Source organism: Poecile atricapillus, chromosome 24, assembly GCF_030490865.1.
Source record: "Poecile atricapillus isolate bPoeAtr1 chromosome 24, bPoeAtr1.hap1, whole genome shotgun sequence".
Lineage (NCBI taxonomy): Eukaryota > Metazoa > Chordata > Aves > Passeriformes > Paridae > Poecile > Poecile atricapillus.
Window position 1 is genome coordinate 5,619,837 of NC_081272.1, and position 274,415 is coordinate 5,894,251.

Genomic DNA, 274,415 nt, shown 5'->3' on the forward strand with positions numbered 1-274,415 from the left:
CCCAGGGGCGGTTACCGGCCCGGTGGGGGGTCCCGGGAGCCATGGCTGGGTCCGGGGCCGTGTCCCTGTCCGTGGGCACGACCCAAGAGCGTGTCCCCCCGATGGGCGGGTCCCAGGGCGGGTCCCGGTGTCGCTGGGCCGGTCCCGGGGCGGGTCCCTGGGCGGGTCCCGGTGTCGCTGGGCTGGTCCCGGGACGGGTCCCTGGGCGGGTCCCGGTGTCGGTGGGCGGGTCCCGGTGTCGCTGGGCCAGTCCCTGGGCGGGTCCCTGGGCGGGTCCCGGTGTCTCTGGGCCGGTCCCGGTGGCTGTGGGCGGGTCCCAGGGCGGATCCCGATGTCCCGGGGCGGGTCCCTGGGCGGGTCCCGGTGTCACTGGGCCGGTTCCTGGGCGGTCCCGGGGCGGGTCCCGGTGGCAGTGGGCGGGTCCCGGTGTCGCTGGGCCGGTCCCGGGGCGGGTCCCGGTGTCACTGGGCCGGTCCCTGGGCGGTCCCAGGGCGGATCCCGATGTCCCGGGGCGGGTCCCGGGGCGGGTCCCGGTGTCCCTGGGCGGTCCCGGGGCGGGTCCCGGTGTCCCTGGGCGGTCCCAAGGCGGATCCCGATGTCCCGGGGCGGGTCCCGGGGCGGATCCCGATGTCCCTGGGCGGTCCCGGGGCGGGTCCCGGTGTCACTGGGCCGGTCCCTGGGCGGTCCCAGGGCGGATCCCGATGTCCCGGGGCGGGTCCCGGGGCGGGTCGCTCCCGGGCGCGGCGCGGCGGAAGCGGCCCCGGCACAGACGGGTCCTGGCCGCGCCGCCGGCAGCTGCGCCCAGCCCGGGCACAAAGGCCGCCATGGCCGGGTACGTGCCGGGGCTGCTCCCGGCCAACCGCAGCCAGGAGAAGGAGTTCGTGCAGGCCTACGAGGATGTGCTGGAGCGATACAAAGGTACCGCGCCCGCCGGGGCCCGCGCCCGGGCCTGGAGCGCGCCGGGCCCCCGGCCCGGAGCCTTCCCCCAACCTTCCCGCTGTTCTCCCGGTGTTTTCCCGGTGTTTTCCCGCTGTTTTCCCGGTGTTTTCTCGGTGTTTTCCCCGTGTTTTCTCGGAGGCCACCGCCGGAGCGCTGGATGCTCTGGGGCAGCATCCTCGGGGATCGCGGTGTCCCCGCGTGGGGTGTCCTGATCCGAGTGTCCCCAGCGCGGGACTTCCCCGGCTTCCTGCGTGGGCTGTGCGGGGAAGCGCTGTCCCTGCGTGGGGTTCCCGGGTACCGCGGCTCCTGCGTGGGCTGCCCGTGCGGCAGCATCCCTGCGTGGGGTGCCCGAGGGATGAGCGACACCGCTGTCCCCAGCCTGGCGTGTCCCTGCTCCCTGCGTGGGGTGCCCGAGGGATGAGCGACACCGCTGTCCCCAGCTTGGCGTGTCCCTGCTCCCTGCGTGGGGTGCCCGAGGGATGAGCGGCACCGCTGTCCCCAGCCTGGCGTGTCCCTGCTCCCTGCGTGGGCTGCTGGGCGCTCGGCAGCCCTGGGTGCCTTTCCCAGAGTTTTGGGGTCCCTTCCATGGGGTGTCCAGCATCCCAGCCGGGCTCCCCGCCGCTCGGAGCAGCGCGACATCCCTCATCATCCCTGTGGCCTCACCCGCGGTGCCACAAGGGCCGTGGGGACCCATCCGTGTCCCCGGGGGCTGAGCCGGGCAGGGATGAGGGGCCAAGGTGCTGCCGAGGCCGGTGCCGGTACCGGCAGTGAGTGTGCAGTTTTGATGGCAGCGGCTCATCCCCGGCAGCTGTCTGCGTTCCCATTCTTCTGCTTGTTATTATTATTTATTTTTTTTCCTCCTCCCCGCTGCAGTGCTAGGCTTGTCCTGGAGCCCAGATTCCAGCCCCACAGGGCTCCCAGTGCTCCGTTTAATAAGTTTAGCAGCCAAGTCTCTTGGAAATGCGGATGGCCGGGCCGAGAGGAGCCAGGAGCTTGCAGTGCCTGTTTCCTTTTCCTATCTGCCTGCAGAGGAAGGGGAATAATGGATTCCCTGGCTCCCTGATTCAGGGGGTGCCACTCAAACATCCCAGAGGTGGGAGAGACGCGCAGCCTCCGCAGGGAGCAGGGAATGAAACCTCCTCGGGTGCCTTGGAAAGGCGCTGGGAAACGTGACTTGGGCTCGTCCCAGTACTTGACAAACTTTTTTATTATTAAAAAGCCTCTTTGATGTAGTTGGGTTCAACGTGGAGGTGCAGATGGCGGTGCTGGCACAGAAGGAGCTGCTGTTTGCGTCGGCTTTGCTTTGTTCCAAGGAAAGAAATGGAAATTCCAGGGCTTGATCCAGCTGGAGCACCCCTGGCACCTGGGCTCCCCTTGCCCGCTCCCTGCTCCGGCTGTCGCTGCCTTCCATGAGCAATTGGGTTCTTCTGGGAAGGAGTTTTTCTAGGGAATACCTGATTTTCGTGCTGGGATATGGTGGAAAGCTGGAAATACCCTGCTGGGTGTTGTTGGAGCTTGTTTGTGGTGTAGGGGAAACGAGTGTTTATACTCCATAAAAGCTTTCCTTTGCTTTTGACCCCTTCCCAGGACATCCCAGCAGCGCTCCAAGGGCTGAGTGGGAGCCCCACTTTGGGTTGTTTGTGTCTGAGTTGGTGAATGTGTTGTCTCTTCCCTGTTATTCCCCACGGCAGCTCCTGTAAAGCCTTTGGTTTTTCCTGTCCAGAGCAAGTTTTCCACTGGCTCATCCCCTCCCCCTCTTAATCCTGCAAAAACACAGAGTTTTCTCTAAAATGTGGCTGCTGAGGGCTGACTGGGGAGTCCTGTGGTGTTGGTGGCTACCCTGAAGCTGCCACATCCAGAACCTGAAACTGCCAGAACCAGGATTACAAATGTATTTCTCAGCCAGCACCACTTAATACCCTAAAAAATCCCAATTTGAGCAGCGAGGCCTCTGCTGTCGAGCGAGCCGGGACAGGTCCGGAGTCGAGGAGAGCTGGAAGGTCCCAGAGCAGGCTGCAACTCCTGCTTTTCCCTGGTGAGCAGGAGTGAAGCAGCTGGCAGATCCCCGTGATTCCTTTCTTTCGAAGAACACCCACCCTCGGCAGCGGGGTGCCGGGGAGTTGTGCCGCAGCGCTGCGGCGCCGGGGCTCGCCGGGATGCTCCGGATCCCGGGGCTGCCGGGGGAGGACGTTTGATTCATTCTGCGGGGGCACCCACCTGCTCTGCCCCGCTCCCAAGGGGGTGGCTTCCACCAGAGGATGAGGCTAAAAGTAGGGATTTTGGGGGTGGTGACGCCGGTGCTGTCTCAGCGCTTCCCTGGCTCTCGCTTCCTTCAGCCGCCGGCATCCTCGGGGTTGTCCCATCTGGAAAGAGCCCCACACCTGCAGCTGGGAGGTCCCCAGTGCCACCACCTTCACCAGTTTGAAGTTCTGCTTCACCAGCAGATTGGCTCCCCATGGGGATTCCAGCCCCTCTTGCCTCATCCCTGGATCGCCGTGGCTCGGCACGCGCCGGGACCCGCTGCCGCGAATCTCGGTGGGAGCGACGGCGTCAGCACCGGGGGTGATGTTGATGGTGGAGCTTTTTGGACACCTCTCTTTGGGGGTCTGGGCAGGAAGGGGAGCCTGACTGTCACCCTGAGCAGGGCCCAGCAGCTGAGGTCACTCTCCATTCCCATGGTAGCCTCCCATCGTGTTTTGGGGGATACCAGCCCTCACTGTCCCCTTGGAAAATCAGGAGGAGCACATGGAAATCATGGCCCTGTGCTGAGCATGGGGGGTACTGACCCTCACTATCCCCTTGGAAAATCAGGAACCAGGATGTGGAAATCAGCCCTGTGCTGAGCATGGGGGGTACTGACCATCACTGTCCCCTTGGAAAATCAGGAGGAGCACATGGAAATCAGCCCTGTGCTGAGCATGGGGGGGTACTGACCCTCAATGTCCCCTTGGAAAATCAGGAGGAGCACATGGAAATCGTGGCCCTGTGCTGAGCATGGGGGGGTACTGACCCTCAATGTCCCCTTGGAAAATCAGGAACCAGCACATGGAAATCGTGGCCCTGTGCTGAGCATGGGGGGTACTGACCCTCACTGTCCCCTTGGAAAATCAGGAGGAGCACATGGAAATCGTGGCCCTGTGCTGAGTGGCCCCCGGGATGTCCGGCAGCTCAAGGGTGCCGGCAGCTCTGCCAAGCTCAGAACACAGGTCATGCTTCCCCTGCTCACAGTGCTGTAAACATTAACTAATCAATCCTGGTGAAATCCTTTCTTTCTCATAATTAACTGGGTTTTTTTTTGGGATTGGGGGTAGAAAACTTGGAGCTGTGGCATCTCAAAAGCTTTTCCCTGCTCCTGGTGCTGTCTCTGCCTGCTCCGTGGTGCCCAGCACGTGGCCTGGCTTGTTTGGATTGGGACAGCACAAGGTGGTTTGTCACCTTGGTTGAGTAACCTGGCTTCAGTGAGGGAGGGAACAACCTCCCAAGGACTGGGAGACCCTGGGGTGGGCAGGAGAGGTGGGGAACCCTTGTGTGAATCAACCAGGATTCATTCCAGTTGGGACTGGAACCTTCTGGGTGGTGGGTGGCGTTCCTGGCCATGCCCCTCTCTGAAGAACCTTCTTTTTTGCCTCTTGTGGCTGGTGTTGTGCCACAACAAATGCACCTGGAGGTGTCTGGGGACTCGGAGGTGCCTTGTTCCTTGAGCCAAGCAGCTCTCCCAGTGTGCAGCCACCTCCTGATGCCAGGGATTGCTGGCAGATCCATCCCACGAGGATAAACATCACTCCTGGCTGGTGCTGAGTGGGCTGCACGAGGCCTCTGTGGCCTGTGAGAGCCCTGCTGGGGCTGGTGGCGTGGTGGTGACTCCTCAGTGGGGGAGAGGAAGCCCTTCTTCCTCTTCATCCCTCAGGCTGGCCGAGTTCCACTTTTGGAGTGGAGAGTCCCTGGCCAGAGGAGGAGTGGGGGAAGCTGGGCTGGAAGCCATGGGATTTTCCATCATTGGGTGAACAACCCTGACTTTTTTTGGGGTGATACGTGTGGGAGTCATTGGCTTGTGTGGCAGGGGGGCACCAGAGGCAAAGGGGGGCTCAGGAAGGAGCCTGGGGCAGCCCTGGGTGTCGGAGCTGGAGCCCCAGCGCTCGGTGCCAGGAGCTGTTTCTCTCCTGTTTGTTTTGGCCAGGGGGGAAGAGGGGCTGGTGATGTTGCAGGTGACAGGACCCACCCCAGCTGGCCCTGCTGTTTCTGTGTGTGGAGCCATCCCAGGCCCAGCCCAGAGGTTGGGATTGCCTGGCAGGGAGACGCGTGCCTCCCCCATCCCCGGCATCCCCGGCATCAGCGGAAGCTGCGGCTGTCCTGGTGCCCCGCTAATGAACCAGAACCGTGCCTGAGCTCTGCTCTCACAGCTCCTGGGGCTGTTGGCTGCTTCTCCTCCTTTCCCCACGTGCTTCTGGTCCAGGGAGAAGATCCCCTGGGAGGGCAGGGGGTGGCTGCAGGGTGGCCTGAGCCGTGGTACCTCGCTGGCACCGTGGCCTGGCGGTGCCCGCCGGTGTGCGGGGCTGTGCTGGAAGGCTTTGATCTCCTCTCAGCCGCCTTTGGAAAGGGCTGGGGCTGCTCTCTGCCTGTTTTCCTCAGCTCTGCTTTCCCGTGAAGCCTTTTCCTTCCCGGCTCATGCTTCGGGGCGAGACTGGAGTCTTTGACCTCCGTCTGCTGGGTCCCAGCCAACCTCCTTTCCAGGCTCGTCTTGCTTGTGTCAGCTAAGTTTAGACTGCTCTGGACATACCGTGGCTGATGCCAGTGGCAAGGAACCTCCCAGAGGGAAGTAAAACAAGAGGTTTTATTTAAATTTAAAGTGTCTTAACACCATTGTTTGAATATCCGGGTGATAAGTGCCTTTTTTATGGATCTGAAATGGATAAATCCAGGCTGTGGGAGCAGCAGGGTGCTGCAGGTTCCAGTTCCTCCTGTCTTCCTGCAGGGACAGAGGCAGTGCTGGAGCTCAGGGTGGCTGTGAAGGAGCTGGTCCATGCTGGGATTTCTGGATACAGCTCCATCCTCCTGCACAGAGGGGCTGTGAGCCCTGCCTGGCCATGGGCTCAGCCTGGCTGGCTCCTGCACGGGGCAGTGTTTCCCTGCAGGCTGGAGCAGGAGGGCTGGGACAGGCTTGGGGTAGCAGGAAGATGCATGGAGCAGCTGGGAAGCAGCACAGGGAAGCCCTGGAAGGGACCCCACTCCCTGAGCTCCAACAATCCAGCCCTTCCCAATCCTCTGCGTGGCTCTGCCGTGCCCAGGGTGTCTCTGCCGTGGAGGCTCCGTGGATCTTAGCAACACCAGCTGAGTTTTCCAGGCAGGTGAGGCAATCCTGCCCTGGGGAGAGGCAGTGCAGGGGTGCTGGCACACCTGGGATGGGGCCAGGAGTGGGGACACCTGACTGGGGCTGGTCACCCCTGCTGTGCCCCCCCAGCACTGGGTGAAGCCTCCCAGCTCCATGGGCAGGACCAGCAGAGCGGCTCCTCTCCACACCCCTGATTGCTCACACCTATCCCATCCCATCCCATCCCATCCCATCCCATCCCATCCCATCCCATCCCATCCCATCCCATCCCATCCCATCCCATCCCATCCCATCCCATCCCATCCCATCCCGGCTGTGGGTGGGGTGGGGTGGGAACCAGCAGAGCCGGTGCTGGCAGGTGCTGGAGGCAGGGAGCTGATCTCCCCAGCACACCCCTCATCCCTGCTGGATGCTCTCCCTGAGATCTCCCTTTCTTTCCACATGCTCTTTCTCCCAGGAAAATCCAGATTTAACCTCTCAGCACTGCCCTGGCTGGGGATATTTCCAGCTTGGAGAGGGAAACCGCCAAGGAAGTTCCCTGCACGGAGGATTCTTGTGTTAATAAGCTGGGAAGTTTCACATCCAAGCTGATGTCGTGGGGTTTTGTGTGTTGGGATGGATCTCACCCGGCTGGGGGGCCGGGGAGGGGGATCCTCCAGCCTCAGCTTCCCGCAGGGATGTGTGGTGGGGCGGGAGGCTGAGTGATCAGATTTGGTGTGTGTTTGGCCGTGGACACGGTAAAATGAGTCCTGGATGTGATCTGAGATGTGTGTCCTGCTTCTGGGTCAGATAAGCCCAGAGATTCCTGGAAGAGGAGGGGAAGCAGGAGGGGGCTGTGGGGCAGGACGGTTTGGGAGGCTGCAGATGAGGAAGGAGCAGGATGCTGATCCCAGCAGGACGGGCTGGAGCTCCCTGGCACCTCTCAGAGCCCAGCCTGGCTCTGTGGCTCCCAGCAGAGGTGGGCCAGGTGTGGCTGCAGGCTCTGTGCTCCCTGCAGTGTCCCTTTGTCACCCGCTGTTCATCAGGAGCCAGCGAGCTCCGGGCGCTGGGAGGCCACGCTTGTGTTTATTTTGTTGTTTTCCTGTGCGTGACAAGCCTGCATTTCCATTTTTCATTTCCTGTTGAGCCCTGTTTCCCTCCGGTGAGTCCCAGCGCGCCCTGCCTGCCCTCCTCTGCTCGGATGAGCTCTTTTTAATGATGCTGGGGAAGCTTTTCCAGCCTCCCACAGGTGATGAGTGCTGTGTTTTGCACATCTGCAGCACCTGTGTGGGCTGTGTTCTCTCCCAGCTTCCTTTTTGCCCACCGTGAGCTCTGCTGGGAGCCTTTTCCCCTTCTTCCAGCTCTGCTGGGACCCCTGCCTGGGTTGGGGGTGTAATCCTGGCACAGCTGGGATTGAAACCTTCTCCTTCTCCAAATCTCTGTCTCTGCCCTTGCTCCCCCCAGCCATGGAGCTGTGCCTTGATCCCAGTGGGATTTTTGTGTCCCGTCAGGGTGAGACTCATCTTGACTTTTATTAATCGTTATTCGGGTCCGTTGTGGCCCTACAGAAATGCTTTTGCCAGCAGCTTATTTTTCCCTGCAGGAAACTGTATCCAGTGCTGGGAGATTCCAGCTGACCTTGGGGCAGTTCTGCTCCTGGTAGATCCATCCTGTGGGAGCCTCTCCTTTCCATGTGGAGCGGGGTCAGGATGAGTTCCCAGCCCGGTGGTCCCGCTCCGCACGTGCCTCATCAGCTAATGAGCGTTAATTAGTGCCCCCCGCACCACCCCTCTGCTTCAGGGGTGTGCAGCTGACACGGTGATGTTGGGGACAGCTGGTGGTGGCCCTGTGACCCCGCTGGGGGCTCGCCAGGGTGGTGAGGGTGTAGCCTTAAGGCTGTCCCTAAATAATCCACCCTGCACCCCAGGCGTGTCCAGGATCACACCTCCATTCCCTGGCTTTGGCCACATCCTTGGACATCCCCATCCCCAATCCTGGGGTGTTGGGGTCCCCCAGCATCCCCCCAGCCCCGGGGTGACAGCGGTGGGGACAGCCAAGGGTGGCACTGGGGGTTTCAGTGCAGGCGCCTCCAGCCGCTGCTGCCTGTGGAGATATTTCATCCTGGCTGGCTGCTTGGGATGCTTCTCGTTCCTGCTGCCAGGGCAGTTGCTGTGCTGGGAGATCTGGGATTCCTGGATGTTGGGGGAGCTGGGGGCTCCCCTGGCTGTCCCCCTGCTCAGTCTCTGTGCTGGCTGAGCCAGCTGGAGCGATCCTCCCTCCTCCAGGAATTCCTGGCGTTCCCAGCAGAGAGGAGAAGGAGCTGGGATGCTTTGGGATGGGATCTGGTGGCGTCAGACCCGCTTCCCATTAACCCCCTCGGGACGGGAGGAGGGAATTGCCCTTCTCCCCACCATGGCAGGGTTTGGGGGAGCTCAGTGGGTTCCAGGCTGAATTCCCTGCATCTCCCTCCTGCTGCTGGAATTTCGGAGCAGCTCCCTGCTCGCCCTGTCCAGTGGCCACCCTGGTGGGGCCTGGGCTCTCCCCTTTGCCGGGAGGGAGAGGATGGAGTGAAATAAGGGGGGATCTCACTGTCCCCCCGTGATGGGCTCAGCTCTCCGTGCCTGTTTGGTGGTGCTGGATGGGAAGGACCTGATGTCCCCTCATGTCCCCTCCGTGGGGCTGTTCCCACCCTTCCTTCTCACAGCCCCTTTGTCAGCAAGGATCAGGATGATTTTTTTTTTTCTCCCCCCCCCTTTTTTTTTCTTCCTTTAGAGGAAAATTCCATTGTGCTATTTTTAGTGGTGACAACTTGGCTTCTCACAACTTTTTTTTTCTCTATTCTGCTGCCGGCGGGCGCAGGGGGATGGCTGGGAATGGCCCTGTGATGCCAGGGGTGCACCCCCAGCTCCTAAATCCTAAATCCTAAATCATTTGGCCACTCCCTGGTGGCTGGCTCAGCTCCTGGATCCTGCTGGGATGAACGGATGAGCATCACCTCCATCCCAGCAGGGTGCAGAGGGTGCTGGGGGAAATCAGAGTGTGGAGAAGGCACCTCAGCACCTGCCCCCCCATTTTCTGGGAGCTCCCAGAGGGATTTTTTGGCTCCCTGGATCCCAGCTGTCAGGGGCACAGGCAGCAACTGGCCCGCTGGGTTTGCTCTGCTCACCATGCAAAGCGATACCCCCGGTGTGTGTCTGTCCCTGGAGGAGTGTCCGTCTGTCCTGGAGCTGTGGAGGAGCTGGACACGGGGCTGCTTCCATCAGTGTTCTGGTTTTATTAATATTTTTATTTATAAAATATTTTGTGAATATTTTGATGGGTAATTTGCCATGGGACGTGGCTCGCTCTGGGGATGCATCTTGGTGAAGGAGCCAGGGATTCACGTGCCTGTGGGTGAGGGGAATCTCCTCGCTGCCCTGAGTTTCAGGGAGCTTCTCCCCAGACTTTTTGGGGGAGATTTGGCTCCTGCAGCACATCCCTGCTCTATTTCTCTCCCCTTCCTCTGGCAGAGCTCAAATGCTGTGTGAGAGCCCAGGCAGGATGATCCTGCACCGCGTGGTGGGTCTTGCTCAATCTGCTGGGATCTTTCCAGAGAGGGAATGGGAAGAGCAGGATCCACCTCCACGACAGCACATTTCAACACTGCTGCTGATGATTATATTATTATAATTATCATTGTCATTATTGCTTTTATTGTTTGATTTAACAGAAGTCCTGCTCCGTGCCCGGTGGACACCAGTCCTGCTGAAGGGCAGCAATGAGCAGCTCAGGCTCTTGGATCCCCTTGGATCACTCTGGGCTGGTTCCTGCTGCCAAAAAATTCCTTTAAAACCAGTAAATCTCCTTTTCAGCTTTGTGTGTGCCTCGCAGGCGGGGCGGGGTGAGCATGTGGCGAGTGTCGGGGGGCAGAGACGGGAGGGATCTGCTCCCCATCTGCTCCTGGGTCTCACCTGGCCCATTTTCCCAACATTTTATGGCACTTTCCTGATGGCTTCTCCCAGACTGTCGCCCTGGTGTCAATCCAAGGTGGCTTTTCCCACAGGGATAGATCTGCCTGTGTTTTCCTCCTCTCCTGCCTACCAGCCTTAAATCCCATCGGGTTTTTTTTTTCCTTCCCCTCCCAATTCCCTTGAAGACGCTGGAAATATCCCCAGGACATACAATCTCTGTGTGGAGGGGTGGGATGAGGGATGCCTGGGGGTGGTGAGGGGCAGTTGCTGGGCTCATTTACAAAAAGGGGGGTGGCCTCAGCCCTGGGAAGCTTTGCTGTGCTTCATCAAATAAGGAAACAGTGCCAGTGGTCAAAGGGCGACTGAGAGGAGTCCAGCGGGAATGCTGAGCCGGGGACAGCGGCTGGAGCTTGTGGGTGCCCCGATGCTGAGGCTGAGGAGAGGGCTGGGCTCGGCTGGAAGATGAATTTGGAGAAGTACAAGAAGTTCCTGAGTGGGCTCGGCAGCCTGAGAGGTATTTGTGACCCGTGGCGGCTCCGGCTGGGTGCCACCATCTGTCACCCATTGGCCACGGAGGTGGATGGAGCTCTCCAGGCACTGCTGGAGGAGCTGCTGGCTTCCCAGGGAGGGGTGGTGCTTCCAGGGCTCTGCTTCACTTCCCTCTTTTGTCCTTTCCTTGGCTTTGGAGCTGGGCACAAAGGAGCTCTGGGGCAGTGGCCGGCCCAGCCTTGAGCAGCTCAGGGAGCCTGAGGAAGCTGCTTGGAAAATAACAGCTGGGAAGGGAATTGAGCTGGAATTCCTGCTCCAGGGGAGCCCTCATCCCCCTGTTCCCATGGGATGGGGGCCGATCCTGCTCTTCTGACGGCGTTTTCGCCGCGTGGCTGCGGGTGCACGGTGGCACCCGGGTGCAGATTGCTGTTTTCCCACTTCCCTTCTTTCTAGAGCTCATTCCCAGCTCTCTGCCCTCTCCTGCCTCTCAGGCTGTCCCAGGAGAGCCAGCTGGGACACCCGATCGTGCTGGGCTGGCCCCTGGCAGGTGGCTGGGGGCAGGCAGCCGTTGTCCCGCTGTCACGAGCAGCAAGCGCGGAGAGCAGCTCGGTTTACCTGCTGCTCTGGGAATGCTTTTTCTCCCCTTTTCTTTCTCTATTTTTTATCCTCCCTGCTGTCAGAGGAGCTTTTTTTTTCCTCTGGAATTTCCAGCCAGCCTCATCCTGCTGCAGGTGTTGTGCTAGAAGGAGAGGTGAGGAAAACAGAAGGCACCTGGAATGCCATCGCCTGTCATCCAACAATGCTGTCATTGACTCTCCCCTTTTTACATCGAGGCCTCGGCTGGGCTTTACCAGCTGATCCCATTGTATAACAAAGGTGAATCAATTCCATGTTTAATTTAGCAGGGAGCCAAGGGAGTTGTCAGCAGCGGGCTGGCAGTGTCCCCACCCTCCCATGCCACCGCCGCCGCTGCGAAGGGTTAATCCCACAGCTCTGTGCTGACAGCTGCCCTGAGTTATCGAGTCTGGGAGGAATATAATTCACTTTCTTATGCTGCCGTGGTGTCCATCATAAATTTTTCCTGAGCCTGGCTGCAGCTGGCACTGGGAATCAAAGTGAAAGGAGCCCTGAGTGGCCATGTGCCTGCTGGGTGTGCCGGGGGTGCTGGCCAGCTCTGGCCCCTCCATCTCCGGCCCCTTGGCAGCTGGAGCAGCCCCATGGCTGCCTTTGGGTGCTGGTTTTGGGTGCCACTGAGCCCTTTTATACATTTTGAGGCTCTCCCATGGAGCTTTGAGCCCCGTCTCCAGCTGCAGCTCGGTCAATTCCCGTCCTGCCCGCGAGAGCAAGGCGCGGGGAGCCAAGATGACATTATTAATCGTGTTTACAAGGTGACTGCTTGCAGGAGCTGAGCTGGCAGCCTTCCCCTCTCCAGGTGCTGCCCAGAGCCCTGCTGGGAGCCTTGGCTCCTGCTCTGGCTCCCACATCCCGGAGCTCGTGGCGCTTTCCGCTCCCACAAGCCCGGAACAAGGACATGGGAAGGCGGGTGGCACGTCCCCGAGAAGCCAGATCCGTGGGTTTTGGTCTGTTTTGCTGCCTCTAGACCCCGTGATGCTGACTTTGTCTGTCACCAGCTGTGTTTACCACAGCCCTTTGTGGCTTTAATTCAGGGGGGGTGTGGGCAGGGAAGGGGTGGAGGCTGGAAGTGTCCAAGGTCAGGTTGGACAGGGCTTGGAGCAACCTGGTCTGGTGGAAGGTGTTCCTGCCCATGGGGATGAAATGGCCTTGAAGGTCCCTTCCAACCAAACCTGGCATTCTGTGCTTGCAGGAGGCCAAAGGAGGCCACAGTTGGAGCCCTTTCACGCTGCTGGGGGGCTTCCCTGTCCATCCAAGCACAAAAGGGGTGCCCACAGGGCTCTGTGGTGCTCACTGGCGTGAGGATGCTGTGCCGTGCATCCTGCTGTCACTCTTTGGCATTTCCATGGATCTGAGTGTGCTCCCAGCACTGCAAACAGCCAGCCCAGCCTGCCCTTGAGCTGGAGGGCTGGCCAGAGCTGGAGGAAAACAAGGTTTTATTGCTGGAGAGGTTTCTTTTCCCTTCTCCCCCCCTCATCTCTATTCATCTCCCCGGGGAGGTGGAGGCAGCAGCGGATATTGGAGCTGGGAGTGTTTCATATGTAAATGCTCGTGTGTGTAAGTCCAGGCCCCTGACCCCCGGCTCGGTGCCAGCATCCATCCCTGTCAGCCCTCCAAGGGGCTTGGAGAGCATCCCAGTGCCCCCAGCTGGGATGGGGCTGGGGGGCCCTGCCAGATCCCAGTTTCCATGCTGGGGACAAAGGATGTTGCTCCGGGAGGGACCCTGCCCCGGTGGGCGTGGGGTCACCTGGACTTTCCACACACTTTCCATCTTGAGTTTCCCAGGGCAGCGCCGGTCACGGCCCCAAGATGACCAGATCCTTCGGGCTTGGCTGAGGAAACACATTTGCTTACAAATTTATTGCTGGGTTAATTTTACCAGCGAGCACGAGGCCGGCTGGTTTCGCTTTCTGAGGAGTTTTGTTATTTACTTGGCAGCCGGCTCAAACCTGGCATCTCCTCGGCCCTGTCCGTGCATTTCCAGCTAATCTGGCTCCATCTGACCTTGGAGCTGCCACGTGCTTTCCCCAGGGGAACCGGGCTCAGATTTTCCCCCGTCACCAAGGAGTGGGTCCACGCTTGTTCCTGTCACCTCACCACGGTGCCTGTGCCCCAGCGAGGAATTTCGCAGCTCTGCGGAGTTTCTGCTGTTAAAAAGGAGGGATTTGGGTGTTATGTGCTGGCTCTGGTGCCTGAGGGATGTGTGGGATCGGAGCAGGAGCAGTATCCTGCCCTGCTGTGTGCCACAGCTCGTCCCCTTGTTGTCACCGTTTGCTTTCGTCCCATCGCGCGGTGGCTTCCCCGAGGAGCAGACGGGGCCACCCAAGGTGGCCGGGTGTGATAAGAGATCCAAGGCCAACACCTTCCCTGGCTGCCCTGGGTGGAGGCCCTGGTGAGTTTTGGCTCTGCCAGCGGTTTGTCCCTCGGTGTGAGGATGAAGAAGGGTGAGGGACACTTCCCCAGCACAGCTGAGGTGTCCCCTGGGCAGCTCTGCCAGGCAGGGACACTCACAGGCTGTGCCCTCAGTGAGGATCTCTGTCCATTTACAGCTTTCCCAGCACAGCTTTGTGGTGCCAGGGATGGTTTTAGCCCCAGAGAAGTCCGGCTCAGCCCTGCTGAGGGAATCTGCTGGGCTTGGGCCAGGCTGGAGGGGTCTGGCGGATCTGGGGCTTGGACGGAGCGGCCAGAGCAGTGTTAGCAACTGGATTATTTCATTTGCTTTTTAACAAGGATTAAGTTTCTCTGCAGGAGAGCAGGTCTCTAGGGAACAGAGGTTTTGGGCTCCTGCCTCCCCCTTTTTTTTAATCCTACATTTCTCTGTGCTGCTGCACACTGAGGCCAACTGGCTGGGAGCTGGTGGGAGCGGCTGGGATGAAGCATCACTTGAGGGCACAGCACAGCCACGACCTGGGGTGTGATGGAGTTTGGAAGGACCAGGACCAGGTCCTGGGTGCTGTGGGGAGGCAGCTGTGGGTGCCCTGCTTGTCAGACCCCCCCTCTCCAGAGGCAGGGTGCTGGGGCTGGCTGGCAGGACAAGCTGCCGCTCCTTCACCCGCCTCCCGCCCGGCGCTAATCAGGTTTCACACTGCTTAGTTTGGGACATCTAATGAGATCAGGGCTCAAGGTTGCTGCTTGCCCTCCATCTGCAGAGGAAGAGGAGGGAATCGGCTGCTTCCTTCTCTTTGACCTCCATTTCTCAGAGGAGGCTTTGTACATCTCCGGCTCCACCGCTGCCGTCCTCGTGTTCCCGGCGTGGCGAGGGTGGGGACACCCTGAGCTGGGTTTCGGGGCACACCTGGGGAGCTGAAAGCAGAGGAAAGGGGGGGACCCACAGCTTCCTAACAGCACCTTGAACAGTGACCTCTGTGCTTTATTTGTGGGGAGCAGGATGAGGCAGGATGAACCCACAGCTTCCTAACAGCACCTTGGGTAGTGACCTCTGTGCTTTATTTGTGGGGAGCAGGACGAGGCCACCAGAGCCGGTGGCCGTACCCATGGGAGAGGCCAGCCCTGACCCCTCTGACCCCAACACCCCCATGTTGTGGGGCCTGTGCAAACACAGCATCCCCCAAACAATGCCCAGCCAGTTCCCACTAGCCCAACATTTCCCTCTTTCCCCGCTGCCAAGCAGCCTCCGCTTGGCGTTGGAATAAGGAGCCTCTCTGAGGAGACACCGGCTCTTTTGTTAGCCGGTAGAAAAGGAGTTTTGATGCCGGCCATCCCTCCTCCCTCCAGCTTTCCTGCTCCCTAAGCCCCGCTGTGGGAAGTGCAAAGCTCAGAGTTGAGCTGCCGGGGATGATCCCAGCGCTGCGGCTCCGATCCGGCTCCCCACGGCTCTCCCTGGGCTCAGCGAGCAGCTCTGCACCCTGAGCCCCAAACCACAGCGGGCTCCGGCTCCTCCAGGAGGGGCTGGGGCATGAGACTTCATTTGGGGGGATTCTCCAGCATTCAGGCATTCCCGGTGCAGGATTTGGGGTTTGGGCTGCTCTCCAGGACGGGGCTGTGGCCATCCCCTCTGTGGGGGTTTCCAGCAGATCTCATGGTGGGCGTGTGTTTTTTGGTGACTTGCTTTTGGTGACTTGTTTTTGGTGACTTCTTTGTTTTTGGTGACTTGCTTTTGGTGACTTGTTTTTGGTGACTTGTTTTTGGTGACTTGTTTTTGGTGACTTGCTTTTGGTGACTTGTTTTTGGTGACTTGTTTTTGGTGACTTGTTGGTGACTTGTTGTTGGTGACTTGCTTTTGGTGACTTCTTTGTTTTTGGTGACTTCTTTGTTTTTGATGACTTCTTTGTTTTTGGTGACTTGTTGGTGACTTGTTGTTGGTGACTTCTTTGTTTTTGGTGACTTGTTTTTGGTGACTTGTTGGTGACTTGTTCATGGTGACTTGTTGTTGGTGACTTGTTTGTTGTTGGTAACTTGTTGTTGGTGACTTGTTTTTTTCGTGGCTTTCTCCCTCAGCTGCCGGGATGTGCTGGGAATTCGGGAGCAGGTGTTTACCCAGCCGCAGAGAGGCTCTCTGGAGGTGTGTGGCGTTGTCCCCGTGGCCGGAGGGGCAGGGAGGGACCCGGAGATGGCATCGCCTTCCTCCTCCTCCCCCGGCCTGGGAAAGAAGCCACCTCTCATGTCAGCACAGGCCCCTGGTGAGGCGTGCAGACGTGTGTGTCCTCTTGCACGTGGGTGTGCGAGCAAGCCTTCCTCAGCCCAGGGCTGCTGTTGCTCCCTCCCGAAGAGCCCGCGGTGTTTTCTTCCGGGAGAAGAAAACTTTTCTTCTTTGCTGTTCCTTTCCCTGTTCATCCCCCTCCTCCTCACCTGCAGCACCGGCTTCACCTCTTCCCTCCCTCCCAGCATTTCCAAGTGCATCCAGGATGGCTCCGTGGAGCTTTTATCCGTGCCTCCAGTGCCTCTTCCCTGCTGCCCTCTCCATGCAGGACGATGCCACCGAGTCCGTGCCAGCTCCGTGGGGTTCGGTGCTTTCCGGGGTTACGTGAATTTCATGGCATGGCTCGATCAGCAGGCGCTGCCAGCGTCCTCGGAGGGGTGACAAGGCACAGGGAGGCTTCTGAGAAGTGGGAAGCGATGAAATAATGCCTGAGCTGCTCCGTCAGCAGAATCCCGGCAGCCTTGGGGAGGGAGGTTTGTTATGCTGGGAAAGCAGCGGTGAGATCACCCCCCCTCCAGCGTGACGCTCGCACCCGGGCTGGAGGGAGAGTTCCGAAGGCCAGGCGGTGTTGGAAAGAGTTGGAATGAGATGTGTTCAGGCTGGCAGTGTGTGCACGTGGCTCATGGGCAAGGATCTGCCCAGGGATGCGTGTCAGGGAGCTGGGGTCGCTCTGGGGGATGCGTGGAGGGCTGGGCAGCAGGGCTGGAAGTGCTGGTGGCTCTGGGTGCCCCGGGAAAATTGCTGAATCTGGGACACCAAAAAGCAATCCCAGCCGAGGAAAGGAAAGTGATGCCCTGGGAATACCGACTGCTCATCCTGCAGGAGATGTGGGAGCCTCTCCCTGATCCTGCCGTGAAGGGAACAGGCTCCTGAGTTATTTCTGAGATTCTCGAGGCCTTGGGTTCTCCTGCTGGCTCTGTCCATCTCCCTGGAGTTGGACAGCCCCCGTTGGGATGTCACATTCCCCTAGGGCCCGTAACTGCTGGTGTGCTGGGGGATTTGCCCTCCAGCCCAGCAGCAGGAGTTCATGCTGCTGGGAAATGATGAAGTCATGAGCAGGTGGCTGTCCAGCTCAGCTGTTTGCCTTTGCAGGATGAAAGCCACAGGAATGATGTTTGCTTCCAGCCTTGCCTCCAACTTTTCAGGAGCCCTGCCCTCCACCTCTGTATCTCACAGCAAGGTGATCCTGGGGTGCTTTCCCACGTCCCCCCGATGCAGCACTGTCAGCCCTGCTGTGGGAAGGGAACTCTTGTCTTTTTTAAAAGATAATATTCTAATTTTGGTGCCCAGACGTCTGCTGGAAAAGGGAACATCTCCATTTTTATCACCGGAGCTTCCTTTTGCTCAGTTCCGATTTTACCGCTGATGGTGCCTTAGGGGGGGGTGTGTTCCAAGGTTCCCTCCCAGCCCCTTCCCTCTCCCCTCATTTCGCTGACCTTTGGAAGCTCCTCTGTGAGAGATTTGCAGGCAAATATTGATTTGTGCTGCCCTCACGGTGCAGAACAGCCCCCCAGCCCTGGGTGGGATGGAGCTGCTCTGGTTAATCCAGATAAAGCCCAGCTTGAGCTCCCGGTATTCCTGAGCAACGGAGGGACCCAAAATCCCTCTTTGCACAAACCCCAGTGTTTGGGACGTTGTTTTTCCAGGGTCACAAGAGTGCTGCTGTTACCCCCATCCCAATTTTCGCAGCGCTGCAGTTGGGTGGCGATGCCCAGGAGCCAGCACGGGACCCCCGGCGCTTCTCCCTGTCCCTCTCAGCGGGAACGTGGCCTCTTGGGGGATGATGAAAGCCAGAAGGAAATGTTGGGGAATGTGCCCGCTGTGCCAGGAGCCGGCTGGCCGGGGCTCAGCGGCTGTGCCCGCACACGCCGGGGCCGCTGATTCACCGGCAGCGGGAGGAGATTGCGAGCCGGAGCCGAAGAGCCGGGCAGCGTCGGGAGCTCTGACCCGCCTCGTTCCACCTTGTTTTTAATAGCCCGGATCAGAAGAAACGTCATCTTTGTTCTGGCTTTCCTTTCCCAAGGCTGCTGGCGCCGCGGGCAGGGTGGAGCGAGGCTCCGCGCCCCGCCGGGGCTCTGCCCGTGCTTGCCGGCAGGATCGGGGTGCCCTGGCACGTGCGGGGATGTGCCTTGCTGAGCTGTCTGTCTGTCTGTCTGTCTGTCCGCAGCCGCCTTTGCTGTGGTTTTGCCAGGAGGGTGTGATGCTGTGCAGCGGGGGGGAAGAGCTGGGATCTGGGTGATGGGGGGAGTGATCTCAGCTGAGCGATGCTGAGATTAGGATCCAGCAATGAGGATTAGGAACAGTGTTTGCTCCAGCCCTGTGCCCCCATCCAGCCCCTCTGGAAGCCCAGACAGACTCCTCGACCCACTCCAGAGCGGGACCTACCCCTGGGTGAAGCTGTCTTTGATTTACCAAAGCACCCCTGATCCAAAACCTGCGCTCCCCTTCCCCTCCTGGTCGATTTTCATCCGCTGCCGCTCAGTAACTGGCTGAGATTTGCTCCTAAAGCTCCCAGAAAGGAGGAAAAAACAACAGAAAGGGGAAAAGCTTCGCTGAGGAAGCACGGCAGGAAACCTGGCTCCTGCAGTCACGGCTTTGTGCGGGCTCAGCACTTCAGCTGCTGTGGGAACTGGGGTTCGTGGGCAGCGTGGGGTGACCCCGGTGATCCTTTGGGGCAGAGAAGCTCCCCAGGACACTCCTGGCTCCCCCAGGGCACTCCTGGATCCCCCAGGGCACTCCTGGCATCTCCAGGACACTCCTGGCTCCCCCAGGCCACTCCCGGCTGCTCCAGGACACTCCTGGCTGTTCCCATGCGGTTTTTCCTGCTGCAGGCAGCAGAGGGGCTTCGCTGGCCTTGGCTGTGGGGGGCTCTGGGGGCACCCCCGGCCGGGTGGGCACGGTGGGGTGCGGGCAGAGGCTCGGAGCGATGCTCAGCCCCGGCTCTGGCTCTGGCTGTGGGTGCGGGCAGAGGCTCGGAGCGATGCCCGATTTTGGCTGTGGGTGCGGGCAGGGGCTCGGAGCGATGCCCAGCTCTGGCTGTGGGTGCGGGCAGGGGCTCGGAGCGATGCCCGGCTCTGGCTGTGGGTGCGGGCAGAGGCTCGGAGCGATGCCCGGCTCTGGCTGTGGGTGCGGGCAGAGGCTCGGAGCGATACCCGGCTCTGGCTCTGGGTGCGGGCAGAGGCTCAGAGCGATGCTCTGCTCTGGCTGTGGGTGCGGGCAGAGGCTCGGAGCGATGCCCGATTCTGGCTGTGGGTGCGGGCAGAGGCTCGGAGCGATGCCCGGTTCTGGCTGTGGGTGCGGGCAGAGGCTCGGAGCGATGCCCGGCTCTGGCTGTGGGTGCGGGCAGAGGCTCGGAGCGATGCCCGGTTCTGGCTGTGGGTGCGGGCAGAGGCTCGGAGCGATGCCCGGCTCTGACTCTGGGTGCGGGCAGAGGCTCGGAGCGATGCCCGGCTCTGGCTGTGGGTGCGGGCAGAGGCTCGGAGCGATGCCCGGCTCTGACTCTGGGTGCGGGCAGAGGCTCGGAGCGATGCCCGGCTCTGGCTGTGGCTGTGGCAGCGATGCCCGCTCCGGCGTTTCCACAGTGCCACCTGGCTGTCACCTCCCGGGGCCGGGACACGCCGCCCTGCCCGCAGCTCACGGACCTTTCGCTGCCTTCTGCGAGGCCACGGCAGGCAGGGGATGAAGGAGCATCCCGGTGGCGGTGCCAGGCCGTGTCTCAGTGCCCTGAGAGCCGGCAGGACGCGGGGGCTGTGCCCGGCTCCCGTGTGACGCTGCCCCGCAGCTTCTCCGGTCATATAAGGAGATGCCGGAGCCGGGAGCTGATCTCTGTCGCCTGAGCATTACTCACATGGAGGGGGGAGGAACAGCCCAGGACACCCAAAGCTTGGCGTGACTCAGCTCCGGGCAGAGCGAGGGGGGGTCCGGGGTCTGCATCCCCCCAGCTGCCCCATGGGGTACCCCAAACCCACCCTGCTGGGTGATGCTGCCCCATGGGGTACCCCAAACCCACCCAGACTGGGTGATGCTGCCCCATGGGGTACCCCAAACCCCAAACCCACCCAGACTGGGTGATGCTGCCCCATGGGGTACCCCAAACCCCAAACCCACCCTTGTGGGTGATGCTGCCCCATGGGGTACCCCAAACCCACCCAGACTGGGTGATGCTGCCCCATGGGGTACCCCAAACCCACCCAGACTGGGTGATGCTGCCCCATGGGGTACCCCAAACCCACCCAGACTGGGTGGTGCTGCCCCATGGGGTACCCCAAACCCACCCAGACTGGGTGGTGCTGCCCCATGGGGTACCCCAAACCCACCCAGACTGGGTGATGCTGCCCCATGGGGTACCCCAAACCCACCCAGACTGGGTGATGCTGCTCCATGGGGTACCCCAAACCCCAAACCCCACCCTTCTGGGTGATGCTGCCCCATGGGGTACCCCAAACCCCAAACCCACCCTTCTGGGTGATGCTGCCCAGGGTACCCCGTGGAACGAGGATTTGCCCTGCAAGTTGGGGACCCCTGAGTGGGAGGACAGAGTCTCTCCGCTCCCCAAATTCCTGCGCGGGCGGGAGAAGCGTCCTCTCCCCACCCCTTTCCTTTCCGGGAGGAGCCGCCTTGCGAGGAACTAAAAATGAGCTGTTTGTGTTTTGGGTGCTCGCGGTGGTTTCCATGGCAGGGAGGGGAGGGTGTGGGGGCCGCATCCGGGGCTGGGTGGTCCCCAGAGCCTGCCAGAGTCACCCCAAAACCCGACATTGTCTCCTGACACCCCAAATCAGCCTCCTCCTTCCTCCCCCATCAGCTTCCTGCGGTGGGAAAATGAAAGTGGGGTGATGGTGTTGGACTGAGCTGGATGAATTTGGGATCACAGGAATCCCCAGGGTGTCCTGGTGCAACAAAGTGCATTTATTGATATCAATTATTATTGATATTAATTGATAGAAATATACATTTATATAAATATATTAAAAACTTGGGCTTTGTGTGGTCCTTGTGGATCTTTTCCAAGTCAGGGCATTCTAACAATTCCATTAAACAGTATAAATATAAAACAAACTATATATATAATATAAATATAAATATAAATATAAATATAAATATAAATAATAATATAAATAATAATATAATATAATAATATATAATATTATACACAATATTATATATAATATATAATATAATATATAATATAAGAATATAATATAAAACATATTACACAAATATATATAAATAAATATATAATATAAAACAAACTAATATAAAACATAAAACAAACTATATTTATATATAGTTTAATGGAACTATGTATAATATACCATGTGTAAAAATAAATAAAAACATCTATTTATACACGATTATATATAGATTAATATATGAATACTTTATATATATATATAAGATATTAATTTATTAATATAATTGTATACAAATAAATAAAATAAATAAAAATATATAAAATAAATTTTAAAAATATAAAAATATTCTATATTAAGACTTATTAGTGCCTTCTCCAGCCACTGGCAGCACTCAGTGCATTTTATCATCCCCTCCATGCAGGAAACACCCAGGAAACCCAAGAGCAGCCCCATGGCTCCAGCTCAGGGGTAAGAGGGGATGTGGGAAACCAGCTCCTGCTTCCTGGAGCCTTTTCCACTGGCACATCCCAGCTCCATCACATTTCCAGCTCCCATCTGCCTTGCAGGAGGCTTTTTGCCCCTCTCAGGTTGGACCACGGGGCCCATTTATGGTGCCTGCCTGGTGGTGGGTCGTTCCTCCTGCAGCTTTAACAGAAAGCAGATGTCTTGGGAGGAAAACTATGCCAGGATGTTTTATATCCAGGCAGGGATGGAGCTCTGGAGAATATATTGCAACAGCGCCGAGCCCCGGGGTAATTCTGTATTTTTTTATCACCCATCTCATTGTCCCAAAAGATGTGGGGGCTGCAGGAAACCCCAGGGAATGAATCAATCATAGAAATATGGGATGGTTGGGTGGAAGGGACCTTAAAAATCATCTCATTCCATCCCCTCTGCCACGGGCAGGGACACCTTCCACTACCCCAGGGCTCTCCAAGCCCTGTCCAGCCAGGCTGGACACAATTCCAGGGATGGGGCAACCACAGCTTCTCTGGGAAAATTGTGCAGATTTTGGAATGTTTCAGGCAATGTTTGAGTCTGTCAGGTTTTGCTTGGTGCAGTTTTTTCTTTGTGTGCCTGGCTAGCACACTAGCAACTGCTCAGGGTTATAAATATAATAGAAATCTCTGTTTGCTCCTGGATGAAACCCTGGGTCTCGTGGGGTTTCCCAAATGTGGAGCAGGAGTTGTGGGGTGGCTTCTGGTGCAGTGCTGAGCTCTATCTCCTGCTCAGTAAATCCTGAGCTGGGGTTCCTGGCTCTCTCACCAGGAAATCCTGAGCCAGGCTGATGCTCTGCAGGTCTGCTCTGTGCCATCCTCACCTCAGCACAACAACCCCTTCTTGTCTGAGCCCTTGGGAGACAGGAATGGCGAAAAACAAGTCTTTAATTCCTTCCAACCTCTACCCAAGAGCCAGTTTCTCCCTCTGGAGCTGGCAGGGGGGACGTGAGCGGCTGTGAGATCAATCCAGGCTTTGTGGGAGCCTCCCCACCCCGTTTGCTTGTGGTTACAACATCAGGGGGGCCGGGGAGGCACCGCCTGCTCTCGGTTTCCCTGGGTCGTTCCTGGTACCGTCAGCAGCGGAAACATCTCTGAAAACAACCGAAATTCTGAGTAACAGTGCCCAAAACGGTGCAGAACCAAAATCCTGAGTAACCCTGCCCAGCTCGGTGCAGAACAGAAATTCTGAGTAACCGTGTCCAGCATGGTGTAGAACCAAAATCCTGAGTAACCGTGCCCTGCATGGTGCAAACCGAAATCCTGAGTAAAAGTGCCCAACTCGGTGCAGAACCAAAATCCTGAGTAACCCTGCCCAGCTCGGTGCAGAACCAAAATCCTGAGTAACCCTGCCCAGCTCGGTGCAGAACCAAAATCCTGAGTAACCCTGCCCAGCTCGGTGCAGAACCGAAATCCTGAGTAACCGTGCCCTGCATGGTGCAAACCAAAATCCTGAGTAATCCTGCCCAGCTCGGTGCAAATCGTTGGTAAATGGGGCTGGGTTGGAAACTCTGCGATGCTGAGGGCAAAACGAGACACCCAGCCAGGGCAAGGGTGGGGAAGTGCACAAACCTCTGCTGTCAGAGCATCTTTTGGGGTGTTTCCTCACATTATTCAGAGCGTGCAGGGAGGGTGATGGGGATGTGCTTGTGGTCCTCAGCTCCCAGATGCCCAAATTTTGTCACCGCTGGGCAGAGTTTCCTGCGAGCAGACAGCCCTGGAATTGCTGCCTCTGTGTCAGCAATTGCCCTTGGCATCTCTGGCTGTCTGCTGGCAGGGGACACTGCTGCCTGTCACCCGTCCTGGAGGGGGGAGCTGAGGTTTTGTGCCTGTCCCAAGCCCCCCGTGAGGACGGGGACGTTGCGTGGCAGCTGCTGCCGCCGATATCCCCTGGGCTGCGGCTCCTTTCCAGCGGGGCTGGGAATGGATATTGAGGAGATGACGTCTCTCCCCACCGAGCTGGGAAAGGGAGGGGGAGACGGGGACGACGAAGTTTGGCCGCGAGAACTCCGAGGAAAGATGTTAGAGCCGGCCTGACGCTCGCTTTTCTCCCTTTACCCAACCCCAAATCTCCCGGTGCCAGCGGCGCTGGCTGTCCCCAAGCTCTGCCAGCTCCAGGGGACACAGCCAGCTGCAGGCAGAGGCTCAGGCAGGAAGTTTTGGAAGTTTCTCCAGGCTCAGCCATCCCCTCACCCTCCCGGCGATGCCGAGCTCCAGCAGGAGGAGGAAAGTCGGAGACAGGCTTGGGATAAGGGGATAACGGGAAGCGATGCCTCTTTCGGAGAGCTCCTATCTGCCACCCGCTGCCTTTGTCCTGAGCCACGTCCTGGGCATCGCCGGTGTCCTGTACTGGAGGAGCCGGAGCAGGGAAGGTAGGGGTGTGCTAAAATGGCCGGCATGAGCAGGGACACGGATTGTTTTCCCTCCCCAGGAGCCACACGGACGGGGACAGACGTGGCCGTGCGGAGGAGGGAGGAGGACACGGCCGTGGGGAACCTCAGTGGGCTCTGAACCCATGTGAGGAGGGGGAGGCAGAGGTTTGAGCGCCTAAATTTGCCCTCAGCACCCATTCCTGGCTAATGTGGGGCTGGGGGTGACTGGGGTGAGGGGGTCTGGCTGGGGATGAAGCTGCTTTTTGTCTGGCACAATCCCACGACACGTGGCTGGGGTTCTGCCCCGGTGGCTCCCACCCCTCTCCGTGACACCAGCACCGGCAAGACTCAGCCCTGGGAGATTCTCCTGGAGCTGGCACAGCCTCACCGAGCAGCTGAGGCTGACCCTGCCTCAGTTTCCCAAAATAGGGCTCGCACATGACCGCCCAAGGAGGGCGAGGATTCGTTACAGGGCTGTGGAATAGCTCCAGGCCCCAGACGAGGTCTCGGCAGCTCCTTCTCTGTCCCGACCTTTTCCCCCTGGGATTTGTTTGTTTTGATTCCTCGCTCTTTCTTCCCAGCCGTGCTTGTTCTCGCCTGTGCCTCCTCCTGGGGCCCTTTCCCCGCGTCCATGACCGATTCCCTCTTTTCTTTCCCTTTTTCCACGCAAAGGGGCGGGACTGCGCAGCCGGGCAGCGCTCGCAGACATTTCCCTGGATGCTGCTTTGGGATACTCCTCTTCCTTTCCTCCTCTGAACCACTGGGGAGGGAGTTGCACAAACATGCAGAATGCAGCCTGTCACCCACTAAACCCAGCCTCGCTGCAATTCCTCCTGCTGTCCTGCCCACTTAATTAATCTCCGTGCCTGGGCAGTGTTGTCCAGGGATGTTTTTGGCTCCATTTGGGGACTTCTTGGATGCTTCCCAACTGGATATCTCTTCCCCATGCTGACCTGCTGCTTCATCCTACTCAGAGGGATGTTTCCCACCCCCAAACCCACCTGTTTTGGAAAAAAATCCTGGAGTAAATGTTGCAGCAGCGAGTATATTCCGCATCTGTTTTCTTTCAACGCTTTTTCCCAGAAAAGGGCAGATAAAGCCCAATCCTGGAAGACCAGGATCATTTTGCAGCAGGTTTTTCTCTCTCTGACGCTCACCCAGCTCTGCTGAGCATCTGCCCTGCTCTCCTTTGTATCACCACCTCTCAGGTGTCTCCCTCATTAAATATCCGGGTGTTGGATACTTTTCCACCGCAGGTATCTCTTGTGCATTCTTCCAGGCTGAATCAGGCTCCGTTTCCTCTCCCTGGGTGAAAGGCTCCGTAAATCCTGCCCTGTTGGCTCTGTTGTCATGATGGATTATGTCAGCTCTCAAGTTGGCAGCCAGCATGTTTTAAATACCTTGTGCTCCTCAGCCAGCCAGATTTTTTTTGCATATCCCCCCCCTCTCAAAAGCCCCCTGTGCATTCTCGTTTTTTGCTTGCTTAAGAGGGAGAACACTGGGTTTCAATCCTTAAAAATTTGGAGTTTTTAAAGTAACCAACCCCTCCTTTACCCCATGGCTGGCTCTTGTTTAATCCCATTTCACACTGAGTGAAAAAGTGTTGGAGAGATCCTGGAGATCTCTGCAAGATCATCCCTGTCTGATGTCTCCTGCATTCCTTTGGATTTAACAGCAGGAGAAAGTTTGGGAGCCACTTCCCAGCTTTAATCCAGGAGCTGGTGGGCAACATGAAACGCCCTGGTTCCCTCCCAAGGATGGCAAAAAGCCATCTCAGAGAGGAGAAGGCCATCCCAGGGAGGAAAAGGCATCAGTGGGATGGAGGATTACAAACCAGGGTTGGGATTAGGGATGGTGCCTGGCCAGGCACCTTTTATCCTGCTGGTTCCTGGGGCTGGGGCTGGACTTTGGCAGCAGCTGAGGCAGGAGGAGGCACACAGGGATGGAGTGTGACAGCGAGGTGATGATGGAGGGGAGATCTGGGGGGGAGCAGCAGGGGACAGGCAGGCTGCCAGGGCAGAGGGAATTGTTTGTGCAGGGCCCTGTGGTGCTGCTGGGGGATTCTCTGGCACCCAGCACCTGTGGGAGCCATCCCTGTGCTGGTGGGAAGTGCCTGGGGATGCTGGGGTCCAGTGGGATGGGGAGTGGGAGGTTTTCTGGCTTTGGAGTGCTGGAAAGCAGCTGCTGGGCAAGGTGGTCCTCTGTTTCCTTTCACTTGGTGAGCTCAACAACAGAGGAAAAGTCCCAAAATGTGCTTTCCCCTTGTACCCACCAGTGCTCCTGGAGCCTCTGGGGGGGGATTTGTGCTCCAGTGCCCCAGTTCCTTTGGGATCCCCATTTTTGGGGGTGTGCTGAGCTGAGTTCTGACTCTGAGGTGGGGAGGGAATTAAACCACGTGTGGCCCTGCAGAGGCTCGTGCTCTCTGTTTGCTGGTGATGTTCCCTGTGTCACTGCCACCAGCCTTTGCTCCATGCCCTGTGTGTGAGGGACCTGAGGCTCTGCACTCCCTTTTCCTGCCACTGTCTTCGGAGAGGGACAGATTTTCCTTTCCTTTTCCCCATAATCTTCCCTCTGGCCCTGCCCTTCCTGCCTGTGCCTCTGCTGACTGTCCCTGCTTGGTGACAGGGTGGTTTTTGGTGGCTGGGGCCAGCAAACCTCTGCTAGACCAAGGAGAGGACGAGCATCGGGGGGGATTGCAACAAGTTATTTGTCAGGGTGACTCTGGAAAAGATTAGCTGGGCAGAGATAAGCTTGCAATGCCTTAATATTGTTAGTAAGCAGTAACCAGCATTATTATTAGCTCAGCTGATAGCGTGGGTCCGGGCTGGGGAGGTTTAATCTGGTGAGAGCCCGGGAACCACCCAAAGGAGGTGAGTCAGGACAAAAAAAAAGAAAAAAAAAAAAGGCTGGGTGAAAACCCCCGAATTTCTGCGGGATATGGGAAGAGGGATCTCGTGGAGGAGCCTCTGGGCTGTGGGCAGAGGGGGTGGCTGGATGCCGGGTGTCCGTGTGGGACCGGGTGACATCCATCCATCCATCCATCCATCCATCCATCCATCCATCCATCCATCCATCCTCCCTCTGTCCCCGTGTGCCATGCTCGGGGACACTCTCCCCACCTTCCTGGGCTCCTCTCGCTGCCCAGGCCGGGGCAGCAGCTCGCAGAAGGGCTGCAGGGGGGATTATATTTAGAAGAAGAGGAAGAGAGGCGGTGATAAGGCGGCCCCCGTTATCTCCCCGCGCTCCGGACCCGGGACATGATTTGGGCAGAAGCCGCGGGCGGGAGAGCGGAGAACAGCCCGGCATTGTCCCTCCTGTCCCTGGTGCAATTAACTGGAAAACAAGAGGAGGGAAAACAAGCCAAGAGCCGGGCAGTGCCGGTGGCCGCGTCCCCGGTCCCAAAGCCGGGCTTTGGGCAGCGGGAGCCGCACCGCGCTCGGCATCGCTCCTTCCCCACATCCCGGAGGGAGCAGCGGCTCTGCCCTTCACCGCTGGGATTCTCCGAGCTGCTCTGCCGGCCACCGGCACGGATCGAGGGTTCTGCAGAGCCGGGAGCAGCCGGAGGAGCCGGGGACGGGCGGCGGCGATGCCGCGGAGGAGGAACGGGCGCTGCCGGGGGCACCGGGGGTAGGAAGTGGCCGGGTGGGAGGAGCTGTGACCCAGAACTCATCCGTCCACACCCGCCGGAGGACGGGAGGTGCTGCCAGAAGACCCTTCCCCAGGTGCTGCCAGAAGACCCTTCCCCAGGTGCTGCCGCTTTGCCGGGAGCCAGCGCTCTCCATCCATCCCGGGCTGGGGCGATGGAGAGGCGGCTTCTGTCCGGGGAGAGGAGGCGGCTCAGCGCCTGCCTGGTGTGCCGGATGTGCTGCATCGGTCAGTACCCACTGCCCGGGGCTTTATCCATCCCCCATGGACACCAGAGTTGGGAAGGGACCCGCCGCTGTGGCTCTGCTGAAGGAAAACCCCTAAAAACACATGGGAGTGACACAGCTTCCCACGGGTGGCAGCTCCGTGGCTCCTGGGAAGCCGTGCCAAGGCTGGAGCCTGGCCCCGAGGGTGGATGTGGCTCGTCCCACGGGTGGTTTTTGGCTCCTGGTTCCGTTCCGTGGCCCGGGGATGGAGTGGGACACGGGGAGGTGACGCCTGTGTCACCCTGTGCCACGTGTTTGCGGCGCTTTCGCAGGGGGAAGCCGCGGGGTGGGTGAGGAAGAGGAAGAGCATTGGGTGGTGCTCTCCAGTCTCCGGGGATGGAAACATCAGGAGGTTTTCCTGAGGGTCCCCGGGGCTGTGCAGGGATCCTCAGTGACATCCAGGGGGTTCTGGGGCTGTCCTGGGGAGCCTGGCCTGGGAGATGCTGCTTTTCTCATTTTTCTCGGTTATTGACTTAAAACCAAAGCAAGGGGTGCTGCTGCCTGGTAGACCCTGATGTCAGGGATGACCTTGATGTCAGAGATGTGTTTTGGGTGAGCAGGGCTCATCCTTTCCTGAAATATCCCTGGGGCTGGAGGTGCAGTGCTCGGGGTTGTGTGCCATGGGCTGTGCTGGGGATCTCTCTGTGCTCCAAGACAATGCTGTTAAATCCTGCTGTTAAATTCTGGCTGCCAGGGCTGCTGGGACCCCCCCTGCCCTGTGGGACCATCTCCTTTCGCCTGTTTGCCGGTGTTTTTTCCTCTGATATTATTTTTTCATGGAGCAAAAAGCCTGCCTAGAGCTCCCCCATGGCTGCTCGGCGTCACCACAAACCTCCCATCCCGTCCCCCTGCCACCCCTGGGGATGGCACCCACATTGTCACCCTGTCACTCAGAGCTCCCAGTGTCCTGCCAGGGCTGAGCAGTGGGACAGAAATAAACATTAAATCCTGGCAATCCAATGAACCAAAAATCCAGTGACAGAATAAGCTGCTAATTGCACGCGCTGGCAGTGCCCTGCCAGGACCTGTTACGGGACATCTGGGGGTTTATGTAACACCTCAAAGCCTTCCAGCAGCGGGAAGGGGAGGTTTGCCCTCCCAAAATTGGGCAAACTTCCCCTCCAGGGGAGGTGGGGAGGCACAGAGGGGATGAATTCCTGGGGTTCACTCCGTGCTGCCGGCTGTACCTATCCCAGTCACCCGCGCTGCTTTCGTTGAACACCGTTATTCTCAGCAGAAAAAAAGCGATTTATTTTGTTCTGAGCCACATTTCCCTGCCCTGGGGGGGAATGCTGGAGCCACGTGAACAGCCCCATCCCTCACCATTCCCTGAATAAGCTGCCTCTGTTCCCTGTGCCGGCGTGGGATCCGTGCTGGCACCGCCGGCGATCCCTCTGTCTCTTCCCGTCATTTCAAAGTCGTTTGAGTTTCTGCATGAGAACCACTGACCAAGAGCTGCCTTTGTCTCCTTTTGACAGATGAACGGGACAGAGTCCAAAAGAAAACCTTCACTAAATGGGTCAATAAACACTTGATGAAGGTAAGAGTCACGGATTTTGTTATAAAGACACCAAAATGACAGTCTTGCTGTCTGTTTCAGCTCGGATAAATGCCTTTTTAAAGGTTTTTAATTATTTTTTTTTAGCACTGGGACTGTTTGTTTCGAGTGTTCAAATGAGTCAGAGCAGAGCAGGATGTGCTGGAAATGTGCTGGAGCCTTTGGAGGGCACTGTAGCATCACCACACAGCCCTTTTATTACCTTTCCCTCTTGGGCACCTGATCCTTGCTTAAAATGAGGCTTGTGCATCCTGGGGGAAAGGAGGGGATCCTGACTCCCTCCTCCAACCCCCTTGCCAGGAAAAAGGGGCATTTTTGTCCTTTGAAGGATGCTCCAGGGTGGAGATGAGATCCAAACTTTGTTAACACGGCACCACGAGGTGCCTGCTGCTTTCTTGGTTAATGCTGGGTGTGTTTTAATTAATTCTCCATTTTTTTTTAAGGAGGGAAAAAAAGTGGTTTGAGCACTAGGTGTCCCAGCTGTGTTTTCCTGCCAGCTTTGCAAAGCTCTGTGCCAAGCTTTTGGCTGCTTCCTAAACCTCACAGAGGAGGGGAAAACAGAGAAAAATCTTGAGGCTGCTGGGGGAAAACATCCGGGAATTGCCAAGAGGGTGAAGCCCCAGGACAAGGTCTGGGTGCTGGGGGAAGAGAAAGCTGCTCTGCTGTGGAAAGCTGCTCTGGGAGCAGTTTTGGGAGATGCTGTGAGGAATGTGAGGGGTTCAGGAGGGGCTGCCCTTCCTGCAGTGTCTCGGGGTTACCTGCACTGCAGTTGGGATTTTGGGTGTGAAATTGGCAGCAGTTTCTTCCAGGCTGTTTGGGAAAGGGGAGGCTGCTTTCCCTGGTGATAATTTTGGCTTCACTGATGGCTTTTTTCCCTCCCCAGGTGCGGAAGCACATCAATGACCTCTATGAAGACCTGAGAGATGGCCACAACCTCATCTCCCTCCTGGAAGTGCTGTCTGGAGTGAAGCTGGTGAGTCCCCAGGGCTGGGCAGGGATTCTGGGGTCACCCTAAACCCTCTCCATCCTCTCCCTGCTCCCCTTCACCCCCAGCTGTCTTTTCTCACACCATGGTTTCAGTTTCAAATGTCTGTCATTGTTTCTTTTATTATTATGGATATTATTATTTACTATTATATTTACCACTCTATTTTTTATTCATGTTTTTTTTTTTTTTTTATTCAAACCCCTGCTGCCCAGGCTGGTCCCTCACTTGATTATGATGCCTTGGGTAAAGCCCTCTTCTTGCCAAGTTTTACACACCTTCACCTTCCAGATGTGGCTCCATATTTAAAATCTTTAAAAATATTTAAAAAAAAAAAATTTAAAATCCATATTTAAAAATTTAAAACAGCAGAATTTGACCAAAAACTGCTTCTGTGGCAGCGTGCCCAGCAGTTTATCTCAGATCTGACACTCCTGCCTCATGCTCAGCTCCTGCCTTTGTAGCAGTCATTGGTGCAAACCTCTCCCTGCGCCTGGAGCATCGTAGAGTTCCCCCTCCTTCCTCTCCTCCTCCTCCTCTTCCCTCTCTGACTGACACATTCCCTCAGCTCTGGGAAGATCCCGATTGCCGTAACACAGCAGGAATTATTTTAGTTTCCCCCCCAAAAATAGGATGTGGGCAAAGATCTCCTACGTCCCTCCGTACCCTCCGGAGACGCCAAATCGGTTTTTGTGGGGGCTGAAAACTTGGATCGCTCTACTTGTGATCCAGACAGCTTCCTGCTCTTCAGCTTCCAAAATCAGGAGGAAATTCCAGTTCTGGAGCCCCAGCTGCCTTCACCCCGTGCTGTTGCTGTCTTTTTTTTTTTTTGGGTTTTGTTTTGTTTCTCCTCGTGCCTGGGTGTCACATTTTGGTTTCCATTCTGTGTCCCTGCCGTGCCACCCTCCCGTCCTCCTTAGCCCGTAGAGCCGCCAGCTCAGCGGAGCCTTCGCCTGGTGACAGCACCAGCCTGGTGCCGTGCGAGCAGCGAGGAGGAGGAAGATGATGATGATGAAGAAGTAGGTCGAGCCTGCCCTGGCGGCAGCAGCAGCAGCAGCTCCCTGGCAGTGCCACCAGATAATCCAGCGCCGTCCCAGCGCTCCCATCCCTGCGGGGTTTGGGATGAAGGCATCCCCAGGGGTGCTGTGCTGGTGTAGGGCGGTGTTGCCGGGCTCTGGATTGTCTGTGGGGTCAGCCTGCAGGGCAGGGCACGCCACCCACTCTGTGTGACAGCATGTGTCCCCTCCACGGGGTGGGAGGGGACAGGGACGGGTCCCTGCGAGGGCTGCACACCTGGCACTGCATGGACAGGCTCCGAGCACCTCCTGGGATCCTGCATGGGACTGGGGTGGGAGAGAGCACAGCACAGCCCCAGGTCTGAGCCCAAAATGTGCCCAGATGAGTTTTTCAGCCCCTGTGCTCGGGGTGACGATGCCCTTGTGCGGTGTCACCTCCCTGGAGCGGTGCAGGAGGAGCTGGAGCACCTTCCCTGCAGCCCTGGAGATGTTCCCCTTGGCAGGAACAGCTCTTTCCCTTGGTAGGGATGGATTTTCCCCTTGCAGGGACAGCTCTTTCCCTTGGCAGGGATGGATTTTCCCCTTGCAGGGATGGATTTTCCCCTTGCAGGGATGGATTTTCCCCTTGCAGGGACAGCTTTTCCCCTTGGAAGGAAAACTCCTCCCTTGTTGGGACAGCTCTTCCCATCAGGCTGGAAGAGGAAGGTGACTCGGAGCACTTGAGGTGTCCCAACAGTTCAGAACATGGTTGTGGGGTGTGTCCCCTCAACCATGGTTGGAATTAGATGGAATTCGTTGGAATTAAGGTCCTTTCCAACCCAAAGCTCCTGTGATTCCATGAACATCCTGGTGATTCCTCGTGTTGAGGCTGGGATTTGGTTTTGGGTGTCGCTCCTCTCACTCCTGCTGATTGAAAGCCTCCCATCCCGTTTCCCTGGCTGTGGCTCAGCTGATGGACACCTCTGGAAATCCCAGGGTGTCCCACGTGCCCCTTCCCAAGGGATTCAGAGGTACCTGGAGCAGCAGCCACGTAAAGGAAGAGCTGGAAGAGCTTGTGCTGAGCTCAGGGTTCCTCTGCCATCAGTGAGGACCTGCCTGAGTCCCCCTGTCCTGCCTCTGCTTCCACCTGGACAAGTTGGGCTCTGCACCTGTTTGAGTCCATCTCTTTTTTCTGAGCCCTCTTCCCAGCTTGTCTTGCTGTCCATGAGCTGGGCAAGATCCTGCCTTGGGATCCCAGAGGCTGGACACAACAGAGGTCTGGATCTCGGGATCTTCCCACCTCCACATCTCCCAGCAGGGCATTTTAACCTTTTTCCAGCAAGATTGTGCATAGCAATGACCTTTTTTACTGTGGAAGAAGGTAGAGCAGGATGTGTGGGGGCACAGGGGGTGACAGCAGCTCACTGACAGCTCCCAGGGGGGGTCACTGTGCATGTTGGGGTGCTGCCAGCCCAGCCCCACCAGCCTGACCTAAAACCGCTGCCTGTCTCTTGCAGCCGCGTGAGAAGGGGCGGATGCGCTTCCACCGCCTGCAGAACGTGCAGATTGCCCTGGATTTCCTGAAGCAGCGACAGGTGAGGGATGATGAAGGCTCATCCAGCAGAGCTGGGTGTTTTGAGGAGTCTTTTTGTTGTCTGAGGCTTTGGAAGGAGTCGAGTGCTGGGGTGTGCCCGTCTCTGTGGTGCTGATTGAGGATGGCTTTACCCTGTGGGTGTTGTGCCTCTGGAAACCACCCCTGCACACAAAAAAAAACCACTGGGAAAAAGGGACCTAACCCCAGCTCTGAGAAGGGGTTGGCAAATGTCACTTCTGCACCCCAAAAGCCTCCCTGGCAGATCCCAGCTGTGGGGATGGGTGGCTATGGCACACACCTCGGGGCTGGCACTGTGTGGCATCGCCCCTCTGGATATCAGCATGGACTTTTTATCCCTCACTTCTTGGAGGACAGGCTCTCTCCACCAGGCTTTTGGGAGCTGCTGGCCCCTCCTCAGTGCCTGTGCAGCTGGCAGAGAGCAGCCAAGCTCCACAGCCCTGGGCAGATCCTGCCTGGAGCAATGGGATGCATCCCGAGACTTGTTGGCTGTGCAGGTGGAACCCTCACAGCCCCAGGGGCTGGGTGTCCTGTTCTGCCTGTTGGGTGAGGTTCTCCCCACCGAGATGCTCCCAGATATGCCAGGGTGATGGTGATGATGATAAATGGTACCAGTTCATGCTGAAGCAGAGACTTTTCTCCCTCACAGCTGGCCTGAGGGCACAGAATAAATTGGAGCACATTCCCTACTCCGGGGAGCTGCTTCCAGCCCCCCTCCTCCTCCTCCTCAGCTCCTTGATAGAGACATTTTGCCAAGGGCTCTGGGGAACTTGTTTCTCCACTTGGATGAAACAGCTTTTTCCTTTGAAGTGTGGTGGCCTTGCTGGGCTGTCTTACCCCAGACATTCTGCCAGGGAATGATCCGTGGGGTCCTGTGGAGTGGTGAGAAGCAAGGACTCCCCCAGGGGGAAGAGTGAGGGTGTTCCTGCCTTCATCAGAGCTCGGTTTTGAGCCCAGGCTGGAGTTAAAGCTTGGTCATCCCCTTTTCCCCCTGCTCTCTGTGCTCTGTAGCTGTTCAATTATGCACCAGTGCTCGGGGCTTCGGGGACGCTGCTTTGTGAGCTGAAGTAAAGCCATTAAGTGCTGGGAAAGCACTTCTGGATGGAGAGTGCTGGAAACATGGAAAAATCCCAGCCAGGAGATGAGGTGGCATCTCTGGCTGTTTGGGATGTTCCTGTGTGCCTGCTCCTCACCAGAGTGCCTGGGGTGGCCCTGGGGACAGCGTGGTGGGGGATGTGTCCCCCTGCTCTCCGGGTGAGGCTGATGGGGAAACTCCAACCCCCCTTGCCTTTTTTCCAGGTGAAACTGGTGAATATCCGCAACGATGACATCACAGATGGCAACCCCAAGCTCACCCTGGGGCTCATCTGGACCATCATCCTCCATTTCCAGGTAGGACATGGAATTTCCGTGCCGGAGGACGCGGGGCGGGCGTCGGGAGCGCGTTGTCTCTCTGGGGCAGTGGAATCTTTTGGGTTTTTTGCATTTTCCATGGTGATGTCAGCGCATGGATGGGTCTGGAGGTTCATGGCAGTGTCATGGAGATGTGGGAGAACAGCAACACCCTCCTCATATCATTTGCATAATGAAATCATTAATGATGGGTTGTGAGCCGTGGCCTCCCAGGGTTGTTGGCTGTGGCTGTTTGCTCAGCTGGAGGCTCTGGAGCAGAAGAGCAAATTTGGAAGGGGCCATGGGCTGTTATCCCAGCCCTTTGAGTGGTCGGTGCAGCCCCAGAACTTTGGGATGGAATGTGTCAGCTGGGTGACAGCACAGGGATGGGAGAAGCACCCCGACCTGGGGCTGTCCCCAGCAATTGTGTGTTACAGATGCTCATGGAAAAAAAGCGAGTTTTGGGTCTTCAACAGCTTCAAATGATCCAGTTGTAGCTCTGATGGCATCAGGGGGTGACATGTGGCCATCAGAGAGTTGGCATTTGGGGTTTGCTGGGAAGTGCTGCTGTCAGCAGCTCTGTGGGAACGAGCCTGTGGGATCTGCTGTATCCCAGCTCCTGCCTTATCCCTGCTGCCATCTTCCAGACAGGACTAATGCTGGCTTTGAGGCTCTTAAGGAAGATTGCACTGGAAGATTGTATTTTTTGGAGGATGGGCAGTGCCTCAGGGAGAGGCTTTTGGGGGGAGCATGGTGCTGAGCTGGGTGTAAGGCTGCTGACGAGGCTCTTCCCAGCCTTTGGCCTTGGGAATCAGCCGGGGTCGAGCAGGCTGTGGATGCTGATGAGTCACCGTCATCTCCGGTGGGGCCCTGCTTGTGGCATCTTGTCCCCGCTGTCCTTGTGGTCACCCTGCCCTGGTGCACCCTCTGTTGTAGGAGAGGGACATCAGGAGGGTCTGGGTCCCTGCCACCCTGGCGTGGGGGACAGGGCGGGTGACACGGGATCCCTGCTGCTGCCGGCGAGCCTGCGCTAACGGGATTTTTTCTGGGGTTGTAGCTCCATTGTGAACCTCTTAATCTCCCGTGTCCCGGTGCTGCTGCCTGGGGGCAGGCGGCTGGGAGAGCCCCGGGAGAGCTTTGGGGTGGGATGGTGTCGGGCGTGGTGATGATGAGGGGGATGCCCTGGGTGCTTTTCCCTGTGCCCTGGAAGCTCTTGTGGTCACTGGTTTCCCTTAGTCATCTTCTGGATTTGCTCCATTTCCTCGCTGGATGTTTCCCTGCATCCTGGGGCTGAGCTCAGTCCCAGCTCATCTTTACACCCCCCTGCTCCCCAGTTTTTGTCTCACCCCCAGTTTTGGTGCATTTTACCCTGCCCTGGTCCCTCTGAGCTGGCAGGCAGAGTTGGGGTGCTCCGTGCTCCTCAAACCCGTGCCCTGGGCGGCGTTTGGGGCAGGAGCCACAGGAGAGAGAGGCAGGACTGGGACCGGACTGGGACCGGACTGGGACCGGACTGGGACCGGACTGGGATGGGCAGCACCACGCTCCCGTTCCTGCTGGGACCCTCCGACCGCAGCTCCCTGAAGCGATGCCGGGTCCCCAGGACACCCCGAGCTCTGTGCCCCAAACTGGCTGAGCCTGGCAGCAGCGTGGCCACGTGAGTTGTGCTTTTGGGGCTCCCGGAATTAAGAATTAAGGAGCAAACCTCCCGAACTGGAGAGAAACAGCCCTGCGGAGCCGGCTGCCGAGCATGCAGAGTCACTCTGACTCCTCCCCGCTTTTTTTTTCCTTTTTTTTCCCCCATTTCTCTCCCACCCCTTCCTTTATTCTACCTTTTCCAACCTTCCTTAGGTTTTGTGTTTTATCCCCGTCTTCCCCACCCTCTCCCACTCCCCTCCTCGCTCCGCTGCCTGATTCCTGCTCCCTGTTTGTGTTGGCAAGGGCCGTGCTCCAATTACCTCATATTTGGAGAGAAGGACGCCGCAGCCAATCCCCGCTCCCTCTGCTTTTAGGTCAAGTGATTTCTGAACTGCAGTGAGATGCTTTGAATTTGTCTTCTCGCGGCGGCCAGGCTGTAAGATGGCTGTCTGGAGCGGCGGCGGTGGCAGCAGGGCTGGCGGGAGGGGACAGCGACAAGGGGCAGTCCGGGGAGCGCCGCGCCTTTGAGCCCATGAAGCCCGGGCTGGGATTTATCCGGGAGCCGGAGACTCGCTCAGCTCCGAGCAGGAGGAGATGGGGAATTCGCTGGGCTGCGTTAAAGAGCAGAAGGAAAAAGCTGTGGGGAAGGCACCGCTGTCTCCCAAAAAACGGGTGCGCTTCAAACGGAGGCGGAGAGGGAAGAGGAGAGCGATGCCGGAGGCAGCCCCGCAGGAGGAGCCGCCGGCGCTGGAGGTGGCCGAGGATGAGGAGGCAGCCCCCCGGCGGGAGGAAGGAGAGGAGCCCTGCGGCCGGGACCCCGAGGCGGCGGCGCTGCACCCCGGCATCATCGTGCAGGTGAAGGAGCGCTTCCAAGGGGAGGTGCAGAGAGCGCGGCTGCTGCCGGAGCCGCAGCGGCCGGGTGTGGCGGGGGCTCCCCGGGAGGAAGGCACCACCGTCATCGCCCGCCTGCTGGAGAACCCGGCCGAGAAGGACTGCGAGAAGGCCGTGAGCCGGCTGGTGGAGCTGCAGAGGAGCGGCAGCTGCCGGGCCGTGCTGCTGCCCCTGCGGACTGGCACCGGTGGCCGTGCCGGGGGACTCGTGTCCGGCCGGGAGCCGGAGGCCGGCAGCGCCCGGGATGCCTGGGGGAAAGGAGGCAGCGATGATCCCGGCTCCAGCGCCGCATGGACCTGCTCCTCCTCCGCGGCAGAGCCGGGCACCGTGTCCGAGCTGTCCACGCCGTCCCCCATGGTGGATCAGCTGGAGAACCCCAGCGTGGGGAGAAGCTCGGGGCTGTCGCTGTCTCGGGCCGGGGAGGGAGATGGACACGGACTGCCGGCTTCCCGCAGCCCGTCCTCCTTGAGCGGCAGCGCGGCCCGGAGCTCCTCGGGGTACGGCAGCGACCGGCCGGCCAAGGGCACCGGAGCTGGTGGGACCACGGTGTCACCCTCTGATGGTGGCCTCAGGCTCGCTGTGGAGGGCCGGGCTTGGAGGGGGAGCTCGGGGACAGCCGGAGCAATGGTCAGTGTGTGCGTGTGCCCTCGCCCCCTTTCTGGAGCGGGGTGGGGGGACTGGTGGACTCCAAATCCCGGTGGCTCCTGGGCACGGTCATTTCGACAAGGGGCGAGCTCGTGCTGAGCACGGGTGGCAGGGTGCTGGGGCAGAAAGCTCCTGAAGTCTTTTCCCAAGGATCCCTTGGGGACTGACCTGTCCTGTCCCCTGCTCCTGGCCCAGACAGGCTGGGGGTGACAGTCCCTGGATCCAGTGGCTGCTGTCACCAGTGGCACTCGGGGCTGTGTGAGTTTGGGGTGTCCCCTCCCTGCTGCCCGTGCAGGATGAATGGCAGCAGGATGAACATCGGGACGTGAGGGCACTGCCTGCTCCGAGGGGTCTCCAGGAGGGGATGATGCTGTGTTTTGGAGCCTGTTGCTGTTGGTGGTCACTCTTTTGGGGTTGACAGTGTGGGCAAAGGTGCCCTTGGGTCTGGTCAAGCTGTGAATGCCCCAGGACAAGTGTGTGGTTTGAGGAGCTGTGGCCCTGATACTTTAGCCAGGTTGGGACCAGTGTCACAGCCACCCTGTGGCCTTCAGCATCCTGCCACCAGTTGCTTGACGCACCAAGCCAATGCAGGAAGGGTTTGGAAGGGTTTGGCCCCAAGTCCTGCGAGTTTCCACTCTTTTTTCTTGCTGGTGCCTCCCTAAATCTTTGTCCTGTCACAGACATGTGAAGAAAGGAGGGTGGAGCTGGTGCCACACCCTGCACCTCCGTATGCACATCTCTAGGAGAGTTTCCTTCAAGGATGCTCTCAGGGAAGAGGCCCAGTGGTTGGAGAAGCCCAGTGCTGTGTCAGGGATTAAAAATAAAGGATTTCTCAGAGCTGGGTGCTGTGAGGCGCTCTTGGATGGGCAGCACTGCTGGAGAGCCTGGGTAGGGCACAGCTAGTGGGTGGGTTCACAGAACCCTAATTAAGAGCCATCAGGTAATTAATAAAGGGGTGCTGAGCAGTGGGAGGTTTGTGGGTCCTCCCCTGCTCCCTGCAGGTCCCATCCTGCATCCTCCTGCTCACCCAGCGCATCGTCCCATCCATCCCGGCTCTGCCGCCAGGTGCCGGCTCCCGACATCCCTGGGGAAAGCCAGCCCCGGGGCTGGAGGAGTTAAAGGCAGCTCTGGCAGTGTGGCAGCAGCTGACAAAGAGCAGTTTCATGTGTGATGAGCGTGTCAGGCTGGAGAGGGAGGTGAGCTGCAGCATACCAATTACACCGGCAGCATCCGCCCCGCCGGCGGGAGAGACGTAATCCCGCAGGTCCCTGTCTCCTGCAGGCAGAGGGATGTCTGACAGCTGGGACCTGAGCAGTGCCAGCACCCAGCTGGGTGTGTTTTGAGGAGGGATAAAGCTGCTGGGTGTTTTCAGGGCGATGGGTAAGGCTGGGTCCTGGCACACCTCCCTGCAGCGCCGGCAGGAGGAATCCGGGGAGCAAACAGCCTTTCCCTGGGCACCCCGGAAAATCCAAGTGACTCCCCTTTGTCCTCCCCTTAATTAAGGGGAGGTAATTGTGCTGAGTGAGGAGCTGGAGGGGGGTGGTGAGGAGGATGCTGTGCCAATGAGGGATATGCTGGCATGCGGGGACACGTGCGTGGCATCACGTGCCAGTCTGGGATTCGCAGCCAGTCCTGTCTGAGGGGTCCGTGACTGTCGCTGTCTTTTGTTGGGAACTGGGTCACAGCACCCCCTGCCACCAGCACCCCCTGGCACCAGTGAGGCAGAGGAGGGGATGTCACATCCTTCCCTTTTCCCCCAGCATGGAGCTGCTCCATGGCTGGAGGTCAGGGACAGGCCGCCTCTCCAAGTGTTCTCCCGCTTCTTAAGTTGGTATTTTTTACCACAGGATGCTCCAGGTGGAGCTCCCCTGCCACACCTGCAGCCCAAACAAGAGATATTGGTGGTGGTCCGTCCTCACTGCCCACCCTGGGTGCTGCTGGCTGGGAGTCACTGTTCTTGCAGGAGCCCTGGGTGCCTGAGGGTGCTGGGGCTGCTCGTGGTGGGTGCTGGGCAGGGGGAGTGAGGGTACAGGAGGTTGCACGGCGTGTTTGGGGCAGGGAGAGGCAGGAAGGGACCTGCCTGGAGCCTCCTCTCCAGGACATTGTGTTCCCAGTGAGGTGTGTTCCTGTCTGGTGGGGACAGGGATGGTGCAGAGGGAGCGGCTCTGGCGGTTGTTGGGAGCTGGGGTTTGGTGTTGTCAGCTCGTGTCCCAGCTGGGCTGGGCTCTGTGGCCAAGCAGCACCTGGTGGCCCTGTGAAATGGGGTTGGCAAATGCCTGCTTGGATCTCCAGCCCACCCAAACCACACCAGGGACCCTTCCCAAGTTCCTCGGCCGCAGCGTCCCCCTCTCCCCCGTGGTGACCACGAGTTTCCTCCTCCCCTTTGTGGTAGCCAGGTCTGGGGCAGGTTCACAGAAACTGGATGTGCCTGGTGGAGCTTTTCCTGCTCCTGCATCCTCCCATGGCCGTGCTGCTTCCTTGCAGATCTCTGACATCTACATCAGTGGGGAGCTGGGGGATATGTCAGCCAAGGAGAAGCTCCTGCTGTGGACGCAGAAGGTGACAGCAGGTTACATCGGGGTGAAGTGCACCAACTTCTCCTCCTGCTGGAGCGATGGCAAGATGTTCAACGCCCTCATCCACAGATACAGGTGGGCAGGAAGAAGCAGTGGGGAGTGTCAGGAGGGTGAGAGGAGGGATGAGGCTCTCCCAGGGGTCCCTGTCCACCGCTGTGGTCAGATGTCAGTGCTTGGAGATGGGGGTGAGGCTGGGAGCAATGTCTTATTTACCTGGAGATATCTCTTCTGCCAGGTAGCTGTGGAGGGGAGGATGCTTGGAATGAGCAAAAAATGTATCAGGTTGCAGGAAAAAAAAATCTCCATGAGGCTGGGGAGAGAAAAGCTGCTAAACTCTTGAGTGCTGCAGTGGTTATGTGGCAGCGCTGCCCTTTCGCTCTCTGTGAACAGATGGAGCAGCACTTCCATCTCTGCTTTTATCCAAGGATCTCAGAGGTCTCCTGAGCAGCAGTTAAACCTCTCTTGGTTCCTTCTTCCCTTCCTGGGACCAGGAGGTTTTTCCTTGCAGCCTGAACCCCGTTCCCAAGCTGGCTGAGCCAGGGAAGTCCTGCAGCCCAGGTCTTGGAGAGCCACGGGGCTGGGGCTCAGACCAACCCTCAGAGCCACCCACGGCAGCGGTGCCCACCCAGGACGCTCTGCCCCGGCTCCCTGGCGCTGGTTGTGACTCTGGGGCGTGTCTTGCAGGCCAGATCTGGTGGACATGGAGAGGGTGCAGATCCAGAGTAACCGGGAGAACCTGGAGCAGGCCTTCGAGATCGCCGAGCGCCTGGGGGTCACACGGCTGCTGGACGCCGAAGGTGGGTGGCCAGGGCACGTGAGCAGTGCAGGGAGATGCCAGCCTCTCTTCCCACTCCTTTTCCTCATTGCTTTTCTGCTTCCCTCCTGCCAGATGTGGATGTCCCCTCTCCGGATGAGAAATCCGTGATAACTTATGTGTCTTCAATCTACGATGCCTTTCCCAAAGTCCCCGAGGGAGGAGAAGGGATCAGCGCCATCGTAAGCACTGCTGGGAGGCTGGGACAGCACCTGGGGGCTGTGGGTAGGGTTTGGAAAAGAGTTTTTTTCCCCCTGTGGAAAAGGGGGAGAGGGAGGAAGTCCCTGTTTTGGTGTGGGACCTGCTGGCCAGGCTCTACAGGAAAAAAGCTGAGCTTCCAAAGAGCAGCTGGCAAGGAGGATCCTCCTCTTCCTGCTCCCTGTACCTGGGATGGCATCACATCAGCCAGGCCCTGTCACGGGATCCACCCTGCAGCTTGTCTGTGGCACCTCAGTTCCCTTATCCCCACGGAGATTTGCTCACCAGCAGTGTTTGTAAAGAGCTCTTGCCCCACAGGAGGTGGATTCCCGGTGGCTGGAGTACCAGACCCGCGTGGAGACCCTCATCTCCTGGATCAAGCAGCACACGATACTCATGTCAGACAAATCCTTCCCCCAGAACCCCGTAGAGCTAAAGGTAGGTGCTGGGCAAGGTTCCTCCTTGGTGTGTCCTGTGTCCAAGGCTGAGGGATGGGTGGTGGCATTGCCCAGGGTGGTTCCTGATGAGCCTTTCTCATCCCAGGCACTTTATAACCAGTACATACACTTCAAAGAAACTGAAATCCCGGCGAAGGAGCAGGAAAAAGGACAGATAGAGGAGCTCTACAAACTGCTAGAGGTAAGGGTCATAGTGGCTGCCCAGGGGCTGGTAGGTGGGAATGTTGTGCTCTTTTAGCAAGACTAAACTGTGATAAACAGAGTTTATAACATAAACTGTGCTCAGTTCAGGCTTATTTTGGAATGGAGAAGTGGGAATAACCCTCAGGATAAAGGAGGCAGCGAGCAGCACGCTGCAGGAGCGGAGGCAGAGCTCCTCTTCCCTCGCTGTCATCCCCAGCCAGCTCAAGGGAGAGGTGGGAAATGCAATTCTGCTGATGTTTCCCCCAGGTTTGGATTGAATTTGGGCGCATCAAGTTGCCCCAGGGCTACCACCCCAACGATGTGGAGGAGGAGTGGGGCAAGCTCATCATTGAGATGCTGGAGCGTGAGAAGCTCCTGCGGCCGGCGGTGGAGAGGTCGGTGCTGTGCCCATGCCAGGGACATCCCCTGCTCCTTCCTCTGGCCAGAGGGACATCCAAAACCCCCCTCCCACCTCCCTCTGTCATTCCAGGCTGGAATTGCTGCTACAAATCGCTAACAAAATCCAGAATGGTGCTCTGAGCTGTGAAGAAAAGCTCACCCTGGCGAAGAACACGCTACAGGCTGTGAGTGGATTTCCCCCTCCTGATTATATTGATTGATTTGTTTTCCTACTCTTTTTTTGTACCCATCTCCTTCCCTCTCTTCTGCCTGGGGTGATGGGTTCCCCTGGACAGTTTTCCTTTCTTTTCTGCCCTTGAGGCTGTCCCAGAGGTGCTGTAGGGGAGCTGGTTGATATTTGGTGATGCCCAGATCACCTTGAGGACAGGGGGATGGGGAATGGTCTTGTCCTCTGGGAATACAGGGAGTGGGGCTGGACATCTGCAGAGGTGCTGGTGTGGAGGAGACCAGCACTTCTGGAAAAGCTTGTTGAATATTTTTGTTGTATAATTAGGCTTAAAACCCCCAAAATCTGTTTTCCTTGCCTGGCAGAAAGGAGTCAGTGGCAGACCCAGGTTTCTGAAGAGGTTTCCTTTGTTATGAGAGAAAAGAGATGTTGGTTGAAAGGGTTGGGAGCTAAAAATGGTGATCCCATCTATTCCTGGAAGCTTCCAGTTCATCTCCAAAAGTTTCTCTAAAGGGCTTGGGTGTGGTGTGGGGGGATGGATTCATGCTCCTGTTAAGCTTGTGGATCCAAAGGTGTTTCCAGCCTCCAAGCTGGGCTGCTCTCGTGTTCTCCCTGCCCTTCCTGGGCTGAGGGGACTCGGCCCTGAGTGTCCCCTGTCCCCTCAGGACGCCGCTCACCTGGAGTCGGGCCAGCCGGTGCAGCACGAGTCGGACGTGGTGGTGTTCCTGCAGGAGTGCGAGGGGCTCATCCGCCAGCTCCAGGTGGACGTGCAGATCCTCCGGGACGAGAACTACTACCAGCTGGAGGAGCTGGTGTTCAGGTGACCTTCCCCAGGGGCTGCACCTCCCCTCTGTGTGGGGCAGGGAGGGAGGACATCTCCTGACCCCCTCCTTGGCTCCCCAGGATCATGAGGCTGCAGGACGAGCTGGTGACGCTGAGGCTGGAGTGCACCAACCTCTACAGGAAAGGTCACTTCTCCACCCTGGAGCTGGTGCCCACGTCCACGCTGAGCACCACACACCTGAAGGGAGAGTCCCTGACCAAGGGGCTCCACACCTCCTCGGCCTCCTGGTTCCGGAAGCCCATGACCAGGACAGAGCTGGTGGCCATCTCCTCCTCCGAAGATGAAGGCAGCCTCCGCTTCGTCTACGAGCTGCTGGCCTGGGTGGAGGAGATGCAGGTGAGTGCTGGGCCAAACCTCCTGCCTGTGCTCAGGCTGATGTGGGAAGCTGCCTCGGGCCTTTTCCTGCCTTTATCTGTGAATAGTTGCTTTGATGGTTTGTAGTTTTTGGAGATCTGAGGCTTCTGTCTGGAGCTGGGTTTTCTCTCTTGTGGTCCTGCTGGCCAGTGGGGATCAGAGGAGCCCTTCAAAGCTGGAAGCAGATCTGTGCTGCTGCAGCCACTTGCTCTTACGTGGGTGGGAAGCTTGAGTAGGCTGTCCCAGAAATATTCAGTGTTGGAGCACTGGCTTAGGATCTTCCAGCAGGACTGGGAGGTGTTTGTTCCCTCTGGGGTGACCTGGGAGGATCCCTGGCATCCTTTTGAGGGCAGAATGAGCAGTGCTGACTTGAGCCTGTTGTTTTCAGATGAGGCTGGAGCGGGCAGAGTGGGGCACTGACCTGCCGAGCGTGGAATCCCAGCTGGAGACCCAGAGGCATGTCCATGCCAGCGTGGAGGAGCTGGGCTCCAGCGTCAAGGAGGCCAGGATGTACGAGGTAGGGTGGGGGACACCGGGCATGGCCCCACCTGGGGGCTGAGGACATTGGGATCAGCTCTTGTGGGTCACATTCCTGGGACAGAGGTGATTTTTAAGGACGGAGCTTCTGAGTGGATGCAGTGCTGCCCTGAGCTGTCCTCCCCACCTCCCCTTCCTCAGGCAGAGCTGTGGAGAGATATTTGGGGGTGGGGTTCTGAGTGCTGCTGTCCTGTGATGGGTAACAGGAGCATTTCTCACCTTTCAGGGTAAAATGTCTCCGAATTTCCGCGCCAGCTACACGGAGACGCTGGGCAAGCTGGAGACCCAGTACTGCAAACTGATGGTGAGTGAGCTCCCAGCACTGCCCTGGGGTCCAGTCCTGCTCCAAGGCTGGGAAAAGGGGGGAAAACCCATCAGATACGGAGCAGGGAGGAAGAATAATAAATAATTCTTTGTGTCCAGGAAACCTCGAGCTTCAGGCTGAGGCACCTCCAGAGCTTGCACGGATTCGTGTCCCGGGCCACAGCTGAGCTGATCTGGCTGAATGAGAAGGAGGAGGAGGAACTGGCCTACGACTGGAGTGACAACAACCCCAACATTGCAGCCAAGAAGAATTACTTCTCTGTGAGTGCTGGGAGGGCAGGCACTGCTTTGATCTGTGGTGGAGCCCTCAGCTCCCAGCAGAGCCCAATTCCTGAGGCTGGATGCTCCCTGCCAGCTCACTGAGCTTGCTGCTGCTGAACAGAGCTGATGGAAGCTCTCCCCAGAGCAAAAAGTGAAGTGGAAGTGTGTGTTCAATTGAATTGCAATCAAAAAGGCATCAAAAGATGTATTTTTAGCATTATTTTGGAGCTCAAGGCGTCTTGAACTAGTGGTGGCAAGGGGGGTAAGTCTGAGCCAAAGGGGAAAATTGATTCCTTTTTAAAGCAGTATAAACAAATTCCCATCTTTCCACAATCACACTGTCTGGAGCTGAAGAGGTCCCTGGGCAGGTTTCCAGTGCCTGTTTGGCACACAGATGTTGCTGCTGAAGATGAATAGATCACACAGACACAGCTCAAGGTGTGCTGAAAGAAAGAGAAAGTTTATTTTTCCTCCCAGGATTTATAGGCTTCTAACCCCAGCCAGGGATGGGATGGTCAGGATAACACTTTCTCACTGCACTGGCCATGAGAGATGCCCATCACAAGATGTGGAACAGAAAGAATGTCCACATATCTATGTTTACAGTTACTGTCCTGGGAAAGTCTTTAGAAAACCATGTCAGCAAGCTCAGAAGCTGAGTTTTCAGGGCGACACACAGCAGGCAGATTCCTGTTGGGAACGGGGCTGGGGGGCCCTGCTGGATTCCCTGGGATCCGCTGGTGCTTCCCACAGAACTTCCACACTTGGACACGTGGTCTGAGTGAGCTCCTGGAGCTGAGATCTGGACTTTGTGTCCCTCCTGCAGGAGCTGACAGCAGAGCTGGAAGAGAAGCAGGACATCTTCCGCTCCCTCCAGGACACGGCTGAGCTGCTCTCCCTGGAGAACCACCCTGCCAAGCAAACCGTGGAGGTGAGTGGCAGAGCTGTGGTGTTCCTGAGGATCAAATCACCTCAGCTGGAACTGGGAGACTTGCTTTCCCACCCCACAGTGCCTGGTGAAGTGTTTTTATGGTGGCAGGACATCAGTGCAGCGGTGGAGCTTTTTAATTTTGGGAAGTGGCCGTTCCCAAATAATCCCCACCTCTAATTAAGACACACAGAGCATGAACCTTTCCTGCAGTGAGGTGATGCAGGGAGTGGCCTTGGAGTCACCCAGGCTTCCAGGGACACTGTGGTGGTGAAGCAAAGGGCTGTGGGAACATTTTCCATGGGGTAAAAGCAAACCTGCTCCTGCTTCTGGCATCGTGGCTGTGTGAGAGACATGGGGACACTGAGGAAGGGTCTGTCACCTCCTGTGCCCAAACCCTCCTGGCTGCAGCCAGATTTTGGTCATTTCTGTCCCTCCCTCCAGCTCCTGTGTCCCTCCTGGCTCTGAATGCCCTTTTTCCAGCGCCTTTTTCCGTGTTTTCCACAGGCCTACAGCGCTGCTGTGCACAGCCAGTGGCAGTGGATCAAGCAGCTCTGCCTGTGCGTGGAGCAGCACGTGAAGGAGAATGCTGCCTATTTCCAGGTATTTGGGACCAAATTCCCCTGGTGCCATGCACTGAATCCCACTCCCATGAGCTCACTGTGCTGCTGTTCTCCTTGGGGGAGAGGGAAGGGGGGATTTGGGCTTTCTCTGGGGTATCTGTTGGCTGCTCCCTGGGGGAAAAAGGGATCGGCTTCTTTTGCTCATCCACGTGGGATGATCCTGCCCTTGCAGCTCCAAAGCCAGAGCAGTGCCAGGAGCTGCTGGCTGAGCCTTTGGGGTGCTCCTTGCCTGCCTTCAGGCTCCTCAGGGGGCTTGTCCAGGTTCCTGTGAGCCCCTTTGCCTTGGCAGTTCTTCAGCGACGCGCGGGAGTCAGAGACGTACCTGCGGAACCTGCAGGACTCCATCAAAAGGAAATATTCCTGCGACCACAACACGAGCCTGACGCGGCTAGAGGACCTCCTGCAGGACTCCATGGTGGGTTCTCTGACATCCCACCACCCTGCTCTGCTCCAGCAGCGTTGCCTGGGGCTCCTCTTGCTTCCCCAGGGAGAGCTGAGCTCTTCATCCTCACACTTTGGTGGGATGTGGTTTGCTCGGCAGTGATTTGGAGCTGCTGAATGAGCTGCAGGCTGTGCTGGCCCCAGCTGTGTGGCACAGCTGGAGCTGCTCACTGTCATTTAGAGGCAGCTCTCTGTGTCCTCAGGGTGAGGAGCAGGCAGCCTGTGCAAGGTCACAGCCTGATGTGTGAGCTGCTTCTGCCCCAGCCGTGCCCATCCTGCTCCAGCCCTGCTGACAAAGGGCCCGTAGGATGCTCCTGGTTCCGTTTTGGAGCTGGTGGAGATGTGCCTGCTCTTTATCCAGCCCAAATCCCGTGTTAATCCATCCTGCTGGATGAGGGGAGAGCCAGGGCAGCCTGGCTGTGCCAGGGGCTGATCTCTGAACACGTGGCCTGGCTTAGCTGAGCAGAGCAGAGCCCGGGCCGTGGCACTTCTGTCACCTTCTTGCCTGGTTTGGCCTGAAAAAAAACCAACCTAAAAACAACCCCTGAGGAGCAAAGCATCAGCTGGTGTTTGACACCAGGCTCAGGGGAGGATTTGGGCTGTGGCAGGGCCAGGAGGTGACACTGAGTGTGACAGGCAGGTCCCACACACTGCTCCCAGTGTCCCCAGGGTGTGACTGGGCTGCCCTGGCTGGGGGTGATGGGTGCAGCAGCACTCTCCTCTCTCCTGGGGGCTCCCCCATCCTCCCTGGCAGGCTCTCAGGGTTGTCCTGGCCTGTCTCTGGTGCTGCCAGGGTGTGGAGCAGCCAGCCTGGCTCCTGGGGGCTGTGTTTGGGAGCCCTGGAGCACCAGGAGTCTGGCAGGTGCCACCTGGGGTGGGAGAGGCTGTTGTGGGCAGCCAGAGAGTGGCCACAAAGCCAGGATTGCCCTGAGCTCAGCTATATTTCTCTTTCTTACCTAATGAGTTAAAGCTGTATTTCTTCCAATCATGCTCCCTGGGACAGGCACAGGTAGTTTATTTAATCATTTATTCTTTTCTTTTTCTTTTATTTTCTTCTTTTTTTATTTTTTTTTTAATTTTTTTTTAACCATTAAATTCTCCTCCACTGTCGTAGCACACTAACCAACCCCAGGGTACCGAGCATGAGGGAGAATCTTTTCTGGGATCCTTTTTTTTGAAACCTTTGCCACAGCCAGCAGGGGCTGAGCTGTCACTAATCACTGCCAGTGCTGTGATCCACACATCTCCACCAGTGCCAGGGGCTGTTCCAGGGGAGCTTTGCCACCATTTCCCCCCTGGGTTGGTCCCACCACCAAACCCAGCAGGGATTTGTAGGAATCAGTCACCTCCAGCTGGCAGATTTCTCCCCAGAGCCAGAGGCCAGTGTGATGGCTGCACCCCGAGCCCCTTCTCCTGGGATGTTTTATCCCCAAAATTCATCATCCCCACCTTCTCCTGGGATGTTTTACCCCCATAATTCATCATTCCCACCTTCTCCTGGGATGTTTTACCCCCATAGTTCATCATTCCCACCTTCTCCTGGGATGTTTTATCCCCAAAATTCATCATCCTCACCTTCTCCTGAGATGTTTTATCCCCATAATTCATCATTCCCACCTTCTCCTGGGATGTTTTATCCCCATAATTCATCATTCCCACCTTCTCCTGGGATGATTTATCCCCAAAATTCATCATTCCCACCTTCTCCTGGGGTGTTTTATCCCCATAATCCACCATTCCCACCATCTCCTGGGATGTTTTACCCCCATAATTCATCATTCCCACCTTCTCCTGGGATGTTTTATCCCCAAAATTCATCATTCCCACCTTCTCCTGGGACGATTTATCCCCAAAATTCATCATTCCCACCTTCTCCTGGGATGTTTTATCCCCAAAATTCATCATCCCCACCTTCTCCTGAGATGTTTTATCCCCATAATTCATCATTCCCACCTTCTCCTGGGGTGTTTTATCCCCAAAATTCATCATCCCCACCTTCTCCTGAGATGTTTTATCCCCAAAATTCATCATTCCCACCTTCTCCTGGGATGTTTTACCCCCAAAATTCATCATTCCCACCTTCTCCTGGGATGTTTTATCCCCAAAATTCATCATTCCCACCTTCTCCTGGGATGTTTTATCCCCAAAATTCATCATTCCCACCTTCTCCTGGGATGTTTTACCCCCATAATTCATCATTCCCACCTTCTCCTGGGATGATTTATCCCCATAATCCATCATCTCCCACCTTCTCCTGGGATGTTTTACCCCCATAATTCATCATTCCCACCTTCTCCTGAGATGTTTTACCCCCATAATTCATCATTCCCACCTTCTCCTGGGATGTTTTATCCCCAAAATTCATCATTCCCACCTTCTCCTGGGATGTTTTACCCCCATAATCCATTGTCTCCCACCTTCTCCTGGGATGTTTTACCCCCATAATTCATCATTCCCACCTTCTCCTGGGATGTTTTATCCCCAAAATTCATCATTCCCACCTTCTCCTGGGACGATTTATCCCCAAAATTCATCATTCCCACCTTCTCCTGGGATGTTTTACCCCCATAATTCATCATTCCCACCTTCTCCTGGGACGATTTATCCCCAAAATTCATCATTCCCACCTTGTCCTGGGGTGTTTTATCCCCAAAATTCATCATTCCCATCTTCTCCTGGGATGTTTTATCCCCATAATTCATCATTCCCACCTTCTCCTGGGGTGTTTTATCCCCAAAATTCATCATCCCCACCTTCTCCTGAGATGTTTTATCCCCAAAATTCATCATTCCCACCTTCTCCTGGGATGTTTTACCCCCAAAATTCATCATTCCCACCTTCTCCTGGGATGTTTTATCCCCAAAATTCATCATTCCCACCTTCTCCTGGGATGTTTTATCCCCAAAATTCATCATTCCCACCTTCTCCTGGGATGTTTTACCCCCATAATTCATCATTCCCACCTTCTCCTGGGATGATTTATCCCCATAATCCATCATCTCCCACCTTCTCCTGGGATGTTTTACCCCCATAATTCATCATTCCCACCTTCTCCTGAGATGTTTTACCCCCATAATTCATCATTCCCACCTTCTCCTGGGATGTTTTATCCCCAAAATTCATCATTCCCACCTTCTCCTGGGATGTTTTACCCCCATAATCCATTGTCTCCCACCTTCTCCTGGGATGTTTTACCCCCATAATTCATCGTCTCCCACCTTCTCCTGAGATGTTTTACCCCCATAATTGATCATCTCCCATTCCAGCCATGGGTTTAAACACCCTTTCCTCCTTTGCTTTGGAGAAGGGAGCATGCTTCCCTGGGCTTTCCTGCAGGCAGCTGAGCTTCCCCAGCTTTGGGCTGGACATTGTCCTGCTCCTGGCCCCTCACAGCTCCTGGGACTTTGTTTTGGTGGATGTTGTGTTCTCTTTTTCTTTTTTTTTTGAAAGAAAACATTTTCTTGTCCTATCAGCCAGAGAGCCAGAGACGTGCATGTGGCTTTGCAGGGGCAGTGGGAGTAGCAGTGACATCCGTCCTCCCTCCCTTCCCATCTCCTGACCCCTCTTCCCATCCTGCCAGGGCAGCAGGATCCTCCTGGAGTGTTTGCTCAGTCCAGCACTGGGGTGGGGCCGGGAGAGACCTCCCCTCACCACCCTCGAGCAACCCTTCCTCCTTTCCCCTTTCAGGACGAGAAGGAGCAGCTGATCCAGTCCAAGAGCTCGGTGGCCAGCCTGGTGGGACGCTCCAAATCCATCGTGCAGCTGCGGCCCAGGAACCCAGAGCACGCCCTGAGGAGCACCATCCCCATCAAGGCTGTCTGTGACTACCGGCAGATCGAGGTGAGGACTCACCAGGGTGGCACCTGGAGAGGGAACAAGGCAGGGGGAGTGACCCCGTGATCGTAACTTTTCTCTAAAAAAAGAGAAAAGTTTTCCTTTTTTCTGTTTCTTTGTTTCTGCTGCATGTCTTCTGTGGTTTTCTTTTTATTCTTGGGTTTCTCAGCCTCCTTTGGACTCAATTCTTTTGGGATCCTCCCTGGTGGGGAGCCCTGCTTATCTCAGTTCTTATGATTGGAAGAAAACTCCTGAGCTCCTTAGAATCTTGTTTCTCGTGTTTATTAACAGGTGATCACAAAACTTGACAGGTCTCTCCAGGCTGGTTACAAGGTTAATCTTTGCAATTTGGAACATTTCTTTCTTCTGATGGTACAAACAAGGCCTTGTGGCTCACTTCGTGTCTGATGCACAAAATGGCCCCAAAATACGCAGTTCTTTTATCTTTGTACCTATTTTTACCCAATTAACAATAGACATGTATATTATTTTTCTTAATGACCCAATGACCCATCACCTCTGTGATGCACTACAGCATTCTCTGTCCAATCACTGACTATTACCCAAAAACCTCTGGAAAAAGAACATGAAGAAGAAAGAAGAAGGGACAAGGGACAACACAAAATCCTCCATCTTGTCTCTTGTTTTCTAAACTACTTTTTCACCCAGTGATTTAAAAAACTTTCTAATCTACACACTCACACTTTTAGCTTTTCCTATCTAACTTCAACATTTGTTTTCATGTATCACCATGAAAACATGCTCATGAATTTCATGTTATATGAAATTCAGTGTTTTTCTAGATCTTATAACTAAGTATCAGAAACAAGGGCACACACACTCTGTATTCCAGACTCCAACAGTGATGAGATGAAAATGAAAATGAAATGAAATGAAATGAAATGAAATGAAATGAAATGAAATGAAATGAAATGAAATGAAATGAAATGAAATGAAGTGAAAACCACCGTGGTGGTTTAGGATGAGCACCGTAGGATCTGTCACTGGGAAGACAGGGGGAGGGAAACAGCAGGGATGTTTCTCCTGGAGCAGATTTCCGTGTCTTGGGTTTATTCTGGGCAGGAATAAAGTCCTTTCCCCTTCCAAGGGAGGACAGGCTCCATCAGGCTCAGCCAAACAAGCACGTGGGTGGAAGCCAACACTTCCTCATCCCTTCCTCTCCCGGCACGAGCGTGCCGCACTGCTTGGCACCATTCCAGGCCATTTCTCGGTTAAAACACATCCATCTGTGTATTTTTGGGAGCTTGGCTCACCCCCAGGAGAGGGCCTGGCAGCGGGGACAGGCGTGCACAGCCCTGCTGCTGGTTTGTGACGGGCTGCTGCTGTTGCAGATCACCATCTGCAGGAACGACGAGTGTGTCCTGGAGGACAATTCCCAGAGGACCAAGTGGAAGGTGATCAGTCCCACGGGGAATGAGGCCATGGTGCCTTCTGTCTGCTTCCTGATCCCCCCACCCAACAAAGAGGCCATCGAGATGGCCAGCAGGTAACTTGGTGGCAGTCCCAGAGAGGTGGGATGGTGGCATGGGAGGGGAACGGGGACAGAGTGGGGGTGGAGGTGTCACTCCGAAAGTGGTCACAAAAGTGGTTTGTGGTGTGGAAAGGAATCCCTCACGGTCCTACAGCTGCAAACTCCACTGTAGGAGCTTGCAAAATGAAGACAAAAATGACAATTTAGGAGGAGGGACCCCCCCAGGGAGCTCTGGCATCAGGAGATGCGTCTCTCCCCGCGTGCTGCCGGACTGGGATCACTGGATTTATTGGCTGCTGTCTGCCACTGGTGGCTGGAGGATTAACGGGGTCAGGGCTGGGTTTGCTGGCAGGATCCAGGGCCTCATGGATCCTCTCCTTCCCCTTGCAGGGTGGAGCAGCTGTACCAGAAAGTGATGGCTCTCTGGCACCAGCTCCACGTGAACACAAAGAGCCTCATCTCCTGGAACTACCTGCGCAAGGACATCGCCCTGGTGCAGAGCTTCAGCATGGAAAAGGTACAGGGGAGCTTCCCTGCCTGCTTCTGGGGATTGTGCTGCTCTCCAGGCTTCTCTGTGTGGTCAAAGATAGGGGGAATCCAAGAGGTCTTTACACCTGGGACAGTGCACACCTTGGAAAGGGTCACAGTTTACAGCTATCAGGAGCAGAGGGGGGAAAAAAGAACAATTTACACCTGGAAAACCTGAGTTCAGGGGTGCTGTGCAAAGGGATTGCAGCTTTTCCCAATAAAAAGAGCATCAGGAGTTTGCTGCTGCTGAGAGTTTGTGGATTGAGCGTTTCCAAGGATTTACCTTTCCCCCTCTGAGAATACTCCTTGGGCCGATGAAGGCGGCTCGGTTGGTGCGCAGGGAGTCGTTCCTGATGTTTGGATGTGCCCCTTTTTCCACTCCCAGCTCAGATCCTTGGCTGAAGGGGAGTGTCAGCAGGCCCTGAAGAGCCTCCAGGCGCACTACGAGGATTTCCTGCAGGACAGCCGCGACTCGGAGCTGTTCTCGGTGTCGGAGCGGCTGCGCCTGGAGGAGGAGGTGGAATCCTCCAAGGAACGCATCCGGCAGCTGCTGGAGTCCATGGAGAACGGTGAGCTTCAAAGGGCTGGATGCTTCAACCAGGAGCTGTGGGAGCTCCTAAACAAAGGATTTTATGGGGCAGCTCCGTGTTCTTCTTTTCCTGAGCTGGTTGATGGTGTGAGCAGCTGCTCGGCTTGTTTCTCCATCCATCCATCCATCATCCATCCATCATCCATCCATCCATCCATCCATCCATCATCCATCCATCATCCATCCATCCATCCATCCATCATCCATCCATCCATCCATCCATCCATCCATCCATCATCCATCCATCCATCCATCATCCATCCATCCATCCATCCATCATCCATCATCCATCCATCCATCCATCCATCCATCCATCCATCCATCATCCATCCATCATCCATCCATCATCCATCCATCCATCCATCATCCATCCATCATCCATCCATCCATCCATCCATCATCCATCATCCATCATCCATCATCCATCCATCATCCATCCATCATCCATCCATCCATCATCCATCATCCATCCATCCATCATCCATCATCCATCCATCCATCATCCATCCATCCATCCATCATCCATCCATCCATCCATCCATCCATCCATCATCCATCCATCATCCATCCATCCATCATCCATCCATCATCCATCCATCATCCATCATCCATCATCCATCCATCATCCATCATCCATCATCCATCCATCCATCCATCCATCCATCCATCATCCATCCATCATCCATCCATCCATCATCCATCCATCATCCATCCATCATCCATCATCCATCATCCATCCATCCATCCATCATCCATCATCCATCATCCATCCATCCATCACCCATCCATCATCCATCCAGCCATCATCCATCCATCCATCCATCCATCCATCATCCATCCATCCATCCATCCATCCATCATCCATCCATCCATCTGTCCATCCATCATCCATCCATCCATCCATCCATCCATCATCCATCCATCCATCCCCATGTTGGGCCTTTGTCCAGCATTATTCCTGCAGACAGGCCTTGGCTTTGCAGCTCCTGCTGAGCTGCTGAGTCCTCTTCCCCTTTGCAGTGCTGGCAGCAGGAATGCATTCCAAGCAAGGAGCCCTTCCTGCATTTAATCTTGAATACATTTTAATAAATTCAAATTTTAATAAGTACAAATTTTAATAAATACAAATTTAAAATAAATAAAAAAATTTAATGAATACAAATTTTAATGAATAGAAATTTTAATAAATAGAAATTTTAATAAATAGAAATTTTGATAAATAGAAATTTTGATAAATAGAAATTTTGATAAATACCAATTCTAATAAATACAAATTTTAATAAATACAAATTTAAATGAATACAAATTTTAATAAATAGAAATTTTAAATAAATAGAAATTTTAAATAAATAGAAATTTTAATAATACAAATTTTAATAAATTCAAATTTTAATAAATTCAAATTTTAGTAAATACAAATTTTAATCAATACAAATTTTTAATAAATATAAATTTTAATAAATACAAATTTTAATCAATACAAATTCTAATAAATACAAATTTTAATAACCACAAATTTAAATAAACACAAATTTTAATAAATATAAATTTTAATCAATATAAATTTAAATGAACACAAATTTTAATCAATACAAATTTTAATCAATGCAAATTTTAGTCAATACAAATTTTAATAAATACAAATTTAAATGAATTCAAATTTAAATGAATTCAAATTTAAATGAATTCAAATTTAAATGAATTCAAATTTAAATTAGTTCAAATTTAAATAAATACAAATTTTAATGAATACAAATTTCAATAAATACAAATTTAAGTAAACACAAATTTAATACACGTGGTGATGTGACACCATGAATCCCACTAGGACTGAGGGCTGCAGAGAGGTTCCCTGTGGCTGGACTCATTTCCAGAAGGAGATGATTTAATTAACCCCAATTAACGCATTCTCCATCTGAGCAGAGGTCCCGGGGATTCCAGCACGCCCTGTTTGGGACAGATATTGGCCAGCAGTGCTTGAGCTGCTGTCCTGTGTGTCTGTGCCTTGCAGAAGACAAGGATGAGAGCGTTGCCAGGAGCTTTCTGTCGGAGCTGAAGAACATCCGGCTGCGCCTGGAGGAGTGCGAGCAGCGGCTGCTGAGCCGCGTCCAGAGCCCGAGCAGCGGCCGAGCGGACGGGGACAGCATCCAGGAGAACGCCATCCGCACTGCAGAGCAGGAGGTCAGGCTGCTGCTGCCAGCTGGGCAGGGGAGGGCTGAGATGGACACAGATCCAAAAAGAGCTGGAGCTGCTCAGCCTGGGTGTGGGGTTTGGGGGAATCTCGGTGTGCAGAAGGCAGCGGGTGGGCTGCTGTCGCTCTGTTAGGAACGGCCAGAAGAGCGGCACAGACTCTCTAGGGAGTCCATCAGGAGGATTTCTCCTAGTTTATTACTTCAGGTCTGGTTTATAGACTGATACGTGGGAAGTACAGAAAGGAAACTCTTATTGGTTAGCAAACTACTACATCACCATCATTGGTCAGTGGGGCTCACCACCCCCTGACTTTCTCCTGCAAAGAAAACAAGGAACAGACAAACAGCACCTGCAGGCTGTTTTCTGTCTTTGAGGATTGTTTTAAATCCTCCCCATGAATTTCCCAGGCCAGCTTCTCAGGCAGGACTTGAGAAAGCTATGTGGCCTGCAATTCCACAGGCACTGTGCTGCCTGCTCCAGAGCTAGCATCCACAGGCTGCCTGCTTCATTTCCTACCAGCTCCCTTTGCCAAGGGCAATCCTGCCTTTTCCAAGGGCAATCCTGCCTTTGCCAAGGGCAATCCTGCCTTTTCCAAGGGCAATCCTGCCTTTTCCCTGCCTGTTTTTGGCTCTGCTTTCACGGTGTCTCCCTCTCCCTGCAGCGCACGCAGGAGGATCTGCAGCAGCTGCAGGCAGAGCTCCGGGTTGTGTCCGAGAGGTGCTGCAGCTTCCTGGACAAAGCTCCTGCGGGGCCCAGCACGCCCCAGCTGCGCTCAGAGCTGGACTTGGTGGTGAACAAGATGGAGCAGACGCATGGGCTGTCTTCCATCTACCTGGAAAAGTGAGTTGGGATGTGCCTCTGTCCCCAGATACCCTTCTGAGTGTTCCTGTCGCTCTATTAGGAACGGCTGGGAGAGCAACATAGACTCTCTATGGAGTCGGTCAGGAGAATATCTCTGGTTTATTACTTCAGGCTTGTTTTATAGACTGATCCGTGGAAAATACAGACAGGAAACTCTTATTGGTTAGTAAACCACTACATCACCATCATTGGTCAGTGGTGCACACCACCTCCTGACTTCCTCCTGCAAAGAAAACAAGAGACAGACAGCAACACCTGCAAGGGCTGTTTTCTGTCTTTGAGGATTGTTTTTAAATCCTCCCATGAATTTCTCAGGCTAGCTCTCAGGCAGGACTGAGAGCTATGTGGCCTGTAATAACTACAGGCACTCTGGTTCAGATTTAGCATCCATATGTTCCCAGTTCACCAAAGGCCGTTTTCAGTCCCTCCAGCTCACCTTGTGCTGGATGTGAGCGAATCCATCCCCCTGCAGTGCGTGGTGCAGATCTCTGCCACTCCTGGGATGTCATTGTGCCTCCCTGGGATGTCATTGTGCCTCCTCTGCTTGCCCTGCCAGGTTGAAGACGGTTGATGTCATTATCCGCAGCACCCAAGGAGCAGAATCCCTGGTCAAAGGCTACGAGGTGAAGCTGAGTCAGGAGGAGGCTGTTCCTGCTGACCTGGCAGCCATTCAGGCTCACAGGACAGTGCTGCAGGTTTGTCAAGCAGGATCCTTTCCTTCTTCCTGCTGGATTTGGACTGTGGGACGTTTTCCTTGCCTTGACACCTTTGAGAGGGTTTTGTGCTGCTGATGTGAGAGCCCTGATTGCTTTGTGAGTGTGGCAGAGGTGCTGTGGCTTGTGCTCTGCTGCTGTAGGACAGGCCCTGAGCCAATCCCCTTCATTCTACACCTCCCATAACCTCCCAATTCCTTGCAGCCTAAGGAGAGTGGGAAATAAACCCATTAACCCCTTCGCAGCTTTGTCACCTCCGGGTGACACTCAGGACATCTCTGGCTCGGTCCCTCCTGCTTTGGGTGGCACTGAGCCAGCGCTGTCTCCTTTTGCAGCAGTGGCTCGGGGAGGTGAGGGACAAGGGCTCGGTGTTCTCCACGCTGGAGGAGGAGATGGTGAAGGCCAAGGAGGTGGGGGAGCAGCTGTTCCAGCTGAGGCAGGAGCGCAGCATCGACCTGGAGCGCTTCCAGGAGAGGAGCAGCCAGCTGTGGGATCGCTGGCAGCGCGTCTGCGCCCAGATTGAGACCCGGTGAGAGACCTCCTGCCTCCCCTCCCAGATTTACTCACCCTTCAGCTTGTTGGGTCAGGCTTGGTGGGGAAACTTTCCTGCCTGGGGTTCCTGCTGCTGGCTTTTCACCCTCTCCTCTTACCTGTGGTGGTTTTCTCTCAGCCACACGGAGCTGGAGAGCATCCAGGAGGTGCTGAGTGATTACCGGCAGTGCCACAGCGCCCTGATCCAGTGGATTGAGGAGATCACAGCCCAGCAGGAGCTGATGAAGCCTGGTCAGGCTGAGGACAGCCGGGTGCTGTCGGAGCAGCTCAGCCAGCAAACGGTGAGGCAGGACCTCGTGATGTCTCGTTGCTGCCATGACCCTGTCACTTCTTTTCATCTCTGAGCTTGAAAATGTGGAAAGCAGCAGGGGAGAGGCTGCAGGCCTGAGCTGGGTGTCTGGGAAGTGGAGGAGCTCTGCTTGACTCGAGGTGCAGATCAGGTCTTGCGTGAAAAATTGGAGAGTGCAAAGATTTTACCCGAAAGTGCAGGGATGTGAACCAGAATTCTGCTCATGTCCCCGTGGCTGCTGTCATGGAATCCCAGAAAGGCTGGGTTGGAAGGGATCTCCAGGATCATCATGTTTCCATCCTCCTGCCACGGGCAGGGACACTTTACACTAGACCAGGTTGCTCCAAGCCCTGTCCAACCTGGCCATGAACACTTCCAGGGTTGGGGCATCCACAGCTGCTCTGGGCAACATCTCAGCCAACCTATTCTGACAACCATTTTTGCTTTGAATTTCCTTGAAGGCTTTGGCTGCAGAAATTGAGAAAAACCAAGCCAAGCTGGACCAGTGTCAGAAATTCTCCCAGCAATACTCGGCCGCCGTCAAGGTACAGTTTCCCCCCCTGGCCTGGGTAGGGTGGGCTGGGCAGGAGCAGCCCTGGCAGAGGTTGCAGATCTCACATCTCCCCACCTTTGCAGGACTATGAGCTGCAGCTGATGACCTACAGGGCCTTCGTGGAGTCGCAGCAGAAGTCCCCCATGAAGCGCCGGCGGATGCTCTCCTCCTCGGATGCCATCACCCAGGAGGTAGGAACCCACCTAAGCTCAGCAGGGGGAAATTCTGGGAGGGGGTTCTTCGATGCCCAACAAAACCACCCAGCAGCCTCTGTGAAATGAGCTCCATTTCTGCTGAACTCTCTTGTATAAATAAAGTTTCCACCCTCGCTGTTTTTTCCAATAGCCAGAGAGGATGGCTTAGTGCCCTAAGCACCAGGTATGCCATACCTTGACTCCTGGGAACCCCTGGGTCAAATCCAGCAGGGTCGGCTCATCCCTTCAGCCTGGCGAGGTAAATAACCAGAGCACCATGCAGTGTTGCTGTGTGTGCATCTTTGGGATGAGAACCTTTGTAGGGAGCCGAGCTCCTGTCTGCTCTGTGTGGATATTAAAGACCCCGGTAGCCCTCTGTAAAGAGCTGAGCACCCGCCCCAGTGTCCAGAGTGTGCCCTCGCTCCAGTGTCGTGCAGCATGCCTTGTGTGGCCACCACCCTCCCCAAACAGACCTGCTGCATTCCATTGGTGCCATCCCGGGGCTGCCAGGGGCTTCCTGAGCCACAGGTGCCGCATCCATGTCATGCACTGTCCAGGGTGAGGTTCCAGATGTGCCAGCAGCACTGATGCACCCCCTTTTTCCCCTCTGTTTTCCCCTCTGTTTTCCCCTCTGTTTTCCCCTCTGTTTTCCCCTCTGTTTTCCCCTCTGTCCCTCTGCAGTTCATGGATTTGAGGACTCGTTACACAGCCCTGGTGACTCTGACCACCCAGCACGTGAAGTACATCAGCGACGCGCTGCGGCGGCTGGAGGAGGAGGAGGTGAGGGCGTGGGGCTCACCTGGGCTCTGTCCCCACCTTCCCTCCGTCCCCAGGGACGCTGCTCCGTGCTGAGGGCACGTCCTGGGCCTCGCTCCCGCTTTGGAGATCCGTTTTGACGTGGTTGTCTCCCTCCTCTGTTTGCAGAAAGTGGTGGAGGAGGAAAAGCAGGAGCACGTGGACAAGGTGAAGGAGCTCCTGGGCTGGGCCCTGGGCTTGAAGCAGAGTGTGCAGGGCAGGACAGCTGCTGCTGGGAGCAGAGAGCTGGGGGACATCGAGAAATCCATCTTGGAGCAGCAGGTAAAGCAGGAGCGACACCAGAGCCTGAGGTTTTAACTTGGCTCTTTTTTTCACAGCTGTATTAAACTCCTTTCTTTCTTTTTTGTACTTTTTTCCAGGCCCTGAATGAGGAGCTGACTGCAAAGAAGGAGCAGGTCTCTGAGGCCATCAAAACTTCCCAAATCTTCCTGGCCAAACACAGCCACAAGTGAGTGTGACCCAGGGAGAGAACAGGGCTTGGAGATAAGATTCCTTAAAGTTGGTGGATCCATGAGATCCAGTGCCTGACTCATGAAAAACAGTGAATTGCACACAGCAGTTTTATCTTCTTTATTGTCTGCAATGAGATCTGTGAAATGTGCAACCCATTTATGCTGTGGGACAATATTCATCCTCTTTAGCTGAGATGCAGCCCCATAAATTTGGGGATTTGATGGTTGCAATGCAGCTCAGCTTTCCTGGCAGCTTTTAGCTGAGCTGGGCAGGGAGTAGGGCAGGGAGAGGAAGGGACTCGTGGTGGGTTTGGGCTTCTCCTGCACTTGGAAGGACATGGTAATTCTGTGGAGCTGGTTTGGGCAGTCCCCTGAGATATTTCCCCTTCCCTTTGCAGGCTTTCCCAAGCAGAAAAGGACCAGATTTCCACTCAGATTGGTGCTCTGAAGGAAACCTACCAGGATCTCTGCAGCAGCTCCACGGAGCAGCTCCAGCAGCTGCAGAGCCAGCTGGCTCAGGAGACAGAGCACAAGGTACTGCTCCCTCCTCACATCCACTCCTCAGAGCATGGAAAAGCTTTCATTTTATTGTGTGTCTCCTGGCCACTGGCCACTCACAGCCTCTCACCTGCACGTGGTTGCCCTCCCTTCTACCCATGGTCACCCAAAGCATCTGGAGGTGCCTGGAGGCCCAGCAGGAGCTGTTTTCCTGCTGCCTTCCAGCTCCATGGGAGAGCTGTCCTTTGGTTTCCACCAGGGCTCTGCCCTCTGGGCGAGGGTTGGCTCGTTGGTGTGTGGTGGCAGATGGAATTCTGCCCTGGAAATGGTTCCCTGGAGGAAATCTGTGTCCTCTGAGGGCTCAGTCCCACAGGCAGGGGCACTCAGGTGGCACTCAGGTGGCACTCAGGTGGCACTCAGGTGGCCTCTGGGATCTCAGGGTCTGGCCACAGGTTTTACTCAGCGGTGGCTGAACCCAAGTGCCTCTTCCTTGTGGAAGGCCAACTGCATTGTCCAGCTGTCCCTCAGCTGACCTGGGAGACCTTCAGGACGTGTTCCCTGCTCATTTCCACCAGCCCCCATCCTTGTAGGGAGGGCTGGAAGTGCATCCTTATTGCCTCTGTTACGAGCTGTCATTCACAGATTTACGTGTGCGTGTTCTCTCAGTGTATATTCATGTGTCAATGGATATTTTTGTGTGTTTGCTTGCTGGCTCCCTGTACCCTGAAGCAACAGCCCGCTCACATCTGGCTGTGAGACGCAGGTTTTGGCTCTTGGGTCTGTGAGTGAAGCCCTGTTCAAGCTGCTCATGGGGAGAAGGTGGCAGAGCTGCTTTGTTTGAGACCTGCCTGTCCAGTTTTCACTTGAATATGTAGTGTTGTGCTCCAAACTGGACTTTACAGCACATTCCAGGTGTTTCAGAGCAGGAAATGATGAGTTTTAGTGCCAGCCCTTTAGCCCTTGTGCTGGCAGCAGAAAGATGAACAAGTCACTTTGTTAAGCCATCGCAGATTTGGTGCAGCCTCCCTGTGAAATGGATGCTTTTTTTCCATTCCCTTTTCCTCCCTTTTGGTTAGGAAAACTATTTTAGATTTCTCCAGGGCTTGTCAGGCACGAGGCTGCTTTGGGGCTGGAACAGTTTTCACTCACACACTCGATGAAGCCCAGGCAGTAGAACAAGAGATGGCAGTGGGGCTTCACCTTAAATCCCCGTCTGCAAAACCATCCCTGCGGCTCTGGTGCGGAGCCGTTGCTTCACTGTAGAGGGAGCATGAAGAACTCTTTAACATTTGCTTGCTGGAAACATCCAAGTGTCAGAAAAGAGTTACAAAAGACCAAAAAAGAAAACCAAAAAAAATGCAAAGCAGAAGGCGCTAAATTGAGCATGATGTGTCCCTGTACGGTTTGTGTTTCATGTCAACTGTTTTTGAGATTAACTGACATCCTTGCTTACAAGTTTAACTAACCCCCCCTGGGATTTAAACAAACAAAACACACAAAAGGGAAAGAGGACGGACCTGTGTGTGGGGTTCTTTTTTGCAAAACAAAACAGTCGCATGCTGGACGCTAACCCCAAGCTTTACACTGTGTGTGATACGGCTGAACTGCTCCATAAGGCTCTGTCTTTAACTGCTCAAGGCACACCCTGCGAGTTGGTAAGTAAAAGCCTTTTACTCCCCTCCACTCCCATCCATCTCCTTTTTTTACCTTCCTCTTTTTGTTTCCCTCCTTTCCCTCTTCTCTGTCTTCCCACGGCTTGTTCGTCTCTGAGTATGCACGTCAGGGGCTGGCCATGGTGGTGGAGAGCTTAGGTTGTCCCTGAAGGTTCCTCCTGCCCCACAGCAGGGTGTTGGGATGCAAAAGGAATTCATTCCATGCTCCTGATTCCCTCCTTGCTATCCCCACAAAAATCTTGGAGTGCTTGGACCAGCCCTGTACCCAACCAGTGCCAGAGAAAACCCAAACATCCGAAGAACCTTTGAATAAAAATATTCTTTATCACCTAAATTATCACCCTCCCGTGGGGACAGCAGCAAGAAAAGCCCCTCCAAAAACCACCCCAGTAGTTGGTGTGGTGTGATCTGTCACTGCTCCCATGCTGGAACCTCCAACTTGTTCCATTTCTCCCCTGCCCCTGTGTGAGGAGCAGCTTGGAGTGGGCAGAGCAGGAGCCGTGCTCATGTCCTGCTCCTGATGCATGGCTGGGAGCTGCTCCATGCCACGGGGCTCTGTGCTGTTCCCCATCCACCCTGGAACTTGGGATTTGCCTGGGAAGCGCAGGATTTTCAGCATGGCAGGAATCAGCATGGAGGCTGCGCTGGGAGAGGTTTTTTTTTTACCCCAAAGCGAGTGGTTTTGAGGGGTTTTCTTCCCCATAAGTGCACAGTGAGATTTGTGTTGTCTTTACTCTTTAAAGCTGGAGTTGTTGAAGGGTTTTGCTGTGCTTGGTGGTCTCCTGCCCTCTTTTCCGTGGAGCATTAGAAATGATTCTGAGTTTTGGTGCTTGCTGCTTTGCTGCATTACTGGTGGTGGATGTTGGAAGCATCTTGGTGCTGCCCTGGTGGTGGATTAGATTTCAAACACTTTAGGACTTTCTAGCCTGTTTGGGGATTTTAAGTTTGTTCCTTTATTTTATTTTATTTTGTTTTTTTAACTGAGACCTCCCTGAAACTCGTGCAATGAGTGCTGGAAATGCTGGATTTTGATTTAATTATTTTTCCTTCTCTTTCTGTTCCAGGGCAGCGAAGCTGTGGCGGGAGTGATCGATCTTGGCACGGGAGAAATATTCCCTGTCTTTGGTGCCATGCAGAGGGGTCTTATAGATCAGGACACGGGCCTGGTCCTCTTGGAGGCCCAGGTGATCACCTCTGACTTAGCTGTCCCAGAAACCGGTGAGAAACTCTCCTTGGAGAACGCTCTGGCAAGAAACATCATTGATCTCAGGGCATTCCAGGTGCTGCAGGAACTGAAGGATGCTTGCCAGCAGGTGGAAGAAGTCAGATGTGAAGGGAGGCAGCTCCTCCCCGTCGTCGCTGCCATAGAAGAGGGGAGGATCAGTGAGAGCGTTGGGCTAAAGATTCTCGAGGCTGAGCTCCTCAGCGGGGGCTTGAAATTCCAGCAGGGCAGAATCAGCGTGGAGACAGCGGTGCAAGAAAGGCTCCTTCCCCCCCAGCTCCACTCCAGGCTCCTGGCTCACCTGGAAGCTGGCAAGGATTTGATTGACCCCAACACTGCTGAGGAAATCAGTCTGCCCCAGCTCCTGGAGCGGTGCATCCTCCACCAGGGGCTGAGGCTGCTCCCGCTCACGCAGCTGGCGGGAGGGACGGTGAGCTTGAGGTCAGGCAGGGAGATCAGCATCTTCCACGCAGTCCAGGAGGGGCTGATAGACAGGCAGGTGGCCACCAGGCTGCTGGAAGCCCAGCTCTTTGCTGGTGGCATCGTTGACCCCAGCACAGGACACAGGCTGAGGGTGGACCAGGCTGTCAGGCACGGTCTGGTTGACCAGGATTTGGCCTGCACGCTTCTGCTCCGGCAGCTCCAGACGGGCGGGATCCTCGATGCCACCACGGGAGAGAGGCTGGGCGTGGATGAAGCCCTGAGGAAGGGGTTGGTAGCTCCGAGGATGGCACTGCTGCTCCTGGAATCCCTGCAGTCCTTCACGGGGCTGCTGTGGCCAGAGACAGGGGAGGTCATCCCTGCTGCAGCTGCTTTGGAGCAGGGCCTCCTCTCCACAGAGCTGATCCAGGAGATCCTCAGCGAGAGGCGGCTCCTTCAGGCTGTTTTCATACCAGAGAGCGCAGAGGTGCTGTCCTGGGAGCAGGCAGTGGAACGGGGCGTCCTGGAGGGAGAGGTGGTGAGGAAGCTGCAATCAACAGCCATTCCTGATGTCCTGGCCAGCCTGCAGCTCGCTGGCTCTCCAGGCAGGAGCAGGCATGGCCAGAGCTCCCCTGGAAGGAGCCCCACAGGTCACGAGGAGCCTCTGCTGAGGGGTGATGATGAAAGGCTGGCGTTCCACTTGATGACCCATAGCTACATCAACATCCACAACGGCCAGAAGGTGCTCTCAGTGGATGCAGAGCTGAACAAAATCACCAAAGCTCTCACCCAAAGGCAAGAAAACGGATCCTGTGCACAGGTGTTGGAAGGTTTTGAGGAGACAGAGGCAGAAGCAGCTCTTGAGAGCGAACCTTGCAATGGTTTGGCTTTGCAGCGGCTTGAGCTTCAATTTGCTCCTTCAAAAGGTGAAAGGGAGAAGATCCCACCAGCCAGAACTGCTTTGGAGAATGGGGAGGTGGTGATGGGACCTGAAAGTCTTCTCTTGGAGGGTGCAGAGGATTTCCTGCGGATGGAAGAGCAGGAACAGATTTCCTCGGAGCAGGAGACCATCAGGACCGAAACTGATGCTGAATTTGGAAGAGAGCAGGTCACTTTTACAACCAAGGATGATAAACATCAGGTGAAATTATTGGTGCCAGAACCTCCCAGTGACCTTGATAGTGGATTAATGAGAGAAACAGAGGAAATGATGATTGAAGCAGAAGAAGAGTCCAAGCCTCCTGCAGAAGATGGAGTGGAAGGTCCCGAATATCAGAAGAGGGCATTGGAAAGTGGGGCAGTGGTTGTGAAAAGTGAAATCTGCATAGCAATGAGTGTTCCAGAAAGTAGAGACAGAGCGAAAATCACATCAGAGACGTCTCAGGGCATGAGGGAACCTGAAGGAGAGGCAGAAGATGTTGGAGAGGTTGGTTTTCTGGAGGAGGAGACAGTGGGCAATGGTGTGCTGGGAGGAGAGGAGCTTGTGCTCCCCACAAGCAGAGAGGCAGCGGCGGCAGAGAGGCAAAGCGAGGACACGGGAAGCGCGTTGGAAGCGGAAGAAGGAGAGTGGGAAGAAGTGTTAGGAGATGAGGGCGTTGAGGAGCCATCCCTGCCAGCCTCTGAGGAGCAGGAAGCAGAGGACACTTTGGAAAAGCTCCTGATGCAGCTGCAGAGCGGTGGCATCATCCACGAGCAGACGGGCAGGACGCTGCTGCTGGATGAGGCAGTGGCCTCCGGAGCCGTGTCCGGCCACGCGGCCGTGAAGCTGATGGAGAGGATGAAGATGTTCAGTGGCTTCTTTGACTCTCAGGTGTGTGAAGCCTTGACCACCGAGGACGTGATTGAGGAAGGCCTGATGGATGAGAAGCTGCTCCAGAAGGTCCTCGAGTCTGACAAAGCCATAAGTGGCGTCCTCGACCCAGGCAACAACTTTGTCTACTCCATCAAGGACGCTGCTGCTGTTGGCCTGCTGGACAAGGAGACAGCCATGAGGATCTTGGAAGGGCAGGTGGTGACTGGGGGGATTGTGGACTTGAAACGTGGCAAAAAAGTGTCGGTGACTCTGGCTTCAAATCTGGGCCTCATCGAGCCAACGAGTCAGACAGAGCTGGTCAGGCTGGAGAAGGCTTCCAAGGGCAAGGGCACTGATGAGGTGACCAGGCAGAAGCTCGTTAATTTACAGGCTGAGACCAGTGGAATTGTGGATCCTGAAACCAAACGGGCTTTGACTGTGGCAGAGTCTGTTGAGAAAGGGCTCCTCGAGAAGGAAGAAGCCTTTCAGCTCTTGACCAAGCAGGTTGCTGATGGAGGAATCATCCATCACGTGTCTGGGATGAGGCTTTCGGTGGACAGCGCCATGGAACACGGTTTGATCAATCCAGAGCTGTGCGAGGAGCTCAGGAAGGCTGAAGGTGTGGTCCTGCAGGACTTTGTCCATCCAGCTACAAAGGAGAAGCTGCCCTTGCCCCAGGCAGTGTCACTGGGGCTCCTTAGCCCAGAATTCCAGAGGAAAGTGCAGGAGATCCAGGCTGAGAGCGGAAGCATCCTTGATCCAGCTTCTGGCCAGCGACTGGCGCTGCGTCAAGCGGTGCAGGAAGGCTTGGTGCCGCAGCAGGTGGTGGAGAAAGCCCTGTCATCTTCAGAAATGAGAGAAGGGATTGTAGATCCCGAGACCTGCCTGATCATTCCCTACTCAGATCTCCTGAAGAAGTGCAAAATCGATATCGAGTCCGGCCAGAGGTACCTGGAGGTCCATCCCTTGCAGGCCATCAAGGATGAGGTGACAGGAGCCAAGCTGCCGTGTGCTGAGGCGCTGAGGATGGGGAGGGTGGACCCCCTGCCCACCCTGAGGCTGCTGCAGGCACAGGCAGACACTGGAGGGCTGGTGGAGGGCACTGTCAGCGAGAGGCTGTCCCTGAGGGCAGCCCTGGAACGAGGGGTGCTGGATGAGGCCATGGCCAAAGTCATCGCCACCAACCAGCTCAGGGCCGGGGGGATTGTTGATGCCCCCGGTGGGAGAAGGTTGACAGTGGAGGAAGCTGTTGGGAAAGGGCTGATTAGCCAAAAATTAGCTGCTGGTCTTCGGGATGTGCATGTGCGTGGAGAGGGAGTTGGTTCTGAGGTCGGCAAAGTAGAAAAAATGCAGCTTTCAGAGGAAAAAATAGAGAGATTGTCTCCAAAAGAGGAAGGTGTCATCCTCCCTGGCAGGTCTGATGATGCTGAGCCCAAAGCTCAGCCTGAAGCTGTGAGCCCTGATCAGAGTGCGGCTGCTGCCGCTGAGAAATCCCCCAAAGCACAGGCAGAGAGGAAATTCAAACCCCAGGAAGCTTCAGGAGGTGGGGTCAGTCCCCAGGACGAACATCCTCATCTTCATCACCCCCAGGCAAAGGCTGAGGCGACTCCAGAGCACCCCTCAGTGCTGGGGACAGCGTCTCTCCCTGAAGAGACACTGGTGGCAGGGGCTGTGGAAAAAGGGATCCCAAAAGGCAGATCCCAGGTGAGAGCAGCCCAGGGGAAGGAATGGAGGGGAGAAGTGGATGAAGGGACAGGGAAAGTCGAGAGAGAGGGCTTGGAGAAGGAGCAGTTGTTCTTGGGCACGGAGGTGCTTCACAGGGAGGAGGATGGTGAGGAGAGGAGGAAGAGGAGGAGGAGGAGGAGAGAGTTTGTGAGTGCAGAGGAAGTTGTGGCAGGTGGAGAAGGTCCAGGGGTGACTTCTGGGCGAGGAGAGAGCGTGAGCAGCGTGGTCCAGGACACAGCAGCAGCCCTGAGGGAATCCATCAGTGTGGGGCCAGGGATGGGTCCTGCAGAGCCTGGGGAACCCCCTGAGGTTCCTGTGGGGCCTGCAGGAGATGAGCCTGCAGGGAAAAAAGCTGTCAGGAAAAGAGAACCCTCTCACACAGAAGATCCCATCGATCAGGAAAAAACAATTGAAATGGTGCTGAAGCCTAGCCAGAAACAGAAAAGCAAGAAAAAGAAAGCAAAGCAGGGCAGCATTCCAGGAGACAGCGCTCAGCCAGAGAAACCCTCTGCAGAAAAGCAGCTCCTTCCTTCTCTGGTTTCCCATGAAATCCCAAGGAAAAAGGGTGAGGAGGAGCACTTTGTCTCCAGGGTGCCAGAGCCAAAACATGAATCCAGCATCGAGAGCGCTGCTGGCTTGGCACGAGACACAGCCAAGGCTGGGAAAGAAAAGAAAACAATTCCTGGGAAAGACCCAGAAAGCCCAGGAGAGGATCAGGTGTTCCCTGTGCCCCCCCAGCAAGGGGAAGCTGGAGAGGTGGTGAAAGGTGGGATCAAGGATGGTCAGGGTTCCTTGGTGGGACTGAGTGGAGAGGAAAGGATGGCTCAGGAAGACACCAGGCTGGAAACCAGCTGGGATGTGTCCAGCACAGCCACCGTGCCACGGGAGCCGCCCCATCACTTAATTATCAGAGAGGAACCCACAGAAGTTCAGGAAACCTCCACAATCCTGGAGCTGGGAGAGGAGAGACAGCACGAGCACACAGCTGAGCTCAGAGCAGACCAAGGAGGAGCCCCTGGCCCCCCAAAATCCCAGGAAGAAACCCCCCAGGAGAGGAGCAAGCAGCCGGCTCCGGGCGATCGGGGTTTGCTCTTACCTGTGATCATGGAGGGCGAGCTGCTGGAAACCTCCAGGGAGTCCACCAGACCAGCCCAGGTCAGTGAAGATTTTTTTTTTGCTATTTTGGCAATTTTTTCTGAGCTATTTGTGGATGTTTGGTGCTAAATCTGTCTGAGAGCCTCGTCACAGAGGGCAGTGAAGCAGGAGGAGTGGATGTTGCAGGATCAGCTGCAGTGGATTTGGCAGAGGAGCCGGTGATGTACAACTGGAAACTCTCAGGGCTCAGTTGTGGCTCCTTTTGCTGGAGCATTACTGCTAAATGACTAACGAGTACAACTCTTTTTTTTTGGCACTTCTGCTGCAACACCAAGAGATCTCTTGCCATTTATAAGCTTATGTTGGAAAAAGAACCGTGTGTTTTATTTTTCCTGTAGTAAATCTTGCAGATAAGGCTGGCAAGTGGCAAGTCCATGAGCGGGAACGTTATTAACGAATTTCTCCTTTGAGGAAAAAAAAAAAGAAATTTTATAGAACACTTTGTCTCCTTTTCTGCCTAAGTTTGAAGCTTTGATTTCCTGTCTGATTCTGCAGATCAAGTTCAGCAAGAAGATGTGTCTGGAGCACGACCAGAGGCTGGTGTCTTATCTCTCCATGCTCCGAGACATCGAGATGAGAATCAAACGGGTGCAGCCGGCAGAGCAGAATTTGGCAGCTCTGCACGACCTGAGGCAGCAAGCAGAGGTGAGTGAGGCTGGGCCAGGCTTGGCTGGTGTTAGACAGAGCTTTCCCCCCTCTCCCCAGCTTCCTTGCACCCCTTCTGGGAGCTTTGTCTCAAGTTTAACAGGCTTTTATATCAAAACTCATCCCTCCTTCCGATCCATCCACCTTCTCCTCCCTGCCCAGACAACAGCCTGAGCTTGGCTGATATGAATTTTACAGCCTGGAGAGAGGCAGGAGAGTGCTGGCAGCTGAGCAGGGCTGCAGGGTGGTGATGAATCTTTCCAGACTCAGATCCCTGCTGGGTTTTGGCAGCAGGGAGGTGAAGGCAGCCTGCTGTCTCTGTCTCTGTCTCAGGCCCTGGGCGCTGAGCTGCAGGAGCTGAGCTTCCCAGTGAATCAGGAGCTGGATGCTGTGCAGAGGATTGTGGCCAACCCCCCTGAAGAAGTCCCTGAGCAGTTACTGAAGGCTTTGGAGAAGGATGCCAAGAACCTCCAGAAGTCTCTGGGCTCTGCAAACGAAGTCCTGCAGTCCCGGCTGCAAAACCTTCGTGGGGCAGCAGAAGCTGAGAAGGTAGAGCTGGAAAATTCCCCCTGCTGCCCCACAAACTTCCTAAAATTCCTCCTTTAAACGATGAATTTCTGGTTTTAAGGCTAAAATCCTGGCCCATCACGAGTCTCTTCAGGACAAGCTCCAGGAGCTGCTGGGCTGGGTGTCTGGCACCGCGGAGTCTCTGGGTGACAGCGATTTCCAGCAGCTTGACACCGATGATGCCAGCAGCTTGAGCCACTGCCTGCAGCACTACAAGGTAACCATGGCAATGCCCCTAATCCTGCAGGCTGAGGAATTCTCTGCACAGAGGAGAAGCTTTTTAATCCTGCTTCCCGACCAGGGGTTTGCCCTGAGCTCGTGCTGCAGCAGGAGCTGCTGTGTTGGGTGTTCTCCAAAGTCACCTGTTTCCATAACACACAGCTGCTGGAGTCAGAGGCACAGAGAGCCTGCCCTTCTCTCTGAAACCTGGCTCTGACATCCAGGAAAGCTCTGAATTTCATATGACATCCTGAAAAACAGCTGTTAAGTTTAAATAGAAAAGCTAAGAATGTAAGTGTGTAAATTAGAAAGTTTTCTTGTGTCACTGGGTGAAAAAGTTGAAGTTTGGAGTTTAAAGTAGTTTAGAGAACAGAAGACAAGATGGAGGATTATGGGTGTTGTGTCTTGCCCTTCTTTCTTCATCTTCTTCTTCTTCCAGAGGTTTTTGGGTGGTAGTAGGTGATTGGATAGAGAATGCCACAATGGAGCGCACAGGTGTTGGGTCATTGGGTCACTAAGAAAAATAATTTAGTTGGCATCTGTTAATTGGGTAAATTGACATATAAAAGACCTTGAAGAAGATCTTTGTTAGCCATTTTGCACTTTTTTATCTTAGTGCACGTAGCTCCTTGTACCTTGTGTACATGTGATGCTGATAAGAAAAGAATAAACAACCAAGATCCAAGGAGAGAAAAGTGCCTCTCTCTCATCAACTTCAGATCAAGGGGAAAAACAACCTAACCATGAAAGTCATATCAGGACACACAGCCTGGTTTGGCTGTTTGAACATGCTCCTGTGCAAGGGTGTGCTGGGAAGATTCCTGCTGAGGAGAGAGCTGCATCCTCAGGGAGGCTGCTCCATCACACCTGCCCTGGTCTCCATCACCTGCATTTGGAGCCCAGTCTCCTCACCCATCTTCTAGCAATAGCTTTAAAGATTATTTCCAAGTTTGGCATGGAAATCAGAGGATTGAAGGTTTTGAGAGCTGGTGGTGGCACGTGGAGTCACTGTGGCCAGGCCTGGATCATCTTCAGCCCTACACACATCCAATAAACCTCTTGGTGAGGTGCAGAGGGAAGCTGGAAAATCCCCGTGGTGAGACGCTCTCACCTGCGTGCTGAGCGCTGTTTTGGGAGAATTTGGTGTTTCTGGAATGTATTTCCCATGGCACCTGCAGGTGGGAAGCAGTGCAGCAGTCTGAAGGGTCATTTTACTCCTTTTAACCTTTTCTCTCCCGTTCAGGAGCTGAAGGAGCCCCTTGCTGACACCAAGGCTGAGCTGGACGCCGCTGCCTTCGACATCCAGCTCCTCATCTCGGAGCATGCCCAGGATTTAACCCCCCAGCAGAGCAGGCAGCTGCTGAGGCTGCTGAATGAGCTGCAGAGAGCCTTCAGGGACCTGTCAGAGCGTGTGACAGCGCGGCTGGAGGTGCTGCAGGTCTGTCTCCAGCAAGTGGAGCAGACAGACCAGGTGAAGGTTGTGAGACATCTCCTCCTGGCTGCCCTTTGCTCTCCCAGCCGCAGGAACGGGAGCTGAGGCTCCTCCAGTTTGGGATTTCCCATGCATGCCACTCCCAGTTCAGGAGTTCTCACTGCACATCATCAGCTTCCTCTAAAAGTCTTTTCTTCTTCCTAGCAGGCAGAAGGTTGCTTTGCTCCCAAAATCCGGGGTCTGGGCAGCAGTTCTCTGCTGGACATGGAGTTGTTTGGGGCTTGGGTGGAATAAACCCTGTAATCACCCCCAAAATCCCTGAAAGGGGATGTGTCTGTGTCCCACAGACACCCAACAGTCTTAAAGTCCTTTCCACTGCACACATCAGGCATTGCTGGCCCAGGGAAACAGCTGGCAAGGACAAAAACAAGTCCTCAGCTCTCTGCTGCACTGCTGCAGCACCCAGCACTGCATGGATCCTCTCACTCAAGACAGGATTAATGTGGTTTTTTATTAACAGTTGCTCTCTATAACTCTTGCCTGTCCTCTCTGGAGTGTGTGTGTGTATTAACCAGTTTGCTTTGCCTTTTCAGATTGAGTGTGCGCCCATCCTAACCCAGGAAGAACTCGCTTTGCAGCTGAAGAGCTCTTAAGAAGGCTCTTTCAATTTGCTTCTGTTGTTCTGTCTTATGACTGGGAGAAGCAGGCACAGTGTTTTGCACAAGTTTGTTCATCACCTTGCTGAAATGCCCAGTGAAAAACTCAAAAAGCCTTTTATCCCCCCGGCAGGGGGGCACGGGGGTGTCTCAGGGACTCTCAGGTCACATCATGCTCAATTGCTCAAACAGGCGCTTCTGTGTTGTGCTCTGGCAGCAAAAAGAGGAGCTGGATCAGCTACAGAAACACTTTCCCTCTCCAGGGCTCCCTTTCTGACCCCAAATCATGAAAAAAAACCCCAATTTGGGGTTGTCTGGAGCTCCACAGCAGCGCTGCCTGACCCAGGCCGTTGTTGCCTCTCGTTCAGTGAGTTTCTGCTGCTGTTTAAATGTTTGGAAGGTGGAATGGAAAAGGCACAGAAACTCCTGGCTGAGTTTTCCTGGGAGAGCAGCGCAGCTTGGAGCTCAACAGGCTCCTCGGAGAGAAACCTCTGGTGGTGACCGAGGTGCCACCAAGCTCGGCAGGGACCCGGTGCCACCTGGAGAGCCACAAAGTTTTCTGTGCTGCATCCTCCCCTCCAGGAGCTGCTGCAGCTGTAACCTCACCTTGCCTTTCAGCAGCCTGGGAGGAGGTGCAGGGCTGGTTGTGACTGTCCCCTGTCCCCTTTGCTGTGCCCACAGACGCTGCAGGAGCAACAGGCAGCCCGGGCACAGAGCCTGGCCGAGCTGAGCCGCTGGCTGGGCCAGGCAGAGGACACGCTGGCAGGGCAGCAGGGAGCAGAAGGGGACCTGCCTGCCTTGCAGCAGAGGCAGAGCGATGTTAAGGTGAGTGGGAGTTCAAAATTGAGGGGGAGAGGGGCAGAGGATTCACCTGGGGAGTGCCCAGATCCTCACGGCATCGCCCACCCAGGAGCTGCAGAGGAGCATGCACAGCAGAGCCGCCTCCTTCGCCGGCGTCCTGAAGAGCACAGAGCAGTTTCTGGAGGAGAACAAGACCAAGCTGGAGCCTGGGGAGCTGGCAGCACTGCAGCAGGACCTGCAGCGTGCCAAGGAGCAGTACCAGTCCCTGCAGGAGAGGACAGAGGTGGCCCAGAAGGAGCTGGAGAGTGCTGTGAGTGCTGCAGTGCAGCAGGAGACGGAGAAGGTAACGTGCCAGGAGCTGCAGAGCCTCCAGGCTTTGCTCGAGGGGGACTCTGAGGTCCTGGCAGCTGCCTGGGTGATGCAGCACAGAGCAATTTGTGGCTCCTTCCTGGGTGTTCCCCCCAGGTATTTCTGTGGTGGAATGCCTTGGGAGTTGTAGCCAGGGATGAGCTGGTTGTGGAGGGAATGGGGGAGGAAAAGGTCCCTAACTCTGCCTTTGGGGTGACCCTTAATGGACCAGGATTGTCAGTCACATCCCAGCCCTTTTGGGTTGTATCAGGAAAAAGTTGGATATAAAAAACTATAAATATAAGTATAAATAAATATAAGTATAATAAAGTTGTATAAAAGTTGTATCCTGGGTTGTGCCAGGATGAGAAATTCAACCTAGCAGCGAGGCTGAGTTTTTTCACAGCTTCTCTGCACCTTCCAGAGAGCCACAAAGGGTCTGGGAGTGTCTCAGGCATTTGCTGAGGCTGGGAAACTCCTTGGGTTTTTTGTTGGTTTTCTTTTTTTTTTTTCCTTCTGCTGACTTTTGTCTCCCTCCCCCGTGCAGCAATTTGCTGAACACACAAGAACTGGGTCATTCTTATCTGGAGCCCTTGTGCTTTCAGGTGAAAGCTGCCAAAGAGCTGGAGGAGAACAGCAATAAGATCGATTCCCTTTTGAGCTGGGTGGCATCGCTGGAGCAGAAGGGAGGGCTCCCCGAGTACAGACCACACCCTGTCACTCAAGGGATGGAGACACAAGCAGGAAAAAGCGCTGGGGATGTCCCTGATGGCCACGCTGTGGGAGCAGACAGCGCTGCTGAGAGCCTGGATGAGCAGCACGAGAGGCTGAAGGTCAGCACTGACCCCTCATCCCACCCAAAGCCTCCTGCCCGCTGTTGGATGGGTCTGAAACACGGGATTCTCCCTGTGGGATGCTCGGGAGGGCCCTGCCTGGCTTCCTGCAGGAGATGAGGAGTGTGTGGTGTGTGTGTGCCATGGCAAGGTGTCACCAGGGTCCAGAAGGTGCCCGTGATGGCCACAGAAGGGCTCCTGTAGCCCAGCCTGGGATGTTCCCAGTTCTCCCCACCCTTCTGTGCTTTGTCACAGAATCATGAAAAGGTTTGAGTTGGAAAGGACCTTAAAGATGGCAGAAAGACAGAATCACCAGGTTGGAAGAGATCTTCAAGATCATTGACTCCAACCCAACCCTGACACCTCAACCAGACCACGGCACCGAGTGCCACATCCAGGCTTTTATAAACAAACCAGGGATGGTGACTCCACCATCTCCCCAGGCAGACCATTCTAATACTTTATCACCTTTCCTGTAAAAAGCTTTTTCCTGCTGTCCAACCTCTATTTCCCCTGGCACAGCTTGAGGCTGTGTCCTCTGGTTCTGTCAGTGCTGCCTGGAGAAGGAGACCAACCCCAGCTGCCCACAGCCGCCCTTCAGGGAGCTGTGGACAGTGCTAAGGTCACCTCTGAGTCTCCTTTCCTCCAGGATAAACAACCCCAGCTCCTGTTCCACTGCCTGCCATGGGCAGGGACACCTTCCCCTACACCAGGCTGCTCCAATCTGGCCGTGAGCACTTCCAGGGGCGGCACATCCACTCTGCTGGGGGCCGCAGAGGCTCGGTCCCCAGCCTCACCTGTGCCCCCTGCATCTTTCAGGCTCAGCACCAGGAGCTGCTGTCCCAGCAGCAGGACGTGATCCTGGCCACGCAGTCAGCACAGGCTTTCCTGGAGAGGCACGGGCCCAGCCTGCCCGGGGAGGAGCGGCAGCGGCTGCAGGCGCGGCTGGCGGAGCTCAGGGCTCAGTACCCGGCGGCACTGGCGCGGTCGGAGGCGCGGCTGAAGCGGGTGCAGCTCCTGAGGGATGAGCTCCAGAAGTTCCTGCGGGATCATGGCGAGTTCCAGGCCTGGCTGGAGCAGGCAGAGCAGGAGCTGGAGGGGATGTACAAGGGGGACAGCGACCCTGCCTCCCTCGGGCGGCTGCTGCGGCGCCAGGGGAGCTTCTCGGAGGACGTGATCTCCCACAAGGGCGACCTGCGCTTCGTCACCATGTCGGGGCAGAAGTTTCTGGATGAGGACGCTGAGGATGCCGAATCCCAGCTGTTGATGTCCAGGAGTGTGGTCAGGAGCAAGCTGGAGGATGCCACGCAGAGATACACCAGGCTGCACTCCAAGGTACGGGAAGGGCTGCCAGCTGGAGCCCCGGGCTGCTCCTTTCCTCCTGTGCAGCGATGGCAGAGGGAGATTTGTCCCAGCTGCTTGCCTGGACTCCCAGGACATTTATAGATTGTAGGACAAGGATTGTCTCCTTCAGGGCTTGGGCAACACCCTTGTCTTGCTGTTGGCCTGCCTGTTACCCCTGGTAATTCATTTAGCCTGTGGCAAGATCGAGTTTGTTACTGCTGAAGATGAATAGATCACACAGACACAGCTCAAGGTGTGGTGAAAGAAAGAAAGTTTATTTTTCCTCCCAGGATTTATAGGCTTTTGACCACAGCCATCCCACAGGGATTGGATGGTCAGGATAACACTTTCCCACTGCACTGGCCATGAGAGATGCCCATCACAAGACGTGGAACAGAAAGAATGTCCACATATCTATGTTTACAGTCACTGTCCTGGGAAAGTCCTTAGAAAACCATGTCAGCAAGCTCAGAAGCTGAGTTTTCAGGGCGACATGAGTTTTGTAAATTGTTTTTTCTTTCTGGCTGATTCCTGTGCCTTTTCCCTCAGCGCTTGTGTGTGCATCCCTGTCACCTCTCGTTGCTCCTTTGCAGTGCTCCAAGCTGGGCTCCCACCTGAACACCTTGCTGGATCACTACCAGCAGTTCCAGGAGGTGGCAGAGTCTCTCAGCACGTGGCTGCAGGAGAGTGAAGCTGCCCTTGGGAAGTTGCTCTCAGAGACAGTTTCATCAGATCTGGCTGTGCTGCAGAAGCAGCTCGCCAGCACCAAGGTACAGGGACCTTGGGGGATTTCCTGGCAAGTGCTGGGGCCTGGATGGGAATTTGGCTGCTCTGAGGGGTCAGCAGCAGAGGGGAGACTCGACCCATTGGGGTTTTTTTGTGGTTGAGGGTGAAGAAGCACCTGCAGATGTAGCAGGTCCTGGTGCTGCAGGTCAGGTGGGGTCAAACTTCTGGGAGAGATGTCAAACCAGGGGCTGCAGTCACAGACACCCCAGAGGGACACAGAGGGGGACATTTCTCCCCCATGAGGGTGCTGGGACAGCCCAAACCCTCTGATCCAGCTCTGCCTGCAGTGTGGGGGTAGATTTTTCCATCATTCCTTAATGATTTAGTGACCAAGTGCAGAGAATCCCTCAAAAGGAGCTCCATGAGCGTGGGAATGCTAGCTGGTACCCATCTCTGATTTTGGCTTCTCTTGTGTGAGAACAGCAACTGCAGGGAGACCTGGCTGAGCACCAGGTGCCAGTGGAGAAGCTCCAGAAAGCAGCTCGGACCTTGCTGGACATCCAAGGACAGCCGGCCCCAGACCACGGCCACATTCAGGAAACAACAGGTACAGAGCAAAGCAGCTGCCAGCATTGGCAGGGAGGGCTGGGGAGAGTGAGAACAAGCCAGAAGGGGCAGAAATAAATCACTTTTTTGGAGAATTTTTGGGGGTAATCACACGGCAGCGCATCCTCAGGGTTTGTGTTTGCGTTTGGGGAGGGGTGTGGCCGCTTGTGTCTCGCTGCTGAGTTTGGTGGCAGGGATTTGTCACCACTGAGGGTTTTGGGGGAGCCAGAGGTGAGGCTGGCTGCTCTCTGGGCTCTTGGAGCTGTGTGCCACTGAGTGTCCTCTGCACTGAACCCTGCAGATGCCATCGTCAGCCGCTTCCAGAGCCTCTCCCAGCAGATGTCCGAGCGCTCCGACCTGCTGCAGAAATCCATTGCCCAGTCCCAGAGCGTCCAGGAGAGCCTGGAGAGCCTTCTCCAGTCGGTGGCTGAGATTGAGAGGAGCCTGGAGAAGGACCAGCCAGCTGTGCTCTCCTCTGCCTCCATCCAGGACTCGCTTGCCACGAGCATGGTAAGAGCGGGCCCGGCTCCCTCACCCCAAACAGCCCAGAGCAGCACCTGCCCCGTGCTGGGGTTTAACTGCTGAGTTCTGAAAGCATCAAAAAACCCTCTAAAAAAGAATATGAGCAGAAACTTTTTATTTTCATAGAATCACTGAATGGTTTGGGTGGGAAGAAACCTTAAAGACCGTCTAATTCCAATGTCCAGGCAGGGACACCTTCCTCTGGACCAGGTTGCTCAGGGCCCTGTACAATCTGACCTTGGACATTTCCAAGGATGGGGCAGCTCCAGCATCTCTGTGCCAACTCTGCAAGGTCACAGACTTGCTGAAAATCTCCTTTTTTCCTTTGCTAACAAGATTTCAGACACAGGGAAAAGCAGAGTGTGTCGGGCAGGTCAGAAAGGAAAGGAAAACTGCAATAAAAAACGATTTTTTTTCCCAGCTCTGCTTGTGTAACAGCACCTGCTGCTGCTCCCCAGGGCAGCCCAGGTAGTTCTGCTCAAGAACCTTCTTTAAAAAGCCCTCCCTGTGCTCCCCACAGAAGCTGAAGCAGGACATTGCCCGGCAGAAGAGCTGCCTGGAGGCCACCCGGGAGATGGTGACACGCTTCACAGAGACCACCGACAGCCCCGCGGCCTCTGCCCTGCAGGACAAGCTGGCCCAGGTGACAGAGCACTTTGGGAGGCTGTGCCAGCAGCAGCAGGAGCGGGAGGATGCCCTCAAGGGCCTCCTGCCCAAGGTGGAGCAGTACGAGCAGCTGTCGGAGAAGCTGCGGCAGTTCACGGAGAGCAGGACGCGGATGTTGGCGTCCGGGAATCAGCCGGACCGGGACATCGCTCACTTCTCCCAGCACATCCAGGTGAGGCATGAGGGAGGAGGTTCTGCCTGCACCAGGGGTCTGGTCCCAGCTGTGGGAGAAGGGGGTGGCATTCCCCAGGAGCCAGGCTGGTTTCCAGATGGGATCTGTGGCCAGGCTTTTAGGATCCAGTCCAAATGTAGCAGGATTTTAACAGTTAAAGACTCCATGAGGTTAATGCAGCAAAATACCCCTGTGCTGGCACTGAAGGCAGTGCAGGGTGTGACAGAGACCTTGGAGGTCTTAGAGATTCCTGAAATGGTTTGGGTTGGAAGGGACCTTAAAGATGATCTCATTCCAAGCCTCCTCCCAGGGACAGGGACACTTTCCACTCGAGCAGGTTGTTCAGGGTTGCCTTGGACACTTTCAGGGGGGCTCTGGGCCATGGTGGCTGTGCAGGATTCCTTGCTCTGGCTTCCCAAAACTCTTCTGCTACAGTGGGGGGCTTATCCACAGCCTCAGAAATGCTGGAAGATGACATGAAACCAGACACCTGTGCTGTGGGAGGGGTTGATTTGGTTTGGTCTAGGACCCCCATCCCATCCCATCCCACCCCATGGATCCCATCCCATCCCATCCCAGTTCCCATCCCATCCCATGGATCTCATCCCATGGATCCCATCCCATGGATCCCATCCCATCCCATGGATCCCATCCCATCCCATCCCATCCCATCCCATCCCATCCCATCCCATCCCATCCCATCCCATCCCATCCCATCCCATCCCATGGATCCCACCCCATCCCAACCCATGGATCCCATCCCATCCCATCCCATGGATCCCATCCCATCCCAACCCATGGATCCCATCCCATCCCATCCCATCCCATGGATCCCATCCCATGGATCCCATCCCATGGATCCCATCCCATCCCAGTCACCAGCACTGGGGAAAGTGGGATTTGCCCCTGCAGCTGCTCAGTGCTGGGTGAGCAGGGGGCAGTGAGCTGTGCCCAACACTTGGCACTGGTGCCATGCAGGGCACTGCCCACCGAGGGTCCCTCCAGGCCAGCAGGACGTGGCACTGTCCGGTTCACCCCCTCTGCTGCTGGGGAACGTGGGCAGCATCACCCTTTGCTCTTGGCAGGAGCTGAATTCCGAGATGAGGCAGCACCAGGAGGACCTGGCCACCCTGGAGCACCTGGCTGAGGAGCTGAGCTCCTGTGGCTTCGCCCCCAGCACCTTCCAGCAGCAGGAGAAGCTGCAGAGCCTGAAGAAAGATTTCCTGCAGCTTCAAAAGGTGGCAAAGGACAGGTGAGTCCCGGGGAGAGGAGCTTGGGGGTGGCTTCATGGTCTGAGCAAGACCCTGTGTGGAGATCTCCTTTCCAAGGAAGGGGGGGAATGAGCCAGCTCTTCCTGCCGCCCTCCTCCCACGCCAGGATCCTCAGGCAGCTCTGCTCCAGCTGACGCTTTAAAAAAAGCCTTGGCTGGGGGCGTTGTGAGAATTCCTGGTGCCGCAGCAGGAGCCGGAGCTCGGCGTTTCCCAGCTCCCGGAGTGTGGGCTGCCACCGCTCCATCCCAGAGCGTCCTGCTGGCTGCTGTGAGAGGCAGCCTGATCCTGGAGTGCCCTGAAATGGGGAGAAAAGGGGGTTTGAGCAGGGTCAGAGCAACAGCATCCCCGGGAGTCACACCTCTGTCTGGCTGTATCTCCGAAATCCCTGCAGGGATGGTGGTGGGGAAAGAGGATGAAAGTCCCAAAAATCCCCCGTAATCCAGCGCTGTGCAGGCTGCTGTGGCCAGCAAGGACGAGCCAGAGGAGCCCGTGACTCCCATCCAGGGGCGGGTTTGTTCCTCCAGGATGGGCTGAATGAGCCCTGTCTTCCCAAAAATGTCGCTTTTCCCAGGACAAAGAGCCTGGGCAGGTTGGTGGTGGTGGTCCTGTGGCTGGTGGCCACCACTGGGGTGCCCAAAAGTGTCACCAGCCAGAATCTGAGGGGGTCAGCAGCAGTGAGGGGCTGGCAGTGGGTGCACCCCATTTTGTGCTGTTCCCAGGCAAAATTATTATTATTATTATTATTATTATTATTATTATTATTATTATCAATATCAATATCAATATCAATATCAATATCAATATCAATATCAATATCAATATTATTACATTATATTTTATATAATATTCCATGTTATATTATATTATATTATATTCCATATCATATTATATTATATTATATTATATTATATTATATTATATTATATTATATTATATTATATTATATTATATTATATTATATTATATTATATTATATTATATTATATTATATTATATTATATTATATTAATAATATAATATTAGTAATAATATATAATATATAATTATATAGAATATATAATATAATACATTATATATAATAATATAAAATATATTATATATTATATAATTTATATAATTTATATAATTAATACAACTATATTAATAATATTATTAATGATAACAGCAATAATATATAAAATATAATATGTAAATTTAAAAATATAAAAATAAATAATAACAAAAAAATAAATAATAATAATACTAATAACACTACTAGTAGTAGTAATAATAATAATAATAATAATAATAATAATAATAATAATAATAATAATAATTTTTAAAAGGGCTCCTGGAGACACAACTGTGCTTCATTCAGGAGGGGGTAATTACAAGGCAGAGCACGAGCTCTGACTCTCCAAAACCTTTTCACTCCCAGAGAAAAGGATGCATCATCCTGCCAGGAGCAGCTGGATGAGTTTCGGGATCTGGTTGGAGCCATCAGGAAGTGGCTGAGGGAGAGCGAAGGCAAAATTCCACCTGCCGAGACCTCCCTGGGCACGCAGGAGCTGCAGCAGCGCAGGCAGCACATCCAGGTGGGCCAGGGGAGCTCTGGGCTTTCTCAAACCTTGAAATGCTGGAATGGGAAGGAAATCCCAGGATTCAGAGGCCTGGGAGGTGTTTTATGGTGTGAGGAATCCTCAGTGTGCATCCTGAGTTTCCCTGTTTGCTGTCGCTCCCTGTGCCTGCTCTGGGCGGGATTTGGGAGTGGGAGACTGGAGCACACTCATCTTTCACCCCTGAGTGTTTCCCGTGGCAGATGTGGAAGGTGGCCTCCTGCTCCAGCTGGGATTTGGGAGCGGGAGACTGGAGCACACTCATCTTTCACCCCTGAGTGTTTCCCGTGGCAGATGTGGAAGGTGGCCTCCTGCTCCAGGCGGGATTTGGGAGCAGGAGACTGGAGCACACTCATTTTTCACCCCTGAGTGTTTCCCGTGGCAGATGTGGAAGGTGGCCTCCTGCTCCAGGCGGGATTTGGGAGCAGGAGACTGGAGCACACTCATCTTTCATCCCTGAGTGTTTCCCGTGGTAGATGTGGAAGGTGGCCTCCTGCTCTGGCCGGGATTTGGGAGTGGGAGACTGGAGCACACTCATTTTTTCCCCCCTGAGTGTTTCCCGTGGTAGATGTGGAAGGTGGCCTCCTGCTCTGGCTGGGATTTGGGAGTGGGAGATTGGAGCACACTCATCTTTCACCCCCGAGTGTTTCCCGTGGCAGATGTGGAAGGTGGCCTCCTGCTCCAGCTGGGATTTGGGAGCAGGAGACTGGAGCACACTCATCTTTCATCCCTGAGTGTTTCCCGTGGCAGATGTGGAAGGTGGCCTCCTGCTCTGGCCGGGATTTGGGAGTGGGAGACTGGAGCACACTCATTTTTTCCCCCCTGAGTGTTTCCCGTGGCAGATGTGGAAGGTGGCCTCCTGCTCCGGGTGGGATTTGGGAGTGGGAGATTGGAGCACACTCATCTTTCACCCCTGAGTGTTTCCCGTGGCAGATGTGGAAGGTGGCCTCCTGCTCTGGCTGGGATTTGGGAGTGGGAGATTGGAGCACACTCATCTTTCACCCCCGAGTGTTTCCCGTGGCAGATGTGGAAGGTGGCCTCCTGTCACCCGAGCTGTGCTCCAGCAGGGATGGGATAAATCGGGATGTGCTGGGGTGTTTGACTCAGAGCAGCTCTGCTGCGTCACCCGCAGCCCTCGGAACGCCGCAGGAATGGGCTCAGCCAGGCTGGGCTCTGCAGGGAGGGGGAGGAGGGATGTCCCCAGAATGGTGGGAGGGAGAAGGTTTCCTTCAACAGACCCGGTAGTTGGGAAGAGCTTTTCGCTGTTTGATTCCCCACCCTGGCAAAAAGAAATGTGTCACAGGCACTTCCCTGGTGCAGCCGGTTCCCGCTGTCACCGTGGCACCGCACAGGGGACAGGTGAGGAAGGAAGGAAGGTAAACGTGGCCTCCAATCCCAAACTTTGCTTTGGAGCAGGATCTCCTGGAGGAATGGAAGGGGAAGGGGCCGCAGGTGGAGGAGATTGGCCGCAGAGGGACCCTCCTGGAGAACCTGATCGTGGAGATTACGGCCCCCAACAGCCCGCCCAAGGCAGGTGAGTTGTGGCTGACGCTCCTGAGGACAGCTCTGCTGTCATCACTGCATCTTCTCTGGGCCTGCCTTGAGTGAAAAATGGGGTTATTTCCCCCTTTTAACCAAATTCAGAGGGTCTGTGGTGACCTGAGTGTCGTGGGGCTCAGCCCAGTGGTTGAGTCGCTGGTGCTCATTGCTTTAATGCATCATCCTAACTTGGCTTAATTAATTATAGCCTAACGAGCCCTGTGTTTGCTGTGGGGACACCTAACACACTCTGCTAGAGCTTGGGAGCTCCTGGAAGTGGCTCCTGCTCTCTCCTGGTGATGTTCTTCAGCCTCCTGAGGGCTGGAGTGTTTTAATCAACTCCCAGCGTTTGGGTTTCATATCTGGATGACATTTGGTGCTGCGATAGTCTGATGTGATTTACTGGCCTCCCTTTTGGCTTCAAGTCTGTGAGGCAATGAGATTATGTCTGGTTCTTTTGGAAACCAGCTCAAAGATGTCTTCCAGCTTGTGAGAACAAGTCCCTGGACTCTCATCACTGATGGGAATTGACAGGAATTCATGGTCTGGATATGTTTGTTAGGATTAAGTTCATGAGCAGTTCTTTGGGAAACCATCAGGAGAAGTGAGGAGAGGCTTGTGGGTGACCAAAGGTGCAGCCCCTTATGTCCATGAAAGCTTTAAAATGTGTGGTTAGGAAAGAGAGACTTGCCTGAAAATGTGAATCTCCCTTTGGTGGTGACATCTGGTGTCCAGAGAAGGGACCCTGGTGCATCTCTGGGCAAAGAGAGCATGAACACAGGACTGGCTTGAATAGTTTCATCCCATAAAAAAAAAAAAAAAAGGAGGGAATGGGGGAATTAATCCCTTCAGGGAAGGCATTCACAGTTTTATTGGATATAATTCACAAAATGATGCTCAGGGTAGCAAGTTCCCAGGCATGGCAGGACACCTGTGGTCCCAGGTATTGCAGCCACATTTTCCCTGCTCTCTGGGTGATTTTGGGATGCTGAGAGAGCTGCCCAGCTCCAGAAGCTCCAGAAAAAACCAGGAACAGCTCCTGGAAAGTGAGGGGAGCAGGAGAAGGGGAGATAAAGGGACTCCAAACCAAATTAATGCCCAGTGCTGGGCAGGTGGGCAGCGGAGACACCACATCAGTGCTTGGTGGTCCCTGCTGTGCAGCAGCCATTCATCACTTGCTTTCTGCATCCCTAAAACTTCTGTCTTGTCCCTCTTGTCCCTCTTGTCCCTGTCCCCTCTGCCCAGGTGCTGCTCTGCCCGCTCCAGGAGCCTCAGGAGGCAGCGTGAACGGATACCACACCTGCAAAGGTGAGCTCACTGTCAGCACCACCCAGCCCTCCCCCTGTCCCTTTGTTGTCCATGCATTCCCATTCCCTGGGAATCCAAAACCTCAGTGTGACACTGTCAGCATCCCAGTGGAAGGGAAATGAGCTTGGCAGTGGGTTGGGAATTCTCAGGTGCTGCCATGGAGGGTGGAGGTCGGGCTGAAGGAGGGAGAGGGGCAGCCTTGGGGGGTAACAGCACCCTGACACCTCATCAGGTGGTGTTAGGAGCTGATAAATGTGAGATCATTTTAAGGCTTGCAATTAAATTTATTGGTTCTTTGGGATTATAATGGCATCCAACCCCCCAGTTTGAAGAGCAATTTTAATTACTGCCCGTTACCTGCTGTTAGTTCACCGGTTCAACGAGGTAATAAGTGCATAAAAATGGTTTCAATCTTGGTGCCAAATTATTTAACCTTGTATGATCAGTGGCTTTATGAAAAGGGGGCTCAGTTCACATCAAGCTCACAAACAGAGAGCTTTGTTTGTAAACTGTCAAAGGGCATAGGGGGGACAAGTGGAAAATCCCCTGTGGCAGGAGAGGTGAGGATGATGCCCACATCGCTCCGCAGGCGGGCAGAGCGAGCCTCTTGCTCCTCACCCCGGCTCTCCGTGGCTGGGTTAGAACCTGGACAGTGTGGGGTGGAGAACAGGGGGGCAGCAGTTGGGAACTGGCAGAAGAAAACGGAGTTTTGGGCGCAGATCTGACGGAGATCCAGTGCGACGTGTCGGAGGTGAGGCGGCGGTACCAGGCGCTGGGCGCGGCGCTGCGCGAGCGCCTGCAGCAGCTCTCGGCCAGGCTGGACACGATGCAGGAGGTGCAGGAGGAGGCCAGCTCCATGCTCAAGTGGCTGGAGTCCAAGGAACGCATGTTGTCCGAGCTGGACGCCTCCTCCTCACCCACCAAGACGGAGACGATGAGAGCCCAGGCTGAGCACAACAAGGTGATTTCTCTTCCCGACTTTCTGGGGTCGTAGGATCACAAATCGGCCCTTGGAGATCATCCAGTTCCACCCCCCCGCCATGCATCTCCCAAAGATCCCAAAGTTAGCCTCAAGGGTTTGCCCTGAGTTAAAGAAGGGCATTCCCAGATCGTTTGGAGCAGCAGCCCAAAGTTCCCCTTTGCTTTTAGACCCTGTTGATATCAGGCTGAGGGAAAATGAGATTATTTGGAGCCTTTGCTTCTCCTGGAAAGCAATTCCCAGCCTTCCCCTGCCCCTGCAGCCAGGTTAGCTCACAATAGTGCTAAAAATTGATTTAATTAAAGAACAAAGAACACAAATTGTCCAGCTCCAGCTTGTAGCTGCTGCTTCGTTCCTACTCAGTGATTCTCTTGCCCTATATCTGAGGAAGAGCAAATCATTCTTTTCCAGGCATTTCTGGCTGAATTGGAACAGAATTCTGGGAAGATCCAGAAGGTAAAGGAAGCGCTTTCTGGCTTGCTGGAGAAATATCCAGATTCCCCAGAAGCAGCGAACTGGAAGAAGATGCAGGAAGACCTGAGTAAGTGCCTGAAGCATTAATGAGGCTTCTGTCTCCAAACATCACGTTAGAAGTGGTTCAGGAGTGTGGGGCGATCCCAAAGTCACGCTAGAGCAGAGTCACTTCTAATTAAAATTCAGTAAATAGCAAACCCATCTCTGAGCTGTCTGGTGTAGAAGGTGTTCCTGGGATGAGCACTGTCGTGATTAATGGAATCTCTGTGATGGATGTGGATTTTAAAGGATTGCCTCCTTAAATTGCTTCTTAAAAAAAAAAAATGGGGGGGGGAAATGTGTTAGCAGTACAGGTTGATTATTTTGATTAAAAGCTTCACTGCTTGATATAAAATTCTAGTCATTAGAGAGGCTATCCTAGGTAATTAAGTGTTGACTAAACAAGGCTGTGTGTTCAAAAAGAAGCCCAGAGATTCCCTTCTTTGAAGTAGCAGGAAGGTGTTGACTCCGTCTGGGAGGTCTGAGTGTGCGGTGTGAGGACGGGCACACGTGGGAGTATCCTCATTTATGGGGCCAGGGATGGGAAATGGCTCACCCAAGGTCAGCCCAGCTCAAGGCTGTCCTGATTAGAGCACAGAAATCCTCCTTGGAAGGTTTTCTCCTCGGAGCTTCCACGTAGATTTGATTTGATATTAGATTGGAGGGTGGATAGAGCCACGCCGGTTTTACTGGAAAACAGAGACTTCCCACTGGGAAAACCACAGGGAAGGGAAAACCTTGGTGATGGAGGGGTGGGCTGGGCAGGAGCTTGACCATGGCCAACAGAGGTGATGCTTCAGACTGCAGGTGGGAGAGGGCCAGCCAGGCCACGGCGGCGCGGCAGCAGAAGCTGGAGGAGTCGGCGACGCTGCTGGCCACGTTCCAGGCTGCCGAGGCCCAGCTGCGGCCCTGGCTGATGGAGAAGGAGCTGATGATGAGCGTGCTGGGGCCCCTCTCCATCGACCCCAACATGCTGAACGCTCAGAAGCAGCAGGTGCAGGTGAGGGGAGTTTGTGGATGGAGGAGAGCATCTCCTGCAGGAGGGAGGTGGAAGGTTGTGTGTTGCCGCTGAAGATGAACAGATCACACGGACACAGGTCGAGGTGTGGTGAAAGAAAGAGAAAGTTTATTTTTCCTCCCAGGATTTATAGGCTTCTGGATCCTATAATCCAGGGCCAGGGTAACACTTTCCCACTGCACTGGCCATGAGAGATGCCCATCACAAGACGTGGAACAGAAAGAATGTCCACATATCTATGTTTATAGTTACTGTCCTGGGAAAGTCTTTAGAAAACCATGTCAGCAAGCTCAAAAACTGAGTTTTCAGGGCGACAGTTGTGCTTGTCTTGTGAGTGCTGTGGCGTGCAGGGAGTGTTCAGGCACCTCGTGGCTCCTCTTCCAAGTCCTCCAAACCCCGCTGAGCCCAAACCTCTGTGAGTAACTCGGAAAGGGTGCAGTGCTCAGCTCCCTTCCCGCACTGGATTGACTCAGCAGTGAATCACTTGGCCCCTCTTGGAGACTGAAATTGCTTTAAACAAGGCCTGTGCTGATGCTCTGCAGGACTGGCTAATGCCTCTGCCTTCCCCTTCCTCCTCCTTCCAAATCCTAACATGACTCTAAGCAGCCACATCATGGAGCAGAAAAGCCCCAGTGGAGGTAATTAGATTTTCATCTCATCTAAGTGGTTTATGCTGCATTACAAGACAAATAAGAGAGAGAGCAAAGTCCTGGAGTTGCAGACCCCTCCCAGCTTTTTAACTTCCAAGGTCACAGTAAATCCTGGGCTACCCAGCCCAACCTCTGTCCCACCCCAGGGCCTGTTCCTGCTGATTCCACGGGCTGGATAAAGCCCCTGGAGGTCTGGTTTGTTTTGACTGTGTGTACTCGGAGCTGTCACTTTTATGCAAACATTTTTATTTTATTTCTGTTCCAGTTTATGCTGAAGGAATTCGAAGCTCGCCGGCAGCAGCACGAGCAGCTGAACCAGGCAGCTCAGAGCATCCTGACTGGCCCTGGAGATGTTTCTCCATCCACCAGCCAGGTGAGGGATGAGCTCCAAGGGGTCAACCAGAAATGGTCCGAGCTCACGGAGCGCCTCAACTCCCGCTCCAGCCAGATCGACCAAGCCATAGTAAAGAGCACCCAGTACCAGGAGCTCCTCCAGGGCCTCTCAGAGAAGGTGAAGGCTGTTGGGCAGCGCCTGAGCAGCCAGTCTGCCATCAGCACCCAGCCTGATGCTGTCAAACAGCAGCTGGAGGAGACCAGTGAGATCCGCTCGGACCTGGAGCAGCTGGAGGAGGAGATCTCCGAGGCTCAGGCCCTCTGTGATGACCTCTCTGTCCTGATTGGGGAGCAGTACCTGAAAGATGAGTTGAGGAAACGTCTGGAGACGGTGGCACTTCCCCTCAAAGGGCTGGAAGATCTGGCAGGTGAGATAGAGGAGGAGTTTTGCTTAAGAGATGCTGGGATGTCAAGCTCTTTGCCAAAGGGCTCTCCCATCACTGGGAGAAATAATAATATAAAAAATACTAGAAAAATAATAGGGGAAGCACCATTTGTCAGTTTATAGGGATCTTCATGGGTGTTTTATATGGGACCCAAGCACAGGAGAGTTCCAGCTCCAGAAACACCTGAGCCTGGAGAGGGAGCAGAGGGGTTCAGCCCCACTGACATGGCTCTTCACCAAGCAGGTTGGCCTGTGCTTGGAAAAAAAAAAGCAGGTTCCTAAATTCAGATTGGGGCATGAAGAAGGCCACCCTCTGACCTTGGGGTGCATCTTCTGTTTTCTGAGGGGTTACATTTAGGGACTGGTCAGGAGAGCTGAGACCTTCTGCATTACCAGAATTACGGCCTCTTACTACTTCAGAAATTCATGAATCAGTGAGCAAAAAGGGGCTGGTGATGCAATGGAAAGCTCTTTCCTGTTAATCAAAACACAGTTGGTGCATCTGAGATGATTTTAAATAATTGCACTTGGCTTATTTGATTTGAGTTTAATTGTCGCCTCCTAATCTGGTTGCCATTGCAGCCGACCGGATGAACCGACTGCAGACCGCGCTCGCCAGCTCCCAGCAGTTCCAGCACATGTTTGATGAGCTCAGGACCTGGCTGGATGACAAAAGGTGCCAGCAAGCCCAGAGCCAACCCATTTCTGCCAAACTGGAGAGGCTGCAGAGCCAAATCCAGGAGCAAGAAGAGTTCCAGAAGAGCCTCAACCAACACAGCGGCTCCTACGAGATGATTGTGGCCGAGGGGGAATCTTTGCTGCTTTCGGTCCAGCCTGGAGAGGAGAAGACCACTCTGCAGAACCAGCTGGTCAGCCTGAAAACACACTGGGAGGAGCTCAGCAAGCAGGCTGCTGACAGACACTCCAAGCTCAAGGACTGCTTGCAGAAAGCTCAGAAGTACCAGCGGCACGCGGACGATCTCCTGCCCTGGGTGGAGGACTGCAAGGCGAGGATGGCAGAGCTGGAGGTAACCCTGGATCCAGTGCAGCTGGAGGCCACTCTCCTGAGGTCCAAGGCCATGCTGAGTGACGTGGAGAAGCGCCGGTCCCTGCTGGAGATGCTCAACAGTGCCGCTGACATCCTGACCGACGCTTCCCAAACGGACGAGGACGACATCCGCGACGAGAAGGCCGGCATCAACCAGAAGATGGATGCCATCACAGAAGAGCTGCAAACCAAGACTGGCTCCATTGAAGAAATGTCCCAGAGGCTCAAGGAGTTCCAGGAGAGCTTCAAGAACATTGAGAAGAAGCTGGAAGGGGCAAAGCACCAGCTGGAGATCTACGATGCCCTGGGGCCACAAGCCTGCAGCAACAAGAATTTGGAGAAGCTCAGGGCACAGCAGGAGGTGCTGCAGGCCCTGGAGCCACAAGTGGATTATCTGAAGAACCTCACTCAAGGTCTGGTGGAAGATGCTCCAGATGGATCTGACTGCTCCCAGCTCTTGAGCCAAGCCGAGGTGGCCCAGCAGGACTTCAAGGCTGTGAAGCAGAAAGTCAACGATTGCTGTGCTCTCATGGAAAACAAGCTGGAAGGGATCGGCCAGTTCAACAGCAGGGTCAGGGAGATGTTCTCCCAGCTGGCAGATCTGGATGATGAGCTGGACAGCATGGGCCCCATCGGGAGAGACTCCGACAGCCTCCAGTCCCAGGCCGAGGACGTCCGCGCCTTCCTGGGCAAGCTCCAGCGGCTGAAGGGCGACATCGAATCCTCCGAGAGCGAGTGCAAGAGAATGCTGGAGGAGGAGGGCAGCCCCGACCTGCTGGGGCTGAAACGGGAGCTGGAGACGCTGAACAAGCAGTGCAGCAAGCTGATGGAGAGGGGGAGGAACCGGCAGGAGCAGGTGGAGACGACGCTGGCGCGCGTCGAGGACTTCTACGGCCGCCTGAAGGAGCTGAGCCACATGACGGCGGCGGCCGAGGAGAACGAGGCCTTGCAGTGGGTGGTGGGGACAGAGGTGGAAACCATCAACCAGCAGCTGGCAGACTTCAAGGTGAGTTTGATTCCCTAACTGTTTGTGGTTTTTTATTGTTTTATTTTTTATTTTTAAAGTGGTTTTTGGTGTTGTGGAAGGTGTGGGGTTTGTTGGTTTTTGTGGGCTTCAAGCCGCGGCGTCTCCGTTGTTTGTTGCTGTGATTGTGAGTGGGTTTGCACTGAAATATCCTTGCTCTGGAGGATGTGAAATGCTGCTGGTGGACTTGATAGTCTGTGGTGAAAAGGTGTGGAAAGATTCTGGGACTGGCAGGAAAATCCCTGTTCTCCTGGAGATGTGAGATGTTGGCGTGCCAGCACCTCGTGGGCTGCTAGAGGTGGGCGGCATTTAGATTTTGGGAGAGGAAGGGACGGGTTTGAGTCCACCTGAGCTGTGAAATTTGCACCATTTGAGGGTCTAGTCCACATCAGATCATCCTGTAGGTCTGGCTCTGCCTGGCCCACTGCTGCTGTTTGTTGTTCACTCATTTTGGACACACATCACGTCTGTTTTGGGATCCTTGGGTACAAAAAGAGCCGCAGATAAAGTGTGAGACAAGGAGTGCACCCAGGAAATAAAACCAAGGTGAAGTTTTGTGTGGGCTGTTCACATTTCCAGCAAGGAGCTGATGGAGACCATCAAGACCTGAGAGAGGGAAGGGTTGGAGTGTGTTTGATATATTTCTATACAGAATTATGATGTTGGATCAGGCTGTTACACTACATTAATTCTATTAATACAGCTTAGAAGTTCTCTTGCCGTGAAACTTCTGCTCCTGACGTGCCCAGGAGTTGATGATTGGGTTGATTTACATCTGGCTGCTCATTTCCTGGTGTTAATGGTGGGGTGGGAGGGAGAGGCAGTTTTTACAGCCATTTACTTTTCATCTCATGGCTAATTGATCCCGTTCCACCACTTGAACAGCTCTGTGAAACCATCACCAGGACAAGGTGTTCCTGGTTTGGGGTTTGCCTATCCAAAAAAAACAGAGCTGAGGTGTATTGATGGGAATTCAACCTCAGCTGATGGTGTTGCTTGTGTTGGGCAGTTTGCTTTGAGCTGATGTCAATGAGAAAGATTTACATTGGTCATTAAACACCCCAGAATAAATACATCCAAAAAGGAGATTTTTTTAGTCCTTAAAATCAGTGAACCTTTCCTGCAGAACAAGGGATTATTCCTGGCTGAGCTGCTCTCATTAGAAACGATGACAAAAAGCCCAGACTGGGCAGGAGGTGAGGTTTGCACGTGGTCCACAGCTCAGTGACCTTGAGGATGAGCCTTTGAGGCGTGGGTGACCTGAGCCCTGGGGGTTTGGGGGTCTGAGGTGTCCTCACCAAGAGTCATTCCCTGGCCACCCAGGCCACGAGGAGCAGCTGGGTGGGAAAGTGAGAGTTGCAGCAGTGGTGGGAAGGTTTTGCTGTGTAATGGCTGGGAATGAAATGGGGGAGAAGCAGGAGTGGAGGATGGAGCAATCGTGGTTAGGGCAGCATTCCTCCATTCCTCCTTCCCTCCATTCCTCCCGTGCACGCTTCATCCCCAGGGATTCTTGCAGAAATCCTAAAGGTTGCAGAGCTGATCTTGGCAAAGCTTCTCCTTCTGGTCCTGTCTAAGTGAAAAACAATCCCAGAGCCTGATCTGCTGGTGGAAGGGCACCAGGAGGGGCTGGAGGGAGCGCTGTGGAAAAGCCTGGCTCTGCGGGGAGCCCGGGGGGCTTCTCTTGCTTGCGCCAGGCTTTTATTTCCCAATAAATTCTCTCTCTGAGACAACATCACAACTCTTGCCCTCCTTGGATTGCAGACCAGGGGCGTGCCCGGAGTGTCCTGGTGGAGCAGAGGAGCTCCTGGTGCTGGCAGTGCTCCGGGGGGAGGATGGGGTGAGGGATGGGGTGAGGGATGGGGTGACGGATGGGGTGACGGTGCCTCTCCAGGAGCGGCCACGCTCTGTCTGTCCAGAAGGCTCAAATGCAGGCAGATATTATGTCTTAAGGCATTAATTTTAATGAACATCTGTGTAAATGAGATGCAAATTAGGCATGGCCCCGGGGGCTCCAGGCAAGTTGCCAATGGAGCCCTGACAAAGGTGGGCACTTCTGGACTCATTGTGTCCGGATTTTAATAAAGAAGATACATTGAAGGCTCTGGTGGAGGCTGGGAACGGATGACTTTGGAAGCAGCTCATATTTGAAGCTTCCCATCTATTTTTCTTTTCCCTTTTCTTTCCCCAAAAGGCCACAACCTCCTTAACTTTTGGAAAACTGCCATTTGTGCATTTCCTCTCTCCCCTCCCCAGCCCCTTTCCCGGGTCACAGAGGGACTAATCCTGGCTTTGGGATGGATGAGCCCTCTCCTGCTGTAAGTTTTCCTCCTGGCTGGGTTCCTCCGAGGCAGGAGGCTGGGAAGCAGCTGTTGGATTGTGCTCAGGGGGAAGCTTTGTTTGCAGGAGGGGTTTTGCTTCGGATGCGATTTTGGGGACCAGCTCCATCGGGGAGCCGGGACAATGATCCAGGGTGGAGCTGGAGTTCAGGGAGTGTGGGAAAAACAGGCAGGGACCCATTGGTTGTAGCAGGATTGTAAGAAATCCCATCTGGAGGAGGCTTTAAGGGGTCATCGAATTCAGCCCTGAGTTTTCTGCTGAGATCAAGTGCAGCTGAAAGGCATTTCTGTGGTTTGGAGCCTGTGCTTATATGGACATCCCCATGGGTCGCTTCAGATCCAGCTGTGCCACAGAAGAAATAAAAAAGAAGTTGGGTTTAGCTCATGTTAAGCTGTCAGAGCAAAGGAACCTCATCTTTAACTCCTGATCTCCAGTTTAACCCAAGTGGTTCCTGTTCCCTTGCTGCCTCTCTGAGCAGCCTCTTTTTTGTGTAAAAAGGTGCTAAAAGTCAGGAGAATCTTTGAGCTGAGCCTCACACAGCCAAGTTGGGCTCTTCAGCACGAGGGACAAGTGCCAGGCACCAGCAAGAGCTGCTCTGAGGAGTTTCCAGGCTGGGGCACTTCTTCCCCCTCCACTGTCTCTGCTGTCAGCTCATGTTTCTCAAAGCTTACTCTAATATTAAATTTTAATGACTGGAATCAAATGATCTACAGTTGAGATGTTTCTAAACATAACAGCTCTGTGGATTGAGTTTGGCAAACAGCAGAATTCCCTAGGGAAATGATTCCCCAGGTGCAGATGGTGGGGAGGGGTCACTCACATGAAGGCATGGGAGGTTTCTGCATTGCTCTGTCTCCATCATCAGCAACCTCTGATCAGCTGGACCACCCTGATCACCCCAAAAAGGGTGAAATTAATGGGATAAGGCTTGTGCTGCTCAGTGCAAGTGGCTCATCCTCCTTTACACGCTGAAGAGGCAGAGGTGAGGTTTTCTGGCTGGGAGCAGAGGTGCCAGAGAGCCCCAGGCGTGGCCAAAGAGCTCCCATCAGCCACGGAGCTGAGGAATCAAATTCTTGGGTGTTTTTTGGGAGGCACCTGTGCTGGGGTAGCTTGGCCTCCTGGCTGAGCAAACCTGGCTTTTGTTTATCTTTTACACAGTGGATTTTGAACTTGGGTTTCAAAGCGTGGCTTGTGCTTGGTGTTGGAAGCTCTGAGCTGGGACCTCTTTGATTTGGTGTTGTTTTGTTTTTCACCCAGGAGGCAGAGCGTTAACACTCAGCCCTGGGTCAGCTGGCCAGGGGTGTTTGGGCTCTCTCTGCCTTTCAGTGCTCAGGAGTGAAGGATCCTGCTGCCTCCCCACTCATGGAATCATGGAATGGTTTGGGTGAGGAGGGGCAGGGACACCTTCCACTCTCCCAGGTTGCTCCAAACTCCAGTCCTTGAGCTCTTCCAGGGATGGGGCAGCCGTAGCATCTGTGGGATGTCCTCCAGCCAAGAATCTCAGCTGTGTGCTGCCAGGGTGCTTTGCCTTGCTGGGGACACTTTGTCCCTGTGAGGAAGATGAGAGCAGGATCAGCCCTGCGTTCCTTCCGAGCAGCCAGAAGGGATTTCTGCAGGAATCCTCCAAAACCCAAGGGAAAAAACCCATCAAACCTGACAGAACCAAACTGTCACCATCACTTTGGGGACACCTGGTGACGTGTCTGTGCTTGGCTGGACACTGTGGGCTGGTGGCTCCTGCTGTCACCACAGCTGAGCTCGGCGGGCACGGCGCAGGAATGTGGCGAGCCAGGACCTGCTGCAGCTGGCACAGCCGGGCTGTTTATCCAGGATCTCGCTTCCAGAGTTAATTAAACCCCACCCTGGAGATGAGGGAGGAGCAGGAGGGGGGTCCCCTCCATCCAGCCTTGGGTTGGGTGATGGTTTTGCCAAGGTGGCGGAGGGAAGGGGTTTTGGGATGCTGCCTCTCCTCCTGGTGTTTTTGGGGAGGTTTTTGGGAACTGGAGTTGCTGGATGCGGTGAACTCCAGCAGTGCTGTGTCACAGCAATAAAGGTTTAATGCTGGATGATGAAGAGGGGGGAGGGAGAATCCCTAGACAGCAATAACTGAAGCCTCACTGCTTTATTTTAGAGTAGGTCAGGTCGGCCGTTGTGCCTCCAGCACCCTTCTTTGTCTGCTTCAATTAAAAAACAAAAATCAGGGAAAAAAATCCCAGGAGTGGTGATGCAGTGAGTGAGGCCCAGAATTACTCATCTGGCCATTCCAGTGCTGCTGTGTGACCCTGCTCCGGGTCCTGCCTGGGGAATGTCAGCTCCTCTCAGCGCTTCATTTATGACTCGTAATTCCCCCAACCTTTCCAGCAGGGAGCTGACTCAAAGAGGTGCCACTAGCCAGTGTCCCTGGCTTTCTCCCAGGTGTCACTGCCTGAGGGGGATGGTTTTGGAGAGGGGGCTGCCACTGATGTCACCTCATCGTGTCCCCTGCATAAGCCACTGATGCCAGAGGCAGGGAGGGATGGGGACACGGCTGCCCAGCGTCCTGCAGTGTTTCACCGAGGATGTTTTGCAGGAGGATCGAAGTTTGGGTTTCTCCCCAGAAGTTTCAGCCCGTTTAGGTTTGCAGCTTGTGCTCCTCGGTGGTCCCTGGGTGCACAAGGGGCATTTCCTTTGCAGGGTGATCTTGAGGGTCTTTTCCAACCTTAATTATTTCATGGTTCTCCTTGGGACTGTTAAGCTCTGCCACTGCAGAGCTGCTCTTGGAGATCAGAGAACGGTTTGGGTTGGAAAGCACCTTAAAGATCATCTCATTCCAACCCTCCTGATGAGGGCAGAGGGTGGGCAGAGAGGAAAAGCAGCATCCCATTTTGGGATTGCAGGGCTGGGCTGGGAGGGCAGGAGCGACTCCATGTGCTGATGGCACCAGGTATTGACACCCAGAGCCTTCATCTCTGGAGGCAGCAGCACAAGCCATCCTTAGCCAGGACAAGTGGTCACCCAGGCAATGCTCCAGCAGCCAGCCCACGCCTCCAGGGTGGCTTTTTTGGGCCACTCCACACCCCATCCAACAGCCAAGCCCCCGGCAGGTGGGCAAGGGGAGGTGTCTTTCTGAGAATGGGATGTGGCAGGGAAGGGACACTCTGCCACTTGCTGTGCCCCAGCCTGGCCCAGGGGTATTTTTAACCCTTCTGTGCCCCCGGAGGAATGCGTGCGGCTCCCGACAGTCGTGGGGCTGGGAGCAGCTGGGTGGGACTGGGCTGGGAGCGGGGACAGGCTGCGTGACGGTGTCTTCTCGTTGAACGCTTTCCAGACCTACTTAAAGTATCTCTGGCTTGTATTTTCAGCATCAGCAGCACAGGCAGAAATGCCTCCTCTCTGGCAGCTGTTAAGCTGCCTTAAAGGCACCATCTCCCCTCGCTGGGGAAGGGGATGATAAACGGGGGGGAGATAAGCAGGGGCTGTGCCGGGTGCCAGGGCTGTCACCCAGCCTGCCTGGGCACAGTGGCCCAAGCTGCACATCCAGGGCTGGGTGTGTTTCCAGCCTGGCACAAGAGGAGCACGAGGAGCCTCCTGGCTCCTTGGAGGTGAATTTTAGCGCTGAGGGAAGAGCCAGTGTACCCCTGGAGCTCCTCCTTCCCGGAGGGAGCGCTGCCGGTGTGCTGGTTCATCAGCAAAGCACGGGTGGGCTTTGACCTTGACGTGTCAGCAGAGGCACAGGCGCTCCCCTGATCCCGAGAACAAGAGTGAATTAAGCCAAGAGTTGCTGAGATCGACCAAATCGTAGAGAAGCTTTTTTTTTTTTTTTTTTTTTTTTTGCTTTTCCCCTCCTTCCCTTTTCTTCTCTTGACCGTGAAACAATTGGGCTGTGATCAAATGGTGCCTTTCAGGAGCTGCCGTGGGTCAGTGCTCCAAAAGCCACCCACTTGCAGATGCTTTGGTGACCCTGGCAGGGCTGAGCCCGGGGAGATGGCTGGAGGAATGTCCTCTCTCCGGAGCACTCGTTAGCTGGTGGTGATGACACTTCACAACGTTTCCAGGAGATACTAAAAATACCGGCTTTGCATAAGACCAGGGGAGCTGAGGATCCGAGGGAGGAGGAGGAGATGGGGAAGGTTTTTGTCTGCAAAGGGCTGAGCAGAGGAGGGAGAGGAGAGCCATGGAAGGGGGGATCCATGGGGATGTCACCACAGCATCCAAGCCAGGCTTGGGAAGGGAGGGACGGTGGCCACTGGGGCTGGAGCAGGCAGAGAAGGACTCAGGCTTGGATCAGTCACTGCAGCCTTTGGGGAACAATTGCCAATTCTCCTGCTGGAGGAGTGGTTTAGATGTCTCCCATCCAGAGGATTCTCAGGATGATAACACACTTAGCTCACTTCCTAAAGAGCCTCAGGACAGTTCATTATTCACCTGTTGTGCCCCTCTGCCCTGGGGAGCAGCTTCTGCAGTGCCTGGGCAGAGGGGATGCCCGGGGAGCCCAGGGTGCCTCAATTTGCAGGGAAACAGAGCAGCTGAGGACAAAAATGAACATTTCAGCAGCTTCCACCTCCTGGCCACCAGGGCCCTGGCACGTGGCTCTACCCTTCTTGTCTCCCAGTCCCATCTCAGGCTGCTGCCAGGGAGTTTTGGGGCGCTCTGTGCACGAGGATGGGGCTCCATGGGAACGCTGAGTGCCGTGGGGCTGTGCCTGAGCACTGCTGCAACACGTGGGCTCCAGCCTTCGTTCAGGAGAATTATTTATACCAACATCTATATTAGCTGCCTTGCAGCGAAAGCGCTGCGGTGCAGCTCCTGCACTCTTGGAAGAACAAAATTAATTTCATTTTTTTAATTTTTTAATTTTTTTTTTTTTCACAGCTCTCACTGCAGCTGTGCATCCAAAGTGCAGGAGGTTTCTCTGGGAGTTTGGATCTTAACCTCTTCCTAAAACTTTCCCCGTGGAGGTGCAGACCCCCACGGAGCCTGCTGAGGTTTCCTCCCACAGCCCTGTGGAGGAGAGTCCCGAATGAACAGGTTCCAAATGGCTGATTTAAAGATGTGCTGGCTCCCTGCATCCCGAGGATTTGAGGAGGGATTGAGTGGTGGCAGGGCCCTGATGTGAGGTTTGGAGTCAGCCAAAGGGATAAGGGAGCACCCAGAGCAGCACAGCGGGGTGGGAATAACCCCAGTGCTCCTGCCTGGAACAGGGGCTGGAATGGCAATCACAGAGGTTTGGGAAAAGGAATGAGTGAGAAGGAGAGCAAGAGGGAAAGAAAGAAGTCCCTCTGACCTTCTGACAAACACAGGAAAGGCTTTAAAAAACAAGAATCCTCTGCTAAAAATCCCAGCGCAGCCTAAAGCGCCGTTTCTAAGGGAGATTTTGCGTGCGCTTGATTTGGCTTTGTGCTTCTATTGCAGCGTCTGAGGGAGGGTGAAATGCGCCCTCAGTCCTTCTGTTGGGCTGGAGGCACTTGGGGTTATCCACTCTGCCTTGCTTGGACGTGGCACAGTGTCCCAGGCCAGGGGTGGCACTTGTGGAGTCAGATATGGGGGACACAGTGACCCACACGGTGTCGGACACGGGGAACGGGGCTGTCCAGAGAGGCTGTGGCTGCCCCATCCCTCCAGGCCAGGCTGGAGCAGCCTGCTCAAGTGGAAAGTGTCCAAAGGGTGGGACAAGATGAGTTTTCCTGTCCTTCCAACACAAACTATTCTGTGATTTTATGCCATGGTCAGCAAGACCTGTAAGGACAAAGTGCCAAACCAGGAGCTCTCCTCCATCCACCCGGCACTCCCAAGGCAGAAGGGCACCAAGGCGAAGTTTAAAGAAGGTTTTAGGTCAAAGAGGACCCTTGGTTGCACCCTGATCTCATTAATGACCTGTCCATCAGCGATCCTGAGCTGCCTCTGAGCTCTCCTGCTCAGCACATAACACAGGTCCCTTGATTCCAGCTGCTGAGATGCAGTAAAGGAAAACTGAAAATACATTAGATTCCAAATTGTGCTGTGCCATGTAGACAGTGGCAGCAGCGGTGGCAGGATGTGGCACAGCTGTAAACAGGGTGACATCAGCCCAGGACAGGGACAGCCATGTCCCCACACCCCAGGGCTGGTGGCCACACGAGGAAAGCTTGAAACCAGCAGGTTCAGGAGACAAATGGGGATGCCCCTACTTGGAGAAGGTCTTGGAAAAGTCTTTGGGTGGGTTTTAGCCGAGGGTGTTTTGTCTGCAGGATGTGGCCTGGGGTGGGTCCAGGTCTTGGTTGGGTAACAGGAGCTGTTCCTGGCAGGTTTGGGGACAGAGCAAAAGCCAAATGAGGGGTCTTGGTGGTCACTTAGAAACACCCAAAAGGACAAAAATCAGACAGAACGTTCATGTCCTTCCACGTCCATCCCTTGCACCGACACAAAGCCCAAGCAAAGCCCTGACCTTGCCAGCGCTGCTTGGCTCCTGTCCCCATCGCTGGGGTGGCACTTGGAGGCCTAAAGCCATGATTTGGGGAACCTGCAAGAGCCGTGGCTGGGATCTTTGGGCCAGGCACAGCAGGTTTCCAACTGGCTTTCATCCCTGGCCAGTATTGGTTTTAGAAATTGGTGGTGGGGGGAATGTGTCGGAGGAAGACTCGGCTCGCTCCTGGCACGTGACTCGGTGAGGAAATGGGAAAAGAATTTCTGGCTGTGAAACGGGGCAGCTCCACATCGAGAGAGAGAGGAGAGAGAGAGAGAGAGAGGAGAGAGAGATCGTTCCTTCTTCGCAGTGGAACAAAAAAACCTCCTCGCCCCAGCCCAGATGCCTGGGATTCCTGGCGGAGGGGCCCCGGAGCGGTAACGGTGCAGCTCCACCAGCTCCAGGCCAAGGTGGTGGCACAGCACCGCTGTCCTCTTGTTGTTTCAGCTGCTCTGGATTAATACCAGCCACCAGGAGCTGCGGTGTCCCCCGCCAAGGGGAAAAGTCCAGGCGTTGGGACGCTCTGGAGGTGTTGGCAGAGGGCTGGAGGAGGCTGCAGGGCTGAATGTCCGGCTGTCTGTCCAGGGGATGTGGAGGGGACACGCCCTGGATGGGCAAAGGGGCTGGCTGGGGGATGTTTGGAATCCCCCCACACATCCCTGCTCCCTCACTGCCGCTCTTTTCCGTGGTTTTATTTAATGGTGGAAAAAAAGGGGTTCCAAAGGTTTCCCACTGCGCAAAAATCTCCATCTGAGGAGCGCTTGGGACCATTTAATATTGTCCCCCAACCCTTCCCTTCCACAAAATGCTCATTCCCATCTCTCTGAGAGCAAAACAAAGCTTTGGGAATGTGGTGCTGGAGCTGCTCCGTGTGCAGTCGGTGCCGGGACATGGGGGTGAAGGGTCGGAGAGCTTGGGGATGTGGAAGCCGAGCTCCCACCACACCACACCAAGACCTTGGCAAAGCCTCGGTGTTTTCAGGATGGCAGTGCATCAAAAAATATTTGGGATCTCATCTTCCTTGGCTGTGGCTCGCCACGGCCAGGTGGGAAGGCTTTTGATGAAGCTGTGGCGCAGCAAAGCGCAGACCGAGGCCCGATTCTCCCGGTGCTGGTGCCTTTGGAGCGCAATGCTGCACGTTTTGCTGTATTAAACACCTTGTATTTTTATCCCGATGCCATAATTCATCCCAAAGTAGCAGGCCGGGTGGCTGGTGGGGCGGGTTGTTGCCTGGAGATGCGTGGAGGCTGTTCCCAACCCTCCTGTTTTCTCTCCCAAGTCTGTGACTTCCCTCAGCATCACTTCGCAGCGCTGATTCACACGCCCGGGCTGCCTCCCTCCCCTCTTCCAATGCTCCCCATCCCTTAAACCCAAGGGTTTTGGGGGAGGAAAAGAGGGTGGCAGGACTCAGGATGGGAGGAGCAGGGTGCTACCCTAGAGCTGGAGCTGTAAAAATCATGGATTTTAGGGAAAGAGCCTGCAGCGCTCATGGGGAGCGGTGGCAAGTTGCGGGTGGCTTTTTGGCAGAGCCATGGGGGAAGGCAGAATTGGTACTTTGGGGGTGTTCCGGGTGGGTTTCTTCGGTGATTTCCAAACTCTTTGTGCGAGGGGGGCCGTGAGGAGCAGGGAGACCCGATGTGCGCGGGGGTCCCCATCTCGCCCGCAGCTCCGGCTCGGGGAACAGCGGACAAAGGGCCGGGGGAGCGGGGCCGGTGGCGGTGGGAGCCGGAGCCGGAGCCGCCGCCGAGCCAGGGCGTTGCTGCTCTTTGTCGGGGGCTGCCGCCTCCCCCCGGAGGAGGGGCCATCCCCGGCGGGGCGGGCGGGGACCACCCCCGCTCTGCCACCGAGCATCCCCCCGCGTTCCGCAGCCGGGTCCCGCTCCGCTCCCCCCGGTTCCCGGCGCCGCTGCGGGGGTCGGTGCGGGGGGGTGCGGGAGGCACGGCGGAGCTCGGGGAGGGGGCGGCCCCGGCCCTGCCGCCCCGCCCCGCGGCGCCGCCCCCCGCCCGCCCCCGCGTCCCCCCGCCCTCCGCCGGGGCTGGAGCTCCGCGGGAGCCGGTGCTGGCGGCGGCGGCGGGGCCGGGGCGTGCGGCGGCCTGTGCGGCTCGGCCTTTTGTTCCGCCGGCGGGAAGGAGAGCGGGCGGCGGCGGCAGGGAGCAGGAGGACGAGCAGGAACAGGAGGAAGAGGAGGAGGAGGAGGAGGAGGAGGAGGAAGGCAGCGGCCATGCATCCCGCCGAGCCGGCCGGGGGCTGCCCGCGGGGGCGGCGCGGAGCCCCCCGCCCCCGGCCCGGCCGCTGAGCCGCGCACAAAAGGGGCGAAAGCGGCGGGGAAGGGGAACGGGAGGGCGGTCCCGGGGGGTGTGTGAGTGACCCCCCCACAGCCCCGGTTCTCCCCGCATCGCCGCCGGTACCGGCCCCGCCGCCCCCCGCCCCGCTATGGCCGGGCCGCCCGGTGGCGCGGAGCCGCCGCAGCCCGACACCGGCCGCCGGGAAAGTTAGTGCGAGCGGGGCCGGCAGCAGCAGCAGCAGCAGCAGGAGGAGGAGGAGGAGGAGGAGGAGGAGGAAGAAGAAGCAGCAGCAGCAGCAGCGGCAATAGCCGCCTCCAGCCGCGGCTGCTCCGCGTCCCCCCCGTCGGCTCCCGGAGGCAACTCAGGGGATTCCATCCCGCTCCGTCCCTTTGCCATTTTTGGATGCGTTTTATAGCCATTTTTTTTTTTCCTGGGGAGAAAGCGAAGAAAAAAAAAATAAAAAGAGAAGACCCAGCAACCTTCCTCCACCGCCGGACTCCGCGGCCGCGCTGCCACCACCGGCCGGATTTTGGGGGTTCTGCCACCGCCGGTGGCACCGGGCGAGGTGACGGCAGCGACAATGCCATCATGTTTTTGAGACAGGAAACCTCCGAGTTTGCCCTGAATGAAGAACTTCCTGTGTTTAAAGTTGTACGAATATCCGCTGACAAGCTCGGTTCAAATGAAAACACGAGAGTCGGGGGGAGAGGCTAATTCGGAGCAGCTGGACTTCCACGGCGCTCGGAGCTGGGCAGAAAACGCGCGGAGCCGCTCGCCGCTGCCAGCCGGGAGCGGCCGGGACAAGCGGTGCCTTTGTTAGTAAAGAAGGACGGACGGGATCATTGAAGAGCTTCAAACTCTTCCACCGTTCCTGTGGGATATTTTACCGAAGCTGTTGGATTTTGGACGATCTGCTGATGGATGGGGTTATTTAGGGGGACGGGGGGGGGATGAGATGGGTTGTTTCACCGCTCGGGATCGCTGGGCAGGCTGCTGAGCCGGCGCGGTGCTGCCGGTCCCCGTTCCCGTCCCTGTAGTGTCACTTTGGGATTTGAGGCTGCCCCCCCGGCGGGTTTGGGACCTGCTGGCTGTGTGTGATGCTTCCTGCCGTGGCGGGCCAAAGGTTGCCGTGGTGGTCCCGTCATCCCTAAGGACGAGAGTATGGGCAAACCACTGAGCCGGCCAGACTGTTTACGGCAGAACCGCACTTGCCTGGGGAAGGGCGAGGATGAGGATGGTTATATAGAGGATTGCTACGTGCCCCAGAGATCCATATACGACACGATGAGAATTAACGAGCAGATCGATCAGGGATCGAAGCTCAACCAGCTCTCCAAGAGCACCCTCGGCAAGGGGGATGGCAGCACCATATCCAGCAACGGGACTCTGGGAGCTGCCAACGTCTTCGAGTCCAGGCCGCCAGAACCCAAAAAGCTGGATGAGAGGGTCATCTTCGACCAGCTGAAGCTCAGCAGCGACGTCTCCAAGCCGGCGCCGGCTCCGCCAAAGAGGCGACCGAACCCCGAGAAGAAGGAGAACGTCAACCGGCGCTCGTGGAAGTCCTTCATGCCGCCCAACTTCACCGAGTTTGCGGAAAGGATGGGCGCTTCGCTGAGCGAGGTGTCGGAGGTGGGCGCTTCCAACCCTTCCCTGCGGGATAAGCGGGATTCCAGTGCCATGCTGGCCGAGCAGCCGGGCCAGCCCGACCCCGGCGAGCCCATGTCGGAGTCTCTCACCTTGGAGCACGTCTCCAAGTCATCCGGCACGGCAGAGGCTCTGGCGGCCAAGCAGTTCAGCGTGGATGGCTACGGCGGACCCCGGGATGAGCGCCAGGCCCTGCTGAACGCCGGGGACAGCCGTGCCAGGGACCTGGCCAGGGCCCGCCGGCTCCCCAGTGCCACCTGGCCACGAGCCAGGAAGAATTTCATCAGGGGAAACTTCAACGATGGGCACCAGGAGACCCTGGAGGCCTCCGAGTCGGACTCTACGGTGGAGAACGTCAACCTCTCTCCGTGCCTTAGTGAGGAGCTGCTGGATACGGGACTGGATATTCTCATCACCTCCAATCTCAGGGAGAAAACGGAGTCTGAGCTGAGATTTGAGGAGGACGAGCGCTGGGTGATGATGGAGGAGTGGGAGGAGGCGACGCTGTCAGAGAGAGGAAAGGCTGTTCTGGTGGCAGAGGAGAAGAGGAGCTGTTGCTTGGCAGATATTTCTGAAGAAAGGGAACAATCCACTGCTCCAGAGGATGGCTCTGCCCCCAGCCCGGGGACCTCCCGGTCCTGCACGTCCCCAGGGGGTGGTGGCAGCGCGTGCTGCAGGGAGGATGCTGCCGTGCAATGTGGGGCTGAGGACTTTGCTCCAGTTCTGGAGCGCTCAACCACCCCCACGGGCCCCGAGCTGTCCGACACGGACTCGGTGCAGATGTTCCTGGAGCTGGAGGAGCAGTGCCTGAATGAGGTCGGGGGTGATGGAGCTGTCCCCAGCTGCCTGGAGGTTCAGATGTCCCCAATGGACTCGGAGGGGCTGGACCCAGATTCGGCCAAGCTGGCGGGGTTGGTGGTCGAAGGGGGTCAGCACAGGGCCCCCCTGGATATCAGCGCCTCGGACTCGGCCGTTGTGTCGGATCTGGAGGACTTTGATGTCACCTGCAGCTCACAGGTGCTGAGCATGCTGGAGCCCTTGACAGAGCCCTTCTCAGAAAGGGACACCTTGGCTGTCACCCCAACGGACTCGGACGGAGGGGCCTCCCCCAGCCCCGTGGCCACGGCAGGGTCGGGGTCTCTCCTGGAGTGCTCCCCAGCGCTGCTGGGGGAGGTCGATCCTGACCCCCTTGTGGAGTTTGTGGCTGGTGGGATGCCATGTCCTGGCACAGGGGCACATCCAGCTGCTGGCCTGGGGGGAGATGGGTACCCCAGTGCTCCAGTGGGGTGGGGTGAAGATAACCAGGACTTGCTTCTGGAGGGGACCTGTCCTGGCCCGGTGCCCCCCTGCCAGCCCCCAGCTCCGGACACAGCGATGGAGGAGCTGGGGTCCCCCACGTGGCACAGCCAGGCTGGCACTGCGGGCAGGGATCCATTCAGGACCCATCACCTTCTGCCTGGAAGGACTGAGGTTGCCAACTGGGATGTCCCAGAACCGGTTTCTGAGGATGAAGCCACAGATTTGGGATCAGGGAGTGGAGCTGAGGGCTGGACTCATCCCGCAGAGAGTGGGGATGCTTGCTGTGGTTCTCTGCTTCCTTTCCACGCTGGCTCTGCATCAGAGCCAGGCTCCAAGGCTCTGACAACATTCCCGGTGCCTGTCGAGGACCTCCCGTGGGAAATGGTTTCCCTGGGCCGTGGCCTGTCTCTGGAAGGGGCTGCCCACGCAGAGGGGTGTCCTGTGGCTGTCACACACGGGGGGACACCAGCAGCCATCCTGCAGCCGGGAGATGTGGACTTGTTGTTTGCCCCCAGCTGGGAGCTCCCGTGTCCTGCCAGCCCAGCCGCCCCCGAAGAGCTTCCCAGCACATTGTCCATTGCAGGGCCTGCCATCCCATGGGATTTTGGGGAGCTTTCTGCTCCAGCCCACCCACTCTCACCAGGAGATGTGGCTGTCCTGGAGCCCCAGGCTCAGGGGATGCCACCAGCCAGCGGGGATCCTACCACGGATGCTGAGGAACCTCCAGGATCCACCACTGCCATTCCCTTGATGGTGGAGGAGCTTCTGGAAGCCCCACCACCCTTTGCTGACGTGCCTGTTGCCACTGTGCCACCCCCAGCACCCGCTGCCGGGGACCTCGGTGGTGACCCCGGGCCGTTGGTGGTGGCCTTGGGGGATACAGATGACTTTGCCATCGCGCTCGTGCCGCCCATCCTGGAGCACCTGCCCGCCCAAGGGGCGGCTTTGGAGGACGACCCCGTGGCCAGCGCAGCCGCAGCGGGGCTGGCAGCTTGGGAGGGTCCCCCCGGTGCCTTCTCACCCCTCCCAGAGGAGGGTCCCCCCACCCCAGAGCTGCTGGGGACGCCCTTTGCCGCAGCACCCAGGGCACAAACCCTCCCCAGGGCTGTGTTGAGGGGCTCCCTCCATCCCCGCAGCTTTGGGGGTGCCCTTTCCCCGCACCCCAGCGAGGGAGAGGGGGCATCGGGCACGGGGGGACCCCTCGGTGCCGCTCTCCTGGCAGAAGGGCCCCCTGCTCTCCCAGATGGATTCGTTCCAGATAACGAGGTATTTGTTGCTGGGGCTCCCGCAGCCGGGGCTTCGGGCGCAGAAATCGCTTTATTTTGCACTCCAGGGGTGGGTGGGAGGTGGGAGCCCACTCAGTAACGCACGATCTGGGCTTCCAAACAGCCTTGTCCTCCCTGAGATCCGCTCGAATTTGGCAGGCAAAAAAGTTTTTTGGTGGAGGGGGGGGTGGAATTGTGTGATTGTGTAAGAGAGGGAGGCAAAAGATTCTCACTGCTCGATGACCTGAAATGTTGACTTGCTTTTTTGGCTTATTAAAGTACATTTTGGTCACTCAGATGGAAATCACGGAGTTGAGAAAAAACCTTCTCTCTTGCTCCTGGCAGGGAGTTCCCATCTTTGAAGCAGAAAATGTATCAGGAAAGAGAAACCTGTAAAATGAATCAAGTGCAAGCAATTCCTGTCCCGTGCAGTCATCGCTGTCTGTAGTTTTTTTTTTTTCTGTGAGCATTCTGAGGCTCAGAAGGCGCTTGGGAAGGGGCTCAGATTCCCTCTGGTGTTTGGGGATTTTGTGGTGCTCGTGGCTCTTGCCTTGGAGACACCTCGCTGCTGGAGTTCCCACAGCCCAGTGCTGATTTCCTGCCATCTGGATTAGGAGAAATATCACTAAGGAGACATCAGAAGTTAGTCAGCACCAAAAATCCCGATTTGGTGGCAATTACTCATCCTTTGGGCTGCACCACCCCTTTGAGAGACGCATTTGGAGGGCTGGTTTCACATGGGGGGTCCATGTGAGCACGGGCTGGGACACCCAGAGAGGACCTGGGTGAGGAAAAAACCATTGGGTTCTCTCCTTAATTGTCTATTGCTTGAAATTCAGCGGGGGGAATCCTTGTTTTAGGTTCAGCACCTCTGATTGTGAACCCCACAAACCTTGCCCTTGCTCTGAGCATTGCTTGAGATGCTTCCTGCAATTCCACATCCAGCAGCAGTGGGGTTAAGGGAGATGAGGGAAGCAGAAAGCGAGGGGATGCTTTGGGAAGCTTTTTTTGGGGGTGAGGAGGAGGAGGAGGAGGTGTGGTGGAGCAGATGTCCTTCTGCTCTCCCAAAATGTCTGTCCAGCTCTTCCCCAGGGCAGGACACCTCTCTCCACGGCAAAGGGGAGTCGTTAAATATTTGTTCCCAAGCTGAGTCACAGCGAGGTTAATGAACTAAATCGCTGGAATCTTTTTATGAACAAAGGAAAAACAAGTGTGTTGGACACACTCACCCTCAGCCTTTGCTGGGGTTATTTTTGTCAGGCTCCTCAGGGCTTTCAGGCTGGCTGATACCTATGTAGCAGGTACCCCAGGCTGGATCATCCAGGCTTTTCCACAGGGCTCCCCTCCCTGCTTGACTCCTTTGGAGTTTGTTTTGCAGTTCAGGGAGAGCTTCAGAGCAGCCTGGCATGCCAGGCTTATCAGCCTGATCCTTTTGTGGGTTTGGCTCTTCCACCCAGCAGCTCCATATATAAACAGTAAGAGGAGAACAGCCCGGGAATCGGTGATTCCAAGTCCCCATTTATTTCTTCTGAGCGTGGCAGAATTCTCCATCAGCAAACAGCTCTGGACAGTGTCTGCCAGCTCACCCTTCGCTCATGTCCTGGAGGGACCTCCCTGCCCTCCCCTTGCTGAGCTCTGCTGGGAAGAAGTGACTTTATTTTTTCCTTTAGAAATGAGGCAGGGAAAGTCAGAGCAGCGCCTCTTGTTGGGGCTGGGAGCTGTGCCTGTGCGTTTGGGGGGATTTTGGGGTTTTTCTGGGGTTTTGTTTTGTGCTTCTCTGGCCTCAGAGAGCCGTGTCCTCCACGAGCCGCTGCTCTGCTGGGGGAGATCTTGCATCCAAGTGGGAATTTTTTCAGTGTGGGCAACGTCCGTGCATTCTTGGGCACAGGGAGCAGGTGGCTGGCTGCCATCCCCTCTGCTTCCCAACGGGAAAACATCGTGACAGGGCCAACAGCTCCTCTCCCACCCAGCCTCTGCATGGGGAGCAGGGAGAGCCAGGAATCTGCTCCCTAATTTTGGGCTGTTTGCTGTGGGGACAGGCAGGGTTTGTCCCTTGGGATTGGTGCAGGGACAGTGCACGGGCAGCGCGTGGTTCCAGCAGATCCCCAGCTCTGATAAAGAGCATTTATCTCCTCCGGAGAAACAGGATTCTCCCTGCTGCCTCTCCTGACAATGGGGAGCTTCATTCGCTCTCCTCCCCCTTCCCTATCAAATCTTTTTTGGTTTAGAAAGCTTTTCCCCACAGGATTCCCAGGCAGGACCGTGCCAAATCCGTGGTAAACGACTCGCACATTAATTGCCTATTGCCTTTGTCTTTCGAAATCCAGCGAGCTTCTCGCTGCCTGTAATTTCGTGGTTAACAAAACTCATATGATGTCAGGTCTCCGTTCTCAATAGCTTCACTGTGAGAATTGCTTGGGTTTTTTTCCCCAGGAGCATTATTTCCCAATCTGATGGCGAGTCGGAGCCGGTGCTCTCATTTATTCTTCGGTTTTCTCTTTTTACCTCACTCCAGTGCTTGGAAAAATGAGATTTACCCATTTAAAACCAGAGGAGGGTGTGGATAGACCCTCCACAGCAGCAGATTCCTGTGACATCTGTGTCACTGGGTCAAGGCGAGGGAGGGGTTTAGACAAACTTGCACAATTCCAATAAAATCAGTGCAAGTGGCTACCGCATCTTCCCTAGAGGGGAAACCCTGTTGTATCCATGGAAAGACTTGAGCAGCTGGAAGAGCAGCCCACAGCTTTTAAATCACCTTTTCTCTCCCACCTTTTCCACCCACAGCAATTCCAGAAGGAGCAAGTGGATCCCCTCCAGCTAAAGCTGCAGCAGGTCAATGGAGTTGGTCAGGGACTCATCCAAAGCGCCGGGAAAAACTGTGACGTCCAAGGGCTGGAGCACGACATGGAAGAAATCAACACCCGCTGGAACACCCTCAACAAGAAGGTGGGAGCGTGGGGAGGGGCTGTCCCTGCTTTCCCTCAGAAGTATAAAAACCTTATTTATCTTAAATTTTTGGAAAAAGCGTAAAGATCTTTCATCTGTTGCAAATAATTCCTGGGCGGTCCTTTTTGGACAAGTCGTTCACGAAGCTGATTCCATCGATTATCATGTGTTGATTCCATCAATTATCAATTATCATGTGTTGTTCTAACAGTACTCAAGCAAAGCTGAGGGAGAGTTCTTTGGTTCTGGTCAAAGGTTCAGAAGCAGGACAGATTAAAAATCCATTTCAATTAATAATTTGGAGGAAAGTTTGTGTTAGGGGCTCTGGGGGAAGGAGGGGATCACGGGCAGCAAGCTGAGGCTCCTGACACTGCAGTGGGGTTGTTTTTTGGGGTGCAGGTGGCCCAGCGAGTGGCCCAGCTGCAGGAGGCTCTGTTGCACTGCGGGAAGTTCCAGGATGCCCTGGAGCCGCTGCTGAGCTGGCTGGCAGACACCGAGGAGCTCATCTCCAACCAGAAACCTCCCTCCGCCGAGTACAAGGTGGTGAAAGCCCAGATCCAGGAGCAGAAGGTGAGCGAGCACTGGGTGGCTCCATGGGAGGGGACCTCAGAACAACCAGACAATATTTTGAGGGTCCAGCTGGGATGTCTGTGCTGCTTTCCTGGTGGATCTCAGTTCCTCACATCCCAGTGGAATGAACAGTTTGCCCACACTCAATGATTTCCATCACCAAAATCACTAGAATAGAATAGAATAGAATAGAATAGGAAATAGGATAGAATAGGATAGAATGGAATAGAATGGAATGGAATGGAATGGAATAGAATAGAATAGAATAGAATAGAATAGAATAGAATAGAATAGAATAGAATAGAATAGAATAGAATAGAATAGAATAGAATAGAATAGAATAGAATAGAATAGAATAGGAAATAGGATAGAATGGAATGGAATGGAATAGAATAGAATAGAATAGAATAGAATAGAATAGAATAGAATAGAATAGAATAGAATAGAATAGAATAGGAAATAGGATAGAATAGGATAGAATGGAATAGAATAGAATAGAATAGAATAGAATAGAATAGAATAGAATAGAATAGAATAGAATAGAATAGAATAGAATAGAATAGAATAGAATAGAATAGAATAGAATAGAATAGAATAGAATAGAATAGAATAGAATAGAATAGAATAGAATAGAATAGAATAGAATAGAATAGAATAGAATAGAATAGAATAGAATAGAATAGAATAGAATAGAATAGAATAGAATAGAAGTCTGTGCTGCTTTCCTGGTGGATCTCAGTTCCTCACATCCCAGTGGAATGAACAGTTTGCCCACTCTCAACCATCTCCATCGCCGAAATCACCGCGTCCCTTCCTTGTCCCTCTTGAATCAGCCACTGGTTTTGCTGATGTTTTCCCCAGCCCTGAGTTCTGCTCTGTGCTGGTGATTCTGCTGTGTCAGGAGCGAGCTGCTGGTGCTGCAGGGCCTGGTTTGGGTGTCTGGACAAAGGGAATGTTCCAAAGTGTGAGCAGCAGGCCCGAGGTGTGCCGCTGTTTGCTGAGATAACAGCCCGGGGTCGGCGCCTGCCCCTGGAGTGGGAGGAGGGGAGGTTGAGTGGGGTCGTGGGGAAATATTTTAGAAATGAATTCTCACCCAGGCTTGGTCTGATGTGTGGAGGTTGGAAGAGGAAATGTGCTTCGAGTGGAAGTTAAAAAACTTGATAAGCTGGAGGGGGTTGGTGGGGAAGGCTCAGAAAACTCTTCTGGCACAGAAGTGGTTTTGATCTTGAGTAGTGTTAAAAGAGGGAAGGGAGCAGGGAAAAGGAAAGGAAAGGGGAAAGAAAAGGGAAAGGAAAGGGGAAAAGGAGAATGAAATGGGAATGGGAATGGGATAGGATGGAATGGGAATGGAATGGGAATGGAATGGGATGGAATGGGAATGGAATGGGAATGGAATGGGAATGGGAATGGGAATAGAATAGAATAGAATAGAATAGAATAGAATAGAATAGAATAGAATAGAATAGAATAGAATAGAATAGAATAGAATAGAATAGAATAGAATTAGAGTAGAATTAGAATAGATAAAATGAAAGTTCAGTTGGATGTGACCTACAGTGATCACCCTGTCCAGCTGCCTAATCACTTCAGGGCTGCCCAAATCAAAGCCTGTGATTATTATAATGTAATATAATACAACTCCATATTTTTTTGAACTGGTTTTGAAGGCAGAGCCATCATCCTGGGCTGGGCTGGTCTCAGCCCAGTGCTGGCAGTAGCTCTGAGCCACAATTAGAGCATCTGACCCCTCCAAGGGCTGGATTTGGTTCTGCCACCCCAATCTGGTAACTTCCCCCTTCCTTTGCCTCCCCAAAGCTGCTCCAGCGCCTCCTGGACGATCGCAAAGCCACGGTGGAGATGATCCAGGCGGAGGGAGACAGGATCGCGCAGTCGGCTGAGCCCGCGGACCGGGACAAGATCGTGGGGCAGCTGGAGAGCCTGGCACGGCGCTGGGAAGGGCTGCTGGGCAGGGCAGCTGCCAGGTGAGAGGCACTGGGAGCACTGGGAGCACTGGGAGCACTGGGCAGGGCAGCTGCCAGGTGAGAGGCACTGGGAGCACTGGGAGCACTGGGAAAGGCAGCTGCCAGGTGAGAGGCACTGGGGGCACTGGGAGCACTGGGAGCACTGGGAAGGGCAGCTGCCAGGTGAGAGGCACTGGGAGCACTGGGAGCACTGGGAGCACTGGGAGCACTGGGAAGGGCAGCTGCCAGGTGAGAGGCACTGGGAGCACTGGGAGCACTGGGAGCACTGGGAAGGGCAGCTGCCAGGTGAGAGGCACTGGGAGCACTGGGAGCACTGGGAGCACTGGGCAGGGCAGCTGCCAGGTGAGAGGCACTGGGATCAGCCCATCCCACGAGTCGCGGTGCTCCGGAGCCGGGGGTGACAGCATTCGGGAAGCTGGCGGAGATTTCGGTGCAGATACATCCTGGAAACGTGGAAACAGCTGGAAAACATGAGGAATCAAAGGCTGGCTGGGAGCTGATGCTGATAGCAGTGGTTTACAATGGCAGGGAAGAGCTGAGATTAAATAATTTCCCTGCAGGGGAGGGATGTTATTTTTATTCCTGTAAGGTTTAACGTTTAGCAGCATCCTGTTGACACCTTTATGCTGCCAGAATCTTGTTTATGAGTTATTTATTTCTACCTAAGCTGATATTTGAGGTTATGAGGTCACTTCTGAGGGCCAGAGTGGACCCTTGCCCATGTTTTTAACCATTGCCAACAAGCTGGACTGTCCATCCAGGATTGTCTTCAGCCAGAAGCTCTGAAAGACCAAGAGCTGGGGGATCTCCAAGTCAGTGATAGGGATGGAACAAAAGGGAGAAGGAACTAAATGATCTTTAAGGTCCTTTCCATCTCCATCTCTTTCATGAAAATGGGGGAGCCCTTCTGCCACCTTTCCAGGGTGATAAACTGGATCCTGAGGGCACAGCTGCAGGAAAAGCTGATTTTGCAGTTCCTCCACATTGATTTTTGTCTTTGCCATTGTAGCTTGGCTGACAATGGTGTCTCACCTTGCTCTGAACAGAGCTGCTGTGGTTCCTTCTTCCAGATACCTGAAGCTGCTTCCTGGGAGCTGCTCCTGAGTGTTTTCACTGACTCAAAGAATCACAGACTGGTTTTGGTTGGAGGGGACCTTAAAAACCCATCTTGTTCCAACCCCCACCTTCCAGCAGCTCAGGGTCCCACCCAGCCTGGCCTGGAACAAGCATTTCCTTCTGATTCCACGATTCTTTTTACAGGCAGAAGCAGCTGGAGGATATCTTGGTGCTGGCAAAGCAGTTCCACGAAACCACGGAGCCCGTGTCCGACTGGCTGTCGGTGACAGAGAAGAAATTGGCCAACTCTGAGCCCATTGGCACCCAGACTGCCAAAATCCAGCAGCAGATCAGCCGCCACAAGGTAGGAGCTGTGCAGGAACAGGATGGAGGTGGTTGGAGTCAGGTCCCATTCCAGTGGTTGTTTCCACCACAACCAGAGGAGTTTTTGGCACAAACAAGGACTGGAGGAGTTATCCAGGCTGTTTAATGTACAGAGGAGGCTGCAAGCCCTGACCCACCAGCGTGGGTAAACATTGAACTGAAAACATTAAACTGAAAACATTAAACTGAAAACATTAAACTGAAAACATTAAACTGAAAACATTAAACTGATGTCCTTACACATCCCAGCAGATTTGGATAGAAAAAAACCCATTCCCATCCATGTGTTCCTTTTTAATTTCAGTTTGCCCCTTGATGGGCGGCCTTTGTGTCTCCTCCATTTTTTCAGTTGCGTTCCCCCTTTTTTTACGTTGCGTTCTTTTATTTTCCTCATTCTCCACTCATCATTTCCCCCCCTTTTCTGTTGTCCATTCTACCCTCCACCATCCAGGCTCTCGAGGAGGAGATAGAGAGCCACGCTGCCGACGTGTCTGGGGCGCTGGGGGTCGGGCAGTCGCTGTCCTCCCTGAGCTGTGCCGCCGAGCAGAGGCTGCTGGCAGAGAAATTAGAGGCTCTGCAGAGCCGCTACGGCGAGGTCCGCGAGCGGTGCGGCCGCAAGGCAGCACTGCTGGACCAGGCTCTGGCCAACGCCAGGATTTTTGGGGAGGAGGAGGTGGAAGTGCTCAACTGGCTGGCTGAGGTGGAGGACAAGCTGGGCTCAGTGTCCATAAAGGATTACAAACGGGACGTCCTGCAGAAGCAGCATGCCGACCAGCTGGTATTTTCTGTTTGTTTTGTTGGTTTTTTTTCCCCTCTCTCTTCCATGTTGGTGTTGTTTGTTTTTGTGTTGCATTTTGTCTGGTTTTGTTTAAGTTTCTGGGCCTGGCTTGAATTTTACGAAGCTCATTCTGCTGCTGGGTCTCTCCAAGGATTGGAGAGGAGTGTAAAGAGATTTTATGTGTTACAAACAACAATTGTTGCCCCCTCCCCCCACAAAAATGGGTTTCTTGAGGCGGGGGAACTTCAAATGGTTTGTTTGATTTGTGAACAGTGTCTGAGCCAGCTTGGCCACCCTGTGCCTTCAGAAAGCTGGATGCTGTTTCCAAAACTGAGAGCTGGAAAAGCCTGGTGGGTTTTTGGAGCTGGGCTGGCCACCGAGGAAGTCTCTGCTTCCGCTCCCTGCAGAAGCAGGCTCTTTTTCAAGAGTGAGGTTCTAATACAAGAACAAGTCCTTGGGAGACACAGATCCAATGGGCTGGGTTGGGTTTGCTCTGAGATTTAGGCCTTTGAGTCCCAAAAATCCCAATAATTGCCATAGCAGGATGAGTGGACAGTTTTCAGATGGGTTGTCCACCCTGCCTGTGCTCGGTAGGGAGGTTCATGCCCTCCGTAGCATCTCTGGCTGGTAGGACACAGGGACCTGTCTGCAGCAGGATAACCCAAATTTGCCTTTTTCCTCAGGCTCTGAACGAGGAAATTGTGAACAGGAAGAAGAATGTGGACCAAGCCATTAGAAACGGACAAGCTCTCCTGAAGCAAACCACAGGTAACTCAGCAAGATCTTGGCACGCTCTGGGAAATGTGGGGGGTCTGGGAATCCATCCTCCACGTGCTTTTCCTTGGGAAGTCCATGCTCTGTTGGGTGGAGGCTTTTCTCCCTCAGGTCTTCATTTCCTTTTGGAAACTCCCAGAGTAGCTGGTTTGCATCCAGGCTTGGATGCTAAGCCACAAACTCAGGATTTGTTCGGTCCCAAAATCCCAGCCTCACAGCTTGGGGAGCGGGTGATTCCCACTGCTGCTGTGGGGATGCTCCATGCTGAGGGAGGCTTTTCTCACTGCAGCCAGCTGCTAAATCACATGGAAAAGAGGTTAAAAATACCCCCAGCCCTCTCCTAACACTGCTTTCCCAGACTGAGCAGTTGTGGCTGTTGCCACGTGGGTGTGAGTTTATGTTTATGAGTGGGAAGAGGGGTCGGGGCGCTGCGTTTCCTTCAGATGTGGTGAGCTCGGAGCAGATGTACAGCCCTGTGTCCTTGTGGGAGCTGTGGAGCAGGAAGAGTGATTACAAAGGATTTGGCAGGCAGCTCTGGGTCTTTTTTCTTGGAGCTGTGACACGTTGCTGAGAGCGGAGTTGGGGTGGTTTGGGGGCTTGTGGCAAAGCTGGGCTTTGTAGCTCACTTCCATCCCACCCCATCCCATCCCATCCCATCCCATCCCACCCCATCCCATCCCAGTTCCCATCCCATCTCATCTCAGTTCCCATCTCAGTTCCCATCCCAGTTCCCATCCCAGTTCCCATCCCAGTTCCCATCCCATCCCATCCCATCTCATCTCAGTTCCCATCCCAGTTCCCATCCCAGTTCCCATCCCAGTTCCCATCCCAGTTCCCATCCCATCCCAGTTCCCATCCCAGTTCCCATCCCATCCCATCCCATTCCATCCCATCCCATCTCATCGTGGTGGATGTTACACTGGTGAAAAACAGTAACGCTAAGTAAAAACAGGTTGAAGTTGCATTAATACAAAGAAAAGTGGAATTCATTGTTTAAAAGGAGGGGGGGACACAGAAAGTGCCTCCTGAAGCCTCCTGGAGTGGCTTCTTCAGCCCCCAGAGCCCATTTTCCCCTGGCTGCTGTCCTGCAGGGGAGGAGGTGCTGCTGATCCAGGAGAAGCTGGACGGGATCAAGAGCCGCTACTCCGACATCACCGCCGCCAGCTCCAAGGCCCTGCGCACGCTGGAGCAGGCCCGGCAGCTGGCCACCAAATTCCAGTCCACCCACGAGGAGCTCACTGGCTGGATGAGCAAGGTGGAGGACGAGCTGGCTTCCAGCGGGACACAATCCCCCGCTGGAGAGCAGATCCCCCAATTCCAGCAGCGGCAAAAGGTGGGAGAGCAGCGGCCCCGGGGTGGGGGTGTGCGGTTTGTTCTCTGCTTTGGGAGGACACACATCCATGGGGGGCCTTCCACAGGAGCTGAAGAAGGAGGTGATGGAGCACAGGCTGGTCCTGGACACGGTGAACGAGGTGAGCCGGGCTCTGCTGGAGCTGGTTCCCTGGAGAGCCCGGGAGGGGCTGGACAAGCTCGTGTCGGACACCAACGAGCGCTACAAGCTGGTCAGTGACACCATCAAGCAGAGGGTGGAAGAAATCGATGCTGCCATTCAGAGGTCTCAGCAGGTAGGTGAATAAGCCCTGCAGGGTTTTCTTGGGAGAGCAGGCACACACAGGACCACGGCAGAGGGAGGGATGGCAAGCACAGCCAGCCAGGAAGGGCAGATCCCATCGGGAATGCTGAGAAATGGAGGCCAGCAGCAGCATGTGCTGGGATGGTGGCTGAGCCATCCTGCTGGGTGGTTTTGGGGTGGGATAACTCTGGAGCAGCACTGTGTTATCCTGCCTGTGAGCTTCTGCCTGCAGGGGTGATGGGGATGGGGTAAAACTGGTGACAAACACCGTGCCCTGCAGGGATTTGTTCCAGGCCAACAGTCCTCCCTAAAAAACCTTGTCCTGCATGGACTGGGGGCTGTGGAGTGCTGGGAATACCTGACCTGGCTCCATGGAGTCAGTTCCCCATGGAGGAGCAAAGGAGATGCTCCTATTTCCAGGGATGTCCCTGCAGGCAGGGAGGGTGGAGGGAGAGGTGGCTGCCCCAAACCAGCTGCAGGAGCCACGAGGGCTCAGAGTGGAGTCAGAAAGCTGAGCCCTGCTCCTGCTGGATCCCTCTGTGATCCCCACTGTGCCCAGCTCTCCCTGGGCTCCATCCCAGCACTGAGCACTGCCCCTCTCTCCCCAGTACGAGCAGGCAGCTGATGCAGAGCTGGCCTGGGTGGCCGAGACCAAGAGGAAGCTGATGGCTCTGGGTCCCATCCGCCTGGAGCAGGACCAGACAACGGCTCAGCTGCAGGTGCAGAAGGTCTGTGAACATCCATGATGGGCAGCAGGGAGGGATGGTCCACTTTGGGTCGTGGGATGCGATTTTGGGCGAGCAGCTTCACCCAGTGCTGAGCCCAGAGCAGCAGGAGAGATGCAATACTTGTCCTTGAGATGTGAAAGGAAAAAAAATAACAAAACAAAAGGAAAAAAATTGCTCTAAATCATCCAAGTTTTGGGCTTCCCAAGGAAAAAACTTCCTGTGTGTTTACAGGAGCCATTTAGGGCTTGCTGGGTGCTTTGCTTTGGTCTCCCTTGGGAGAACTGCTCCTTTCCATGCCCTGCCAGGGTCTCACCAGCCCTGGCAGCAGGAAGGCTTTAGAGAAATGTATATATTGATTAATGAGGGTGGTTTCCATTTGCTTTTTTTGCTCATTGTTCCCTGCAGCGAGGGACTCCACAGTTCCCTCCCGGCAGCCAGACGTGGAACAAAGAGGTGCTGGAAGGGTTGGGTTGGTTTTTTTTTTTCTATATATCTTTGAGATGAGCTCATGCCTGAAAGAACGTGCACTTTAAATAAACAGCCCTTTTCTTCCCTTTGCCTGGGCAATCAGAGCAGCACTCAGGCTTATTGGATTTCAAATTAAAGAAAGAAAAAGGAAAATAAGACAGTGTTATAAGAGAGGGGGGACTGAACCATCGAGCATTAAGTTAAATTGAGCTCAGCTTCCCGCTGTTAATCTCATGGACCTTGGGAATGGCGAAGTTATTGGTGGATGCAGCTCTGGGGAGCATCATTCTGTGGGATAACATCCACTAACAAATGGATGATGGAGCTTTTCCTCCAGTGAGGACCTTGGGTATAGATTATACCTCATTTTAAGAGCTGTTTCCAGGTCTTTGAAAGAGAGAGGTTGTTGCAGATGAGGAAAACAGGCAGGAATCTGCATTCCCAGCCAGATCCTCAGTTTGCCACAGGACACTTGCGCTGAGTTTTGTGGGGAGAGGTTGGGCTCAGCTCTGAGCTCTCCCCTTTCTCCTTCTGCAGGCGTTTTCCATCGACATCATCCGGCACAAGGACTCCATGGACGAGCTGTTCAGCCAGCGCAACGAGATCTTCGGGACCTGTGGTGAGGAACAAAAAGCTGTTCTCCAGGTGAGCCCCCTCTGCTATTTACTGCAACAGGAGGGGACAGAGAGGGCAGAGAGGCGAATCCTCAGCCCTTGCACGGGCTAAAGGAGTTTAAAATTACCCCATCTTCAGTAATTCCCGCCAGTGTTAGCAGAAATCTCTTTACATTTATGACTCTCCTTTATTGCCTGATTTTATTGCGAGGTTTGGGGATGGGGAGGGGGGAGATTCCCGAGGCTGCTTTAATTGGAATTACACCGTGGAAGGCCAGCAAAGGCACCTCCTTCTTTTCCAGCTCTCAGCATGGAGCTGGCCCTTTTCCTGGGCCTTTTTGCATCCCTCCCCATAACTCTCCTCCCTCTTTTATTTAAGGAGAAAACCGAGTCCCTGGTGCAGCAGTACGAGGCCGTGAGCCAGCTCAACTCGGAGCGCTACGCCCGCTTGGAGCGTGCCCAGGTCCTGGTCAACCAGTTCTGGGAGACCTACGAGGAGCTGAACCCATGGATTGAGGAGACCCAAGCCCTCATCTCCCAGCTGCCACCCCCAGCCCTCGACCACGAGCAGCTCAAGCAGCAGCAGGATGACATGAGGGTAAGAGGATGCAGGGTTTGCACCTCCTGTCCGTCAGCCCTGCCCTCAGCAGGTGACAGGGGCAAGAGCAACTTTTTTCTTCTGAGTTTTCCTTTTTTTTTCCTCCCTTTTCTGTTATTTTTGGGGATATTTTTGGTTATTTTTGCTGGTGCAGCGCGAGAGCGCCACGTGAAAATCCCTCGTTACGTTGGAGCGCTCCTCACCAGAATTCAGCTCGCTCCCAAGGAAACCTGGCTGCTTTTGGATCTCCTTCAAAAAAAAAAAACACTTTGTGCTTTTAGGGTAGAGACTGCAAAGCAGAAAATTCCTGGTGGGGTCCCCTGTGGAGCTGTGGGGAGGGTCAGAGGCTGGGGAAGGACCTGTGCCATAGCCATGTTGGGAAGAGCCATGTGCTTGGGGCATGAAATCCAGGCTGTGAGTTCCTCCCAGATACCATCACTGCTCCTGGAGTGCTGCTTGGAATAAATAGGCAGTGGCTTGCAGCAGATTTCTAAACAAATGTGGTTTTTTATTTCTCCCCCCCCTCTATTCCCTAGCAACTGAGAGAGTCCATCGCTGAGCACAAACCTCACATCGACAAGCTGCTGAAAATCGGGCCCCAGCTCAAGGACCTCAACCCCGAGGAAGGGGAGATGGTGCAGGAAAAATACTCCAGGGCTGAGGCTTTGTATGCCAAGATCAAGGAGGAGGTTTGCCAGCGGGCCCTGGCGCTCGACGAGGCCTTCTCACAATCCACCCAGGTACGGGGGGCCAGGGAGGTGAATCTTCCTCTCACAGCCCCCCAGGAGAGCCACCTGCTTTGGAATGTGGTTTTATTCCCCCTGTAAAACCCCTCTGGAAGGCATAACGTGGTCAGGCACCTCCAGGGTGGTTTCCTGCTGCCTGTGGGAGCAGAGGAGAAGGTGTTTGAGGCTCCACGCTGTAAATGGGGTTGTAAATTTTTACGGCCTCAGTAATGGTGCTGGTTCAAAGGGGATGCTCTGGCGTCCTCCCAGGGTTGGAAGGGCCTCTTGAAAGAGCTCGAAGAGATAATTTTCAGTTCTGATAAGCTGTGAGTGCAGTGAGGGGTGCTTTGTTGGATGTCTCTGGGATTTGGGCATCTCCTGAGGAGGTGGGTGAGTGCAAGAGGAGAAATAAGAAAGGAAGGGCAGAGACTGGAGGTGCTAAAGTCCAGAAAGGGGGTGAAGTTCCTGCTCCCGAGGGTTGATGACCCCCAGTTATTGTTTCATTTCACCCCGTGTTCCCGTAGCGCAGTTGGTTTTTGTCACGTCCTGGGTGTTTATTTTCTTAATTCCTGTATTGTGTAGTCACTTCTCTTGGTTTGCACTTGTATTAACTCCGAGTTTTTCCCCCCCACATTCCCCTCCCCTCTCATCTCTCACTCCCATTGTGGAATGTGTTTGTCTGTGTGTGTTGCTGCCTGTGCCCGTCCTCCCCACATGGTCCCATTTCATTCTTGTGTTGACTGCGCCCCACCATTGCAGATTTCGGAGGTAAGCGAGTCCCCCCACCACAGATCCTCATTTACCCTCCCTGGCCTGATTCTCTCTGACACCCAGACTTCCATTTCTGCTCCGTGCACAGCTCAGCAGAACATGCTTCAAAATTAACGCCGGGGCGGGGGAATTACATTTTTTTGGGATGGCTTTGGTTGCGTTGCCGCCTGGTCTCAGCTTCCGCTGGGAATGCTTCCTGCAGGGCAGAGGTTTTGCTTTTGGAAAGGTTTCACCCTGCTCCAGCTGGATGTGCTGGCTTGCTCCTGCTTGTTGGCTGAGCCAGCCTGTCCTGATCAACTTTGCACCGAGAGCCCCTCTCTGCTGGGAGAGCCTGGGATTTGGTGGGAACCTGCACCAGTGTGTTCCCAGTAGGAACTGGGAGAGGGACAAGAGCAGCCCCAGTGCTGTCCTTCCCACCAGCAGAGACAGTTTGGGATCTTCAAGGCCAAAGTTGACTTCTGTTTAAAAAAGAAAAACCAATAAACCCTGCTAGCCCCGCTGCCTCCCTCACTCCTGGCTTTGTGGTTCCGCTTTTGAGCTCCGTGGCAGCTCCTCCCCACCCGCATGCAGCTCCCGCTGATCCTGAAAACTGGGATGGGTTTCCACTGGCCTTCCACCACGTGGAGATTCCCATCAGCACCAAACACGGGCGCTTTTCCAGCTGCATTTTTTGCCTGGCTGTTCCCTCAACCAGCGCCGAGGTTTTGTGCCCAGCCACCAAAACCGAGACAGCGGCATAAATAAAAAAAAGTGGATTTTCAGGGTGCTGAATCCGAGGTGCTGCCGTGTTTGGGTGGCAGGTGCTGGTGGTGGCTCTGTGGGTGTCCGTGGGTGCTCTGTGGGCTCGGCAGGTGTGAGCAGGAGGCTGCAGAGGTGTCACTGCTGCTGCAGAGGTGTCGCTGCTGCTGTCGCAGGCGTCGTCTGTCCCCTCTCAGGGCCGTGGCTCGCGCTGGCGGCTCCGCGGTGTCGCTTTGTCCCATCCCTCCTGCCCTAATGGCTTTGCTCCTCTCCAGTTCCACGACAAGATCGAGCCCATGCTGGAGACCCTGGAGAGCCTCTCCTCCCGCCTGCGGCTGCCGCCCCTCATCCCCGCCGAGGTCGACAAGATCCGGGAGTGCATCAGCGAGAACAAGAACTCCACGGTGGAGCTGGAGAAGCTGCAGCCCTCCTTCGAGGCCCTGAAACGCCGGGGGGAAGAGCTCATCGGCCGCTCCCAGGGAGCAGACAAGGACCTGGCAGCCAAAGGTATCTCCGGGGGGATTTAAGTGTCCAACTTCTCCCCAAACCGCGGCTCCGTCACTGCTGGGGAGGCTTTGATGTCCCAGGGGAGTGTTTTGGGGGTTCTCCTGGCTTTAGGGGGAAGGATGAGTCTTCTGGATGGGTTTGGGAGGTTCTCCTGGCTTTTGGACCAAGGATGAGATGGATGGATGATGGATGGATGATGGATGGATGGATGATGGATGATGGATGGATGGATGGATGATGGATGGATGATGGATGGATGGATGATGGATGGATGATGGATGGATGGATGATGGATGGATGATGGATGATGGATGATGGATGGATGATGGATGGATGATGGATGGATGGATGATGGATGGATGATGGATGATGGATGGATGGATGGATGGATGGATGATGGATGGATGATGGATGATGGATGGATGGATGGATGATGGATGGATGGATGATGGATGGATGGATGATGGATGGATGATGGATGGATGGATGATGGATGGATGATGGATGGATGATGGATGATGGATGGATGATGGATGGATGATGGATGGATGATGGATGATGGATGGATGATGGATGAGATGGATGGATGATGGATGATGGATGATGGATGGATGTGGGATGGATGGATGGATGATGGATGATGGATGGATGGATGATGGATGGATGGATGATGGATGGATGATGGATGGATGGATGATGGATGGATGGATGGATGGATGATGGACGATGGATGATGGATGATGGATGGATGATGGATGATGGATGGATGATGGATGATGGATGGATGGATGGATGGATGGATGGATGGATGGATGGATGATGGATGGATGGATGATGGATGGATGGATGGATGGATGATGGATGATGGATGGATGATGGATGATGGATGGATGATGGATGGATGGATGGATGGATGGATGGATGGATGATGGATGGATGGATGGATGATGGATGATGGATGGATGATGGATGATGGATGATGGATGGATGGATGGATGGATGGATGGATGATGGATGGATGGATGGATGATGGATGATGGATGGATGATGGATGATGGATGATGGATGGATGGATGGATGATGGATGGATGGATGGATGATGGATGGATGATGGATGGATGATGGATGGATGATGGATGATGGATGGATGGATGATGGATGGATGGATGATGGATGGATGAGATGGATGGATGGATGGATGGATGATGGATGGATGATGGATGGATGGATGATGGATGGATGATGGATGGATGGATGGATGATGGATGGATGATGGATGGATGGATGATGGATGGATGATGGATGATGGATGATGGATGGATGATGGATGGATGATGGATGGACGGATGGATGGGTGGATGGGTGGATGGATGGATGGATGGATGGATGATGGATGGATGATGGATGGATGATGGATGGATGGATGATGGATGGATGATGGATGGATGGATGGATGGATGGATGGATGGATGGGTGGATGGGTGGATGGATGATGGATGATGGATGGATGGATGGAGGGATGGATGGAGGAATGTGCCTGCTTCCACCTGGAACAGACAGGGTGGCATCAGTCAGAAGAGAAAAGAAGTATTTGTGGCTTCCCAGCCCAGCTGGCCCCTTGTTGGTGGCCCCTGGGACCGGATTTGTCGATGTTGATTCCATGTCTAATGGAGGGGAGGGACATCCCGCAGCACAAAAAGCCCATCAGCACGATTGGCACTAATTGGCACCTCCCTTGGCAGCTCATGGGCTGAGTGAGCAGGGCCTTCATGCTAGAGGTGGCCAGAACAGAGGTTTGTTACAGGGAGAGCAAATTTGCCTCGAGCTTGCACATAAATAAAGGATTTTCTGCAAGCTGGAGTTTCTCACGTCCCTCAGCATCTCCCAGAGTTACTGCTCTGATAGTCCTGGCCATCTTTATTCCCCTCTGGATATTCCATCAGCTGTTTCTGAGTGATTCCAAAACGCTCTTGCATTGTCAAAATGTTTCCTTCTTCACTGAACACTTCCATTTCCTTCCACAGTCATCCAGGACAAGCTGGATCAGATGGTTTTCTTCTGGGAAGACATCAAAGCTCGGACCGAGGAGCGTGAAATGAAGTTCCTCGACGTCCTGGAGCTGGCAGAGAAGTTCTGGTACGACATGGCAGCGCTCCTGACAACCATCAAGGACACCCAGGACATTGTCCACGACCTGGAGAGCCCAGGCATTGACCCCTCCATCATCAAGCAGCAGGTGGAAGCAGCAGAGGTGAGGCCCATGGGGCTGTTCCTCCGTCTGGAGCTCGTCTGCCCTCACCTTCTAAACTGGGAATATCTTAGATCATGACCATGGCCAGAGCTGGCTGTAAATCAGTTTTGTGGGTGGTCAATCTATGGAGAGTTATTTCCACCGCAGTTTGCAGCTGCAAGGGTAAAAAACAGAAGTGGATTTCACAAATCCTTCACCTTAAATCACATTATCTGCTGCTGTTTTGGGAAGCACACTGGAGGAATCCAGAAATGGAGAGACATTTCTCTGTTTGTTCTCCAAAAAAAATTATCAATCCTATTTGCTATTGACAGAAAGGCTTCCAAATATCCCTGGGTAAACCAGGATTTATAAAAAATGAAGTAGAAAGCAGTAAAATGTTTAATATGCCACTGAGGTGATAAATACAGATTTTAGAGGGGTTTAATACATGGAGTAAAGATGGAGGAAGAAAAGTGTGGTTTTTAGCGCTTCTTCTTTCTTCTTCTCCATGATCCTGCAGTTTTTGAGAGCACAAAGAATGATTGGTGTAGGATTAGTCACAGTTTTAGTTATGTAGATATAGAAAACTTATTTGTTAAAATATAAGAACAATACACCTGTCTGTAGTTAATAGGGTAAAAATGGATATAAAGGTGAAGCAGCCACGTGGTTTGGGGCCATTTTGTGCCATCAGAGCAAAATGAGCCAGGTTGTGGTGAATTGAACTTGTGCAGAAAGTCTGGAGAGACCTGACAGGTTTTGTAATAACATCCTAATAAACAGGAGAAATGAGATTTTAACGAGCTCAGGAGTTTCCTTCAAACCCAGAGAGCTGAGATAAGCGGGACTCCCCACTTTGGGAGGATCCCAAAGGAGCTCAGCCCAAAGGGGACTGAGAAATCCAGGAGGAAAGAAAAATACAGAAGTGTAGAAGAAGAGAGAGAAGAAAAAGGAGAAGCTGCAGCACCCAGAGCTCTGTGTGGTCAGAGCTCTGGTCAGAGGCTGGCTGGCATGGGAGGAATATATTTAGATTTTGGTCAAGCCAAAATTACATTTTGCTCACAGACAGGTGGAGTATATTTAAGATTTTTTAGAGATAAGTGCTTGGATTGATTTGTGTGTTGTAAGTCCACTTCAGGTGGGTTTGAGTTGACTCAGGCCTTGAGGAGGAGAGATGTTTCTTTATGCTTTGCTAAGTTTAGCCTTGCTGCTCCCTTTTCATAACCATTCTGCCTCTGGTTTGCACCTTTTGAGCCTCAAAACCCTCACTCCTGTATTGACAGAACTCTCCTGTAAACAGCACATCTCCTGCAAACAACATCTTCAGCCAGGACAGTTCAGGCTCACAGCTAAACACAAATGTTTTTATTTTAGTCCCAGAGGTGGGAGCACAGCAGGGTGGTGGTGGTGACAGAATTGGCCACGTGCTCTCTGTGTCACCTGCTCCTGGGGTTTGGAGTTTGGGCTGTTGGCCAAGGTGCAGGACACTGGAGCAGGGAGGACCCTCCTGCTCATGGAGCAGTTTTGGAAGAGGGTTTGGCCATCAAGGTTTCTCTTGTGTGGCTGTGCCACTGCAGACCATCAAGGAGGAGACAGACGGGCTGCACGAAGAGCTGGAGTTCATCCGCCTCCTCGGCACCGACCTCATCTTTGCCTGTGGAGAGACTGAGAAGCCAGAAGTGAAGAAGAGCATTGATGAGGTAGGGAGAGCCAGCAGCTTCCCCTCCAGATAAAATCAGCTGGGAGCTCTGCCTGAGGAGCCTAACAAATTTTGTGGGCAAATCCCGCGTTCCGCAGATGAACAACGCGTGGGAAAACCTAAACAAGACGTGGAAGGAGAGGCTGGAGAAGCTGGAGGAGGCCATGCAGTCGGCTGTGCAGTACCAGGATACGCTCCAAGTAAGAGGCAGGGCTGCTGGTGTGGGGTGGGTGGACCTTGGGAACACCACCCTGGAGCTGTGCTGGGATTTGCACTTCCTTAAAGCAGGAAGCATCTCCTGGGCGAGTGCCTGCAGGCTCTGAGGGAGCCAGAGCTCAGCCACCAGCTCTGAGGAGCAGATTTTTGATTGCATTGGTGTTCCCCAAATCCTGATTCCTGCTCGGAGCAGCAGGATGAGGGAAGGCAGGAGGGAGCTGCACAGGCAGAGCTGCCCTGACAGAGTTCCCTGGCTGTGGGGTGGTGGAGTGACCACCTTTATCCCCTGGCCAGCTGCAGGGGGGACACTTTTCCATTCCCTCACGCTGTCCTTGCCCCTTCCAGGCCATGTTTGACTGGCTGGACAACGCTGTGATCAAACTGTGCAACATGTCCCCTGTGGGCACCGACCTCAGCACGGTCAAGGAGCAGATGAACGAGATGAAGGTACCTGGGAGGGGAGGGAGCGGTTCTGCTTCGCCTCCCAGAGCTCCAGTGATTCACTCACTTCTGGTTTTTGTCCTGCTTGTCTTGGCAGGAGTTTAAAATGGAGGTTTACCAGCAGCAGATTGAGATGGAAAAGCTTAATCACCAAGGTGAACTGATGCTAAAAAAGGCTACGGATGAGACAGACAGAGACATCATCAAGGAGCCACTGACAGAGCTCAAACATCTCTGGGAGAACTTGGGCGAGAAAATTGCTCACAGACAGGTAGAGTGAGCACCTGGGGCTGCCACAAGATGAAACTCACTGTGCTGCTCCCCAGCCTTTTAAAACTCCCCTTTTCCATCCCTGTCCTTGCCCAGCACAAGCTGGAAGCCGCCCTGCTGGCACTGGGCCAGTTCCAGCACGCCCTGGCAGAGCTGATGGCCTGGCTGACCCACACCGAGGAGCTGCTGGATGCCCAAAAACCCATCAACGGGGACCCAAAAGTCATCGAGGTCGAGCTTGCCAAGCACCACGTGAGTATTTCCCCGTTCCAGGTGCATTTTTACCCCTTTTCCCGTGGCAGGACTGGATTTCTCACGAAGGGTTTGAGCTGCTTTGATCCCAGGGTGTTCAGGAGGGATGTCCAACGTTTGCCCACCTCGTGCAGGTGCTGAAGAACGACGTCCTGGCCCACCAAGCCACCGTGGAGACCGTGAACAAAGCAGGGAACGAGCTGCTGGAGTCGAGCGCAGGGGACGACGCCAGCAGCCTGAGGAACCGCCTGGAGAAGCTGAATTCCTGCTGGGAATCAGTGCTGCAGAAAACAGAGGAGAGGGAGCAGCAGCTGCAGTCCACCCTCCAGCAGGTGGGCAGGGGGCACTGGGAATACCCCCCCCTGCCCACTGGGGTGCCACCTTCCCCTTTGTTCTGGGGAGAAATGAAAGGGGAAGGAGTTGGGGCAACGCTGGGAGTATTTTATGGAAGTTTTTGGGTTATTTTATGGAAGTTTTGGGTTATTTTATGGAAGTTTTTGGGTTATTTTATGGAAGTTTTTGGATTGTTGTATGGAAGTTTTTGGGTTATTTTGTGGAAGTTTTGGGGTTATTGTATGGAAGTTTTGGGGTTATTTTATGGAAGTTTTTGGATTATTTTATGGAAGTTTTGGGGTTATTTTATGGAAGTTTTGGGGTTATTTTATGGAAGTTTTTGGGTTATTGTATGGAAGTTTTTGGGTTATTTTATGGAAGTTTTTGTGTTATTGTATGGAAGTTTTGGGTTATTTTATGGAAGTTTTTGGATTATTTTATGGAAGTTTTTGGATTATTTTATGGAAGTTTTGGGATATTTTATGGAAGTTTTTGGGTTATTTTATGGAAGTTTTTGGGTTATTTTGTGGAAGTTTTTGGGTTATTTTATGGAAGTTTTTGGGTTATTTTATGGAAGTTTTGGATTATTTTATGGAAATTTTTGGATTATTTTATGGAAGTTTTTGGGTTATTTTATGGAAGTTTTTGGGTTATTGTATGGAAGTTTTGGGGTTATTTTATGGAAGTTTTTGGGTTATTTTATGGAAGTTTTGGATTATTTTATGGAAGTTTTTGGGTATTTTATGGAAATTTTTGGGTTATTTTATGGAAGTTTTTGGGTTATTTTATGGAAGTTTTTGGATTGTTGTATGGAAGTTTTTGGGTTATTTTATGGAAGTTTTGGGGTTATTTTATGGAAGTTTTGGGGTTATTTTATAGAAGTTTTTGGGTTATTTTATAGAAGTTTTTGGATTATTTTATGGAAGTTTTGGGGTATTTTATGGAAGTTTTTGGGTTATTTTATGCAAGTTTTGGGGTTATTTTATGGAAATTTTTGGATTATTTTATGGAAGTTTTTGGGTTATTTTGTGGAAGTTTTTGGGTTATTTTATGGAAGTTTTGGGGTTATTTTATGGAAGTTTTTGGGTTATTTTATGGAAGTTTTGGGGTTATTTTGTGGAAGTTTTTGGGTTATTTTATGGAAGTTTTGGATTATTTTATGGAAGTTTTGGGGTTATTTTGTGGAAGTTTTTGGGTTATTTTATGGAAGTTTTGGGGTTATTTTATGGAAGTTTTTGGATTATTTTATGGAAGTTTTTGGGTTATTTTATGGAAGTTTTTGGGTTATTTTATGGAAGTTTTTGGGTTATTTTATGGAAGTTTTTGGGTTATTTTATGGAAGTTTTTGGGTTATTTTATGGAAGTTTTTGGGTTATTTTATGGAAGTTTTGGGGTTATTTTATGGAAGTTTTTGGGTTATTTTATGGAAGTTTTGGGGTTATTGTATGGAAGTTTTTGGGTTATTTTATGGAAGTTTTTGGATTATTTTATGGAAGTTTTGGGGTTATTTTATGGAAGTTTTTGGGTTATTGTATGGAAGTTTTTGGATTATTTTATGGAAGTTTTGGGGTTATTTTATGGAAGTTTTGGGGTTATTTTATGGAAGTTTTGGGGTTATTTTATGGAAGTTTTTGGATTATTTTATGGAAGTTTTTGGGTTATTTTATGGAAGTTTTGGGGTTATTTTATGGAAATTTTTGGATTATTTTATGGAAGTTTTGGGGTTATTTTATGGAAGTTTTTGGGTTATTTTGTGGAAGTTTTTGGGTTATTTTATGGAAGTTTTTGGGTTATTTTATGGATGTTTTTCTGTGGCTGCTGTGGTTCAGTGCCTGCAGTGGGGAGCAGGCACACCTGTGGCTTGTGGACAGGCCACGTCTCACCCTCCTGAGCACGCTGGCACATCCAGCTCTGCCTCTTTATCTGCCCTCAAAGCAAACACAGCCTTACCCCTGGCACATGATCAATGGTGGCTGATGTCATCTGATCCGGGGCCGCTTCTCTGTTCCTGAACAGGCTCAGGGTTTCCATGGTGAGATTGAAGACTTCCTCCTGTGGCTAACGAGGATGGAGAGCCAATTGTCGGCATCGAAACCCACAGGAGGTCTGCCAGAAACTGCCCGGGAACAGCTCAATGCCCACATGGTAATTTCTCAGCAGAGATGTTTTGGGGTTTTTTTATATTTTTTTTTTTTTGCAATGCTTTTAATTCAGCAAGTTCCTGTCAAATGTCAGCATCAAAACTTCTCCTTTCTGTGTGTGATGGGGGGAAAAAAGAGGTTGCTCTGGTCTCCTCTTACAGATCATTTTGCACTTGATGCCTGGAACAATCACCAGGATGTTTTAACCACTTTTCCCCAGCTCAAAGTGTCGCTCTGCTGTCACTTCCCAACCTCGTGCTCCCATCACCTGGAGCTCTGCAGCACGACGTGTTCCCTCTCTGAGCTTTTATTTCCTAACCCCTGGCTGGTGGCTCTTTGCAGGAGCTGTACAGCCAGTTCAAAGCCAAGGAGGATGTCTACAGCCAGCTGCTGGCCAAGGGGAGGCTGATGCTGCTCAACCGCGACGACTCCGGCTCCGGCTCCAAGACGGAGCAGAGCGTGGCCCTGCTGGAGCAGAAATGGTGTCTGGTCAGCACCAAGATGGAGGAGAGAAAGGTAAAACCCTGAGGGGAAAATGCATCCAGCCCTGCCCCAGCTGCTCCCTGTGTTCCCACTCTGCTGTCCCACACAAAGCTGGGAGTTGGGGTTTTCTCATCCTCCTCCCTCGGTCGTGAAGGTGGAGTCTGTTTTCAGGTGGCTCTGTCAAGCTGTTAGAGTGGGGTGTTCTCACATCAGAATTGGTTAAATCACAGGGAAAATGAGAGTGAAGTGGCATTTTGGGTTAATTTAGGGAGGTGGGAAGAAGCCTCCTGCAGCTCTCAAAGGCAGGCTTTGTTGGTCAAGCCAAAGCCTCCTCTGAGCTGACTCCATCCTCAGCTTTTGGCCAGGGATGAGATAAAACAAGGGCCTCGGTGGCCTGGGCCCAGAATAAATTTGCAGCTGCTGCCATCAGGATATCATCCCCCCATCCACCCAGCCCTGTCCCCACGGAGCTCCTTTCCCAGGAAGCTGAGGGTGACGCAGCTGCTGGTGTGCTGAGGGAGGGCTCCCCTTCCAGGGACCATTCTTGTTTGGAGAGAAAGCCTTTCACTGCAGCCCCCTCCCCTTGGCAAAGCCGTGGCGTTCCCGGGCCGGGGTGATGAGGTTCCTGCTGCAGGGACACAAAGGCCGCCTCTGTCTGCAGATCAGAGCTCTCACCCTCCGTGTTTGGTGTTTTTTTCCTCTCTTTCTCTCCCTCCCCGCTGCCACAGGCGAAGCTGGAGGAGGCATTGGCCCTGGCCACAGACTTCCAGAACTCCCTCCAGGATTTCATCAACTGGCTGACCCTGGCTGAGCAGAGCCTGAACATTGCACCACCCCCCAGCCTCATCCTCGCCGCCGTGCTGGCCCAGATCGACGAGCACAAGGTGCCCAAGGGAGCCAGGGTGGCTCCCTCCCCTCCCCTGTGGCTTCTCCAGGTGACATCCATCCCCTCTGACACCCTTTGTTGTTGGCAGGTGTTCGCCAACGAGGTGAACGCGCACCGGGATCGCATCATCGAGCTGGACCAGACCGGGAACCAGCTGAAGTTCCTCAGCCAGAAGCAGGACGTGGTGCTGATCAAGAACCTGCTGGTCAGCGTCCAGTCCCGCTGGGAGAAGGTGGTGCAGCGCTCGGTGGAGCGGGGACGGGCTCTGGATGACGCCAGGAAGAGAGCCAAGCAGGTGACAAGGGTGTGACAGACCCCAGGGAACGGCCAGCAGGAGTCCCAGGAGCACAGAGGGACTGGGGACACCACCAGGGTGGAATTTCAGGCTTGCTCGTGTTGCCTTGCAGTTCCACGAAGCCTGGAAGAAGCTGATTGATTGGCTGGAGGATGCAGAGAACCACCTGGACTCAGAGCTGGAGATCTCCAATGATCCTGACAAAATCAAGCTCCAGCTCTCCAAGCACAAGGTGAAACTCTGCCAAAGCCAGGCTGGGAAGGGGCTCTGCTGGGAGGGTGAGCAGGGAGAGGAGGAAAGCACATCCATGCCTCCCATTGCCATGGAAATCTGGGAATCCTCAGAGCCGAGGCTCTCTGAAGCCGTTTTGTTTTCTCTCCGTTTCCCAGGAGTTCCAGAAGACTCTGGGTGGGAAGCAGCCTGTCTACGACACCACCATCAGGACAGGCAGAGCCCTCAAAGAAAAAGCCTTGCTTGCAGATGACACTCAAAAGCTGGACAACCTGCTGGGAGAAGTCCGGGATAAGTGGGACACGGTGTGCGGGAAATCGGTGGAAAGGTGAGGCCAGCCCCAAGGCCCCTGTGTGCCACAGGGATTTCATGGGGAGGCTGGAGGTCACTGGGATGTGACAAGAGGAGCTGGAAGCTCACTGGGAGGTTTGTTTTCCAGGCAGCACAAGCTGGAAGAAGCCCTGCTGTTCTCCGGGCAGTTCATGGATGCTCTGCAGGCTTTGGTGGACTGGCTCTACAAGGTGGAACCTCAGCTGGCCGAGGACCAGCCCGTCCACGGGGACCTGGATCTGGTCATGAACCTGATGGATGCTCACAAGGTGAGAACAGCTCTCCCCAGCTCTTCTCCAAGGCCTGGAGGAGGTTTCTCCTCCCCAGGAGCCGAAGAGCAGCGACGCAGAGTTGGTGTCCTGCTTTCCTGCATAAAGAGGGGAAAAAACAGCAAAAAGATTAGAACTTCCACACTACTGGGAATGTGACAGGAGTGGGGCTGCCTGAGCTTGCTCAGCCTCTGCTGTCTCCACCCAGGTGTTCCAGAAGGAGCTGGGGAAGCGCACGGGGACGGTGCAGGTGCTGAAGCGCTCGGGCCGGGAGCTGATCGAGAACAGCCGTGACGACACCACCTGGGTGAAGGTGCAGCTGCAGGAGCTGAGCAACCGCTGGGACACCGTGTGCAAGCTGTCTGTGTCCAAGCAAACCCGCCTGGAGCAGGCCCTGAAGCAGGTGAGGAGAAAAAAACAGGGCTGGAAACTCTCTTGGGGGGCTTTGCTGGGCTCCAGGTTTGTTCCAAGCTCGAGGATGAGGTTTTGCCCTGGCCAGGCAGGACACGCCAGCCCTGCAGTGGTTCCTGCAGGAACAATATCAGTTCTCCTAAAAAATGAGCAGATGAAGGCTGGTTTGAAAAGGGAGGATGGAAAGATTTCACTGATGTGCACAACAGTGATCAGGCAGGCCAGGCTGGCGTTTGCCAGTGTCCAGAGAGACTCCACTGAAGCTAAAAAAAAAAACCAACCAAAAAGGTCAAAGGCTTTTAAGCGGCTTTTACGTCAAGTAGACAATTTACAGAATAAACCACCCAGGTGCCAAATGGCTCAGGATACAGCACTTGTGCTGTTTTTAAAAACATTTCCTTCTTCAGTGCAGCTGATGCTGAGGGGAGGGAGGTGCCTGAGCGCTGCAGGACCCGGCAGCCCAAACCCCAGTCCCAAACAGGGCTGTCCCCCCTTTTTGTCCATTTTTAAAGCCTTGTTGTCACTCCAGCTGCCAGGAGTGAATGCAGCAGGCTGTCTGGGGAGGTGGAGGGCTGACTTTTGCCTGTGCTGTTGTTGCTGCAGGCTGAGGAGTTCAGGACAGCCGTGCACATGCTGCTGGAGTGGCTCTCGGAAGCGGAGCAGTCCCTGCGCTTTCGGGGAGCGCTGCCGGACGACGCCGAGGCCCTGCAGGCCCTCATTGATGCCCACAAGGTAACGGGGGAAGCTCCAAAAACACAGCCCAGGCCGGGTTTAGAAAGGGGAAAATCACCAAATAATTCCTTTGGGGCTTCCAGGAGTTCATGAAGAAAGTGGAGGAGAAGAGGGCGGATGTGAACGCAGCTGTGGGGATGGGCGAGGTCATCCTGGGCGCCTGCCACCCCGACTGCATCACCACCATCAAGCACTGGATCACCATCATCCGAGCCAGGTTTGAGGAGGTGAGTCCTGCAGGGTTAGTTCCAGGCTGAGGGTGGTTCCAGGGGTGGCCATGGGTTCTGCTCCAGGTTTCCCTGACACTGGGTGGTCACCCCGTGTTTCCAACAGGTTCTCACATGGGCAAAGCAGCACCAGCAGAGACTGGAGTCGGCGCTTTCCGAGCTGGTGGCCAATGCAGAGCTTCTGGAGGAGCTGCTGGCTTGGATCCAGTGGGCTGAGACCACCCTGATCCAGCGGGACCAGGACCCCATGCCCCAGAATATTGAGCAGGTCAAAGCGCTCATCTCCGAGCACCAGGTGAGCCCCAAGCTGAGCAGGGAGCTTCCCCTGGCACTGACTTCTCCTGGAATTCCCTGTTAAAGCAGCGTGGGACCCAACTGGAGCAAAACCAGCTCAGGGATGAGCTCCACCCCTGGCAAATCCAAGCCAGAGCTGGATTTGAGCATCAAGCCAGCAGCTCAACCACAGCCCCCAGTCGCTGGTGCTTGATGCTCACCTCCCTCCACAGGCCTGCCACATTCCCAGCGAGGGCTGGGAACCAAAAAAAGGCTGAAATTGTAAAGGTTTTTTTTATCCTTTGTGTGTTCTGACAGTCCTTTATGGAGGAGATGACACGGAAACAGCCGGACGTGGACCGGGTGACGAAGACCTACAAGAGAAAAGCGACGGAGCCGCCCCACGGGCCCTTCATCGACAAGTCCCGCAGCAACAGTGAGTCTGCTCCTGGTCCTAGGATGGCAGGAAATGAAATTCCTAGGGAGCTAATTAGCTTTGATTATCAATTAACAAGGCATCCTGCTCTTCAGGAAGGCGGCTGAGCCTTGTCAGGAGGGGAGGATCCAGGTGGCGTTTCCCAAAACAGGGTGTGCTGTTCCTGGGGGATGTTCGGGCCAGCGCTGCTCTCTTCCCTCTCTGTGCAGCTGCTTTGGGATGAAGTTTTGGGGTCTTTTTATGTGGTTTTCATGAAGCCAGAGCCCAGTGTGAATTCCTGATGTCTGTCACCCTGTCCTCCTCGCTGGGGACGCTGCATCCCTTGGGACAGCAACCAGCAAAGCCGTGGGAGGTTTTCCCTTCCAAAAAAAAAGACCCAAAACACATCTCACTGCTGCTCTTCAGACTCACTGCACCCACCAACAACCCCTCAAACAACTTCTCTCCCTTTTTTTCCCAGGGAAATCCTTGGGGCAGGCTGCTCCCCCCAGCATGCCCATCATCTCCCAGTCAGAAACCAAGAATCCCAGGATAAACCAGCTCTCAGCACGCTGGCAGCAGGTCTGGCTGCTGGCCCTGGAGAGGCAGAGGAAGCTCAACGATGCCCTGGACAGGCTGGAGGAGGTAACAGCCCCAGGCTGGGTGGGAGCTGGGAGTTCACCCCCAGAGAGGTGCAAGAAGCGTTTTAAATCAGTGCTGCCCCAGCTCTTGCAGGCTGTTCCTGCTGCCTTTCCAGAAATCAAATATTCCTGAAAATATTAAGGCTAAAAACCCTTTGGTAATTAAGTAATTAACTGCCCATTAACCAGCTTCGTGCCGCTGTATTTGGTATCTGTAGAGTTAATGACAGCCAGGCTTTCCTCCTAGTAATTAGTTTAACAATTGCTGTCTCTATTTTATCCAACCATCTAATGTCATTTTTGTTTTTATTTATGCTTAACAAAGCAGCTATGCCCAGAAGTGAGTGGTGTTTTTTTTTGTTTTTTGTTGCTTTTGCTGTAGGTCAGTTCAGTTCCTTCGTATTCATGTTTTTTCTTTGTTGCTTTTCACCCCAAGAATGTTTAGAGAGAGACAAAAATAACCCAAAAAAAACCCCTTAAAATTGTTGTCTTACCTTGGTGTGAGCTGCTTGAGCTGGTGGGGTCACAGGGCTCCTTTTAGGGTGGGGAGATAAGAAAGGTGTTTAAATTGGAGTGTGTGAGGCTGGGATTTGCAGAGCTGGAAAAATGAGCAAGAAATCCCTTCTTGGCTGCTCAGAGGGAAGGGGAGAGGGGAGATCCATGCCCAAAATGATGCTGGCAGTGGGAATTCCTCCCTAGCAAGTGGCTGGGGTGAGGAAGCATCCCCAGAAGGCCAAGCAGATGATGTGTGTGTGTGTGTGTGTGTCTGTGTGCCCATAGCTGATCTTCCCTGCCTGTGTGTCCCCATGCTGCATCCCAAGCTCCTGGGATGCACAACCCACACTCTGGCTGTCAGCTCTGCTGTGTGTCCTGTGCTGGGAATTCAATTTGGGCAGCCCCTCACTGGGAATTACCTGGATAAACCCAAATAAACCTTCCCAGGAGGGCGGGCAGGGAGCAGCAGCGCCGGGAGCTCACCCGAGGGGGGTTTTGGGGTGGTTCTGTGGGTGCTGCTCCTTTGGGATTTCCCCCACTGACCCTCCCTGGCTTTTCCTTCCAGTTGAAGGAGTTTGCCAACTTCGACTTTGACGTCTGGAGGAAGAAGTACATGCGCTGGATGAACCACAAGAAATCCCGGGTGATGGATTTCTTCCGGCGCATCGACAAGGACCAGGACGGGAAGATCACCCGGCAGGAATTCATCGACGGCATCCTGGCTTCCAGTGAGTCCCTGGAAAACACAGCCCTGCTGCTCCTGCATCCCTGGCTCTGACTGAGGAGCTTCCCTCATTGCCTTCTCCCTCCAGAATTCCCCACCACCAAGCTGGAGATGACGGCGGTGGCCGATATCTTCGACCGCGACGGTGACGGCTACATCGACTACTACGAGTTTGTGGCTGCCCTCCACCCCAACAAGGACGCCTACAGACCCACCACTGACGCTGACAAGATCGAGGATGAGGTGAAGCACCAGAAAAAGGGGGTGCTCAGCAGGGTAGGGGGTGGTTCAGGCTTTGGGTTGGCAGTGGGGAAGAGAAAAATCAGATTAAAACGGGATTTCAGCGGCGCTGAGCCAAATTAATTGGTCGGAACCGAGCGTGTTTTGGAAGGAAAGGCTGCTTGGGGCTGTTTTGTCTGAGAAGTGATTTGTCCCCAAGTCCTGGTTCCTCACCTCTCGTGTTGCTGGTGGCAGGTCACCAGGCAAGTGGCCCAGTGCAAGTGTGCCAAGAGATTCCAAGTGGAGCAGATCGGCGAGAACAAATACCGGGTAAGGCAGAGGGGGATGGAAACCTCCCCCAGATCCTGCTCCCCCTTCCCACCCAGGGAGGGGGGATCACCCAGGGGTGCCCAGCTTGGCACGGGGGGACCCGGGGTGAGGCGGAGACCTCGTCCCCTGGCAGCGGTGGAGGTGGCTGGGATGTGTTTTCCCAGCTCCATCCTTGGCCCCAGGGCGTTCCCTGAATTGGGAGAACATAAAAGTGTCCCTGTTCTGGGGCAGGCAGCCCAGGGGCCCCGTGAAATGCTGCATTCACTGGGCAGGAGCCGCCCTTGAAGTTTCCCTCCTGGATGAGTGTACCTTGTGCCTGTGTTTTTCTTAGCTCGCTCCCGAAGAAGGGAGAATAATTTCATGACAGAATCTCTTTGTAATGAGCTGCTGTTTATGTTTCAAGCCCTTCACCGAGGTGAAGTGGTGGCAGAATTCCCACTTTTCCTGCCCCAGCTGGGTTTGGGGTTGATGTTCCAGCCGGGAGGAGCCGATCCCGCTCCGGCAGCACCGGCCCCAAAGCTCCCAGAGCTTCTCCTTCCCCCCAAAGAGCCCAAACCCCCCCGGATTTCTGACTCCTGCAGTTAACAGATTTCATTATTATTGCACTGTTAATCCCATAAATGTTTTTTCTTGTTTTTCTTTCCCCTCCTCTTCCTCTGGACTTTGCTCCCCTCTCCCCCTTCCCTCTCCCTCCAACTCCTCTCTCTCCGTAGTTCTTCCTCGGCAATCAGGTACAGTTTACCTTGCGGTGCTGTCTCTCACCTCTGGAATTTTTTTAACCACTGTAGCTCTGTGTGTTGTGGTGCTGCTCTGTCCTGTGGTGCTGTGGGAGGATGTGATCTGGGAGTGCTGCTCAGCAGAGCCTGGTACAGAGGAGTGCCACCCCAGGAAAAACAAAAACAAAAAAAAAGATTGGGCAGAAAAAAGAGCAAAATTCAATGGAAAAAGCAGGATTTGGCAAAAGCAGGGAAGTTTTTTCCCTCTGGGTTCCTCTCCTGGATATATTGGGGATGATGATGGTGGTGAATGGACAGGGGACACACAGGTGGATGTGTGCCAGCCCAGGGGGTACCACCTGCACCAGGCTCAGGGTGGGGTTGGGCTGCAATCACCATGGAATGAGAGCGCTGAGCAATCCTGTAGGACAACTAAACCCTCATCCCTGCTACTCCCACTGAGGAACTCCTCTCTGGGGCAAGCTCCCCTCCCAGAACCTGCATGTTTCCTGAGAGTGTTGTCACCTGGGGTGAGCCCAGCTCCCTTTGGAACAGGGCTGGAGCACCCCTGATGTCCCCCTGATGTCCCCACTGCCCCTGCCCAGATAAAAAAAAAGCTCCTTTCTCACATGCAGTGATGGTGCCCACCCAAAAAGACTCCCCAAAAGATGCCCAAAACGAAACAAACTTGGATGTTGGAAGTGGGTGACTCCTGAGAGCTTTGGCTTTGATTCTTGAGATGTTTTCAACAAAAACTGAAAAATTATGAGAACTGATTCGTCCCTGGGGTTGGCTCTTGAAGGACACCTCACACAGAGCCTGGAGAGAGGGAGGAAGTTCCCTGCTCCCTCCCCTGCCTGTGAGCACAGTGGCAGCAGCTCTGGGACAAGGACAGCTTGGTGGGACCCTGGAGCAGGGAGATCCACCAATGCTCCAGGTCATCCAGAGATGTCACCTCCAGTCACTGTTTTCATTGAATCTCCAATTTTTGCATCTCCACCCAAAGAAAATGGGTCAGATATTTGGGGTTTTTTCCCCTTTTTTTGATGATTCTGGAGACAGTCTTGCTTCTAAAACCTGTCTGCAGCCACCAGCAGAGCTGCCACATCCAAGCCAGGCTCTCCATGTCCCTCCCAGGAGATTGAGGGGAGCTTTATAAGCACATGCTTTTGATCCAGGGTGCACTTTTTTTTTGATACCACAGGCATTTCAAACCACTAATGAACATCGCAATCACTAATCAACATTTGCTGGGGATTCCTGCCTGGATTCCCACCACTCTGCACTCACCCAAACATCCTCACTGCTGCAGCAGGGGCTTTGTGGCTGCTGGGGGTCAAGTCTGAGGCTCAGGGGAATCCCTGGATTTCAGACTTGGTGGTGGTCAGAGGTGTCTGGCTCGGCTTGTCCTGCTGAATCACCTGGCACCTTCCCTCGTGGGCTGCACCAGCAGGGTCAGGGCACTGCCAGCCTCTGTTTCCTTCACAAAAACAACCAGAGAACTACAGTTCTGGCTGAGAAAACCCATCCAAACCCCAAATTCTAAAATTGCTGCTCTAAAAAAAAAAAATAAATCTTTAAAACTAAAGAGTTTTGGTTGGTTACATCGGCTTCAAACCAGGCAGGAAAACTCCTCATCAATTTGCATCACCTTGCATTTATCCCAACAAAACCTGCCTGGAGAAGCCTTTAAACCATGAAACAGGTGGATGAAAGCCTTTGGTGCAGCCTGGGGAGGGAAGGAGCTGCATTCCCTTGGTTGTTCCCCTTTCCCTGAGCTTTTCCTTGGCTCCACAGTTCGGCGATTCCCAGCAGCTGCGGCTGGTCCGTATCCTGCGGAGCACGGTCATGGTCCGTGTGGGCGGAGGATGGATGGCCCTGGACGAGTTTCTGGTGAAGAATGACCCGTGCAGAGGTGAGGTTTTGGTTCAATCTGAGTCTTCCCACCCACGGAGGGCAGTTTGGATGCTGTGGCTGGGGGACCGGCGTGGGTCATTGTCCAGATGGGCAGGAGCTGGAGAAAACAGATCCAAAAGCAAATGGAGAAGGTGGAATCACCGGATTTGGTGATGCTGCAGCAAACCTGGCAGTGTTTATCCAGGGAAAGAGGGAAGGGTTGTGTTTTCCTTGCTTTTAACACCCCAACAAGTGGAGCTGGGGTCGCCTGATTCCCAAAACCTTGAGGTTTGACAGCGGTCAGAGCCCCTGGGCTGGACAGGAGCCACGAGCAGGGGACAGAGCAGGATTAGCCAGGGGCTGGAGCGTGTTTTGGAGAGTGCTCCACGTTTCCCTGGGGTCTCTGGGGTGTTAATTGCTTCGGCTGTGTCTTGTTCAAGCTGCTGCATTCCGCGCTCCGGCTGCCCGACGGCTGTTGCTGAAAGCAGCATGATTTACAGCGAGCTGAGCCCTCAGGGTGTTTTCCTGCTCCTCCTCCTCCTCCTCCGCCCTTCACGCTTTGCAGCAGACATCGAGGTTGTTTCTATCCCTTGGTTATCTCAGCGTGCCACTTCCCTCCTGCTTTTCTTGGCTTTCTGCTCCGTAATCCGTCGGCTCCGGAATTCCTCCGGTGTAAGGCTCGCTGCATGCCCTCGCTCTCGGTTTGAACACCCCTGAGCATGAAGCACTGGCACACGTCAGCTGGCCCAGGAGCTGAAGCCCACAGACCTTCTCCCTGCTTGGTTGTGCCCCTTGCTTGTGGAAGGGAGACCCTCTCCAGCTCTTTGAGGCGTTTGGGTGAAAGTTTGGATGAAAGTTTGGAAAAGTTGGTTTTCAGTGGCTGGTTGGAAAAGTTGGGAAGGCGGTTTTCTCTCCTCTCTCCCCCCAAAAAATGCGTGGGGGGCAGAATCTCTCTCAGATTATCGAGAATCTCAACCCTTCAAAGCTGCTTTTGCTGTTTTTGAGCCACCTTAGAGATCACATTGGCCGCTGTTGTGACACGGTGAGTTTAATGGCCATCAGGATGAGTTTGAAGGCCATCAGGATGAGTTTGAAGGCCTTCAGGATGAGTTTGAAGGCCATCAGGATGAGTTTAAAGGCCTTCAGGATGAGTTTGAAGGCCATCAGGATGAGTTTGAAGGCCATCAGGATGAGTTTGAAGGCCATCAGGATGAGTTTAATGGCCATCAGGATGAGTTTAATGGCCATCAGGATGAGTTTGAAGGCCATCAGGATGAGTTTGAAGGCCATCAGGATGAGTTTAAAGGCCTTCAGGATGAGTTTAAAGGCCATCAGGATGAGTTTGAAGGCCTTCAGGATGAGTTTGAAGGCCATCAGGATGAGTTTGAAGGCCATCAGGATGAGCTTGAAGGCCATCAGGATGAGTTTGAAGGCCTTCAGGATGAGTTTAAAGGCCATCAGGATGAGTTTGAAGGCCATCAGGATGAGTTTAATGGCCATCAGGATGAGTTTAATGGCCATCAGGATGAGTTTAATGGCCATCAGGATGAGTTTGAAGGCCATCAGGATGCTTTTCCACAAGAGAGGAGCAGAGCATCCAGTGTGAACTCCTGGGCCTGGGGCAGCTTTTCATCAGCCAGTTTCTCAAAGAGCTGATCCGTGGCAGGAGGTGGTTTTAAGGCAGAGCAGGAGAACCAGGGCTCGGAGATGGGCGTGGGGAGATGCCCAAGGAAGCTGGAGCATCCTGAAGGTGCTGGGTCCCTCCAGAGCTGAGCTCTCCTCTCCTTCCTCCCCTTCCAGCACGAGGCCGGACCAACCTGGAGCTGCGGGAGAAGTTCATCCTGCCGGAGGGAGCCTCGCAGGGAATGACCCCGTTCCGCTCGCGGGGCCGGAGATCCAAACCCTCCTCCCGAGCAGCCTCCCCGACACGATCCAGCTCCAGCGCCAGCCAGAGCAACCACAGCTGCGCCTCCATGCCCTCCTCGCCGGCCACTCCGGCCAGCGGAGCCAAGGTGGGGTGAAGCTCCCCTTTCCCTTCAGAAGCTGCTCTCCAAAGCCCAGATGAGCAGGAGGAGGGAGGCTGGGCTTTGAGGAAGGTTCTGGAAGGTGCTCAGTGGTGGGATGGGGGTGGGATGGGTTTCCAGTTTTCCAGCCTTGGATCCCTGTGGCTGCACAGGAGGGTCCCCAGCGCTCACCGAAGCTCCTGGTGCCCGGGGCTGGGCTGTGCTGGCAGGAGGAAGCCATCACCCCTCACCTCTCCTTCCCCACCATGCCATTATTTCATCACCTTTTGGGTTTTTCCCCTTTATTTTAATTTGTGTAACTCCCGTTCTCGCTCTGTTTTTGTGCCATTTTCCAGATACTCTCCCATTTCTCTTTTTTTCTTTTTTTTTTTCATCTTTTAAATTTTTTTTTTTCCATCCCACCTCTCCTCCCCTTCCTTGGCTTTTCCATTTCACAGACTCCACATCACTTCTCTCGATGTTATGACAAACCCTGGTTGATAAACAGTAAAGCGGGCACCCCCCTGAGGGGATTCGATTATTCCGACTTCCAGCTCCCGAGCACCGAGGTAGAGTATGGTCTGCCAGCCCCAAGGAGCTGCTGGCAGGCTGGAGTGCCCCTTCCACGGAGTCATCCCACTCCCCTGCCTGCTCTTAACGCTTTCCTCGCGGTAGAGCAGCGCTTTTAGCACCGCTAACGCTCCCACTGTTGGCGTTTTTCATCAGTCTCTAACTCGGATTAAAATGAAATCAGCATCAGAGTAAAGCTTCCAATTCACCTTCACCCGCTTCCCAAACCGTGTTAATCCTCTGGTGATTCGAAAAATATATTAATTTTCCCAGCTTTTATTGGAAAGGGGACGCCTTTGGCTTCCTGAAAAATTGAAATCCAGCAGCCGAGTTGAGACTTGAAAATCGGCTGCAGCGCATGCGCCGTCACCACGCCGCCGCAGTTTTATGGAGAGCTTGTGGTTGGCACCGTGTTGAAGCACGTCTGGCGTGTCCAGCCGCCGCCTTGATGCTCCCAGGAGGATGAATTTGGGTTTCCCTGAAGTTTTTCAGCCTCCTCGTGGGCTTTTCCTGCCCTTGCAGGAAAATTTCCTTGCAGGGCGGTGAGAAGCGCTGGGTAGATCGTGGTGGTTCGCTGCGCTGGTGAGGTAACTGTGTCTTGCTCAGCGGTGCTTCCATGTGGAAAATGGATTAATTTGATTCACCAGGTCAGGAGAACTTCCCCAATTTCCCCAAATTGATGCTTGCTGCCTATTTTAAAATAGGATCAAGGATGAGAATCGAAATCTCTGCTGATGACGGTGGTACCTTGAAAATCGCGTGTTAATGGATTTTGATTCCCTCAGCTGCCCCTCTCCCCCCTGCAGCTCCAGTTTCATCACATTCCAACATTTCTGAGGTTCCCAAAAATCACAAAATCCCAAGGGATGGAGGAAAAAAAGGCATTTCCCTGTGGGAAATGCCCTCTGGGCTCTGTGTCCATCTCTCCAGGGATGCAGCACTGCTAAAAACCCCGGGGCTGGGGGACACCCCTGGCAGGCTCTTTCCAAACCCAGAGCTTTGGATGGTGAGCAGGAACTGGAGCTGCCTTTTCCAGCTGGATCCAGGTGCCCTTGCCCTGCTGGCACCTTCCCCTTGGCTTCCTGCAGCAGCAGCGGGAGCAGAGTTGCCTGTTGTGCTGCTTCACCCCACACCAGCTGCACTTCCCACATCTTAAAGGTCAGGAAAAGGCAGCCAGAGCTGATCTGCTGAGCTTTGTGTCCATCATTTTTCCAATTTGGCTGTCTCTGGGCACTGGGAGTGGTGTAAACATCAGCACCAGGGTGTCCCTGCACCTCTCCCCACAATGAGTTGTGCTACTCAAGGTCCCAAGTCGGGCTTGACCTTCCAAAATTCTCCTGAGCTGCTTGGATGCTAAAATCCCTCTTCTTCCCTATTCCACGTTCCCTTTTGTGGGGGTTTCAAGCCCAGCTGATGCTGTCTCTTAACAGCTTTGCTTGGGATTTTCTTTTTCCCAACAAATCCCTGCAGCTCACAATCTGCCATTCCCCTCCAAATTTTCAGGATTTGGGCTTTTCCCTTTCTTGCTGAAGCACTGAAACAGCAGCTGGTGCCCTCCCTGACCATTGAGATGGGGGTTCCTTAGATGCCCAGATTTTTTCTGTGGATCCCTCTGGGATGTGAGGTGGTCTCTGTGCAGGTGACAGCTGAAGGATGTCCTGTGTGTGCTTCCTCCCAAGGTCACCCCCTCGGCGGGCAGCAAGCTGAAACGCCCCACCTTCCACTCCAGCCGCACCTCCCTGGCTGGGGACACCAGTAACAGCTCCTCACCGGTCTCCACAGGTGCCAAAACCACTCGGGCAGGTGAGTGAGGGGAAAAAGATGGGAAAACTCCTCCCCAGGGCGGTGGAGAAAATACAGAATATTTGAGGGGTGGGTGGTGGGGGAGGAGATGCTGGCACAGCTCTGCACTCCAAGGAATTGCTGAAATTCGGGAAGGAATCGACCCTGATGTTGAACCTGCCAGCTCAGGTTTGGGGTTTTGGGGATTTCAGTGTTAAATCAACTCTGATGTTGAACCTGCCAGCTCAGGGGTGCTGGTGGAGGCAGTTTTGGGGTTTTGGGGATTTCACAGTTGAATCGACCCTGATGTTGAACCTGCCAGCTCAGGTTTGGGGTTTTGGGGTTTTCAGTGTTAAATCAACCCTGATGTTGAACCTGCCAGCTCAGGTTTGGGGTTTTGGGGGTTTCACTGTTGAATCAACCCTGATGTTGAACCTGCCAGCTCAGAGGTGCTGGTGGAGGCAGTTTTGGGGTTTTGGGGATTTCACTGCTGGTGCAGGGATGGGGGAGTGATGCCTTAAGAGGCTGACCTGGAACAGGGGCTGGACAGAATTTAAGGAATAAAGCAGGGATTTATTAAAAAGCCTTCAAAGGATGCACCTTGGGCAGTGCAAGAGCCTGGCCATGGCTCCACCCAGGATGAACAATGGATCACACAAACACAAAAGTTTTCATACTTTGATAAGTTTTGGTCCATTTCCATATTGGAAAAGTTGTAATTAATTGTCCAACTACAGCTTCAGGTAATGAAGTCCCAGATTGTTCTCCTGTTGTTTTTATCCTGCTGTTGTTTTCACTTTTTGGGCCTGAAGCTGCAGCGGTGTTCTCAGACTGGAAAAGGATTGTTTTGTCTGTGAGGAGAACTTGCTGTATAATCTCTATATGATAGAATTCAGAGTTATGTACCAGAACTTGCTATATGGAGTTCAGAATTAAATACCAGAATTTGAGGTATGAGCTCTCTATGGAGTTCAGAGTTAAATATACCAGGAGAACTTGATATATGGAGTTCAGAGTTATACACCAGAATTTGCTGTAGGAGCTCTGTGTGGAGTTCAGAGTTTAACACCAGGAGAACTTGCTATATGGAGTTCAGAAATCATTACCAGAACTTGCTATATGAGCTCTATATGGAGTTCAGAGTTATACACCAGGAGAACTTCTTGTATGAGCTCTGTATAATAGAATTCAGAGTTATATATACCAGGAGAACTTGTTATATGGAGTTCAGAGTTATACACCAGAACTTGCTATATGATCTCTATATGGAGTTCAGAATTAAATACCAGAACTTTCTATATGAACTGTATATGGAGTTCAGAATTAAATACCAGAACTTTCTGTATGAGCTCTATATGGAATTCAGAATTAAATACCAGAACTTGCTATATGAGCTCTATATGGAGTTCAGAATTATTAAACACCAGAACTTTCTGTATGATCTCTCTATGGAGTTCAGAATTAAATACCAGAACTTTCTGTATAAGCTCTATATGGAGTTCAGAGTTAAATATCAGAACTTGCTATATGAACTCTGTAAGGAGTTCAGATTTAAATACCAGAACTTTCTATATGAGCTCTATATGGAGTTCAGAATTAAATACCAGAACTTTCTGTATAAGCTCTATATGATAGAGTTCAGAATTACATAGCAGAATTTTCTGTATAAGCTCTATATGGAGTTCAGAATTAAATGCCAGAACTTTCTGCATAAGCTCTATTTGAAGTTCAGAATTAAATACCAGAACTTTCTGTATAAGCTCTATATGGAGTTCAGAATTAAATACCAGAACTTTCTGTATGATCTCTCTATGGAGTTCAGAATTATTAAATACCAGAACTTGCTATATGAGCTCTATATGGAGTTCAGAGTTATACACCAGGAAAACTTGCTATATGGAGTTTAGAATTAAATACCAGAACTTGCTGTATGATGTCTATAAGGAGTTCAGAATTAAATACCAGAACTTTCTGTATAAGCTCTATATGGAGTTCAGAATTAAATACCAGAACTTTCTGTATAAGCTCTATATAGAGTCCAGAATTAAATACCAGAACTTTCTGTATAAGCTCTATATGGAGTCCAGAATTAAATACCAGAACTTGCTGTATGATCTCTATATGAAATTCAGAATTAAATACCAGAACTTGCTATGTGATCTCTATAAGGAGTTCAGAGTTATACACCAGGAGGATTTGCTATATGGAGTTCAGAATTAAATACCAGAACTTTCTATATGATCTCTCTATGGAGTTCAGAATTAAATACCAGAGCTTGCTATATGAACTCTCTATGGAGTTCAGAATTAAATACCAGAACTTTCTATATGATCTCTCTATGGAGTTCAGAATTAAATACCAGAGCTTGCTATATGAACTCTCTATGGAGTTCAGAATTAAATACCAGAACTTTCTGTATAAGCTCTATACGGAGTTCAGAATTAAATGTCAGAACTTTCTGTATGATCTCTCTATGGAGTTCAGAATTATTAAATACCAGAACTTGCTATATGAGCTCTATATGGAGTTCAGAGTTATACACCAGGAAAACTTGCTATATGGAGTTTAGAATTAAATGCCAGAACTTGCTGTATGATGTCTATAAGGAGTTCAGAATTAAATACCAGAACTTTCTGTATAAGCTCTATATAGAGTCCAGAATTAAATGCCAGAACTTGCTATATGAACTCTATATGGAGTCCAGAATTAAATACCAGAACTTTCTGCATAAGCTCTATATGAAATTCAGAATTAAATACCAGAACTTGCTGTATGATCTCTATATGAAATTCAGAATTAAATACCAGAACTTTCTATATGATCTCTCTATGGAGTTCAGAATTAAATACCAGAACTTGCTATATGAACTCTGTATGAGTTCAGAATTAAATACCAGAACTTTCTGTATAAGCTCTATATGGAGTTCAGAATTTTTACATAGAAGCTGAAAAACCCAAAACCACCCAAACCAAACCCCTCCTGGCAGCGGCAGCAGGAGGAACACAGCTCCATTCTCACCTCTCTGCGCTCTCTTCCTTGCAGACCCCAAGAAAGCAGCGAGTCGCCCCATGAGCTGCACCAGGACACCAGGAAAACTTGCTATATGGAGTTTAGAATTAAATACCAGAACTTGCTGTATGATGTCTATAAGGAGTTCAGAATTAAATACCAGAACTTTCTGTATAAGCTCTATATGGAGTTCAGAATTAAATACCAGAACTTTCTATATGAACTCTATACGGAGTTCAGAATTAAATACCAGAACTTTCTGTATGATCTCTCTATGGAGTTCAGAATTAAATGCCAGAACTTTCCATATGAATTCTATGTGGAGTTCAGAGTTAAATACCAGAACTTTCTATATGAATTCTATATGGAGTTCAGAATTAAATACCAGAACTTTCTGTATGATCTCTCTATGGAGTTCAGAATTAAATACCAGAACTTGCTATATGAACTCTGTATGAGTTCAGAATTAAATACCAGAACTTTCTGTATAAGCTCTATATGGAGTTCAGAATTTTTACATAGAAGCTGAAAAACCCAAAACCACCCAAACCAAACCCCTCCTGGCAGCGGCAGCAGGAGGAACACAGCTCCATTCTCACCTCTCTGCGCTCTCTTCCTTGCAGACCCCAAGAAAGCAGCGAGTCGCCCCACGAGCCGCGCCGGGAGCCGCACGGGGAGCAGGGCCAGCAGCCGCCGGGGCAGCGACGCCTCTGATTTCGACCTCCTGGAGACACAATCGGCGTGCTCGGACACCTCGGAGAGCAGCGCGGCCGGCGGGCACAGCTCGCGCCGGGGAGCCGCCAAACCCTCCAAAATCCCCACCATCTCCAAGAAAACGCCCGCTGCCACCCCAAAAACTCCGGGCCCTAAAAGATAATACTGTACCAGGCACCCCTGCTGAGGGGAGAGGAAGGAAAAAAGCAAAAATCAACCAATTTGCCACCCCCCCCCAAACCCCCGTGTCCGGTTTTTAACCCCGCGCCGTACATTGGATGTATATTTATTCTAAATGGGAGAAACTATATTGTTAAAAGTGTAAAAGAAAAGTTGTGTTATGAAGCTGCCTTATTTGGGTTTTTTTTTTTGTTGTTGTTTTTGGTTTTTGGGGTTTTTTTTTTTCTGTTTTGTTTTTTTTTTTTCCTTTTTTGTAAGTTACTATTTTCATGTGAATATTTATGTAGATATAAAAAAAAAAAAAAATTTGCCTCTCAGTGACCCCTTTTTAGAGAGGGGCCTGGAAAACTGAAATGTGGGAGAGAAAGAAAAAAAAAAAATCAAGAAAAAGATTAAAAAAAAAAAAAGGAAGCAAAAAAAAAAGGAAAAAAAAAAGGTCAAGATGTGAAAGTGTAAAGAAAAACTAAAATATAAATAGGATTTCTGCGCGGTGCAGGGTGTGAACCTGCTTTATCTTTTAGGATTGTTTCCTAAATGCATCTTTATAAACTAAACTTGCTGTCTCAGCAAGGTAAATTATATTTAAAAGCAAAGACCTGAATCCTGCAGTGTTCAAGGAACTCTCTTTTTGTAAATCACAGATACCTCAACCAGAGAAACATGAGGTGAGGGGACTTGGGGCTTATGTTTCCATTTTTTTTAAAAGCTACGTGGTTTTACCTGAAGAAAGCGGAGTTTGACTTTAATAAAATTTGCACACACTACAGCAAAGGCCGTGACGATTTTGCTGTCTTGAAAATACTGTCCTGACAACTTTGTTTTTAAAGAACAAACCGAGGGTGAGGGGTTTTGGGGAGGGGTTTGAGGAGGAGCTTCACGCCAGGGGAGAGCACGGGGTACAATTGCAGGTGTGGATCACTCAGATGGTGGTGGGCCCTCCAAAATCAAGATTTCTTCTGGATGAATGGCTTAACCAGCCCACCCCGAGGCGTTCCTTACACAATCACTGTTTTATCTGCATCTCTTTGTTTCCTATTTATTATTTAACTGGTCATTCCACTTCCAGCCAGGCTGAGATTGATGTGAACTCTGCTCCTAGGAGAAATCTGGACTTACACGCACAGTTGCTTGTCCTTGAAATGAGTCTCACCAGCACACTCGCTGCAAGTCCTGTCTTGCTTTTGTACGCTCCTTTTTTTTTTCTTTGTAATAAAATCCAACTGACCAAGTGACCAGGAGATGGGCCAGGGGAAAGGGCTCTCCACAGCTCCTGTATTTATTAAATATTTGTTCCTCTCCGGCTCTGACCGTGTTGCTGTGTGATTCTCTCAATTGGTTTCAAATTGAGGCAAAACTGAAGCTCTACCAATGAATTGTTTAAAAAAACAAACAAAACAAAAAACAAAAAAAAAAAAACAGGCACATTTTTGTATTAAAATTGCTTGCGGTAATAAACAATCTTGCCTCCTACTTTATTCCCCGGTGTTAGCTTTGTGGGGATGAGCTGGAGCTGGTGATCCCGCCTGGGAAGGCGGTGGCTGTGGAAGTCAGGGGGTGTTTGCACCCTGGTTTTATTGTGGGGTTTATTTTGGGACCCAAAATGGAACCCAGCAGGTTTGGGGGGGGTGAGGGTGGGGATGTGGATGTGAGGGGAAGGGGTGCAAGGGGGTGTCCAAGAGTTTGGGGTGGCCATGGGGGGGAGTGTCCCCAGGTGTGGGTGCCACTGAGGGTGGCTGTCCCTGGGTTTGGTTTGGTCAGAAGAGGGTGCCCAGCATCCCTAGGAATGGATTTCTGTGCATTTGTTGGCCCAGGAGCCTGCAGGAGCATCCCCAGGAATGGATTTCCGTGCAGCAGGAGCATCCCTAGGGATGGGTGCCCATGGTTTTGGCTGGGAGTGAGGGTGGGAGCTCACGGCTTTGGGTGCCCACGAGGATGAGCATCCCCAGGGACGAGTTCCCGTGAATTTGGGTCCCCACAGCTTTGGGTCCCCACAAGGATGAGCATCCCCAGGGACGAGTTCCCATGAATTTGGGTCCCCACGAGGATGAGCATCCCCAGGGACGATTTCCCATGAATTTGGGTCCCCACGAGGATGAGCATCCCCAGGGACGATTTCCCATGAATTTGTGTCTCCGCGGCTTTCCGTGCCCACCGCCTCTCGTGCCCAGCGATGCTCCCGGAGCCTCCGGGCGGGGAGAGCCGGGGCGGTGCCGCTGCAAGGACCGTCCCTTTCCCTCGCCCCGCCGGGGCGGTCCGGAGCCGGGGCCGTGCCGGTGCCCGGGGCCGCACCGGGCGGTGGGGCGGGGGGTCCCGGCGGTGCCATGGGGCTCGGGGCGGGCGGGGGGCGGTGTGGGGCAGTGGCGCTGCTGTGGCTGGCGGCCGTGCTGTGCCAGCTGGGCAGCGGCAGCGTTCTCCGCCGCCGGCTGCACTCGGCCGGGGTCCCGCAGCGGCGGCTGAGCGGCGGCGAGCGCCGGGATGTGCAGAGGGAGATCCTGGCCGTGCTGGGGCTGCCCGGCCGGCCCCGGCCCCGAGCCCCCTCCCGAGCCCCCGCCGCCGCCGCTCCGCTCTTCATGCTCGATCTGTACCACGCCGTGGCCGGCGAGGAGGAGGAGGAGGGTGAGGAAGCGGCGGTGTCGCGGCCGGTGCTCACCGGGCTCAGCACGCAGAGCCCCCCGCCCGGCAGCGTGGTGAGCCGGGCAGACACCGTGGTCAGCCTCGTCAATATGGGTGAGAACGGCTGCGGGGCACCGGGGACACCGGGGGACACCGGGGGGCACCGGGGGGCACCGGGGGGCACCGGGATGTGCGGGGCATCGGGACCATCGGAGCGCACCGGGAGTACCGGGGGGACCCGGGCAGGATCCCCGCGGCACCGTGGGCATCGGGACCATCGGAGCGCACCGAGGGTACCGGGGGGGACCCGGGCAGGATCCCGGCGGTACCGGGGGCATCGGGACCATCGGAGCGCACCGAGGGTACCGGGAGGGGACACCCGGATGTGCGGGAGGGATCCCGGCGGCTTCGGGGGCACCGGGAGCATCGGAGCGCAGCGGAGCATGGGGAAGCACGGGAGCGCACCGGGACGATCCAGGAGGCTTAGACAGGACCGGAGGGACCGAGGGGACAAAAAGCAGACGGGAATGGACCGGCAGGAGGGGGGGAGGAGGCGGCGGCGAAGCCGGGAAGGCACCGAGGAGACACCGGGGGACACAGGGCTGAGCTGAGCCCAGCCCGAACCCCTGGCCCGTGACCGGTACCGGCAGCTCCGAGCATCCCTCGGCCCTGGAGTGGTTTCTCAGGGTGTTCTTGCTCAAATAAGGAACTTTTTTGCCCAAAGTTAAGCTCAGAGCGGCTGTCAGGGACACGGTGGCCGTGAGGGACACGAGTGCTGGTGAAAGCAGCCGGGATGAATCCAAACTTCGTTTAAAAAGGGGAAATGGAGAAGGGGAATGTCCTGCAGCAAGGGGGAGCTGAGGGAGCCTCGCCCCCCGCCCCTCTCCCCATTTCAGTGGGCACAAGGTGGGCAGGGAAGGGGGCTCGGGACAGCAGCTCTGGGAACAGCAGCAGGGTGACCCTGGACGGGAATCAGGGCTCCGAATAAAATCCTCCAGGCTGCTAATTGCTGCTGGAATCCCGTCCAGCTTGTTCCCAGGCTCCAGCATCCCTCCAGCCAGCTGCTGGAGCAGCAGCGGAGCTGTTCCCAGCATCTCGGGATGAGCTGAGTCCTCTCTCAGAGCAGGAATTCCGAACCCAGTGGGGTTTGAAGCCAGGAGCTCGGGAGTGGAGCTGTTCCCTGTCCCTTCAGGGGTGTTTGGGTGCCCCAAGCACGAAGTTCCCCCCAACCTCTGAGGAGAATTGGAATTAAAGGATTGGAGGGGGATCTGCACTCCTGGGAGGAGGTTTAGGGTTAGGTGAGGTCTAGAGGTGCCTCTCACCCTTTCCTACACCCCCTGTACCCCGTGTGGGTGTGAGGAGTCTCCCTGGGACACACCCAGGAGCACCCACAGGTGCACCCAGCTCCGCTCCAGAGCTGAGGGAACTGCTGGAGCTCACTGTCGCCAAATCCCCTCTTGGGACAACACCCGAGCACCAAAATGGGATTTGGAATGGTCAGGGCTGATGGGAAGCAGGGTGGGATGTGCAGGGGAGCCTTTGGGAAGCATCACTCGGGTACAGGGGGGCACTGCCCCATTCCCAGCGCTCCTGGAGTAGCCAGGAGAGTTGGGGAACCCAGCTCCAGCCTCCAATTTGAATGGCTTTGATTTCTGTGGCTCCTTCATGTTAATTAAATAAGGTTTTTTGGGTTGTTTTTTTTTTTTTTGTGGGAGGCCAGCTCTCATTTGCATACAAAATTAGCTGCACAATTATCCTGATGGGACATGCAAATGGGGTGAAGGCCGTGCCCCATTGGGCACTCGGACCTCTGTGTGAGCCCGGCTGTCTCCACACCTCGTTCCTGGGAAGGGGAACAAAGCTCCCTGCAGCACAAACACGGCCCAGTTTGGGGGACAGGGACAGCCAGGGACATTCCCAGCTGCCTCTGGTGATGCTGGACCTGCTCTGCAGCCAGGATAAAGCCTGACCTGGGATATTTCTGTGCCCCTGGAGGAGCACTCAGGTGGGATGTTGGGTTTTTTAAGCTCGGGGTGAGGATGGGCTTTGGGATTTCTCCTCAGCTGTGAGTCATGGATAAGGACAGGGTGTAATCACGGAGCAGATTTGTGATGGGAAGGGGGGAGAGGACACTCACAGCATTCCCGAGCTCCCCAGGACACCACAGCACACACATCCCCCCTTTCCCTCCTGGCATCCCCTGCTCCTGATCCATTGGAAGGTGTCCCTGCCCACAGCAAGGGGTCAGAATTAGATGATCTTCAAGGTTCCTTCCAGCCCAAAGCAGTGTGTGGTTCCATGTTTCAGATGAAGCTGTGCCCACAGCCGAGCACCTTCCTGGAAAATCCAGGGAGCACCGGGAAGGAATGCAGGACACAAACAAAAAACAGCCACAGCACCCCAGGCGCTTCAGGGAAGCAGAAGCGTGGGGTGGGAGCCCAGGGCAGCCTCTTTAATTGAATTTCAGGAGTTGGGTTGTGCTCCACGCTGGGAGTTCATCACCCACTGCCCTCGCCCCCACACAATTCCCACTGAAATCCAGCTGGCTCAGGATTTTCCCACCCCTGGCTTCATTCTGCAGCAGTTTGAGCCTCCTCTTCTGTCCATCCACCCCAGGGCAGCCTGTGCCGGGGTGTCAGTGCCCTGTATGAACCCTTCTGTGTCTGTTTCAATGGGAAAAGCTCCCAAATAAATCCCTGGGATCCACCTGCTCCCGGCTGGATGTGTGCAGGGCAGGGGACAAGGCTGTGTCCCGGGATTGGGGGTGTCCAGAGCTGGCCCCGTGTCCTGCTCATCCCAGGAGCAAGAAAGAAACACTCACGAGCCAAAAACTGGGAGTTTTGTCTTGGGATAAACCCCTCCCCACTCCAAAAAGCCTCCAGAGCTTATTTTTTCCTAGTGAAGGACAGCATCTTCCCTGCATCTCCTTTAAACCTATTTTAGGACCCAGAGCACTTGATGTGGTTGAATATCCTGGCATTTCCTTTTAATTTGGTGTCTGAAATGATGATGGGGACCCATCGGGAGCAGCCAGGACCGGTAATTACGACTGATGCGCAGTTTATAGAAGCACAGAAAGCTCACAAGAATAACCTGGGGGAGCAGGAGGAAGGGTGGGATCTGGGAACAGATCTGGGAATACTCAGGGAGACACCAGGAGGCTCAGCTGGGATGGAGCTGGGCATCCCCTGCCAGGGGGAACAGCCCCAGGGTTGTTTCTATCGGTGTAAAATCATTTTTAGATGATTTTTTGGGGAGCAGGAGGAAGGGTGGGATCTGGGAATGGCCCCAGGGTTGTTTCTATCGGTGTAAAATCATTTTTAGATGATTTTTTGAGGAGCAGGAGGAAGGCTGGGATCTGGGAATGGCCCCAGGGTTGTTTCTATCGGTGTAAAATAATTTTTAGATTATTTTTGGGGAGCAGGAGGAAGGCTGGGATCTGGGAATGGCCCCAGGGTTGTTTCTATCGGTGTAAAATCATTTTTAGATGATTTTTGGGGAGCAGGAGGAAGGCTGGGATCTGGGAACAGATCTGGGAATGCTCAGGGAGACACCAGGAGGCTCAGCTGGGATGGAGCTGGGCATCCCCTGCCAGGGGGAACAGCCCCAGGGTTGTTTCTATCGGTGTAAATTCATTTTTGGATGATTTTTTTGGGTGTGATGGGAGCACAGAGCACATGGGGGAACGTTCAGCTCCGGGGGGAGATGCAGCAGCTCCTGGGGACGATGCCAAAGGAGGGGGAAAGGAGAGCAAAGCGCTTGGGTTGGGCTTTTTTGCTGCGTCTCCTCTGCAATCCGGATAATCCGCCCACAGATAATTGAGGGTTGGTGGTGTGGCTGAGTCAACCCGAATCGGGGGCAGGTTCCCAGGCACCCTGAGCTCCCCAGAGCAGCCGGGGGGGCACCTCCAGCACCCCCCCAGCAGGGTCTGAGCACCCACAGCTCCTCTGGGTGCTCGGGGGGAGCTGCAGGGTTCTCATTTCACAAAACCATTTTTAATTTAGCGGTGCTGGAGCCTCTCCAAGGCTGTGGCACAGAGCAGGGAAGCTTCTCCCTCCCTTCTCCCCCTCCAAAGGGGTTCCCTTTGCTTCTCCCTGCAGAGGCAGAGGATTCAGGGATTCCTCCTGGAATTCCATCCCAAGCACAGATTGCTGCCGGCTTGTTTGGTTCATCAAGGAGCTCAGCTAATTGCAGCTCCTTTAGGATTTCTCCAACTGCTGAGGTGTCCCTGGGCTCCCTTCCCACCAAACCCCCTCCTCTGCCTTCATCCACCAAACCCCCTCCTCTGCCTTCATCCACCAAACCCCCTCCTCTGCCTTCATCCACCAAACCCCCTCCTCTGCCTTCATCCACCAAACCCCCTCCTCTGCCTTCATCCACCAAACCCCCTCCTCTGCCTTCATCCACCAAACCCCCTCCTCTGCCTTCATCCACCAAACCCCCTCCTCTGCCTTCATCCCTGGGCCCCTCCATCACCTCCACAGCGACAGGAAATATTCATAAATAATTAACTCTTTTCTAGGGATAAAAATCACATTTTTGGCTTTTTTTTTAAATCTGAGGTGGGGTCTCTGTGACCTCCTTGGCTCTGACAATAAAATCCCCCCCCAAAAAAAAAGTGGATGAGAGTCCTCCCCCCAAAAATCACCTGGGTGAGGGTCCAGCTACAGCCAAAGATTTTGGGGTCACCCAAGGGGACACCTCTCTGTACCTGAGGATCATCCATGGAATAAACACCGGGGTTTATCAGTGCTAAAAAAACCAGAGGTGCGTTTTTGGGGGGGAATTCAAGGATTTTGTGAGCGCCACGAGGCCTCGGCAGCACCAATAATCCAGGGAGAATAAAACCACCCCGCCATGGGACGGTGGAAAAAATGGAAAAGAGGGATTGGAGAGGGTTTGGGGGGCTCTGTGTCCCCCCAAAAAAGAGGGGCAGGACCCCGGAGCATCCTGCTGCCGCTGGCAGCCGCCCCGCCGGAGCAGGAAGCGCTCTCCGCATCCGCCCTGCCCTGGGCTTTTTTTAAAACACAACTTGTGGTGAGGCCAGGAGCTGGAGGGAATGTGGGATCGGACCAAAAAAAAAAAAAAAAAGAAAATAAAAATTTAAAAGAGGTAAAAAAATAAAAAAATAAAAGGATAAAAGAAGAAGAAGAAGGAAAAAAAACTTTTTTTTATTTTTTGTTACTTGTGTAAGTAAAATCTCGGTGTTGGGTTTGGAGGGATGCGCTGTTCCTTCTGTATAAATGGGAATGGAAAGCTTATGGTGGATTAAATTTGGGATATTTCCCCCCTGGAATTGGTTAAAAAAATGCATTTAAAAGGTTTATTTTTGATTTAGTTGGTTATTTGTTTTAAAAGCAAGCAGCAGGTCAAATTGCTTTTGTGCCTGAAGCAGGAGAAGCTTTAGTCACATTGAATCATATTTAATCATAAACTTTAATTATAGCCAGGCTAGGAAGATTGGGATATTTTTAAAGAACAATTTGATGCAAATAATTTGCACATTAGCAAAACTGTGGGGGCTGCATTACCATAGGGAAGGAAGGTTCATTCTTTATGGACAAACAAAATAAAATCAGATTTTTCCTGTCCCAGTGTGACGGAGAAATTTTTCAGGAAAAAGGGGAGGGGTTTTTTTTTTTACAGATCAGTGACCTGATAATCCCCCCCAACTCCTCAAAAACACACAGGCTGAAAATCTTTAATTGTGGATTAATTTTTACTTGTAGATAAATCTTTACTTGTGGATAAATTTTTACTTGTGGATAAATTTTTACTTGTGGATAAATCTTTACTTGTGGATAAATTTTTACTTGTGGATAAATCTTTACTTGTGGATAAATCTTTACTCGTGGATGATGTGATGATGATGATGAGATGATGATGTGATGATGGCCCTGATGAGCCTTGTCTGCTGCAAGAAAAGTTTGGAAAATCCCAATTCCTGCTCCAAATGGTTCTGCTGACCCCCAAAAACTCAAATTTTTGCGTTTTTCGCCTCATGATGAAGCACAAAATGCTGCAGCCCCTAAACAGGGCACAATCCCTGTCCTCCTCCAATAGCCAACATTTGTGCTTTTAATTTTAATTTGTGCTTTTAATTTTAACTTAAATTATTTTAATATTAATAAGGGCTGGGAGGAGAAGCTGCTTAAGGTTTAGGAAATAGGGTTTACATCAAAATAAATGGCAAAAATAAAAGAGGCTGCACCCAGATTTAAACTCTCAGGAGCCGGGAATTTCCCAGCGGATCAAAACCAGCGGGTTTATCCCCAAAATCCATTTTGGTGGGATTCACCTGGGGAGGTTCCAGGCTCGGATCAGCCATCCCTGACACATTTTGCTCCTCAGTGGAGCAGGACCGGGATTTGTTCTCACCCAAACCCTACTGGAAGGAGTTGAGGTTTGACCTGACCCAGGTGCCGGCGGGAGAGGCCGTGACGGCGGCGGAATTTCGCATCTACAAAAATCGCGCTGCTCCCGGATACGCCAACAGCAGCCTCCAGATCAGCATCTACGAGGTGGAGGCACAAAATTCCAACAGGTGAAGGGATGGGAAGGGTGGGAATGAGGATGAGGGAGGTGGGAGTGGGGAGGAAGGAAGAGGAGGGGTGTGGGGTGGGGAAGATGATGGGAATGGGGGTCGGGATGATGATGATGGGGGTGGGAAAGGGGATGGAGGTGAAGATGGTGGGGATGGGGATGAAGAAGATTGGGATGAAGATGATGGTTATGAAGAAGATGGGAATGGGGATGAAGATGATGGGGATGGGGATGAAAATTATGAGGATGAAAATGATGGAAATGAGGATGAAGATGATGGAAATAGGGATGAAAATGATGGCAATGGGGATGAAGATGGTGGGAATGGGGATGAAGAAGATTGGGATGGGGATGAAGATGACGGGAATAAGGATGAAGATGATGGGAATGGGGATGAAGATGGGAATGAGGATGAAGGTGATGGGGATGGAGGTGAAGATGATGGGGATGGGGATGAAGATGTTGGGAATGAAGATGGGAATGGGGATGAAGATGATGGAAATGGGGATGAAAATGATGGGGATGGGGATGAAGATGTTGGGAATGAGGATGAAGGTGATGGGAATGGGGATGATGATGATGGGGGTGGGAAAGGGGATGGAGGTGAAGATGGTGGAAATGGGGATGAAGATGTTGGGAATAGGGATGAAGATGGAAATGGGGATGAAGATGATGGAAATAGGGATGAAAATGATGGCAATGGGGATGAAGATGATGGGAATGGGGATGAAGGTGATGGGAATGGGGATGAAGATGATGGGAATGGGGATGAAGATGGGAATGAGGATGAGTGAGGTGGGAGTGGGGAGGAAGGAAGAGGAGGGGTGTGGGGTGGTGGGATGGGGTGGGGAGGGTGATGGGAATGGGGGTCGGGATGATGATGATGGGGGTGGGAAAGGGGATGGAGGTGAAGATGGTGGGGATGGGGATGAAGATGTTGGGAATAGGGATGAAGATGGAAATGGGGATGAAGATGATGGGAGTGGGGATGATGGAAATAGGGATGAAAATTATGGGAATGGGGATGAAGATGATGGGGATGAAGAACACGGGAATGGGGATGAAGGTGATGGGAATGAGGATGAAGAAGATGGGGATGGGGATGAAAATTATAGGAATGGGGATAAGAAGATGGGAATGGGGATGAAGAAGATGGGGATGAAGATGATGGGGATGAAGAAGATGGGAATGGGGATGAACAAGATGGGAATGGGGGTGAAAATGATGGGAATGGCGATGAGGATGATGGGAATGGGGATGAAGATGTTGGGAATGGGGATGAAAATTATGGGGATGAAAATGATGGAAATGAGGATGAAGATGATGGAAATAGGGATGAAAATGATGGCAATGGGGATGAAGATGATGGGAATGGGGATGAAGGTGATGGGAATGGGGATGAAGATGGGAATGAGGATGAGTGAGGTGGGAGTGGGGAGGAAGGAAGAGGAGGGGTGTGGGGTGGTTGGATGGGGTGGGGAGGATGATGGGAATGGAGGTCGGGATGATGATGATGGGGGTGGGAAAGGGGATGGAGGTGAAGATGGTGGGGATGGGGATGAAGATGTTGGGAATGAAGATGGGAATGGGGATGAAGATGATGGAAATGGGGATGAAGATGATGGAAATGGGGATGAAGATGATGGGAGTGGGGATGGTGGAAATAGGGATGAAAATGATGGGAATGGGCATGAAGATGATGGCGATGAAGAACACGGGAATGGGGATGAAGGTGATGGGAATGAGGATGAAGATGATGGGAATGAGGATGAAGAAGATGGGGATGGGGATGAAAATTATGGGAATGGGGATAAGAAGATGGGAACTGGGATGAAGATGATGGGAATGAGGATGAAGATGATGGGGATGAAGATGGTGGGAATTGGGATGAAGATGTTGGAAATGGGGATGATGGAAATGGGGATGAAAATGATGGGGATGGGGATGAAAATGGGAATGGGGATGAAGATGATGGGAGTGAGGATGAAGAAGATGAGGATGAAGATGATAAGAATGGGGATGAAGATGATGGGGGTGGGAAAGGGGATGGAGGTGAAGATGATGGGGATGGGGATGAAGATGATGGGAGTGGGGATGAAGATGATAGAAACGGGGATGAAGAAGATGGGAATGGGGATGAACAAGATGGGAATGGGGGTGAAAATGATGGGAATGGCGATGAGGATGATGGGAATGGGGATGAAGATGTTGGGAATGGGGATGAAAATTATGGGGATGAAAATGATGGAAATGAGGATGACGATGATGGAAATAGGGATGAAAATGATGGGAATGGGGATGAAGATGATGGGAATGGGGATGAAGAAGATTGGGATGAAGATGATGGGGATGAAGAAGATGGGAATGGGGATGAAGGTGATGGGAATGGGGATGAAGATGATGGGAATGGGGATGAAGATGGGAATGAGGATGAAGGTGATGGGAATGGGGATGAAGATGATGGGGATGGGAAAGGGGATGGAGGTGAAAATGATGGTAATGGGGATGAAGATGTTGGGAATGAAGATGGGAATGGGGATGAAGATGATGGAAATGGGGATGAAAATGATGGGAATGGGGATGAAGATGATGGGGATGAAGAAGATGGAAATGGGGATGAAGGTGATGGGAATGGGGATGAAAATGGGAATGAGGATGAAGATGATGGGAATGGGGATGAAGAAGATTGGGATGAAGAAGATGGGAATGGGGATGATGGGGATGAAGAAGATGGGAATGGGAATGAAGATGATGGGAATGGGGATGAAAATGGGAATGAGGATGAAGATGATGGGAATGGGGATGAAGAAGATTGGGATGAAGAAGATGGGAATGGGGATGATGGGGATGAAGAAGATGGGAATGGGAATGAAGATGATGGGAATGGGAGGAGGTACAGGAATGAAGATGAAGGGAATGAGAACAGAAGAGGGGAATGGGGTGATGGGGATGGGAATGAGGATGATGGGGATGGGCACTGGGATGAAGGTGATGAGGATGGAGACAGGAATGGGGACCAGCTCCCGGCTTTCCCAGCCCAGCCGAGGCAGCACCGCTGTGTCCGGCTGCTCCCACACCTTCCCACACCCTGGCATCTCCAGCTGGACGTGGAGGGAGCTTTTCCCAGGACACCCCCGTGGTGTCCAGCGCCGAGAGCCGGGATCTGTCCGGACACAGCTCCCAGGAGTGTTCCCATTCATTATCCTGGTGCTGTTACTCACCTGCTCCTTCTCCCCCTGTTCCTGCAGGGAATCCGACCTGTTCCTGCTGGATGTGCAGGACCTGCGTGCTGGGACAGAGGGCTGGCTGGTGTTTGATGTCACAGCCGCCAGCAACCACTGGTCAGGGGATCAGAAACGCAGCCTGGGGCTGCGGCTCTACGTGGAGACAGACGATGGTGAGTCTGCCGGACCTGCCTGCAGCCTTTGGGGGTGAATTCCCAGGAATTGGAGTCCTCTCGGTGCCGTGGGAGGTGGGCTTGATCTCAGAGCAATTTTAAACTTCCAGCTGTGATGAATGCCAGCAGTCTGGGTTTGTAGGTTCTGTACGTGGGACTGTAATTAACCCCGTTAATGAACTCCTTACCTGGAGGGATCCTCTGTGTGTGTGGCAGAGGATTAACCCTCTTTTCCCCACGGGATTAAATCTGCTCCAGCCTTTTCCAGGTGAGAAGCAGCTCCTCTTCCACGGGAGGAGGAATCACAGCCAGGAACGCCCCATCCATTCCTTCCCCTCCACAGGAGCGAAGGAGAAAATCGGATTTAATCCTTGAACAGCCCCATTTGGTGCTGGAACAGAATCCTCAGGGGGCTCCAACCCCTTGGGGTGCCAAAACCGCAGCTCCTGCTGCGAATTCCCTGCATTTCCAACCCCAGCTTTATCCAAACGGGTTCTGTTTGAGGACAAAGCCACCCACGGTCGTGTCCCCCGCAGGGCACAGCGTGGATCCGGGCTCGGCCGGGCTCCTGGGGCGCCGGGGACCCCGCTCCAAGCAGCCCTTCATGGTGACATTTTCCCGAGCCAGCCCCAGCCCTGGCCGTGTCACACGAGCGGCCAGACCCCCGAGGAGGCGGCAGCACAAGAAATCCAACGAGCTCCCCCACCCAAACAAGCTGCCAGGAATTTTTGGTGAGGTTTTTTCTGGAGGAGGAGGAGGAGGAGGGATCCCTGTGGAAAACACGAGGCTCTGCTTGTCAGCACCTTGAAATCCCGATTTTTTGCCCCAAGGGAAAGGGAGACAAAAGTTGGGAGGTTTTAGGGTGGGAGGTTTGTGTAGTTTGGGAGAGGGTTTGGGTTGGATGCCCTCAAGGAAATGGTGTGAGTGTGTCAGGATTACTGAATATTGGAATTTTTGCCTCATTGCCCTTGGCTTTGGAGCCCTGGGAAGGTGTCACAGCTCCAGAAAGCTCAGGCAGGAGGGGAACAGGAAGGACCTGAAACCAGGGAGTTTGGGAAACCCTCAAAGTGAGCAAAGCTGGGGTTTAGCCCTTCCAAGGCAGAATTCCTTCATCCCAGTATTGGAATATCAATTGATGGGCGTGTCTGGAGCTGCTTTTCCCTTTGTGCAGCAGCAAATCCTCCTCTGCTTTGGTTCTCCTGGCTAATCCCAACCCCAGGGGCTGTATCCAACCCCCTCTGAGGGGGATGAGTGCAGGGGAAGGGTGGGATGGGGGTTCCAGAGCTGAAATTCCGTGTCCCCTTTCCCCACAGATGATGTCCACGCCACAGAGGGGCGGCAGGTCTGCCGGCGCCACGAGCTCTACGTCAGCTTCCAGGACCTCGGCTGGCTGGTACTTGTCTGCTGGGAGAAGTAAATGACCAAAAAAAAACCTCCCCATCATTCCATTCCCCCACCCTGGGCTGGATTCTCCTGCCTGTGAAACCACCCCGGGAGCTGGGAAGGCAAACGTGATCTGCCACAACCCCAAACCCCAGGGGTGACCCCCAACAACTCATGGCTCGGTCCAAAAAATCCAAATAAACCCATGGCTCGGTCCAAGAAATCCAAATAAACCCATGGTTCAGTCCAAAAAATCCAAACCAACCCATGGCTCGGTCCAAAAGATCCATATAAACCCATGGTTCAGTCCAAAAAATCCAAATAAACCCATGGCTCGGTCCAAAAATTCCAAATAAACCCATGGCTCGGTCCAAAAATTCCAAATAAACCCATGGCTCGGTCCAAAAAATCCAAATAAACCCATGGTTCAGTCCAAAAAATCCAAATAAACCCTTGCTGCCGGCACAGCCAGGTGGGGAGGAGGTGGCCGAGCTGTTTGTGCAGGTGGGGAATGGATGAGGGGGCACAGAAGGGTGAAGCCCTGGCTGTAATCCCATTTTATTTTTGGTTTTGCAGGACTGGGTGATCGCTCCACAGGGATACTCAGCCTATTACTGCGAGGGGGAGTGTGCATTCCCGCTGGACTCCTGCATGAACGCCACCAACCACGCCATCCTGCAGTCCCTGGTGAGTGCAGCCCCCCCGGGGGGGTCCTGGGGGGTCCTGGGGGGCGCCCAGAGCCCGGCAGTGCCTGAGGAGGAGCTGGGAATTGGGGATGAGACAGATGGGGGTGAGCGTGGGGAGGCTGGGAGGGTGGGGTCCTGACTGAAATAAAGAATGGGTGGGTGCATGCACAGCTGGGTCCATGCACAGCTGGGTCCATGCACATCTGGATGGGTCCATGCACATCTGGGTCCACGCACAGCTGGTGGGTCCATGCACATCTGGATGGGTCCATGCACATCTGGTTGGGTCCATGCACAGCTGGGTCCATGCACATCTGGATGGGTCCATGCACAGCTGGGTCCATGCACAGCTGGGTGGGTCCATGCACAGCTGGGTCCATGCACATCTGGATGGGTCCATGCACAGCTGGGTCCATGCACAGCTGGGTGGGTCCATGCACAGCTGGGTCCATGCACAGCTGGGTGGGTCCATGCACAGCTGGGTCCATGCACAGCTGGGTCAGTGCATGCACAGCTGGTTGGTCCATGCACAGCTGGGTCCATGCACAGCTGGGTCCATGAACAGACGGGTCCATGCACAGCTGGGTGGGTCCATGCACATCTGGTTGGTCCATGCACATCTGGATGGGTCCATGCACAGCTGGGTGGGTCCATGCACAGCTGGTTGGTGCATGCACAGCTGGGTGGGTGCTCACACATCTGGATGGGTCCATGCACAGCTGGGTGGGTGCTCACACATCTGGATGGGTCCATGCACAGCTGGGTGGTTCCATGCACATCTGGGTCCATGCACAGTTGGTTGGTGCATGCACAGCTGGGTGGGTGCTCACACATCTGGATGGGTCCATGCACAGCTGGGTGGTTGCTCACACATCTGGATGGCTGCTCACAGACCGGCCCTGCCCCAGGCTCACAGCAGGCTCCAATATGGAATTTCAAGACATTAATGGAGAGACCCAGAGCGAGGGCACAAATCCCTGTCCCTCATCCTCAAGCAGGAGGGTGCAAGAGCGGGATTTTGTCATTCCAGAGCTCCCTCACCTCTCCATTTCCTGACTGACACAGCTCCACAGCAGCTGGGGCAAAACTGGCGGATTCTGACAGCTCAATGTCACCCCTGGCAGCGAGCTGGGGAGGCAGGGACGAGCCCAGGGCACAGCAGAGCCCCCCTGCTCTTCCCAAAAATCTCCTTGTCATCCCTGAATCTCCTCTCCAGCTGTTCCCAAGGCTTTATCCACAACCCCGCCATCCAAACCTTGGGCTCAGCATATTCCGAGCAAGAAAGCTTTTAATGCCTTGGGTTTTTTTTTTTGTTGTTTTTTTTGGTTTTTTTTTTTCTTTTTCCCAAACCCACCCCACATCCCAGCCAGCGTTTTAATTTCTGGAATTTCCTGCCCTGTGAGTGTTTGGTTTCCCAATGGCAGAGCCAGCCCGGCTCCGGTGCTCGCGGTTAATTACAGGGAGCGCCGAGCCCTCGGCCCTGCCTTTGAAGGTGTCGCCTGGCGGGGTTTAATTTTGACATTAACGAAGCTTCCAGAGCCCATCCTGGGGTTGAGAACCATCCTGGAAGCAGCAGGGAGGAGCCTTTCCCCCCCTTTACACCCCCCCATCACCCCTAAACCCAGCGCTGCTCCCAAAAGGGAGCAGGATGTGAATCACCTGGATCCTTCTGGGAAGCGCCAGGGCAAAGGCGGCCGCGGAGCCGTGCCAGCCCCAGGCTGAGCTGCAAATAGCAGGGTTGGACAGCAAAAACACCGGACTTCCGAGCTGGGAGAGCTCGGCTGGCCCTGCCATAAATTAATCGCACATGTCGGGGCAGCCAGCGTCCTTCCAGCGTCCCTCTGGCAGGAAAACGCCGGGATGAGGAGAGCCCAGAGCAGGGGAGAACCATCCAGAAGTGACAGCCGTGCTCACAGAGCTGCTGTGGAGTTCGGGTTTTAGGTTTGGGGTGGAGGATCTCTGTTGGAACGACACCCAGTGCTGGAGCCTGACCCGTGCTGTGCTGATTTATGGGGTTTTTTTTTAGTCATTTGTCTATTTTTGTGAGAAAAAGGGCCCTGAAATCCCAAATTAATGAAGGGGCTGCCTGGCCCACGCAGTGCCATGAGCCCTGATCCAATATAAACCGCAGCAGGGACTGCCTGCAGTTTAGAATAAATATTTTCACAGAAAGATGGAAATAATCCCCCCATTCACCCAGGGGTTTTAGGTCGGTTTGAGGCTTTTTCTGTTGCCTGGAGCCACGTTTGCTGGGGCTGACGGGCTCCATCCATCCCCCCAGGTCCACCTGATGAAGCCTGAGGCCGTGCCCAAGGCGTGCTGTGCCCCCACCAAGCTCAGCGCCACCTCCGTCCTCTACTACGACAGCAACAACAACGTCATCCTCAAGAAACATCGGAACATGGTGGTGAAATCCTGCGGCTGCCACTGATGGGCAGGTCCCACTGCCACCCCTGGGTGTCTCATTGTCACCCCTGTGTCCCACTGCCACCCCTGGGTGTCTCATTGTCATCCCTGGGTGTCCCACTGCCACCCCTGGGTGGCTCATTGTCATCCCTGGGTGTCCCATTGTCACCCCTGGGTGTCCCATTGTCACCCCTGGGTGTCCCATTGCCATCCCTCAGTGTCCCATTCCCACCCCTGGGTGTCTCATTGTCACCCCTGGGTGTCCCATTGTCACCCCTGGATGTCCCATTGTCACCCCTGGGTGTCCCATTCCCACCCCTGAGTGTCCCATTCCATCCTTGTGTGTCCCATTGTCACCCCTGAGTGTCCCACTGCCACCCCTGAGTGTCCCATTGTCACCCCTGAGTGTCCCATTCCCACCCCTGGATGTCCCATTGCCACCCCTGAGTGTCCCATTCCCATATCTGGATGTCCCATTGCCATCCCTGGATGTCCCATTGTCACCCCTGGATGTCCCATTGTCACCCCTGGATGTCCCATTCCCACCCCTGAGTGTCCCATTGTCACCCCTGGGTGTCCCATTGCCACCCCTGGATGTCCCATTGTCATCCCTGGATGTCCCATTGCCATTCCTCAGTGTCCCATTGTCACCCCTGGATGTCCCATTGCCACCTCTGGGTGTCCCATTCCCACCCCTGGATGTCCCATTCCCACCCCTGAGTGTCCCATTGTAATCCCTGGATGTCCCATTGCCACCCCTGAGTGTCCCATTGCCATCCCTGGATGTCCCATTGTCACCCCTGAGTGTCCCATTGCCACCCCTGGGTGTCCCATTGCCATCCCTGGATGTCCCATTGTCACCCCTGAGTGTCCCATTGCCACCCCTGGGTGTCCCATTGCCACCCCTGGGTGTCCCACTGCCACCCCTGAGTGTCCCATTGTCACCCCTGGGTGTCCCATTGTCACCCCTGGATGTCCCATTCCCATATCTGGATGTCCCACTGCCATCCCTGGATGTCCCATTCCCATCCCTGAGTGTCCCATTGCCATCCCTCAGTGTCCCATTGTCACCCCTGGATGTCCCATTGCCACCCCTGGGTGTCTCATTTCCATCCTTGTGTGTCCCATTGTCACCCCTGGGTGTCCCATTGTCACTCCTGGGTGTCCCATTGTCACCCCAAGTGTCCCATTGTCACCCCTGAGTGTCCCATTGTCACCCCAAGTGTCCCATTGTCACCCCTGAGTGTCCCCTCCCATTCCCACCTGAGCAATGTCACCCTGGGGTTCTGCTGCCTTCTTGGAGGAGCTTTGTGGGCTGCACCACAACAAATTAATAATAATAATAACAATAATAAACCCCCAAAATAAACCCCTCCCACCCCTTTCTAGAAGTGGATGTAAATAATACAAATCTTCCTTTCTCTTCTCCTGCTTGATGAGACACATAAATACACACACTTATATATATTTATATAGGAAAGAGAGGATTTTGGGCTGATTCTGTTTTATTTGTGACTGATTTATCTTCAAAAAGGCAGTTTTGGGGTGGGGGGAGGCAGCATCCAGGTTTCTCTGGGACTGAGCTGTTTCTATCTGTGCATTTCTCCACTAACCCACCTCTACCCAAGTGCTTTTAATTCCCTTAATGAAAATATCATCAGCCAATTAAGCAGCTGGCTGACTAAACCCCTCCTGTTTACCCAAAGTTCACCTAACTCAGCCAGTTGGAAAAAAAAATCAAAATATCCATCTTGAGCTGCAGCACTGTTATAAAATAAACGCAAAGTTTGGAAAGTAAATACGGAGTTTCTCTTGCTCTTTGTTTTTTAATGTCACAGCACAACAGGGCTCTGTTCACAGGACATTTTGCAATGAAAAAAATACTCAGAAATGGCTAAAATTGGAGCTTTTTGCTTGAAAATGAGCCCTGGTGTGAGTTTTAGGTCAGGCTGTGCCCATCCCGTGGGCTCCCAGCGGGGCTGCCAGTCCCAGGCAGCTTCCCCAAGTTATTTGCACAATTCAATTATTTATTTGCTCTGATTTTAAAAGGAAAAAGCCTGTCTTGGTTCTCAGCTCAGCTACCTGGTGAACCTTACATCAATAAATAAGGAAAGAACCTGGCACAGTCAGGGAAAAAATCCCAATAACGCCACCAAAATAAGAAAGATTTGCTGACTTCAAAATGTGGGATTTGAACAAAAAGAGGAAAGGGGAAAGGGGAAGCTGGGCTGGAATCACATCCTTGCATCTCACCTTGTCTCAGCTTCAGGACAATGCACAGTGGAAAGCAGCCAGTGAAAGAAAGCAACCCTTATGGAAATATTCCTTATGGAACTATCCCTTATGGAACTATTCCTTATGGAAATATTCCTTATGGAAATATTCCTTATGGAACTATCCCTTATGGAACTATCCCTTATGGAAATATTCCTTATGGAACTGTCCCTTATGGAACTAACCCTTATGGAAATATTCCTTATGGAACTATTCCTTATGGAACTATCCCTTATGGAAATATTCCTTATGGAACTGTCCCTTATGGAACTATCCCTTATGGAAATATTCCTTATGGAACTATCCCTTATGGAAATATTCCTTATGGAATTATTCCTTATGGAACTATTCCTTATGGAAATATTCCTTATGGAACTATTCCTTATGGAATTATTCCTTATGGAACTATTCCTTATGGAAATATTCCTTATGGAAATATTCCTTATGGAACTATCCCTTAGGGAAATATTCCTTATGGAACTATCCCTTATGGAACTATTCCTTATGGAACTATCCCTTAGGGAAATATTCCTTATGGAATTATTCCTTATGGAAATATTCCTTATGGAACTATTCCTTATGGAACTATCCCTTATGGAAATATTCCTTATGGAACTATCCCTTATGGAAATATTCCTTATGGAATTATTCCTTATGGAAATATTCCTTATGGAACTATTCCTTATGGAACTATCCCTTATGGAAATATTCCTTATGGAACTATCCCTTATGGAAATATTCCTTATGGAACTATTCCTTATGGAAATATTCCTTATGGAACTATCCCTTATGGAAATATTCCTTATGGAAATATTCCTAATGGAAATATTCCTTATGGAACTATCCCTTATGGAACTATTCCTTATGGAAATATTCCTTATGGAACTATTCCTTATGGAACTATCCCTTATGGAAATATTCCTTATGGAACTATCCCTTATGGAACTATTCCTTATGGAACTATCCCTTATGGAAATATTCCTTATGGAAAAGCAACAGTCCTGACTCGTGAGGGGCTGGGCAAACCCCAAATCCCCAATGGCACAAGCACTTCCAAACATCCCCAAAATCCAAAAATCAGCTCTTCCTCTCCAAAATCCAAACATCAGCTCTTCCTCTCCAAAATCCAAAAATCAGCTCCTCCTCTCCAAAATCCAAAAATCAGCTCTTCCTCTCCAAAATCCAAAAATCAGCTCCTCCTCTCCAAAATCCAAAAATCAGCTCTTGCTCTCCAAAATCCAAACATCAGCTCCTCCTCTCCAAAATCCAAACATCAGCTCTTCCTCTCCAAAATCCAAAAATCAGATTTTCCTCTCCACCTCAGCATCCTCACCCCTCCTGCCAATACCTGCAGAAGCTCAGAACCAAAGATTCCTTCTGGAATTTCACAGGAAACCCCAAATCCATCACGTCCTGGTCACCCTGAAGTGCAAAGCCCACCACAGGAACCATAAATCCATGTGTTTCATCCCACTCTGCAGCCTGGAGTCTGGAATTCCCTTCCTGCAGCCTCATCACTCTGGGTTTTTTTTATTTTTCCTTCTTCTTCATCACCCAAAGGGCTCCCTCATTTCCTGCTGCTCCTTGTCCTGACCGTGTTCTCCAGGCAGGGATGGGGATGGAGCTGGACCAGGTTTCCCAGCAGGAGGACCTGCCTCCCTCTGCTGCTGGAAAAGGACACTACAAAGCCAAAAAAAGGCCTCCAGGAGATGCTGCTCCACCCACAGGAGGTTCAGCTCTGCTCTTCTCTCCCTGGCACAGGTACCTTCCCCTGGATGCAGGATTTAGCAATCAGGGATTGATGAAGATGAGGGCAAATGCAAAAACCAGAAAAAGCATCTCTGCTCAAAGACCAACCCCCCACAGAGGGAATTCAGCAGCCAGGCCTTCAGTATTTTTAAAACTAGGTTTTATTTTTACCAAACATAATTTATTTTTTTTCCCCAGAACACGGCAGCAGGACCAGCCCAGCCCTGCTCAGGCAGCAGATATCCTTCCCAGGAAGGATAAATCCTGCCCACAGGAATATCTGGAGGGGAATTCCTATGGAATATGAATAGGAATTCCTATGGAAGCTGCAGGATGGGCAGTGCTGGGGGGTCCCTGGGGTGTCCCATCCCTGCTGGTTCCCTGTCCCTCCATCCAGCCCCTCCAAGCACCGAGCTCACGGGCACTCCCCGCAGTCTGAGATGATCACCTTCTGCTTTGGCTTCCCATCTTTGGTGCCCTGAGCCTTGGGGGAAAAAAAAGCAGCAGGAATTGCAGGCACCAATCCTCAGGGCAGGAAAGGGAGCGGGCTCTGCCCCCAGCACCCCCCTGCCCTCACCTACCTCGATCTCCCGCACCACATCCATGCCCTCGGTCACCTCCCCAAACACCACGTGCTTCCCATCCAGCCAGTCTGTCTTGTCACAGGTGATGAAGAACTGGGAGCCGTTGGTGTTTGGGCCAGAGTTTGCCATGGACACCATCCCTGGGATCAGGGAGAGCAGAATTATGGATGAGCACAGGAGCAGCCCAGCCCCATTCCCATGTCCCACAAAAAGCTGCCAGGCTCAGGGGAGCTGCTGGATATCAAAATCCACAGAAACTACTGGAAACCAATTATGCTGAAATTTATTATGCTTGCAAGTGTGAAAGATGCTCAGCTATTTTTATTTTCCTTAACAACAAAGCTGTTTGTATGGAGATAAACCTGCTTGCTTGCTCCTGCTTCTCACAGTCATGCTGGGACATTCCTTGTTTAAAATCAAGCAGGAAAAGCAACCTTGAAATTGTTTTTTCCTTTATGGAATACTGTAAATAAAGTGGATGGAGAGGGAATGATGCATTTCTGCTTTGAGATGAGGGTCTGAATGTGACAGAAGAATCTGGTCAATGTAGATTATAATAATTATAATTATAATTCAGGGCTGATGGTATCAACACAGCCAAAACAGCCCAAATGTGAACCCTAGATGATGCTGAGCCATTTTCTCTCCTGGAGATGGCTTTACCTGGCCCTGTGTGCTTGAGGATGAAGTTTTCATCATCAAACTTCTTTCCATAGATGGATTTGCCGCCGGTGCCGTTGTGGTTGGTGAAGTCTCCAGCCTGGCACATGAACTGGGGGATGACGCGGTGGAAGCTGCTGCCTTTGAAGCCAAATCCTTTCTCGTGGGTGCAGAGGCAGCGGAAATTCTCTGTGTAGGGGGGGAAAGAGGGGGTGAGAGCTGTGCCAGCCTGGGAGTCAGCAGGAGGAGGAGGAGGAGGAGGGGAGGCTGAGCTGCTCCTCACCCGCGGTCATGGGCACCACGTCGGAGCGCAGCAGGATCCGCAGCCGCCCCGCGGGTTTGTTCCCGATCTTGATGTCCATGTAAACCTGGGGGTTGACCCGGGATTTCTTGGCAGGAGGCTCATCCTGGGCAGGAAAAGAATGAAAAGCAAGTTGAGGTGATGTTTCTCTGCTCTGCCTCCAGCTCTACGTTCTCATCCTTTGGGATAATGGGGATGTGGATGGCTCCGAGTGGATTTCCTACCTCCTGTGCCTCTGCTTTGGGAGCCTCTGCTCCTCCCTCCTCCTTGTTCTCCTCCAAAGTCTTCCCTGAAAACTTCTTCAGCCACTCATCATCTGACCAGACTGTGGCCACAAGAGGAAAGGTCAGAGCACAGGAATTGACCCAAAGCTTACGAGCTGTGTCCCTTTATGAGCACGGAGCTCCGAGCAGCCCCAGCCACGCTCTGCTCCCCAGCTCACCAGGCCTGGATGATCCTTCTTTAATCCTCATGGGTTTGGCCAGGTTCACACGGATTGTCCTGCCAAAGAGCTCGGACTCGTTCTGCAGAGGGGAGAAAAAGCACAAAACAGCCCACCAAAAGGTATAAAACCAGCATGTCCCCCCAAAGCCCTGCAGAGCTCAGGGCACAGAGCTTGTGCTCTCCCTGCAGCCCACCCAGGGCAGCAAAGCCACACATGGAACAGGGAGCAGGAGTGGGAGCAGGGTCCATACCATGTTGTCAATAGCTGCTGCTGCATCCTGCCCAAAAAAATCAAAATAAAATCATTATTAACATTCATTCTCGAGGCCCAGCATGGCCAGGTCCCAGCAGCTCTTTATAAAAATACGACTGCCAGGTTTTCCTAAACCTCATCTATCCCATTTGTGTGAACTGATGGGTTTTGTAAAAGCCATATCCAAACCCATCCATGTGGGTCTCAACTTCCAATAACCCACTAACCCCTTGTATTTAAGATGCTTTATTGCTGCCATGAGCATTTGGGAGAGGAGAGATTTGTGTATGAAGCCCAGGACAGACATAAGAGGACAAATATATGACAGCCCAGGGTGGCCATGAAACTGAGAAACCCGGCCAGTTTGGGTTGGAAACAGGAAAAGTGGGAACTTCAGCCCAAGAGAAAATGGGAAAAATGGGAACCTGGAAGAGCAGCACAACATCTGAACGCTGTAGTGGGTAACCCACACCCGACTTCATCCCAAAACCCCAAGGGGAGCGAATGGCTCAAGCCGGTTCCTCACCTCTGCCAGCTCGAACTCCACGAAGGCGAATCCCCGGTGCTTTTCTGCAGGGAGGGGAGCGGGGGGTCAGGGGCAGCAGGGACACATCGGTCCCACGGGCTGGCTCCGGGCAAACCTCCCCGAGCCAACCCCGCGCCCTGGGGATGCTCCAGGCACGCACCGGTCTCGTAATCCAGCGGGATCTGGATGTCGGTGATGTCTCCGAAGGGGATGAAGGCGGCGTGCAGAACCTTCTCGTCCACCTCCTCGGCCAGCCCGCCTGCGGGGCGGCCAGCGGTCACCGGGCACCGCCGGCAGCCCCCCGGGGGTCCCCCCAGCCCGGCCACTCACCCACGTACAGCACCCGCTTGGTGGCCGCCATCGTGCTCCGTTCCCCCGGAACGGATCGGCCCGGCACGGCCCGCCCCGGAACCGCGACAGCGCCCCGCCCTCGGCCCGGGATGGGAGCGCGGGGAGACCGGAGGGAGGGAGGGAGGGAGGGAGGGAGGGAGCGCGGGAGGGACGGACGGAGGGAGGGATGGACGGACGGAGGGAGGGAGGGACGGAAGGACAGAAGGACGGAGAGAGGGACGGAAGGACAGAAGGACGGACGGAGGGAGGGAGGGAGGGACGGACGGACGGACGGAGGGAGGGAGGGACGGACGGAGGGAGGGACGGACGGAGGGAGGGATGGACGGACGGAGGGATGGACGGACGGAGGGATGGACGGACGGACGGAGGGACGGACGGACGGAGGGAGGGATGGACGGACGGACGGAGGGAGGGACGGACGGAGGGAGGGACGGACGGACAGACGTACTGATGGAGGGACGGACGGACGGAGGGAGGGACGGAGATGCTGGCTGCAGGCTAGGATCAGCCACAGCGATTTGGGGTTCCCCTGGCGGGCAGCCCTGGGGGTTGCCCTGCCAGGAGGGGATGGATTTGGGGCTTCCCGTGAAATTCCAGATGTTTGGCTCTGAGCTTGTGCAGGTATTGGCGGGAGGGGTGAGGCGGCCGAGGAGGGGAGGAAGGTCTCAAGTTCGGATTTTGGGGATGTTTGGGTGCGATGGATGGAAGAGAGAACCCGTCAGAGCCTCCTTCTGCACCCCTGCCACGCTCCTTCCATCCCATTCCCGGCTTTTCCCTTCAGAGCCCCCCTCTGCATCCCTGCCACGCTCCTTCCATCCCATTCCCGGCTTTTCCAAAGCCTCGGAGCCTCTCTGGGATGTTGTTTTTGGCATCCCAGTGCCAGAACTCAGCCACCTTTGGAGTATAAAATGGCAGAAGAACCATTAAAGATCCAGCTGAAAATGTAGAATTGTAAACAAAGAACAAAACACAGCCCAAAGCCTTGAACTCTTCATTTGAAAGTACCTCCCCAACCCTTTTTAGATCACTGTTTACAGCCATCACCCCTTCAGACACTGCCCCAGGTATAATTTTAACCCAGCTGCCTCAAAATATTCATTATCCAAAATTAGCAAGCAGAATAAGTCAAATCCCTGTTTAATGTATTCACCCCCCCATAGCTCCCCACCAGTTTAATTTCACAAAGCCACACCACATTTATTTATCCAACAGAGAGAAATGACAACAAATACAGTGCAAGTTTATTCCTTTATTGATAAATGTTTCCCAAACTTTCCAAACTGGATTGTTCAATTAAACACAAACTCACAAAAATACTTCCAGCCTAAAATCCTCAACGTCCTCTTTAGAAGACACAAGGGGCAGCTCTGTTCTGGCAAAGGAAAAGCTTGCAAACCTCCCCCAGATTTCTGGTTTTGGAAACCTCGAGCTTTAAAGTTGGCTTTTTAAATAAGATCTTTAAGATTAATTTACAAAATGCAATATAACTATGTGATACAATGCATGGCCTTGAGATCTGCAGGACAGTGAAGGATCTTCAAACATCTTGAGCTGATGTCTAGGAAGGGGCTATTTGGCTTCTTTGTATCCTAGAGGGGGAAAAAGGGAGAAAAGTTACAACACATCCCTGCTCCAGGCTAGGAAATATTCCAGCATTCCAGGGAATAAAGATTCCAATATAATTGGGAAGGTACAGAGAAGCTGCTCATGGTGGTGGAATCATCAGAAATTGTTATTATCCACAAGAAATTCAAATTCTTTGCTTGACCACCCAGTGAAAATAAGAATACTTGTCATTCTTCACCAGCTTGAGTTGTGACATCTGATCACAAACAGCTTCATGGAAAATACTGGAGCTGGCAGACAACCCACAGAAAAATGGACCAGGAAAAACAGGAAGAGGCATTCCAAGAACCAAAATCCTAATTCTTATTATTAATCCAAAATCCTTATCATTAATATTATTATATTAATTAAACAAGAGCCAGCTCCAAACACAGGTGACAACACTTGTGTGGACAGATCTATGCAGGGAAACATTCCCAACATTTATCACACCCTGAAGGCAGATGGTTTCCAGGAGAAGGAAGGGGCACTAAGAGCCTGTTTAGCCTCAAAGTCACCAGAGCTTCTCGTGGCTCTTTCCCAGATTAGCAGTTCCACAAGACTCATCCCCAGCTCCAAGGAACACCTCAGGGATTTCAACAACAGCTTTAGATCCCTTAAATAAGCATCAGAGTGAATATTCCTTAAGTTCTACATGAGTTTTCTGCTGGGAGAAACATTAGGAGCTTTAGGAGCTTCTCCTAAACCAGGAGCTTTTTTGTTGTTGAAGAGTGGACTATAATCAGGTAAGTGCTGGTCACACTTTGACCACACAAATTGCTCACCAACAATTTTATTTACTGATTCTGGAAGCTTTTCACTGAAGCTGAGGACTCAGACACTCACCAGTCGTCCTGGTTCAAGAGGTAGCAGCAACCACACCCACCTTCTGGGCAGCTTCTTTCTTGGCTTGGTGAGCCTGCAGCACTGCCACGGCCTCCTCCACCTGGGGACACAAATCCAGGGAGATTTTCTCCCTGCTCAGGGGCTCTCCCCTCCCACAAAAAGGGAACACAGCAGCTCACCTTGGAGCGGAGGGACTCTGGAGATTCCAGCATGTGCAGCAGCTCTGAGTTGTCAATCTCTAGCAGCATTCCTGTGATCTTCCCCGCCAGGCTGGGGTGCATAGCTTGGATCAGAGGGAACAAACGTTCTCCTGTGGGAGAAAAAGGAGTTCAGAGAGATGAGTTTTGATCTTTGACACCTGAGGGGATGAAAAACCATCGGTGAGAAGTGGGGTTTTACTCACCCAGCATCTGTTTCTGCTCCTGGGGAGGGGCAGCAGCCAGCATGGAGGCTGTCAGTGGCTCCTGGCCCTGCACATGCACTGCAGGCTGAGGTGCCTGAAAAGGGCAGACAAGGGTTCTGAAGTAAGTATGAGGCTGATTGCTTCGTATTTAGACGGTTTTAAGATGTTCCCTCCTAAAACACAATCTTTGTCAAGCCTACAGAACACCTCAGCTTCAGAAAAGGGCAGGGAAGGTGGCCTTGGTTCACAAACACTCCCTGCAAGTCTTGAGCTCAAAACCCAGAATGTCAACACAGGAACACCATAAATATCTTACAAAAACTGGATCAAACAGCAGATGTTGAGAAAGCCAGGTGTGAGTGGTGCTCTTTCTTTCAATGATACCCCAGCGAGAATTTGGCAAAGAGACTTAAATGGTTGCAAAACAGGAACAAAGAACCAAGAAAAATATCCTTACAGCCAGTCTGGCTACAAAAGGGCTTGTGAGTAGGAGGCAGACAAACCAATCAGGGTGCCCCTGGCAAAGGCACAACTGCCAGCCTTTAAAATTACAAATTAGGACTGTCTGGGTCATAAAAGCAGCTTGAAGTTTCTATAAAAACACTTCAGTTGCGTGTGAAACTGCAGGGATTGCCCAGCCCAGCCCCTGGTGGTACCTGCAGAGGTTGGACACCTGGGTGTGGGCTGCGGACACTTGAGGCGTATTTGTAAGGAGGGACAGCCCTGGGAGCAGGGGCAGCTACAGGAGGACGGGGAGCCAAATTCTGTGCAGCTGTGCCAACACCTGCAAAGGAAGGAGAACACCGTGACAAACACCTGCAGCAACATGCAAACAAGTCAGGATGTTCTGATTCTGAATTCAAACTATGCTCTGCAGGTGATGCTTCTGTAAAAACCAAAGTGTAGCTACCTCAGGAAGGGGCTGTTCTCCCCACAACCAATCCATAGATTCCACACCTTTTGTTTAACAGCTGACCACTGGAAAAATAATGAATTTGGATGCTCTCCTCTGAAAGCAAAACCCATAAACTACAGAGATTTCTGAGTGGTGTTGCAGAGGTGTAGAGATGAGTCCCAAACCAGTGGAGAAGAACCCATCTGGATTTCCACTGCTTTGCTGTAGCACCGAGTGCCCCCAGAGCCGCACTGCACAGCGAGGAACAGGAAATAGGCAGAGTGCTCTTTGCAGACATCCCAGCTCTGACAAACATCTCTGGCAGTACAAGTCAGGTCTCCACAGCATCCTCCTCCCTCCCAGAGAAGGGGAAAAGCCCGGGAAGAGACCCCTTCTTACCAACTCTCTGGGCAGCAGCGGGGAGGCCCCGGGAGGCCGGAGCGTTGGCGGGGGCCAGGTGGCGCAGGGCGGGCCGGGGCCCCGACTGGCGCATGGCATTCGGCATTCCCTGGAAGCCTAAAGGATGGAATGAGGGGAAATCCTCAAAAGGGAATCAGCTGGCAAGGCAGGACAGTCAGCTACAGAGGTGGTGCATGGGAAGAATCAGAGAATCAGAGCTGGAAGGGACACACGAGGATCAGAGTCCAGCTCCACCCTGCACAGGACCATTCCCACAAAGGAAAGCTTTAATTGTTCCTGTTGGGAAGTTCAGCCCCCAAAAAAAAGCTCGACAACCAAAAGAGCCTCTGGCACTCTCACCTTGAGGTCTCCCTCCTTGCTGCCATCGTGGGTTGGGTCTCATCTGTGTCATCTGGTTGGGTGCATAGTAAGTGGGTCTGCTCTGAGCCTGGAGGAGGATGAGATAAGCTCAGAGGCAACATCCACGTGCATCACAAACATTGTTCACAACACATTCCAGCAGCCCTTGCCAGGACTCGAGGCTCAGGTTGGATTAAGAGAACAGGCAGCTGGCAAGTCACAGAATTCCCTCCACTGCTGCACCCCTCATTAGGAATTGTTGCTTACAGGCATAAGAAAGGCTCTGTGAGATGAACACAGGATAAAAACCCCACAGCAGCTCACCTGGGGCACAGCAGGCATGAAATAGCCGCCAGCAGCAGGCTGGAACTGGTTGATGATGGTGTTGGCAGGCAAGGCTCTCATGCCAGCGATGCGCTGCATGTACTGGTTGGTGAGATGGGCCTTCCTCTCCTCCTTCCTCTGGGCCAGTGCCACATAGAGGGGCTTGGAGCCCACGATGCGCCCGTTCATCTCTGTCACAGCTTTGGTGGCCTCCTCTGGAGAGGAAAAGCAGACAAAGCCAAACCCTTTGCTCCGTCCATCTTCCAGCATCACCTGCAGTAAAGATCAATTACTGATGGAGTACAACTGAGCTGAAGAATCTGTGGTTTTTTTTAGATTTTAGGCAGGATATAACTTGTTGCAGAGGTGTAGAGACAGGTTCTCATGAAGAGTCACCTGTCTGGATTTGCTCTGCGTTGCTGTCAGCACCATGTGTCCCCAGGCCCACACTGCACAGTAAGGAATGGGAAAGATTTGGTGCAGTTCTAAGTGCACAAAGGAAAGTGTCATTTCATGCTTATTACCTCAAGCAAGCATGTTTGCCACTTCCTGCCTCCCCTTTTGGTAAGGGAATCAAGTTTTCAGTAAAATCCCACTATTTATTAGCCAAGGTGTTTTCAGAATCACAGTAACCACAGGTTAAGAACAGCCCTGTAATCCCATGTCAGACAACATTTCCTTCTTCAGGCTTTAAAATCCACAATATTTTAATACAGGCTTTTAAATGCCACAGTACCTTGGCACTTGTTATTGACCCAAAAGGTGAGAACTCCTTCCTCAGTTTTTCATCATCTATAGTGTCATCTAGGTTTTTAATGTACAGGTTAACACCCTGCAAGGGAGAGAACAGCATGACATTCACAACATTAAAAAAAAAAAAAAAGTCATAAGCACATCAACTGTTACCCATCTGCCAGAGCTGTAATTTACCCTAAAACTCTTAATTTAGCATCATTCCACAAAGCTGAAGGTGATAAATGTTGCAAAGGCGTAGAGACAAGTCCCACTGTGGTGAAAGGGAGCTTGTCTGGATTTCCTCTGCCTTCCTGTGGCATCATCACATGTCCCCAGTCCAGCACTGCACCTCAGGGAGTGGGGGAGTTTCAGATGCCACTTCTGACACGACCCAGTTCTGCCACAAATTACAGAGAGCAGGGCAGAGTTGTGCTGTCTCTTCCATTTCTCCAGGGATCCCCACTTGAAAGTCAAGGAGATTTCATGCCTCTTGTCTCACACTCTCCTAAACAACTTCAGTACCAAGACTAAGCCCCACTTGCCACCAAATACCACGGAGACACCTCTGTGTTTTAACCCAGGATGTCTCACAGGACAGTAACTACCCAGACAATTCCTTCAACAGACCAGAAATAGTGCTTAAACTGAGAAAAGAAACAGATTATTCACCTGGTACCGGCTGAGTCTCTCCTGTTTTAGCTGTTCAAACCTTCTTTTCAGCTCTGCCTGGCGCTCAGCCTTCTTCTGTGCTCTGCCCACAAACAGCATTTTCCCATTGATGTCCTTCCCATTCATCTCTTCCACTGCCTGCACACAGAGGGTTCAAGAGGAAACTCTCAGCTGCTGCAGCAGGACAGCCCCTGCTCCTGTCAGAACAGGACTGTGTCCCTGCCTGTCAGTCAATAAATCAGAGTTTACACATTACCTTTGAACAGTTCCTGTTACAGGATCATTAAACACAGGCTCATTAAAGACAAGCTGAATGAAGTTATCACACAGATCAAGCTGACGCATCGTGGAGCGCTGAACTAACTTGGAAATTCATCCCCACCCTTTCTTGTCATTAAAGCTACATTTTAACAAGCACTTTGCTTAGAAAAGACCATTTTTGAGCAATGTTCTCACTTTAGGTGCCCTCCTCCTCCTTCAGCCCTGCACTGTAGTATTTCTTCAGCAATTAACATTCTTGATTATACCACTGCACTCTGTGGATCTAGGAAACTGGAGGAATGCCAAGTTACCCTTGAATGTCAAGCTATTAAGGTGCAAAAGGTTTCCAAGTTCCCACATCTAGAAGAGGTCATGCCCAAGGCAGAATTTTCTTCTATTTAAGAAACAGGCTCCCAAGATAAACCAAGTTTTTCTTCTCTGAAGTTACCCAGCATAAAAGTTGGTCCTACCTTGTTGGCCTCTTCATGCTTTTCAAAGCTTACAAAGCCAAAACCTTTGGATTTTCCAGTGGGGTCTGTCATTACTTTAACACTCAGAGTTTTACCTGTTACCAAGGGACATGGTTAGAAAAACATCAAAAGTATTTCAAGATTATTAAATTTCAGATAATAGCTCTAGTCTTCAGCCTTCAAGTGACCCAGGTAAGGACTACACATTAGCACTCAAACTACCACATTTCATGAAATTCACAGCCTCAATAAAAGTATTTCTGTATTTACCATATTTGCCAAAGAGCTCCTTTAGTCTTTCATCATCCATGTCATCCCCGAAGTTTTTAATATAGACATTGGTGAATTCCTTTGCCTTGGCTCCCAGCTCAGCCTCCCTCTCTTTACGAGACTTGAATCTCCCAACAAATCTGTAAGACATAAAACATGAAAATCCCAATAAACGGATGGGTTTCAAGAGCGAAAAAATGTGTGACTTGTGGCGAGGCAAAAAAAAAATGAGTGTGCAGTAGGAGCTGGGAATGGGGACAAGAAAGGGTGACAGCAGAGAACAACAAACAGGCCACAGACCAACCAGAAAAATCACCTGTGCTGTGGCTGGCCAAGGACTCCCAGTGGCCCTAGACAGAACCCACCCCAGCCCGCTCGCAGAGAGGAGGCAAATCAAGGCTCGGTCAGGGAAACCCACCAGTCCTGGAATGGAGGGGTAGCAGGCCATGGCTTGGGCAGGGTCACTCACCAGCCCTGGAGTGGAGAGGTAGCAGGCCAAGGCTTGGGCCAGGAGAACCAGTGCCTTGTGTGTCCCTGTTAATACCGAGATGCATCCCGGAGCATGTGAGCGCTGCTGCTGCCGCCTGTGACACTCACACTTTGCGGTCGTTGAGCAGCATGCCGTTCATCTTCTCGATGGCCCTATCTGCAGCATCCTGGGTCTCAAAGTGCACAAAGGCGTAGCCCTTAGAGCCATTCTCATCACACACCACCTGCAGGAGAGGGAGCAAAGCCAGCTGTCAGTGTCCCTCCTGTGCCACGGGCCAGCGGCTGAAAACACGGTGCTGACAAGGGTCAGCACCAGGCAGCTCCTGACCAGGGTCAGCACCAGGCAGCTCCTGACCAGGGTCAGCACCAGGCACACACCACCTGGCTGACAGATTCCTGCACTTCTTGACTAAATCTGATGGAATTCCAGCAATCCCTGAGCTTTTGGTCAACTCTGCCTTTCAGAGATTCTGTTTTAACACTGAGGTCACAGGTTTGATCTCTGTAGGCACCATTCATTTAAAGAGTTGGACTTGATGAGCCTTGTGTGTCCCAACTCAGAATATTCTGTGATTTGGCTCCTGACACTTGACAAGAAGTGTCCCTTTCATTACCTGCACCCAAATCTCTGATCATGTCCCCACCCTGGAAGAACTGGACAGTGTAACCACATCTCACCTTGCAGGACAAAATGTTTCCAAACGCCGAGAATGTGTCGTAAAGTGCCTTGTTATCAATGGATTTGTCCAGGTTCTTGATGAAGACGTTCCCAACTCCTGATTTCCTCAGGGAAGGGTCCCTCTGAGACCACATGATGCGAATGGGTTTCCCTTTGATCACATCAAAATTCATGGTATCGAGAGCTCGCTCAGCTGCAGGAGAAGCCAAGAACAGATTTCTGTGGTTGGTTAAAAAATTAAGGTTTCCAGTGGCTGGGTGATCCTTTTCTCTTTATTTTACTCAGATCATGGAGGCATTTGGGGTATTATTAGAGGTGATCAATGACTTTTAATTCAATGTTTCAAGGGAGGTCTTTGCAGCAGAGTCACTAAGTATATAAAAGGTTTCACAGACTTTAAATTTATATTATAGCAATATATTCACCACCACAGCAAAATGGATATCAAAGCACCTGGTTTATTAGCTATATTCTGAGTTATTATAAAGGTAAATTACTCTGCCCAAAGAAGAAAAGGAAAAACAGGAAACTCTGGTAAAAAAAAAAAAAAAAAAAGTAAGAAAAGTGACTGTGTGGCTGTTTTGCTTTTCATGAAGCTCACATCTCCCCATCCTCATTTCTATTCAGAGAGAAGGATCATCTCCCTGTCAGGTCAGGGAAAATGTGCACGAACACATGGCTGGCTGTGAGGACATGAGTCAGCCTCTACATAACTTACGTGGCCAAAAAATGATTCCCAAGTTGCTTAAGCTAAAGATGACAAGAGTTGAGAAAATTCTGGGGGAAAAAAAATGTCTGTACACCCCATCTGATTAACAGGGAAGTGTTTCTCTAAACTCTCAAACACCAGCACTGTCATTCTAACCTGCTCTGAAACCCCCCTCCACGAGGCTATTTCTGCTGCCTACTGGTGTATAAAAAGGATCATTACGTACACACACCAGGATCTTGTTCATAAAATTGAGATGCTTGCACTCTTCTGTGCCAGAAAACACTCCCAGCATGGAGCGAGCAGAGAAGAAAGAAAGACTCTTAATTCCCAGCATGGAGCAGGCAAAGAGATGGAAAGATGTGCATTAAAATCAAGGAGAATTAACAGGGCAGAACACAAGCTTTCCAGATCTGTTTGGTTCAGTTCTCCCAGGCCACCTTCACCCTGTGGTATTTGCTGATTAGATTTCAGGAGCAAAAAATTTCAAGGAAAAGACCAATCTGAACACCTTGCACATGACTTGGCTCATGCAGCCTGAGTAACTACTCAGCATGTCTCAAAACTACCTCCAGGAATTCCAATGGAATATTGCCTACCAAAGCCTGCAGTCCCTACCCCCAATGCCAGTTTCCACTGCTGCATGGAAGCTTCTCAGAATTTCTTATGTGCTTTGAAATGTGGTTTTTGTTCTTGCTGCTTTTTAAATTCAAGTGTGACCATCGCTGTTCTCCCTACACACAAATCCAGTTGGAAAGAAGCTCTGCTTGAAAAAAAATATTATAATTTAAAGGACTCCAACGGCTCTGTTTAAACCAAGGTGTTAAATGCAATTAACTGCCAGGCTGAAATGATTCCTCAGCTGCTGTTTCAAGTCCATGCAAACCAGGTTTTTCCTGCAGTCCTTTCCTAGTGTAGGCAGCTCAGCAGGCGACCTGGTGCAGCTCGTCAAATTTGGCAGTGTTTATTAATAGCAGGCAGAGGTCCTGCAGAAGCATGTGCTGGCAAGGGCACAAACTGGCTGGATAATACCATTTGCAGCAGGAACAGGCTCCTGCTGGAAGGTGACGAGCACATCAAGCTGTAACCAAGGGGAGCTGTGAAGGCTCCAGAGCAGTTAGGAGTTCCTCCAGATTCTTCTAAGCTCCCTGAGTAGATACTATTGCACTGCTCTTTCAACAGGTTGCTACTGTTCCACTCTATTATTACACCGCGCTTGAAATTCGCCCAGGCACTTCTGGTGAGCGGTGAAAGCCCTACATGGATTCCCTGAGGGATGTGTGCCACACCCACAGGTGGAAATGCACCCCCACTACACACCAGGACCTCAGAAAACCTGTAAAGAATCTGCAGGAGTTCTGTGAATGACTCACACCAAGCACATCTGATTCATTTCCTTCATCTGAGCAAACACCTTCTCATTTTCTTCTATTTAAGCCATAAAGCTTCAGCCATTTCAGTTCCCGTATCTGTTTCTCTCCCACTGGGTTCCTGTCATCCTTCCAGCAGACTCAACTGCAGCTCACACAGAACATAAAACACACTCACAGCCCCTTTCAGGCTTCCTTCTCATTCCCTTTCTGGATATGAGAACACTCACTGCAGTTTGCCTCAGGCCTCAAGAGCAATTAACTCTTATTATCTCATCCCTTACAGATGCAGAGTTCACACAATGCTGGGATTAGTGGCTGTGGCTTGAGCAGCACCAAGACTGATAACCAACCTCCCACCAAGACTCACCCAGGAGAAACTGCACACGAGGAGCTTTATCCTCCCCAAACATCTCACTTATGGTCACTGAGCAAAAAAGTCCTGCAAGGAAAGCACATAGTGCAAATCTACCCACTGTTTTTTATAAAAAAATGATGGTGCATATTCAAAAGAATTAAATTCCTCAGTCACTGAGGTTACAACAAAATTCTGCTGCAATAAAGCTTGTGTCAGTACCAACACTTCCCTTTTCACTTCACAATTTGCCTTACACAGCTGCTCCTTTACACAACCTTCAAGGAGAACAAACAAGTTTATCTGTACTTTTCTACAGAAACACATATCTAATCCCAGCCCTGGAATCCTCCTTAGCTTGGGAAACATCTAGTTTTTCCTACACTTTCAGCACACCTTATCTCTGCAGCCAAACTGAAGTTTCTGTTTCATTTCTCTGAGTATTTCATGACTGCCAATGTTTGGAATTCAACTGCATGGAACACGTGGAAAAAGAAATTCAGCTTGTTTGTTGAGTTTGTTTTCTTTCCCTTCTTCACAATCAAAAAGAAGAATAAATATTAACAACCACTACAGAGCCTGAACTTTGAAGTGTTTCCTTACCCTGCCTATCACAGGATGACAGGCTCAGAATTCAGCATTCCCTGCTTACTACAAGCAAGGAACTGCAACCAAAACCAGCAGAGCTCATTTTCCCTAAAAATAACCTCTCTGCAGCAGACTACTGCCAATTAGACAATGCCTGTCCAGCGTCACTCCAGCAGCTAAAAAACTGTAAAAAAATCACACAATTTGGCCCAGTTTGGACACAGGAACCTGGAATTCAAGGTGTGACAGTGTGAGCTCCTTGTGACCCTGAAATGGAGAATTCTGGCAACTTGATTTGCTCTGTGGACACAGGGACAGAGTCCTGCTTTAAAACACACAAAAAATAAGTTAAAACGTTGTTTTTTTTCAGATTTACAAAGCCCTCACCCTTCCACAAGAGGTGCCAAGGAAATGCAAGCTATCATTAATCAACTTTTTTAACACCTACTGCCAGTTCAAACATGCAGTGTGCCCACAAGAAGTCTGCAGAGCACAAAACCTCCTGATTACTGTAAGCACCTACTCACAACCATAAATCCAACCAGACTCCTACAATGCTCCCCTCAGCTTTTCTCAGATTTAGTGGGATGAAGCCCAAGTGCATTTCTGATTATGCATTCCTGGAAGAAAACACAGAATCCCTCCTCCTCTCAGGAAGCCTCATGCAGGCAAGTGCCACCTTGAAAACAGTCCAAATTTCTGCGTTTTACAACAAAAATTATATTCTTCATAGTCAGGTTCGTAGCACAACCCTCTTCCAAACTATCTGTCCATGTCCTGCTGCACTGCATGCAGTGCAGCAGCTGGTTTTTTTTTTATTTATGCAGGGTAATACACACTACAGTTCGACAAGAGAAAATCAGAAATTCACATCTCATGAGGGCAGGAGGAGTTTGACTATTTCCCTGCCCCGATATTCACTCAATGATTTGGTTTAAACCTAATTCACTTGACCTTCTAAGACCTACCAGTAACAAGACACCACCTACTTGGTCCAAGTATCACTTCAAGTCCAGGAGCTTCCTAAAATGTCTGCTGCCTCCCCAGCAGCCCAGAACGGTGCAACCTCCCCCTAAATTCCTGGCTATTTATTACCATAAAAGATTACCTTGCAATATGTTGGGAAGGCTCCCATTTGTACGAGGTGCAGAATGCTTCTGCTAAAGCACATGGGACCAAGCACTGATCCCTCCTGAGAATGCTCTTCTCTGCTTTGAGAGAACTTTATCTATGCTCCTGCACCCCATCTCCCCAAAATTGATCTAATCCAAGCTGCAGTTCCTTCCTGGCTTTGTTTCTGCTGCTTGTTTTTAGTTCTCTGATCCTGCAAAATGAGATCAGAGCCTAAGGAAGGCAGGTGAGCTGGGATAACTTTGTTCAGCACGTAAATGTACCAAGGTGGTTTTAGAAGAGGCACCCAGGGCAGGGATAGGACCACAAATACAGGCTCTCAGGTTCCTTCCTTCGCACTGAGAATCTTTTAAACACAAGTACACTGCCCTCCCCGCCCCACCGCAAAAAAAGCTTTTGTGAGAGTGCCATGAATGAGAAATTATGCAGTGGGGGGCAAGTCAGCTTTTAATCAGCATGACAAAGGAAAGGATCGAAAGTGCTCAATCAGATCAGGGCAAGGAAATGCCAGCAGAAGGAACTGCCCTGGGAGAGGATGGAAGCTCTGCAAAAATGTAAAGTAAAGAAAATCTACTACAGGCTAAAGGAAAGTTTACTTGTTGCTGAAGTCTGTGCTGTTGTAAACTGATTCTGAATTCAGAAAAGCTCACTCTCATCTCTACTTGGATGCCTCTGTCATGTAGAAATGCTGTTAAACCCCAGCACGGAGAAAAAACTTGCAGCAGTCAGCAGGCAGAGCTCTGAAAACTGGGGCAGAAAATGCTGACCCATTTTCCTTCCAGAAAAGACATGTTCCAAAATGACCTCTCCCGTCCCATCTTTCACATGCTGCTTCAGCTCTGCAACACCTGGCCTTGAGCAGGAAACAAAGTGTGAAAAAAAAGAGAGTCTGGCAAGAGCAAAGCAAATGTGGCTTCTACACAGGAGAATCTGTTTTTCCACACATTGAACCAAGCGTTTTATTTTGCTTTCAAGCAAGACCACCACCTCCCAAACTGGGAGGCACATCCAGCTGCTTGAACACAGCAGATATTAAATTCATTACACTGGAAGTGTGTGGAGCAGCCAGAGGATCAGTCATTAAACTGAGCACTCAACCAGGGCTGACTACTGTGAACTTTCTCTGCTAGGACTGGCTGCACAAATCCCCACAGAAACAGCCCCAAAACTGCCCCAGAATAAAGGGCAACACAGGGGGGATTATTTTCTTACGCGAGGAACAAACGCAGATCTCTGAAATTTAGTATCAGTGCAAGAAACAGACCTGGCTAAAAGAGATATTAAAGAAGTGCATTTGCAGAGCGTTTTGTAGACACCAATCCGCCAAAAAAACCTCCTGTTGCAATCACCAGAAAGGGACGACTCACCCTGTAACGCTGTGCTGGGCATCTACATGGCAATATGTGAATTAGTGGGGAAAAACGAGTTAAAACGAAGTGGGGGGAAGCCGTGGATGTGGCTGCAATTGTCACTTACCATCTGCGGGCTGCTGGAAGTTGACGTAGGCGTAGCCCAGGGAGCGGCGGGTGATCATATCCCTGCAGACCCGAATGGACAGCACGGGGCCAGCCGGGCTGAACTTCTCGTAGAGCATGGCCTCGGTGATATCGGGGTGCAGATCCCCCACGTACAGCGAGGCCATGGGGTAACTGCTGGCGGCCGTGTTCATCCTCCCCTCGGCGCTCTCAACCCACGCGGGTTTTTTCACTTGGGGGGTCTCGAGTCAAGCTTCTTTTAAGTATTAATGCTGGGGGAACACTCAAAACTCTTAATTAAAGCCTAAGCTGCGGCCTGCAGAAGCTTGGGACAAGGCGGGAGGCCGGGCACCAGGACACAGAGCAGCTGAGAGCGTTGTGCAAGCTTGGAAAATCAGCAAAAACACCCCAAAGTTAAGCCTCCTGGAGAGCAGGGATGGGATAAGACGCCAAAATTCATACGCCAGCACCCGAGAGCTTTGAGGCAAAAACCTCCTGAACCCCAACGTCTCTTATTTTTTTGCTTCGGTTTAGCCCAGATTCTGCAGAGCGGCGGCGCGTTGATTTTCTGAGGAAATAAGAAACAAAATAAAAATATAGATATATAAATAAACCTCAAACACGCGCTAATATAACCATTTCTTTTAAAATCGCCTCGGCTAGACAGCCCGAAGGTATTATAAATAAAGCGGAGCGGCTGAGGCGGCGCGGCACGCGGCGGCCTGAGGGAGGGCGGGCGGGCAGGGGCGCGGCCGCCGCGCTCTCCCGGCGCACCGCGCTCCCCCGAGCCCTCCCTACCCAGCGGCACCGACCCGGGGCGGGGTCGGCGGCTCCGGGCCCGACCCGGACTCACGCGGTGTGGCCGCGGCGGGCGGAGGGACGGCGGGTTGTGGCGGCGGGCGGCCCTTTATAGGCGCCGCGGCGGCGCGAGTGGGCCGCGGTGCCGCCGAGAGGAGGCGGCCGGGCCCGGCCCGGAGCGCCCCGCGCCGCACGCAGCGCCCCCCAGCGGGGGGGAGGACCCGCTCGGGGTCCCGCCATTTCGGGGTCGCCACAGGAGAAGCGGCCCGCTTTGGGGATGATTAAAGTTAATGGTTGTTGGAAATGGTGTTGGTTCACTAATTAGTTTCAGGCGAGGAGGCGCTGGAGGGGTTGCAGTGGAGGCCGCAAAGGTGGTTTGGGGGCTGGAGCATCGCCCTCATGAGGGGAGAGTGCGGGAGCTGGGCCTGGTTATTCTGGAGAAGGGAAAGGCTGAGAGGCGACCCCATCAATCCATAAAATATCTCCAAGGGGTGTCAGAGGATGGTGACAGACTCTGTTCAGCATTGCCCAGCAAGGAGCAACAGCCACAAACTAAAACAAAAGTTTCACCTCGACGTTTAGACAGATTTAGGGACAAACAATCCCCCGTGGGCAGCTGGCAGAGAGAGACGGATCCACAGCAACAAACCCCAGAAGAGTTTCTGTGTTTGTTTGCCCTCCCACCCCATCCTACATGTGCAGATGTCTCACAGGGCAGCTCAGTCCCACCATAAAACACAAAAAATCCCAGGGAAGCCTCCTGGGGAAAGCGGGGCTATGGGGCTGGCCAGGGCAAGGAGCAGGCTGAGCAGAGGAATGCACCAGGAGAGCAAAACAATTCCTCTGGGATCATTCTCACTGCTCCGAGCTCTGCTTTTGGAGGTGTCGCTGGCAGCGGGATGAGGAGCGGTCAGAGCTGGAGCTGTTCCCACAACCTCCTCTTCTTCAGAGCATCATTTTTCCTCAAATAAGCACGAGTTCCTCTGCCAGCTCCCATCGTGGGCTGCCCTGGAGCGGGACCAAGGGTCCCGATGTCTCCCCATGGAAGCGAGCTGTCAGTCCCTCTTCCTGGGCTGAGGCTTAAACAACTCCCGACAGAAAGCTGCTGGAATGGGAGAGGGATTCACCCCCCTCTCTGCTGCTGTCCTGTGGCTTCACGCTCACGAGATCAGCTCCAGGGAGACCCGTAATTATCTATTTCTAGCATCTTCAGCGGAGCGTAAGGACACGGCAGTGCAGGATTCAGTGATTCATCAGTGACCTTCAGGCTCAGTCCTGTTAAGGGGGACTAAGATAGACACTGGTTAACTGGGCATTGTGGCTTTTCAATTGTTAAATTGCCTTTAATTTGCTTTAAAAGCAGAATACAACGTTACCGTAAAAATGGAACGCGATACAGTGGAATAATTGAGAGTAGCAGAATAAAGGTAAAAATAGCAAAGCAAATTGTAGTGATTTGCAATATTTTCTGTCTTGAAAACACAAATGGCACAAATCCTCCTCCTCCCCCTGGTCTCATCATTCTCCCGACAGCTGACAGTGCTGCACTGGTGGGATCACACCTGCCACTGTTTTGTGCTTGGTCCTTCACAGCTGGCACCTCCTCCGCTGGGAAACCAGGGACTGACACAGGCATGTCGCTGTGGAAGTGTTCAGCTCCTGCTTTGACAGCTAAAGTCAAAACACAGCCCAGCTCAAAGAGCATGTTTCCACATAAAACGCCCTTTGGCTGCAGCAGCCGCTGTGGCTACGCTGCGAAGGGCTCTGATTTGAAACATATTTAGTGACATTTGTGTTCCCTCCCAGGGGACTCTGTGCAGACAGCCAAGGTCCTGTGTGCTGCTCCATCCTTTTCACTCCCCACGCTGACTGATGGGCTGGGGGCACAAAACTGCCCCCAGGGACCCCGCTGCTCTTGGTGCCCTCAACACACGAGTGCAGCTGCTCCTGGTGAGCAGCGATACCTGAGATCCTCCCAGCGGAGCGCCTGGAGCAGAGGGGACATCTGTCAATGGCTTTATCACGCCAATCCATCCCCATCCATGGTGCTGCTGTGTCGCCCTGAAAACTCAGCTTCTGAGCTTGCTGACATGGTTTTCTAAAGACTTTCCCAGGACAGGAACTGTAAACATAGATATGTGCACATTCTTTCTGTTACACGTCTTGTGATGGGCATCTCTCATGGCCAGTGCAGTGGGAAAGTGTTATCCTGACCATCCCATCCCTGGCTGGGGTTAGAAGCCTATAAATCCTGGGAGGAAAAATAAACTTTCTCTTCTTTTCACCACACCTCGACCTGTGTCCGTGTGATCTATTCATCTTCAGTGGCGACACTGGTGGGTGACCCATCCATCACCCAGAGGCCTCCCGAGCTGCTCTGGGTTTGGGAGTGCTGAAATCACCCTAAAAAATCACCCGATTCTCAGAGCAGATGGAAGGTTTCCAACCAAATGCTGTTCCCCGTGTAGGATTTCTCCCCCTCGGCTTTAGGATTTCACCGGCAGATGGCAGGGCGGGATTGCTCCAGGAGCAGAAAGGAGGGAGAACATTTCACCCAGGGCAGACAGCAGCAGAACTGAGATAAGCGATATTTTTCATGCAGGGGAATTTGGGAGAGCAGGGCTCGCTCCTGGAGCACCTGCTGCACAGATCTCCCACAGCCTGGGAGTGTCCCTGTCCCCTCCAAACTCGTTCATCAGGACCTTGTTTTGTTCCAGCAGGGGTGAGAGCCTTGTTTAACACCGAGCAGCCCCAGCCCACGCTTCCCCACAGGCCTCTCCATCAGGATTTTTTATATTTTTTTTGCCTGAAGAACAAGGATGAAGGAAGTGCACGGAGAGTTCGGGGATTTCCCCTGCAGGGTAGATCAAAAGTTGCCAGGATGTATTAGAGTTTAGGCTAAAGAAAACCCTGAGAAAAGAAAATAAAATTAAATGAAGCTGCAGTCCTGAGCTACTGCTCTATAATCACCGTGTTACAGTGGAGAGAAAACCCTCAACCAAAGCCCTTCCACCCACCCTGGCTCCTGTTTGATCCGTGGAGATCACGAAGGGTTGTTTGGTGGTTTTTTCCCCCCTCCACACTGTCTCTATTTTATTTCTCTGTTTTGTTTTAGCACTGTAGCCCTCAGGGCCGGTTTGTGGGCCTGCCTCCCACTGAGGTTTAATTCTGTTCCTCTCTCTGACCACACCAAGAGCGCTGAGCTCCCACCGCTGCCTCCAGCCGGGTCAGGGCAGCTCAGGCACCAGAGGGATGAGCCATCATTAATAGCCCTTTTATTGCTCCTGAAGTTTCTCCCCGCTTCCAGACGGATGCTGCATTACTCCAGCACAGCTGCAGTTGCTCCCTTCCAGCAATTCCCCACACAGCACTTAAGGGAGGGATTTATGGGCGGTTTTGAAAGGCATTTTGCAGCCAGAAGGAGTTATGGGAAAGGAAGTTGAATTCCCACCATTCCCCAGGAAAATTCTCCCAAGCATCTTTCACGAAGAGGGATCATTTACTGGTCCTTTCCTCAAAACAGAGACAGGCTCTCAGCTGTTTTGTTTAGTCCAAAGTGTTTCCCGACAGCGAGATGCCACAGGGGTTATTCTGGTCCTGGCTGCAAAGGGTCAGGAGACCAGAGCGAGCCCTCAGTCTGGCTGCAAAGTTCTGCCAGACCCCATCTGTTCCCTGACACTTTTGTAGACCCTAATTTAAATTATTTCTTCTCAAGTGATGGATTATTGCCAATCTCAGGGCAAGCCTTGGTGAATTTCCAGCTGATTTTGAGTCGTTTTCTAAAGTAAAAAGTCTTGGGGCCAGAATGATCAAAAAATGATCAGAGGGGATGTCACATTAAAAGCTGCATCTTACCTTATTTTGCCTCAAAATTACTCATCAATGACCTTCACAGGTCCCTTCCATGATCCAGGCAGGCTGGATGAGCAGAGTGGATTCACTCCAACACTACATTTCACAACCAGAACAGGGGTTTGAAAGACTTTATTTGACACCTTTGCTGATGTCACAGCTCGTGAATCTAAGAGCACTGCACAGTGTAAAGTGAGGCCGTGAGCTCTAGTGCACAAACCAGCTGCAGGAACAGCCAGGGGCCACAAGGATTTCCCTCCTGTGACTTTATTTAAAAGGAATATATCGTTCCTGGCTGATTCCAGCACTTGAGGACAAGAGTGAGAAGCAGCAGAGGCATTTCTGTGTGTTAAGTTCGATGAGTTCCATCAAAACAACTGGGAGGGACTGACTTCCCAAACAGTGGCAGATACATACATTGGCATGCACATGGCAGATACCATCTGCAGGAAGGAAAACAACAGCTCATCCACACAGCCCAACCGGCTGCACCAACGACCTGAGGCATGGGAAGAATTCCTCCCATTCAAAAGAGATCTTCTCCCTCTTTTTTTAACCTTTCTTTTGCACTGACCTTTTCTCTCTTTCCATGTCAGAGTGCTGTAGAGGTGGGCAAGGGTTGGGTGTGCAGCTGGGTCCAGATTATTCTGCATGTGCATCCCAGCAAGTCAAGGCACAAATGCAGGGAGCTGTTGAGGTGAGGATGAGCACTGGGACACCCTGTGCTCGTGGCACAGGGGCAGGGTGGCTTGAAAGCTTCAAGTTTCTGTTCTTTCTGCCCAAAGAAGAGAGGAGGGGAGGCCAGCTGCAGGAGCAGAGGTGTGATCTGCTGTGTCAGTCATCTGGGGACTCTGGAAAAGTGCAGTGACACCTCAGTGGGTTTTGGTCCCGGCCCAGGGAGGGGGATGAGAGGTGTGAAACCCAAACATGGTGCTGGAGAAAGAAAACTGAGACACTCTGGGAGGGGAGGGTGAGGGATGCTGGGCTCAGGGAGAATGAGGGAGGCACTTCAAATTCAGCCTGCTCCAACCCATTTTTCCCCTTTGCAGTCACCGCTGTTCAGCAGGGGGGTGGAGGAGAGGCAGCTCCAGCAGGGAGGCTGGCAGAGGAAAAGGCATTTTCTTCTCACTTTGTCAGGGCCTTCCCCTCCATGACAGGCTTCCCTTTGAAATCCTCACCTCTCCACAGCTCGGTGCAGGGCTCAGGCAGGGTTTGTGCCAGGAACCCAGCACAGACCCTGCAGCCACGGCAGGATCTCAGCCGGGCTGTGGGAACCAGCCCTGCTAAGCCTCTGCCTCACTCCACCTTAAGGGCACGTAAGTGGGAAAAGCTGGTAATGCAGACAGGAAAGCACAGGGATTAGCAGGCAGCCGGTTTTCTTCGGGAGCTGGGGAAGCTGGAGCTCGCCTTGTGGGTGCCAGCAGTGCTGGGCACGGGCCGTGAGCTGTGTCCATCCCACCACACCAAAATTAGGTGCTGCAGCTGGGGGGATGCGTGGCAGGGAATCAGCACGAGCAAGTCTGGCTGGCAGCTCCGAGTCCCCAGGGAAATAAAGACAAGCGTTCCAAGCTGGTTTTGGCTGTTTTCCAAAGGAGAGCAAGGCTGGGTTCTGCAGAGGGGTTTGCTGGAGGAGGAACGGGGTTGGGATCTGCGTGTGCCCCCTCCCTCGTAGCCAGAAGGGTCTGGAGCGTGGCCTCGTGCACACAAGCGCATGGAATTGGATGTGATTTACATTTGCAGGCACCACGAGGGAGAGGACGTGTGATGGTGAGGCGAGGAGGGCGGTGCAAGGAGGGAGGGAAGAGCAGAGAGAATTTTCTCTACGGATCCTTGGCTTCTGCAAAGCAGGAAAGATGCCTTTTGAACCGAGTTTGTTCTCAGCCCTGCGGGCGATGAACGCTGAGGAACTCCTGTCTCCGGAGGGGAGGGGAGGGTCAGAAAGCCCCGATTTCCGTCGCCCACGAGCGGCAGATCCTGGATGTCCCAACCCTGATCCCTGGTCCCTGCGTGGCAGCGCCCAAGACGGGAGGTGCCGCGTAAGCTGGCGGCACAGGGATGCCGGCAGAGGCTGGAGAGAAGAGGAACGTGGCGATTTGGCTCTTGGACGAGCCCTCTCTCAGTGCTCCCGCTGGCGACGGCATCCTGGGCACGGCCGCGGCCGAGCCGGCTCCCCGGGCCCTCCGGCTGGAGGAGCCCATCCTGCTGGCCAGGAAGCTCCGGCGGGACGGCAACATCTCCCCAGGGATGCGGCGGAGAGGAGCCGGCCTCACTGCAGGGCTGGGGTAAGCCAAGGAAGACGCAGTCAAAACAAGCGGAGCGGGAGCAGCCTCCCTCCTGGGGATCTGCACGGGGCCGTGCGCGAAGGACCACGGCCAGCTCTGGATGGGCAGCAGGGACGTGGCCACGGGACAAGGCTCCATTTCCGCCACGTAATTATTCAGGTGGGAGAGGAGTCGCAGCCGGATGGGGTCGGCGGCGTTTTGGCCCTCGAGGATGCCCAGGTACCTGACAACTTCGGTGAGACACTCGCGGAAGCCGATGCTTCTGTAATCCACGGCCAGAGCCCGGGCATCCAGGAAGCCTGGAGGGAGAGGACACGGGGGACAGTAAGGCAGAGCTCAGGAATGCGCTTGGATTTCACTACCCTCTCTAATGCACTGTGTATTTCACTTGAGGCACTTTGCTGCCGTGTGATATTCCTGAAGCAGGCAGCCAAGTGGGTGTCCCAAGGGGCTGGAGCGTGAATTAGAGCGGCATCTGCGCTTATCTCAGCGGGATAAACCCGCCAGGGTCAGGGAGCCTCTCACTCCCTGCGAGACCAGTAACAGATTTCATTAGCTGTACTCGGGAAGGAAGAATTTTTTCCTGTTTTATCAGTTCTCATGGCTGTGGGCTAGATGGGCACTGGGATTGGGCTGCCTTTGCCCAGTTTGGGATATTCCACTCAGGACAGTTTCTCTTCAAGCCACACCTTAGCACCACTTCCCTCTGCCTGGCTCCCAGAATTTGCATTCCCTTCAAACCAATGTCACAGGGGCAGTGGCAGAACCAAAATAGCTGGGCTGAGAAAGCTCAAAGCCACAGAAATCAGCAACCAACCGCTGATTTTCAGGCTTCTGCTCCCAACTTGCAGCTTCATGAGACCATAAGCAATAAAGCAGAGAATGTCACAGCACAGTGAAGCGCTGGACCACTGTGCTTGACGGGGTCTCTGGTGACAATGCAGCCCTTTGTTGCAGTGCAGTCAAACTGAATATCTAAACAAATGTTCCAGACCAAGTTACAGCCCTGAACCAAAGCCTGGATGCCAGCAATGTCCCCAGCAAGCCAAAACTGGGTGGTAAGCAAGCCAGAGGCTTCTTTACTGGAGCTGTGATCTCCATCCTGTTAACTGGAACAGGACAGAGGGTCTGTACTGAGGTCCCAGTACAAATAAGACCTTTGTTGAATTTTGCACAGGGCTCCCTCTCTCTTCTTATAACAACCAAGAGACACACACACAAAAAAAAAAAAAAAAAAAAAGAACAGAAAGGGAAAAAAAGCCTTGTTTATTTGCAGAGTCCTCATGCAGAATTCAGCCTCCGCAGGAAATGTATCCCAGGGAGGAGGTAAAGAGTTTAATATGGTTTTTCTGGAAGCAGGCTCCACTTCTGAGCAGGAATAAATGAGTTTCTGGCAAAACAGCTTTTAGCAGGGGGTGTGACACCAACAGTACTGTCCCTGTGGAGCTGGGGCTTCACCATTCCACACAGCCCAGTCTCCCAGATGGATGCATGGGATGCTGACCCAGCTGTAGGAAAACGCCCATCTGCTCTCCCTCAAAAGATATTTCCCTTGGGAAACAGGCAGAGCTGGCTGGGGGCAGCTTGCTGCTGATGATGATGAGGAATTTTCCTTCCAGGTTTGCACCTTCACCTCACCCATGTGCCCATAAGAGCAGTTCTTACCTGTTCCTCCTGTGGCGTGAAGCATTTTTAAGTGATCCACTGTCATTTGTAGAATTTCTGCCTTCTCCAGCTTGGAAGATCCCTGTGTTGGGAGCAGAAAGGAAAAGCAATTTGTCATTTTATGGTCCAGGGCTTTGTGCCTCTCAGGAGCTGGCGTCTGACCGATGATTCCCTCCCTGAAATCCAGGAGTGCTCAGAATGGCACAGGGCATCCACCAGGGCTCTGGTTTTTACACCAAGCGAGCAGAAAAAAGATCTCCTTCCCGATACAGATTGAAAAAAAAAATCCCCATTTCTCTGCTTCCTCATATCTGCAAAACACTTCCTAGATTGAATTTATCCTCCCCAGGGCTCCTGAATATTTCCTAATATCATTTCACCACCCCATTTCCACCACTTACTTACTCCCTGGAGTGAGGATGGTAAGAAAGGCATAGCCTCATCCTTCATCCCTCATCCTTCAGGCTGCACCCCAAATCCTTCAGCCCTCACAGGAGGGCACCAGGGGGTCCCAAAAACACCCACCTGCTTCTCGAAGGCCGTGGGCACCAGGCGCCGCAGCTCCGAGAGGCTGCTGTTGATGCGGTCCCGGCGCCGCTTCTCGATGATCTGTGGGAGATTTCCAAGCAGACAGAAGAAACCACAGTCACTTTACAGCCCCAGCTCACACATCTAAAGCCCTCCAGGTGCTTTGGACAGGCAGTGTTTGTGAATGTTTTGGGGTGCAAAAGTTGAGTGAAGAAATGTGAGTTGGTGTGATAAACCCAGGTGAAATTGCTCTCCCCCTTTCTGCCAGGTTTGAGGGCAAAACTCCGGGAAAAAAAATTGCTTTTGGGGAGAATTCTGCTGAAGGTGGAGCAAGAGGGGTGTAAAAAACAGTAAGGACGGGCCAACAGCTGTCCTGGTCATCACAAAGGGCACTCACCCCTCTCCTCTTCTTCCTGGCTTGTATCTGAGATGTCGTGGTGGGAGACACAGACCTGGAAACGTGGCTGGAAAGGAAGGAGAGGGGATCATTTCTGGCTGGAGAGCAACCTCTGCTGCACATATGTTCTACACACATTTGCCATCTGCAGTTTCCTCCCCCCACCCCCCAAAAAAAATGTATTCTGTGGTTCCCATCTCATTTTTACCCACAACACAGAGCTCAGGAATTGGGGATGGGGAGCAAAGCAGAGACTTGAATCCCACTCTCTCCCCTCCCAGAATCACCCACCAGCCTGGGAAAGATTTCTGCACCAAAAACTGTCCATCCACTCCCAGGCACAATTCCTCAATCCCAGCCTGTGATGGTATCTCCACAGGGCTGGAAAAGCAGCGACCTGAGCTCTGGAGTCACGGCCTTTTTTCCTCCATGTGTGAACCTCCTGTCTCTCGTGTCTGAGCCTGCCCTGTCTGCAGGGCTTTGTGTCTCGGAGCTGCGATAGCAGGAGGGATCTGAGTTCTGGGATCCCAGCTCCCACCCAGGGAGGGCTGGCTGCTCCTCAGGGTGAGGCCAGTGGTGGCACTGATGTGGTTTTTGAGGGCTTCCCAGAGAGTCGTTTCCCAAACCACAATTTTTGGGGTGGGCTGAGCTGACGGATGCCCCTGAACCGCTCCGAGTGGGGCAGGGAGGACACCTGGCAGGAGGTGACAGAGCAGGGACCCTCCTGCTGGCTCACAGCTCTGCTCAGGGGATGAGGGACATCGTGGGGACAGCCTAAGGAACAAACACCCTGTGCCTGCCCGGTTAAAGGCACCAAAGGTCAGTTCTAGACATGCAGGGGGAGGCAAAGTTCAACCCTCAGGTCCCCACAGAGGCGAAATCTCCATAACCACGGGTGTGGGAAACTCCCTGGAGCAAGACCCCGTGGCTGAGGAGGAGGATGAGGCTGGCTGGGCCATCTCCCACCTCCCCCAAGTAGGGTTTGTCCCTCTGGGAAGTGGAGCTGGCTCAGGGCTGTTGCTGCTCCTTACAAAACTCAGAGCAGGGATGTGAACACGATCCCAGCCAGAGCTCATGTCAGACACCCAGATCTGGAAAAGGGACACTTGGGTTCACCCCAATCCAAATGTATTTCAGTTAGACAAAGCATTTTAATAGGAGTCTATTAAAGATTTTCCTGTCTGCAGCGAGCCGAGAACTAGACCCAGCTCAGCCTATTAAAAATAGGCTCAAGCGAGGAGGCACTTTCAGAAGTGGTTTTACACAATAACACGTTCTTCTACTCATCTCCACACAGGTCCCCTATTTGAATGTCTGCTGGGTGGGCTCTCTCTGGGCAGAGCTGCTGGCTGGCTCTACAAGTACTAACATGTGTTGGCAGCTACACAAACACACACAGAATGAGCAGTTTTGATGTGAAAACGGGCTCTGCGTGGACACCGGGGTGTTTTAGGTGCTGAATTCACCTGGAAATGTAAAGTAGAATAGTGATTTTTGAAACTCTCTTTGCAGAGAGGTCTGGAAGCGTTGCTCTTTGTGAGCTTCAGGTCCAGATGTGGATATCAACACCCGTCTCCACTGCAAAATGTATTTTTAAAAAGCATCTGGTGGATTTGAACCACATAAAAGATAGCGTGAGTATATTTTCCGGCGATGAAAATTTCTTCATTTCTGCTCTTTGCTTGGTTTTATCATCCACAGCACAGCTTTGGCTGTGAACTGAGCAGATCTTGCACTTCTGCAGTGACCCCAGAGCCTAAACTTGCTCCACGCACTGATCCAAGCCTCACACCCGCCGTGACTCATCCCCTCCCTACAGGGAAACTGGTTTGCCCGAAGCACTCAACTGATGGGAAGCCCAGCCAGGCAGCCTCTCTCTGCTCTAATCACTCCTCCTCACTCCCCACCTGGCAGTGTTTGATTTTTTCTGGGTGCACCAGCATCCCAAGCAGGATGGCATTACTTGGGGTGTGACCTCAGCAGGGCAGGAACAGCTCTTTTGGCCGTAGATTTGCGTGACATGAGGAACAACATCCACCTATAGGAATATCACCAGATCACAGCCAGCCTGGTTCTACCACTGCCTCCAGAAGACAAACACATTAGCAGCACCAGAGAGAGATTAAAAGTTCATCATTACTGGTCACTGAAATAAAATATCGTGACAATCCCAGTATTTTATCCCTCGGGGTCCTATGGGCTCTGTGCTGCACTGATGTGAAGAGCTGGGATATATTTCACCTGCAGAAGGAAAGCAGCTTAAATATTGATGCACTTGGAAACTGCCTGAGGGCTCAGGGAATTTCTGCAGGACATTTTGTGTAAGACGTGCCCGACTCTGCTGCGACTGTATCAGAAGCAGATTCATGGATTTAGTCCCACGAGAGCTGAGCTTGGCACCAGCCAGGCAGTTTCTCCACTCAGGATACCAAAGAGCAAGAGGGAATGAATTAATCCGAGGCCTCGCTGGATGCTGAGGGAGGGGGAACACTTGGCTACTGAAACAAGAGTTCAAAAGCAGCTGATTTTTGGGTGGGAACAAATAACAAAGCCTCTTCTTCATCCCCTGTGCCGTCTGCACCCTCGGAGCCTGGGGAGGGCTGACCCAGGCTGGGAACTCGGTGCCAGGGGAAGCCTGAGGGCATCACCTGGGGAACCACACACGGTTCCTGTCCTCACCATTCCCTCGGCTCCTGTCCTCACCATTCCCTCGGCTCCTGTCCTCACCATTCCCTCGGCTCCTGTCCTCACCATTCCCTCGGCTCCTGCCCTCACCATTCCCTCGGCTCCTGCCCTCACCATTCCCATGGCTCCTGTCCTCACCATTCCCTCGGCTCCTGTCCTCACCATTCCCTCGGCTCCTGTCCTCACCATTCCCATGGCTCCTGTCCTCACCATTCCCTCGGCTCCTGTCCTCACCATTCCCTCGGCTCCTGTCCTCACCATTCCCTCCCAACCAGCAAAGCCCCAGTGCAGCCCAGCAGCGCTGGGACAGAGGATGCCAACTGCGCTGCCAAGGGGCACCAGGGCAGCCCCTGCCTGCTCGGGCTCCCTCCCTAACACATCCCAGCCCCAGCTGGTGCGTTACGAATGCATCAGCAGAGCAGAAGAGATTTTCTCACGGAAAAGCTCCCGCTTTCCTCCACATTCCCTGGGAGCCCTGGGGTGTGGGTGTCTCTGCCCCATCTGGGGGCGCAGAGAACGGGCTCCTACTGCCCTTCTCCCACCTGGCAGGAGAAGGCCACGGCGCTGGCTTTAATGGGATTCTCTTGAAGCTCCTAGCACAGCTTTAACACTTGTACGGCCACTTGGGTTTTCTCGCGGGGTCAGCCCATGAGCAGCACTCTGGAGTCATCCTGCCGGTCCTCGCAGGAGCAGCCCGACCCCGAGCGAGGTGCGAGGCAGTCCCGGTGCGGCGGTGGCAGCTCCGGTGCCCTCCCGTGCCGTGCCCCGGCAGGCACCGAGGAGCGGGACCCCAAAAACCCGCGTGGGACCCAGCCTGCCCTCACCTGTACTCCTCCTCCCGGCCCACGTCGATGGTGCCGTCAGACTCGGTGTCGGACGAGCTCTCCTCGCAGAGCCGCTTCATCCTGGCTGGGGGAGAGGCCGCTGGGCTCGGCGAGCTCGCCCCACGCGTGGCCCCGGTGGCCGCCGCCGTCCTTGCCCGCCGTGCTCGGGGCAGCGCTCTGTCCCTGCCCGGGCTCCGCCGCTCCGGCCCCGCACGGCTCCTCCCCTGCCCGCTCTGCCTCTCCCACCCCCGGCTCTCGTTCCCTGGCTCCCTCCCGGCACGTCCCCACCTCCCGGGTAATGGGTTAATGAGCCACCATCTCCCGGGAGTGACGGATTACGCGGCCGCGCCGGCGCTCCCCGGTTCCCAGGGCCCCCCCTCGCCCCTCCGCCTCCTCCCGCTCGCTGGTCGAAATCCCAAGTCTTCCTGTAAAAGGAACAGTCTGTGTGAACCGTCTCATGTCCCCCCCTCCTGCCCACGGCCCCCCTTCCACCCGCTGCACATTGGCCTCAGCCCCAGTTTAAAGGGACCAGTGACCTCACTGGCAACAGAAAACCGTGGGAAAGAGATGGGACCGATAAAGCCTTGAGTTGTTTCAGGGAAAAATCAACATCCAGCCCCACACGCACACACATGTCTGCCCGGCTCGGCGCGGCGCAGGCACTTTGCAGGCTCACGGTTCAGATGGAAACCGGCTCATCCCAAGCGCGGTGCTGTTTGAGGACTCCTCTCCAAGAGCCCTCGGCTGGGATTAGGCACCGAGGGCCGGGGTGGCAGCGGTGGCACCGCCTCTGGTGGTCCCCCAGCCTTGGAGCCTCTCCAGGTGCCAGCTCACGGCATTTGACACCCACCCTGGGAGACAAAACGGCAGAAGAAACACGACTTTTAGGCTTTGCGACTCTGGGATAAATCGCTGTTTTCTGGTTCTCTTTCCACAACGCTGGAAACTTTAACCCCCAGCCCAGCACCGAGCGAGCATCTCCCTTTCCCTGCTCTTGCAGGAAGGAGGCAGGAATCTGTTTTTCAGAGCCCTGCGCTGCTAAAAACCCCCAAGGCAGCAAAAAACGTGTGCGTGTGGGAGAGAGACAGAGAGGGGAGGAGGGAGAGCGCTGAAGTGGAGGTTCCCAGTACGAAAATAATGCCTTTTATTTTGAAGAAAATAATCAGGGCTGAGATCTGGCAACACGTGGGTTTCCCAAAGTCCTTCTTGCAGAGACCGTGGTGGCGATAAGAGCCCGGCTCCGCTCGGGCCAGCCAAGCTTCCAGTCTCCCGTGGCCTCCTGAGGTTCTCCCTATCTCCCTCAGCCATCTCTGCCAGCTCACCCCCGCTGCACCAACACCGAGGTGTCTGCAATTCCCCAGCAGCTCCGGAAAAACCAAATCCCGGCTCCTGCCTGCCCTTCGCCCACGCCTGGCCCAGCTGAGCAAAGCACGGCTCCCTCCCGAGCAGTTTTTGGGTCTGAACCACACCGTCCTCCCTTCTGAAGCGAAAAGGGACCTGAACCAGCTGTCCTGGGCTGGAGTGGAAAACTGACACCTGAAAAAGGGGGTAAAACCTTTGCTTTAGGTCACAGCACTTTGGTACTTTAATTCTGGCGTTTTGTTTTCACTAGGAGAAGTGGTCAAGAAGCCGAGCTGTTATGAGCTTGCATTTCCAAATGAAAAGTTACTTTGAAGCAGAAGAATTAGGAAAGTGTTATTTTAGCAGTTTTGAGACCGGCTCCTCCTCCCTTTCCAAAGTGATTTCAGTTAGAAACACATACATCTCCAAACCAAACTTCCCATAAACAATGTGTTTTTGAGAGATTAATACTCTTTCCACTGATAAAACCATTTAAATGGGATCCTGAGATTGGTTGTTTCAGGCTCTTGCTCATATCACAGCGAGCCTGAAGCGAGCCGAGCCCAGACCTGCCACAGAGGAACACTTTTCTTCTCCATCAGAAAGGAATTCACTGTCCAGACTCCATCTTTTCTGGGCCCTGTCTGAGCATCATTATCTGGGTTCAATTGAAGTGTAATTGGCAACATGTTTTTCTAGGATTACACTTCATTATGAACAGAGCAGGGGCCCTGAAACCCACTTCTCCTGTAATCGGATCCGTTCTCCAGCCTGTGCTCCTGGAGAGTGGTTTATAATCGACCCCAGGGATCCCAGGGGGGATTGTGAGGGGCATCTGAACCGCCCCAGACCGAGCAGAGACCCCTCAAGGGCCGGTTCAATGGAGATGACAGGGAAGGATTAAATGGGTTTAGCCGCCTGAGGGGAGCTGGATTTCGGGAGTGTCACCCGTGTCCCACAGGAGGGAGCAGCCAGACCTCCCCCACTGCGGCCAAGGGGAGCTGGGATGCAGAAATGGGGGTTCTGCCCTTCCTGGCCCCTCCTTGGGTGTCTTTGCAGCCATTTCCCACGGTCCAGTGACCCCGAGAGCAGAGCCACAAGCAGTGGGTGACCAACCTCTGCTTTGCTCTTCCCTGGAGAGCTCCAGGCTTTGCCACAGCCAAGCCAGGGAATTATCAGAGGAAATCTCTCCCCAAGCCCTGAATTAACAGCGCTGGCCCCGTGCTCGGGGCTGTTTCCCCTCTGGAATCACAGCAAGCATTGCTGCAATGCCTGTCCCGGTCTCTGGGACCCCTGTGAGACCCTCAGGGACCCAGGAGCCGGTGAGAGCTGTCCCCTGCTCCTGCTGGCTGTGCCTCTCCGTGGTGGGAACTGTTTCCAGAGGATGGGTGTCACGAGAACGGGGCTAAGCCATCCATCACACCCAGCACTAATTGGCTACCCTGCTTCAGAGGCCAAGGAATAAGTGAGCTGCAAAGATTGATGTCCCTTCCCTGCAGCAGGAAAAACTCTCCGGGCCAGGACTGAGGGTGGATCCCTGCCAGGGGAGCTGGGATTGCCTAAATTTGCCTGTGCCAGGCCTGTCCTGGGGATGAAGGGCTCCAGACTAAGTGTCCCTGGAGGGGCGATGGTCAGCCCAGCCACCAACCCCCCCTCCCATGCTGCTCCCTCCCCTGCCGCCTTCCCAGCTCTGGGAAATGTCCCAGGAGAGCGGCCAGCTGTGAAAAGCTGCAGCAGCTGGAATGTGGGAGGGAGGGCAAGGCTTCTGGAAAGCCAGAGGCAGCCGAGGAGCAGGAACTTATCTGTTACCTCCCCGTGAACTGACACCTCTGATTTAACCCCGTGCGTGCCTGGAATGCCCTGTCCGCACATCTTCAGTCAACATCACCTCCTAACCTCAGCTCCCACCGCCGCCTGCCAGAGCCACAGCTGTAATTCCCAAAGCTGAGGCCTCGCAGGGATGCTGGGCAGGATTCCTGCCTGTGGACAGGCTGCCTTGCTCTGTGGCTGAGCAGATTCATCAGAGGCAGGAGAAGCAGGCAGGGCCTTGGGGAGGTGATTTGGGATGAAAGCGTGGAGGGATGAATTCGGTATCACCTCCGTGCTCTGTCAGATGTGGAGCAGGGCCAGGAGAGGATTGTTTGCCGTGGCTCTGCTCCAAGCCAGAGGCACCACAATTGCAAACTCCCCCCCACTTCCCCGGCCCACGCAATGCAGAGCCCGCCCAGCCGACTGCTACGGGCAGTCCAGGGGAGGGAAAAACAACATTTTCCCACAAACCCGTGGCCTCACCCTTCCCCAGGCAGATCCTGGAGCTGAAATTCAGCGCTGCCCTCACCACCCTGGCAGGGCTGTCTGTGTCCTCACACCTATTGCCCCACAGCGGGGCTGGGAATGCGGCTCAGCCCTGCAAATCCCATGGGATGAGGCTCCAGGAGGCTGCACCTGCCGAGCTGGGACACCCTGGAGCTGCTGCTGCTGCTCTGCCCTTGAGTCTGTGCCACCAGGTCAGTGGGGCTGAGGGGCAGCCAGGGACAGGATCACCATCCTGCTCTGGAATCAGCAGAACATCCTGATGGTTTGGCATCAGACACCTCACGTGGGTTAGGCCCTTGACATGCCTCAGTTTCCCCACCCATAATGGTGCTGCTGCACTGGGCATTCAATTTACAGAGAAGCCACAACGAGTGATAACTGAGATTGCATCAAACCCGCCAACAGAGGGGTCACTGCTTGTCCAGGGGCCCCCTGATGTCAGTGGCCACACAGAGTGGACTGAAATCTTGTTGCCACTGGACAGTGGGCTGCTCCTCTGTGGTGTTTTGTACCCAGAGAGGGTGATGGGGACAAGATGAGGGTGATGGGGACAAGGTGAGGGTGATGGGGTCAAACTGAGGGTGGTGGGGACAAGATGAGGGTGATGGGGACAAGGTGAGGGTGATGGGGACAAGGTGAGGGTGGTGGGGACAAGATGAGGGTGATGATGGGGACAAGATGAGGAGATGGGGACAAGGTGAGTGTGGTGGGGACAAGATGAGGGTGATGGGGTCAAGGTGAGGGTGGTGGGGACAAGATGAGGGTGGTGGGGACAAGATGAGGGTGATGGGGTCAACATGAGGGTGATGGGGACAAGATGAGGGTGATGATGGGGACAAGATGAGGGTGATGGGGACAAGGTGAGGGTGATGGGGTCAAGGTCAGGGTGGTGGGGACAAGGTGAGGGTGATGATGGGGACAAGATGAGGGGATGGGGACAAGATGAGGGTGGTAGGGACAAGGTGACCTGCTGTGGCACAGGATGGTCCCCATGACCCTGGGCTCCTTGGCTCTTGGGGATGGGATGAGCCAGCCCTGGAGGTGCCAGCCCCGCTCCCACCTCTGGCCTTGGATGGAAAGCCTTGGATGACCTTAGGGCAGCAGCCGTGGAGGAAACAGGAGGAGCTGGGATGGGAAAACCCACGGCTGGTGAGGCGAGGTCCTGGCCTTCCCCCGGGGCTAATCCCGGGGGGGAACACAATGCCTTTGTTTGGGACTTGGCCTGAGTAAGGAGCCCTTCCCTCCTCACTCAGCCCCAAAACACCAACCCTTCAAAAGGCCTGTCCTCCCCCTCCCCTTCCCCCAGCAATGCTAATGTGCCAGGCCTCTTCTCATGAACCCTGGGAGAGATCAGGCTGGTAGACAGTTTCACCACTTGTTAAATGTGTGTTTAGCGATCTTGTGAGTAGACAAGAACAAATACAAACAAGCCGGGCTGGAGAACCCCTGCCCCTCCGCCCTGCCTGGAACGCACCAGCCCCAAAGCCTTTCTTCTCTAACCACTTCAAACTTTCATTTCTTCTGAAGCCACAACAAGGCACACTTTGTAAAGCAAATGAGTAAACAGCAACTTTCAGCTTAAAAGGAAAACAAGGGGGAGGGACTGTTTTTAATTACTGGATTTTAAAAAGGCCTTTATTCTGTTAATTGCTTTCTGTTGTAAAATGTTCTCCTGCACACAGCCCTGGTTCTAGCTGCCTTGCTGCTGGCCAGATGGCACTGCAGAGGCAATGACAGCATGTGCCTGGGCTGCTTGGGTACACAAGTGCCTTTAACATCCACAGACATCACCCCCGAGCCCTCCCAGCCTCATGGAGGTGACACCAGGCACCGAGGACGTGGCCGCTGCTTTGGCGTGTCCAGCTCCCACCGCTCCCAAAGCTCCGGGAAAAGCTCCACGGGGCTGATCCCTTTGGCTGCAGTGTCACCTCCCCAGGCTGTGCTGATCCTCGATGTTCGTGCGAGGCTCCGAGCTCTGCTCGCTCCCACCCTGAGCAGCAGGAGCTGCGGGCTCTGCAGTGCGTGGAGGCATTTGGGGCTCTCCGTGCGCTGCAGCCGCGCCAGACGGATTCCAACTGCAGCCCTGATGGTCACAGGCAGCCCGGGAGACACCCCCAGCCCCTGGGAGCTGATGGATTAAAAACAGAGAGCTGAGGGCTGCACGGGAGGATCTTGAGCAGGAACGCCACCGGTGAGGTTGTCGCTGAGCTGGGGACAGATGGCACGAGGAAGGGACAGGGAGAGGTGGCAGCAGGAGACTCTTCTCCAGTTGGATCCGTCCCAGGAGGGGAAGAGTGAGGGAAGGAAATGGAGCAGGGATGGCTTTGGGCTCCTGCTGCCACGTGGAGACCCTGAAGCCCTCAGTGCACCCTGAGCTGCTGCAGGGGTTTCCACAACGCCCCGGATGCCTCCGAGGGGGCCCAGGCAGTGCAGGGGAGAGGGAGAGAGGTTTGTTCCCGATGTGGAGCTCACAGGAGCACACACCCCTCCCTCCCTCCCTCCCTCCCTCCCTTGGCAGCCTCCCGGAGGGAGCACAGACGTGTCTGGGGAAACAGGGACAAGGAGGCTCCCAGTCAGTAGGGGAAGGGATCATCCCCTTCCAGCACAGAGGAAGGGAAGTGCACATCCAGAGGGCTTCCAAAGCCACCAGCCCTCTGCCACAGAGGCCCCAGGGTCAGGGATCACGCAGAGTTCAGGGCAGAGGCGAAGCTGGCCCGGGGAGAAGCCGCTCCCTCCGGCACTTGAAGCTCCTGGCTTTGCCTCCTGGCCTGGCCTTTCCCTGCTGAAAGTGTCCCCCACCGCCACACGCTGCTCTTTTCCACGCTGGTGCTTCCCACAGAGCCATTAAAGCTGGGAAAGACCCTTAAAACCGAGTCTAACCATTAACCCAGCGCCGCGGTGATCTCCACTAAAGCACGTCCTGAGTGCCACATCCAGGTGTTTTCTGAATGCTTCCAGGGATGGTGATTCCACCACTGCCCCGGGCAGCTCATTCCAATGCCTGACCACCTTTTCAGTGAAGATTTTTTATTTTTTCCCCCTAATATCCAACCTAAACTTCCCCTGGCACAACTTGATGCTGTTTCCTCTCATCCTGTTCCCTGGGAGCAGAGCCCGACCCTCACCTGGCTGCTCCTTTCTGTCAGGGACTTGTGCAGAGCCAGGAGCTCCCCCTGAGCCCCCTTTTCTCCAGGCTCAGCCCCCACCCCCGAGCTCCTCCTCATCCAACTTCAGCTCCATGGAGCTGCTTTGATCAGGAAATCTCCTCCCCAAAAAAAAAACAAACTCAGGAGGGGAGCAGCGACAGCCAGAGGTGCTTGGGGACCCGCCGTGCCCATGGCATCAGGGAGATTTTCCTGCCTTTCCCTGCTCCCATCGCAGCCGGGGCTCGGCTCCTGCCAGGAGCCAGCAGCTGCTGCTGAATGCTCACTTTCTCTAATTCAATAGCAGGAAGTTCAGTCTTGTTCCTGCGCCTTTCAGGCTGTCAGCTGGAACAATCGCCCACCTGTGGCACCACCCCGGGGATATAAATAAGTTACAAAACACAATCGCTGCCCGAGGAACGGCTGGCGCTGCCGGCAGATCCGCCGGTCCCGAGTGCCGGGAGAGGTGTCCGGACACACGGGAGAGGTGTCCGGACACACGGGAGAGGTGTCCGGACACACGGGAGAGGTGTCCGGACACACGGACAGCACCGCCGGACACACGGACAGCGCCGCCGGACACACGGACAGCGCCGGCACCGGGACGTGCGGAGCCCGTGGCACACGGGGAGGAGCGGCCAGCGCGTGTGTGGAGCCCTGCGGGGACTCGGGTGACAATCGCCATGCCCAGGTCACTGCCAGGAGCTCTGCGGGGACTCGGGTGACAATCGCCATGCCCAGGTCACTGCCAGCAGCCCTGCGGGGACTCGGGTGACAATCGCCATGCCCAGGTCACTGCCAGGAGCCCTGCCGGGGTGGCCAGCGCTCCCACCCTGCAGCTGCCCCGTGTCTCCAGTTCAGAGCTCCGGCGTGTGCTGGCGGTTCCCTCGCTGCTTTTTCCCCCGTTTCTCCGAAGCCAAGAGGCAGCGAGAGCTCCTTGCTGGAGCTGCGCCTCCCTCGCCGCCACCCAAGGCGCTGCAGCCACCTCCGGCACTCATCATCAGTTCACAGCCGGGCCCCCGCTCCCCCCGGGAGCCTCCCGAGGCTGGGCTGGGTCTGACAGCTCCGCACAGCTGGAGGGAGCCCAGCTGAGGATGAGGATGAGGATGGAGGGAGGTGCTGGCCCTGCGGGAGCGGGGAGAGGCGGCTGCAAGGGCAGCGGGAGCCACCAGCGCTCACCCGCACAGGCCAAGGCTGCTGCCACAAGAGGAAATTATTAATTTGCTGGGAATAAAGTCGGCAGCGAGTCAAAAACCATCCTTCTCCCGATGTGCTGGAGAAAAGGCTCCCAGACTGCCCTGGTGCCGTGTTCCACTCCGGAACACGGACGGGCACAGTGTCCTCAGGGTGATGGAACAGGCACAGTGTCCCCACAGTGATGGAATGGGCACCATGTCCCCAGGGTGATGGAATGGCACCGTGTCCCCAGGGTGATGGAATGGCACCGTGTCCCCACAGTGATGGAATGGGCACCGTGTCCCCACAGTGATGGAATGGGCACCGTGTCCCCATGGGGATGGAATGGCACCGTGTCCCCATGGGGATGGAATGGGCACAGTGTCCCCACAGTGATGGAATGGGGCACCGTGTCCCCAGGGTGATGGAATGGCACAGTGTCCCCAGGGTGATGGAATGGGGCACAGTGTCCCCATCCCGGCGTGGAACACAGCTGAGGTTCAAACACACGTGGCAGGTTTTATCCCAGCATGGGACCCGTGGCACCTCGGGGTGTCCCCAAAGCCCCGGTGCCGTGGCAGGGGAGCTGTCCCCATCCCCAACACCCTTTGGCACTCCCCGTGGAGTCGCTGCCCCGTTTGTTTTCCCACTCCTGCCCTCCCTCCAGCTCCCCGAGTGGAGCCGGGGTATTCAGGGCTCGGCAGCCTGAACGAAGCCAGATCCCTGGACACATTCCTGCGGTTGTTGCTTTTTTTCTTTTTTTTTTTCCTCCCTTCCCTTTTTCTCTTTCTTCCCCCCTCCTCTTCTCCCTCGCTTGGCACAAGCTAAAGGATTCAAAAGGAAGCCAGGCTTGGCAGACACAGGGGGAGGAGGGAGTGGGGAGATGAAAGAAGGCCTCTCTCCAGCTTTCTCTTCCAGTTCCCACACTCAGGCGGCGTGGAGAGTTCCTAATGATTCCCAGCCGCACCTGGAGGAGGAAGCTGGGCCTGTTTGTGCAGCCCCCATCATCCCACCCCTGCCACACGGGGTGGCCCCACATCCCCCCACCCCAGCCAGGTCACCCTGGGTGACAAAGTGCCCGAGATGGCGCTTAAGGACGTGGTGGAGTTGGCACCGAGGGAAATCTCTGCGTGGGCAGCTTGGTGGGCTTCAAACAGCTGCCCCTCCCCGTGGAGGTCAAACCTGGGGTGGGTTTGGGACAGCCCAGGGGTTGTGCTGAGGTTGGTGAAGGTGGCACCTGGAGGGGGGTGATGCACGTTGGCCCTTGAAGGACACCAAGGAGGGGGACACGGGCCACCAGGCCACCTCTGGTGGCACCACACAGCCCTCTCGTGGCACCTGCTCAGAGCCACAACTGTCCCTGTCCCCATCCCCACGAGAAATGTTCCTGTCGGGATGGCTGTGAATTCCAGCAATGTCCACTCGTGCTCCAATTCCCACCAGAAGTCAGTGCAGGTCGGAGCAGCCAAGCTTCCCTCATAGTGCAATCGGAGCAGATTTTCCATCATTTATCCTCCCTGGCATCCGCAGCTTCTCTGAGCAACCAGTGCCAGGGCCTCACCACCCTCAGAGGGAAAGATTTCTTCCCAAAATCCAATTTAAATCGACCTTTCTTCAGTTTAAACCCATTCTGCCTCATCCCCTCACTCCATGCCCTTGTCCAAAGTCCCTCTCCAGCTCTCCTGTAGCCCCAGAAGGTCTGAGACCCCCCCTCCTCTGCTCTGCTCTCCTCCCAGGGGGGATTATGGCACAGCCCCATCCGGCACAGCGCTGCCAGCACAGCTTTGAAGTGCAGCCCTGGTAACAGAGCCTTGGCTGCAGGAATGGGAAAACGCCAGGACAGGGAGATCTCCGCCTCCCTCGCTCGCTGCTCGGGGCAGAACAGGGAAAACCAGGCAGGGTTTTATTAGAGGGGATCTCCAGGCAGGGAGCAGGGTGGGTTTGCTCTGTGATTCCAAGATCTTTTCCGTGTTGCTCCAGCCCAGTAGCCAAAGGGTTATTCCACCAGCGTGGGTGGAAGTTCCCACAGAGCCATCCCCACTGAGACACCCCTTAAGGACCAGCAGCAAGGGACAGCAGCGATTCCCAGTGATATCCATGGGGACAGCAGCGATTCCCAGTGATATCCATGGGGACAGCAGCGATTCCCAGTGATATCCCAAAGGACAGCAGTGATTCCCAGTGATATCCATGGGGACAGCAGCGATTCCCAGTGATATCCCAAAGGACAGCAGCAATTCCCAGTGATATCCATGGGGACAGCAGTGATTCCCAGTGATATCCCAAAGGACAGCAGCGATTCCCAGTGATATCCCAAAGGACAGCAGCAATTCCCAGTGATATCCCAAGGGACAGCAGCGATTCCCAGTGATATCCCAAAGGACAGCAGCAATTCCCAGTGATATCCATGGGGACAGCAGTGATTCCCAGTGATATCCCAAGGGACAGCAGCGATTCCCAGTGATATCCATGGGGACAGCAGCGATTCCCAGTGATATCCCAAAGGACAGCAGTGATTCCCAGTGATATCCATGGGGACAGCAGCAATTCCCAGTGATATCCATGGGGACAGCAGCAATTCCCAGTGATATCCCAAGGGTCAGCAGCAATTCCCAGTGATATCCATGGGGACAGCAGCAATTCCCAGTGATATCCATGGGGACAGCAGCGATTCCCAGTCAGGGCTGGATGATTCCCAGTGATATCCATGGGGACAGCAGCGATTCCCAGTGATATCCATGGGGACAGCAGCAATTCCCAGTGATATCCCGAGGGTCAGCAGCGATTCCCAGTGATATCCCAAAGGACAGCAGCAATTCCCAGTGATATCCCAAAGGACAGCAGTGATTCCCAGTGATATCCATGGGGACAGCAGCAATTCCCAGTGATATCCATGGGGACAGCAGCAATTCTCAGTGATATCCATGGGGTTAGCAGCAATTCCCAGTCAGGGCTGGACGATTCCCAGTGACATCCATGGGGACAGCAGCGATTCCAATGATATCCCAAGGGTCAGCAGCAATTCCCAGTGATATCCCAAAGGACAGCAGCGATTCCCAGTGATATCCATGGGGACAGCAGCGATTCCCAGTGATATCCATGGGGACAGCAGTGATTCCCAGTGATATCCATGGGGACAGCAGCAATTCCCAGTGATATCCCAAAGGACAGCAGCGATTCCCAGTGATATCCATGGGGTCAGCAGCGATTCCCAGTGATATCCATGGGGACAGCAGCGATTCCCAGTGATATCCCAAGGGACAGCAGCGATTCCCAGTGATATCCATGGGGACAGCAGCAATTCCAATGATATCCCAAGGGACAGCAGCGATTCCCAGTGATATCCATGGGGTCAGCAGCAATTCCAATGATATCCCAAGGGTCAGCAGCGATTCCCAGTCAGAGCTGGATGATTCCCAGGTGGAAGGCGACTGCATGAACCCCCCCGAGCCCTCCTGGCCCTGACCACGAACCTTCTGGATCATCTCCCGAGGAGCTGGCCCAGCACGGAGCCGCCTCTTGGCCAGCAGCTCCACGCACGCCCCGTTGAGTCACGGCTTCCTTGGTGGCCTCGGCGGCGCGGGGTGGCCCTGGCTGCGCTCGGGGGGGACCATTTTAGGCGCTGGTGACAGAGGTGTCAGCAACCACCGCTAAAAATAGCGGTGTGGAAGGGACGGGATGGTCGGGCCGCTGAAATGCTGGCACGGCCCCGCCGGCGCTGATAGCGAGTGCCCTTTGCTTGTTCTCCTGCCGCCAGGTCCCCTTATCTGTCCTTCCAGCCCCGGGTGTTTCTGTCACCCTGTCACCAGTGCCCTGCCCTGGTATTTTATCCCCCTGGGATGGCTGCAGGTTGCTGCTCGGGGTTGTTGGTGCTTGTTCTGCCCTCCAGGGAGGATGCAGAAGTAAAGGTGCTGCGGAGGAGTTCTCCTCTGGGCCGCAGGACAGACCTGGATTTGGGTGTCCCCTCCCCACCCCAGGGTCTGCAGGGGTTTCACTGCGCTTCAGAGCACTCCTGGGTTTCTGCTTTCCCTCCCTGAGGAGCTGGAATCATCCTCCATTCCCTCCGGAGCATTCATCAGTTTGGGATTCACCATCCTAGGAAGTGCCCAAGGCCAGGTGGGACGGGGCTTGGAGCAGCCTGGGACAGTGGGAGATGTCCCTGCCCATGGCTGGGGTAGCACTGGATGAGCTTTAAGGTCCCTTCCAACCCAAACCAGTCTGGGATTCCGCTTTTCATTCTCATCTGTCAGAGTGTTGGGGAAACTGAGGCAGGGAGGTGGCACAACTCCCCTGGTGCACACCAAGGACCAGGAGAGCAGAGTCCACGCTCTGCCCAACCTCCCTGCCGTGCTCACCAGGGGTGTCCCGCTCTCCCGAGACACCCCACAAGTTCTTGGGGGTTAAATCCTGGATTTGTCATGAAAAGCAGCTCCTGCTATTCAGGGCCGTGATTACCTCGGGAACATCTGTGCTGACAATTGCTGAGTGGCAGCATAATTCCCACCAGCTCTGCCTCCGCCTCCTCCTCCTCCTCCACGGGCTTTATTTCAAAGCACGCTCCCTGCAAAGCCCTGCCATGCCTGATGAAGGGGAAAAAAAAAACCTTGGGAAAACAGGCAGCAGAATCCAAACCCTCGGGCTTGCAGCCAGCCATCCCAAATCCACCTGCACAGAGCTCCCCCTGTCCCTTCCTCATCTCAGGGTCACACTCAAGGGCTCGGGGACATCCCGACCTCCCAGGCCTGGCTGGGCACACCTGCACTTCCCATCGGTGCTGGAATCTGGGATGGAATTTGATTTTTTTTTTTTTTTTTTTTTTTTTTTTTTTTTTTCTCCCTCCAAGCATCTGGCGGAAGAACACAGCAGGATTTGGGATGGGATGGGGGAAAGGAATTCCAGCAAAGCAGGAAGGCTCTGCTGAGGGCCATCCATCCCTTAAATGAACAGCCAGGGCAGGGATGCTGCCCTGGGGCCTACGGACATTCCTTGGCTATATTTGGTGATGGATGGAGAATTTGTTGCTTCCCCTCAGTCCATTTGTTGCCCTCAGTGGCAGGGAGGAGCCGTGAGCTGCAGTGCCTCTACTTCAGCAGCCATAAATCTCCTCCACCGAGCTTTTGCTGCCTCCCACCTGTTGGCTGGGAGAAGATCAAGTTGACAAAAGTCTCCTGCCAAGCTGTATTTTTATCCAGGGCTTCATCACGAGCCCAGGTGCCCCACAAAAGCCGCTCACGAAGCAGAGGGAGGAGGTTGTACCGCAGCACATCCCACCCCTGGAATCCCACCTCTCCCACAGGTTCTCCAGTCCCAAAGCAGGAGCTTTAATCGCATTTTCTGAATTCCCTTAAACCCCAAAACTCCTTTTTCCTTCTCGTCACGCCCAACCCATCACCATAAAAACTGGGAGGTCCCAGGCAGGGAGCTCAGACCCTGGCCAAACCCTCATGGTGAGAACAGCGGAGCCGGGCTGGGACCAACACGGTTTATTATGGAAAAACACCCCGAGGGATCCCATGAACGTGGCCAAAAACCAGCGCAGGACAATGAAATGAAATCCACAGCAACAACACACAGCAGGAAAAGTCCAGTTGTCAGCCAGGACAGCACCAGGGGGGCACGACCCTGCGGGAGAAGTGCCCATCCCAGGGGATGATCCCAGGAATGATCCCAGGAATGATCCCAGGGGATGATCCCAGGAATGATCCCAGGGGATGATCCCAGGAATGATCCCAGGGAATGATCCCTAGGGGTGATCCCAGGGGATGATCCCAGGGAATGATCCCAGGGGATGATCCCAGGGATGATCCCAGGAATGATCCCAGGGGATGATCCCAGGAATGATCCCAGGGGATGATCCCTAGGGGTGATCCCAGGGGATGATCCCAGGGAATGATCCCAGGGGATGATCCCAGGAATGATCCCAGGAATGATCCCAGGAATGATCCCAGGGGATGATCCCAGGGGATGATTCTGGGGGATGATCCCAGGGGATGATCCCAGGAATGATCCCGGGCAATGATCCCAGGGAATGATCCCAGGGGATGATCCCAGGGAATGATCCCAGGAATGATCCCAGGGAATGATCCCAGGGGATGATCCCAGGGGATGATCCCAGGGGATGATCCCAGGGGATGATCCCAGGGTCACTCCCCCGCCCAAGGGGACATGAGGGATGTACACAAGCAGCAAAGTCTTTGTCTTCCAGCTGTAGTAATGGAGGAGGGGGAAAAAAACCCAAACAAAACTAAACCAAAAGCAGAGGAAGCCACGTGGATCAAGGCAAAAGGGGCAGCCGTGGTGGGGATGGAAAATCCTCCCTGCTCAGGAAGGATTTGGGCTCACCTGGGTCCATCTCCTGAGCCCCACATCTCCCAGGGAGCCCCTAAGCTGCCCTGCCAGTGCAGGACCTGAAGCAGGGTCACCAAAACTCCGTCCCCAGCTCTCTGTGCATCTCAGGAATCTGAATTCCAGCAGGAATCTGCCAAATTCCAGAGTTCTGCCCCAAAACCACAACCCACCGAGCATCCATCTCCTCCTGCCAGCCCAGCCCTAACAGCAGCATCACCTCTGGATCATCCCACGGACACGTCCCGTGTCCCCAGTCCCACTGGGACCCTGCCCTGTCCCCAGGGCTGGCTGGGGACATTTCTCCTGCATCATCCTCCCCCCTGCACGAGCCAGGCTTGGCTGGGCTTCCACCACCTTCAGGAAACACCTTGGAAATGTTTACTGGCTGTGCTCCCCCTCCCAGCTGCCAAAAAGGTCTCCAAGATCCAGTTCAGACCCCAAAATCTTGGGTTCCCATTTAAAAAAAAGACAAAACCTTTCTCTAAACCTGAGTGCTGGCGGATGTGACCCTCAGGAACTCATTTCTCCCAAGATTTTCCTTTGTTTGTTTGGATTTTAGATCTTCCTCCGAGGTGTTTGTCACCCAGATGTGACAATTCACAGTCTGCCAAAGCTTTTTTTTTGGGGGGGGGAAAAAGTGCAATTTTCTTTTCAGTGCTGGAGCAGGATTTAGTGCAATGAGAAAAGGTGAAGGCATCACCAGCTTGGTTATTTAGATATTCCACAAAAGGGTGATCACTCCAGCTCCAGCCTCACTGTTTGAGCTGAAACTTCCCTGGAAAGAGCCAGACACACAGCTTGGAAAATTTCCATTGAATTTTGAATTTTTGTCAGCCAGGAATTCCATTGAATTCCAGCCCATGGAATTTGTAGAAAAATATCTGATAATATTAAGCATCCTTCCTGCTCAGCCGTGGAGTGTCATGAAAAATAAAATAATAAAAAAAATAAATAAAATAGAGAGGAAAAGAAAAACTCACGAGGAAAAAAATAATCTTTAAATTTTCCTCCCGAGTGTCTCCTTTGGGACAGGGCTTTGAGCAGAAATGTCAGGGTGATTTTCACACCAGTTTCTCTCTCCCATTGATTTCCCATCCTGTTTTTTAATCAGAGATTTGCTTCTCTCACAGCATCGCTAACAGAAGTGTCTATTTTAGGAAACACCAGAGGTTTTTAAGGAGCTGAGGAGAAAAAGATTATGGGCTCAGCCTAGAAAGGGAGAAAAAAAATCTTTTAATTGAAATCCCCAGGCTGAAATTCTCTGCAGATTTACCTAAATGGACTTCAAATGTCCCTAATATATCAGGGCCTGCTTTTAACTTAAATTCAAGCCCTGGGCATGTGTCTGCAGCCCTTGGACAAGCTGGGCTTTGGATGCTCACTGAGATTATTAGTTTGAAGTGCTAAATCATGCAAGTGTGAAACCCAAATATAAAAACCTGGGCCAACAATACACCAGCCCAAAGTTCCAAGCAGGAAATAGGATTTTTTTCTTCTTCTTCTTTTTTTAATATGTTAAGTGTTTCTTTCTATTTTTTCCAAATTTAAGCTGGCAAAATCTTGGTGAAAGGACAGACACTGAGTGTTTTCTGGTTAGAAGCAGCAGCTGGGGCTGTGAAGGAACAATTAATTCCAGTTAAAAAGGAGAAAATTCCGTTTCAAAGCCGCTTGGAAGCTTTTTTTGGGCGCTCCTAACTTTCCAGTTCAACAGTTCAGCCTGAAACATTTGCTTGGGAAAGCCACAAGGTTTTAAATAAATAGGTTAAACCTGCCTGGCACAAAGATTCCACACAAGGCAGAGCCATCCTCGAGGGAATTTTTTTTTGCCAGAAGCGAGTGCTGGGAGGAACTGGGAAAACATCTCCTGGCACCGAGGAGCCCCACGAGGAACGGGGACAATGCCACAACTTCCTGCCACAAGGAAGCTTCTCCTCCTCTCTCCCCGCCCCTGACAGGGGGATGAGCTCCCACTCCCACAACCAACACCCCCTGCACGAGCAGGGAGCGTGGCCCACGGGGTGAGAGCGATGCTGGAGGCTCTGGGATCTCCCCCAGCCCCACTATTTGCTGTTGGGGCTCTGCTGCTTCTCCCTCTTGTGCTTCTGGGCCACGCCGTAGGGGACGTGGGCAGCCACGGCGCCCATCTCCTGCGCTCCCTCCACGTGGAACATCTGGTCATCGAAGAAGATGTGGGGCCGGATTTTCCTGAGCAGAGGCCCCTTGGGAGCCCCGGCCAGGAACAGAGCCTCGTCCGTCTCCAGGCCCCAACTGCGCAGAGTTTTTAGGGCCCGCGCCCCCGAGCTGGCCGCGCTCCGCGCCGTCACCAGGTACGTGCGGATGGGGCACTCCAGCCGCAGCCCCTTGGAGTAGAACTTCTTCTGCAGCTTCCCCAGCGCCTCCAGGAAACCCTTCAGGGGGCCCTGGTGGAGAAAAGAAACTTTGATGTCACCCTTCTGACCCTACCTTGCTGTCACCTTTCTGACCCCCACCTTGCTGTCACCCTTCTGACCCCCACCTTGATGTCACCCTTCTGACCCCCACCTTGCTGTCACCCTTCTGACCCCACCTTGATGTCACCTTTCTGACCCCACCTTGCTGTCACCCTTCTGACCCCCACCTTGCTGTCACCCTTCGGGCCCCCAAAAATGACCCCAAAGTCAGCGGCTCCACCTCGCAGCCGACTCTGGGAGCATCCCACGAGGGCTGCCTCTCTCCCAGATCCTTTTCCAGCCTCCAGCCCAGCTCTACCTGTGCCAGGGGTTTGTTCTCGTGGGCCTTTTCGTGCTCGAAGAACATGTCCAGCCCGTGAGCCTTCACGATCTGCTCCGACTCATCCGAGAAGAGCACGGCGTCGCCGTCGAACGCCACCCGCAGCTGCTTCTCCGACACCTCCAGGTCCCTGCTGGGGCTGAAGATGGTGGCTGCAGCGATCCCTGAGGACGAGGCAAGAGGTGGAAGTCACCCATGGATCATCCTGGTGGCTCAGCTGCTGAGGAGCAGAGCGAAAACACGACGGGCTGGGAGCAAAACGCCGCGAGGAGACGCGCCCGGGAGCACCCGCGGCAAAAACAAACCCCCCCAGATGCCAAATCACCCTTTGCATACAAGAATTAAGGAGGGAAAACAGCGCCTTTGCCTCGGGAGAGCTGTGGAGCTGGAGGAAAAGCTCATTTCTATGGAAACTGGAGGCTCGTTGGAGCTTCGGAGATGCGGGGAAAGGCAAACCTTAAGCGCGTGTCGGTTTGGGGACACGGATTTTGGAGTCGTCCTTCCTGGGATCAACTCCCTGAGGGCTCCAGGCTCCCCCCGCTGCCCCCCCTGAGCTGGACCCCAGACTCACCCTCTTCAATGGCCCCACTCACTTTCTCGGCGTCGGAGGACAGGTAGAGGTTGGTGTGATAGGCCTTGAGGTAACAGATGGGGCTGTTCCCTCCCGTCATGCAGAACCTCTCGATGAACAGATCTGGGGGCAAGAGGGACCCCGGGGTGAGCCTGGCTGTCCCCCAAACCCAGCCTTGGAGCTGGGAGGACTGGGGTTAATCCAAGCTCAGCCAGAGCCCCTCCCCGCCCGCCAGTTCTTGCTCAACACCCAGAAAATCTGAGAGGAGCGGGAAAAATGGGAGAAGACATCTCCTCTTCTCGGTGCCAAGCAGTGACAACACCCAGAGGCCACCAAGGACAGCTCTGTCCCCGTCTCACCGTAGTGGTTGATGCTGTTGATCAAGCGAACCCCAACCTGGGCGTGGTTGTTGGTCATGAGGACGATGTCGAAGAGCTCCTCGCTGTCGGGGTAGAGCTCACGGAGCTGAGCATTCACCGCCTCCAGAGCCTGCAGCACCCCGGGGAGAGGGGCTGGGTGTCAGCCAGGCCCCCCAGGGGTGCTTCTGAGCCTCCTCCCACCCAGCAAAACCCTCCTGAGCACCAAAATCCACAAATCTGGCCAGACCCAGGGGTTGTCCTCACCCTTTCCCATCAACAAAACCCTCCTGAGCACCAAAATCCACAAATCTGGTAAGCCCCAGGTGTGGTCCTCACCCTTTCCCATGAACAAAATATTCCTGGTCACCAAAATCCACAAATCTGGCCAGCCCCAGGTGTGGTCCTCATCCCTCCCCATGAACAAAACCCTCCTGAGCACCAAAATCCACAAATCTGGCCAGCCCCAGGGGTTGTCCTCACCCTTTCCCATCAACAAAACCCTCCTGAGCACCAAAATCCACAAATCTGGTCAGCCCCAGGTGTTGTCCTCACAACTTCCCATCAGCAAAACCCTCCTGAGCACCAAAATCCACAAATCTGGTCAGCCCCAGGGGTTGTCCTCACAACTTCCCATCAACAAAATGCTGCTGGTCACTAAAATCCACAAATCTGGTCAGCCCCAGGTGTGGTCCTCACCCCTTCCCATCAACAAAACCCTCCTGGTCATGAAAATCCACAAATCTGGTCAGCCCCAGGTGTGGTCCTCACAACTTCCCATCAACAAAATGCTGCTGGTCACTAAAATCCACAAATCTGGTCACCCCCAGGTGTGGTGCTCACCCCTCCCCATGAACAAAACCCTCCTGAGCACCAAAATCCACAAATCTGGTCAGCCCCAGGTGTGGTCCTCACACCTTCCCATCAGCAAAACACTGCTGGTCACTAAAATCCACAAATCTGGTCAGCCCCAGGGGTTGTCCTCACCCTTTCCCATCAACAAAACCCTCCTGAGCACCAAAATCCCACCTGAAATACACCCTGAGCCAAGGTGGCATCAGCTGGGAAAAAACAGATTAATTTTTGGGGAGGGGGGATAATTCCACCTAGCTACTCTTCTGTTTCCAAACACAAAAGGTTTGGAGTTATTAAATGAGGATAAATTAGCTCCAAGTGACAGATAATTGTTTTTCAAGCAATCAGAAACAAGTCTCGCCCCACAGAACTGATTAATTTATTAATGGGATTAATTTATTTATTTATATTAATATTTTATATCATTATATTAATTTATTATTTTATTAATTTATTCATTGGGAACGGGCTCCAGCACCCAAAACTGCACTGACTGGTACATTCTAACTGGAGTTAGAAAATGTTTTTTCAAGCTTGAAATGCCTCATTTCAAATGAGTCAGAATTAGAAATTGGCCGACTCGGGAGCAAGGCTAAACCCAGCCAATTTACAAGAATAAATAAATTGTAATAATACTCATAATTAAAAAAAATAAAAAATAAAAAAAAAAAAAATAAAAAAAAAAAAGAGAGAAACTTTTAAATCCAAGGAGATGATTTGTTCAATTCTTGGGCTCCAGATGGAAAATCCAGCCCTGGGAGCAGCACATCACTCGCTGGAGGAGATTTATCTGCCCTCTGTGTGCTCCTGCCCTGCTGCTCGTGTCCCTCCTGCCCCCACACGAGCTCCATCCTCTCCCCAAAATTTTTGGGGTCCTTGGAGCGGTGGCTGCTGACCTTGACGAAGGGGAAGGCGGCCCCGGGGAGGAAGGGCTCGTTCTCGTGGTCCAGCTGATATTTCACGTAGGCCTCCACGCCCTGCTCCGTGTAGATCTTCTGCTCCTCCTCCATGCGGAACAGCGCCCGCGAGGACACCGCGATGGTGATGGCGTTCTCGGGTTTGGGCTGGGGGCAGAGGGGTAAATTATAAATAAAAATAAATAAATAAATGAAAAAATAAATAAAAAAGGATGCTGCTCCCAGCCTGGGGTGGCGTCTGTTCACCCCCAACACGAAAGGCCACGAGGTGGGCGACGCCTCTGGAAGGATTTGGAGAAGGACAGAGGGGCTGCATCGCAGTGCTTCAACAAACAAAGCCCCGATGCTCCATCCCCGCACATTTGGGACACCTCAGATCCCATTCCCAAGCCCTCCTGCTGCAGACAGGCCCCCAGAACCCGTGCAGAGCCCAGGAGGAACGGCTGAAGCCCGTGCAGAAGGAATTTGTGTGGCTTTTCCCACCCCCCAGCCAGGGAAGAGCCGGATCCGCGTCCCGTGACGCCGTCCAGATGTGACAAACAGCCCCGTGCCAGCTCCGCTCCTCCAAACACTCCATGCAGTCATTGTGGGTGGGAACACGACAAACAGGTGGTGCAAGCAGTGATTTATGACTCATTATTATTAATGTTTGAGGGCTCGATCCAAAAGCCAAATCCAAAACCTCCTCCAGCTGAAGGCACCACCAGAGGGACTTGGCAGGGACAGAGGGGACAGAGGGAAAGTCGAGCTCATCTTGACCCCCAGCCGTCCTCCCTCTCTCCCCTGGCAGGGCAGGGAGGGTGTTAATCCCCATCACTCACTTGCAAGCACAAAAATAAGTTAATTACTGATGGCCAGTGAGAAACCCTGGCTGCCAGGACAACAGATCCTCCAGAGGGACAGTGGCACAGGGAGTCCTGTCCCCTGCAGAGGAGCCCAGCTGGGCTGACAGGGCTTGGGGGCTCTCTGAGAAACCCTGGAACTGCAGGAATGCCTCATCCCCTGCTCCATGAGCAATCCTCTGCCATTTACCCAGGGTGGAGGCTGCCTCCTCCAGCTGCTTCTCACACCCAGGTGCTCCAAAGTTCAAGCTCCCACCCTGCCCTGAACTTCCCAGGAGCCTGGCAAGGCCGAGGTGCCCCATCCACCCTGGGATTCGCTCCCTGCAGGGCTGGGCTCGCCCCGGGGCTCTCTGCCCCCAGCCCCACCCAGGAATGAGCCAGGGGAGCCTCCTCACCATTCCCAGCTCCAGCCCAGGCACCTCTCCATCCGTCCCCAAACTCCCCCAAATCCCCTGCAAAGAGGTTAAAGAGCAGATGAGACCCAGATTAACTGGGGCTGAGATCTCTGCAGCCACAGGGATCCCTTTCCCACAGCATTTCCAGGGGAATCAGATCCCCTTTGGAAGTGGAAAACAGCCCCCAGGAGAGGCAGGACCCGATCCATGGCAGCAGCTATTAACCGGTCACGGGCCAAGCCTTGGCACTTCAGCTCATTAATTAATAACTCTGGTGTCATGGGCCATTTATTAGCTGAAAATATTAATAACTCTGAAAGGTCTTGAGACATCCGGCCATTAATGGAGTCCCTGCTGCTCCATCCTGCTCCTGAGTCCCTGCAGTGCTGGAGAGCCAGGAAATCTTCCAGGTGTTTGCTCCCTGATCCTGGACCAGGGTCAGCCCTGGAGGGAGATTCCCAGGAGAGAAAACAAGTCAGCAGCCCAGATGTCACAGCACCGAGGCGTGTCCAGGGGGGTGAGGAGGATGTTTGGGGCCACAAGCCAAGCCGGGTGCCCAGAGGGAATTTCCATCTCCCTCTCCCCTTGCGCAACAGCCCCGGCTGCTCAAGGTCCCTTCCTCGCCTCTGAAAGGCACCAGCCCTCGGGGAGGATCATTTAAGAGGCAATAAACCCAGCAATAAAAATAACCCTCATCTCCAGGCCTGGTTCTGCCCCAGCGTGGAGCCCCTGGGAGCGGGAGCTGCCGGATCCTGCCCAGGAAAATTTGCACCTTTCAGAGCACTCGGGGCAGGAAAATCTCACCCGGGTGTTAAAGCAGCTCCCAGCTCTGGCTGGGCTGGAAGGGCCCTGCTGTTCTCTGGGAAATGCTGACATTTGGAAAACGAGGAGATTCTGCGCTGCAAGGAGGGATCTGCGTTTTGACATTTCATTGAAGTGGAGGTTTCATTTGGAAGCGTTCCCTCCTCAAGGTTGTTTGGATGCCTCGCCGTCCCCGTTCCTGCTGCAGATGGTCATTACAGCACTCGAAAATGAGCTTTAAAAACCCTCAGGAAGGCACAGCACCTCAAATCCTCCGTCTGAGCGCTGCAAACAACTCACCCAACCCCACTTTTCCCCCAGGAATTGTGGTGTTTCGAGGCAAACACTCTTCTTTTGTGACAGGAAATGTGTGCACGGAAGGGCTCCCACTCCCAGTCCTGGCTGGGATGGATTTGGTCCCACAGCCCCCACCCCACCACAGCCTCCTGCTCTGGCTGCCCCAGCCCTGGAGGGTTTGGGCTGAATCACAAACTCTGTTTTTCCCCTCAGAGCAGCATCCAAGGTCAGCCAAGGTCAGTGAAAGCTCAGGCGGCACAAGCCCGGGCTCTGCTGGAATCCGGCTGAATTTGCTGGGGATTCAGGGTGAGCTCCTCTCCCTTCCCATGGGAAGGTCAGACCCAGCCCCCTCCTGAACCTCGAGCATTAATGATGGGATAAAGAGGAGGATGAACAGAACCCATCCCAATTCTGGCTCCATCCCCAGGGACAGCCAAACAGGAGGGATGACCAGGGATCGTCCTGACAGCCCAGCCCTCTGAAGAGGAGCATCAGCTCTTGGCACAGCTCCAGGAGCTCCACAAGGTCCAGGCCCCACCTCAGAAGTGTAAAAACACTTTTCCAGCAGGCTCCAGCTCCATGGAGTGCAAACCCAGAGCCCAAACCCCCAGGGGTAAAGGAGTATTCCAGGAGTGACTGGAAACAGCCCAATTTTCTCCCTGTGGATCCAACAGCTGGCAGCCTTTAAATCGCTTCTCTAATCAGATGTAAATCCTAAGCAGCCCCCCAAGGATTAGAGGCAGACATTTGGAAATCCCACAGGCTCCTGGGATGTGCAGAGGGGCGGGAGAGCCACGGGTGCCACCCCTGGAGGCCACCACTGGCCACAGCCACAGTGGGGACCCCATTCTGCACCCCTTGGTCCTCCTGAGCTGCCTGGGGCTGGACCCAACTCCATCCTAAAATCCTGCAGGGATTCTGGCAGCCCCAGGCACTTCCCTGGATGCTGCAGAAGACCAAATTCTTGTGATGAATTCAATATTCAGAGGTGGATTTTGGTCAGGGAAAGGGAAGAGGAAGGGTTTGTTCCAGGGCCAAGCATTGCCCCCACTCCAGCTACACAGCAGAGATGGTTGGGTCCCAAAAAGGATGAGCAGGGTGCCCACAGCAGAAAATCAGCTCTCACTGACCCCACTCAGCATCACCAGAGAGGCTGAGGAACATTTCCAGCATTGCTGAAGGGTGACAGGTCTCATTGCTGACCTCCCTGGCAGCAGCGAGGCCGGAGCAGCCGTGGGGAAGCAGGAATGTCCCATTAACCCATTCCCCAGCCAGGATTTCCCCAAAAATCTCCTTTTCTCCTGTCACCTCGCAGCCCCCACAGCTCCCTCCTGCTCTTCCAGGAGGAACAGACAGACCCAGCTCCCCCAGGGCTGCGGGGATGACACCAAACCCCGTTTCCCGAAGGAGCCTCGGGCACCACTGCTGGGGGATCAGATTAAAGTTCAGGGTGACGGCCGGGGTGGTTTGGAGTTTTCCAAGAACATTATTTATACTGCGGAAAAGCGCCCTGCAGCCATCCATCACGGGTTGGCAGCTGCCTGGCGGTGTGAGGGCAGCTGGGGCAGCCCCACAAGAGGGGCACAGCGCCTGGCATCATCCCCAGCCCCACGGAGAGAGCCCAGCTCCGGGATGGGAGCGCCCGGAGCTCGCTTTGCAAAGCGCATCGCCGCCCCCGTGCCTCAGTTTCCCCACTTACAGCAGGGATGGGTCGCTGGGCAGCGAGGAGAGGAAGAGGAGGAGGAGGAGGAGCCCGGGCCCTCATCCATGAGCAAAGCATGGCATGAAGGACAAGCGGCTGCATCCTGCCACCAAGCCAGGCTGGCCCTCTCCTCCGGGAAGGGCACGGGCAGCAGCAACGTGAGCTGGCAGCGGGGCCGGGGGTGACAGCGGGGCCGGGGGTGACAGCGGGGCCGGGGGTGACAGCGGGACCGGGGGTGGCAGCGGGTCCAGACCCGGGGGTGGCAGCGGGACCGGGGGTGACAGCGGGTCCAGACCCGGGGGTGACAGCGGGTCCAGACCCGGGGGTGACAGAGGGTCCAGACCCGGGGGTGACAGAGGGTCCAGTCCCGGGGGTGACAGCGGGTCCAGACCCGGGGGTGACAGCGGGTCCAGTCCCGGGGGTGACAGCGGGACCGGGGGTGGCAGCGGGTCCAGTCCCGGGGGTGACAGCTGGTCCAGACCCGGGGGTGGCAGCGAGTCCAGACCCGGGGGTGGCAGCGGGACCGGGGGTGACAGCGGGTCCAGACCCTGGGGTGACAGCGGGTCCCCGCGAAAGCACAAGGGCTGCCCCAGGTGAGGCTGTGTCCCCTCCTGGAGAGGTGACCCACTGAGCTTTGCCACGGAAGGTGCCGGCTGGCACCGGGTCCCCCTCCTCTGCCCAGGAGTTTGGGGGTGCCACAGCCGCGGGGGTGGCTGGGGGGGCTCAGGGGCAGGGCCAGCCCCGGGTACAGCCCCCAGCCCCGCTGCTGTGCCGGGGTACCGCCGCACTTCCAGGCGCTCCCGTGTTTAAACCCCTGTGTTAGATAACACAGGCTTTCCTTCAACCTCGCAGTGAGCCCGGCAGGGGCAGCGACACCCCTGGGACACCTCCTGGCACAGGCAGCGATCCGGGGCTGTCCCCCGGCCCTGCCAGTGCCACCCCTCCTGTCCCTGGCAGCAGGGGACAGGCGGCTCAGGCAGCCCCGGGCCGCTCTGCAAGGACACCCCAGCCCAGGAGGGAGCCAGGAGCACCAGAGGGAGCTGCAGGAACCCAGAGAGACCGGGGGGAACCGGGGGGAACCCGGGCAACCGAGGGAAACCCAGGGATGCCGTGAGGGAGTGGGAGCACCTGGAGAGAGCCAGGGCATCCCCAAGGGCCTGGATGGAGGCGGGGGGTGAAAGAAACACCAGAGACACCATGGGGGGGCCACAAAGCCTGGAGGAGACGAGGAACACGGAGAGACCCAGGGGGACCCCAAAACGCGTGGAGGAAATGGGGCACCGGCAGGGACCCCAGAGAGCCTGGAGGAGACGGGGCACCCACAGACACCCGGGGGGGTTCCGTGGGGGAATGCAGAGGAGATGAGGCTCCCAGGAGGAGCCCGGAGAAGCTGCAGGAGATGGGACAGCTGACTGGAGAGCTGGGGGGGCACCCGCGGGAGATGGGGCAGGGGGCTGCGTCCCCCCGGGGCAGGGAGCGCTGCGCGGCGCCTCGGGGGCTCTCACCGATTTGGGCTTCTTCTTGGGGGCGAGATTGTCGTAGAAAGCCTTGGCTTCATCCCAGGGCCGGCCCGGCGCCCCGGCGGGGCCCGGTGGCTCCATAGCGCGGCGGCTCCGGGGCACCGGCGGCTCCGGGGCACCGGCGGCTCCGGTCCGAGCGCGGCGGCTCCGCGCGTCCCGGGAGCTCCCGGAGCCGGGGCCGGCCCGGCGGAACGCTCTTTATAAGGCATCCCATGAAGCTCCGGGGTTTCAGTCCACCGGGACACGGATTAACCTCTTCGGGACCGAGCGCTCCTCGCCGCCGCCGCCGCCGCCGCCGCGCTCCCCCCGGTGATACCGGGGAGCTGCGGGGAATTGAGGAGGGAGCCCCCGCTCCAGGGCAGAGCAGCGAAGGGGGCAGCGAAGGCCCGGGAGCGAGGGGAAGGGGCTGGGGACAAAGGACAGAGCCCCGGGAGGACACGGAGCAGGAGCGATGGGGCATCACCGGCGGACACCGGAGCTCGTCCCGGTCTCCGGGTCTGGCCATCCTTGAGAGCACGGGCTGGGCAGTGCTGGGAGCTGGAGAGGATGGAGCAGCCGGGGTGGTGGCAGCAGGGGAGGACAGAGGTGTGGTGGGGCCCTGCTCCGTGCCAGGGTGACCTCTGTGCCGTTCACTCATTAAAGGAATCAGCGCCGGTGTTAATTAAGGCTCTCCGCTCCCACGGGTGCTGGTGGGAGCAGCCACAGAGCTGCACGTTCAGCTCAGGTTAAAAATTCCCCCACCACCAGGAGACCCCCAGAAGCCCTTGGAGAGCGGGGGCTGCATCCCAGAGACCAAAAGCCAAGAGCCAGGAAGGGGCAGGGGATGGAGGATCTCACCTGGAACAGGGCAGCTCCTGGGGGGAGGTCACAGAACAGGGTTTTACCCAAATTCTTGTGCTCCAGCTAAAGAAAAACCAGCCCTCCCTACAGAGGACAGCCTCGTGTCCCCATCCACGAGATCAACCCAACACCACCCCGCTTGCACCGGGCTCCAAGCAGGAGAGCAGAGCCAGGAGAAGCTGTGAGCTGCTGAGCAGGGCTGGCTCCAGGAATCCAAACCCCTTTGGGGATTCAGCATCATTTCAGCCTGACAGATTTCCTTTCCCCAGGGCCTTCGCAGCTCCCTGCTGGGAAACACCTGAGCTTCCTTTGGGGTGGCCCCCAGGGAAGCAGGAGCTTGCAGGGCCCCGGGATCACCAGGCTATTCTTGGAGTTCTCTCCTGAGCTTTTGAGTTGTTGCCCTTTCAGGCAGCAGCCCTGGCACGTCCCCAGCTCCCGCAGGGTGGGACAAGCTGCCCCGTTCCTTCTTTCCCAGGCACTGCTGAGCTGCAAACTCACACACACGCGCTCCTGGAGAGCACAGCAGCCAAACCGAGGTACAGAGCTCTCCCATCAGCAGCACTCCTAAAAATACCCTCCCTGCCGTGCTTTTGGCACCTTCCCATCCCCGTGCTCCGGTGCTGGCTGCTGCAGGACACACCAAGGGCTGGGGAATTGCAGGATCTGTGTGAGCTGGGAGGCAGCGCTGCTGCCCAGGAGCCAGCCCTGCCGGCTTGATGACAGACAAGGATTAAAATTTGGTGAGAGCTCCTTAGCAACAGTCACTGTCTGTGCAGGCTGCTGAGGGAGAAGAAAGGCCAGAGGAAAATCTGTGCGGGGAAGATGGGGGTGGAGAAAAGAAGGACAAAGATGCGCTGAGAGCAGGTCCCAGCTGCTGGTGGATGGAGCCCAGGACAAAGCCACCAGCCCTGAGGGAAAGGCACAGCCGGGGGCAGCTCCTGGTTGGCAAATGAAACCCATTTCCAGGGAGCTTTGGGGTCTGGGCCTCCCCCACCCCAAAAGTGACGTTCTCTTCTTCCCCAGAGCTGCCTGCAGGACTGAAGGGTTTCACTTCCACCCACCTTCAGGCTCCCCAGGGGTTTCTCCACCCCTTGGGGTGTCACAGGCTCGGGTGAAACCCCTAAAACATTCTCAGTTTTAGCGCAGTGTTGTCACCTCACTGTCCCCAGCCCCCCAGTAAACCACCCAGAGGGGGACACCACACACAGGGGACAGTTTATTTTTCCATTAAAAAAATAGGAAAGGACTTCACCATCTCCTAACAGACACCACAGCCACCAACACCACAACGTGCAGACTAAACACCAACCTGGGGCAGGAGGGGTGGGTGCAGCAGGCTGGGAGAGGGGAGGAAGGTGACAGATTTGTTTCTTGTGGCCTCAGAGCTTTGCCAGGAGGCTCACCAGGTACAGGACAGCTCCCAGTCCAACTCCCAGCTGTCCCCACAGCCGGGAGCAGCAGCAGGACCTGCCTTCCACACCCACACTCCTGACCCTGCCTTCAGTTTGGGGTCACCTCAATATTGGGGTGGGTCAGAAATGTCACAGAGCAGCCAGGGCAGCTGTGGATGTCACCCAGCTGATGGGATGGAAGGTGGCTTCTGGGATGGGACACTGGCCACGTCCAGGGCTGGCTTTGGACACTTCTGTTCTCTGCTAAAGCGTCCTGAGCAACCCTGGCTGCTCCCAGCAGGAAGAACAGAGGTGGAAGAGCTAAAGCTGGTGCAAGACCCTGCCCTGGCCTCTCAGAGCAGCCTTCCAGGGAATTGCCAGTGAAGGGAGGACCAGGAGCAGGACTTGGGACATTTCAGCCTCCCTGGAGACATCACAAGCCATGAAAAACATCAGAAAGGGGAGAGAGTTGGTCTGGGTTAGGATCAAGTGGGGGAAAGTGGGGAGAAAGCCACAGGGATGTGGGAACAGCTGGCTCTGGTCAGGCAGGACACACCAGTGGCTGCAGGGTGTCCAGCTCCAGGGTGGGAGAGGGCTGGTGACGCTCACAGCAGCCCTGGGAGGGTGTGGAATTTGGGCTGCCCAGCAGGGGCAGCAGGAGGGGGGGAATGTGCCTCATGCCTGGGGCCAAACGTGGGGAAAACAGGGATTGGAACCATCACAGGGGGCAGAGTTTGGCTCCAGCCAGTCCAGCCCTGGGTGCCAGGGCTCTATTTCTGCATGTCACACTGCAGGAGCAGGACGATGGAGGGGTCGCTCTTGGCCGCCTCCTTGAACTCCTCCAGGGAGATCTGGTCATCCTTGTCCTTGTCCATCTTTGTGAAGATCTTGTCCACTCGCTGCTGGGGCGTCAGCCCGTCTTGGTTCATCCTCATCATGATCACAGTCCCCACCATCTTGTAAATGGCCTGGAGAAGGATGAGAGTGGGAATGAGAGGGAATGTTGGAAGGACACAAAATCCCAGGACAAGGCAGGGGACAGGCTTGTGATGTCTCCAGGGTTGCTGCTCTGTTGGGACCCATTTCTATCAGATCCACATCAAGCACCTTTCAGAAAAGGCTCTGGGTAGGAAAACTCATTTTTTGGTGCTAAAAGGGACCTGATATCCATGAAAAGCCTGGAAAAAGCAAACAATCCCTGCTGGTTTGAAGCACCGGTACCTCAATGATCTCCAGCATCTCCAGGCGCGTGATCTTCCCGTCCCCGTCCAGGTCGTACATCTCGAAGGCCCAGTTGAGTTTCTGCTCAAAGGTGCCCCTGGAGGTGACAGACAGGGCACAGATGAACTCCCTGAAGTCGATGGTGCCGTCCCCATTCTTGTCAAAGGTGCGGAAAGCGTGCTGGGCAAACTTGGAGGCGTCTCCGTAGGGGAAAAACTGCGGGAAGGAGAGAAGAGGAGTTGAAATGAGGAGGGGGAGCTCGGCATGGAGGTGTTCCAGCCCCCTGGGCAGCACCCAGACCCCCAGCCAGAGCCCACCTTGATGTAGAGCTGCTGGAACTCCTCCAGGTTGAGGATGCCGGTGGGGCAGTCCTTGAGGAAGCCCTTGTACCACTGCTTCAGCTCCTGCTCGCTGAACTCCGTGCTCCTCACCAGGTCATCCAGCATCTCCGGGGCCAGCTTGCTGCTGTGCTTGCCCATGGCTGCCCCTGGAAAGGGAAATCCACGCCAGGCTGGAGAGGGATGGTCCTCTCAGGCCCTCTCCACCCCGGCTGATCCCACATCCCTCTTCTCCTTGCTGGATCTGCTCCACCTGCCCGTCGGGTGTCCACGTAGGACAGCAGCTGTGGCACTGGAAATGTGGCTGTGGCCTTTGCTGCTGGCCCTGGGGCAGCCCAAAATGAGCCAGCAGCATCACCCCGTGCCCTGGGCTCATTTTGGGCTGCAGGAAAACCCTCAGAAAACAACTGAAAATTCAGAAACTCTTCCCATTGCCTTTGCCAGAGCATGGCCATAGAACCCTAGAATGGTTTGGGCTGGAAAGGAGCTCAAAGACCATTTAGTCCACCAGATCTTCTCTAAGGATGGGACCACGAGGAATCTGCCCTTAAGGCACATAAAAACCTCCCTGGCTCCCAAACTTCCTGGCTTCCAGGAGCATCCAGCTGGCCCCAGCGATGCCCTTGGTGGGGACAGGGTCTGCCCAGGGGGCTGCCAGCAGCAGGGAGCCCTGGCAAGGCCCTGCCTGTGTGGGCAGGAAGCGGAGCCGCTCCGATACGCGCCGTGCCCGCTCCCACGCAGCCTTGGCTGCCGGCGCCGCTCAGCCGGAGCAGCAGATGGTTCTCCGGGAGCTCCTGGAGCTTCTCTCTCCAAGAAGTTGAGGGGAAGTTCACCCGGAGCCCAACCGAGCGCCGTCTCCTCTCGGGGATGTGATGTTCTGGGGCTTGGGGCGCACGGGGGGACCATGGGATGGGCGATGTGGGGTTCCTCGTGCTCCCGGCCAGCCCCGCTCCTGGTGAATCCCACAGGCAGCTCCTTCCTGCCCCATCATCCCACCAGCATCTGCCACCGTCTGCCGCGGCAGCGCCGAACCCAGCAGCCCTCGGCAGCCAGAGCCGAGGGAATGTCCGGACACCCACGGAGCACCAGGCTTCCCCAGCGACCCCAGCCCGGCTCCACGAGCTTCCCCAGCACCACGGTCTGGTTCTGAATCGCTGGCATCGATTATAAACTGTGCCAGACCTGCCGTGGTCCGAGTCCTCCCACATCTCCCACGGCCTGGCAGGAGGATGCAGCCCCTCACCACAGCTCGAAGTGCCCGGGACTCCCGAGCAGCATCCCGTGGTCCACAGCCCTCGATTCCCTTTTCCAAGCAGCACCCAGCCGTGCCAGGGCAGGGAGCAGCACCTTGGAGAGCCACCACACGCTCGCCCCAAAGCTCCAATGGATCAGCGGCCGCTGGTCCCAAAAGAGGACAGAGGGGCGTCACTGTGTGTGTCCCCCCCAGGGCAGCACGGAGCACCCCAGGATCCAGCAGCGGAGCCCCAGGGAGCGGGGATGGCGCTCGGGGGATGCCCGGGGGCACGGGGATGCTCTGCCCACCCTCACCACGGGACAGCTCCGGCCCTCCGGCCCCGACACTCGCTGGAAGCGGCTCCCGGGAGCATCTCCCGGCACCTGCCCCGACGGCAGCTCCGCACCGGGGATGCGGCTCCCGGCCCCGGCTCCAGCCCCGACGGCCCTTACCTGTGGTGCGGCGCGGGCAGGTGGAGGCTCGGCGGGGCCGGGCGGGGCGCGGAGCCGCTGCCGGTACCGGAGGGGCCGCGGTCCAGCCGCCGGCTCAGCCCCCGCCGCTCCCGCCCCTCTTGTAGCCGCGGGCCCCCCGCCCCCCCGGCCGCGACGCTCGTCCATTGGCTGGGAGCGCTGTCAATCAAGCGGGAGGGGCCGCGGGGTGGGGGTCGAGGTGGGATCCTGGGGGGTACTGGGATGCTGGGAGGGGAAATGGGAGCGGGATGCAGGGACCGGGATGCGGGGGGATGCTGGCAGTGGGATCCCGGGGGGTACTGGGATGCTGGGAGGGGAAATGGGAGCGGGATGCTGAGGGATGCTGGCACTGGGATCCCGGGAATGCTGGCCCCTCTCTGCCTGCGCTGGGGACACTGGGACACACCGCTGGCTCATCGCTTGGCAGAGGAGAGAGGGACAAGAAAAGCACTTTGATCTCCAGAACCAAATGTGAAATGTTTCCATGGAGATCGCCGGGAGCTTTTCCCGGTGACCTTGGCATCCTGCTGCGGTCCCGGTGCCACCTGGGCCCGTCCGCAGCTGCCCCTCTGTATCTGGGGCTGGATGAAGTCTCCGGCCAGCCGGGGCTGCTCCCCATCCCATCCCATCCCATCCCATCCCATCCCATCCCATCCCATCCCATCCCATCCCATCCCATCCCATCCCAGTTCCCAGTTCCCATCCCATCCCATCCCATCCCAGTTCCCATCCCATCCCATCCCATCCCATCCCATCCCATCCCATCCCATCCCAGTTCCCAGTTCCCATCCCATCCCATCCCATCCCAGTTCCCATCCCATCCCATCCCATCCCAGTTCCCATCCCATCCCAGTTCCCATCCCCAGTGGGGCTGTGGGGTGCCGTGGGGCGCTCAGCACCTGCCCTCAGGTGCTCACACCCTTGCTGCAGAGGAACAAAAACTGCCCCAGCTGGAGGTGAGCAGGGCTGAGTTACAGAAAAACACAAATATTTGCAGCAGGGATGCTGAGGGGCTTCATCTTCTCCCCACCCTGGGGGCAGGAGACCTGGGACCCCCCTGGACGTGCCAGGACCCCGCCTGGAGCGGTTCTGCCCCACGGATTTTGGGTCACCTCCACGGCCTCTGCTGGGCTCGGTGTGGCCCCAAAGCCTCTCCGTGAGCGTCCCCGAGAGCTGGGGAGGGGGATGAGCCCCCCCGGCTCCTCTGGCGGTTCTCGGATGTGGAGTAGAGAAGACACCAATTAGCAGCTCTGCAAAGCGCCCGTGCCCGGGGTGCTCAGGGGGACTGAAAAATTAATGAGAGCTTAATTGAAGCGGCACGGGCTGAGCCCGGCCCAGCTCAGCTCACGGGAAGGGGGTGCCGGGGGGGCGTGGGGCGGCTGGAAGAGGCAGGGGAGTGCCAGGTGACAGGGATGCCCTTGGGATCAGGATCAGGGTGACTGCGTGGTCCTTTTGGGGGCTCTGACCCCCCGAGTCGCGGTGCTGGGGGGATGCCTGGGGGTCGTGGAGGGCAGAGCACCCACTGGAGCACCCAGACTGGGGCAGCTCCAAAACCTGCATGAGCCCAGCTTTGAACGGGACATCGGCCCTGGGTCTTGGGGGGGGACACGGCCATGCAGGCAGCGCTGGCTCCGCCACAGCTTTCCCCTCCCCACCCCTGCAATCCCCCCAACACCCACCCCCGGGGCGCGGAGCTGATCCCGAAAATCCTCCCTATCCAGCGGCTCCAAGGAATGCAAAGGGCTGCAGCTTCCCCCAGCGGCTGCGGGCTGCACCAGCACGGCCCGGGGGGCTGTGCCCGATGGGGGCGACCCCTCAGCCCCCTCTGCCTCCAGCTGCAGCCGGCTCAGTCCCCCACAAACTGCGGGGGGCTGTGGGGAGCAGGAGTCACGGCTGCTCATCCCAGAATCCCGACAGCTCTTGTCCCGGTGCGCTGCCGGGGTCACCCAGCTGTGACACCGCCGGTGCTCGGGGCATCATCGGTGGCTCAGCCAGCCCCCGTGTGACCCCCCCAGCACAAAACCCCCGGAAAGGAGGGATGTGCCGTTGTCACCCCGCCCGTGTCCCTGAGGGACAGCTCTGGGCACCAAGCTGGGCCTGGGGTGACCCTAACATTGGGGGTCCCTCTTGATGTCCCCACTGTCATGCCCGGTGCTGGCCTGGAAAGGGGGGGAGTCAGGGTAGAAAAGCAGAAATAGCCCAATTTTGGCGTTCCTCCTCCATCACCCCTGCGGGAGCAGCTCTGTGCCGGTTCACACCACCCAAACCCCTTCTGCCCCCGTCCTGGGGGAGCTGATGAGGCGCAGAGGGCGCTGCCTGCCCAGAACAGGGGTCCGGGCGGGTGGGTCTGCTCTGTCCTCGCTGCGGTGGCACCAGCTGGGCTCGGTGCTCGCCCCCCTCCCCGGAGAGGGGAGCGGGGAAAGCGGTGCCCCCCATGGGCTGGGGCAGGACCAAGGAATATTTATGTTTTCCCTCCCCCTTCTGGGAGCTGGCTCTGATGGGGGGAACCCTCTGGATATCCCCTAAACCCGGGGAGCAGCAGGCGGACCCCTCTCCCGGCCAGGCCGCAGAGCTTCGCCGGCCGGCACGCAGGGGGTTAAACATCCCCGTCTCCCTCACACTTGAGACGTCACCGTCACCAGTGGCGTGGGGGGGGCCGGGGGGCTATGGTGGTCTTTGTGGTGCATTCGGCAGCTGGCGCAGGGCGGCTCACGCACACGGCGGGCGGCTCGTCCCCGACACCCCGCGCTCGGCAGCATCCGCAGCCTCCCGGCCGCCGGCACCGCCTGCCCGCCCCGCGGGCTCCCAGCGCCACGGTGAGTGCCACCACGGCCACGGGTACACGGCTGCCACCAGGCCTGCCAGCAGGGCGAGGGGCTGCCCGTGTCCCGCAGGGACCCCGCCGGCCGCCCCTCGCAGGGCACCGCTCTGCGCCGCGGGGCTGGCCAGGAATGGGGGTGCCGGGGTGGGTGCCGGGGTGGGTGCGGGTGGGGTGGGCGATGGAGGGGTGGGTTCGCCCCACCTGGGGCTGCTGCAGCCCCGCGGTGGCCCCGGGTGGGTGCGGGCGCACGGGTGGGTGCTGCGGGGTGCTGCGGCTCGGCTCCCGGCAGCCCTGCGGTAAATCCGGCAGCTCAGCCGCAGCCGCAGCCGCAGGCAGGCACCGGAGAGACCCCCGCACCCCCCGGCCCCACTCGGAGGGGGCTCAGCCCCACGGAGGGCTCACGCATCCCTCCGGCCACGGAGCTCCCCAAAGCGGGGTGGGGGTGGGGGGTCACCCCGCCCCAGCTCCACCCTGCTCAGGGCTGGGGGTGCCCCGGCCGATCCCGGGGTGGGATCTGGTCCCGGCACCCCGATTCCCGGGTGTGGTAGTTTGGCTCTTTCCCCCACCGTGGAAAATCCTCCAGGCACCGCTCGCCCGACCCTGCGGCGGCTGCGGCGGTGCCGGCGCGGCCATGGGCGGGGGCAGCGGCACCGGGGGGCACCGGGGGGCACCGGGCGGGCGGGGGGCTGCGGGGAGCGGGGCCAGGTCAAGGGGACGGGGCAGGCAGCCCCCGGCCGGAGCTGCGGCGCTGCACCAGGCTGCGGTGCCCACGGCGATGCTGCGCCGGCAGCAGAGGGGCACAGCCCCAAAACGGTGACACGGGGTGGCCTGAACCGGGGGGGATCGCTGCCCCTCCGGTGTGACCGGCCCGGGGGAAGGATGCTCCTGGGTGCAGGATTTGGTCCTGCCTGGAGCAGCGGTGGGGGTTCACCCCATGGGCTGGGTTGTCCCCGTGGAGGTGACACCCGCCGTGGGTCCCCGTGGGGCGGGATGGGGAGCAGGGAGAGGCTGCGGGGATGGAAGAGGGGCAGGTTCTGGAGCGGGGCTGGGTTGCAACGAGGCCACCGCAGGGAGGGACGGAACCCGGGGCTACCGCGGGTGTGGCTGGGGACAGGGAGCCTGCTGTTCCCAGCCCTCCTGTGGCAGCACGTTCCTCCGGGAGCGCTGCCGGCTTGGGGGTGTCTCTCCCAGAGGATTTGGGGCGCGCAGTTCCCCCAGTTCAGCAGTGGGCAGCCAGCACTGGGGGGAGCCCCTCGCCCTCTCCCACAGCCCCCCCGGGAGGGATGTGCCGTGGCCCCCCGGGCCAAGTGCCACCGCGGGGTTTAAGCACCAGGGACCAAGGAAATGGCACAAAACTGGGGCTGAACCCCAAGCGGAGCCACCCCCCAGCGCAAGGGGCTGCAGCAATCCCCAAACCATCACCTGGCACCCTGCCCCACGGCTCTGGAGTCACCCCGGGGTGTCCCCACACCGGGGACCCATCCGTGCCCCTTCCCTGGCACAGGCAGAGTTCAGCGGTGACAAATCCCGGCCCCAAGCTGCCCGTCAAGGACAGCGGTGGCACGAGCTGTGTGCCAGTGCCAGAGCACAGCAGGTGCCAATCTCCCGCTCCAGGGACCCCCCAGCAGCTTTTCAAAACACCCCAGTACTCATCAGGGTGAATCCCAGGGTCACTGTGCCAGAGCAGCTCCGGGTGTACCCCAGTTACCCCAAAACCCAGCTGCATTTCAGGCGTGTGAAGCCACCACTTCCTGGGCCTGGGAGGAGGAAGAGGAGGAAGAGGAGGAAGGCAGAGCCATCACTGTTGATGCCAAGGGTCTGGGCTGAGTGGGGAGAGCTGGGCTGGGGGGCACAGCCCCATTCCAGGCACGAAGCCACCCCATCCCTCCCCCTGCTGCTCCAGCTCTCCCCTTCCCCAGCCTCATTAATTAAACCCGAGCGCTTAATTACAACCCGCTGAGTCCCGTGGCTGCTTCCCGGAGCCTGCTGACACCGGGGGGCCAATCCCGACCCCCCCAGATCCCTGTAGGAAAGGTGGGATGCAGGGAACAGGGGGAGCATCCCGCTGCCTGCAGGATTTGGGTTGTGGCTCATCGGCGGCATAAAGGGATCCTCACACAGCGCTCAGGAAAGAGCAAACCCAAGCACCGGAGCTGGGAAAGTCATCCCTGGGGATCCTGGCCTCTCCAAGGAGAGATGGGGACAGATGGCTCCGCTCTGGGGTTATCCCTGAGCTGCTGGCAGGTCCCACAAGGGGTGAAGAGGGACGGGGATGCTCAGCCCGATGCCTGGTGAGCTCCCGGTGGCAATAAAAAATGATCGAGGTAAATGAGGTGAAGGCTGGTGGCAGCATGAGATGGAGGGGAGATCCAGACCACCGTGCTTCCCCACCTGCTCACCCACCCATGGGTCCCCAGGGCAGGGAGGTGCCCACTGGGGTGCCCTGACCCTCCTGCCCTCCTGCCCACAGGTCCCCGCCGGCCCATGAAGTGACCCAGGCGGGTGGCACAGCCCCTGCTCCTGCCGTAGCCACCACTGCCACACCTGGCACTGAGGTAAGGACCCGAGGGCATGGCCGTGGGGTGGGTGGGATGCTCTGGCACGGGCACCAGACCCCCAAACTGGGTCTGTGGGGCACAATTCCCACTTGGGGTCTTCTCCTGTCCACGGGGGATGGCCAGCCCCATAACCCAGAGGAATGGCGTGACACCGTGGGGGTCACCTGGGGCAGTCCCCCGTCCCTTGGGGATGCCAGGGGTGTGGAACTGGGGTGTCTCAGGGGTGGCAGCATGGCCAGGGGTGCTCCAGGAGCACAAAGCTCCCAGACTCTCACCCCTCTTCCCTTCCCACCTCTGGAACCGGCAGAAGTGCTGGGAGAGCTGTCACATTCCATGCCCGGCCAGGAGGGACCGGGGTGGGCACAGGGAGGTGCCGTGGTGGTGGCCCTCGGGGGTGCCGGGGTGTCCGGCCGGTGGCACCGGTGCTGTTCCACTCTGTTCTGTTTCTCTCGCTCAGGTCTGCTGGCCATGGGCAACCTGATAAAGGTATTGGGCAAAGATTTAGAAAACTGTCCTCATTTTTTCCTGGATTTTGAAAGTAAGTCCCATGAGCAGGGTGGGTATGGGGAGGGCGCCAGGGCTGCCACCGCGGCTGCTGTCCAGAGGATGGGGACAGGCACAGTGTCCCCGAGCAGCCCCGTGTCCCCAGGGGCCTTGGGGCCCTGAAAACGTCTCCAAAATGGGGCAGGGTGAGAGATGCCCCATCCCTCCGAGAGTGGGGCAGCCGTCCTGGCTGAGTGGTGGGATGCAGGATGCAGCAGGACCCGGCCCGGCACCACCTCGGGCACGCACCCAGTGCTGTTAGCTGATGGCACTGGTGGCCGTGTGGCGTGTCCCGTGACACCGGCAGGACAGGGACAGCCTGCAGGCTGGGGAAGGAGGAGGGAACGAATGATCCGTGCCACCTGCACCGCTGGGAAGGTCAGTGCGGCGGCCGCAGCCTGCACCGAGTGACGGGGAGCAGGGACCTGCCTCAGCTTCCCATGGATCTGGGCACAGGAAGGGACAGCTCTCGGCCCCCCAGGCTGGACACGGAGGGGGGACAGGAGCCGCTGGCCACTGTGGCAGGATGCCAGGCCGGGCACAGCCCCAGGGCTTCCCTGGCTCCCCCTCCCGCTGTTCCTCCCAGGGCACAGCTCAGAGCAGGAGCGGAAGGAGCGCAGTGACATCTGCTCGCCCCAGCCCTGGTCCCAGTTCCATCCCCAGCGGGGACACCTCTGACTCCGGCACCCCCCAAAATACCCGAGCTGGGGTCACACAGCCCCCCACTCCCACGGCGAGGGACCTTCCTGCTCCTCCTGGCTCCTTTGAGGCAGCACGAACTTTTCCTGCCTCCAGCCCCCTCCACATCCCCCTGGCACAGGTTCTGGGGGCTCCCCAGGACCCCTCATTTCGGGGCTGGCTCTGCGCTAGGGTAAGGGTTTGGCTGTAGCCAAGACTCCAAGGATTTCGGGGACTTCCCGGCGGCTTCTCCTCCCTTCGCTCCTCCCTCTCCATCACCCCATCCGCCAGCGCTCATCACCATCGGGGGGGAAGAGGCTGCACCCGGGGCCGGGAGCAGCCGCGGGGTCACCCCCGGAGCCCCCCGAGCCCCCGGGGAGCAGCGGGGGGAGGACGGGGCTCCGGCCACCGCCGCTGCCCGCAGCCCAGCACCTCTTCCCCGGGCTCCACCTCACCATCATGCTTTTTTCCTCTTGTTTCTTCTCTTGCAGGTTTCACATGGGGAACCTTCTAAAAGTGTTGACTTATAACGAACTTGACCAAGGCCCTAATTTTTTCCTTGACTTTGAAAGTGAGATGGGATTTTTATTTTCCGTTTTTGTTTCGTACTTCTCCTGAGTTCCACATCCACACCATTTTGAGTTCTTTGTCCCCGTCGCCCATCGCATCGCGCCCATCCCAGACGTCCTCCCCCAGCCTTTGCCATCCGGGGGTGTCCCCGGGGAGGGGGGCCAGACCCGTGGCCGGGGGCTGTCGCTCCGCACCTCTCCCCCGGGGCACTTGGCAGCCTCTCGGGGCCGAGGGGGCTGCTCGGGGACCCCTCGTGGTGAGCAGGACCGCGGTCACAGGGCAGCCAGGACTCACCCCCACCTGCCCCCCACTCCACGGCTTGACTTGAGCTCGGGCAAGGAGAACGGATCAGGGGGAGAATCCCGCCAGGAAGGGCTGCGGGCCGGCGGGGGAGCCGTGGCAGGGGGTGCTGGCACCCCGCTCTGGCTCTCGCCGCCCCGGGCCCCGCTCAGAGCCCTCCGGGTTTCTCTCCCCGGGGCGCTGCCCTGCAGATGCGCAGCCGACGGAGGCCGAGACTGCGGTGTGGAACCAGGTGAACGCCGTGCTGGAGGAGGCACAGACCGTCCTGGCCGAGCTGCAGTCCTACACGGGCGCCGGGCAGGAGATCCGAGAGGTGGGTGCAGCCCCGGCTCCCCCTGCCCGCACCCCCAGCTCGGCTTGGGGCAAGCGCTGGCGCTCTCCCCTCCCAGGCCATCCAAAACCCCGGGGACCTGCGGCTGCAGGAGCGCGCCTGGAGCGCCGTGTGTCCCCTGGTCGCCAAGCTGAAACGCTTCTACGAGTTCTCCCTGCGGCTGGGTGAGCGCCTGAGCTCCCCCGCATCCCCGCCGTGCATCCCGCATCCCTCCCCGGAGGCTGCGGGAGTCCTGGCCGCGGTGCCTGTGCTCAGCCCGGGATGCTGAGCCGTGCCTCAGTTTCCCCTCGGGGAGAGGGGGGGTGTGGAGGTGCAGAGGGGGACCGGGAGTGCTCTGTCCCCAGAGAACGCCCTGCGGAGCCTGCTGGAGGCCCTCACCAGCCCCCCGTACGCCCCGACCCAGCACCTGGAGCGGGAGCAAGCCCTGGCCAAGCAGTTCGCCGAGATCCTGCACTTCACCCTCAGCTTCGACGAGCTCAAGGTGCCTCCCCATGCAGGGTGGCAGCGAGGGGGGGTCCCCACCCCGGGACAAAGCCGGCAGAGTCCCCTGGGACCCCTGACCCTGCTGTCCCCCCCTCAGATGACCAACCCCGCCATCCAGAACGACTTCAGCTACTACAGACGGACCATCAGCCGGAATCGCATCAACAACCTGCAGGTGACTCTGCTGTTCCCCCGACCCGGGGTGGCCTCCCCCAGGGGTTCACAGGGCTGGGAATGGTTTGGGGGGGGCTCAGCCACCCCGGTGAGCCACATCAAACCCCCCCAGCTGGATGCAGAGAGCGAGGTGAACAACGAGATGGCCAACAGGATGTCCCTCTTCTACGCCGAGGCCACCCCCATGCTGAAAACACTCAGCAATGCCACCACCAAGTTCGTTTCAGAGGTGAGGGAGGCTGGGGGGACCCTCAGGGTGGGCAGAAACCCCCTCCAGCCACCAGACATCGGGCTGGGGGTGGAAACAGCAGTTGGGTTTCAGAACAAGACCCTCCCGATCGAGGACACCACCGACTGCCTGAGCACCATGGCCTGTGTGTGCAGGGTGATGCTGGAGACCCCGTGAGTACCTAGAATCCTCTCCTGGGGGTTCTGGGGGGACATCTCGGTCCTGGGGTCCCTCTGCCACCCTGCCCAGGCTCAGGCAGCCGCTGTCCTGGCACAGGGAGTACCGGAGCCGCTTCACCAACACCGAGACCCTGCTCTTCTGCATGAGGGTGATGGTCGGCGTCATCATCCTCTACGACCACGTCCACCCCGTGGGGGCCTTCGCCAAGACCTCCAAGATTGATGTGAGTTGTCTTGGGGTCACAGCTGTGGGGTCCCAGCCGTGCCACTCCACCCCAGTAGCTGTGATCCCTGACTTGAGCACTGAGGAGGAGGATGGGGAGGAAGGGGGAGCCCCCGTTGGTCCCTCGGGGGTCTCCCAGCCCCTCTCTCTGCCCCCATCAGATGAAAGGCTGCATTAAAGTCTTGAAAGACCAACCCTCAACCAGCACCGAGGGGCTGCTGAACGCTCTGAGGTGAGACGGGGGCTTGGGGACACAGCGGGGCTGTGGTGTCCCCCCGGCAGCGCTGTGGGGTGACAGCAGAGCAGCTCGGGGGGCTGTGAGCCGTGTCCCCTCCCCGTCCAGGTACACCACTCGGCACCTCAACGATGACACCACGTCCAAACAGATCCGGGCCCTGCTGCAGTGAGAGCGGGGCGGCCACCGGAGCCGCACGTCACCGTGTCACCGACGCCCATGACCATACAGCTCATTTTGTACAGAGGGAAAAGGGACAACGAGGAAAACACAGAAATACTAAAATGGAAACGGCCCCGGGCCGCCCTCCCCCGCCACGGGCTCCTGCCCCCACCTTCCCACCCCCAAATCAGCACCCGCTCCTGGACACGAGGTGCGGGTGGCACCGTGGGGACACGAGGTGCGGGTGGCACCGTGGGGACACGAGGTGCGGGTGGCACCGTGGGGACACCGCGCCGGGGGGGCCGGGGCCGGGCAGGAGAGAGCCCGGCAAGGGAAGCGCTGGTGGGGCTGGCAGCAGGGTGCCCACCGTGGGGAGGGGGCAGGTGGTGCCCCCTGTCCCCATCCTGGTCCCCAAGAGGAGGAGGAGGAGGAGGGAGAGGATGAGGAGGAGAAGGAAGAAGTATCCCTGTGGATCTGCACTGACTCTGGAGGAAACGGCTCAGTCTCACCTGGTAGATTTTTAATATGAGCAATTAAATCCACACTCACCTCTTCTTTTCTACATTTTTTTGGGGGGGTGTGAAATAAAATGACATTTAATCCGTCCGTGGCCAGAGCGGGGCCGTCTCTGCTGCGTCCCCTCCCGCACCGGCCCAGGGACCGCGACACCGTGTGGGACAAATGCCACCTCCCACAGTGACCGTGCTGGGGCCAGCCCACCCTGTGTCCCTCCCTCCCCAGTGCGGCTGCAGACTGGGAGCACTGGGATGCTCTGGTGGCCGTGGGGCTCTGCCGGCAGGTGGCCCTGTGACACCGCGACATCGCAGCCCCGCTGGCCCCGCCCGTGCCAAGCCAGCCCTGCGCCCCCTCGGCCCCGCAGCGCAGCCCCCCCGAGCTGGGGGAGACCCCCGCAGGGCAGGAGCCTTGGCTGGGGCTGTGTCACCCCCCAGGGGACACCCCAGGACCGCTCCGGTGGCACAAGGCCAAGTCCCCTGAGGTTTGGTGTCCTGCCAGCCCCGTCCTTGCCGCCACCTCTCCCGCCTGGCACACGGCAGCCACCGGCACCGCCGAGCCCCCTCTGCCCTGCAGGGCCGGGGGGGGGGACAAGGGACACCCCACGGGTGACACCGCACACCCGCAGACTCCTGCAAGGCGACCCCGGCAGGCTCTGCCTCAGTTTCCCCACTGCCCCTTGTGCGTGCTGGGGGGCACATGGGCAGCGTCCCCACGGCTTCCCGAGCTCTGGACCCCTCTGGAATTCCTCAGGGTGCCACCATGGGGACACCCATCGCACCCACCCGCAGCCCAGCTCGGTCCCCACATCCCCAAACCCACATAGACCCCCCCTCCCCGCACACGGGGCTGCACGGAGGGGACAGGGAGGGGGGACAGGGAGGGGGGACAGGGAGGGGGGACAGGGAGGGGGGACAGCCCCCAGCCCTTTGGATTTTGGCATTTCCTGAGCCTCGTGCCAGGATCCTGCCGTGCCCGGCCGCCTCTGCCGCCAAATCCACCGAACTCCCGCGCGGGGCGGGACCGGGACGCGCTCTTGCACAATCCCGGCCAACAGCTCCTTTTATTTTTAGGCTCTTGCAACATTTGGCTTTGCCACAGCCACCCGAAATGCTGCCAAGGCATCGGATGGGCCGCGGGCTCCCCAAAATCCTGCCCTGCTCCCGAGCCGCTCCGCGCCCCAGCCGTGCCTCAGTTTCCCCCTAAGTCCCTTTGACCCACCGGCCCGTGGTGGCAGCGGTGCCACCCAGCCCTGCTGAGCCCAAATGGACCCGAGGGCCTCCTGAAATCCCCCCAGCACGAGGGTCCCACCTGGGAGCTGAGGATGAGGCCGGGACACGGCTCAGGGCGGTGGCTGCAGCTGCCGCGTGTCTGCGGGAGCTGATGTCCCCAGGTGACACCGTCCCCCAGATGGTCCCTGGCCCGTCCCAGGAGCGTCCCCGCAGTGTGGGAACCGGGCTGGGAAGAGCCAGGACAGCGTCACCAGCCGGGACCCTCCAACAGGAGTCAAGGGACAGCTTTAAAGCCACCCGTGAGCACGGGCACAGACACCAGCTGGTCACCGGTGCTGGGAGAGGTGGCAGCTGTGTCCCGGTGTCCCAGGGCTGCTTGGGCCCTGGCACAGAGCCCATAACATCCCCCCTGTGGTGCCCCTTGCTTGTGAGGCCAAACTGGTGCCACATCCCAGCTCTGACTGTCCCCAGCACGGCACTTTGCAGGGCAGAGGAGGTGGCACATGCCACCCCGGCAAAGGGCAGCGCCGCGTGGAGGAACCATTTCCTGTCGGAGCATTTCAGAGCCAAAACCGGGCAAGAAAAGGGAACCAAAAGGGATGTACAACTCCTTGATCCTCACAGGCACATCTGAGCTGAGTTCTGGGGACAGTGGCCCAGTCAGGGGCAGCGGGGTGAGGAGCCCTGGCAGGGGCTGCGGGAGGCAGCGCTCAGTGGGATGCAGGTGAGGAGCTGCTGCCCGTGCCCCTCTCACTGCTGGACACGAGGATTTGGGCTCCCACGGTGCCAGGGGGACCCCTGGATCTGCCTCTGCTCCTCCTGGCACCCAGCCCTGCCAGCAGCCTGGGACAGGAGCACAGCAGCAGCGTGACAAAATGCCAAAGCGAGGGCACTGCCCAAAGCAGGAACACGCAGCTCCTCCAGCTCAGGATCTCCGTGCTCAGCCAGACCAGGGTGCCGAGGACTTTAATGGATGGCGAGCCACGCCACGCCGGGGCTGGACTGTTTTCTAATCCCAGTGTAATTAATGACCTTATCTTTGGCCAAAGCCATTTAGATTAAGTGGCTGGTGTGATGGGCTCGGCGGCTCCGGCTGCACAGATGGAAGAGCCGCGTTTGTCTGGGGATTAGCGGAGGGCAGATGGAGTGAAGTGCCATTCCCCATCCCCAAACCTCCCGGCACTGACAGCAGCCTGAAACCTGAGACCACAACAACTTTCTCAGCGAGCCCCGGCTGGGACTGGCGAGCGATTCCTGCATTGTTTGTCCCGTCTGCAGGGCCCAGAGCAGCAGGAGCTGGTGCCAGCACCAGGAGCTGGTGTCACCCTGCCCAGAGCTCAGTCCCACTGAAGACCTTCACACAGCAGAGGTACAACACAGCGAGGAGAGTGACCTCCCTTAGAGAGCAACCCACGGCAGGGATGCTCCCTGGCTCTGCTTAAATTAACTGAAATTAACTGTTCTCAATGGCAGCCCCCACCCCTCCAAGGAAGAAAACCCACCTGGAGCACGGTGCTGGCAGGATCCTCCCTCCACCTCCCACTCCACTGCGTGGACAAGGAGTTGTGGCACACCCTGTTCACCTGGAACACCTGGGAACCAAGGGGGAAAAGGCCTGGGAGCCCCTGCCCAGCACAGCCCATCCCCAGCAGGCTCCTGAAGAGAACAGGCTACCGTGGAAGAGGAATAACATGAATCTGTGGGGATAACAAAGTTCATATTAAACCGATTAAGGATATTTAATCCATCTCTAACAGTATGGACATCTGACTGCACCCAGGAGCCGGAGCAGATAATCCCAGCCCTCCTTCCCAGCACTGCCCTGGCCATGCCAGCCTGGCCTGGGGAGATGACTCAACATCTCAGAGCTGTCACAAACCAGCTCAGCACATGGGGCTTCATTCCCAGCTCAGACTTTGTCTCTGCAGGCTGGGAGAACACAATTCCATGCCACGATCTCCTGGCCATGTCCTCCAGCACTGGGCTGAGCCCACATCCATGGGTTGAGTCAGCATGGATGGCAAACAAGTCTGGGCTGGAGAAAAGACCCAGCAGCACCACAGTGCCCAGCATTCCAAAGATGGTGCCCAGCTCTGCCCAGTGCCAAATTCCCAGCTCTTCCCTGCATGTTCCCTTCAGTCCAAGCTCCCACACAGCCCGAGCCCCACGGGGTGCTACAGGAATAATTCCACGCTGAGGAACACAAATGGGAGGTTTAATCTAATCCCCACCAAAGCAGGAATCTCCAGAGCCCATGCTGGAAATCCACCCACGCAGCCCTTCCCTGGCAGGATGAGCCCTGGCTCTTGCCACATGGCACAGCACAAGGAAAAACTTGTGCTCTACCAACCCTCAAACCCTCCCAGGCTCGCATTTGCCAGGAGAATCCCAAACGCCCTGGAAAGGCTGTCCTGGTTTCACCAGAGCAGCATTCCAGGCACAAATGGCACTCACATCCTCCAGGAACAACACTGGGACACCAACTGCCTGGCAGACACAGCACCAGGAATTTGCTGCTCAGTAGCTCAGATTCAAATTCAGGGCCGGTTCCCTGTGCCAAACCACAGTGTAACCCCCTGGGAATTCTGCCTTAACTAGGACAGGCTCATCTGTTGCAAACTCGATGAGATCATTTCCAAGTTCCTGTTTAACAGGTGCCAGCTCCTCCTGCACCTGCTGTGTGCACAGGGCTCCCTGCCCCCACCACGCTGGGAACATCTGCTCAGCTCCCTCAGGAGCTGTGGAAAAGGTGACTGGGAGAAGGAGCCAGACCTGGATCTCCTGCCCTGTGCCCAGAGCAGGGAACCGGGGCCAGGTAGAATCAGAGAGCAAAGAAACCGCGCTTGTTAACAGGGAGGGGAAGCCACAATAATCCTGCAACTTTATTTGCATATAAAAGAACAAAAAAAAAAAAAAATCCTCTCCACAATAAAGGCAGCCAGAGCTCGCTGGGCTCCGGAGCTGCACTCCCGGCCAAGCTGGAGGAGTCAGGGTATTTCTGTCTCTGAGATCCACACAACCACATCCCAGCAGCTCAGCCATTCCAAGGATGCAGCTCTGGCAGGAATTCACACTTTGCATGGGAGGATGCTCCCAGCAGCCTTGCCCCGGGGCACAGCCCGTTCCAGGCAGGGCTGGGGGAGCATGGGAACACAGCGGGGTGAGGCCACATGAAGAGGATCCCATGCAGCCTTTGCCATCACACGCCTGCCTCATCCCAAAAAAAAAAAAAATAAAAAATGACTCAGCTCCTCGGTTCAGGACTGCCCAGGACTAAGGAGCTTCCTCTCCACGCAGGTGGATGCACAGCTGCTCCCTTTTCCAGGCCTAAGGCAAAGGCAGGCTGCCATCCTCGTCCGAGGTCTCTGCGTCCCCACTGTCCCCCACGGTCCCTCCGGACGCCTCCAGCTTCCTCCTCTTCTTCAGGTGGTGCAGGTGGGATTTGGACCGTGTGTGAGCTGGAGGAAGAGGGAAACAGAGTTTAATCTGTGGGATTTGGAGGAGGAAACAGCCCAACCCCCACGCAGGGCAGAGCAGCCTCCCTTCCCAGCCTCCTGCACAATTCATTCCCCAAAAGTGAACTCCCAAAGCCTGGGACACTTCCAGGCCAAACTGTCAGGGCTTAGAAGAGGATAAAGCTCCCAAACCATCTCAGGAAGAACTGAGAGAAGGAAAAATTCTGTGTAAGCAGAAGGTTGCAGGCTGTCACTCCCAAAAAGTCTGCTCCCAACCTCTCCAGGGAAGAGGGGATGTGTTTCCCAAGAGGTGGCACTTTGCAGGCTGCAGGTGAGGTTGTGCAATTCCCTGCTCCCGGTGGAGAACTGCCAGGATCATTTGTAGGACTGCACCACAGCACTGGCAATATCTTGTGCATCCCACAGGGCAGCCAGGGAAAAGCCTGGAGCAGAATTAAACTTCTGAATAACTCCAGGGCAGTGCCCCAGCCATGAAAGCACCACAGCAGGAGTCAGATGGGAACAGAGGGGTAATCCCAGGGATTCGGCTTGGAGCAGCAGGAGCTGCATTTCTCGGTGAAATCACATCCTTAAGGACAGCCAAACCTCCTTATCAGTGGTTTTATCTCAGGGGAGGCTTGGTCTGACCATCTTGGCTGGGAGGTTTTGCCATTTCCAAGAGATCAGAGCAGCAATTAAAGCACTAACTTTTCAAGCAGGGCCTTAATTAAATGAGGGTATGTGCTGGCTGAATCAAGGCCCTCAGGTGTTTTCCAGCCATCCTTTTTCTGCCAAAGGATGAAATCACATGCAAAGCTGCTGCTTTATCACAATGCTGGAGGGTCACCCTCAGCCTGAGATAAAGTCTCACCTCCTGCAATTTGTCACAAGCAACACCAAAGCTACAGTGGCTGAGGAAGTGCCAATTGCTGCTGCTGCTGCTGCTGTCTGGGGAGTTGTGCTCTTGAAGTCCACATAAATTGTAAAATCAGATACAATCTTAAAATCCCCCAGAGCCAGCAGGGCACTGGGAAAGCAGTTCCCAAAATTCTCTGTCACCTGACCTAAGAAAACAGAGCAAGAGTGCAGATCCACCCAGCTCCCACCACTGTTCCTTTTCCATTCTGCAAGCACAAGTAGCACCCAGGATTTGGAGCATTTTTCTCCCACCATCTGGGGATGTGAGCCCAGTTCAGCTGGACACAGAGAATAACAGCTGGTCTTGGCTGAGGGAGGCATTGTCACCATCGATTGGTATCTGGGATGACATCCCCAAGGACATGGAGCTGTGGGATCTGGGGGGACCTCGAGGAGCTCCCACTTAATCACAGAAATTGCTGGACCTAAAGGATGACAGGGACCCTGAGAGATTTCAGTTCTGGACAAGCCAGAGCTCCTCCAAAGCACCTCCTGAGACAGCTGAGACTGGCTAAAATAACAACTGCACTTAACTGATCTCATTGCAAGGAGCCTCCTACTCAGAGCCAGCTCCCAGTCAGGAATAAGCAACTCCTCAAACCCAACAGCCTGGGAAATTTATCTTTGGTTGTGTCTGCGTCTGCTGGTTTTGGCTGGGGCAGAGTTGATTTCCCTCACAGTAGCTGGTCTGGGGCTGTGTTTGGATTTGTGCTGAGCACAGGGTTGAGAACTCGGGGATGTTTTGTTATTGCTGAGAGTTCTGGAACTGTGTCAAGGCCTTTTCTGCTTCTCAGAGCAACTCAGAGGGGTGCACAGGGGGCTGGAGGGGACACAGCTGGGAGAGCTGACCCCAGCTCACCCCAGGGATATCCCAGAACATACGGCTCACACTTCCTGGGGGGAAGGAGGAAGAAAAGGGGGGGGACATGGGGATGATGGAGTTTGTCATCCCAAAGCCATGTTAGAGCCCAGTTTTCCTGAGGATGGCTGAGCATCTGGCCAACCATGGCAAGCAGTGAATTAATTCCTTGTTTTACTTTGTGTTCTGTATTAAACTCTAACTCAACCCACAAATTTTCTCACTTTCACCCTTGCAATTCTGTCTCCCAGAGACAGAGTGGGTGAGTGGCTGTGGGGGGCTCAGATGCTGGGGTTAAACCATGACCCTGCACATCCTGTATTTGGGAAACACATGGAGATTTACCAGTTTCATTTCTGCAGCCAGTTTCTCCATGACTTTTTGTTTCTGGCTCTCAGCATGAGCCTCCCAGCACAGATAAATTCACTGACTTAATCTGATTCCAGCTGAGCTCTTTTAAAGTAAGTCTATTGAAAATAGAAAATCCCTATTACTATTACAGCTAGGAATAGTTTAAAAAGGAAAAAAAAACCCACACACAAATAGGAAATATTGGAGCAACACCAAACTATTAAAAACATTAAGTAACTTTCATTTACACAGCAGAATTTTAGAGGAGAGAGATTTGCTCTGTGCTTTTTGAGAAAGCATCCAGAGTGTTGTGAAGGACCAGGAGCCCTGACTAAACACAGGCTCACACAGATCCCTGGTGTGATGCTCTCTGTGTTTACTGGGTGCTGGCCAAGGGGGGGAAGCCCAGGGAAGGGGGGAATCCTGACAGATGGTTCCTGTGGCACAGCAAACGGCTGCAAACAATGCCAGGATCATGAGCTGGGGGTCATCCGGCCACAGGGGAGCTGCTGCACCACCCCACAGCCCCACAGCCCTCCTGGGGCCTGTCTGGGCCCTACCTGCCCACTCCCTGTCCCCGATGATGAGTCTGTCACAGAGCTCACACGCGCGATGGCTCCGCTTGTTCTCCTCCTCATCGCGCTCCATCCTCAGGGGCTCTGCCGGGGGCTCACGGCCCTGCAGATCAAACAATGCCTCAAATCAGCCCCATCAACATTTGCCTGTGCTCATTTCCATAGAGTTTGGGATGGGAACGTAGAGGCTGGCAAGACAGACACTGGAGTTTTACCAAGTGCAGCACTGGGGGAAATGTTCAGCTGAGACAACAAACTTCTGCTACTGCAAAGAAATGCCAAGGCTGGGCATGTGAACAGCCAGCCCTGCTCCAGAGAGAGACTGTGTGCCAGCTGAGGGGGCCTGGAGACCACAGAGAAGCCAGCCAGTGTGAAGCACAACTCCCCAGTACCTGGATGAAGCTCTCCACAATCTCCAGGGCAGGTTTCAGCACATCCTCCTCCCACCGCTGGAGATCAGACACCTCCAAGCCATAAACTGGGGGCACGTTGGGCCCAGGACCTACAGAAACACAGGAGGCAGCTCAGCACCAGAAAGCCCCAGCACCCAGGGGGAGCAGAGGGATCTGCTTTTTCCTATCAGCATTCAGAAACCGACAGCACCAGGCTCTGCAGAGCCAAAATTCCCTCCTGCAAGCAGCAGGAACACCTCAGGACTCAGGGAAGCATCTTCACAGCTGGCTGCCCTTGGGAGAGTGTTCTGGAATCTGAGCATGCCAACAGCCCATCACAACAACAACCAACTCAGCCCAGCCCTGGTCCACAGGAGGCTGGGAGGATGAAAGAGCTGGATCCAGGCACAAAGCCACCCCACCACGCTTACAAGGAATGCAGACATGGAGCCTGGATGAGGGATCTGAGCACGCAGATTCCCACTCAGAGCTGGAACTGATTGCGCAGGGGCAGCAGGACATGGCAGGAGATGCTTTACTAATGACAAGGGACAGGTTCACAGCCACCCCTTTGGTGTCTCCTGGTGCAGTGCCAGGGCACAGGGCACTTGCTGCAGCCTGGACTGGGTGAAACAGCTGCCATCAGAGAGCACCTGCTCCCTGGGTGACCTGGCTGCTCTCCATGGCTCACCTGCCCTCCGTGGCCACATGGCTGTCCCTGCCTGGACAAAGCCATCAAAGGCTCCGTGTGCCAGCCCCCAGCAGGTGCTGGTTTTATTGCTGTGCCCACAAACAAGCCCCTGACAGGCCCATCTGAAGCACACCTGCCACCAGAAAGGTGAGCTGAGCCACCCAGCACATGGCTCTGGCAAAGCTCCTGTGCCTCCTTCAAAGCCCATCTTTTTTTTTGACTCGAGTTTCTCCCTGCCTTTTCTTTTTTTTTCTTTTTTTTTCTTTTTTTTTCTTTTTTTTTCTTTTTTTTTCTTTTTTTTTCTTTTTTTTATTATTTATTTTATTGTTGTTTTGCCCCTACTGAGCACCTTTCAACAAGTGCCCGGCTCCCAGCTGCTGCTGCTGGCCCTGCTCCAAGGCTGGGGCTGGGATGGGGAAGTCCTGCTGGCTCCCTGCCACTGCAGAGAGCGTGGCCACGGGGCTCCTGCTCCTAATCTGGAGGGCAGCTGTCAAATGGGCTTTTCTCCCAGCCAGGAGCATGTGTGGGTGCGTGGGGACGCCCTCCCTGAGCCCCCCAGGAGCATTCAGCTGCAGGGATGTTGTGACCATCATCATCATCATCATCATCATCCAGCGGTGCCTGACACGGGGCTGAGCCTCTGCTTGGGATTTGATCCCTCTGCTGCTGGGAGGGTTTGGGGTACAGGGGTACAGCTGGCTCTTGAGTGAGAGATGAGAGGCTGTGGGCAGGACACGCCTCAGGAGGGGCAGGAGATCCGCTGAGCAACCCAAACCAGCGGGAAGGAACTGGGGGAGGCAGAACCTCTTGGGTGGGTGGATGGGGACACTGGGTGGCTCCTGGAGGGGCTGGTTGGGTGCAGAGTCCCAGACACAGGCTGCCCCAAAGCACCAGTGTCCCCTCTGGAGCTGGAGTGGGGCATGAGGAGAGCTGGGAACAGAGGACTCACGTTTCAGGAAGCGGTTCCGGACCCATTTGTTTTGCCTCCGGGCGTATCTCTTTGTCACCTGCTTGAGGGCCTGGATCCCTTTGGAACAGAGGAACAAAAGGAAAAAAAAAACCCCAAAGGTCAGTGAGAAGAGGCTGTAGGCTCCAGGGGAGGGAAATCACACAAGAAAGAAGTTTGTTCTGGGTGGCACCATGAGAATTATTCTTACTGTCATTCTGGGGGTCTGTGCCTGCACTGAGAAGAGGCTGAGCCCTGACACAGTGGAGGAGCAGTGGCAACGTGGAAAGGCTGGACAAGGTACCCCAAACATCCCTGAATAAACAGAGGGTGCAAACCCTCCACCCTGAAGCTTTTAGCAGGCAGGACAACCTGTTCAAGTGCTGCACTGCTCTCACAATGCCCAATTCTCTGCACAAATGGAGCCCTGCACTGCTCATCCCACCCAGCAGAGGATGATTTACCATTCTACAACTGTTCAATATTTAGTACCAGGCTTATCAAATCCCTCCTAATCATCTCCTGAGCAGACACAACAAGCTCCTTCTGCATCAGACTTGTTTTCAAGCCTTTTATCATTTCTGTGGTTCCTTCAGTCTTCACCTCCACACTGAACCCTCCTTGGCACAGATGGACTTTGCCTGGGCTCCCCCCCTGTGCAGAGAGCAGCTCCCCTCCAACATCAGTCCAGACATTCCAGAATAACACACCACCAAAGGATGCATCCCTGCTGACTGATGCACACATTCCTTGTCACCACAGTGCTGCTGGCATGCTGAGCTCTGTGTCATTCCTGTTTTCCAGCCCTGCTCTCACACCCCAGCTGGGCTCCCATCACCCAAGTGCACCTGCTCCAGATCCCAGCTCACCCTGTACCCTGTGCATCTCGCAAGGAGCTCTGAGGAGAGGGTGGGGTTGTTCTGGGTGTGCTCAGAGATGATCTCCAAGCACTGGGAAAGGAGTCCCTGCCCCTCTGGGCTGGCAGAAGTGGGAAATGCAGAGAGAAAGGCGCAGCTGGGGCTGTGACCTTGGTTTAGACCATCTTGTGGTGTCACCTGGAGCTCTGGGGGGCACACAGGGTGCTCCTCCCACCTTTTTCCAGCAGCAGGGCACTGGTCTCGGGTGAGCAATTCCCTTCACTGATGAGGTACTCGTGGAATTCCTTGAAGCCAATGGACTGGAAGATGCCGTGCTGGTAATCCTGCCTGGAGAACCAAAGGCAGGGGTCACAGCCATCTCCTGTGGAACAGTGGGAGACCTCCAGAGGGAGGAGCAGAGAGGATCTGGCTGCTCACCCACCGGTTCTCTGCCACCTTCTCTTGGTTGTAGCGGCGGTGGAAGTCCCTCAGCTCCTCCAGCAGCCCCGCAGCCACCATGTCATCCACCCTCTTGTCCAGCCGTGCATCCAGAGCTGCAGGAGGAGAGCAGGACACGCTGAGCCGCGGGGAGCCGTGTCCTGAGGGCCTGCACAGCCTGCCAGGACTCGAGTCAGCACTGCCAGGCTGCTGCTCCACCTGAGGAAGGCAGAGCCCAGCAGGTCAGGGAGTTCTGTCACACCCACTGATGCCAGAGGAGTTGTTGCCTTCTCCAGGGAGGAGGATGGGGCAGGAGCAGGGAGCCAGCCCTTCCTCAGCCAGCCAGGAGCCCGCTCTCACCTGCCTGGTCTGCATGGAGCCACAAGATGCAGGAATGTGGGTATTTCAGGGGCCCACCTAAGGGCCCCCCACCTTCCTCCTCCTGCTGCTGGTGCAAGATTTCACTGTGGGGGATCCCTGTCTCTTCAAACACTTGGAGGCTCCTGGAAGCAGAGACACACAGAGCTCAAAGGCTGGGTGAGGATGAGCGTTCCCATTCCCCCAGCAGCCCCGGGGGCTCCAGCAAAGGGAACCGCAGACACTCGCCGAGATCCAACCCTCTCATGTGGGGGGAGGGCAGGTTCCAGCCCCGTCCCGTGCCCGGCATCCACGCACAGCCAGGTCCTGGGGGTGCAGTGCTGGCACCCAAGGAGCCCAGAGCACAGCCACCCACTCCTGCCTGGCAGCGGGACAAGCCCTGCAGGGGACAGGGATCTGGCTCCAGCCCTGCCCTTTCCAGCCAGGCAGGGCTGCAGGGAAGGGACCAGCGCTGAGATGCTGCTCTGGAGCTTTACCACCAGCCCAGCCCAGCCCTGGCAGGGAAGGAGAGAGGTGGAGGAGCTGTGCTGGTGCCCAACCCTCCATCCCCCTGCACCGTGCGAATGGGGTGGGCGGTGTTCTGCTCCCCGGGGCCAGGGCTCGGCTGGGACCGAGCAGCAAGCCTGGTCTTGCTGCCCTGCTGTTCCCACAGAGCTCAACTATGTTACTCAGCCAGCAGGGCAGCTTGCTCTTTAAATAGCTCCAGACAAACCTGCTGCTGCTGGGGCACTGAGCAGGAGCAGCCCCAGAGCACAGCACAGCACCCCAGAGGCAGCTCAGGCTGGGGCTGTGTGGCCAAAGGGCTCAGATCCCAGGGAGCCCCCAGCACCAGCACTCCGAGGTCCCCAGGCACCAGGAGCATTCACCTGGGGTGGGAATGCTCATCCTGCCGTGCTCCCAGGCACACAATTCCCTCAGGAAGGGGTGCTGGGCCCTGGCACCTCCTGGCCTTGGCATGCCAAGCTCACCTGGCCACCTTGCGCTTGTCGTGGGGGTGCAGCTTGGCCGCCATCTCCGGGTCCACCTGCCTCAGGCGCCGATGGAGCTCAGCACTGTCCAGCTGCTCCAGCTCCACTTTCCTGTCACTCTCCAGCCTGGGGGCACTGCTGGGCTTCTCCTGTGGGGCACAGGACAGCCCTGAACCAAACCCTGTGCAAGGCCAGTGTAAGCAGCAAGATCCCCCAGAACAATGGGGTGAAGGAGGGGCTTTAGGTCTCTCCTTGCCCCTCTCTAGCAGGGACAGCACCGTGCAGGAAGTCTGCCCTAAACGTGGGATTCATCCTTTCCTGAAGGGATTCACAGCCCCCCACGGTACCTTGGTGTTGATAAGGACCTTCCAGAGCAGGGACTCGATGTAGTAGTTGGTTCCACCCACAACAATGGGGATCTTGTCCCGGGCAAAGATATCTTCAATGTGCCAGAGTCAAGGAGCGTAAGCACAGATGCAGAGCAGGGGGGGAAGGCTGTGGGAGCAGCAGCCTGGGGCTCAGATCCCACTCTCCCAGCCCCAGGGAACCAGCAAGGCTGTAGGACAGGGTCAGAGGTGTACCTCATTTCTCATTACTGTCTGTCACCTCTGCCAGCCACCACCAAAACTCAGGGACACCTGAGGGCAACACTCAGCACAGACCTTCCCTGGGCTGTGCTGAGGGTCACTGGGTAAAAGAAGCCCCAAGCCCCTCTCACCAGCAGAAAAAACAGAGTCAGTTGGGATGTGGAGAGCCCAATCATTGATCCCTCTGGCCATGGAGGGGGGAAGCCCATTCCTGCTCGGCCAGGCAGGCTGCAGCATGAGAGGATATCAGAGGCACAGCTTTGTCCCTGAAATCCACCACAGTGTAGTTGGAGACAAGGGGATCCACAAAGCTGATCATGTGGTGTCTGCAGAGTCGCTGTTCCTGCAGGGAAACCTTGTTGGTGATGATGTCCAAGCCCTTGTACACCTGGGGAAGAGAAGAGCCTGTCCTTCACCTCTGTGACCCACTGATCACTGCTGCTTCCCCCTGTCCCAGCCACCCCTCCCAGCCCCTGCTGGTGTCTGGGACAGGCAGGGGACAGGCAGGGGCACAGCAGAGGCACGTGCCACGTTTGGGAAGGGCAGCAGGAATCCTGCCAGCACCTGCTCCTGCCAGGGCCAGGCTGCCTCTCCCTGGTGTTTGTCCTGCCCAAGGGAGATGAACCGTTGAGTCCAACCGCTCGTGACTGCTTTCCTGGTTTGATACAACCCTGTAATTAGGGGTGGGAGGGCTGATTGAGCTCTTGGACAGTGCAGTCAGAGGCTGGGCAGTGTCACCAGCCCAGCAGAGAGCTCTGAAACGAGGGCCCCCAAGCTGCCACCTCCTCATCTGCTGCTGCAGCTAAAAGCTCAGGTGTGCTGCTCTCCAAAGGTTTCCAGCACAGCACAGAGTCTCATGTGGGGACAAGGATCACTCCTTTCTGCAGCACACAGAGATCTCTGTGGATGCAACACACATGGAGCCTCCTAAACACACACAAACAATCTCAGCTCATGCACAGCTCAAAAGCCTGTGATGTGCTGCCTGCTCTCCCTGAGCCTCACGGATACAGAAGGCAGCAGGTCAGTGATGCCAGGGGAATGGGGCACTGTCCTGGCTGAGATACCAGGAGACAACGGTGAGCACAACCAGCAGCATCCCACACGTCCTCATTCACAAACTGGGGACACACAGCCTGTGAGAGCACTGCTGAGAGATGCTGGCCCTCAGCTGAGAGCGGAGCAGGGAGAAAAGCCACCCAAACCAACTCCTCTGCAGCATTCCTGGTAAAGAGCCAAAGAGCCAAGGCAACCTGGATCCCAGCAAGATGCAGCAAATCCACCCTCCAGGCTGTGTAAAGCACCAGCCACAGCCCAGCCCGCACATCCAGGGGCTGCAAGGGCTGGAGCTGCCACAGCTTGGTGTTCCACCAGCAGAGTCCTTCCCAGCGAGAGCAGATTCCAGGCAGGAGAAGGGAGGACAGTCCTTACCCTGCTTCCCATGCAAACACAACCCTCCTCAGCACGGGGAGCTGGCAGCCCACAGTAGGGCATGTAAAGTCTCTCTGGCCAGCCCAGCTCTGTGCCATGCCCAGGATTGAGCAGGAGGTGGCAAAGGAGGTGCTTTGGAAGGATGTGTTTAGTTCTCAGAGCCTTCCTGCTTAAGAGAAGTCTCCCAGCATGGGATAAACCGGGATGAGGGGGAAAAGGACTGGAAATGGCTGTACTCATTTCCTCCTCCATCCCTCCCCCCAGAAACCACCCAGCCAGACTTCAAGAAATAAATTTCCCCTTAATCCCCTCTGAGAAGCTGCCAAACCTCCGGCTGCAGCACGGCCTCCACCCACTGCTCCCCTGGTCCCAGACAGGAGGACAAGGTGACACAGAGGTGACAGCAGGCACGGAGAGGCAGCGAGGGACGATGCCAGGTTAGTGGAGCAGGGAAGCCCGAGCTCTGCCTGGAGCAGTCATGCGAGCTGCTAGAGCTGCTGAACCAGCTCTGCTCCCACCTTGCTTAACTCTGGCACTTGGAGCTGGGAGAGCCAGGGCTGGCTCCTGCTCCCATCCCAAAAGGCTGGCCCAGGGGGCAGGAAGCCAGGGGGAGAGGGAGGGCAAGCAAAGCCTGCAGAAAGGCAGCTGCCCCAGGGAACGGTGAGCAGGCAGGACGGGCCCACAGGCAGCTCTGCCAACATGCCCCGTGGCTGCAGGCAGCCTATTGATCCCTGGGCTCCGCAGCTCCATTCAACACGGGCCTCCAGCCGGCACAGAAAGCCTTTGAATTCAGTGAGCTTTGGCTCCGTGCCTGCTCTCCCCATTTCCAACCCTCCAGCTCCTCCAATTCCCACTGAAATCACAGCGAGCACAGAGAGCAGGCACAGAGAGCTCGGAGTCAGCCAGCAGCTCCCAGTGCCCTGCACGGACACATCCAGGATACACAGGCTGCTATCCCCGTGTTCTCCTGGAGATTAAACACCCAGAGCCTCCCGCAATATCTGGCAACAAGGGGAGGAATGCGGTGTCAGTGTGTGGGCTGGGAGGAAACAAAGACAGCCTTTTACACACAGGCAGTGAGCCCGGAGAAGGTTTCCACCAGCTGGCTGTCGGCAGGGCCTCGCACCGAGACGTCCTCCTGACACTCATTTCTATTTTCAGCCAGCGGCTCAGATAAGCCTTTGTTGCTTTCTAAGGCCCCAAAACAGATTAGTGGCAGACTGGAGCAGCCGGGCTCCGAGACACGGAACACAAGCAAGCACTAAAGATGCTTAGCCTTGACGGCGTCCTCCCACCTCTGTGCTGAGCCCCCGTGCTGGGCTGGAAGGCAACATTTGGAAAAGGTGGGGAAACTGAGGCAGGACGCACAAACACCCACGGTTTTCAGGATCTGCAGCCCAGGCTCTCCCAAATCTTTGCTCTGACACCAGTTCTGTGCATCATCCCAAACTCTGTCATCGCTGGGGGAAAGCACCATCCTCAGCCTGAGTGCAAGGAGTGGAGAAGGTGATAATGACAGACACCAAGCACATCCAGGCCATTTATGGCCAGGAAAACATCAGGATTTCACAGGGGCCCTGCTGGAGAGGGGTGTGGAGAACCCAAACCGTGCAAGGGTGCAAGGAGAGAATGACTGACTCCCTGCCCTGATCCCTGCCATGAGAACAATGCCAGCAAAGGCTCTGGAGATGTCCTGACTCCACACACTGACTGGGAAATGTGTGCTACAGCAACTGCACCAGCACTCCCAGGGGAGAAATCCAGAAGGGACACCGGGATCCAGAAGGGACAGTGGGATCATGAGTGGATGGGGCCCTCATCAAGCTGGCACAGGGATCCCTGCATGTTCACTGCCAGGGATGAAGAAAACAGGACTGGCTTCACCCTGCCCGGCTCTCCAAGGAATTACTTACTCCTCAACAAAACTCACTAGGATGACAAACAGCAACAGAAAGGACAAAAAGAAAGATTAAGAGGCCAGCAGATTAACCAGAGCTCCTGAGCTGCAAGCAGGCAGCAGTTAAGTCTGTAATTTGAGCAGAGCGACTCAGAGCCATGACGAAAACACCCTGGAGATGGATAGAGATGGATAGAGATGGATAGAGATGGATAGAGGGGTGCCTGTGTGTGGGAACAGGTGGGTCCAAGGCTCTCCAGCCCCTTCCCGAGCCTGGCTCCCGCTCCAGCAGCTGCCCAGAACACCGCCAGCATTTGTCAGAGCTGCTCGGAGCCCAGCAATGAATGCACACAGGGCGACACGCTCGCTGGCAGCTGTCAGTCCCGAATGAGCAATGGGATTTCCAAAGCCCGGCGAGCCTCCCGTGAGGACGGCAGAGCCAGCCCTGCGTGGCAGGGGGACACGCCACGGGAACAAAGCAGCCCCGGCTGGGGGGCACCGGGGGTCAGCGGAGCGTGGTGGGGCTCCCCCGCCTCGCCAGCACGCTGCATTACGGGATAAAGCAGCCGAGCTGCCCGGCCCTGGCTCCACAGTCACGCTAGAATGAGATTAAAAGGAAAGCAGGACAAGAGGCACTGGAGCCCAGATGCCATCGGGCGCCTGCAGCAGGGTCCTCCCCGCACCGCGTGCATTCCCATGGTGGGGCCTGAAGGGAGCGGAGCACAAAATGCACGCTCCGAAACATCCACCAGCTCCAAAATATCCCTCAGAGGGGATTCAGCTCCAAAATATCCCTCAGAGGGGATTCAGCTCCAAAATATCCCTCAGAGGGGATTCAGCCCCAAAATGTCCACCAGCAGGGATCCACAGTGTGCCAGGAGGCTCCAAACACTCCTGCAGAGCTCGGGAGGCAGCAGCAGCCTCATGGCCACAGCACCGTTCCAGTCAGCAGCCACTTCCCCAATATTTAAGATGGCCAAAGCTCCCACACTTCACGTTTTGCCCCCTCTCAGGATTTCAGTTCAGCTCAGACCTTGCTCTTTCCCCAAGAGCTTAAGGGAAACATTCCATAAAATTGCTTTCTGATTGCTTGCCCCAAATTCAGGGCACTGAGAATTTGAATTTAGCTCACTGGGACACAAAGTGACCAGAAAACAGGGAGGTGGGCACAGGACAGCGAGAGCTGATCTCTGAGCAGCACAAAGGGTGTTGCTGGCAGAAAACACCTTTTTATAGAATAATAAATACATTTAACATTAAACTTGATGGAAAGTTCAGGCACTACAGGAAGTGAACAGTGAAAGCACAGATCAGTAAGGAAAATATTTTGCTAAACAACAACGAAATTGTTATTCTTGTGGTGGCTGAAATGTTCATCCTGTGATAAAGCTCTTGTAGCTGAGCAAAATTAAGATCAAAAAAAAAGAGTTTTTGCTCCTCATTGTTGACTTATCCCAACCACACCACTGATATATTCCATACTGCTGCCTGCAGTGAGAGATGAGACCACAAACACTGGCCAGTAGAAAGGATAATTTTTAATATTCTTCCCCAGATCTCTTGGTGTCCCTTTGCTGAGACCAGAGGACACCAGCCTGGTGTACCAAGCTACTCCAGCTGCTCCATCCCTTTACATAACCCTTTGCAGCTCCGTGTAGCTTCTGGTGGGTTAAAATTAAAACACCTTCGCTCTGGTTTCATTCGACAAGGTGAATTTATTTGGGATGGGAGACTTAAACAAACGCTTCAAACAAACTCGGCAGTTTTGGTTGTGCTGCCGTGTTCAGAGCCCACAGGGCAGGGAGGGGACACAGAGGAGCTGCTCACATGGACCGAACTGCCCATGGGGACAGGACGGGGACACCAGGACAGGGACAGGACGGGGACACCGGGACAGGGACAGGACGGGGACACCGGGACAGGGACACCAGAGCTGGGACAGGGGCAGCAGGGACAGGACAGGGATACAGGGACGGGAGCACCAGGAACAGACCAGGGATACAGGGACAGGACAGGGATGCAGGGACAGGACAGGGATGCAGGGACAGGAGCACCGGGGACAGGACAGGGATACAGGGACAGGACAGGGATGCAGGGACAGGACAGGGATACAGGGACAGGAGCACCAGGGACAGACCAGGGATACAGGGACAGGACAGGGATACAGGGACAGGACAGGGATGCAGGGACGGGAGCACCAGGGACAGGACAGGGATACAGGGACAGGAGTACCGGGGACAGGACAAGGATACAGGGACAGGAGCACTGGGGACAGGACAGGGATACAGGGACTGGACAGGGATACAGGGACAGGAGCACCGGGGACAGGACAGGCTTACAGGGACAGGACAGGGATACAGGGACAGGAGCACCAGGGACAGGACAGGGATACAGGGTCAGGAGCACCGGGGACAGGACAGGGATACAGGGACTGGACAGGGATACAGGGACTGGACAGGGATACAGGGACAGGAGCACCAGGGACAGGACAGGGATACAGGGACTGGACAGGGATGCAGGGACAGGAGCACTGGGGACAGGACAGGGATGCAGGGACAGGACAGGGATACAGGGACAGGAGCACCAGGGACAGGACAGGGATACAGGGACAGGAGCACCAGGGACAGGACAGGGATGCAGGGACAGGAGCACCAGGGACAGGACAGGGATGCAGGGACAGGACAGGGATGCAGGGACAGGAGCACTGGGGACAGGACAGGGATACAGGGACGGGAGCACAGGGACAGGACAGGGATGCAGGGACAGGAGCACCGGGGACAGGACAGGGACACCGGCAGCGCATTGAGCGGGCAGGATCCATCCCTCTCCAGCGCTCTCCCCTACAGGCACCCGGACACCGGGGTAAACCGGAGGGAACCTGCCCGGAGCCTCCGGGGCTGAGCTTCTCCAGGCCCCGACCGGGCCCAGCTCGGACTTTCCGCGGTGCAGCCCAGGCCGGACCCGGTACAGCCCGGGAGGCCCCGGTACAGGCCGGACCCCCCCGGTACAGCCCGGGAGGCCTCGGTACAAGCCGGACACCCCCGGTAGAGCTCAGACCCCTCCCGGTGCAGCCCAGGCCGCCCCCGTTGGAAGCCGAGCCGCCTCCCAACACCCAGGCCCAGGACCCGCCGGGGCTCCGGGCGCGGCTCCTCCCCGGCCCAGGCCCGGCCGCGGCCTCCGCGGTGCCCGGCGCCGGCCGTACCTGCATGGAGTCGGCGCTGACGATCTCCCCGCCGAGGCGCAGCCCGAGCTGCAGCGCCAGCGCCGATTTCCCGGTGCCGGTGGCTCCCAGGATCACCACGAGCGGCCTGGGCGGCCGCGGGGCCCGGCCCAGGCACAGCGCGGCCGCCGCCGCCATGGCCCGGCCGGGGACGGGGACGGGCGGGCGGGACGGGGGCGGGCCGGGACCGGGGCCGGGGCCGCCCGCGGGGAGGACGGGGCCGGGCCCCGAGCTCCGTGTGCCCGTGCCCGCCGGGGCTCCCCTCCCCAGCCCCCTCCGTGCCTCTGTGTCCCCATCCTTGCCGCGGGTCCCCGCACCCAGCCCGCTCCTCTCCCCGGGTCCCGGGTACCCAAACCCGTCCCTGCTCCCACGACCCCTTTTCGGGTCCCCCGTTACCCCTCCAAGCCCCTCACGCCCTTGTCCACACGTGGGGCTCTGCCCCGTGGTGCCTTTCTCAGGACCGAGTGGCAAGGATGCTGTTGCCATAGCAACGGGGCAAAGCGGTGAGGCGTGGGGCTGTTGCCATAGCAACGGGGCAGAGTGGGATGATGCGAGGGGGCTGCTGCCTTAGCAACGGAGAGGAGGCTGTTGCCATGGCGACCGCAGCTTCCACTGAGGCTCGTCCTTCCCATCGCCACGGCAACAGGAGATGGGGAGCGGGCCGCTGTCTCCGTGGCAACAGAGGGGAGGGAAAAGGAGAGGCTGTTGCCATGGCACCTCCACGGTGCTGCTCTCCCTGGCAACACACATCCCTCGCCATGGCAACAGGGAGAGGGAGGCTGCGGGCCAGGGGGGTGTGGGCAGCCAGCCCCCCTTGGCAGGGAAGGGATTATCACTGCCTCGGGAAACTGTCCTAAAAATTTGCCAGCCCAGGCGTGAAGGCGGCATCGAGCCCACGACACCCCCGGGCCAGCGCAGGGACGGGAGGGAAGATGTGGTGGGCAAGCAGAAGTGGTTTGGGGGGTACAGCACAGAGCAGGGTGTTAGCAGGGCAGTGTGCATTAAAAAATAACGAATTCAGGCCCTGGCAATGCCGGCTTGCGATGATTGCAGCTGACACTCATAAATTGCAGAGCTGAACAAGCGAGTAGGAAAGCCCTGTGTGTTTATTTTGTTCACTTCATAGCACTGTCAGTCTCCTTCCCTCATCCTGACCGTGACAACATGAGAGGAGACGTGCTCCAGTAACCAGGGAAGTTTCAGGTAGATACATATGGACACGGGCTTTAGGCAGGAGAACTCAAAGGTGTTTACAAACTGCAACGCAGTTCTTCAGTTTGATCTGGGCTTTGGGGACATCTCCCGTCTCAGCTCAGTCCGTGGATCTGCTCATCACTTCCAAGGAAGATGATTAATGTTCTAAACTTCCTTCAGCACAAAAAACAAAATAACCTTCTCGGGAGGGTCACCTTGAGCTGAGAAAAGACAACAGAGACTGTGAGTGTCACAAAAACACCACAAAAAGAACCGTTTGAGGGGCTGGTACAGCTGGGCTTTGTTTCCTGCGCATGGGCGAGGTGTCAGATTTAGGTCAGCCCGCTCCCTGGTTAAGCTGTGGGTCATGAGAGCACCTTTTAATGCAGCTCTGAAAGGCTGTGACACCGTGTGATGCAACACAAGAGTGTGAAACGCTGCTGGAACCAAAGGGATGGGTGTTTAAGGGCTTCTGTGTGCCATCCTTGCTATTTAAGGCTGGTTTCCCCCAGGTGATCGATGCTCCAGCAGCAGCAGCTCCTCGCTCCTGACTCCTCAGCAGTAACATAATCCCACGTCCCTCCTGCATTTAGAGCGAGGCTTTTGCTGCCAGGACAAAGGAAACCCAAAGGCGTCAGGTTTGGGGGCAGCAGGGAGAACACATGTATATATAATTTCATCCACTTGGCAGATCTGGGATATGGAGCTCTCTGGTGCCCCTGGAAGCGGGTGGATTGCATTCCCCCCCTCCCTATAGGGTTACTCCAGCCCCAGCCCCAGCCCCTGACCTGTGTGACAGCCATGGCCCCACACCCCCTGCCCCAAACCCCATTAGGGGGGTTTATGGTTACATCAAAGCCTTCTCCGAGCCCAGCCTGCCCTTCCTTGCCAATAAAACCACTTAAAAGGAGGAAAAATAATCCAGGTGATTCATTTCCCTGGCCGCAGCACCACCACCACTTCTTGGAGCGCTGGGAGAAAGCCAGGACAAAGAGCTCAGTCTTGGTGCAGCCGAACCCTGGTGCAAAATAGATTAATTTCTATTCATGACCAGGGTACCCCAAAACCCAGGGGCCAGAGCAGCCCCCCCATGGAAACCCACAGCCAACTGCACGGAAAAAAACAACCCAGACTGTTGCAAACTTATTTATTTATGAAGTATGAGGTAATGAAGAAAGTGCTAAATCCAACCAGTGTTAACTCTAACAGTTCTCAGCAGGTCAGCAGGGACCCCAGGGTGCCATCCTGCAGGACCACCCCTGCCAGCACCCCTGGGAGGGGACAGGGGACTCTGCCACCCACATCCCCCCACAGGCCGGGCAGCAGGAGGGCACAGACAGGGAAGGCAGCGCAGCCCAACCTTTGCTGGGGATTTTAAGTGGCTGCTGGTGAAGAAGAACACACAAAGGTGGGGGAAAAAAGGGTCACAAGGATGCTCACAAGGATGGGAAAGGGATAAAATTCCCTGTTATTGCAAATGGGTGGTTTGGAGAGCTGCAAGGGGGTGAATGGACTCTGCGAGGACTCAGCTCGAGGGTCCAGCAGGAACCAGCCCCTTCCTGATCTCCCTAAAGTGCAGCAGGACTGAGCCCTCCCCCACAGCAGGAAATCCCCCTTAAAAAAAAAAAAAAGTTTTTATATATTTATATATATATAAAAAAGCAAACTCTTTACCAATACTTCTCAAAAAGTGGTACAAAAATACAGTATAAAAACACAGCCTCCAGTATAAGACTCGCAGTTACAGCAGCAGTTTCTAGAAGATAAAATCCAGGACCAGCTACTGCATGAAGTGACAAGGAAGTGAGGTACGGTCCAGCCGAGCAAGGGGATTGCCCAGGGGGTGCTGTGAGACACATCCTGCCGTCACCATCTCCGTGGGATCCCTCCAGAGGACAGCCCCGTGCTGGGCTCTGTGTCTGCCTGCTTCCAGGAGCCAAGGCAGACGTGGTTGCTTGGGATTTTTAAGGTGAGGTGGATGCCCAGGCGTAGCTCCCAGAAATGCTGTCAGTGGCAAATGGCAGAGAGGGGTGGTGGGGAGGGGGAAGAAATTCGAGCTCTTGACCTGGAGCAGTCACTGAGGAAGCTTCACAGCAGGGACAAGGGGAATTTTGGAATACCCAGCGCCAGGAAGCCGACCCCAGGTAGGTGATGCTGGGGATGGGTCTCTGCTCTGGACCCGTTCCCGCAGCCACTGCCACGTGCTCCAGCCCCCGGGGCCAACGGTTCAACAAGCAACCAAAAAATTCAAAATTGTGCAAATTGAGAAGGAGCTGGGGGGTTGTGGGGACCAGAGTGGGGGGCACACCGGCTGCTAGTGCCCCTTAAGGTGAGCAATCCGTTTGAGCAGCTGGGTCTGGCGCAGCTGCAGCTGCCGCTTCTCGGCTGCCATCCTCCTCTCGGCGCTGATGAGGGACTGCAGGTACTCCGAGGATTTGCTCAGGATCACCACTTTGGGGGTCTTGGGGCAGCTGGCAAGCCCAGGTACCTGGTCCCGCAGGGCCAGGAAGCGCGAGCGCAGGTCGTTGCGCCGCTTGCGCTCCAGGTAGTTGTGGTTTTTCCTCTTGGCCACGTCCTCGCTGTCCGAGCCGGGGCTGCTGCTGGGTTTTGGCAAGCCAGGCTCAGGCAGGCTCACGGCAGGGGCTGGCTCCACAGCGCTGGGTGGCTCATCCTCCTCCTGGTCCTGCTGGGGTGACTCGGGAGGGGGACAGGAGTCCGGCGGCGAGCGGGCGGCGTAGTTGTGCTGCTGCTGGTGGACGGAGATGTGGAAGCGTTTCATGCAGGGGTCCAGGGGGTCGGCACGCAGCGTGATGGTGACCGGCTTCCTCAGGCCGAGCGATTGTCTCTTGTCCACCGTCACCACGTCGATCTCTTCACCTTCTGCTCACATGGCAAAGAAAGAACAAACCCCCATCAGCTGGGAATGCCCAGTGCTCTTCACCACCTTTCTATGGGTGCCCCACAGCTCCCTGGAAAACCTCCCCACTGAAGTTTGCCCCTGCACTGCGAACTCTGCGACCTCTTCTGCGACCTCCAGAAGGGACTGAGTGATTTAAGTGCCCTTCCAATACCATCACGTGGGAAGGAGTGGAATTCCCTCCCTGTTTTCATGCGCCTGGTCCCCCAGAATTGGACTGGGAGGCTTTACTTCCACCTCACTTCAGCACCAGGAGCAACGTGTGTTCATCATAAAGGATCATCGGGAAAGAAACAGCCGAGCCCTCCTGCGAGGTGGGGGGGAACTGGAGGAGCAGGATGCTGGGACAGCCTAGTTCCAAAGTTCATCCCGGTCGGGAGCTTTCATGGCCCATTGGAATTGTAAATGAGGGATATAAGGGCAGAACTAGCCTTTGTCTCCCTCGGCTGCAGCTTCCCACCTCGGTGACTTGTTACTTTTCACAAGTGATAAAGCCCATTCAGCCCCGGCTTCCCGGGGACAGAGGGGACAATCCCCCACCGAGCAGGGAGGGAGGGAGGGAGAGGTGAAGAGGTCCCAGAGCAGACTCTGAACCTCAAAGGCATCTCAAGCCCAGAAACAGAAAGACCTAAATAAAGCATAATTGGCCCCAAAGCACTCTGCCTGTTGCCACTGCAGTTGTCCCGTCCCAGCAAAGCCCAGTGGCAGGGAGCTTGCTCTGGGGACATCCGCAACCACTGCTCTCACTTCAGGGGATGGGCCTCCAACTTTTTTCCTAGACTTTGGGGGAAAATATAGCCATTGCTAAAGGTCCCTTGAGATGCTCAAACCACCCCCCTCAGCATCGTGGGCAGAGGTCTGGCCACCATTATCCGGTGAGGGGGCCAGTGGTGAGCTCCTGATAGTGGCCCCAGCCGATACCCCAAACCCTCCAGGCCTTGGGGTTCAGCCCAGGGAGCCCAAACCCCCCTGACAGTGGAGCTCCTGGGCTGGGGGACACTCAGCAGTGTCACAACCCGCGCGGTCTCAGCCCCGTGTACACACACACAACCTCATTAATAAAAACTCACACCGCCTAACCCCGCCCCCCAGAGGCGCTCATTGGCTGTCCCACGGGGCAGGCCGGCTGTTCTGCCATCCCATTGGTCCGCGCTCCTGTCCATCAGCGCGGCCCCTCTCATTGTTTGCAATCTGTTGCTTTTTGTTCGGCGCCCACGTGGCGCGGCCGGACCCCTCCGGGACCCCCGGGACCCCACCGGGACCCTCCCGGGACCCCACCGGCATCCCCGCGGCCCCCGCCAGGCCCGCGCATATTTGGGTTAAGCCTCTTAACGCCCGCGACCTGGCTTACAGTCCCCGGGCTACTAATGGCATTAAGCCCCGCGCCGTGACTCACCGGCGCAGGTGGCGGCCACCGGCAGATTTATTAACGGGGTCACGGCACCGCCTCAGCGCTCCCACGGCAGCCGAGTCAGCCCGGCCTCCGCGGGAGCCAGGGAAACATCGCACGGGCCCCCACGGGTCGCGGGGGGGTTGCGGAGAGCCGGAGGGTGTTTGCAAATAAGCGCCGAAAATTGGCGTGAGATTGGAGAGATGAGGGGCAGCGGCACCACAATGCCCTTGGCGGGTGGGTTTCGGAGGTATCCGCGTCTCAGCCCGATCCCCCCGTGTTGTAAACACCCACACACACACCCACACACCCCACGCGGGACAGGCAGACGTGCCCCGGGGCTGGGCTGGGACACGCCGCAGCCGGGGCGGCTGTTCCTGCCCGTCCGACCGAGCCACCGCCTGCGGGGACACGCCGCAGCTCCCAAACCTGCTGCCCCCGGGACATATTTTGCCTTTTATCCCGAGGGAAGCCCGTCCCGGGTGGACCGTGGGAGGAAGAAGGGGGAGCAGCCGAATTTACGAGCCGCTGGCAGAGCGCGGAGCGCAACGCTCAAACCCCCAAACTTTGCAGGGTGAGCTGCAAACTTGCCCTTCAACCTTCCCACGAGGTTTCCGTGGGGCCGGGACGAGGGAAAGGGGCCGGAGGGAGCCCCACGCACCCTCCCGAGAGGGACAGGGGTTTCCTGAACAGAAACCCAGCCGGAAAGGGGAACAGCCGAGCCCGCTTTGTTCGTGGGGCCGGGACCGGGGCTCGCTGGGAGCCTCAACAAAGGCGCAGCCCGGCTGGGAGACTCCCTGCACACACATGTGCGGACACGCGTGGCTCCAGCAAGGCCGGGGGCACCGGGCAGCTCGGCGGAGGAGCGGCTCCATCCCTTACCGGAATCGCTCTGGCCCTCAGATCCCGAGGATGCGGGGATCTTGCTCTCGGCCAGCGGGCAAAGGAAGACGGCAGCGGGATCCACGCACTCGCTGACGGAGCTGCTGAACCCAAAATCCTGCGCGAAGGATGGTTTGTGCGGGGTGGCTCTCTGCGTGCCCGTGGAAAGTTTCTCTGTCATCGCCTTCTCCAGTCTCTCCCGCGCTGAAAAACCGCTCCACATGCAATCCTTGAGGATGAAAGCGCTCAGGTTCCCGAAGATCTGCCCCGTCCCTATGAGATATTCCGGCTCTTCCCCGGCGAGGCAGTACCGGGAGAGCCATCCCGGGCGCTCCTCCGCCCCCGAGCAGCACCCCTTCTCTCCGGGGGTGCCCATCGGGGACAACGGGGGCGTGGGGACCAGCTCGAACTTCTTCCAGATGTCCTCGCTGGGCGCCGTGGAGCGGTGGAAATCCTCCTGGGCGTCGTGATCGTAGAAGTAGTGCTGGTACGAGTCCAACTCCATCTCGGCACGGGGAAAGGAGCGGCCGAGAGAAGAACGGGCGCTCAGGAGAGGGGCAGCCCCAGGGATGAGGGGGGACCCCCACCCCGGCGCCAGCCCCCGAGCCGGGACCGCGGGCGCATTGTTCCCCCGCTCTTATAGCCCGGCCGCGGAGCCCGGCCGCGCCTCCGCCAATCGCCGCGCGAGGATTTGCATAATGGGCGTGGTCATTACCAATGCCACGCCCCCCGAGGGGACACGGTGAGGGGGGTCCCCGGTGGTCCCCGGTGTCGCTCCCGGGGTTCTGGACCTGCAGCCACGCCGTGCGCCGGGCTTGGGGCTTCTCGCTGTGTCCAGGAGCGTCCCGGGGGCTCCCAGCGCCGTCCTTGGCCCGGCGGGAGGGGCAGGGTTTGGGGGATCCCCCGGGGCAAGCGCTAAGGAGCGACACGCAGCTGTGCCACCAGCCTGGGGACCAGGGCAAAGCTAACTGGAGAAGAGGGGACAAGTCACAAGGAGGCATCACCTGCTGCCGGGGACGATTTTTGAGTGCTCTTTCTCCTCTGTCCCCCCTGCTTGGCCATCACCCCAGTTCCTGTTGGGCTGCCCAGCTCACACAGGACGCTGACACCACAGGCAGGAAAGTGGCTCCAGCACCGGGCAGCACTGGGGTCACTCAGTGTTTGTGTCCAGCTCAGGGTGACACCCTGGATGCCACCTGGAGGAATCCCCGCTCCTTCCCAAAGCCCCCACAGACCCAGCTGGGGACATTTTCCTCCTGAAAGACAGACACCAACTCCAGCAAAAAGCTGGCTAAAGCAAGGAGGGGCTGTGGGAACACGAGAAAAACAGAGCTGGGGGACACAGTGCCCATGAGGAACGAGGTCTGTGCACGGAGGAAGGGCCATGAAGGGTCTGGGAGCCCCTGGGAATGTCAGGAGCCACAGGCTGGAGGGAAGCTGGGGTGCCCTGGGACACGCACACAGCTCCCACCAGCAGCATTCTGCCCATGCAGCACCCGGCACGTCCAGCCTTGGGGTCCGGAGGGACACGCTGTGCGTGTCCTTGGGGACACTGATGATGCTGCATCTCTCCAACGCCAAGTTCCTTCTAGAAAGGGCAATAAATGTTGTGAAAACACAGTGGGGCTTTCACCTCCTGCACTGAGTTGTTACACACACACACACACACACACACGCAGGTACAAAGTCCACCAGGAACCGACAGATTCCCATCACAGCGTGTGTGTGAACCCACTTCACCCCAGCACCCTCCTTTCTTCACCCGCCGTGGATGCGGCCACGGGATTTGCCCCAGCCGGCAGCACCGGGAGTTGGGGGGGACTGGGAGCACCGGCCCTGGAGGGAGGAAGCTGTCCCAGTTCAGCCCAGTCCAGCCCAGTCCAGCCCAGTCCAGCCCAGTCCAGCCCAGTACTGCAATGCCCTTCATGGACCAGCACAGCCCAGTAAAGTCCAGTGCAGTCAGACCGGTGTAGCCCAGCACTGCCCAGTCCAGCCCAGCTCAGACAAGCCCAGTCCAGCCCAGTCCGGTCCATCACGGATCCCCCCGGTCCCCCCCGGTCCCCGTCCCCCTCCGCCGCCACCGGCGGGCGCCGGGCGCCACCTGCTGGGCCCGGGAGCACCGTGCGAGGGGTGGCGGGGACGGGGACACGCGGGTGACACCGCACCGGGCACCCCCCGCCTGGGGGGACAGCGCCGCCCATCACTCCGTGCCTCAGTTTCCCCATTGCCTCAGTTTCCCCACTGCTCCATCTGAAGGCACTGAGCAGGCAGAGCAGCGGGGCTGGGAGCGGGCGCTGGGCTGGCGGCTGTCCCCAAGCAGGTGACGTCCCCCGGTGTGTCCGGGTGTGTCCCCGGGTGGCTCCGACCCTTCCCTTGCTGGCTCGGGGCTCGGCGGACCCTGCAAAGCTTTGCGAGGGTGCCGGCCCGGGGCTGTGGCTTCCCTCCATGGCCACAGCGACCTAAATGTCCTCCTGACCCTTCCAGAGCATCCCTGAGCATCCCAATCCTGCCCGCAACGCCCGTGGGGCCGGGACAAGAGCTGCGGGATCCGGGAATCGCGGTGGAGCCCGGGTTGATGCTCCCTTTGTGCTTCGGCCCCGGTCCCCAGCCACGCTGGGAGCCCCGGGCGTGTGGCCGGGCTGTCACCAGCCGGAGTCCTCCCACCTTTCCCTTTCCCTCTCTGGGAAGCGTGGGTGAAGCCACAGATCGGCCTGCACTGAGGGCAGAGCTGCCACAGAGGTTTGTGCAGTGACAAGCGCTGGTGGCCATGGGGACACGGCTGGCACTGTCCCGGCCCCGCCTGCTGTGACCCCGGCACCTCCGCAGGCACGGGAGCGCAGCCTGCCCCAGCCTATAGCGCCCGGCCACGTCTCCATCCTCCCTTCCTTCCTTCCTTCCTTCTCCCCTTCCTCCCCGCCGGCCTCTGGGACACCGCCAGCTCTTCCCAGGGCGAGGCAGGAGCCTGTCCCGGCTCCGAGGGGCTCCGGGTGCTCTGAAGGTGCTGGAGGGGGCTGGAGGGGCAGCGCAGCCCTTTCCTCCCTGGCGAGCAGCACCCGAGAGCCTCTCGCTGCTAACGCCGTGCGAGGGTGACAGCTCCGGAGGCTGCGGTGACAGCGGCAGAGGGGCCACCCACGGGACAGGACAGCCCTCACCGTGCCCCGCAGCTGCACGGTGCTGGCACAGGTCCCCAGGCAGCGCCACTGCGTGTCCCCAGCGCTGGCACAGTCCCACGGGAGCTGCCCTGGTGGCTGGCACTGCTCCGCACATGATGCAAGGGCAGCTCTGCGTGTCTGTGGCCTTTGGATCCCCACTTCCAGCAGGGCTGGGCTTTGAAGCTCCAGACCCCAGAGGGCTTTCCCGGCAGTGGGCAGCCACCCCCGGAGCCTGACAGGTGTCGCGGGGGTGTCCTGGGTGTGGTTCTGCCTCTTGGTGTCCCCATCCCACTGCAGCAGCAGCCCTGGAGCCGCTCTGCCGTCCCCGTGCGAGCTTTGGATGCTCAGGGAGGGAGCAGAGGCTGTGCCAGCACATCCTGGCTCCATCTCGTCCCCCTCTGCCTTGTGACACGGTCCCCAGGGTCCCACACAGGACAGGGGTGGGCAGCACAGGGCAGCAGCCACGCAGTGAGTCCCTTTTGTCCCCGAGAAGCTGTTGGCTGGAGGTTTGCAAAAAAATGCCATCCCGAGCCCCTTTGGTCTGCAGCATCACCACTGAACGCTGCCCAGCCTGAAGGGAGGGGAACAGTGCCCACAGCCCCGGGGTCACAGCAGCCCCAGCTCCCTGGGCGTGCAGCCACCCACTCTGAGAGTGCAGGGAAAAGGAGAGGAAAATGCACCACTGCTTCCAGCCCTGCTGCCTCCTCACTCCCTCCATCCCTCCCCTCATTTTGTCGCTGTCACACCCTGCCCGACAGCAGGAGGTGCCCTGAGCCCTGGAGAAGCTCTGCGGTGTCAGGCAGTGCCATCCACACGCTCAGGATGTTCTGCGGTCCCCCCAAAAGCTCCGGGATCACCTCGCTGCTGTTTGTCCCCAAGCCCATCCCTCCTGTCCGGGCTGGCCCAGCCTGGCAGGGCGGTCTGGTTTCGGGTGCTCTCACACTTGCTCAGATCCTGCTCCAGGCTGTGCCGGATGTGACAGCGGGAGGTGTGGGTGGCAGGCGGGATGGCATCGTGCACCCCCCTCCTTCCATGTCCTCAGGGCCAGCATTTGGGTGCCATCCCCAAAAAGGCCCCTTTGGTGTCCCCAGCTGAGGGATGGGGAGGCCCCCGGTGCGGTGTCACTGTCAGAGGGGTGCTTGGAGCGGTCCTGGTGACAACGGTGGCCCTGTGAGTGGCCCAGCCCAGCCCAGCCACCTGCGGGTCCCTGGAGGTCCCAGGCTTGGCAGGAGCTGCTGCGCCGACATCCCCGCTGGGATCAGCCCTTGGCGGGTCCTTTATCACCGGGAGGATCCCCCAGAGCATCTGCTCGGGAGGAAAGGCTCAAATCCCCCACCGGAAATTGTGCAATAGCAGATCTGGGGGAGAAAATCCTCCTAATCCAGGGAAATCCTGGTCTGCCTACTTCTCCTCTTCATATGCAAGGCTGGGTTCACCTATCTGGGGTGTTTCTGCACAATCTCTGTCTCAAAGGCTGTCTCTTTGTTCCCCTAAATCCGTGTTTGCCCAGGAGGCAGCTCCTGAGCCTTTGCTCAAGGACAGGAATGTCAAAAGCATTCCCGGGAGCTGAGGAGCTCCCAGGACAAAGGGAGAAGGGTAATGGTGCTGGGGTCACACCCAGTGGGGGTCTGCTCCCCAGAGCATGGCCAAGTGCCACCACAGGAGTCCCCTCTGCTCCTTGGTTCCATGTGAAAAGGGAAACTGAGGCAGATCTTCATCCACACCTGACTCCTCGCTTCTTTAGAGGTATTTTGTGTCCCTGATTTGGACGCCCTGAAGCCCCACACAGGCCCCCATCCCGAGGGGGTGGCATCTCTGTGACACATCCCTGTGACAAGGGGGACCCACTGCAGGTGTATGAGGGGCCAGAAACTGTGAGTCAATGGTGACACCAGCTCGGTGCTCCCAAAAACTGGGAGAGCCTGGAGCTGCTGGGCCACCCAGCCTGCTCATCCCTCAGGTTCTGCTGCATCCCAGGCCCTGTCCTGCCTGCTCCCATCCCCATGCCCAGCTCCAAGTGGCACTCAGGGCACGGCGCCGGTGCCACGCTGGCCCCCTTGGCCCAGCCCTGCTCTGCAGCCTCGTCTCAGGGTGATCTTTGAGCCCTGGTGGCCTGAGCCAAGGGCAGCTGGTGGCTGTCACTGGGGTGACACGACACTGACACGGGGCTGTGTGTGCTCACTGGTGGGCAAACAGCGGCTGGCACGGCGGAGAGGGGCTGGGATCGATGTCTGTGTGTCCATCCAGGGAGGGGGACACTGGAAGTGTCCCCTGCATCCTTTCCAGCAGGGCCTGTTGTGTGACAGGACAAGGGGTGATGGTTTAAACTGAAAGAGAGGAGGTTTAGGTGAGATGTAAAGAAAGTTTTTAACCACGAGGGCGGTGGGGCACTGGCACAGGCTGCCCAGAGAGGAGGTGGATGCTCCATTCCTGGAACTGCTCAAGGCCAGGGAGGATGGGGCTTGGAGCAACCTGTCTGGGAGGTGCCATGAGATGGGCTGCAAGGCCCCTTCCAACCCAAACCGCCCTGAAAACTCAGCTTCTGAGCTTGCTGACATGGTTTTCTAAGGACTTTCCCAGGACAGTAACTGTAAACATAGATATGTGGACATTCTTTCTGTTCCATGTCTTGTGATGGACATCTCTCATGGCCAGTGCAGTGGGAAAGTGTTATCCTGACCATCCCATCCCTGGCCGTGGTCAGAAGCCTATAAATCCTGGGAGGAAAAAGAAACTTTCTCTTTCTTTCACCACACCTCGACCTGTGTCCGTGTGACCTGTTCATCTTCAGCGGCGACAAGGGATGAAGGGCTGGGATGGAGGGAAGGGATGGAGTGGGGGGCTGAGGGATGAAGAACGGGAGAATGGAGGGATGAGGTCAAGTGGGACAGAGGGGAGGCGACGAAACCAGGGAGCCGCAGGCAGGGGAGGGCCGGGACAGCAGGAGCAGGAGCAGGAGCAGGAGCAGGAGGAGGAGGAGGAGGAGGAGGAGGAGGAGGCAGCTGGGGGCGGGTCCTCCCGGGGCGGGCTCGGCCGGTATAAGGGCGGGCGGCGGCGGCGCGGCTCATTCATCGCGCACGGCATGGCCGGGGGCGGCGGCGCGGAGCCGGCCGGGGCCGGGGGGCTCCTGCCGCCCGCTCTCCGCCAGCACCGCTGCAGGGTGGGCACCGGGAACACTCGGAGGAGGGGGGGACCGGGCTGGCTCGGGGCGGGGGGCGCTTCCCGGGGTCGCTAACGCCGGTCCCGGTTGCAGGAGAGCCGAGAGAAGCTGTCGGTGTGCAGCAAGCTGTGCTACGCCGTCGGGGGGGCTCCGTACCAGATCACGGGCTGCGCCCTCGGCTTCTTCCTCCAGATTTACCTGCTGGACGTGGCGCAGGTACGGCCGCCTTGGGACTGGGCTGAGCTGGGCTGGGGGGCGGGATTGCCCGGGGGTCCCGGAGCTCCCGGGGCCGCTCTGCCCGGGGCATGGAGCTCTCGGGGCTTGGCGGTGCCGCGACCCCCCCGGACCCCCGGTGATGCGGTGTCCCCCGGGCCCGTCCCGAGCGCGTTGTTACCGTGCGGCCGCTCCGTGTTTGGGGTGCCCGCGGGACAAAGCGGGGTCCTGGTGGCTGTTTTTGGGGAGCACGGGACCCGTCCTACAGAGCCGCAGCGTTCCGGGTCGGTGTGAAACACGGAGGGAAGGAAACCGTGGAGGAAGAGGCTGTGGGTTCCCATGGGCTGGGTTTGGGGAGCTCTGAGATGTGGGAATTCCGTGTGGAAAGAGAGTGGTGGGGCAGCGCTCGGAGGTACCGGGAGCCTCAAATCCCTCTGAACGAGGAGGAGAGAGCGGGGAGCTGCTCCCGGATGGTTGTGGGGTCACGGTAGGTGGGGTTGGGGTGGTCCTGAGGGGCTCAGGAAGGGCAGCTGGGAGCGCTGGGGGTTTGCACATCCTGACACAAGTTTCTCCTCCTGCAGGTGGACGCTTTCTATGCCTCCATCATCCTGTTTGTGGGACGAGTGTGGGACGCCATCACAGACCCCATGGTGGGTTTCTTCATCAGCAAAACCTCCTGGACCCGTTTCGGCCGCCTGATGCCCTGGTAAGAGCTGCTGCTGGCAGCCTGCATTCCCTTCCTGTTGTGTCACAGCTCTTCCAGTCAGCTTTGGGTATCCCCTGGCATGAGGCGTGCAGGGCAGGACGTGCTGACGCCCTGGCTCACCCAGGTGAGGTGCCAAGAGCTCCAAAAAGCCCCAGGTGCCACCAACAGCTGGGTGGCCTCGAGTTTGTGCCAGATTCTCTGGCCGGTCCCGAGCTGGACCTGGCTGACCTCAATGTCACTGCACCTGCAAGCTTTAATGTCCTTGCCACCGTGCTGGACTTTGTCCCTGCTGTGGCTGCAGGGCCCTGGGAGGGTGGCAGCACCTCAGGGACGAGGGCTGGGGGTGTGTGTGTGGCCCGTGAGTGGCTCTGGAAGTGCCGGCTGACAGTCACGAGGGTGCTCCCATGGCAGGGAAACAGCTGTCACGGATCTGGGTGCCTGCACGTGGGTGCTCCTCCTTGGGCTGAAGGAGCAGATGGGATGGGCTTTGTGAACCCCCAAACTGCTCCCAGCACCCAGGGCAGGTTTAGGACATCCCTGAACACCTGTTCCTGCACGGGATGTGGAGCATTAATGCCTGAGTGGGGACGGGGTGGCTAAAATAACCTGGTGCGTCTGTGGGATCGCAGAAATCCAGAGAGGGTGGGCTCGGGGGGGAGAGTGGAGCTGGAGGGACGCAGTGCTTTCCCCCACAGATTATACCCTCTGCTTCCTGCCTTTCCTGGAATAGCTCTGGGCAGCAGCAGGCGGTTGTTGAAGGCGGGCTCCACACACGTGGCCTGAAATAGCTTCTCCCTGCCTGCAGCAGGGTCTGGGGTCCGGAGATTAGCGCGGGGCGTGCGGCAGGGCTGTGTGGGAGAGCCACGGATGGTTCTGCTCGCCCTAATCTCGAGGCAGGGGGTGGGACTGAAGTGGCCGCATTCCTTCTGCTCCGTTAAAATTAGCCAGAGCTGTTGGCTTGCGCTGGGCCCCTCAGCAGCGCCGGGGCAGCCGGAGCTCGCTGCTATTGTACGCGGCTCAAGGGCTGCCCGCTGAGCCCAATTTGGATGGAGTCAGGCTGATTTTAAACCTCTTAAACCCAGGTTTTTCTGGCTCTGCGGGGCTGAGCAGCCCCAGGCTGGTGGTGCCGCCGTGGCTGCGGAGCTGCTGGCGCTGCCTCAGTTTCCCTGCGTGCAAAGCCAGGAGCTGCAGGTGCTGGGGTGGTCTCAAGGCTGCTGCTTGACCCCAACCCTCAACACCTGCGAGGTGACCCCGCCGTGTGTCAGGGTTTATTGCCGGGCTCTGAAGGGGCTGATCCGTGGGACCAAGCCCAGCTGGCTCCAGCACAAAATCTTGTGGCTGTTCCAGTTCCTTAGAAGGGAGAGGACGCCTTCCCTCAGGGCCACCACCTCTCTCCTTTCAGTTCTCTTTCTTTCGAGCACTTTTTTGGCGCGTTTCCTTCCACCACCTCATCTGCTGGCTGCTTCTTCCTCTTCCCCAGCCTCGTGGACGTCGCTGTCCCAAGCTCTGAGCTGGGATCCCCATTTCCTTGACCACCACAGACTTCTCGCTGACTAAACTTTTCCTTGAGGTGTCTGTGATGGAGAAACCCCTGGCTTTGACCTCGTCTGGGGGGCAGCAGACAGTTGAAGCTGGCCGGGAAGGGGTGTGTGAGCTGCACAAAGGAACACACCACCGAGCGGGGCCAATGAGCGCCGGGGCACGTCACAGCAGCCGCCTCCGTCACAGCAGCCGCCTCCGAGCGCCTTCATCACCTCTCCCCGGGTCAGGGGTTACTCTCAGTCACTCCTCTGCCTGTCAGGAGCTGTGGTCAGCCCTGGCCGGGGCTCAGCTGCCTGGTGCTGGGGGGAATTGGCACATCTGATGCTCATGCGATGCCGAGCGTGACGCCGCTCTGGTGATTTCATTCAACGTTTGGCTCCGCGTTTTCTCTTGGCTCCGCGTATGTGAGCGCAGATAAGCGGCAGCGAGGAGGGGCTGGAGCTGCTCTGAGCTTTCCTCCCCCCTCCTTCCCCAACAGGGTGACGTGGGCGAGGAAAAATGTGCATGTGTTGTGTCCTGTGCAGCCTCTGTCGCTGCTCTCCATCCATGGAGTTTCTGTTTCTCTCCCCGCTCCCTCCCTGACTTTAAATTTAAGCTTTGTGTCCTGTACGTCAGCGCGGACGGAAAGATCGCGCTGTACCCTGGCCATGAGGATCTGTCCCGTGTCCAGTTCTGCTGGACTCGCTCCAGGGCCTCTGTCCTGGGGTTTGTGGAGCGCAGGGTGCTCGCAAATCCCCCGAAAAAATCCATCTCTTAAACAGACGTGGGTTTAACTCAACACCTGGCTCGCTTCCCTCCGTTCTGCTCCCCTGCTCCTCGGGGTGATGGGGGGCCCTGGGTGCCCATGGTGTGCCCATGGTGTCCCCATGGTGTCCCTGGGTGCCCATGGTGTCCCCAGGTGCCCGTGCAGGGCAGAGCTGTGCCCCGGCTGTCCTGCAGCAGCACTGGGGTTATGAGATGTGCTGCATGAAGTGGGCAGATGCCCTTGCTGGCAGATCCTGCAGGATTCCTGCCAAGGCTCAGAACTTGAGCAGTCCCCTCTGATCCTCTGTTGCGTTTTGCATCCCGTGTCCCTGCTCCCACAGCTCGGGAAGGCTGGGCAGAGGTGGAGGAAGGAGCCAGCCTCTCAGAGAGCAGGGCTGACCCCAGGAGCAGGGCTTGGGGGGCTTTGGCAGCAAAGCCAAGCTGGTGAGAGGTTTTTGGCTGCTGGGGAGCAGGGCTGAGCTGCCTGGCTGTTCCCCAGCTGCTCCCTAGGCCTTGCCAGGATGAGGGAGGTGATTGCATCCTGCTGAACACAGCAGCGCTGCCTGGGGGAGAGGTCGGGGCCGGGGATGGAAGCCAAGGCAGGAGCAGATCAATCCCTTCCATGGAAGGAGACATCTCTGTTAGTGCAAGGAAAGCTCTTCTCTGGAATACTGAGTCAGCTCTTCCAACCCTGTGAGACCTGAGCTGCTGCCTCCAGCGTGGTTTGGATCACCCTGGAGCAGCTCAGGAGCCCCCAGATCAGATGCCTGAGCCCCACGGGATGCAGGGAGAGCTGGGCTGGTCAGGCTGTGCCCACAAGGCTGACATTTTGTTCTCTCAAAGGATCATGTTCTCCACCCCTTTTGCCATCATCTCCTACTTCCTCATCTGGTTTGTGCCAGACATCTCCAAAGGACAGGTGATGTGGTACCTTGTCTTCTACTGTGCCTTCCAGACCCTCGTGACGGTGAGTCAGGCTCTGCTCACACCTGGGATGGAGGCTGCCAATCCCTGCCTGCCCCTTGCTGAGCTGCACAGAGGGGCAGAAACCACCCTGCCCCAGGTCCCTTGGGCTGTTCCACCCTCCCTGAGCCAGTTCTCCTTGTGCCATTGCAGTGTTTCCATGTGCCTTACTCAGCCCTGACCATGTTCATCAGCAGGGAGCAGAGCGAGCGGGACTCGGCCACTGCCTACCGTAAGAGCCCCCCTTCCCTTTTCCCTTTTGCCCCCCTTCCCTGTTCCCTTTTGCCCCCCTTCCCTGTTCCCTTTTGCCCCCCTTCCCTGTTCCCTTTTGCCCCCCTTCCCTGTTCCCTTTTGCCCCCCTTCCCTTTTCCCTTTTGCCCCCCTTCCCTGTTCCCTTTTGCCCCGCTTCCCTTTTCCCTTTTGCCCCCCTTCCCTTTTCCCTTTATCCCTTGGGGATTTGGAGGGAAGCACAGCTGGTCTGGCTCATTTCTCCCTGGGAAGGGCAGTGAATCCCAGCTCTGAGGATGCTCTGCTGTGGCCAAGGGCTCATTCTGGGTGACCTCTCCCTCCAGGTATGACCGTGGAGGTGCTGGGCACCGTGCTGGGCACCGCCATCCAGGGCCAGATCGTTGGCAAGGTGGACACTCCCTGCATCGGGAGCCCCTTCTTCTTCGGCTTGCCCAACTCCTCGGTGGCCATGGAGGAGCTGAACACGACCCACGACGCGGCGTCGCTCACGGACACGGTGAGCTGGGGATCCCCCAGAGCAGGGATGTTCCCGGGATGAGCCCCTTCCC

The 274,415-nt window shown here is 55.3% G+C and overlaps 11 protein-coding genes, 1 long non-coding RNA gene and 3 other non-coding genes across 32 annotated transcripts in view; 5 read left to right on the forward strand and 10 right to left on the reverse strand.

Moving 5' to 3' along the window:
* The first annotated feature begins 763 nt into the window (after positions 1–763).
* Positions 764–146,954, forward strand: MACF1 (microtubule actin crosslinking factor 1). Of its 13 annotated transcripts, none has more exons than XM_058856355.1 (99): positions 764–918; positions 29,370–29,431; positions 30,333–30,422; positions 32,947–33,024; positions 34,341–34,433; positions 40,089–40,255; positions 40,865–40,977; positions 41,070–41,176; positions 41,511–41,630; positions 41,736–41,831; positions 42,101–42,228; positions 42,324–42,417; positions 43,085–43,239; positions 43,323–43,599; positions 44,006–44,134; positions 44,381–44,458; positions 44,578–44,739; positions 45,566–45,670; positions 46,175–46,270; positions 46,580–46,705; positions 50,419–50,571; positions 51,918–52,072; positions 52,448–52,574; positions 52,971–53,154; positions 55,186–55,355; positions 56,029–56,207; positions 56,785–56,923; positions 57,277–57,470; positions 57,612–57,774; positions 58,244–58,327; positions 58,419–58,526; positions 59,211–59,309; positions 59,454–59,606; positions 59,705–59,793; positions 60,196–60,331; positions 63,033–68,282; positions 68,778–68,927; positions 69,222–69,476; positions 69,556–69,711; positions 70,957–71,190; positions 72,483–72,626; positions 72,712–72,945; positions 73,556–73,783; positions 74,603–75,118; positions 75,721–75,897; positions 76,337–76,460; positions 76,761–76,969; positions 77,502–77,819; positions 78,905–79,071; positions 80,508–80,664; positions 82,102–82,219; positions 83,470–83,532; positions 84,252–84,493; positions 84,923–85,052; positions 85,825–86,024; positions 86,958–87,453; positions 88,053–89,524; positions 107,581–107,742; positions 108,142–108,312; positions 110,128–110,294; positions 111,555–111,714; positions 112,186–112,512; positions 113,196–113,280; positions 114,378–114,619; positions 114,705–114,911; positions 115,528–115,647; positions 116,653–116,760; positions 117,109–117,327; positions 117,864–118,067; positions 119,837–120,068; positions 122,093–122,319; positions 123,879–124,001; positions 124,099–124,200; positions 124,562–124,663; positions 124,755–124,928; positions 125,024–125,179; positions 125,314–125,511; positions 127,529–127,657; positions 127,996–128,169; positions 128,865–129,020; positions 129,111–129,317; positions 129,430–129,549; positions 129,707–129,876; positions 129,988–130,147; positions 130,356–130,550; positions 131,162–131,290; positions 131,374–131,517; positions 131,624–131,812; positions 132,109–132,226; positions 132,687–132,850; positions 133,907–134,069; positions 134,154–134,308; positions 134,540–134,614; positions 135,328–135,345; positions 137,128–137,245; positions 139,027–139,238; positions 139,688–139,798; positions 141,479–141,602; positions 144,624–145,063. In XM_058856355.1, exons 1-99 carry the CDS (start codon positions 825–827, stop codon positions 145,046–145,048), a joined length of 22,485 nt encoding a protein of 7,494 aa, XP_058712338.1. In that variant the 5' UTR covers positions 764–824; the 3' UTR covers positions 145,049–145,063. The 13 variants fall into 13 exon arrangements, with proteins under 13 accessions (XP_058712338.1, XP_058712345.1, XP_058712339.1 ...); XM_058856353.1 differs by lacking the exon at positions 764–918 and adding an exon at positions 23,598–23,980; XM_058856354.1 differs by lacking the exon at positions 764–918 and adding an exon at positions 23,598–23,980 and having other exon boundaries at positions 70,957–71,184.
* An 851-nt stretch (positions 146,955–147,805) lies between these two features.
* LOC131588172 (bone morphogenetic protein 8B-like) lies at positions 147,806–162,609 on the forward strand. The gene is made up of 7 exons (XM_058856813.1): positions 147,806–148,211; positions 154,449–154,641; positions 157,889–158,037; positions 158,574–158,768; positions 159,351–159,430; positions 159,997–160,107; positions 162,388–162,609. Exons 1-7 carry the CDS (start codon positions 147,806–147,808, stop codon positions 162,535–162,537), a joined length of 1,284 nt encoding a protein of 427 aa, XP_058712796.1. The 3' UTR covers positions 162,538–162,609.
* A 4,069-nt stretch (positions 162,610–166,678) lies between these two features.
* Positions 166,679–169,789, reverse strand: PPIE (peptidylprolyl isomerase E). The gene is made up of 10 exons (XM_058856658.1): positions 169,634–169,789; positions 169,464–169,562; positions 169,304–169,347; positions 168,776–168,802; positions 168,523–168,604; positions 168,305–168,405; positions 168,063–168,186; positions 167,783–167,968; positions 167,117–167,259; positions 166,679–167,019 (listed from the first exon to the last, which is right to left on the reverse strand). Exons 1-10 carry the CDS (start codon positions 169,662–169,664, stop codon positions 166,951–166,953), a joined length of 906 nt encoding a protein of 301 aa, XP_058712641.1. The 5' UTR covers positions 169,665–169,789; the 3' UTR covers positions 166,679–166,950.
* Positions 169,790–170,883: 1,094 nt separating this feature from the next.
* PABPC4 (poly(A) binding protein cytoplasmic 4) lies at positions 170,884–184,605 on the reverse strand. 2 transcript variants are annotated; one of them, XM_058856460.1, is made up of 16 exons: positions 184,486–184,605; positions 183,689–184,255; positions 178,059–178,252; positions 177,489–177,604; positions 176,892–177,031; positions 176,622–176,716; positions 175,891–176,028; positions 175,223–175,318; positions 174,487–174,759; positions 174,163–174,250; positions 173,803–173,919; positions 173,165–173,292; positions 172,509–172,602; positions 172,285–172,415; positions 172,106–172,205; positions 170,884–171,243 (listed from the first exon to the last, which is right to left on the reverse strand). In XM_058856460.1, exons 2-15 carry the CDS (start codon positions 183,879–183,881, stop codon positions 172,119–172,121), a joined length of 1,890 nt encoding a protein of 629 aa, XP_058712443.1. In that variant the 5' UTR covers positions 183,882–184,255; positions 184,486–184,605; the 3' UTR covers positions 170,884–171,243; positions 172,106–172,118. The 2 variants fall into 2 exon arrangements, with proteins under 2 accessions (XP_058712443.1, XP_058712444.1); XM_058856461.1 differs by having other exon boundaries at positions 184,500–184,518.
* On the reverse strand, positions 173,555–173,688 carry LOC131588184 (small nucleolar RNA SNORA55). Its single transcript, XR_009279528.1, has one exon. It is a non-coding gene; the product is annotated as a small nucleolar RNA SNORA55 (small nucleolar RNA).
* LOC131588192 (small nucleolar RNA SNORA55) lies at positions 174,840–174,967 on the reverse strand. Its single transcript, XR_009279536.1, has one exon. It is a non-coding gene; the product is annotated as a small nucleolar RNA SNORA55 (small nucleolar RNA).
* Positions 175,462–175,597, reverse strand: LOC131588185 (small nucleolar RNA SNORA55). The gene has a single exon (XR_009279529.1). It is a non-coding gene; the product is annotated as a small nucleolar RNA SNORA55 (small nucleolar RNA).
* A 3,848-nt stretch (positions 184,606–188,453) lies between the features above and the next one.
* Positions 188,454–197,056, reverse strand: HEYL (hes related family bHLH transcription factor with YRPW motif like). 2 transcript variants are annotated; one of them, XR_009279511.1, is made up of 6 exons: positions 196,719–197,056; positions 193,210–193,276; positions 192,810–192,893; positions 192,285–192,366; positions 188,912–190,918; positions 188,454–188,780 (listed from the first exon to the last, which is right to left on the reverse strand). XR_009279511.1 is itself a non-coding variant. In XM_058856705.1 (5 exons), the coding sequence occupies exons 1-5, from the start codon at positions 196,796–196,798 to the stop codon at positions 190,272–190,274; spliced, it is 960 nt and encodes a 319-aa protein (XP_058712688.1). In that variant the 5' UTR covers positions 196,799–197,056; the 3' UTR covers positions 188,454–190,271. The 2 variants fall into 2 exon arrangements, 1 of the variants encoding a protein (XP_058712688.1); XM_058856705.1 differs by having other exon boundaries at positions 188,454–190,918.
* A 12,213-nt stretch (positions 197,057–209,269) lies between these two features.
* Positions 209,270–211,272, forward strand: LOC131588117 (uncharacterized). The gene is made up of 2 exons (XR_009279512.1): positions 209,270–210,327; positions 210,581–211,272. It is a non-coding gene; the product is annotated as an uncharacterized LOC131588117 (long non-coding RNA).
* Positions 211,273–211,643: 371 nt separating this feature from the next.
* Positions 211,644–222,292, reverse strand: NT5C1A (5'-nucleotidase, cytosolic IA). The gene is made up of 6 exons (XM_058856700.1): positions 222,053–222,292; positions 216,490–216,657; positions 214,742–214,871; positions 214,383–214,505; positions 213,791–213,975; positions 211,644–213,462 (listed from the first exon to the last, which is right to left on the reverse strand). The coding sequence occupies exons 1-6, from the start codon at positions 222,146–222,148 to the stop codon at positions 213,103–213,105; spliced, it is 1,062 nt and encodes a 353-aa protein (XP_058712683.1). The 5' UTR covers positions 222,149–222,292; the 3' UTR covers positions 211,644–213,102.
* Positions 216,666–237,585, forward strand: LOC131588114 (CYFIP-related Rac1 interactor A-like). Of its 4 annotated transcripts, XM_058856701.1 has the most exons (13): positions 216,666–220,705; positions 232,853–232,937; positions 233,398–233,478; positions 234,653–234,732; positions 235,223–235,344; positions 235,421–235,526; positions 235,707–235,843; positions 235,943–236,020; positions 236,132–236,248; positions 236,342–236,421; positions 236,525–236,651; positions 236,812–236,882; positions 236,994–237,585. In XM_058856701.1, the coding sequence occupies exons 4-13, from the start codon at positions 234,660–234,662 to the stop codon at positions 237,055–237,057; spliced, it is 975 nt and encodes a 324-aa protein (XP_058712684.1). In that variant the 5' UTR covers positions 216,666–220,705; positions 232,853–232,937; positions 233,398–233,478; positions 234,653–234,659; the 3' UTR covers positions 237,058–237,585. The 4 variants fall into 4 exon arrangements, 3 of the variants coding, with proteins under 3 accessions (XP_058712684.1, XP_058712686.1, XP_058712685.1); XM_058856703.1 differs by lacking the exon at positions 234,653–234,732; XM_058856702.1 differs by lacking the exons at positions 216,666–220,705; positions 232,853–232,937; positions 233,398–233,478 and having other exon boundaries at positions 234,355–234,732.
* Positions 222,478–226,020, reverse strand: HPCAL4 (hippocalcin like 4). The gene is made up of 3 exons (XM_058856706.1): positions 225,837–226,020; positions 225,520–225,735; positions 222,478–225,266 (listed from the first exon to the last, which is right to left on the reverse strand). Exons 1-3 carry the CDS (start codon positions 225,996–225,998, stop codon positions 225,069–225,071), a joined length of 576 nt encoding a protein of 191 aa, XP_058712689.1. The 5' UTR covers positions 225,999–226,020; the 3' UTR covers positions 222,478–225,068.
* Positions 237,586–241,635: 4,050 nt separating the features above from the next.
* TRIT1 (tRNA isopentenyltransferase 1) lies at positions 241,636–256,917 on the reverse strand. Its single transcript, XM_058856698.1, has 11 exons — positions 256,738–256,917; positions 250,453–250,595; positions 249,968–250,064; positions 249,621–249,769; positions 248,635–248,777; positions 248,279–248,390; positions 248,072–248,184; positions 246,983–247,060; positions 245,343–245,452; positions 244,936–245,053; positions 241,636–242,250 (listed from the first exon to the last, which is right to left on the reverse strand). Exons 1-11 carry the CDS (start codon positions 256,891–256,893, stop codon positions 242,120–242,122), a joined length of 1,350 nt encoding a protein of 449 aa, XP_058712681.1. The 5' UTR covers positions 256,894–256,917; the 3' UTR covers positions 241,636–242,119.
* Positions 256,918–259,091: 2,174 nt separating this feature from the next.
* MYCL (MYCL proto-oncogene, bHLH transcription factor) lies at positions 259,092–263,828 on the reverse strand. Its single transcript, XM_058856699.1, has 2 exons — positions 263,139–263,828; positions 259,092–260,829 (listed from the first exon to the last, which is right to left on the reverse strand). The coding sequence occupies exons 1-2, from the start codon at positions 263,641–263,643 to the stop codon at positions 260,264–260,266; spliced, it is 1,071 nt and encodes a 356-aa protein (XP_058712682.1). The 5' UTR covers positions 263,644–263,828; the 3' UTR covers positions 259,092–260,263.
* Positions 263,829–269,326: 5,498 nt separating this feature from the next.
* MFSD2A (MFSD2 lysolipid transporter A, lysophospholipid) overlaps positions 269,327–274,415 on the forward strand; it is a 9,285-nt gene continuing 4,196 nt past the window's right edge. Inside the window, exons 1-6 of the mRNA XM_058856541.1 lie at positions 269,327–269,450; positions 269,544–269,666; positions 270,245–270,369; positions 273,499–273,622; positions 273,772–273,850; positions 274,191–274,363. Coding sequence (XP_058712524.1) covers positions 269,373–269,450; positions 269,544–269,666; positions 270,245–270,369; positions 273,499–273,622; positions 273,772–273,850; positions 274,191–274,363 — 702 coding nt within the window. The 5' untranslated portion in view covers positions 269,327–269,372. The remainder of the gene's footprint in view (positions 269,451–269,543; positions 269,667–270,244; positions 270,370–273,498; positions 273,623–273,771; positions 273,851–274,190; positions 274,364–274,415) is intronic.

Coding starts and splice junctions, on each gene's coding strand:
- MACF1 (XM_058856353.1), top strand. CDS start 23,878: ATGCCTCTTTCGGAGAGCTCCTATCTGCCACCCGCTGCCTTTGTCCTG. Junction 52,073..52,447: donor GCCATCGAGATGGCCAGCAG/GTAACTTGGTGG, acceptor TTCCCCTTGCAG/GGTGGAGCAGCTGTACCAGA. Junction 69,712..70,956: donor ACTGCCTGCAGCACTACAAG/GTAACCATGGCA, acceptor TCTCCCGTTCAG/GAGCTGAAGGAGCCCCTTGC.
- PABPC4 (XM_058856460.1), bottom strand. CDS start 183,881: ATGAACACGGCCGCCAGCAGTTACCCCATGGCCTCGCTGTACGTGGGG. Junction 177,032..177,488: donor CTGCTCAACGACCGCAAAGT/GTGAGTGTCACA, acceptor TATGTCTTACAG/ATTTGTTGGGAGATTCAAGT. Junction 173,920..174,162: donor GCAAGGAGGGAGACCTCAAG/GTGAGAGTGCCA, acceptor TCCATCCTTTAG/GCTTCCAGGGAATGCCGAAT.
- LOC131588114 (XM_058856702.1), top strand. CDS start 234,621: ATGCTTTTTTCCTCTTGTTTCTTCTCTTGCAGGTTTCACATGGGGAAC. Junction 235,345..235,420: donor CCGGGCAGGAGATCCGAGAG/GTGGGTGCAGCC, acceptor CTCCCCTCCCAG/GCCATCCAAAACCCCGGGGA. Junction 236,249..236,341: donor CCACCAAGTTCGTTTCAGAG/GTGAGGGAGGCT, acceptor GTTGGGTTTCAG/AACAAGACCCTCCCGATCGA.
- LOC131588172 (XM_058856813.1), top strand. CDS start 147,806: ATGGGGCTCGGGGCGGGCGGGGGGCGGTGTGGGGCAGTGGCGCTGCTG. Junction 154,642..157,888: donor GAGGCACAAAATTCCAACAG/GTGAAGGGATGG, acceptor CTGTTCCTGCAG/GGAATCCGACCTGTTCCTGC. Junction 158,038..158,573: donor CTACGTGGAGACAGACGATG/GTGAGTCTGCCG, acceptor TGTCCCCCGCAG/GGCACAGCGTGGATCCGGGC.
- NT5C1A (XM_058856700.1), bottom strand. CDS start 222,148: ATGGAGCCACCGGGCCCCGCCGGGGCGCCGGGCCGGCCCTGGGATGAA. Junction 214,872..216,489: donor CCGCCTTCCCCTTCGTCAAG/GTCAGCAGCCAC, acceptor GGGGTGCTGCAG/GCTCTGGAGGCGGTGAATGC. Junction 213,976..214,382: donor GAGTGGGGCCATTGAAGAGG/GTGAGTCTGGGG, acceptor CCTCGTCCTCAG/GGATCGCTGCAGCCACCATC.
- PPIE (XM_058856658.1), bottom strand. CDS start 169,664: ATGGCGGCCACCAAGCGGGTGCTGTACGTGG. Junction 168,803..169,303: donor TGGAGTTCGAGCTGGCAGAG/GTGAGGAACCGG, acceptor TTTTTTGGGCAG/GATGCAGCAGCAGCTATTGA. Junction 167,260..167,782: donor CCTCAAGCACACAGGGCCAG/GTAAAGCCATCT, acceptor CCCTGATCCCAG/GGATGGTGTCCATGGCAAAC.
- TRIT1 (XM_058856698.1), bottom strand. CDS start 256,893: ATGGCGGCGGCGGCCGCGCTGTGCCTGGGCCGGGCCCCGCGGCCGCCC. Junction 250,596..256,737: donor TCAGCGCCGACTCCATGCAG/GTACGGCCGGCG, acceptor TCTCTTCCCCAG/GTGTACAAGGGCTTGGACAT. Junction 245,453..246,982: donor CCGGAACCGCTTCCTGAAAC/GTGAGTCCTCTG, acceptor GTGTTTCTGTAG/GTCCTGGGCCCAACGTGCCC.
- MYCL (XM_058856699.1), bottom strand. CDS start 263,643: ATGGAGTTGGACTCGTACCAGCACTACTTCTACGATCACGACGCCCAG. Junction 260,830..263,138: donor TGAGGGCCAGAGCGATTCCG/GTAAGGGATGGA, acceptor CCATGTGAGCAG/AAGGTGAAGAGATCGACGTG.
- HPCAL4 (XM_058856706.1), bottom strand. CDS start 225,998: ATGGGCAAGCACAGCAGCAAGCTGGCCCCGGAGATGCTGGATGACCTG. Junction 225,736..225,836: donor TCCAGCAGCTCTACATCAAG/GTGGGCTCTGGC, acceptor TCCTTCCCGCAG/TTTTTCCCCTACGGAGACGC. Junction 225,267..225,519: donor AGATGCTGGAGATCATTGAG/GTACCGGTGCTT, acceptor ATCCTTCTCCAG/GCCATTTACAAGATGGTGGG.
- HEYL (XM_058856705.1), bottom strand. CDS start 196,798: ATGAAGCGGCTCTGCGAGGAGAGCTCGTCCGACACCGAGTCTGACGGC. Junction 192,894..193,209: donor CCAGGAAGAAGAGGAGAGGG/GTGAGTGCCCTT, acceptor AATCTCCCACAG/ATCATCGAGAAGCGGCGCCG. Junction 190,919..192,284: donor TCACGCCACAGGAGGAACAG/GTAAGAACTGCT, acceptor CTCTCCCTCCAG/GCTTCCTGGATGCCCGGGCT.